Genomic DNA, 232,662 nt, shown 5'->3' on the forward strand with positions numbered 1-232,662 from the left:
AGAAGATGCATCCGCTAGGCAAATGACTTCTGCCTGTCCCTGTGTTTCTCTGCATCTGCTAATTTCTTTATTTCTAATTTTATTTCCAAACACCATCCCACAGGGCCGGATGACTCCTAAATCCCCATCCTCGTTCTGTGTATTTGGCATTCTGCAGCCCAGGCTTAAGGCTGCGAGGACTGCTGCTGCCTGCAGCCAGAAGGCAGCCTGCCAGCAGCCCTGTCCCCTGTCCTCTCAAACATCGGCTGCCTTTCCCAACCATAAAATACTGCTGTATGAAATACATTGGGTTCCTGAGATCAATAACCTATCAGAACTCTGAACTCGTGGGAAGCAGCCAGCTCCTGCCTCTGCCAGCTAATTCCCTGAGAACCTTTCTTCTTTCTCCCCCATCACCCAGCCAGACCTTTATGTTCTCTCTCCCTCCATTTTCACTCTGTTGCTTCCAAAGTCTGTCACTGCTCCTTCTTTTGTGTTTGTTGTTTCATTTTCCTAAACTGTGCACGTATTTATCTTCTTTCTCTCCACCTCTTCTCTCTTTCTTCTTCCAGCCTCTCCCCTCTGCTTCCTCATTACTTCTGTCTCCTGGCAAATGGTATACTGTCATTTGCAACTGTAATGATGATGAAATACCTGAGACGTGGAAATAGCAGGCATCATTTCCCTCTTTGCCCTTTCCCTCCTCCCCTCACACACGAGGCGTATTTCATTTCTTCTATTCTGCATCTGCAGCAGCAGAGCTCTGGCATGCCCTGGGAGCATCAGCGTGGTGCCAGCAGATGTGGAAGTGATGAAGGATGGCAGGAAGGGCCAGCTCCCCTGGCTGATGTCCTTTGGAGACCCATTGCATTGCAGATGGAGCAAGGTGAGGGCTGGCTCTCGGAGTGCTTCCCACCCAGCCATCTCCGAGTGCTGTACTGCGATAGGCAAATCGCTTTATCTCTGTAGCACAGATGGAGGAGCTGAAACAAATCACTGTGCTCCACAATGAGTGAGAGAGATACAAGTGGAGTGTCCCTACTCTTTGTGCTTTGAAGGGAAATATGTCTGAAGGGGACTAGCCTCAGGGACCAGCCATACTTGTGCTTGCATTTCCTGGTGGGAACAAAGGTAACACAGCTTTTTGTTGTAAATCTGAAGTCTGCGATGTAAAATTCAGACAGAAGTTTGATGTTTCTCTGCTTCCAATCTGTTCTTCACACGGCAGGAGACAGACTGGCAGTGACTATACGCAAGGAGCAGGACCTCTGCCACAGCACACTGAGGAAGACAAGGGGAGCAGTCCCATAAAGGAGGTGACAGAGCATAGCTGCACACAGCCACAGAGTGGTGATGGTGGGTACAAACATAGCATGGCAAAGTCTGTGGGAGATTGGCACAAATCACAGACCTCAAGATGGAAACTTTCCCACCTTCACATTATCCTGTCATTGGGAGCAATGGTCCTACTGAAAGTTGGTCTCTACAGCCCCTGGACAGGCCCAGCTTCACACCTTGGCCTGAGCTACAATACCCCAGAGACACCAGCTCTGCTCCAGTTTACTCTGTTTGCCCTTCCTTTAAGCGAATGCCTTTTACTTGTCTCTCCTGTTGAAATGCCTGCACCATTCCTACATTATCTGTTTCATTCTTGGATATCTCAGCAAAACAAGACAGGTAGCCAACTGTTGACTGCACATTAGCTGTGCTGCGGATGCTTTTGCAGTGATGAAAGATGTTTCCATGAGATTATGAGAAATTAGTCAAGCGTTCATGAACAGATGCTCTTCCTTCTGAAGAACATAGGACTCACTTCATCATTGGAACAAACCTTTTTGGTAAGCCACTGCTAGCTGCTAAGGTGCTGATGTGATGTGACATGTGCCATTCGCATTCGGACAAGTTTTCACACTGGACGTGATGAAGTGAGGTTCGCTGTGCTGGAGGGCTGCTTTGGCAGAAGGGGCAGCTGAGCCAGAAAGTGCATTGTGGGATGAGAAGGAAACCCGTGTCCCTGGCCTGTGAGGCCATTGTGCGCTCCTCATTTCAATGCCTTTCAAAACAAATTCAGACGTGAACTTAGTGATGGACTGCACGGGGCACAGAAGACAATTATATGGAACAGAAATAGCCTACATACACAGCGGGAAGAGCTCTTGGATTCAGAGCCCTTATTATAGATCAGAGTTCATAAGATTCAAAGTCTGTATAGAACATCAGAGGCTGTATTGCCTCTGGATTTCCTCTGAATCATGCCTTGGCATGTAGTAGAAGTAGAAAAAGACCTGTCTGCCATAGAAACAGATTCATTTAACCCTTGACAGTCCAAGTGGAACAGTGTAGTAGAAAGAAGGCTGCCTAGAGCTGGGGCCAGGTTGAAGTGGTCAGATTGGTTCAGAGATATTTTTTTACATCTAGATTCTGTAGCAGCAGCAGATGACTTGATGGGGACCAGTGGGAAAGCTTCGGAGCTGGCTGCGCTAGTTGCTTCTTGGCCCTGAAAACTCATCCCCAGTCATCTCCAGAAAATGAAGTCATTTAGTTCTGTACATGGACATCATCTCTCTCACTGGTTTCCCTCATATATGCTGGTGAGATGGCCTTCATAAGCAAAGGACTTCATCTGTGATGGCACAACCTGAAAGCCATTTCTGATCAAAGCCATTGCTTTTTCAACAGCAGGATTCCTCCAAGTTATTGGGAAGCTCCCCATGCTGTGAAAATGTACATGACTAAGTTGATCTTCACTGCATCGCTTTCTGCCTGGCAGGAGGCAGGGGATACTTACATCATTTGCTTTCCTGATTCTGCCTCTGTCCCCAGAGCAGGAGCCATTCTTTCCTGAGATCATGTCCCCGAGGCATTCAGAATCTTGTCCCGGACCTGTTTTCCACGTGTAGTTTGTAACCAAGACCATTGTGCTATCAGGATACCTCCTAACCAGCCACCCTGGCAGCTGAAGTAATAGCTCCTCTTCTACTCTCCCATTAGATGACATTCATGTTTGTTGTTTCCTCTTTGCTCTGTTTCCTTGGAGGCTTTTGCTCACTTCACTGCCCAGGCCCAGCAGCCCATCAGTGCTGTGATACATATCTGAGGCACCTCAAAGCAGTGGGATTAGAACCTGCGCAAGCCACCAGTTTTCTGCTGAACGTGTACCCAGCTTCACCAACAAATCTACAATTTCTACAACTCAGTTTCATCTCTCTCCACCACTCAACCTTAGACAAGAGCGTGGGATTTGTTGTGCTGGGACTTGTGTTCCTGAGTGTGAGGACGTGCCTGTTATCAGCGCTTGACAGGCCATCACGTAAACATTGCTGTCAAAGCAACGAACTGGCAGCGAGCATTTCCCTGAACCCCTGCCTGTCTGCAAACAGCAGCAAAAGTGCAGCTCCTGCTCATGAAAGAGAATCTCCAGGCACCATGGGACACCATGGTCCCCTGACCTCAGACTGGATGCAGGGCACAGCATTGCAGCATCATTTGGAGGATGAGCAGCTCCTGAGATGGGGTCTGCATGCAACCGTGTGTGGGAGGAGGCCCTGGCTACCTATCCAATGACTTTTTTGATAGCTGAGGTTAATTGTAGAGATGGTCAGTGCGCTGTGGCTGCCAATGAAAATATTTACCTTTATTCCACAGAACTGTAACACAGCTCATGCCTTCTCTCCCAGATTTTCAGCCCAGGCTCTTGCCTCAGCACTGAGGGAGTAAGAAACCCTATGTGATGTCCAGAGACCTTAATATTTGCGCTGGCATCTCTCTGCTTTCCTCTCCCTCCTTTTGAAGGCTCCTTTTTAAAATTTAGCACCACCATTCTCAGCATGCTGTTTTTCTCAGTGATGAGGAGACTACTGAATTGTGGCCACAATCACTCCAGATGAGGATGTCACTGCTAGCAGCAGCTGACAGGACATCAAAACCCAGTGCCGCCAGGCTAACGTGTGGGGGAGCACCAAGCTGTGATTCTGAGGAGCAGCCCCTGTGCATTATTTAGATCAAAGTCAGGGCAAACACCTCCCTTGTGTGCCCTAAAAACTGCTGGTCTAAAATGCAATGGTTTAAAATGTCATGTCAGGAGCACCTCTGCAAGGAAGTGCTGAGCATAAAAATACACATTTGGGAAACATAAGTGTTTTATCTCTTCTTAGGGGCTTGTCTCGTGGATGATGGGCAGTCTGCATCAGTTGGTGTCTGTTATCCACAGGCTGAACCTGTTCACTGCTGTTTAATCACTTCTGATAACATCTGTGGGGTCTCCATCAGACACACAGCCCATGCCCAGAGTCCCCTATTGTTAGCCCATCCCTTGGCATTTCAAGTCCTTTCTCACCAGAGGAGCTGGCCTAAATTTCCAGGGGACTTAAATGCTCCATTTCTCTCACAAGCATTTTTACTCTAATAACGTGTCACTAAAAGTAATGAAAAGAGTGGAAAAAAAGGCCTGAGTCTTTCTTGTGACGCAAATAGTCACAGCCAGAAATTAAGGATGGATTTTAGGATTTTAGTCCCCTTGCTTTTTCCACCTGGAAGATACTTCATACTTTAGAGGAGCTTTGGTGAAATGCCCACAGGACCAGAGATGAGGCCAGACCCCTGTTTGAATGAATCCCCTGGCTGGGATTTCAGCACAGAATTCAGGAGCCTTCTAATCTGAGAACTAGATTATTGTCAGCCTGTGGTTTCCATTCCAGTCATGCTGTGCTGTGGAGGGGCTGGGGGAGCTGAGGTCTGCCTCTCTAGTGGGGGAGGAAACTCTATTAATCCTGTTCAGACTCAAAGACCACCATCAGAGGAAAGCCGAGAGGTCACTAGAGAATTGCTTTGCGTAGCTGCATTTGCTGCTCAGACAGAGGATGTTAAAGCAAATCTGCTCTACATCTAACGTTTGCACAGAGAAAACAATTTAGAAAATGGTGGGAACCAATATCACCTCAGAAAGATCTGTAGTTGCCCAGCTTTGCTTTTTCCCAGTACAATGCTACTTCTCCAAGGCAGGCAGGCATTAAACTGGGGTCTCTGTAGCGGGGGCCACCTCTTGGGATCAGTGCTGGGGTGTTGCTGAAGCCACAGTTAGCACCAGAGCTTACAAATAGCTCCCTGAAATTCCTCCCTCTGGTGGCTGGGTGGGTGTATAGGAAACTGGTAATCACAGCCTGAACCTCTGATTAATCAGCTGGGGCAAGTGTCAGGTCAGCTGTGGGAGCACAGGTAAGGGTAATTCAGCTGAGCACCCAGAAGGGGTGGAACTCAACTCCACCTCACCTAGACTTCATTTAAGGGCTGACCACCACTAAGGCAGCATCTCTTGGACATTGCTCCTTTGTGGAGATTAGATGGTCAGCCTCAGCATTTTCTAGCGAGACCAGAGGCATCCGTATTGGTGAGTTTTTCCTATAGATAACCTTTTGGATATCTATCATCTTTCTTGTATTATTAATATCTTTTGTATTATTGACCTTACGGTAGGTTTGTGCTCCTACCCCCAAACTGAGGGTGAGGCAGTGGGGGGGCACTCCATGATCTTGTGCACTCATCTGCAAAGGCCTCATCAGCTCTCACCCAAACATTTTTCCACCAACAGACTCCAGGTGGCTTTGGCCAGTAAAATCAGTGTTTAAGAGTGTTTTCACAGCCAAGGCTGTGCCTCTGCACGCTGCTGAGTTGGTGACATCCCCACGATCAGCCCCTCAGCACTCATCTACAATCACTGGAAAAAATAATTGGATGGATTGAAGCGCAGCACCCTTTTACTTCACAGATAGCAAATTTCATATCTGCCCTGATTAGTGGCTGAGAGATACACACTCTCTCTGCAGCTGACCATGAAGGCAATTTCATTTCACTATATCTATCTGCTGATATAGGACAGGGTTTGAGGGGCTGAACGCTGCCACTGTTGGCTATGTTAATAATCTTCTGGTGCCTCCCGCCCTCACCCCTCCATCTCTGCTCCTGTGTCCTGAGTACAAAACACCCAGATGGGTGAAGAAGTTTATGGTGGCACATGGATACGTTTAAGCCAACAGAAATCTGGCTGTCAATGAGAGCCTCCACATCCAGTGCAACACTATTACAAGGTCCTGGGTGCCTCAGCGCAACATAATGTCTTTACCGGAGGCATTGCATGGACGCGTTGAGGCTGGCCTTCTTCTAGGTCTCAGGCTGTCTCAGAGCCCAGAGCAAGCAGCAGGCAAACCCCAGACATGGGGCACGAATACATGTGGCAATGAGGCCATGCATCCTGGAGCATCTCTGTCTTCAGTGGTGATTAGAGGCACCAGCAAGTCCATGTCCCCACCAGGGGAGGTTTGGGGCAGGCTGTGTGCTCCTTGTCTCCCTAAATACCAAGACACAGATGGTGGAAAGCACCGGGTTGTCCGGTGGCACAAACACTCAGCACAAGACAGTGCCCTCAGGCCTCACAGCTTCATCCCTGAGCTGATGATGTTTGGCAGCCCTCTTGGGGCCCTGCTACCCCAGACAGGTCTCTGTGGGCAGAGGGAGGTGTGGTGACCGGTGTCCTCTATATTAAGCCAGACAGATTTCCCCCTGCTATAAAACTGATGTTTTTAGATCAATAGCCTCACCTTCTAAAATGTTCCAGAAGAGCCCGTAACGATTTTTAATCTATTCTAAATGTCAGAACAAACAGCATTTCCTTCTGAAAGGCTTCACAGGGAGCCACACCAGCACTGCTTGGCCTTTGCCCAGGGTCAGGCATCTCCACAGCACCGGCACTGTGCCCAGCCCCAGCCCCACTGCCACCAGTCCCTGCAGGGATCTGCAGACTCACATCTGCCAGTTGCTTTTGCATCTCTTACCTTTGCAGATGCATTTTTCTTCCTGTTCCCTCTGTCAGGCCCCTCCTCCAGGCTGCGGGAGCTAAAGTGATGGGGATGGCAAAATGCTGAATTCATGGAAATAGGTCAGCACTGAGAAACTCTGGCTGGCATGGAGAAGGGGTGGGGGGCCTGAGGTGTCCAGGTGTGCCAGAGGAGGTCACCAAACTGCTTAAGCAAGGAAATGACGGAGAGGCTCCTGGTTGGCACAGGCTTTAATGACCCTCCTGCTTCAAGGGTATATCCTGTAAAGATCTGTGCCACCAAGTTTGAAATAACCCCAGATATCCCAGCCCTGCTTTGTATGGGTAGTATTGAGAACTGTACAAACCCTTCTCATGTCCCTGGGGGCCCAGGGCAGGAATCTTGAAGAAGGTTGGAATGGCTATGCTGTACCGTAGCAGTTTTCCAGGGCAGAGCTGCTGAGGAGAGGAGAGGTCTCCAAGGAGCTGTGGAGCACTGCCCTCATAAACGGCAATTTCCTCACTACATCTAATCTTGCTGCTGAGAAGCACATTCACTGCATGGATGCAGCATCCTGTGCTTGTCTGTTTCTTCCCTATCAGGAAATAAAGCACCTAGTCTCTCCAGGAGTCTCTTTCAGAGACTTGGTTGTGCCAGAAATATCTGTGTTTCTCTTCCATGCACCACACGAGCTATTTAAGGGCTGCTTTGTCATATTCATAGTTCCTATCCCCACCACCATAAGCTGAAAACAATCTGGGCCTCAGCTCTTCCCTGCAGATGAGCTATGGCTGAACCCACCTCATGCGTGGCAATCTGGCCTTTGAGTGTAAGTGGTGAGGTTTCCAAAGTCTGCAGTTAACACGTTTTGTCTGAAAATGGACTGGATAATTTTTTTCATGAACAACTTTGTAACATTTTGTTTAGATATTTTCTAACAATGCATTCTGGCTTTGTTTCAAGGTGACAGCTACATATCAAAGCTGACCTGCTTCTTAGTTTCTTTCTTTCTCTTTTTTTCTTCAGATTGCAAAATAATGTGAAGCATTTGGGTTTGGGATTGAGCTTTTCAATTTTTGTTTTGTGAAAATCTTCCCTCAGCTTTCCATTTGTTTGAAAGGGGGAAGGGTAGGGATGATGAGCACACAATGGAGCCCACTCTCCCTCCAGTGCTGAGCACCCCAGGACTCCCCCTCACTTCTCGCTTGGATGCTCTCCCTCCCTGAGATTTGTCTCCAGTGCCCCATTCCCCTATTACAAATGCTGTCATCAAGGCTGCATGTACTTCTCCTGCCCCCACACCTTGCTTTCCGTTAAAGGCAAAGATTAATTTCTGACTTCATTGGTTGGAAAAGCACTGAGAAGGGAAAAAATAGAGCAGGCTGCGGGGGAAAAGAAGCAGAAGAGGGCAAGCAGGGCTGGCATCTGCTCAGCATCAGCTCTGCCACCCCAGAGGGTACCTTCCCAAGAAGGCACTTGCCCAGGGCTGGCTGGGGAGTACCTAAATACCTGCCCTGTGAGGTGCAACCCTCCACCTTGTGCTCTGGCTGAGGCTGAGCTGGAGCATCTTCCCTCCTCTTCTCCCAACCCACACCATCCCAGAACACAGAGAAACCTTCATTTTCCCTCCATTGGCTTCCCCGCCTGGCTACCACCACCAATTGCTATGGAAACCTTAGGGATGTGGAGAAGGGGTGCCTTCCACTCTCCAGTAGCAGGAAGGGGCCATGCAAAATGGGGGTGTTGTGGTGAGGGTGGGTTCCCATGTGAGGGTGACCTGGAACAAAGCAGCATTGCAGGAGCAGAGGATGAACACTGGTTCTTTCTCCCCATCTCACTCTTTTGAAGGTGCTGGTTATTGTCTCCCAATGCTCCTTCTCTGTTCCTCTCTCTCTACATCAGAGGGGACAAGAGCTCCAGGCAGAGAAGCAGAACCCTCATCAACTGGGGACTGTTGCCAGATTTCAGCTTTGCCAGCCTTTCTTACCTCAGCAGTGCACAGAGGCTTTTTTTCTATGTGCAGCTCAAAGACTCTTCTATTTCACTTTCTTGTGAGGACTTTGATATATATTTTATATATATATATAATGTTTTGCTGCTTTTGAGAGTGGTACCAGCACAGGTGAACCACCCCCACTAGACACAGGCTCTACCTCCCCCCCCTCTGAGCAACACAGATTGAAAGGCAACAGGGAGAGAAAGTCCGCTAATTAGAGACCCAGTGCCCCTTTCCCTTCCCTCCCCATTGAGCCCCAGCAGAAGGCCAGAAGCATCCCTCTGAGCATCAAAATCAGCTGTTGTCACCCATACCCCCTTGGGCCAGGCCCACACACCTCCCGGCAGTTCCACAGACACTTGGGAAAAACATGTGGACCTTTCTAACTGCAGAGCCTAAACCAGTGCCTCTCCCCAAGCTACATTCTTGGCACACTGTTCTCTTGGTATCTCTCAACTGTGAATGCAGGCAGGCTCCTGCCATAGGATGCGCTCTTATCTCTGTATTACAGGTCATGAAGTGACATGAGCAAAGGTTGAGAGCAAACCAGAGATAATAAGACAAGGTTATCTGTGTAGGCAGCCTCCGAAACAGGGCAGCAGCAATCCCAGGCGAATGCTGGGATTGTCAGCCAGAAACATGCCAGGGAAACACATGCATCCAAACGTTGTTTCTTCCCACTTCTTCCCCACTCTCTTTCCTCTGGAGTGAATTCACGCAGAGTGAATCCTTTCCAGTGCTGCCAGCAGTGTCCGGGATGCATGTGAGGCTGCTTGCAGTCAAAATAGCTGGCTCTGAGCTGACTCTATTAATGGAGGGAGACCTAGATATGCTTCTTGCCTGAGCCGGGACTTAGTTAGGCTGCTATAATTAAAGACTGTGGCTTCCCTAAGAAAGATTCCAGCTGCTTTGCTCGGCAGCTTGCTCCATCAATTTTGCTCTCATGCACCTGACATGCACCAAAACCCATTGCTGTGAGGAAAAGAAAAAAGATGCATAAATCAAAAGCATGTGGGAAACAGGAGTGGGAATGGAGGGGGCAGAGGGAGTGAAGACTCCAAAGAAAGTGATACTAATCAGCAGAGTGGGACTGATTCTCAGGTTCCTGTGTCATAGAAGCTTGCAGTCACACGCAGCAAACCTGGTAGACCTCAGCACAAGGCAAGAAGCATAAGCTACGTCCTCATCTTGTCTTAAGGTGAATAGTTCCCTTTGCTGAACTACTCCACTTGGAGTACTTCATTTCTTTCTTTCTTCAGGGGAGGCTCAATGGAGATTTGCTCCTGGGCTGTCTGCTCTGGGCAGAAGGGTCATGTGTCAGCCGTGCTGACATTTTACACCCCCAGACCAGTCTCCCTTTCTGCTGGTTCAGAAAGCCTATGTTTCCACACAGGTCTCAATCCGCTTTCTCCTGCCCCTGTTCCCATGGCTGCTCTCTTAGGCTGGATACTCTCTGAGCTGCTTGGAGTTGTTCACCCTTCTCCCACATCAGGTCTGTTTTCTCTTTCCTCTCCCATCATGTTGGAGTTCTCTTTGATTTGCAGACACGATTTTCTCCCGTGTAATTCAGCTCTACCCTGTGAATTGGCTTTTCACTGATACATTTTTTGCTTTGCTCAAAGAGGATTAAGTAACTTCTTTCACCATAGCAGTCCTATTTCTGTCCTGTACCTGTTATCTGGGAACCTAGGGCAGCAGCAGCAGGAACAGTGTTTTATTAGTGGGCTGAGGGATCAGCCACACAGCCTCACCGCTCCCCACAAAGCCTATGCAGGTGTTTGCAGATAAAGTTCTGCTAACAATAGCATCTTCTCATTATTTCCACCAAAGCCAGCTACTGCATTCTCTTTTCCAAACGCTATCAGCTCTTCCCTGCCCCTCGGTTGAAAAGTTTCTATAATTGACACAAAACTACCAGGTCTGAAGTTTCCACAGGTGTGCACGGGTAAGCAGAGAGCAGGGGCAGCCTGCAGCAAGGGCTGCTGGGACATGCTGGTGAGGGCATGGACACCCTCATCTGGACACAGCATGGGATGCTGGCAAGGAGAACTGACCCTGTGTGTCAAGGCAGAGGCTGCATGGCCCCTCGTCACAGCCTGCTCAGCTTTGTCACATGCAATCAGTGCTGTGGCAGACCACAGCAAGGGAAACAGTTGTACTGGAAGAGCTCCGCCTTGCCTGCTCTGAGGACCACTTCTGCCTACATACTAACTCCTGAATGAACAGAGCTTTATTATCCTCTGCATTAGCATCTGTGAAAGACCAGTGGGGCAAATACAGAAGGAGAGCTCCACTACATCCTGCACATGGATGACTCAATCATGCCAGGTTAGAGCAGGGCAAGACACAAGCTTTTTCCCTCAGTAACCAAGATTAGACTGTGAATAAGAGGAATTAGCTAAAGGTCAAGCCAGCTAGAACAAGAATAATGAACACAGGCTTAAGGAACAGCTGTGTGCAATTTCTCAAAGTACAGCAAATTCTCTTTCTTTGACTCAGTAGCAGGGGGAGGCAGAGCATTTCTGGCCAAGAGGCTGCAAGCCCCATCGTCCAGCAAGAGCTCACTTTCTCTGCACACCAAGCCCCACACAAAGCTGCAAACATTGCCTTTGATCCCAGCTGACAGTCACAACCTCACAGAGCAGTCTGTTGTCATCACAAGAAGGTCCCTGCTCCTCAGGTCAAGGTGATGCACCCTGGGCCTCGGTGCCCAGCAGACAAAGGCTTCTCCTTGGAGTCTTTGACCTTGTAATTAACACCTGACCTGTCTGACCGGGAGAAGCTGGAACACACCGACCTTTGGAACCTTTGAAAGTTCAATTAGCTTCAAGGGCCTTTTCTGGCTGAGGAAACAAAGAGCTCTGAGAAGTACTGGAGCGTTGTCATCAAATCGTTCTGAACTCACTATTTTTAGCAGGGTGAGAAGGACAGAAGGGAGCTGAAGAGGGTAGGCTAGAGCCACAGCACATGGGATGGGAGCGGCAGCAGGGCCTCTCTTGGCAGACACATCCCTCAGTCCCAAGCCTGACCAGAGGAGGAAAGGGGCTGTGGCGGTACTGGTAACATACTTTTAAATTTAAATGTTTAACTTTCTTTTGTTTTTTTTAAAGAGATGAAGCTCCATTTTCACCACCCCACCCCCATGGTCAGAAAATGAGCCCCACAGATAGAGCTGGAGATAATGGCAGGTTGCCATGGAAATGTGCATTTAGTCTCACTGTTTCCAAGGCAACTGAAAGACATACCATTCTGTTCCTCTGAAGGATGCCAAAGGTAAATGAGCACTGATTAAAACAGGGGCACAAACTTGGGCTCTAATCAACCACAAAGACTAGGGCCATAAACTCTTATTGCTCAAGCAGGAAATATTAAGAGCTTCAGCAATGATGGGAAGGCCAGAGGCAGGGAGCCCTGCACACAAACTGCTCCCTGTGGAGCCAGGAATCACAGCCTTGCTGCAATGGCCCAGCTCAATGCCATGCCCAGCTTCAGCTGCCTCACTACGGTCTTTCTGTCCATAGTGGGATGCTAAAACCACCCCAAATCCATGGTCTCCCAGGCTGTTTCCTGGCTGGATATCTGCACAAATAAATGCCAGTAACAATCTAATCCTGGAAGTCAAACAGAGCAAGCATGCTTCTCAGAATCCTGCAAGAGCCAAACCACACCATTAATCCTCTGTGCCTAGCCCCTAATGGTGCTTGATTCAAGGATTCACCCTCTTATAAAACAAATTAAGACAAAAAAACAACAGCAATAAAATGATTACACAAATGGAAGCTGCTTCTCCTTGAATCCTGGTTCTTCTTCCACGCTGGCTGACATTCATATCAAACAAGCCATTATGCAGTTATCCCTTTTTCTGCTGACAATCCGTCAAGGAGCTCTGGCCTGTTCCAGAGGACAGTGGATGTCCTGAGAGCCCCGGCTGGTGTGCATGGAAGAACAGGCAGAGAATGAGGCAACTGAATGCTGTATATCCTATCACACACTGCTAATGAACCCAACTGCTGTGTCTGCGAATGGAAGCAGCATGCAGTTCAGTCCTCAAGCACATGATGCAGCAACACATCCTGGGGAAAAAAGAGAGCTTGTCCTCAATTTAGTGAACTCCTCTGGCCAGTCCCAACTAAGGGTATGAACAGGGGTTTTATACCACTCCAGTTTTCTACTCCATGCTGCCAGTGCATGTTCAGAATGCCTGCAAGGCTGAAGGCAGTTGTGATACAAAAAGAAAGTAGTTGCCTTCATAGCGTGGGACACAGACAAGAGAAGACTTCTTCTTTCCTGTCACTGCCTCCTCCGCTGCTGAGTGAATCCTCCTCCAGGCACTGGATTCAGGCAAGCCCTAAGAAAGCAGGAAATTATACTACTGTGTGGGGGAAGCAGAAGCCCAGTGGGGTGATTCTGAGAGGGAACTGGCTCTTCAGCCCTCACCATCTTCCTGACTCACCCAACAGGTCAGTACAGGTGTAGAATGTTACAGTAAGACTTGAGTTTAGTTAAATTTTACAGAAGAATACGTTGGGGTGTGATAACCACTTGTTCTCTTAATAGTTTTGAGAACAGAGCTGGAATGCTGTTCTTAGAACATGCTGCTTATCTACCAAGTCCCTGCAGAGCCAACGAGCCCTGACCAAAGCAAGGATTTCTGTGACATCTTTCTCTACCCACCTGTCACTGATACTGATGGTTGTGCCCTTTCCCTTGAAGTTTTATCTTAACGTAGGTTTCCATAAATACCTTTCTTGATCATTCCTTGTCAGGTAGGTGAACTGAGAGAATCCTTCATGTGGGAGCAGAGAAAAGATTTTCCACTGCAGCTTCTCATTTGCAGTAAAGCAAAGCCAGCATCTTCAGCTCCGCACTCCTGTCCTAATCTCATGGTTTCAGTACAAGGGCTGCCACACATCCCCACCTTACAGACACCACACAGATGTTCCAAAGCAGTCCCTCACCCTCCAGGCAGAACTGAATCCCCTTTCTAATCCTCTACATCCTTTACTTTGTACCAGTGGTGACATCTTTTCTCCACTATGTTCCATGTACAAACCTTAACGTTTTTGTTTTTTCCTTCTGCAAGAGTCAAAATCCAGACTTTTTTGCCTACACAGGCAAAATTCACCAAGGTCACCTTAATTACATCCTGCTAATACAACCCCTTTGCTAGCTTCCTAGACACTGAAGTTTCCAGTTTATGATATGACAGATTTTATTCAGATATTCATTTATTTTTTTTAAGAGAGAACATGGTGATAAGAGATAACACAGCCTTTTACATCCGTTCCATACTGGGAACAGGAAGACTAGTAGTTTTGGACAGTAAATTTTTTGCTCCTGACAGGCAGGATTAAGAGGTCAAGTGCAAGGCACCGTACAGATGAAACCTCTCCAGCTTAGAGCATGAAGACAACAAGTCTGGAGTATCAGACCAAACCAGCTCCAGCCTGCCTCCAAAGAAACTTTTGTTCTTGCATAGGTCCTGCAAGGAGCACATTCAACCTCACTTGAGTTGCCAGTCTTGTACACATCCAGAATATCCGATCCCAAGGAGTTAGGGGTCCACCTAGTGCAGTTACAGCAGTACTACCAAAAGTACAGACAGCAAGGCGCGCATGCAAGCTCCCCCTGAGCCCAGCAACAGGCTGCTGGTGACAGTGGTACAAACACAACATTTAATTTATAGTTGGATTGGATGATCTTGGAGGTCTTTTCCAACCTTGGTGGTTCTACGACTCATCCTTCATATAGCTGCTGCAAAGAAGGAGGTAAGTTACCTGACAGTGGTTGCACTCCATGCAGACAGTACTTGTTTGATTTACTTGAGTAGTGGAGAGCAAGCAAGCAGCACCTGGTTAGGTTCTGCAGAGAGAGCCTATACACATTTAGTGAGCACAGTAACCCAGGTGGAATACTTAGAGGGGTAAAGAAAGGTTTTCATAAAAAATAAAAAAAACTAAGCAGCAGAAATCAGCAGGTTGATATGTAGTATATGCATGTGCTGCTGATTAGCTTAGAAAGGAATTCTGTAAGCTTAACAACCAGAAGAATGCCTATGGCACTGAGTCCTCAAAGCCTCATGGTTTGCCTTAAGCAGTTCCTCTGAAACCAAAGTCATGCAGTCCTCCCAAACTCACGTGAATGATTCAAGTCTTAAGACAATTTGGTCGTGATCAGATAAAACACGAGAGAGGGAACAAAAATAGTTTCTCTATGTCTCCTTTCACCCAGAAGCACATGAATCACTGTGATTTAAAAGACATCTAGTGGCAGATAAAAAGATACAGAAAACTAATCAAAACGATGTTATTCTGGAAACCTCTATTTTCCCCATTTTCTTTGAAGTTTTGGAAAGGAAAGGAGTTATTTAATTCTTTCATAACACCAGGCAGACAAGGTAGACAGGATAAATGGTGAAGCAAATTATTCTCATTTAAGTCAAAATGACTTGAGGACACTCATGCAATACTCCAGAACCTGTCTGCCTTTGTCAACTAAACTTCCTTTCCTGTTAGGAAGAGAAGACAGTGGATTCACTATGAAACCTTAAAGACTGTATGAAATAAAAAGCAAAGTCACATTTAGGAACAACCTAAAACAGCACCGGGGATGGAAGGCTATGTATTTTATTTATATACATACACACACACACACCACTTCCCCGCCCCCAAAAAATAAAAAAAATAAATCAAATAGGTATTAACTCTTGCTATCTCAGTTTTTGAGCTTCATTTACTTTGAACATGTCAAACCTTTCATCCCAGGGACTCTGAGCAAAACCACTGAATGTTGAACAGCCAGCAACAGTGGCAGGTATAAATCCAGCTCAGCTGAAAAAAACATGGGTAAACAGCCCTAGCTGGAATGAACCCAGATTCTACCCACCAGAAATGCATGAGTAATACCAAACAACCTCAAATACATATATTTTTTAGTGAGAACTCTCAATAAACATGTGTATATATATACAGCCATTTCTTGTAGAGACAAGTGGTTCCGTATTCTGAAGAAGGCAGGTGAGTCTGAACCACTGAGCAGGTGGTTCACACAGTACTGAAGATGCCTCTGTTTGTGTGATTATGGTTACTTCATATTTCTGAGAGGAAGACCAAAATGTCTTGGAAACAGGCTCAGTTCAGACACATACAGCTGGTGTCATCTGTATCTGCTGTATTACAGGGTTAGAAAGATGAGAAGGATTGGCTGAGAAAAGATCAAAGAAAACCCTCTGGAGGCTGCCAGGAACCATCTGCAGACTGCATCCATCCACAAGAAGTCCAGTCAGAATTTGACAGAGAAAGAAGTCCCACAGGAGCATCCCTTCTCTGCCTGGGGATTGCTCACCACCTGGAATGAGCTGCGAATCAGCTCCTGGCTGAAGTCTACCATGGAACCTTTCACAAAGGCCAGGCTGTCCACATCCACAACTACACGGGCACCACCTTGTTCAAACACCCTGCAGAAAAGCAGCATATTTAAACATTAGTTGTGCTGCAGATGCAACAAAGAAGTGCAGCCTGAGCACCTTCCTCATCTCACAGTCTTTGTCCTTCCAAGGCATTGTACCACACACACCCACCTTGCCCCCTTTACAAAGAACAGCCCCTTTGTCCTTGCCTGTCATCGGGATTGATAACTGTGTCCAAAGAAAACTTGTACTGGAACCCAGAGCAACCACCTCCTTCCACCTGCAGCCTGAGAAACTCTGATCCTTCTGCAATCTCCAGCAGCCTCTACAAAACAGAAGAGATTAAAAAACAAAACAAAAAGCAACAAAGAAAGGCTCAAACCACGTTGAACAAACAGGCAAACGCTGCAACACCTCTATGTGCCCTCAGGGCAGGCCGGACGCTCCGGTAACCGTTCTCGGTGCCGTACCTTGACGCAGCTCTCGCTGAGGTAGACCTGTCCCTCACTACAATCGCTCTCCGTCGGGCCCGGCTGGGAGGAGGACGACGCCCATCGCAGCGAGCGGCCCAGAGCGCAGGCTGGGGGACCGAGCGGCGCTTGTCCTCGGCGCGACGGAGCGTAACACCAACTGCTTCAAGGAGAAGGAGGAGAAGAAAGGGCGAGCCTCAGCGGGGCCACGCCGAGCACCCAGCCCGTACCCGCCACCCAGTGTCACAGAGCGAGGCGCTGTCGAGTCGGTACCTGACCCGACTGGCCCACGCCAACCACACACAGCGCCTCAGCGCCGCCATCTTGCCTCCCGCTCCTGCCTCAGAGGCCCCGCCCCGTCCCTTCCGCCATTTCCGGCGGCAGCCGCCATGACACCTACCGAGGCGGAAGTGCCGGGCGGGCCGTCCCGAGCTGGGCTGGGGAGCAGTGGCCGTGTATAGGGAACGTGCTGACGGGGCTGGGTCAGCCCGGTCCTAAGTTTGGGAACGGGCTGTGGCTGCAAGCGTAAAACTTGTATTTGTCCTTGAGAGTGTTTGCTTTTGAAGGCAGCAAAGCTGGTGGAAGAATAATAACTTTGTAAATAACGCGGTGTGTTTGCGATGGGTTTAGCTGGGAGGGTTATTTGTGCTGAGTTGTACCCGAGACCCTGACAGGGATCAGGGTGTCACTGCAGGGGGAGATACGCAAACAGGAGAACAAACACGGGGCCTGGGCTGAAGGATCCCTTAGGGTTTGTCCCGATACTGACTTTGCTGTTTAACTTTCTTTATCAAATAGCAATCTCAATCTCTGCTGCTCCCTGCAGAGGCCGGTTTTGCTGTGGGTCAGGATTTGTGGCCCTGGTACTGCAAACGCAGGCGTACACGTGCTCACCATAATGCGTGTGCTGCAGTTCCATGCAGTGCCCTCCTGCTCCTCGTGTCTCTGAGAGCAGGATCCAGCAGGACAGGGCAGCTGTGCAGCCCTCATCCCTGCAGTGGGTGTCTGAGGCACGGCTCTCACGTGCAGTCTCCATGGTTTCATCACAGAGCCTGCGTTAGCACCAGCACTTGCCACCTCCCAGGCCCCCTCTGCTCCTATCTGCTGCCTCGCGTTTCAGCGTGTGTAGGTGTTTAATATCTCTTCAATTAACTCCTCACAGTCAAAGCAGGGAGCTCACGGTGCCTAATGAAAGGTTACGTGCGTTTTGCTTTTCCTCTTGAAAAACTTGTATCAGCCGCTTTGCGGAGGATGAATCTTCACTCAGCTGACTGAGTCCTGAACTTGACTGCCAGCCTGAAGCTGAGCTGCTCTGCCTCATTTCTCTCTCTTAAACCTGATCCTTTGACATGTGACAGCGGTCCGGCCTGTTGCTCAAAGATGTGCCTACAGTTAAAGGGTTGCTTATCATTTCCTCATGTGCTTCTGCTGGAGGAATTCCAGGCTGCAATCCTGTTCCCCAGTCAGGTTTGTGGAGAGTCGTACAGTGGCATGACAGAGGAAAACCAGTCATCCCAGCAGGAAGGGATGATTTTAAGTCAGCACAGCTTGGGACTTGGTGACTATTAGCTTTCTCACACATCTCAATCAGAACAAGGCAGTGCCTAGAACAGCTTGACCTCTTTGCAGCACAGTGGAAGCAAAGGAAGTGCTTAAATCCAAGACGAGATCTGCTAGACAAAGTAATTGTCCATTAGGCGTGGAGTAGGCAGCTCCATACAGAGATTTAACAACTGCAGGAAGCAGAAGTATTTTCTTTGGCATAGACATAGAAATCAAGCACATGGTGGAGTGCCTGCAGTAGTAAACATGTAGTTAAGTATTATGTGTATAAATCCTAAAAGGCTCACTCCCACGGTGAATGTGGCTGCCAGGCTGTGGGGGCAGCGCATTAAAGAAATGCAACCACATGCTTTTGCTTATGTATACCACCCTGCACATGTAAATAAAGACTGGTTTGAGCTGTTGAGTTTTTCTCACTCTTGGATTAACTCTGATGATGTTAACTAGGAAAGCATCACAAGCCGGGGCCCAGAGGAGCTGGTGTTCATCCAGTTGTCTGCAAACAGCTGGATCCTCAGATGAGGCACATGATGCTTTTAAACACATCTGGGGGGGGGGGGGGGGGTTGTTTTTTGAGTTATTAGTGCACCTCTGCGTTTGGAGGAATGAATCAAGAGCTCCTGGGAGAAGAAGGGGGAACGATGGTTCTACTTCTCACATTGCACTGGCTTTTCTTTCTCTTGCAGGATTTATTGTGCTGAATGCTGGCATTGCATGGCCTCATGTTGCATTTATATTCACTGCAAATTCCTTTGAGGTATTTGGTGCAGCCATAAAAAAACACTTGTACTTTTTACATGCCCTCAGTCTTACCAGCATTAGATGTCTGAAAGGGAACAGATATCTTCAAGCAAATTCTGGATGCTGCTCTGTTACTGTAGATTGAGAAAATGAGAGAGAGAGTTGGCCTCAATCAGAGTTAATTTAGTCTAATTAATAATCCATTGCTCTGATGAGTGATTCTTGTTCTGGGGGCAAATGTTCGGAGTAGCCAAGCCATGTAAAGAAGGAGAGCAGCTGTTTCTTAGAACTTCTCTATTATCAGTGATGGTTTCTTCTTTCTGCCAGCTGTGTAGCCAGGGGGTGTTTTTGTCTCAACCAGAATGACAGTCTATGTTTTTTTTCCCTTCCTATGCTGTGGTTTTGTTGGTCTTGTGGTTCTTAATAACTTGGTGTAATCTGACTGTGCTTTGTTTCCCCCTCCTCATTCTGGTCTGCTCCCTCTAAGTTTGGGGAGTTCCTTAAGCTCTCTTTAAGCTCACTGAACTGACGAGGTCTGCCTTCAAGCTGGGTTCTCTAAGTATTCTGCTTGCCTCTATAGCGTGTGCGTTTAAGGTATTTTATCCCTGTCTCAGCAGAAAACTGAGCTCGTTTGAGTGATTCAGAAACTGATGACATGAAACCCCTGCCATGGCTGTTGAATGTGAGCGTCCCGTGGTGCATTCATTGCGAATGCTGATGATCTATAGCTAAAGGAGCATGTTCTGGCTGAGAGAGCAGGAGAAATTGATTAGTCCCTGCATGTGGATTCTCTCTATAATAGCATTTCTGTATTCATTGCCACGGCAGTGCCCGAAGGTCTGTGTGTTTACCGAGCTGCACAGCGCTGTTCCAGGAATTGCCATTCGTTCGGTGTAGCTGCTCATCGAGCGGAACTTCGGATTTATTCCTCGGGTAATTGAGTTGGCGGGATGTGTAAGCGCAGAACGCAAGCACCGGCCTTGCAGGGATGAAAGTATGTGTTCCCTTTCTCAGCGAAATGGTGGCTTCAGCGTGACCCAGCTGCCACAAGGGGCACGGCCTTGAGGACAAGGTCTGCTAGCGGCTGCACGCTGCCTCGGGGAAGCGCGCACCCAGCTGTCAGCACAGCTGTCAGCACAGCCGCAGCCCCCGGCCCGGCCCCGCGGGCGGAGCGGCGCTCAGCTGACCGCCGGGACGGGGCGGGACGGGGCGGCCCCGCCGCTCTCATGTGACGCCGCCGCCGCCACCACCGCCTCCGCCGCGCAGCTCAGCGCACTGCCGCCATGGTGCTGTCCGCTCTCGTGCTGCTGCTGGCGCTCGTCGCTGCCGCCCTGGCCGAGCCGCTCCGCTTCGTGGACTGCGGTGAGTGTCCCACCAGGTGCGGGGGTCCGGTCCGGGGTCCTGGCACCGCTAACCCCTCACTCGTCCTTCTAGGTTCCAAAGACGGAAGCATTCAAGAGGTGAACGTCAGCCCCTGTCCCACTCAACCCTGCCAGCTCGTCAAAGGGACCTCGTACAGCATCAACGTCACGTTCTCCAGCAGTAAGCATCGGCTCCGTGGGGCCTGGGGCGCTGGTGGGGTCCTGTGAGGAGGGATGAGGTGGGCAATGGGGGTGACAGTGTCACATCTGTGCCTTTGTGTCTGGGAATAAGTGGGCAGGGTGGCTGGAGGGGGCTAAGGAGTGGGAAGGAATAGCTGAGGTGCAGAACTGCTTAGTGTGCTCTCTGCAGCCTTCGGGCAGGCTGTCCTCCAGGTCTGTCCGGGGGGGACACAAAGTGGAAGTGTTCTCCCTGCTCTGGTGCTGCACTCACGCTTCCCCATGTCCTGCAGAGATCGAGAGCCAAGGCAGTAAGGCAAAGGTGTATGGCGAGATGCTGCATGTGGACATACCCTTCCCCATACCTGAGCCTGATGGATGCAAGTCTGGGATCCAGTGCCCCATCCAGAAGGGCCACTCGTACAGCTACCTGAACAAGCTCCCTGTGAAGAGCGAGTACCCCAGTGTAAGTAAGCAGGAACCCCACCTGTGTCTTGCAACTGCCCTCCTTCCTGGGGCAGGCCCAGAGCCCATCTGTAAAGAATGCTTCATCTCGTGGTATGGGGAAGAGGTCCGAAGGATCTTCAGCTGCTTCTCACTTTTGCTGTGAGCAGGATTCTGTCCCCAGTTCCTGTTTTGGGACAAACCTGGCAGAGGAAGCAGCCTGACTCCAGCTGCTTCAACTATCCCAGTGTGTGTTCCTTGTGTGCTGTGCCCACTTGCAGCCCCCCTGCCAAGGCTCTGCTCCCAGCCAAGCAATCAGATCTGGGGTGGTTGGCTCCAGGTGCTGTTCAGCTGGGGAGTGCAGGTTGTTTCCTCTGCACTGTCGGATGGGGGTTCTCAGTGTAGCACGTGAAAGTCTTCATGTTACACAGCAGCGCCCTCCAGCCACACAGTATTGCAGGAGTCATCACAGGTGGCTCAGCTCCTTCCCACAGGGCCACCAGGACCCCTCTGCTTCACAAACAACAGATGTCTTTGCTTTGGTCTCTCCTAACTATTCTTACTTCACTGTTCTCTTTCAGATTAAGCTGATAGTGAAGTGGGAGTTGGTGGACGACCAGGATCAGATGTTGTTTTGCTGGAAGATACCAGTGCAGATCACCAGCTGAGGAGCCCTGCCATGAGTTGGGCAAGGGGAGGAAAGAAACAGAGAAAATAACACAAGCCAAAATCTTTTATATAAGTATTTCTTACTGCTTCCTTCAGAACTCTGCAGCCTCTGGGCAGCCAGTACTTTGTTCCTGCAAGGCCAGCTGTGGGCAGAGGGCTCTCGCCCCTCTGCACAATCCCTCTGGCATGTTCCCACAACAGCTCATGGGGAAGCAGTGTCTGCTGCTGTCAGCAAGAGAGACTGAGTGTTAGGATATTTGTCTTCCATGTGCTCTGTGGAGGCACTTTAGTTGTTTGAAATAGAGCTGTCTGTCCTCACAAAGAGATTTCTCTGCAGTGAACCTGGCTAGTGTCTGAGCTGCTACCCGATAACCCTTCAGTGCCTCTTGTAGAATGCTGGCTCCATCCACCCTCCTGTGCTTTTTCTGCTCTGCTGTGACCGGGATGCTCCTAGGAACTGCATTTTCCACCCTTACATCTGAAGAAGAGGAGAGGAAGCTTTCCTGAGCTGGCAGTGGAGTCTGTCCTGGGCCCCTGCTGGAGCCTGCAGGACTATGGCTGGGAAAATTCCTTTTTGTGGATGCAACGCCAAATGGCATTCAGTGTTTCTGCAGGGATGTTTCTTTCTCTAACCAATGGTTTGCACTATCAACTAACTCGGAGCTGCTGAGAGCTCCTGAACCTCCTTTTATAACTTTCCTTTTAATAAAGGCTAGACAAAACCAGCTTGTTGTCTTCTGGGAGTAGATGGCTGGAGGACAAGCGGAGTGTCTGGGCATCTTCTGGCTGGTTCTGGTCCAGCTGTATTGAATCAGCCTCTGTGTCAGATCTGATGGTCCCGCACCGCCCTGGAGCAGTGCAAAGGCTCCTTAAGGAGATGGCTGTGCAGAACACATCTTTACTTGCTGCAGTGTGGGGCAAAAGCTTTCCTAGCAGGAGCTCTGGGGTAGGAGAAGCAGCTCCTGGCCCTGCTCAAGGGCTCCTGGCAGCCACAAGGATTCTTGAACTGCAAGCAAGGGGTGTGTGAAGGAAGCAGGGTGTGAGCAGCCACATGTGCTGTGCAGCCCCCAGGGGCTGGAGTTGGCTCCAGTTGGGGCAGGTAAGTGGGTGTTTGGCTTGGCACGGCTTTCCTCTGTCCCAGGAGCGGGGAGGCTAGTGGTATCCCTTGGCAGAGGGAAGACAAGCACAATTCTGACCCAGCCCCAGTGTCATGAGCCACAGGGCCCAAAATAAATGTTTTATTTAACAACATGAGAGAAGTTTCCAGCAGACTCAGTTAAAAAAAAGTCATCAACTTTACAGAAACTAAGCTGGAACCCTGCCCACTCCCCCCAGCCAGCGCGGGGCACAAAGGCGCAGCACAGGGGTAGGGATGCGCCTGGGATGGCTGCAGGGTGAGCCGGCTGTGGGACCCCCATCCTCTCCACCACACCTTAAGGTTGGGCAGCAGCTTTAGGGAGCCAGGGTTGCTCCTCCAGGGCTGTGTCCTGGGGCAGGCTGCGTGGTGCGGTGAGGCCCGCCACTAGGTCAGTGCAGCAGTGATGCTCGCCGTGGGGAGGTGAACCCAGCCTCTCTGCAGGGTGCAGGGAGAGGCTGGGGCTGCACAGTAGGAGAAAGTGTCCTGTGAGCCCCCATAGTATGTGGCATTGCAGCAGGTGCTGGGGGCCGGGCTGGGGAGGGCTCTGCTGTGGCAGAAGCAGGGGCTGGAAGTGAGGATGGGAGTACAGAGGCTGGGAGCTCAGCCCTGGCAGTCACAGCTAGGAAAAGGTGGCGGGGGAGTTGTGCGCTTTGGAGGTGAAGGGACAAAGGGCTTAGAAGCAGCCACAGCCCCGGGGACCCTTGTCCACACCACCAGGTCCCGGAGAAGCGTGTCACCAGAGGGGAGTAACCCCACTGCCGCTCCTCTAGAGCTATGCTGCTGCTGGGCTCTGGGCTGTCTGGGGCACACAGTGGTGGGGCTGGGCCAGTGCCACATAGCCTGGTAAGCAGCGGCAGCGGAAGGAGCCTTCTGTGTTCTCGCAGGTGCCACCCTGGCACAGTGGCACTGGGACATCCACATCCTCACACTCATTGATGTCTGCAATGAGGAAAAGAGGGGGTGAGATGGTGGCACAGCGAACAGTCCCAGCATGTCCCTGTGCCCCAGGTGAGCCCTCCCAAGTCCAGGCTCCTCAAGCTCCCTTATGTCCCCCAGCACATCCAGACTGTCCACCGTGACCCCCCAGCCTCTGTCACACTGGGTTGCACTTGACTCCTTTGCCTTGATGCTGCATTCAGCACATCTGCAGAATCCCCTAAGTACAGCATCCCCAATGCTTGGCACCCTGGCCTCAGACTGAAGCCCCAGAACAGTCCCTGCCCATGCTCTGCGGCTGGTGACACCCCAGGGGAGCACAGCAGCTTCTCACTGACAAGTCATGATAGCCAAAGATCTGGGAGAAAGGCCACCTCCAGTCCTTTCCCAGTCTGACAAGGTCAGGAGGCAGATGATGGTGGCCCTGAGAGGCTGATTATCACCTCCAAGACCAGAACACAAAGGAACCTCATGCTATGCAAACAAGGGCTTGTTTTATTAACCTGCAAACTATGCCAAAGTGCTCATGTGGGAGCCCTGCAGGCAGCCCTGTGCTGCAGCTCTGCTAAATGCATCAGCTCTGAACCACCCCAACCTGCAGAGAAGCAGCAGTGGGGCCTCGTCCCTTTGTCCACAGGGCTGAGTCTGAGCCCCTCGACCACAGACTCCAGCCTCATCAGGGACACCCAGGGTGAGCATCAGCAGAGCAGTGTTAGCAGTGCACACCAAAGCCTGGGGCTCCCTGGGCAGTGTGAAACAAGCGTTGGTTGGGCAAATACAGAAAGAGCAACAAGAAAAGGCTCCATAAATACATTAACAGGAAACAGTGGGGAATGTAAGTCTGGGCCTTATCAGAGGAGGAAACAAAAGCCAGACAATGCCAAGCTGGCTGGTGTAGCTGATGCAGGCTTTGTTCCAGTCATCATAAATACACCCTTTCTGACCAGATTCAGTATGGATGTTTCAAGTGTTTAAAGGAGAGGCAGGAGCTCTGGGAGCTCCACATCTCAGTGTAGAGGCTTGATGATTAGCTAAGTAAAGCTGCTGCAGATCATCTGCAAATACTTGGTACTCCAGCACTGAGGAGTCAGAGTTCCATCTGAGGTGGAGGAATGCAGTAAGTGTCCCCAAAGATGGAGAAGGGGGATCTGGAATTACAGATTGCTCACTCCCATCCACTTAAACAAAGCAGGTTTCTGGATGATTAGTTCACTGCCCTCCTCCCCCAGAAGGATATAGGGGCTGTTGAATAGCCAGAGCAGATCTGTTCAGACCTGATTATGTCAAGCTATCTGGTTCCCCTTACTGACCTGATAAGCAATCTGTGTGATAAGGGGGGAACAGTGGGTATAACTTCTGGCCAGGATAAGGATTTCAACACGCTCTCACATGACACACTCAAGTGGACTGAGGAAATATGGGCTAGATGAAACTGCAGCAATTGCACAATGGGTCACTAAGCTGCACCCAAAAGATAATTAGCAATACGTGGTTGTTAAAATGAAAGCTATTCAAAATGCTGCCTGTTGGGTCTATCCTGACCCCTGCTCCAGTCAATGCTGTCATCTGTGTGGACAAAGGAAGACTCTTTGTGCTCATAAGATCTATGTGATGCCAAGCTGTGAGTACTCTGATCTTGCAGAGAAGTCAAATTCACTGAAGACAAGTGCAAAGTATGGCAGCTGAAGAAAAGCAAACTGTGCACAAACACAGAAGGGGGAGCAAGAGGACAGGCAGCTGTTCTGCCCAGCAGCTCTGGGGAAGGAGAGGCCACAGGCTTTGTGTGAAGAAGCTGCACGATCGTGTCATGCAGAAGGGATGCTGGGGGGTAGAATGAGTGCCCTGCCTAAGGAAAGAGCATCTTCATCTTTTCTGTTGGGTGCCTGGGACTGGCCAGGGGAGTTGCACTTTTGATAGAATGGACATATAGAGTGATAGAGGTAGAGCTGATGATGTGAGGAGCTTTAGAGACCTTGGCTTATAGGACAGGGTGGAAAGTCAAGGTGAGTTAAGAGGAAAGAAAACAGAAACACAAATCCATCTATGCACAGGAGTGCTACACAAGGAAGGCAGTGACCAGCTGTTCTCTGATGCCCCCAGGTGTCCTTACAACGTTCTCAGCTCCAAGGCCACAAAGCACCCAGGAGAGCAGGGAAGCCTATGACAACCATCCCAGGCAGCACCACCAGAGAGCGGCAGCAGATAAGAGAAGTGTGGGCCACCGTGTCTACAGTGGGACCAAGAGCCACTTACCCACACAGGCCATGAGGGTCATGTCCAGCTGGTAGCCATCGAAGCAGTCACAGGTGTAGCCCTCTGGGACACGCACACAACGTCCGTTCTCACAGCCATTGAGGATGCCACACTCCTCAGCCTGCAGCCCCTCAAAGCCCTCATAAAGACCTGGGGGGTGGCAAGGGTGCGTCAGAGTGGGAAGACCGCTTGTCTGACCACAGAGAGAATATCTGGCATGTGGTGAGATGGTGCTGGTGGGGCTGGGAAAACTGAGAGCATCCAGCAGCATAGCCAGGGAGAGAGTCTGCTGCAAGCCTGGAGCACCCCAGCTGGGGTGGACATGGGCTGGGTGAGAAAGCACCTCTTTGTGTCTCTCAGTACTCACCAGGTTGGCTGGGCAGGTAGCGGGGTGGGGGCCGCCCTGGGCCATGGTGGAAAGGGCTGCCACGAAACTCACTGCTCGGTTCTCTCCGAGGGAAAGCCACGTCAGGGTTTCCATACTCTGATTCCAGGTAGTTGTAGTAGGGGCCCATGTCTGGGCTGGGAAGGCCATAGTGGGGATCTTCCAAGCCTGGTCCATACTCATACCTAGGTCTTTCTCGGACCTCAGCCCCTCTGTCACTGTCTTCACTAGCCCCATTACAGAGGAAAGCAAAATCAGCTGCGGTGAGAGAAAAGTAGTGTCAGAACTCAGCAGGGCTGCTATGGCTGCTAGAGGGTGCACCCACACGGGGTCAGCAAAGACTCAGCAGGACCAAGATGCAGCTCCATATTTTGCTGGTGGAACCCCATTTTGGAGGAGAGCAACTCCCTTCTGGGGACAGCAAGTCTTTGAGCAATGAGAACCCAAATCCCCAGCATGCTCTCATCTCAGGCTGGGTGCCTCTCCTCTCCTAGTCTGAGCAGACCTGCTGCTCGCAAGACCTGAGGAAAGCAGTCTGAAGGATGGAGCAACTCTTCCCTCCACCACCTCAGACCACTTCAAACCATCTGGAAGGTACATTCTGCCCCATGGTGCTGCCCAGCCCTGGAGAGGCAGGGTAGCTCATTTGAGTTGGCTTCAGCAGCAAGGGTGGCAAGTGCAGTCCTGGCTGCAACCACAGCACAGCAAGGCACAGCATAGCACAGCTCCACTGAGAGGTGCTCCCCTCAACACCCTGCTCACCAGAGGACCTGTGTGGACAGAGGGCACAGTTCTGGCCCCAGGCTTCACCAAGGCGGCAGCAGCACTCGGTGTAGGTGGTCTGCTCGCCGTGCAGCAGGTCTTGGCAGATGTAGTCAGAGACAGTTTGCCAGCAGACATCCAGGTGGATCTCATACTCCTCCAGGGCATCTGCAGGTGACATGAGCAAAGGATGATGTGGAAATCATTCAGAATAAAGCCACCCACTGTCCTGGCAGTGATGACCATGCACTCCAGCCCCAGCCCCTCCTGCATCCTGTGTGGTGATTCTGCTGCAGGTGGGATGGCCCAAGGTGTGCCAGAGCTTACCTGCTCTGCCGGAGAGGTTCACACAGCGGTTGCCAGTGGCATCCAACACAAGTGGGAGGCTGCAGAAGCAGTGGTAGGAGCCAACTGTGTTCAGGCACTCGCCATTGATGCAGTACACCTCATTCTGGCACTCATCCTGATCTGCCCATATGCAGGATGGAACAGTGACTCAGGCTGGCAGGCAGGGGCAGCAGGGCCCATTCCCTGCCCAAACACTGCCTGCTGTCTCCCATCCCCTGGAGGATCAGAGGGATCTTCTTGGCCAGCCCTGGCCCTGCTGTCCCTCCACTCAGTGGTGGCCCCACTGCTCTTTGAGGTTATCTTACCTACACATTCGAGCTTGCCGGCATCATAGTAGTAGCCTGTACGGCAGAAGCACTTGTAGCCTGGCACTGTGTTCAGACACTGCCCATTGCGGCAGAACTCGGAGCCAAAGGTCTCACACTCATCCATGTCTGAGAGGAGCAGAGAGAGGAGAGAGCATGTCTCAGAGGTTTCTCTGACAGGATGTCAGTATTCCCACCACGACCCTGAGGAGGTATTTCTGGGGCTCAGTCTCCATGCAGGTCTTCATACAATCCCTTTCCCCATTGGGAGAAATTAAAGAAAATGGTGCCTGCTAGTACCTGTGAAGGAGACTTTTCCTGAGAGTGGATCTTCTTGAGGAACATAACCCTTCCCAAGAGGGCAGATCTCTTGATACTCGACTGACCAGGAGGCAGATGCCAAGATGAGAAGAAAGCAAACAGCTCTTTAGCACAACCAACACAGTGGGCAGAGAATGGGCCCTACTGGGAGTGCTGGGGTCACCGTCCTACCTGTGCCCAAGATGGGGCAGGGGTAGGTCTCACAGTTGTCACCCCAGGCTGCCCCCACGGTGCAGCAGCACTCCTGCTTTGTGATGTTCTTGGCCAGGACGCTGTCACACAGACGAACGTCGCTGATGTGGTAGTAGCACTGCTTGCGCTCCATGCTGTCAGAGGGTTGGGCTGTATGTCTCTCAGGGTCCTCTAGAAGATAGTGGAGCAGGAACAGAATGGGGCCCTTGATGCTCCAGCACAGTACACCCTAGCCACAAGGTCCCAGAGCAGGCTCATCAGTGGCCTTCCCATTTTCACGATCCTTGGTTCTCCCATACCTGCACAGGCTCTTACAGCCCAGGCACCTCCTGCAACCTCCTCAGCTCTCCCCACCTTAGCCAGCACCACCACACTCCTGCCCTAGTTGCTTCTCACCCACGGCTGCCCGTGGCCGGCACTGTCCTGCCTCTGTGTCGTATTCCTCATGGTCGCTGGGGCACAGGCACAGGAACGATCCCTCCACGTTCTCACAGAGTGCGGTCCCACATACAGCCACCATTAACTCACACTCGTTCACATCTGCAGAACAAGAGCAGCAATGGGTAGCAGCCCACAGGTGGGAGGTCAGAGTATGCTAGGGAGCACTGCCTCAGCATGGGCAGGCTCTGCAGGGTCTACAGCAGTGGAGCATTCTTTGGTGGGGCTGGAAGCTACTAGGGAATTGCTGGGAGTTCTGTTGGCACCGTGGCTCAAAGCAAAGCCAGAAAGAGCTTCCTGCCCTGCTCTCAGAAGATCCAGGCAGCCTGAGCTCCTGCTGCTGTGAGCAACAGCACCACAGGATCAGCTTAGTTTGAAGGAGGTAGAATCTCCATCAGATTAAGGTCTCTATCTAGGCCATCCCCCTGCTCAAAACAGGGTCACTTGTGGATCTAATCACATCATGCACCAAGGGTCTGCTGTACTAAGGGAACAGCACAGGAGGTTGTTTTTTTTGTTCCCAGAAGGACTCTCCTATCTGTGTCTGAGGTTCTCAGTGCATGTTTGCAGACCCCATTCATGCTCTGGGAGTCATCACAAAGCTGGATTACTGCCACACCAGTCATGCATTGGCTGATGGATCTTCTTCACTACTTAATAGAGTGATAACAGGAGACAGGGACCCCAAAAAGTTACTCACCAACGCAGTAGTGCCCAGAGGGAGAGCTCTCGTAGCCACGGTCACAGAGGCAGCGGAAGGAGCCATCTGAGTTCTCACAGAAGCCATGGCTCCCACACAGCGTCTCATTGGCACACTCATCTATATCTGCAGCAGCAGGAATTGCAGCAATTACCCTAGAGCTCAGTCGATGCCCTCAGCCCAGCCCCTTCTGCTCTCACCCCAAAGCCTGGGGATCAGGGCAAGCATCACCTTGATGTGAGAGACTGGATATGGCTCATCCCCTGACTATAAGTCTGAGGGCTAGAGGGAAAGGAGCAATGGCACAAACACAGAGGGCTGAGGATGAACATCCCACAACCCTCCTGCTGCTGAACCAGGCAGATTTCCCTGCAGGACACAGAGCCCACAGCCTACTACTCCCAGTCCTGAGCAGAGTACTGAGCTCAGAAGCAGCTCCTCCTTGCTGCAGCCTTCCCTGAGCTGGGGGAAGACAGAGAAACTGCAAAATTCCCCTTGCACACTTCCTTTTGCATGACACTGGAGCCTGAAATGCCAAATCCAGCCATGCCAGTACAGCATAGCAACAGCTTTCCCTTCACCCAGTGCTGCCAGGCACCGGGAGCTGCAGTCCAGCCCCAAGCCTGGGATGGCTGTAACCTGTCCAGGACTCTCCCCAAGCGGAACACAGCACAATGCAGTGTCTGTTCCAGATGCCAGGAAGAGATGTCTAGACACAAGCAGGCACCTCAGCCAAGAAAACAAACTCCCTGCATTATCTGCCTCCCCACTGGCCATATGCTTCCTCCTCCTCCTCCTCCTCCTTCTCTACATCCCTGGCAAAGATGTTCCACAGCCATGTTGTTCCTGCCAGGAAGGGTACAGGGACACTGAGACTGTACTCACCAATGCAGTCACCCAGGGGTGTCCAGTGGAAGCCAGGTTGGCAGCCCATGATACAACGGTAGGAGCCCAGGCTGTTCTGGCACCGCCATGTGCCACAGATGGCATCCCCATATTCCTTACATTCATCCACATCTGCAGGGAATGGGGCAAAGGGACAGGGACTGTCAGCTGGGGTCCTGTTTGCTCAGGGCTCATCCTGGGTCAGGCTCAGTTTGCCAGACCCTCAGCCTTCCTTGCAAGACACCAGCAAGTGTGAGCACCGGGAAGCTCTCGAGATAATCTCCCTGGCGATGAGCTCTCACCTATGCAGTCATCAGTCTCCTGGGAGTGTTTGAACCCATTTTCACACAGACACCTGTAGGAGCCTTCTGTGTTCAGGCACTGTCCTTTTGAGCACCGGGATTTGTCTGTGCATTCATCCACATCTGCAAAATCAGGCCCAAATCGTCAAGCTGGGTGTTGTAGCAAGTGAGGAAGGAAGAGGCAAGCTGTATCCCTACCACCCACCAGCTCACCTTGACAGCTGACTCCTCCAGCCGAGCTGGAGAAGCCAGGCGCACAGATGCAGAAGTAGGATCCATGGCTGTTGAGACACTCACCATTGGGGCTGCAGATCTCACTGTTCAGGCACTCGTTCACATCTGCAATGGGAGCAGAGTCAGAGAGACTCACCCAGCCTGTTTCCTGAGCCACGTGGATCCCCTCTGCAACGTCTCTTACACCCCCTCACAGAGCTCCCAACCCCTGGCTTTCTTGACATGGAAAGAGAGACCTTCCCTATCCACAGTGATCCTGCACTTGGTTACCCTCTTATGGGTTTGCCCTGTGTGGTGGCATCACCTGCTTTGGCACAGGCATCCTCCCTGTCAAGAAAGAAGGGGATCCATAGGGAGCATGCATGCCCTAAACCCCGAGGGCTGCAGGTATGGGGTTTGTACCTTGGCATACTGTGCCATTGATGAGCTCGAAGCCAGCCTGGCAGTGACACTCATAGGAGCCCAGCGTGTTCCGGCATTCTCCTCCTAGGCACTGAATAGCATGGTCTGCACACTCATCCACATCTGCCAAGTAGAGGGGTACAGCACAGAGTGAGGTTCCAAGTATAGCCAGCACTGGAGAAGATCCCCACCTAGGGCAGCTGTCAGCCTTCAAAGTGGGTCTGGGCTGCCATCTTGAAGCTTTGCTAGTGGAGGAGGACCTACTCTGTTCTTCTCTCCTGCCAGGAGCTGAAGCACTGAGGCTGGCAGCTTCTAAAGGCAAGGAAGGGACTTTCTCTTCATCTCTGCAGAGTGATGAGCGTGCCATAAGCATAAATGAGCACCACCCTCTAGCATCTTAGGGTAGGGGCAACCAGTCGTCCAGTTTCAAAAGGTTGCAAGCAGCATCTCCTTTGGGAGATGAACCATAACCTAATTTATTTATCACAAAACCTATCATGAAACCCTTATCATTTTTCAAATATGAAACCCACATCCACAGACAAGGCCACCATCCAAGGCAGGGAAGAACATGCCATACTGCCATTGGGTCAGTGTGACCCAAACAGTATCAAATCCTGATAAGATGCCCTCATCACATGGCTGGGGCAAGGTGGCTGAGAAGGGGGCATGTGAAGTCTTGGGAAAGGGGAATAGCATGCAAAAATCAGATGGAATGTGACCTTCATTTCACACAGGGTTCCTCAGACACCTACACTGAAGAGAAGCAGGGGAATCTTCCCTCTTCTCTCCCACTTCTGAATTGAACCACATGCAGCTCCTCTCTGCCCATGTTTTCAAGCTTTATATTCCTCCAGCCTTACTGAACATTCCTCAGGTCATCATTAGTCCAGGAGTCTCATCTCTATGAGCCTCATGAGTCTCTATGAGTCTCCTCTCTCTCTATGAGCCCTTCCTTCCATCTCTTTCCTGAATGATGAAAATCTCCTTTCTGCTGTCCCCATGCTACCTACTGACTGGAAAGCCGAAGAGCTGTAGAAGGATCTTGAAGTTATAAAGGTCCCCATGCCCTACCAACAACCTAGGTATGGCTACGCTTCTCCCGCTCCTGGGTACTTCTTCCCTCTAACACCTGCTCCTCTGTCCCAGGGAGAGGGATACCTTCACATGTGCTGCCATCTCTAGAAACAGTGTAGCCAGCATCACAAGCCATGCAGGAGTAGGAGCCCTCGGTGTTGAGGCAGAGTCTGGAGGGACAGGCAGTCTGGGCTGCGCACTCATCAATGTCTGCGTAAGCACATGAGGAAGAGTGAGGATGTGAAGAAACCACGCCAAGGGGCAGCTGAGCTGAGGGAACTGGCCAAAATGGGGTCCAGAGAGTCAGCACTCAGGCAGAAGCAAAAGGTCTCCTGTACCTTCACAACTCTTCCCATCGGGTGCTGCCTCATAGCCCCGGTAACAGGAACATCGAAAAGAGCCATCCAGGTTAATACATTGTCCGTGGGCACAGGTTCTCTCCACCAGGCACTCGTCCACATCTGTGTTACACAACAAAGGGCAACATGGCACAGAAGGGTGCTCAGGTCTGTCCCCACCACCCAAGTCAAGAGGGCACTGTGCCAGACAAGCGTGTTGCATGAGCTCCTGGCTCCTCGTGAGGGTAAGAGTGCCTCCCGGGGGCAGACTGAAATCCTTACCAATGCATCTTCCATTCCTGGGCTGATAGCCATCCGCACAGCTGACACACCTGTAGGAGCCTGGGGTATTGACACACTTCCCACGGGGACAAGGGCTGGGATCCACGCACTCATTGATATCTGCCAAGAAGAGCACTCCTTGCGGACATCTCTAGGATGCCCCCTGCAGCTGGGTCCTTAGAGTGCCCCTCCAAGACAGGGACACCCAAGGGGAGGTGAAAGGGATTTGCCAGGGCTCAGGCAATGCTTTTCATAATATCTCAGGATCCTACACCCACACCTGAGGGCTGACATAATCCAGCAGCAAAACTTTGCTGACAGAGGATGTTGCCAGGGCCAGGAACGTGCATGGGCATGGAAAGGGTTCAGCCAAAATTTGCACAGGGCTGCTCTGCCAGCAGACTTTCATAACTGTGATTAAGAGGCAGCTTCCAGTTCAGGAAGTCCTTAAGGCGTGTGCTTTCTGGAGGCCATGCGGGGGTAGAGCATTCTGTGCATACCTTGCTTCCCCTGTACTTCTAAACTATACTCTCAATAAATCTGATGGAGACAAGCTACTGAGGAAGGGAAATCTTTGATAAGGCACAACATGTATTCACGAGGTCAAATTCTCTGATGGGCCCAGGTCATGCCAAGTGAGAGGGATGCTGTGGGGACAGGTGGAGCTAGCCTCTGTCACCTGCTCTCCCTATAGACCACTGGCCAGCAGAGGTGTCTGGTCACAGAGTTAAGCTGGCACTAAATTGCATAGGCATCTCCTTCCAGAAAAGGAAGTGGACACTGGACTGGTCCGAATGCTCTGTGGGGCTGTCCTTTGGAAAGTGGGAGAGGACATCAGGAGAAGTCCCCTTTGGCTGCCCAGGGAAGCTTGTCCCTCTCACTGATAGAGGACAAGCAGCCGTCAGGGACTGGCAAACATGAATTGATCCATCCTCCACTCCAGAAAGAGCAACCCTGCAGCAAGTCAGACACGCAGCAGAAGCCTCACCTTCACATTGTCCTCGGAGGCCCATGGCAAAGCCCTCCTTGCACTCGCAACGGTAAGAGCCAGGGGTGTTGACACATCGCTGTCCTGGACAGGTAGAGGGCTGCTCACATTCATCTCGATCTGGTGACACAGAAGGAGACAAGTCCTAGCCCTACAATTCTATGATTCTGTGAAGTCCTGAAGCTTTCCCCGTTCAGAGCTGGGTGCAGCAGAAGAGTTGCTCCATCTGCTGAAGTCTGCTCAGGGAACGCATGTCAGGGCTCTGCTCCAGATCCCATTCATCCCTGACCACCCCACCTTTGCCATGAAGCAGTGAGCAGTGTATGCATGCACACTGGAGAGTACAATGGAGGGAGAATGGGGAGGCCCTGGAGAGGTGGCAGTGCACTGTCAGGTAGGCACCTCTTACCTTGACAGGTCTGCTTGCTCTCCAAGAAAACCAGAGTGTATCCAGAGTAGCAGAGGCATGAATAGGAGCCCACGCTGTTGATGCAGTGACCTTTTCCAGCGCAAGGATCTTGCAGACACTCATCTTCATCTGTGCTCAGGTGAGGAAGAAAGACAGTATCATCATGAGCAGCTCCTGCTGTTCCCAACCAGCCCCACTGTGCAATGGGTGAGCAGGAATTCAGCAGCAGAAATACCAAATAACCTTCCCCCAGGAGGACCACAGAGTGTTCTGACACCTTGCAGGGGTCCCTGAGCATAAGGAATGGGGAAACTGACCCCAGCCTCAGAGCTGCTCTGGCCTTACTTGCCCTCTTCATCCCTGGGAGCAGAGAAGGTGCCAACATACCAATGCAGTGCAGACGACTGGGGTGCAGCGTATAGCCCAGGTGGCACGAGCAGCTGTATCCATCCGGGGTGAGCACACACACACCAGCTCCACAGGCAAGGGATGAAGAGGCACAGCCGCTGGCCCCTGGGTGGAGAGACTGTGGGGCTAGGGGCCACAATCTCCTGCAGTGCTCACCACAGCCCCAGCCCCACAGAGGAGTGGAGATGAAGAGGGTGGGAGGCCTTGGAAGATGGGGAGTGAGAGCAGGCCCCCTCCCCTCCTAAGCAGAGTGCAGATGGTAGTGGGTGGCAGTGGGGAGCAGGAGAGGGTGGCAGCATCACCTCCCAACCCCAAACAAAAGGCTATTGAGGGAGGCACATTCCTTAGCAAGGTGCCTCCGCCAGCCCTGCTCCCAAAGGTGCTCCAGCCCCAGGCGGAGGGCCGGGGCCACACTCCCAGACACTTAGGCAACCCTGGAACAACAGCCCTCTTGTTTTCTGTGCAGTAAACAAGCCGCCCAGGCAGCCACATGCCGCCCCTTTCACTCAACTTCCCGGTGACTCAGCTCATGCTGCAGCCACTAGAGCAGGCGTGTGACCCCTGACCGGACGCTCACTGCCCAGAGGATGAGCTGCAGGAGGGAAGGGCCCTAAAAGTGGAGAGATGTGCTCCCATATAAGATTGTCCTCAGGCCTCCCCTCTCCTGGCTTGCTTCTCCCACTGGGACATGACAGCAGGGCTGGGATTCCCAGGTTCTAGGTGGGAACAGGGCTGAGGAAGGGAAAGAGCTCCAAAATAGAGCTTAGTTCATAACGTCCCCATAGGAGCAGGCAATAAGGTGAGGGACACACACCTGAGCCCTGCGCGGGTATCTGTGATGGAGCAGCATCTGCCCAGGTGGTGGTAGGGCCAGGCTGGGGAGGAGCACGCCGGGACTCTTCTTCCTCCACTGAGGGGAGTGAGCAGGAAGAAGAGTGGCTGCAGCAACCTCAGCATTATGTTGTTCAACCTCATCCACTAGCTCCCTGCAGAACCAGTGCGGCCCGCTGGAGAGGCACCATCCCCGCATCCCTGCAGCCCTCCATCATCCACCCCTGCCCATGCCATGCAAAAGCTTCCATGCTCTCCTTGCTGCCCCTTCTTCATCACTCCCACCCTGCCTTCCCACCAGCCAGGTATTTACCTCCATGTGCCTCAGGCTCTGGGGTGATATCAGCAGCATCCTGAGATAGAAACACAAGACTGCCTCTAAGCACCTGTGTGTAGCTAAGATGCAGTGTCCCATGCCCACTGCAGTCTGGCAGTGGAAAATAAGGGTCTACGCCTCACTCCTCAGCATGAGCTGCAACCCCAGCCCCATCGAACTAGAGGTAACACTAGTGTAAGCTAACAGCCTCTGAGCAGGTAACTGGCACAGTGCCCACGGTCACCACAACTCAGCCAAGGTGCTACCACAGATGTACCTCAACAACAAAGGTTACTCACCTGCCCAGCAGGAAAAACTTCACCTGGAAAGTGAAACAGTACATGGTGAGTAGAGACAAGGTGGGCAGGCCCCTTCACCATACCCCGGCTTCTCAAAGTTCATCCCACCACTAAACCACTGCCTTGCAGTAGTTCCTCACTCTCCCCGTACAAGTTTACCACACTCAACACCCCTGGACTCCTCTCCTGGCACTTCACAGACCCCAGGAGCTCCCACCCCAGCAGATTCTGGCACAAGCACTGGTCACGCTTCTCCCCAGCTGCACTGGACAAACACCAAGGACTGCAGTGCCAGAGCTCCCACGCACACTCAAAGTCCCTGGGCAGGCAGCCTGGCCAGTCAGCACCAACTGCAAGGCTGCAGTCACAAAAGCCTGAAGCATTCAACCTCCTCTGCAAGTCTTGAAGAAATCGTGTCTCGTGCCCCATGAATACTGCAGGGCTGAAGAACAACACCTTGCATATTTATACAGGTCTAGAAAGCCCACATCAGCTACAAGTCCACCCAAGAGGATGTAGCAAGACCTGGGAGTTTGCCCTCCCATGCAAGATCAGGTGGAGCAGTTCTAATTACTTTCTCCTGCTGAGATGTCAGGGTGGGGCAATGCCTCCAGGACACTCCCATGCAAACTGTCCTGCAGCCGCTGTCTCCTTGTTGCCCAGTTTAATGTCCAGTTGCTGCTCTCACTGTGCTCTTCCAGGCTTAGGGGCAGCTCTTCTGCCTCTGCCTTCCTCATGGAAAGGCGGATGTCAGAGCTGGAGTAGGTATAGCCGTGTCCTGCTGGGCAAATTTCTTTGAACGCTCCTGCAGAGGAAAATTAAATCAAAGTTTTGGAGGTGGAAAAAGAGAAGCATGCAGGGATCACAAACACATATGCTCATAACACCCAGACATGGTGTGTGTGGAGGAAAGGAATGAAAACAGAGAGGTATCTATGTCAGTGCAGGTACCAGTTTCTCCCATCCTAACATTTTCTGGAGGATTCTAAGGGCTACATAATGCTAGAAACACATCTAGACTGCAGTGGATGGATGCACCAGGCAGAAGGTGCCCCTTCACAGGGCAGGGCAAGTTTTCAGCAAGTGCTGGCTGGTACTACTGGACACCAACACTTACATCTCTCCCTGAGTCAGTACTTCTAGGGACGAATCTTGCCACAAGAAGACCTGAGCTGAGCAAGAGGGTAGATAAAAGAGACCATTCTCTCTCATCCTATTTTTCCCCAGACCTGAAGATTTCTGCACTTTTCCTCTATCCTACCCCACATGAGACATGCTGAATTTATCCCATTCCAGAAGCCAAGTCAGAGAGAAGGGCTGCCAAGCAAAGCCAGGCACAGACATGGCTATGCTCTCCCTCTGGAGTAGAGCATTTTCTTGGTCTCACCTGAGCCGGGCACAGGGCATTCCTCACAGTTCTTGCCCCAGCCCTTGCCAACACGGCTGCAACAGCAGATCTGCTGAGTGATTCGGTGGGAGAGGGGGAAGGAGCACACACCTTCAGCTGCAGAACGGTAGCACAGCCCCTGCTCCATGGACACTGCTTTGTCAGCTGAAACACAATGGCAGGTCAGTGTCTGAGGTCTGGTTTTAAGTCTAACAAAAACCTCCCCCTTGGGAATCTATTTGCCTGCACCTCCCGAGGAATCCCCACCCTCTGCAGAGCACCCTTGAAGACATGTGTCCTCCAGGCTGCACCATGAACAAGAGCAGGAGGCGCTGAAACATCCATGAACAAACGCCATGTGTGAGGGCTCCCTGGACACCCACCCTGCACACAAGTTTGGGCAATGTGCATTCTCCCACGTAAGCAAAAGGCACAAAGCATGCTACAGCCTCACTGTGCTGGGGTCCCACACTGCGACTGCCCCTTGAGCACTTACAGATGCAGTGGCTGCGGGAGGGGTCCAACATGGTGCCAGGTCTGCAAGTACAGCGGAAGCTGCCACGGGTATTCAAACACTTGGCATCTTTGCACAAGCCCTGTATCAAGCATTCGTTGATATCTGTGGGGAAGAGGGAGCACAAGCTCAACTGGCGGTGCCTGGCTGTGTAACAAAAGCAGTGAGGTAGAGCTGCCTCTCCCCTCTTGCCACTCAGTCAAGCCAGCATCCATAGCCACATTGGTGCCTCAAGGTCAGAGGAACAACAGAGGGGTGCAGAAACTGGTGCTGGCAGTGGCTCCAGCTTAGTTGCCTGTGCGGACATGAGATGTGGGGAAAGTGAGGGTGGAGGTGATACTTGTCCCGCAAACTTCTATGAGAAGCAGCATGATGGTGTCATCAGAAAATCCAGGAAGAAAACTCTCTAACTGAAATGAGACATTAGAAGCAGGAACCTCCACGGTGACAGCAGTCCTACATCTGTAGCATGGGCTTGTTGGCTGCAGATGGGTCAGGCCTCTGTGCTGCCTTCTGGCCTACAGGTCATGCACGTGGGAGGCCACCACATTCAAGTACTGCCTCTAGTGCTGCCTCTGACTCAGCACACAACATCAGACACAGTCTTTGGAACGGAGCTGGACTTCTTCCAGGGAAACACCATCAGTCTCACCCATTTGGCCAGCAGCAAAGCCTTCCCTACAGCACCACGCAGGAATGTATGAGCTAAGCTGGAGAAGATGAGGACTGGCAAAAGATGAGTAAGGGGGAAGCTGAGGGCAGATCTCAGGGTTGGGGGAGAGAAGGAAGCACTCCTCATGGATTGATCCAGCTTCATATCTGCTAAAGCCCTTGGCCCGGAGAAGTAAGCATGCTGAAGGGATGTGAAGTCTCAGGAGGCACAAGCAGTGCAGGAAGAGCTGGACAGGAGTGTGGGATGGCAGGAACTGTGTGAACTTCAGCAGTACTCCAGTATGAACCTCAGAAACATATGCTACCAGCTAAGAGTGGGGAAAAGACAGTAAGAGCTCAGGCCATGCTGCTGCAAAAAGCACCAGTGTGATGCTAGGCAGCTTCATGCCAACCAATTTCCAATGACCCTGTCCTACTGCCAGTATGCAAAGCCCTGATGAAACCTCAGGTGCCTTCTAGAAACTGTCTCAAGATGGAGAGCTTCCTATTGGGGCTGCTGGGACACCTAGAAGAATGGAGATATGGGAGAGCCTTCCTGAAAGCAGCTAGCTTTTACAGTACTAGCTTATTCCTCAGAGCTGAAGCACCACAGCTTAGCAGGACTGACTAGGTCTTCCTACCAGGAGGGTACAGGCAATCCCTGCATATTCACTGATCATCCCATGTCTTGAGGAAGGACATCTTGTGCTCTCTCTCTACAGAGAAGTGCAAAAGAGTCCCAAGAACATCTCTTTCTGCACTGAGCAGAAATGGCAGCCTCAGAGCAGAAACTTCAACTGAGAGATATAAAAGACGAGCACAGGGAAGATCAACAGAGCACCCTTCATGGCATCCTCTAAAAGGATCTGCAGAGATCTTGTGTCCCAGGTGATGCAGACAGCCTGTGTGGCACTTGCCTACCTCTACCTCACTGCTCTGGGAGGAAGGGGTGGCTGCAACAGTGATGCGATGGGCATTTTCCTGTTCTGTGCTAAGTATAAGATAGAGTTAATGAAAGAAAATAGCATCCAGACCCAAAATGTGCCAGAAGCCCACTCCAATAAAGGGATTGGTCTTTCTATAAAGCTGCCAGCTGATCTCTGTCCCTGCCCAGCACCCCTCGAGAGCCATGTCACTCTGACACACCAAAGGGATGAGGTGTTTGGCCTCTGAATAAGCAAAGGGATTGAAGGGATTAGAGTAATGAGAGCACAAAACAAACAAGCACTAAGGACTGGGCTTTGTGAGCTTAATTTAAACCAGGGCCACATGTTGGCCTCAGCCCAACCCCTCTTTTACACTGGCAACAGGAGACCCACCCATAGTGGAAATCCCAAGAGGAACAGAAGCAGGCAGGCACTCCATGCCAACACTCCTACCCCTGCAACATGCCAGAGCCACAGCGAGGGCCATGAACCAAGGTCCGTAAACTGTCTCATGGCTTCCTCCCACCCCACACAAGTCCACTGGTGCTCCTCAGAAACAGCCAAGCTGGGTCAGGCTCTTTTGGAGAGCATCTGGAGAACATCTCGATTCTGTAGGGACTGTGGGGCCAATGCCAGCCAAGGCTAGATCTTCTAGCCATTCTCTCATCACAATCCTGTTCCTGCTCAGTGGAAAGCAGCAAGAGAAGGAAAAGAGTTCTCACAGAGATGAGCTCCTTGTTCCTCTGCTGCAAGGCATCAGACAATCCCCACTGTCCACACAGATCAGCACAGAGTGAGCTCTTGCCAGGACCTTCTGCCAGTTGCTCAGCCTGCAAAGCCAGAGCTGAGCAGAGCAGCTGGTAGCTCCTCTCCTAAGGCCCCATGAACCAGCAGCTCTCATCTGGTCCCTTGGCTCCCCTCCTACCTGGGTTGGCAAGAGAAGATCCCACATACCAGCCAAATTGCTTGTTCCAGAACAGAGGTTCTTTACTCCTAGATACATGTTCCACAGCAACAGCAGGGATCAGAAAAACACCTTAAAGTAGGAGACTGAAGAGCAGTGCTCCAGCTCAATTTACTAAGCAACACACGGAGGTCCAAGTCCTTGCTTCATGCTTCTTCCTGCATACAAACATCTTCCTAGCCAACACCACACTACCATCACTCTCTGCTCCTCAGCCTGCTGAACCTCACCCTGCTCCAGAGGGAGAGCAAGCAGGTCTGCAGGCCTCTACTCACTGGCATCAGTGCCTTCAGCTGCTCTACTCCTCATGTCCATTGCACTGCCCATGACCACACAGTGGGTGAGAGCAGAAGCAGCTGTGTTGTTGAAAGTTCTCCCCTAGGACGATGGGGGGAGGTTGAATCATTAATTAAGTAAGCATGGTGGAAAGTCCCAGCTACAAGAGATGAGTCATTAGATTGCCAGCCCTGGGTTTGCATGGCCAGGGCCCAGGCTCCCTGCTGCATCTTCTAGATGTCACCTCACATCTTATCGTGAATCATGAGAAGGGAACTGAAAAATTCCACTTCAGTCAGAGCATGGAAAATGTAAACACTGCAGGCTGAAGAATGCCAAATAAACATGAACCAGAGAGAAACGCGGAGGGATGGTGCCATCCTCATGTGGAGCTGGGGGACTGTGGGAGTGAGAAACAGATAGAACCCAGCAGCATAGGACAGGCAAAGCAACCTGACAGTGACACACTCAAAACACAGGAATTAGCTTCTATGGACTCTTCCTCTCTATAAATAAGCAAAAGAACAAGCAAACAGCCTCCCAAAATAGTTTTCAGGCAGCACAACTACTGTTGCTTGAGATTACGGGAGAAGAGCTATGCACTGACTATTGGCAGAGCAGAAGTACAGATCCTCACTGTGAGCACAGTGGGGTCAGCATCTCATCAGCAGGACCAAACAGGTGAGCATACTCATGCTGGCCCAGCTCTGAGCTGACTGCATGTACAAGCTGGGTCATGGAGATCAGTGATAGCTGTTTTTATCCCACGTTTAATGGAAACACAAAGCTTTTTGGTAACTCTGTACTGGCTAAGTTAGATGACTTTATTTTACTTGTGTAGATAATTACATATCTGTCTGTCTGTGGGAAAGAGAGAGAGAGATGAAAGCAGCATCCTCACCTTGGCAATGGGTCCTATTCAGCCTCTTGTATCCCTGGGGACACTCCACCTGTCCATTTTCAATGACGGGGTGTGCTGGGAAGAAAACAAACAGTGAGAGACATAGGCAGCAGAGGTCCACCAGGGTCCTACCTTCCCCTCTGCCCTCCTTGCAGAAGGGAGGAAGGTCCCTGGATGTGCCTTGGACAAACCTGAGGTGACGCCCAGGGAGAGGTGGGAGCAGCCACATTTCACAAATGGTAGCTTCTGCTGCTTGGCAGGTGCCAGCATGGTGGCCCAGAGGTGCCACCTCAGCTCCTCTCTGGCCAGCATGGAGAGCCATATGGCAAGGAGGACCAGAATGGAGAAGATGACAGAGGCCCACAATAAGATGCTGAAATAACAGCCTGGGGCCCCTTTACTACATTTCCCTTCTATTTTATCCTATCCCAATCATTGTCACCAAAGATTTCAAATTGTTGCTTAAAATACCGCTGTGAGTTTCAGAATGGCCCGTAACCTGCACAATTCAATCTCTTCCAAACTTTTAAAACCTAGTAAAGTAAATTCATAAAGTCAAAGGTAGTTGAAGTTTGGCATTGTATTTTGGAGCAAGTGAAGGACTAGGGAGTGAGTAAGCCTGGGGTGGGGTAGAAAGAAGGGTACTTAGCCTAGGGATTGGATTTTCCCAGGGCGGGGTTTCTTTTTAGTGTTTTGGACCAAATGAGCGGAAATGAGGAGAGCATGTAACAGCTCAATGACAGCACGCTGGGGGCAGAATAGGGATGTCCATAACTCTTTATCCGGGATACTTTGACCCTATGATGCAGCTTAAAGCAATTCAAGGACCTCCGGGCTTTGCAAAGAGCAGATATGAGGAACACAAGCTTTTCCCAGACTTCAGCAGCAGGAAGAGGAGAAAGCCTCACTTCCCCAGGTGCGTTTAATGAAGTTACAAGGCTCTCCAAGTGCAGAAAGAGATTTTCAGTTGTTGAATGAATGACTGAGAAGAAAAGCCTGCTCAGCTCCATCGGCAATTCAGCCATGGATTGTAGGCAGCAGGGGCACATAAATATCTGGATGTTAAGGGATAGGGGTGGTATGAAGAGTCACTGGGTATATTTCCAACCTTCCAGGAAGGGAAAAACAACCTCTGGCACCCCAGCAGGATTCCAGGTCCTCCCACACTACAGCCTGCAGGCTCGGGGCTGCCGACAGGCATTAACTGTGCTTGGAAGCATCTGTCAGCCTCAGCACAATGTGATAACAGACGCTCAAATGAAGCAGCATCGTTATGCGTGAGTCCTCCAACAGGGAGCCACACATGCCGGAGATCAAACAGCGATGACACGTGTCAGAGCTCTGCTCCCTCTCCAAAAAGCCCCTGCAGAGAAACTAAGCCTGTGCAGCATCCTGCAGCCAGATGCTGCTGGGGGAAGGCAAGGCAGAAAGCAGCAGCATTGAGGGTGAGCAGGCAGGTTTGGAGCCACCTCAGCACTACAAGCCAAGTCTGAAGAAACATGCAGTTCATTAGTGCAGCAAATCACTCTCACAAGGCTGCAGGTGGATATCTTAGTCTTGCAAAGAAACATGTATTCTCTGGAAAGAACCTGCAAAGGCAGTTCAGTGTCCTTCTCTCTCCCATGCCACTGGGTGGAATGGGAGAATGGCTTTGGAGGCTGCTCCACTGGAAGCTGGCAAAGGCAATGCCTGGCAAAGAGCAGATCTGTTGATTGGAGAGGGCAGAGATCCCAGCCTCCTGTGTCTGTCTGTCTGTCTACACTCTCTCTGGGAAGAGATCCTCCTGGAGACGGAGCCCACTGATAGAGCAGCTGAGTTTCATCTGTTGGGCAGAGGGATTTCAGGCATGCTGTGGGCAGAGTGCCCTGGCTCCTGATTCAAGGGTATGATTTCAGAGCCTTGTCTCCCGGGCACTTCTGCCCTGTGGCTTTGGCACTGAAGTGATGGACTCTACACAGACCTGACAACCTTTGGCCCTTCCCCACCTCCAGCTCTTCTGTCTTCAGCAAGGACAATATTTGAGCACAGAATGAGGAAAAAAAAACACAAATGCATGGAAATAGGAATTTTGTAGTTTAGTAGGATAATTTTTAAGCATCCAGGCACACTTTGGAGTCAGCCATCCCAGGAGCAGAGGCTTTGCTTGGGAATCCTGGCTTCCCCTGAGCCCTTGGGTCAGTGGGTAGATGTAGTGCTGACAGTCAGGTGAATGGGGACCAGGAAAACAGGACAAAGACCAGTCTGATGGTGAAATGGAAAGAAACTGTTGCTAGTGGTGGTAGCTGCAAGGCCTTGAGTGAGGCAAGGTTTGTAGGGTGAGATAATACATTACATTAAGCCAGCCAATATCACCATTAAAAGAGGAAAAGGCAGGCCTGTGGTTAGATGAGCAGCGAGGAAATGCTTGGACGCTGAAAGCTAGCCCATTTCTTTCAACTCTTTCCATTTAAAAACAAAAAGCATTCTCTCTGCAAAACCTTCTCTTGCTGATCTCTTTTGCCACCTTAAGGACCAGCAGCTGTTTCTGGAGACCCTGACCTGGCTCCACAGAACAGCCTTAGCTCTGCTGGACCCCAGCATCTCCCTTTGCAGGCACTGGTCATGAGTTTCTCAGCACAGGGGTGCTGAAAGGATCCAACGTGGTGTCACAGCTGCTAAACCCACTGGCAGGAGAGCAGGACAGCTCTGACCCCCCAGCAGTCTCCAGAGAAAAGCACTCTGAAGATATCAAACCAAAAGGCCTGTGGCCAAAGGCTGGGGTTGTGCGGATAATCTGAGTTCCTAGGCAGAATAGACAAGGAGACGGTGTAAATCCTTGAGCTCTGTCACAGCTTCTCTCCTCTCTAGTCTGCATGCTCTTTTGTAGTCAGGCTCCATTACAGCTTTCTCCAGTGCCCTAGCAAAGGGCACATTGGCTAGGGAAGGGAGGGAGTGCACCAGTGCTGATGTAAAACACTAAACCAAGCCCTCTGGTCCATGCATGGTCAACAAAGATCTTCAAGGTGAAAAAATATTTGAAAGAAAAAAAGTAATCGCTGTCGGTCTTTGGAGTCATTTCAGCAGAGAGAACATCATTCTGCTTCCAGAGTGGTATAGGTTACTTCCATACTTAAAAATAAAACATTTTTGCAGTGCTGTGCTGCCATGCACTGAGACCACAATACTGCACACAACTGATGGGAAAAACAGGAGCTCTGCAGAATAGGGCAGTCTGAAAAATACTGCACTTGCCCAGGCTAGGTATTGCTCTCTGCAGTACTGTTGTAATCTTGTAGAGATTTCAGCTTCTTTCCCCACCTCCAGCCCTTCCTTACTGTCCCAGACTCTGTATGGCACATGATGCAGCAGTGGCATAAGCAGACCCCTCAACAGCCTCCTTCCCATATTTCCCTTTTTTCCCCCCTCTCTGTATCCTCCCTAATGTGATTGCAACAAGAGCAGACCAGGGGATGATTTTCAAGGGGATTCCTGTTGCTGCCTCAGTGCCTGCAGGCACAGCACAGAGGAGTGTGTGGCTGGCGGATCCACTCCGCGTTCCCAATGATGACGGCTCCATGGGTGAGCTGCCACCCCTTTCGCAGTGGGAGGTCTGTCTGGGGAGTGCTGTGGATGCCAAGCCAGACATTACAAGATCCAACTTTCCACTGAAATTCAGACTTTTCTCTAGGACAAAAAACTTGAAAAAACATGGGGAATGGGAATGAAAACAAAACAATAGCCTTCAAAGACTTGTTTCTTAATGCAGCTAAAACCTCTGGGCAGGAGGATAGAAAGCAGCACAGGAAGATCAGCAGAGAGCACAGCCAGACAGTGCAAAGCCAAGGCCATGCTCAGCCTGGTGCAAGCCTGTGCTGCAGCATGGGCAGTTAACAAAGAGAGCCTAGAAGATGCTGGTTTACTGCTGTGGCCAGAAAATCCCCCGGGCCCATGCAGAAAGGTGAGGATGGTTGCAGAACCAAGGAGGAAGTGGAACAGAGGAGGGGCTGAGGCACAGAAGAAGCCACCACAAAGGGCTTCATCTCAGCAAGAGCAGCACCCTCCCCACATGGCCAGCTGCTCTCCCACTGTGTTCTCTACCAGTGAAACCCTGCAGGCTGTCAGAGCCTCTCTGGCTGCACACCTCAGCAATCTGCCCCTCTTCTGAATCTTGGAGAAGGGAAAGAGAACAAACATGAGATGGAAGAAATGTGACCTTACATCAGAGTAAGCACCTTGCCTCAGAAAAAAACATCTGTGATACCAGTTTCCTTTATTCCCATGTGCCTAAGGAGGACAAAGGCAACCTAATGCTCAAGGAAAAGCAGCATCCAAGTTCACACCCCCTCTTGAGGTACGTGTTGACCAGTAGCTTCCAGGGAAGGATGAAACGCTCTCTTGGGCCTTGTTGGCTTTACTTGGCATGGCCCATCTCTTGTCCTTGCACCAGCATGTTCTTCTCTTCAGTCAGCTACATACCTCAAAATTGTATGTGGCCTCGGAGAGAAGCAGGAGCAACTCTGCCCAGCAGTGTCCCTTTGCACTGCCCAAATGTCCTGCCTACGTTTGGTATCCTGCATTTTCCTCAGCCTGATTCCCTTTTCACACCACCATCCTTCTTCAAGATTTATCTTCCATCTGCTGCAATGGAAAACCTGGTACGGAAAGTTCTGGCCAGGTCACACTACATCTCTTCCTCTGCTCTGAATTCAGCACAATGTAGTCAAAGCACTGGAGTACCTTCGCTTTTCTGACACAATGCAAAGCACAAATAATATTAGAGACTGATCATGGCAGGTTCACTCGGACAAATGCCTGCCTTGGTTTCCTCCTCTTCTCTGATGTCTTTCCGTGCACAAATATATACCAAACATGAAAGTTGCACTCGACAGAGACATCCGGACGTATCCAGACTCTACTAACAATCAGTGTCTCGGGCAGACAGTCAATCCAAACAAGTTCTCCATTTGTCTAGCTCTTGCCTGGCTGCACTTCTGTACATTTGTAAGTGTTTACACTGAGCTTGCTTCTGCCATTTCTGTCTCTGGTTGCTGGAATGAAATTCCCAGAGCTGTCAAGTCTGCTTTGGTGCATGCTTCTCTGGGATGCACGAGCGCAACTCAGAGCTCTCGTCAAAGACTTCTGTGCCAAGAAGCAAGCTGGAAGCATCCACTGGACATGTTATCTCCACGCACATGACCGCAGGTTACCGAACGACAGCCCAGCAACTTTGAGTGAGCAAAAAGCAAGCCAGCTAGACAAGAAGACAGACTAGACATGAGCCTGGGACACAGCCTAGAGCAAGAATGATGCAATGACTTCGTGCTGGACCCAGGAACCCCAGCACGAGGTCTTTGAGAGGTTACAGTGCTTGGTGGCTCTCTGAAAGCAGAAAGATTATGGAGAATTGAGCGTTCCCCTGGCTCTGCCTCCAAGTGAGATTTCTTGTGTGTGAAGATCCCTCTCCAGAGAAAAGCGTGCTTTCTCTGGAAAAGCATCTGCCCTACATTGTCCATTGCTTGCACTGTGTGGTCTCCTGCATGTGTGGATTGTTACAAGGCAGGCAACCAGAGGTAGCCAACAGTGGAAGATATTTGCACACAATTAAAAAGGATGGAAACACAGCCCCTTCGGCTAGCTTGAGTTCCTGCCAAAATCAACAAGAGCCATTTGGTTTGCAAGGGGGAACTTTATTCCCCAGAGCCAGAAGGACTGAGGATGGGTTTTTCTTGTGGCACAGAAAGACAGAAGACCCAGGGGATACATTTTTCATATTACCATGAAATTCACCTGAAAAAAAAGCCAGACGAACATCTGCCTACTCAACAAGGACCAGCAGTGACAACCTCCAGGAGCTGCAGCTGGAACTTGGGCATGTGCTGAGCTGTGGGATTGGGACCTGCTGGCATTTCTTAAACACATTTGCTCTGCTGGATGACTGCAAGGAACATATGCAGGTATTTCATGATCATTTTCATGGTAGCCTGTGATTAAGGATGCACTTTGGAATTCTGAAAGTCTAAGTCCAGCAGAGCCAACCCTGCTGCACCTATGGGCAAAACTGCTAAGAGAAACCTAACATCCTGGCGTGGTGAAAGAGAAAAGAGATTTTGCAGCCATTTGCAGCTTAACAGAAGTGTTGAGCGGCTGTCCTGCTTCCTAATGAAGGGATCATAGGAAACAGTGAGCAGGAGACTACTATGAGATGGGCAGGAAAAGGCTGTGACCAGGGAGGCATGCTAGAGGAAACACTAGAATGCCATGGGAAGAAGAGGAGGCTAAGGCATCTGGAGGCACTGCCCTGCTTGCCTTGACTCTAGCAGCTTCATGGTCACCTGCACCCTTGGGGCTGGCACAGAGAGAAGCAGAGACAGGCGGATCCATAGCAGAATTGGAAGATTAAGAGCTTGTTGGAGCTGTGCTGGGTACTAAGTTGCTGAGAACCCAGTGTGTGACTGCAAAGAATTTGGCTCCAGCTTGGCCCAGGATGAGCTGAATGAAGGGAGCACAGAAAGAGATGCAAGCAGCCCTGGGAAGTATACATGTGAAAGAGAGGCAGGGCTAGGAGGAGCCAAAATCATACTGACATAAAACCTCCTGTCTTGGACACCTCTGTTCTTCTCTGTGGTCAAAGCACTGCTGAGTTTGCTTCAGTGCTTATGAGCAGTAAAGCACATGAACAAGCAATCAGAGTGATGAAGCTGGGAGACTGATGAAGCTGGGCAGCAAAGAAGAGAGCAGCTCCCTGCCTGCAAAAGCTGAGCTGCACTCTCTGTACCGTGCTGTGTCACATCTGGCAGAGGCCAGCACTGTGTCCTGCACAAGACCTGGTTGGAGCTGGTTGCCCTGACACCATCTCACCCCACCCCATCTAGGCAGCCAGCCCATATGCAAGGCACACATGTCCTATGGGGGGCTACCCCCAGAGAGGAGACCCTCAGAACAGGACCTCCACATTCTCCTGTGAGGTGTGAGCCCCCAACCAATCTCATCTTTCTCCAGCCAACACTGCATGGCCCCCCCATAAATGTATACTGTGGCAGTGAGAAATCCTTGCTGGGGCCAGGTGGGCCCATTCAGTTCCCCAGCACAGAGCAGCAGCACTGGATGCCTGTGCCCCTGGAACGGACAGCGGGTGCACTCCTGCCAATTGTTTGATGTAGTGTTATTTCCAGAGCCCCTGCCAAGCCTGTGTCGGGCTGAGAGCAAGCCCGTAACTCTATAGGGCCGAGTCTGCAGCCTCCTCTGCTAATCTAGCACTGCACCTCCTAAAACCATGGCTGTTGTTTTCCTGTTTCTCCCTCCTAATGAGTCTGGCACATAGGGAACCATTGGCTACACAGAGAGTGAGAAGCAAGAGCCACATGTGGAGCTGACACCTAAGCAGGCTGCTGTGCCCAGCAGTGCGGTGGGCATCAGCCTTGACTGCAGCACGTACCTGGCCGAGGGGGGCAAGCCAGGCACCTGTCCACTCCCCAGAAGAGCCCCACGCTGCCGCAGCAATCCTCCAGCAGGGTCAGCCCTGGCAGCGGATTTGTGCACTGTTAAGAGAGAGAGGAGGAGGGTCAGGCATCACCAGGCTGGAATCGAGACTGAGCATCTGTCCCACTTGGCTCACAAGGGTGATTAGGGCTCTGGGTAGATGACAGCACCACGCACAGCTTTCTACAGGGCTGGGGATGCAGTTTAAGACACTAAACAGTTCTGCAGACTGAAAAACACATGGCTCCCACAGCTGCACCCCTCAGAGGAGAAGGGGACATCCAGCAGAGCAGAACGTGCACCAGAGATGTTATCACCCTGCCAAGCTCTCGGCTCAGCCCTGTGCTGGATGATTAGCCTGCAAAATGGGTGCACCACTCCAGCCTTGTGGGGAGCTGGCAATCAGGCTCTTTCCTTTGCTTAATGAGTCTCTCTTTCCCCCCCGCCAAGGATCTCTGGATTACAGGCTTCCCCATCAGAATCGAGCTGCCACGGCCTGCAGGCCAAGTCTGGCCCCCATCCATGTGTGGATGGCGGTGTGCCCAGCACTTGCATTCCCATCAGCTAGGCTGCAGGCTGAGCAGGGAGAGGTGAGCATGTCCCACTGGGCTCCACAGACTGGCCCCACCTAGCGGGGTACAAGTACAAGTGGGGTACACCTGCCTCCTCCCCCCCTTCTCCCACTGCAGCTGCTGGATTAAATCGCAGTGCTCCCAAGAGCATCTCTAAGCTGGTCACAGGAAAGGCAAACTTGCCTCAGTGGTCAGAGAGCCGTGCCCACACAGGAACAGGGTTTTCCAGCTCTCTTTTGAGATGCTCACGGTCTGATCTCATTTATTTTTGTGCTAGGGAATCCGGTTAAAAGAGTCTTGGATGGGATGGAATAAAAGATGGGATGGGAACCAGCAGCAGCCCTGGGAACAGGCTGAGTGGGGAGAGGAGGCAGAGTCCTGGACTGCCCCACCAGGGTCTTGCTAAGAGTGAGCAGCTCCAGGGAACTCACAGGTGTTCCTATGGGTGCCAAAAACCTCCAATACTTTTCCAGTGATGCAAAAGAAACATATGGGGAGAGACAAAATAAGAAATTACGATGACTGCAGGCTGGGGGTGAGAAAGCCCCTCATGAGCGTTTGCTTCCCAAGCCCTGACCAAGCTGCCCAGGAAGGCGACGTTCCATGGAAATCAGACTTTCATTTATCGTCTGAGAGGGAAAGGAATTTTCCTATGTTTTTTACATTTCCTACAATAATCACAGAGCGTGGCTGTAAATGTTGCTATAAATAGGGCACCCTATTTTAAACGAGACTGTGTGTGAAAGCTATCAAGTCTGGGCTATGCTGCCCCAGGGCACAGCCTGCTCAGGGCAAGATAGCACGGCCTCCTTCTTGGGCCAAAACAAGAGGTTTTCTTCCCAAGTAACACATACAATACATTCTTCCCACATAACACATTGCTGCCCATGCCTGTAGTATTTGGATGCTGTCCACACATCATGCTGAACCAATTCATGCAATGGAAGCCAACCATTCCTGCCCCGTATGCAAACACACCCACACGCCAGAAACAGAAACATGTCCACACACACTTCCAAAGTTGATGAGTGACCTCTCACCTGCCCATGGAGAGCTTCCCGAAAGCACCTCCCCAGCAACCCTTGGGGTCTCTTCTGTTGGCCTCCCTCGGTGGCAATGTTGTTGCCGTTCCCATTGCTGTAGGTGTACCAGGGCACTGCGGCCATCTGAGGCACCAGCACTGCCTCCACGCTGTTCTCCTCTGACACCTCTGAGTCACCCCGCACCCTGGCCACCTGGTGAATCTGCACGGTGGCTTCTGGAGGGTGGTTGATGTGGACATTCACCAGGGAAGGGTTCAGGGAAGCTGGAAGATGAGTTCATACCATAGCTGTGATGATCTGGCAACAATTTGGCACCTGAAGAGTATTCTGTACATCAACAAATTGCAAGGGGAAGAGGCAGACTGTACCTACCAGAGTTCTCTGCTTCTTTGTACTAAAAGCAAGACAAACCTACCAAGAGCTTAACCCTGAACCCAATCCTACCTGCGCTAGAGCTGGCACCATTTACCCCTTCCTCCTCTTTTATCCTCACAGTTCTTCTCCCAAAGTTCCTGATTCCCACCCCCACCATCTTGGTCACCCTTTGGTCCCCTGGCCATAGCTAGATCCCCTGGGCAAGGCTTTGTGAGCACAAGGCATCAGCCCTTCTTCCAGCCAGGTGCCTCAGTGGTCAGACAAACTGCACTCACCCAACTGGTTGGACAAAGGCAGGGTGTATGTGGAGTGCTTCATAGAGCCACTGGCTATGGTGTTTGGCGCCTTCCCTCCTTGCTTCTTTTCTGGAGAGGGGACCGGCAAGTGGCAAAACTTCCCCGTGGAGTTGGAAGGGCACCAGCACTCATCACGGCCAACACAGCGTCCTCCATTCAGGCAGGGGATCTGGCAGAAGTCTGCAAGGCAAAGGGAGGCCTGCTTAGTGGAGACACCAAACCCTCGCTTTTAGCTGAGGAACTGGAGCGTGGCTGGCATGAGCCCTGGGAACCCCGCTGTGCAAACATAGAAATCGCAGCTCTTCCTGAACTCTGCACAGAGCTGGAGCCGTGGGGTGATGATAAACCCTCTCTTGGGGACACAGCCAGTGTGGGGCATCTGTACTGCGGAGCAGTGTTGCTGGCCCAGCAGCATCCCTTGGCACAGGGCAGGAGCTGTGGCAGCCATAGGCAGCTGAGTTAGCACAGTTCCTGCTTTTCTGCTTTGACGGATTTTGAGCCCCTTCCCAACTTGGCAAGGACTTTCCTCCCAACCAGAAGGGAGGTGAGTGGGGACGGGAGAGGCAGAGGAGAGAACGGGCAGGGAGCCACATGTGCAGAGCCTCTCTCTCGGCCAGCCCCAGCCCTGCCAGCAGCTGGAGTGGGGGAAGCATGGAGCGGGACAGAAGAACTGGGAGCAATTCATCTGCACAGGCTCGGAAAAAGCATCTGCTGCTGATGAAACTGAAGTCACGTCTTTTCTGGTCTCATCAGATGGCTGGAGCAACTCTGCGTAAGTGGCTCTCAGGCAAGGCACGGAATTTCCTAACAGATCATCCTGACTCATTTCAGCATGAGATGAGATACTGCTTCTGCACATCCCAGGATGGCTCATTGGGTTCACCCAGGGGATGGCCTCCTACCCTGCTCAGAGCTCCATTTGCTCAAGTCAAGTGCACAGTTCTGGGGGGAGCTGACACATCATTGGACTGGGCAGAAATTCCTATGAACCCATATCGCTCAGTGTCTACAATGTACTCAGTGTTGGAAGAGCTTGAGTCATAGAGGCTCATATGACAGAGCCAGTGGGATGCTCCCACTGGCTGGACCCAAGAGGATGTGCCCAACCTGCACCTAAGTATCCCAGTGACCAAGATGAGCAATCCTAGCAGCTCTCAAAGGCGAGCAGAGATTTCTGCAGCCCTGGCTATAGGAATGGCTTGCAACCTGCAGCCAGCTCTCCTGGCTGCCACGTGAGTGAAAGGAGAGAACAGGAGGAAATTAGGTGATGAAAGTCAGCCCCAGGACTGGATGCCAATGAAAGCAGTGAGCTGGCTTGGAGAAGGAAGGGGCGGCGAGGCTTGGCTGCAGGCCTGGCTCAAATACACACGTCCCCCTACCTAGGGCGGAATGGAAATAGAAGTTGCTTGTCCAAGAAAGAGAGCAATGAGGCAAGGTCTGTCTTGCTACCCCAGAGACAAAGATGAACTAAACACCAAGGATTCCAGGAGACATCTTTCTAGGCACTGGGAAAGGCCTCTTCCCATCCCCAACCAGTGCAAGTCCTCAGTCTGTAGCGATGGGAAAGGCAGGAGGAGAGAGTTATAGCAGGCAAGAAGTCGGGCTGGGAGCCTTTGGCTACTCACAGATGCGGAAGCCAGACTTGGGGTCGTGGTCATGTCCCCCTTGGCTGTAGAGAGTGGTGGTGTCTCCCTTCTCACAGCTGTTGTAGCAGCGCCCATTCCGGCATGTCTGTTTGCAGATGGTGGGTGTGAAGATGATTTTTATTTTCCTAATCTTCTCTGTCAGGTTTGCCCCTATAGAAGAGAAGGATGGTGCTAAGTGGAAGCAGGATCTCCAGGCCAGGGGACAGGTAATCTCATCTTGAGCTCCAACCCATTCCCAGAGCAAGAACTTTCTCCCCGCTCACTCCAGCCTGTCCTCTGCTCCAGCATCATTAAGAGTTTGTCAACACAGGAAAAATCTCCAGCAGCATACACTGCCATAACTCCAATATATGTGACCTGTGAAGGGCCACACACCCACTAGCTCCAGTATAAAAGGACTTTTTTCTCAAACCACTTCATTAGCTTGGATGCTGGATGCCTTTAAGCCACAGAAGGTCTTCCCACAGAACCACACTGGTCCAGCAAGGAAAGTATCAAGTTTTGAGAACATCCATGTCTCCCTGCAAGTGAATGCTGCTTTCCTGCACCCTGCACCCCTCCACAGTCCCTCGTCATCCTCCCACTAGGTAGAGGGGTGAACTGTACTCAGAGCACTTGGAGGTTTGTGGAAAAGGAACAAGAGTCATAAGTGTTGTCTAACTGTGAGCTAGCTGGCTCAGCACCAGAGCTCTCCATTCCGGCCCAGCAAGACAGCCATTTTTTGGGCTTCCCCCTCCTTGCTGTACTCCCCCCTCATTCTTCCCACTTCAGTCCCCACTTTCAGATTACAACTTTAATCAGGCTCACAGCCCTACTCATAAGGGCCAAGATGCCTTGAAGCCTCCTCAGGGAGCCATGGCTTCAGAGGAAGCCAAGCTGCAGAAGACAACTTGCATCTGTCCCAGATGGGGAGCTGCTGACACTGCCTCGGAAACTGCAGGCAGCCTGGCCTGATCCCTGCTGGTGTCAGAAGACACAAAGGGGGTAGCCAAAGGGAAGAACTAGGTGCTGGTTACACAATCTGACCTCCAGGGCTGTTCTAACAGAGGAAGAAGCTGGGAGGCACCATTCCTACAGGCTGAGGCAACCCCCCTCAGGCAGTGTGCTGGAGTCATGTTCAAAAGCTCTGGGAGGCATCTGTCATATCTCCCCTGCCACCAGCATTTTGCTTCCCTTCAGTGGAGTCTCTCTTTGCCAGCGCCTGTAGAGTCACCATTCTTACTCCTCTTTTCCAGTTCCCAGTTTTAATCCATTCTGCTTCCTTCTCCTCCTTGAAGATAGGATCTCTTCTCCTCCACTCCCCACTTTCAAAGTGCTACAGAGGTGGCTAGCACCTCCTGTGACTTTGCTTGTCTCCCCCTCCCTATGGTATTCCCACCCATATCATTGCCCTTCCCAGTCACACCTCAGGACCCATCAAGTAACCCCAGCAGTGACATCCCTGGATGCCTTACCCCTTGCAGCCGATGTGTGCTCCTGGAAGGCTGCATTTGGCCCAGAGCTGCCCTGCTCGTGCCCTTGCCCATTGGGCAGCGTGTTAGATGTGAGCTGGCCATTGCTGGCAGGGTAGCGCCGGACAGTCCGTGATGGCCCTGCGTGCTGGGTTGAGACAGGAGAGCCAATTCTACTCTGAGTCCTGTAGAAGAGAAGAAATGTACTGATACTCCTCACGAGTAACTGTGTTGATCCTGGTGCCCATCTGCCATAATGCCCTGTGGGCACCTCAGCACCAAGCTGAGCCATCAGCTTCATGCAGAGCTCTGCTAGGTTCCTTCCTCACTTGTTTTCAGCCATCCTTTCACTTTAGGGATGATGCCCCATGTCCTTGACATCTATGTCCCCAGAAGTCCTGCCCATGCCTGACCCTTTGCCCTCTTCAAGATAGAGAGCCACCTTGGCTCTCTTTAGGGACCCCATCTCTGATGATTAACTGTCTTCAGCACTGCAGCCAAGGCTGTCAGCAGTTCTGTACCTGCTGAGGTACATTGCTCACCCCAGTCCCCATGTCCACTGGGTCTCATCAGCCTGTCACTGCACTGGAATGCCTCATCTGCCTTTCAGAAGCTCTGTATGCTGTTGCTGTTGCCTGACCCACCACAAACAGCTTCAAATCTGCTTGCTCTTATGGTGGGGAGCTCTCTCTGGCCCTGTATTCCCAGCCCCAGCCGAGTGCTGAAAAACAGAAAGGCAGTCAGAAGTAAAACCAGGCCAGGCAAATAAACAAAACTTGCCCCATGAGAGTCACAAACAAGAGAAAATGACCAAGATCTCATCCCTATAAATGTAGTTACAACTCTCCACAGCAATTGCATTTATAGCTTCTGGTGTTTTCTGGAGGCTAAGCACAACCAAGTCATTTGACTGACAAGGTAACACCTTATGGAATAGGAGATGCAGACTGCTAGGCAGAGTTTATCGCACAAAACCTGCACAACAGCACATCACTCTGTTGCACTCACTCCCATTCCTTTGTACTGACTGGCAGCACTGAGCCCCCAAGAGGGTGCTCTGTGCTTATCATGAAGTTTATGCCTCACTCTTGCTTGTACCACCAGCAAGGAAAAAGACTTCAGAACACCAGTGCCCAAACTGGGTTGGCTGCCTATATGCCTCAAGTTTCTTTGAATGTCCCAGCCTCAGATATTCCACTGAAACCAATCTTAAGTACCAACAGGTTTTCTGTTTGTTTACACCAACACCTCCAGCTCTCAAGCTAGCCTTTCCCACTGAAGAGCATCCCACAGAAGAGCATCTCATTCTAGGGGTTTTGCCATTTTCCCTGTCAAACTCAGCAAAAGGAGGTGTGACAGTAGCCCTGGCTCACAGACATTCCTGGCTTGGATGTCTTGGCATAATGGAGAGATGGAAAGGCAACTAATGCAGTGTTGGAATTCAAACAGGTCAAGCACAATACACAAGGTAACTGCTGGCCAACAAGCCAGAAATCAGCCCTGAGCAACAAAATGGAAAAGACGACACGTGGGTCAATTAACTGAGAACTAAAGGAAAGGAAAGTATAAAGAAAAGGAAAGTATAAAGGAAAGGAAAGTATAAGGGAATGGAAAGTATAAAGGAAGGGAAAGTATAAAAGGTATCAAGTCAACAAGGTCTATGGAGAACTGTTCACCTCAAAAGAGTCCGTTTTCATCATCTGATAGAATTACATGCACACACATGACAGGCTTAGAGCTCACGCTATTCCGATAAAAAATAAACACAGCAGTACAGTGTCAATCAGGCACATGTGAAACGAATAACGAACTGGCAGTGTGACAGGACACAAGAAGTAACTGTCACTGGGGAGTGAATTAGATGGGTTCCAAAGTGATCAGTAAGAGGCCTGGCATGACTTTACAATTTCATCTGGAAATAAATATGTTTATTTCGAAACAAACATACGATTGACACTGATAATGTGTGCTGCTGACACGAAAATTTGCTATGTGGTGTATCGTGATGAGAACAGAGCAATCATACAGAGCAGTTTGGATCACTTTGTACGGCAAATACATCCAAGCAATATGGGATTTTAATACAGCCAAATGCAGAATTACTCTTCTAAGAAGGAGGAATGCAGGCAGCAGCTGCAGATAGAAGGAGACAGTCCTGGAAACCAGCAATTCTGAAAAGATTTCAGGGGTAATGACAAGCAATTAAATATGAGCTGTCATCTCAAAACCCTGACATCAGGGTACTGAAACACTGCAGGAACAGGGAGGTATTTTTACCTCTTTGCACAGTCTCATCGTGGTAGGGACTGTATATGCTAAAATATCATTTCTAATTCTGATGTGAAATGCGACATATTTGCTAAGGGATCTTGTGAAACTGAGAGGATATGGGGAAAAAAACAGGACAAAAACAATTTGAGGGCTGGTGAAAATGCCCTAGAAAGAAAAAAAGAAACCTAAAGCAGCCAGTCTCAGCAAAAAGAAGATGAAGGGGCGCTCTGATTACAGGGCACAGGTTTCTCCACAGGAACAAAATGCCAGGTGTAAAGAGCCTTGTAATCTAACTACAGCAACAACAACAAAAAAGGCAAAACATGAAACAACAGCTGCAAACTGAAGCCAAAAGATTCCCTGCTAGAAATCACGCCCACACACATCAGTGTAGCTGCTTGCTTTCTGCAAAATGCCACCAAAGCTGTGAGCTCCCTGACTCCTGATACCACTGCTTCAAGAGAGATCACTGAAACACTGCAGATGAAGATCAGTAATCCATGCTATTAGAGAAGCTCTTTCAGATCACCTATTGATCCACTGATCATTTCTGACCTTGAGCTGTAGGAATCCAGGAACAGTTCAATTCCAGTGGAAGTCTCTGGATTTCCTGTAACCTAATTGTCTCTAATGCAGGAAAGCCTTCAGAGTGAAGTGACTGAGCTTCTGTAAGGATGTATAAATCCTGAGAAGGGAGCAGCACAGGCGGCCTCATTAAAATCAAGATCTAAACTGAGATGAGACTAGCAAGCCGTTCTTATTTCTCAGTGGTTGGTAAGAACAACCAGAATAATTGCAGAGCAGTGAATGTTATCTCAATACCACATCAGTCCCCAGCAGCCAGAAGCTGCCCTGAGATTCTGCAGAGTACCAGCTACCCCAGCTTCCACAAGTGCCATCTCCTGCCCCACATGTTCCTAAGCTAATCATCCAGCTCTGCTGCCAACCAGGAAACTTTTGGCCTCTATTTCCCTCTTCTTTGCTATCTGGTATGCTACAGCTGCCTTTGTTAGTGAAGAAGAAAAAGACATACAGAGCTCTAGTGAGGGCACATAGGAGCTACAAAGCCCTAAAAGCTGAGGCACACTAGTTCTCCAATCTCTGGTTAGAGATCCCATGCACAGCCCTGTGGGCAAATATGGCTGGGGCTCTGGGACCTTGTACTGGATAGATGAAGCACCCAAAGGAGGAGAGGTGAGATTTCCCCAGCCCAACAACCCTCACTGTCCTAGTGTTGATCACCCTAGGGCAATTTTGTGCTTTGAGAATTTCTTGGGTAAGGGTGGCCAGTGGAATGAGACAGGGAGACACAAGCTCTGGTGCTTGAAAATATACACACCATGTCTATCCTTGCGGAAGGGAGAACGTTATGTGCAAGCAGCAGGGCTTGGCTGGGCACAGTTCAGAGTCTGCATAAAAGAATTCTAGCCCTTGGCTCTGGGGACAACTCCTGTGATTCTCAGGATCATCAGATTTGGTAGGGAGAAAAAAAAGAAACATCAACATTAAGAGCTTTAGGAAAAATAATAATTAGCATCTCAGTTATGAAGAAAATTGGATTATATGGGCTCACTGCAGGGAGGCAGTGTCAACCTTATTAAGCAAAAATGGAGGAGAAACATTACTCCATGCCTCACCAAACTAAAGGAAAAGCCATCCTACTGGGATCCTCTTGGCAGAGCATTCCTGTGTGTGATGCAGTGGAGAGAGGCAGATTTGTTTTGAATCAATATGTTTATTTGGTTCTATTCTAGGGAGATGAGGGATTTGTACACTGCATTGAGAAACACCCTCCTACTCCAGGCCATAGAAATCAATGGCAGAGGGAGTTTTTCTATCCCAGTTTGTCAGATCCAGCCCCTCCCCAAATCACAGCAAGTGGCTGGCTCAAGGAATACAAAATAGAGTTTTCCCCTTGAAGTATCAAAATCAGGCCATGCTGGGTAGATGAGGACTGGCTCAATTACAGGGTCTCAGAATATGGATCTAAGCTCACAAGGTCAGCCCACCATGTCAGGCATCAGCAACCCCCAACCATTCAGTGGGCCTTAACACAAGGCAATAGCTTGAAATCTCAGCCTACTTCCCAGGGATCTTCCTAGGAATAAAAGCAAAGACAAGACAGACAGGGTGGTTCCAGATCACTGAAGATTCCCAACAGAGAGGGGATCCTGTACTATCATTCTCCATGCCTGCACCTGCTCCAGGATAGGGCACTGAAGAGGAAGAGGAGGTTGAGAGCGTAAGGAGTATGTTCTGGGACACTTAAAGTCCTAAGGCTTCACATTCATTCAGTCTTACAGCCTCCCCCAGAGCAGTATTACTCACTTCCACACTTCCAGCCAGGCACAAGGCCAGCACAGATCTCTGCAGCATGGAGCCTCTGCAGAGAGGCAGTGGTCTCTTCCTTTATAGGCAACCGCCTGCCAAGCAGCTGGTTTCCCTGCTCTTCATCTGTCAGAGCTGCTGACAGCTAGCTCTGTGTCAGGCACAGCCCGTGGGGCAGAGACAGCATGCAGGCTCCTGGGACACCTCTCCTTCTGCTCTGCCCTGAGGCACCCAGCTAATGTCAGCAGCACTGGGAGGGGAAGTTTGGCTCCAGGAGGGAAGGTGGAGGGAGCAGTATTGTCCCTCAGAGAGAGGAGATGTCCTACTGCTGAGCTCCACCTGGATGACACTAAGGGATCACTAGCTGAGAGACCCTGCTCACTGGCACATGGGAGAATAACATCTAGATACAAAAAAATTCACTGTTTAATAAAGATTCTGCCCCTTGTTTCCCTCTGCTCAACGTGGTTTTTTAGAGAGAGCAGGTCAGATTAGGAGCAAAAATGCATTCCCCAGTATAACAGTTATCCTACCCAGACCCAAACAAAAGTGCAAGGTGCCTGCTCCCTGGTACCTCTCACCCCACCAAAACCAGCAAGCAGAAGATGGGGCTGGCAGGCTCCTGGCACCCATGCTGATAAACATGAAGACTGCTGTCTTCTGAATAACCATATTATTCCTTAAAAGCCTGTAATTTCAAGTCTAATAAGCCAAATCACAATAAACAAGTCTAAATAACCAGGAACTCGGGGGCCAAAAAACAATACTGTTTTCCTAAGCCATTGCACATAGAAAGTTATTTAAAGAATTTGCTGGTTACTTTGAATGACTTCAATCCGTGTGGGTAAGCAAAAGCCATGAGGTATCCAAGCAGATGTACAGCTGTGGCTTCTCTCAGTGACCCGAGGGCAGCTCTCCTCCTTGGGGCTGGAGGCACGGGTAGCAAACTCTTCAAAGCACTTCCTTCTCCCCACTAGCAACACCTCAGTCTTTCCTGGATTTAGCCTCTATCGGCTGCTCTTTGTTCAAATGTTGATTTTGGCTAGATTGCCAGCAAGCTGGGAATGGGTGTTTTCTGCGTCTTGCATAAAAGGAAATGCAGAGCCAAGTGCCACAGGAGTATTACTGTTGTTTCATCCCGTCTGTCTCACTCTTTCCCTAGCCAAAGTCTGGCTGACCGCAACAGGGTAGACAGCCAGAGGCACTGTGGAGAGTGAAACCTGGACAGCGTAGGCAGTGGTGCCAACCTTAGATGTCGGTGGACAAAGCTCCCTCAGCTGGATTTGTTGCTTTTTGCTAAGGAGCAATGGGTGTGTGCCAGGAGCGGAGCAGTGGGGAGCAGGGAAGGTGCTGGTCAAACGAAAAGCAAAGACTGGAAACCCTCAGGGTTCCCCTCTCTATCTCCTGGGAGCCCTGTTTCCAAACCCATGGCCCACAGACTGCTCACCACCAGCCGGCTGCCTGTCCCCTGGGAAGCAGCTGCAGCCACCTGCTTCCTGCTACCCAGTCCTTCCAGGAGCATCTGCTGCTCCTTGCTTGGGGAGCAGGGAGGGCAGCAGTGCCTTTCTGGCAGGACCCGAGCTATAGGGACCATCGCCTTTGGGGCACCCCACAGCAGGCCATGGGGCCACAGAGAAAGGCTCCCAATAGCAGGGATCCACCCCGGCTCCTCCAGCCTCGGCCTGCAAGGGCTGCTCCAAAAGGAGAGCTTGCAGCCAGGACAGGGGCTGAGTCATGCTCAGCCCCTGATAACCTGCCAGGACATCAAGAGGGCTCTCCCTTGCTTTTGAAACACCAAACAACATGCTCACTATCTGTCTTGTATGTTCGCCTGTCCCCTTGGCTTGCAGCCCTCGCCGCTTGGGGCCACGGGGACCAAACTCAGTGATTCACTTCCCCCTTTGTAATGCTCTGTGGTTACTGATTTTCCACTAAAGCATCACAGAAGAATGGGCAGCCTCCACACCAATGTCTGTGTCTACAGGGGAAGAGGGAATCAGCCAGCCTTGGAAAGCAGCAAATTGACCGCAGACCAGAAACTTCCCCTTTCTTGGACTCCAAGCAGGTTCCTCAGCAGGCAGACAGGATTCACGGCTCAGGCTATGAGACCTTGAGCACAGAGGGGGGGCATTGCTTAGAGAGCACTGAAGTCTATTATCAATTAGCTCACAAACATGCTGACAAGGAAGACAGCTCTGTTAGGACTCAGGGAGGAGGGGGGAAACCTCACCATACAAGGCACCTGACTTCAAGCCCACCCACACAATGCCTATAAATCTTGGCTCAGTTTATTAACCCCACAAGCAACAGAGAAAGCTCAGAAGCCAAGGAGCAGTGCAGCACCCAGGCTCCGCAACTGTCCCTCACCATAGCTAGCAACAAGCCACCACTGACCCAGCATGGCCCCACTTCAGTATGTCTCCCATCACCTTGCAGTACTTCCACCTCCCTGTTCCCCTTGACATTTGACAGAGGCTGGCCTAGATTTCTCTGGATCTCCAGCTGCAAACCACAGGGAGAGATGTGCAAGACTACAGTACGGCAGACACCACACTCAGTGCCTCCACCACCAATCTAGCATCTTCTTTGCTGAAGCCTCCAAAGCAGTGCAGATGCTTTAGGGCCACCCAAAACCTGTCCTGTGGTACAACAGCACCTTTTTTGTGATGCTGCTCCCCTTTCCTCATTCCAGTCACCTCCCTCCTTCATTACTGAGCCTGGGCACCAACAGAACACACAGCTCTGAACCACTATCCCTATGCTTCCCATGCTGCCCTCTGCAGCCACCTAGCCTGCAGCACTCAAGCCAGCGTGCCTAGTGCTACTGCTTCTACAGCTGGGATTCACTGTCCTGCTCCACCTATGCTTGCCCTAGAGTGGAATAAACACTTAACAAGAGTGCACAGGTACAGAGGGCAGACCAGACTAAAGCACATGAGTCCCTGCACTGTCAGCCAACACACTGGGGTGGCAGGCTGGCACCTTGCTGAGATCTTCAACAGAAGTATCTTCACAAACAATTCCCTTGCTTGCATGCATTTACATAAAGCAACTAAAAAAAACCCTTCAGCATCTAATCCAACTGCTGCTACACAGAGAAACAAGAGTGAGGAGATGGGTTGTGAGTGCTATTTTTATCTGCTTAGAAGCTGCCAGACACCACATAAATGAACCTCTGTGAGCACACAGGCAGCTAACGGGTTCTTCCTAAGCAGTGCCTTCAGGTCTGATTTGTTCTCTGGCCAAAGTGGCTGCTCACACATCTCTGCTCCACTCTCTACTGACATGCAATGTCCCTTCTATTGCCACACATGCCATCTGCCACTCTGTTACTGTTCATCTTCGCGTTCTTACATTAGGGAGCAAGCAACTGCTTCCCTGGAAGCAGTCCAGTCCCAAAGTGGCTGCAGGCGGGCTCTCTGCACAAGGGCATGGCACTGGGCTGGCACAGCAGCACATGTCACTGGAGAGGTCGATCTGACCCATCAAATGGTGCTGACTCCATCTCCATCTGATGAAACCTCTGGCAGAGGCACTGGTCAAAATGAAGCTGGGGTGACTTCTCCCCCTTTACAGCAGGGAGAAAATGAGTGCTGAGTCTCATGTTCATCCTGTTGATGAGAAACACCAACTCCCTCCACTGGGCTGCCAGCTTCAAAGCCCTGAGGAAACACATCACCCTATTCATCCTTACGCCCACACATGCCCTGGGGAGCAGAGGCAGACAGCAGCCTTCCCTTGCTCTACACAGGGTATAAAGAGGACAGGCAAAGCCTCTCCCACTGAAGGCATGCCAGTGAGGGTAAAGTATACCCAGAGGGCACAAGGTGGAGAGGAAATGTGTTTAATCCTAAGACGCTTTTTATCTACAGTGATGAAAGACACCCCCTCATCCTGGGAACACTTCAGGACTAGGATGTATTTCAGTGTGAAGTAGTGGCTTGTATGTAGATTGAACACTCTGGCCTTTGGACCTATTAGCTCCACTTACTTAAGTCTCCTCACGCTTCTCCATCCCCTGCCACACACAGCATTCCCTCACTTACAATACTGAATTGTGACAGCTGTGTAAAAAAGTTACACTCTCAAAGTCAGTGTTCAAGAGGCACTTGGATAATATCCTTAATAATATGGTCATCCCTTTTAGTTATTCCTGAATTGATCAGGCAGTGGGACTTGATCTTTGAAGATCCCTTCCAACTGTCCTGTCCTATCCTATCCTATCCTATCCTATCCTATCCTATCCTATCCTATCCTATCCTATCCTATCCTATCCTATCCTATCCTATCCTATCCTATCCTCTGTCTCAGTATTACCAGGAGTTGGGGAATTAGCATCCCAAAGATTAGTTCTTTAATAGTAAAAGCACCGTGCTTTCAGCTGCTCAACAGTCAGAAGACTACAGCCTGGTTTGGGGCACTCCTGGTCACATATAGCAGAGCAGCCCCTCAGTGACAGCAAAAGCAGAGTTCCAAAGTCATTATCAGACTGTCATTACATCCCTGGAAGAATTCAGTGTTGCAGAAAGCCTTGCAGCTGAAAAATTATCAAGGCCACCCTGCCAAGGTACAACCAGTTGTAATACATGCCTTTTGCTCCCTCCAGATAGCTGCAGCCTCTGAGCATGCTCCCCATGCTCCCAGGCCAACTTCTGGATCAGCTCTGCAGGGTCTGTTAACCATTCCCCTCAGCTCCCTCCCCAGCATCGTGCAGTTCTCAGAATTCCTCCCAATTTGTCAAGATCTCTTCTGGCAAGGAAAACCACACTGACCCAGTGTAGGACCCCAGGGAGCACAGAAAAAGAGCCAACATAATCGTGTCTTCTGCCTTCAATGTCCTAAGCAGAGTTGGTCTCTTAAATGAAGATACACTACATTACTCTCTATTTGCTAATTTGCTGTTTACTTCTACTCAGAGAAACTTCAGCCTCTCCTTCTTCCAGATTTCTTCCTCCCATGGAGGATTTTTTCCTCCATCTGTAACAGATAATATTTTTCCAGACTGAACCTCTTCTTAATTCCTGCCTGTACACTTAGTTTCTGTATGTCCCTGAAGAGAGTTTCCACACAAGCGTTTGCACCTTGAGCCAAAAATGGAGTGGTGTGAGAGCTGGGTACCAGTCCCACCTGCACCAGTCGCTTAGGGCAGCACATCTCAGAGCACTGCTGGAGCACGTGTTTTTTATAGGGACTTCTACATCTCCATCTCAACCACTCCGTGTGCCAAATCAGCATCAATCCACCTCTTGCATCCTGCCAGCACTGGGTGAATTATGGAAACACTCAAAACCAAAGTGAACCACGTTGATTTTGCATTGGCAGCTCAAACCAAAAAAGGCAGCAAGCGATCAGGTATGAGAAATTGCAGCACAATACATATGCACATGGAAACTGAACAAAAGCTGGGAGACAAACCAAATGCAGGCAGTAGGGAAAAATTCTCTGGTGTTTGATTGCTTGGCCTTACTGCTTTTAACATCTTTCTTCTTTAAACAATTGCTATATAAATTGTATTGGCATAAATGTCCCAGATGATAGATGTACAGTATATAAAATAGGCTATGATCTGCATTTTCTGTACTACTTCCATCACAGGCACTTTGCATTTGCCATGCACCCCACTTTCAACAGCAGTAGCATTTTTCTATCAGGTGAAAAGCAAAATGCATTTGAACATTTTCTCCCAAGGCCACAAGGCTGAATTAAGCTATAGAAATGACTCCCAATGAGATGCAGAAGGACCAGGCCTAATATAAAGACCATATTTGGAGTTTAAAAGGAGCCTGAAAAGCCAGCTATCCTCCTGCTGCTCTGAAGCGTATGCAACCCCCTAGGAAGTAAATACATAAAACACATAAAACAGAATGGTGCTGACAGCTTTAAAGCACTAGAAAGTAGAGCGAGTGTATCTAGTGCCAGGCTAGAGAAGGTGTATCATATAATTTAAAAATAGAAGTATTTTTATGTAAGAAAAATGACATTTACACTCCTCTTGGGTAGCTTGAGTTTTTCCTTTAGGTTTCCCAGACAGCCTGCCAAGAGCTTTCAGCTGTGTCAAAACAGGAGAGGGGCCGAGCTCTGGAACTTATGGAGATCTCATTGCCCTGAGCAGAATCTCTTTTTCACATATTCTCACACAGACTGGCACTGGCTTTTCAGTTTCAATTTTTTAACAAGGTCTCAGATATCTACTCAAAGCTGGCTTTGGATCAAGGAACATAAATGCTTGGCCATCTTGTGAAAGCTATATTGCCAAGGGGAAGCACCTTAGAAAGCTGCAATTAGGACTTATCTGCATTAGGAAAATACGCCATTCGAGTAACAAACATAAAGATGCTGGGGATCTTCCCTCTCCCAGTGGGGAGGGAAGGCTGGCACCAGCATTTCACTGTGAATTCAAAGCCACATGCAATGGACCTGCTGAGCTAGTACCGACCCAAGCAAAAGAGGAAACCTCCCTCAGCCCATGAATTGGGACTGCATTTCCACAGGGGGCTTATCAGCCAGGGGTAGCTTTAACTTCTGTAGCTATTTGGGTATTAATGCATTGTAACTCTCACAAATGAGAACTGGATGTAAGTAAACAGAAGAGAGGAAGCGTGTTCAGTAGGTGCATGGATGGTACTGACCTCCTCCTAGAACTGTTCATTCTGTCACAGTAGACAGACTGTCCTGGGCACTCAGCATCAGGCCAAGGAAGGCAGCAAGAAAGCTCCTCGCTTTCTCATAAGCTTGGAAAGTTCAAAGCTGGCAAGTCAGAAGGCTCCAGATGCTGCTTTAACAACAGAGACAAATCTGTCTCTGCTTGGAGCAGCTTATCCAAATAACAGATATTGCTCTGATTTTCATTCTGTCTGTTAGTCCCCAGTGACAACAAGCTAATGAAGCTGGTTTTCCCAAATTACAACTCTCGATGTCATATTTTGCGAGGACAGAAGCTTTACTACCATCTGTGGCCACTAAAGTGACTATCATTGATTTCATTCTCCTCTGTAAATGAGCACACAGGGCACTCACCACCACGACATGAACTGATTTCTAACCAGCATGAGTTATTTCAGCTATTTTTCAAAAGGGGGGAAATATACTTTCTCCATCCAGCAACCTCTGCCACACACCCAAGATCCTGCCTCCTGCTTGCTCACTGCTCTTCTCATCAGTAGCTTCCCAGAGAGAGAAGAACTGCTTTGGCAGAGCCTCCCTGCTGGCACAAGGCTCCCAGCATCTTCAGGCCAACAGCACTTGCCACAGCTCCTCCAGGGCTGCATGCAGCATGTCCTCTAGGCAGGAAGGGAGGAGATGGCTCCTCCTGGGTGCTGGAGAGAGGCTCTGAGATCAGGAGGTAGGGTGGTGGGCATGTTGCAACTCAGCTTTCTTCCTTTTCCATCCTGAAAACAGCAGGCACCTCCTAGCAACTGCCTTGCCCAAACAGAGTCCTCTCAGAGGAAGCTCCCCACTCTCCAGGGCTTAGCTGTACTGAGCTGTCTGCACTGTGTCTCAGCACCTTGTACCACAGCTATTTCCTCTTCCCTTGCCCGGGTTGCTGGGAAAACGCTTTGCATGTCCCTGTTACCTCTTCTTTTCTCTGAAAAGAAAGGGTGTCTTGCTTGCCTCGCTCAGCAAATGTACCCTTTCTCGGCAAGAGGACCTCACGGGCACAGACCTGGCACACAGGCACCCTGCTTCCATAGGAGTCACCTTCTCAGGTGACAGTGGCAGGTCCCTCCCCAGGTCCTTCCTCAGTGCCTGGGGCAGGTGGCTACAGAGCAGCCAGGAGTCTGGCCAGAGGGCCAGGGGCATGAGCCCTCTCCACCCCCTGCTGTACAAACAGGAATTATTCTGATACTCCAGCCTTAGGAAAATAAAGCTGTTTCCATTTAGCTCAGCTTCTGGGCTGAGGTGCAGCTCCACCCGCGCAATCATCCAGCAGAACCTCGCTTCCCTGGGCAGAGATTCAGGTTGAGATCAAGATGAGAGAGGATTTGCTGCTGGCCCATGCAGAGAGGGCCTCCAGCACTCCCAGGATTTTGCTCTCCAGAGTTCTCTCTGCTCCAAACAGCTCAGCATCGGGTTCTCCCAGCTTCTGTGTCAGCTAGCAGGTCCCCATGTGCTTTCACAGCTGTCCAGCTCCAAATGTTCAGAGCTGCAGCCTGCTGAAGGGACCTGGAGAATGATAAGCATCTCCCAGCCTGTATTGTGAGGAATGAAAGTTTGAGCATCACCAGCTCCAGTCAGCAAAGTAACCCCAGAGCACAGTGTTGCCAGCAGAAGCTCTTAATCCTGAAGAAAACAGCAGTAAGAGCCTCCTTCAGCAGGGCAGCCTGATGCCAGGCTCTCCAATGCAGCCTAGCACAGCCCCTGGCACACCACCATAACTAGAACAAGACGGCTGGTTTCCTTTACCCTGGGAGAAATTCTTTAATTTTTCTAAGAATTTCAGTAGCAATTTTAAATATAAATCTGTCAAGTCTGACTAGCGGGGGATAAGAAACGATGTTAAGCCAGCCCCACCTCTCAGGGAAGTGGGGAATATTTTGGTCCAAAAGTGTTCTGAATAACCCATGATGCTGCTTTTCTGCCTCTGCCTGAAGAGTCCCTTCAGAACATAGTGAAAGCAGAATCAACACCAGCTCTGCTCAGAGAGCAGGTCTCTGGGGAGAATTCATGTGTTTCGCTGAGTGTTTATGCAGCATCTAATACAGCATTGTTCTAGCGCATGACTTCAGAGCTTCTGATTGCTACCTCCGTGCAAACAAACACATAAAAAGCCAATATATACACAAATAAAAACAGAAAGCAAATTCACTCGTGTGAGGGTTGATTTCCTGTCTTGGCACAGCAAGAAGTGGCTTGGAGGTCTACAAGCTCCTATTCTCATGCAATTTCTCCTTGCTGGCAATGAGAACGTGCAGGGAGGTTGGAGACTGCTTGTTTGTCCTGGATCTAAAAGCCACCTCACAACAGCTGGGACCTGTAACATCCAGTGTCCTCAGTTCACTGAGACACCCAAAAGTTTCTGCACTTCCTTATTGACAAACCGGACAAGCAAGACAGCTGTGGTGGGATTACAGTGGGCTTACTACAAGAGTTCAGTGTGCCCCACCACAACTCATTGTTACCCAGGAGGAGACCAAGGTCTGGAAAGTCTGCTTAAGCTGTTGCTCTCAGACTTATTCAGTTGAACCCCAATGAAAGTGAACCAGTGTCCGTAGAACCTAAGAACTGATCCTCGTACCTGCAGCTCTGAGCAAGATGTACCCAGTTCTGGGAAGGCCAATATACCTCTTGTATTTGCTTCTACAGAGCACTTGCATTGAGGAAAGCTGATGCAGAAGCACAGGAATACTTCAGCAGTAGCAAAGAGACAGATGATGTTGCAACTGCAAGAAGCCAGCTCATACGGGGGCCAGATTACAAGAGTGGCAGTGCAAAGCAAGCAGCAGGAGGGCACAACTGGGTGCAACAGCAGCAGGAGTAGCCCTCAGCTGCAAGTATTTAGGCAGCATAGCATTCCCTAGGATATCCCTGTTGCACTGCTCCACAGCTAGCCCAGAAGTTGGCTGAAGGGAACACTCAAAAATAGCTGGGAACAATCTGTCAAACAGCAGTAAGACTTTCCAGCCTGACAGTTGAATACCATGTGTTACATTGTCCCTGGACAAAACCCAAGCAACCAAGTAGTATGGGAAAATGCCCATGGGCTGAAGCTAGGCACACAGATGTGAACCAGTGGCAGGGTACAGGCAGCCTTTCACCAGTCCACACAGTGCTGCAAAGGATGAATACCCAAAGCTTTCACTGAAGTGAGGAATGGGGTGATGTCCTACAGCCTTCATGGGGAATGAGGGAGAAAGGCATGGCAAGATCCTTAACGGCGTCCTATTTCTTTGGGATGGTGCCAAAGGATTTAAGGTATAGCAGGCAGCTGGGCATTCAGCACTCCCAGCCCAGCAATCACCAGGCACTGAATCTGTAATACTCTACCGATGCCTGCACGGTTTCGTGCCTCTACACAGAGTCTGAGGTCATGTTCCTTACTGGGAAAGCCCCAAACAGGTGCTGTATCTGCAAGGGCACCACTTCCCCTCCTCTCCAGCCCTTGCACACATAGGGGTGGGAAGAGGTCACTGTCATGGGGACATTCATCAGCCACGAGTGGGATCACAGGCATGTGCTAAGGCTGCCTGCTCATTTGTGCACCAGTCACTCCCAGGCAGTGAAGGAACAGGCTTGGCCACCTCTCCGTGCCAGAATCACCTTGGCCTTGCAGAATTTGGTCTTTCAATTGGGCACCAAGATTTCTGGCTTTGGTTAACAATGTGAGAGCATCTCAGAACCGGCTTGAGGCAGCTGGGCTGAAGCTGCAGGCTCTTCTTTACACAAAAAAAAGGTGATGCCACAGTTATCACCCTGAGCTCAATGTGCTCCTTGCAGTACATGTCCTGTACAAACCTCTCCTGACACCAGTAGCTGTATCTCTGCTTTCACACCTGCTTGGGTACAAAAATGACCCAAGCAACAGCGGGGTGACAAAAAAGCAGGAAACATCTGACCCAACAATGTCTAGAGCCTGAGAGAACATCCCTCTGAGGTGCTACACATATCTTCATTTTGCTTATACTGGCATTTGACAGTACACCTTGGATCTGCATAACTTCCCATGGGTGCTAAATGGATGCTACCACTTTGGAAAGAGTTTTAAGCCCACTCTCCAGCTTGCTGCCCCCACTCAGACTGCTCAAAGGATGAGACAAGCTGTCAGGCTTCCTGGTGCTCCTGCCCTGTAGGATTGCATCCCTGTTTGTGCCTGAAGACTGTGACACCACCCTGAGGACGAGCAGAGTCCCCCTGGGAGGACAGCAGTACACAAGCTGGGGAAACTTACCTGGTGGGTGCATGCCGTGGGACAGGTGCCTGAGCCTCTCGTGGGGAAGCATCCCGCTCAGCTGTGCCAGTCCTCCTCCTCAGGGAGCCCGCAGGGGGCTGTAGGGCAATGCTGGGTGGGTGGTACTCTTGCTCAGGGACAACTTCTTCGCACCTGGAGCCCTGGAAACCTGAGCGACAGGTACAGACATGGGGCCGGCTGCAGGAGCCCTTGTTCTGGCACGGTGGGTCACAGACAGCTGGAGGGACACAGAAGGGAGGTTAGGTTAGGTTAGGTTAGCAGAATGTGGGACTCCCAGCAGCATGTTTGAATCTGGGACCTGGCTAGGGCAGCACAAGTGACATGACGCTATTTCTGTTCTGTGGGCAAGTGGTCTTCTGCTCAATAGGAGAAAGGTTCAGCCATACACTTCTCTGTTCCCACTTCTCCCCACTGGTCTCAGCAGAACACTTTTCAAGCATCATTCACTTAAGAAAGACAAAAAATAAAAGAGGGCACTGTAGTCTACAGAGAGCATCCAGTATCCAGCATGCTGATTACTCTGGGCAGGAACAGGACCTCAATCCAAAACCAAGGGGAGGCAACGACCACAAGAGAAGAAGCCAGCAGACATGGAGGAGGAAGATAACAGTGCTCTAATGCAGCCTCCTGAGAGTGGTTTCTATGCTACCTTTTTGTTTTATTACATTTTGGGGTCTGATTTGAATGGTCCCCCTTCCTGTCCCCTCCAGATCTTGCCAGCTCTCCCTCCACAGCTGATTTTGGAGTCACCATCCTCAAATTCCTTCACAGCTATGGGGACTTACAGTTCATTAACTTCATGCCCAAATCACTCCCCAAGCCTGCGTGTGTTCCTAATTACAGCACATCAGCTTCAGTTTGCACCCCGGGAGGAAAGTGCTATTAATTATAACCTGGACCCTAACACTTCCCAAGTTAACAGATGCCAAATTGGGTTTATAACCAAGTTAACAAGAGCCAAGGAACCACAGGTTGCTCAGGTAGGACTAAGTTGGACGTTCTAAGCAAGCATAACTGAGGAGGTACTGAAAATCAGTGTCTTCCTTCAAAGAAGAAAGGGAAACCTTGTGGACAGGTTGCAGTGTGCAGCCGGCACTTCTGCTCAGACCTGTTTCCAGGAGTGTCCCAGGTGGCTGCAGAAGTTCTGACATCCCACCACCACCAGGCACAGCTGCTGGGCTCCACAAGCACCTCTCTCCCTCCGTGGCTCTGAGATTTGGAACAGTTCTGAAGTATTTTCTGTAACAACCATCATTTGTCCAAAAGCATGTAGCAGTTCCCTGGCACACCAAGCCTGTGCACAAGGTCCTTGCAGGAAGGTAAGGCTGCAGAGGACAAGTGTGGTGTGGCTTTGTCAGCCAAGTAAGGCAGGCAGGACTGCACAGAGGGACAGCCCCAGAGCTTAACCTTCCATCACCTTGCAGACAAGCCAGGCCTGGTGGAAAAGGAAGAACTCACTGTGCTCATTGTCAGCAACTGGATTAAAGTAAGCATTTGGCCCATGCTCCTCCTGCACCCAAACTCAGACCTTGAATGCCAGTTTTTTCCCTGCTTCACTATGCTCAGAGCCTCCCCTGCTGTGCTTCCACCTCGCTAACTTCCATGTTATGCCCCACATCAACCCCCTGCTGACTTCCCTGATATGTCCCATACCAAAGAGCATGGGATCAGAAATTACACAAGATTATAGTGCAGAAATTAACCAGAACGGGCTGTTCAGATTGCGCTGGCAGCTTTAAACACAGCCAAGCATCCCCAGCAGAAAAGCCCACGGAGGGAGGCAGCTGGGAACTCGATGTTTACACACCATCGTTACACACCATCGTTCTCCTTCCAAGTCCTGACTGAGATTTCACATCCCCTGTTGGGATGACACTGTCAGGCCCAATCACATCCATGGTGTCCTTTTAATTAATCCTCAGGAACAGCAGCACCTGAGCAGGCGCTCAGCAGCCTGTATGGCCGCGAGCCCAGATCTACGGCTCCTACAAAAACCTCTAATGAGAGAAAGATGCTGCCATTGCTGGCCTCCCACTCTGTTTACAGACACTGTCTGGCAGCACAGCGTGCTCTCTACCGTTTGGCTTCTGTGGATGAGGGGGAGAGGGAGAAAGGAGGTGAGTCAGCCCTTGGCCTCTTGCTCCCGAACAGCGTTTGCTAATGCAATTATCCCAGCGCAGCCGAAGCACTGTGAGACCCCGCAGCAAACAATGCTGAGCTCCGTCCCACCAAACATCTGGGCAGCTGCTGCCACTTGAGCGAGGCCAGTTGCTCAGGGCAGTGCTGGGAATGGAGGCTGTTCCCCCTGCCCTGCATGGAGCCACAACACTTTCGGGGATGCTTCTGGGGCTGTGATGTTTGTACTCACGTTTGATGCAGTGGTTTGTGCCAGGAGCCACAGCCCAGCCCGAGCAGCACTGTCTCCCACAGACATTCGGCCTAAACACAGAGACAAAAGAGAGTGATGAGAAAGGGGAGCTGAGGTCTCCGCAGCCAGCACCTCTGAGTCACCCGTCAAATTATTTCCTGCAGCATCTGATATTTCCTTCCAGATGGACCAGCAGCTGAGATCAAAACCCATCGGACAAGGGCTGAGTTGTTTGAGTGCCTGGAAGAGACCCCCCCAGGGCTGCGTGAATGCAGCAGTGTGCACAGTGCCTTCTGAGCTCAGCTCCCAGCGCTGAGAGAAAACATCCTCCTCCTGAGGACGGCAGTTGCCATCTTTAACAACCTCGTGGCACTATACTATTTTCTATGACACTGGGCAGTGAATCAGGCCTTTTTCCAGTCTGGCCGTTGCACTCCATACAAGCCTTAGGCTGCCACAGTTGAAGATACACCCTCTCCCATCAGAGCACTGCAGGTCCACCGTGCCAGCAGCTATGTCCCTGTGATCATTTGCCTCCACCAATCCTCCAGTGCAAAGCAATTCCTGCCTAATTCCAGCAGGCTCAGATCACTTCCATGGTTGTTAATTCCAGCACTTTGACGCAAGAATGTTTTGACTGCCCTTATACAGACAGCATCCTCCCCACCAGCCCTCATTGTCTGCTTTCAGGTGCTAATTGCGGGCCATGTAGAGCTGTCAGAGTCACCACTGCGCCTTGCAAAGCTTAAGCAGGCAGCTAACCTTGATTTCTCTGCCACTTCACGCATTGACATATTCATAAAGAGACAGGACAACAAGCTGCAGGTTGCTCTCCAAAAGTATTTACTCACCATGGAGAGAAAGTATAGGGAATTTATAACCACTGCATGTCCAGGTAGATGGGAAATTATGATCGTCAAAAGATACAAAGTTAGAAACAGTCAGCCTGAGGGCTCTGGAAAGCCTCTGGAAACCAAGTTGGGAGTGTGGTTTATTTCTAACGCTGGACAAGGCAGTTAGGGCTTCTGACAGAATTTACAGGAACCATGGAAACATGCACATTTGTCTTCTAGACTGACTCTCACAGGAACGCAGCAGGGTCAGAAGATGATCCCGCTCTGAACTAGCACTCCTGAATACCCACAACATAAGATGGCAGCCCCAGAAGTGCCAGAGCTCCAGGTATGGGGCTCACACTTCAAAAAACCATTTTAGAGCTGTAGCAGGTGTCCAGATGTGCTGAGAGACTACAAGCATCAGCATTCTTCCCTCAGCATGGCGCACACCTTACCAGCCACATTCCACCACTCTCTTCAGAGAGCAGAGACCTTTCTCTTTCTAACTTCAACTTGCTGGCACAATCAGAGGTTGTTTCTTGTAGGCATGCCAAGAACCTTCTCCAAAGAAGCTGCTTTGGTTTTGAGTCCCACTGTAGGTTCTTGATGGAATGAAAGTTCAAGGTTTGTCTCACACACATACTCTCGATTGCTCCCAAGCTGAGCATCCCCTGCCTTCATCACTCTCCAATTGGCTACAGACAACAACTACCAGCCCCAGAAGAAAGGAAACACAAGCACTGAGGGATGCTCCTCAAGAGAGGACAGCCTGGCACATTAAGAGGGGAGCAATTCTGCAGGGGGAAAAGACTGCACTTGAAGGGGAACAGCTCCTCTTTCCACAGCCACCTTGAAAAGGGACAGGCAAAGGTGGAGGTGGGCAGGATTTCTTGGGCTGGGAGCATAGTGCTGAAAAAAGCAGCATACAGGGCAAAGATGGAACAGATCTATTTCCTGCTAAGGAACCCCAAAGTTAGCAGTTAGGTGAGCTGAGGCGTGCGTAGCAGCACAACAGCTCTGGGGGCTTTGACTCATGGGACCCAGTGCCAGGCACATCTGGCTCTAGTTACTGCATTCAGTTGACATCTGCACTGGTTGAATGCTGTGTGGTTTCCTTGCCTCGCAAAGAATGCAGTGCAGGCCCCTGGGGGTCTCAGGAACACGGCATGTTTACCGTGGTACTCAGCCAGCTGCACGTGCTGTCACCAGCACCAGTATAAGCACATGGCTCAGGCACGAGCCACCCCCAGGCACACAGGGCTGCTCCCAGACTGCAGAACCACTGGCAGGGTCATTCCAGCCTGGTGTCATTATCCCCAGAGGGATGCTGGCCTGTGGGACAGCAGTGCACCCTCATCCTGGGCAGCCCATGGGGATGGCTTAGGATATTCCCAGGTGCTGTAACACTGGACTGCTACAGGATTCACAGATCATCCTGCAGAGCTGCTCCTGGTCCAGCTCAGTGACACAAAGCTTCCTCCACGTTAAGAAGTACCATGCATAGTGTTGGCTGCACCAGCATAACCCGTAACTTGAACAAAAGAGCTGCAGTGAGCCAGTCCTTTGCAACTCACCTTCTGCCTCAGCCAGAGGCCACTGCCAGGGTCAGGTCCCCATCAAGCAAAGTGGTAAGCAAGCACCCAGCACAAGAGAAGCCAGCAAGATTTCACAGTGTTATTTGAAACCTGAGCCGTGCAACTGCAATGAGCAATGGGGGAAGGAAAACTAGAAAACAGTAGTAAGATCGTGGCTTCACATAGTTTAAGCATGTGCGCAGCCTTAGTGGTGATCACACAATATTTCTGAAGCATTCAGCAGAACCATTTTTTTTCAGCATTTGCTTTAAGAGCGATCCATGCCTCATCTTTCAACTCCGCGCAGTGCTCTGCTGCCAGAGCCGCTGGCTCCGTGCGGGTCATTCACAGCATCCTCACTGAAGGCCAGGGGACTATTAGATCACCAGGTCTGCCTTTATGCTGCATGACAGTGAATTCCATCCAGCTGCGTATGAAATATTTGCAGTCAGACCCAATGAAGAACATTAGCAAAAGGCTGCTGGCATCGATGAGCCACTGAAAATACTCTGCCAAGTCCACATCAGCATTAACTGCCTCAATGCCTGAACAGTCCTATATACACGCTGCGAAGTGAGCTGATATCCCACAAAGCTGTGGTGAAGGACTGCACGACCACAGGCAGCATCCACAACCCAACAACTGGGGCACACAAGGCTCAGAAAGAAAGCAGGAGGGAGAAGATGGAATTCCCAGTCTGCCACTCTGGGATTACTTGTCCAAAAAGCCTCACATGTCCCCAGATGTGAGGTAGGCAACAAAAGTGGAGGCTTCCCCAGAGTATTCCCCGGTTACTGATCCCCCTCTGATTTTGTATACATCACTGAGGGATTGTTTTCAATGAACAGGAGACATGGGGCAGGGGAACAAAGAGGGCCACATCACGGGGGACACAATGGTGTGCAGCAGGACCACCAGTTTGAGCAAGGAATACATCCAGCACACTAGCTGGCAAATGCTAGGGCTATTCTGTGGGCATGGGAGCTGTCTAACCTGACACTCAGGAGAAAAAGAATTCTATGGACCAGAAGCTGCGTGGATGAACCTACAAACACTTCAAACACAGGCCTGAACACAATGAACTGGGCAGCCACCTGCTCCATGGCTCTGGGTAGAAACAGCTCATCCACAGCAGCAAGGGCTCTGCAAGCCAGCCTGGAGGGACTGGGAAACAGCAGTTTCTGGCAAGGTGTGCTTATAGGAAGGTGTGAGCAGCTCCTACCTGCAGCACCATCAGTCATGAGCAGGGCACCAGACACATCCAAACTCAGTTCTGGGTATGCTTCTGTCAAACAAAGTGGCAGAACAGCTGTGCAGAGGAGGACGTAATGCTAATTAACAGTCAGGTTTTGCAGCCCCAGGATGCAGGCACACAGTGAGTGCAATGACCTGAGAGAGGCCCCCAGAGGTACCAGCAGAAAGCTGTGATTTGGGAACAAGGAAAGGCAACCCACGCACAGCTGGGATTTTAAGCCAAAGAAGCTATATAAATAAATAGCACCAGGGTGTAGTACAGCCTGCAGTGCTACCTGAGGAAGGGAAACCGAAGGTCACCATACCAGAGAGTAGAGGGAGTGCAGTGCAAACTGCAGAACAGAAAATATCCCACCTGGCAAAAAAATGAAATGGTGAAATGAAGTTCTTTAGGGGCCCTGAGTTTCCTGGATGGAAACGTGTCCAGTGCAGCAAGGGATGTAGGAAGATGGATGAGGTGGAAGAAGGGAGTCTCACGGAGCGGCTGGAGGCGGCAGCAAGCTCTCGGCAAGCAGTAACGCCATGTGGTTACTCACCGACGGTGACTTCAGCGCAGCTTTCGTGTGTGAAAGCTCCAAAAGCAGCAGGTCACTGAGAAGTTTAAAAAGTGCTGATTTGGACTCCAGAAGAGATGGAAAGCCATTGACAACAAGCCATTAGATGCATGTTCCAGAGTTCACGTTCATGGGAATTGCAGCTCTCCTCTCAGCTCTCACTTTCCAGAGCAGAGAGCGCATGGACGGGGAGCACAGCACTGAGGCACAGCTCTTTGTCCACCTGGGCTTGGATGCCAGTGGCAGCCCTGGGTACACCAGGCAGCTAATAGCTCAACAGCAATATCCTCTGCTAAGGGATGGGTGTTGTTCTCAGGGAGGTTCAGCACCCTTCTGCACAGTGTGAGGCTCAGGGCAGACCCAGGTGCCACTGTGGGCCAGCTGCTGGCACTGAGGGCATCATGGGGACATTGAAAATGCTGCCCAGGGAGGTCACTGCCCTACCACCCCACCACAGGAAGGCTGACAGCAGTCAGACTGCAGGAAGATAACGTCCTCCTGAGCCCAGGAATGGGTCTCCCAAGGAATCAGTCCAATATGCTCACCCTCCAAGAAGCTGGTAAAAGAAGGCACAGGTGTGTCAGAAAGTGTCACTTACCTGCTATTAGTGATCAAGACACCTGCCCATACTAGGGAAGAATTTCTGCCCGTGTCAGAGAGAGTAAGCCTAGAGCTTGTGCAGAGCCAACACACACCACCATGTGGGTCAGTCAGTCAGTCTGCCCATGCCAGGGCTCCAGTGGCCTGTCCTGGCTAGCAGAGACTCATCGTGAGGGGCATCAGCCTCAGGGGATCAGAGGGGGAGCTGCAGAGCAGGGAGCCTGGGGGGTAGGTCAGCACCGCACCATGTGTCTCACTGCAGGCTCCCCTTCACTGCAGAGCAGCTGTGGCCTTGCCATATGATCTCTCCACCTCCTCAGGGCTGTAGCCAGAGCCTGGAGCTGGAAGCGGCTCTGCCAGGCAACTCATAGAAGCCTCCCGCGGCTGAGCCAGCTGAAGCCATGGGAAGCTGCTGTGTGGAGCGCTTACAAGGGGCCCATTATGGGAGGACGGAGCCAAGAGGCCAGGTACCTGCAGCAAGAACTGCGGCAGCCGGGCTCCATCCCGCCGGGCCAAACGAGCCCCCTGTAAGCACGGGGCACGGCACCCGGACAATCCACCGCCCGCAGCAGCACGCAGGTGCCCAACCCACCGGAGCCAGCAGAACAGCAGACCCGGCACGCTTACACCGCACAGCCTCGCGTGCCGGGCGGCGGGCGCTGCCCCGCTCTCGCACGTCGAAGCACACAAGCGGATCATCGCAAACGCGGGACGCTGCAAGGGACCGGCAGTCGCCGGCGGAGGGCTCCGATGGGAGCGCGGCTCTACGCCCCTCCCGGAGCGCCGTCCCGAGTAGGGCGGCAGGGAGGCACGCGGCGCACACTTACCCCACCATCCTCCCTCTGCCGTTCGGCTCCTTCGCTCGCGGCACCACCCGCGCCTTGTGCGAGCTCCTGGGTCGCTGCCGGGACGGCTGCAGCCCCTGCGCGGGGCCGAGTCCCGGCTCGGGGCGCTGCCTGCGGCCGTCGTTGGGGCTCTCCGCGGGGCCGCGCTCGGGGCGCAGGGCGGCGGGCAGGGCGGCCGGCTCCGGGGGGGCTCTGTGCGGCCGGGGCAGGCCGGGAGCGGTGCCCGTCGCCCCCAGGGGCGCGGCTTGACCCCGCAGCCGGCGGGGTTCTGCGCGGCGGGAGGCGCCGGGCTCCAGCCTCGCCGCCAGGTCCCGCTGGCAGTCGCCGAGTCCCAGCAGGATCGCGAAGGTGAGGGGCAAGACGCTGCCCGCGGCCCCCCGCATGCTGTCAGCCCGCGGGGCGGGCGAGGGCCGGCGGCGCGGGGCGGGCATCCCTCCGGGGGCTGCGCTCCGGGTCCGCCCGACTGAGCCGCGCCTCACTGCCCCATCTCCCCGCGGGGCTCCGCCAGCACCTGCTGCCCACCGGGGCCGGAGACCGGGCCGGGGGCTGCCGAGCGGCCCCGCAAAAGGAGGAAGAGCGAGAGGAGCGCGGCCGTCCCGCCGGAGAGCTCCGGCGTTCCGCAGGCGGCTCCGAGCACCTTTGCGCCCGCCTCTGGCACTGCCAGAGCCTGGAGGGGATGGAGGGTTTTATTTTTGGAAACCTCCCCCTTTTGCGTCTTTTTGATGCTGACATCCCCCCTCTCCAGAGGACACGGTTCAGCCCCCCTCCTTAGCAGAGGAGACATTCCAGCAACACCCACTTTGGCAAAGGGAAACAAACTACAACGGAGAAGCCTTAACCCCTGCCTGGCCGGGGAGACCTATGCTCCGCCGGTTCGGGAGCCGCCCTCACTCCCGCCGCCCGGTCCGCAGCGAGCCGCCAACCCTCAGCGATGCCGGCAGCGCTTGGGGAGCTGCAGCCGCCGCGGCTGCTGCCGTGGGGCGCAGAGCGGGGACGCGGGCGCCAGAGGGACGCGCCTCCATCCCCCGGCGTCTGGGGCCCTCGGGAGCCGCTGCGTCTCCTCAGCCTGCTGCCCTGGTGGCATCTGCCGGTGTGAAGAGCCTTACTGCCATCGCAGTCTGGTTTCATTGCTCTCGTACAGCCCAAAATCCAGCTCAGAGATTTACGCATCTACTTGTAGAAAAGGACTCACGTGAAAGCTCCAGGTCCCTCAGCTAAGAGACGCCTTCCAGGGGTCACATCCATCAATAGATGTCAAACTCTCCAGTCTTCCTCTATGTGGGCACATGGAGGTGGAAATGTGGCTCCCAACGACTGCTTTAAATGCACTGAGAAGGACTGGGCAAAGAGTGAGAGTAGGGAGAAGGATGTCAGGGTTTGACCTCATCCTCTGCCACATCTCTGCTGCTCTCCACTGCCCTTGGCCATCTTGGGCAGAAGCAGGTCCTCCTTAGGGTAGGGACTTTTGGGGCCAGATGTTGCAGCTCAACCACTGGGTTTAGTGGACGAGTTATCATGTCAACCCACAAATTTGTCCATTTTCCCTTGCCCATCTGATGCATTGAGGAGCTGCAATAGAGCACAGCCTCTCATGCCCACAACTCCTCCAGGCCCTCACAGGACCTGCTGATTGCCCTGTGCTTCCCTCCAGCCTTTCCCACTGCAGGTACCCACAGCAGGGGCTAAGCAGATTCAGACTTCGACCTCAGCACTGGCAGCTGGCTGCATGGGGCAGTGGCATCAGAGCAAGGGGCAGTAGGTGCCTTGGCATTTCCCAGATGTCATCATCTCTCCATCTGTTTGGGCAGAATTTTGCGTTGCTGCTGAACGCTGCAAGAAGCGCCAGATAAGAGCCTAGGCTCAGCTCTTTGTTCTGAGGAAGAGGAATGTCCTTTCCATCCTCACCTAATTACTTTCTTATGCAGCAGTGGAAAGAATGCTTGTGCCTAAACCTGACACAAGAAAATTATCAATACCATAAACAAAGCCATAAACAAAACTTCTCATAGCACCCTGGCAGTGCTAGAAGCCCTGCAGGAAGCCCTGCAGAGGACTCGGAGCACCAGTGGGATCCCTCCCTGGAGGTACTGGGTCACCCCAGGAAGATGCAGTCTTGGAATCCAACAGAGCTGAGGGATGAGGTTTACAAACCAAGCACAGCCTCAGCTGGCCATTCAGTACCCCACACAGAGCCAGCACAGGGTTCTGGCATCCCATCTCAAATCAGCTTTGCATCACGTTCACAGCCACCCCAGGAACTGGATGAGACCTACCCAATCTCCACATTCAAGCAGGCACTCCTGCAGGGATGTTCCAGAGCTGTTTGTTCCCAGTGGCACATGTGCCCATCAGACAGGGAGCAAAGGCAGCCCCGATGCAGGTGAGCCAGGAGTAATGCACAGGCACAGGATTGCCTCTCATTTAACTCTCCCTGAAAATGAGTCAGAAATTGGGAAGCGCAGGGTGCGTGGAGTGCTGCAAGTCGGGCTGCAGCACGCTGCTCAGCGGGGGCTCAGCAGACAAACATGAAATACCTCATTTCTCAGGAACTCACGCAGACAGAGAGCGGCCGGTCGGGCGGCTCGCCGCCGAGATCAAACCCACGCCTGGGAAGAGAGATTAGCAGCAGGGGAGGGTGGTGAGTGGAGTTCAAGAGCAGGGAGCGTGGTCTGGGAGGGAGAGCTGCAGGTGGGCAAAGCAGAAGCACCACATCAACCTCCTGGTGCTGAAACAGCACCAATAAGAGGCCAAGGTTGGATGGAGACGTGGCACCTCCCCAAGTTCACACTTTCCATGGCCAGCAATATACCAAGGGGAACGAGGCAGCCCTTAGGGCTAGAGTGGAAAGGAAGAGGCTCACTGGGACATGAAGAGGAAAAGGGTGCACCATGCTGCCAACATGGCCCATCCTTCCCACCACCATTGTGGTGGAGAAACAGGAGTGCTTGGGCAGCTGAGAGTCAAAGTCACAGTGCCTGGTGAAAGAGGCTGGGTAGGAAAAGGTGGTCTGTACCCTGGAGGGATGGCTGAAAGTCAGTTCTCCTTCAGTCCTCTCAAAGAATAGGGAACAGGGGTCCCTCTGTTCCTGGACCTCTTGTACCCTCAGTCTTCTACCCCTCATGTCTCCATCACCTCTGCAACACCCCCTTGGCTGGGTAACACCTGGAAACCACTCTTCCAGGGCCAGTTGGCCCACAGATGTAGCTCCTGGCACCACATCCCTTAGATTAATTAGCTTGTTTTCTTCCTCTTCTGAAGGGTTCACAACACACATATGCTTCTTCCTCCATTGTGAGTGGACCCCTAATGCGCTGCAGATGGGACACATTCCATGAATTCAGGAGCTGCCTGAAGCTCATGGGTTAAGAAGGAGCATTCCCCCAGCTGAAGGCTGAGATGCAGGGGAAGGCCAACCGGTCCCCCAAGTTCACAAGTCATGGTGCACGGACAGTCTTTTGGAGATGCAAGTCACAGCCTCTGAAAAGAGTCACCTCAAGGAGCAAGGGCACAGTAGCCTTGGGAAGCTGGATGGAGAAACAGCTTCCAAGCAGCAATTCAAGCATCTCTGGAGGGCACCTCTGAAATCAAGGACATGGAGGAAGCAAGAAAAGCAGTTTCTGGACTTTTAAGCATGGCCAGCAAAGCCTCCAGTAACACCACTCCAAACCTTGGCTTTGCCATGAGAGACATGGAGTTCAGTGTTCGCACTGACAGGATGCCCAGGGAAGATGTTCCCAAAGGACTGACAAGCGGCAAGGCAGGTTTTGGGAACAGCTCTGTCCAGCCACCTCCATCCATTCTTGATGTGTTCACCCCTCAGAGCCCCAGGACACATCCCAACCTCCTTAAGATCAACATATTGTCAGAAATCAGAACAAAAACTGTCTGTAGCTCCTAACAGCCAAGGTTTGCTGGGTTTGTTGCTCCTCCCTTTGTCTAACCAGGGCCATCTCCAAGAGGGAAGAAGGAGGCACAAACAAAATGGGTGTCCTACAACTGAGCCCTTTGGTCATGCTGTTGTATGAACATACGTCCATGCATTACTGAGAGCTGAGACCACGTGCTGGAAAGGAGCTTACAATATGAGAGCAAAATATGCCACTGTGAGGGAGAAGAAACCTGGAGAGTGGGAACAGATGGCAGAACCCAGGGGAAGGGAGTGAGGAGTGAGGCAGAGAGGAGACTGCTGTGGGCTACTGCTGCAGAAAGGCTCTGGTGGGGCTGGCTGCAGAGCACAGCTGGCTCCTTATTTATCCATCACAGAATTTCAACCCTTCAACAACTCTTCAAGAGAAAGAAGAAAAAAAAAAAAAACACAGAAAACTCGGCTAGAATGTGACTCGTGCAGAGCTACAGCAGCTCAGGGGAACCTGTCCATCTATAATTAATGAAGTCCCGTTTGCAGTGATCTGACTGTGGCCTCCCCTCTCCCCAGGAGTTTGGGGCTGGCTTCTCTGCCTCCTTATACCTGTGGCTGGAGCTGCATGTGGCAGGGAGAGGTGGCCTACGGGCTGGACAGAATCAGGAGCCCAACATCATACATTCCTCAAAGGAGCAAGGCTGCTCAGGGTGTCCACCCCATGGGGCTTCAAGCATAGCGTGCAGTCGATGCCTTTAGGAAGAGAGAAATGGAAAGAAAGAGTGAGAAGCAGCTTTTCCAGAGGCAGGTTGTCACATACTGCAGAGCCTAAGGAGATCAGGACCGCAGGCTGTTATCCTCAGCAGAAAGCTTCACTTCTTGGCACCACCCCAGGGGCAGTGCTTTCATGGAGCCCATGACCTGAAAGAAGGAAAAGACAGATCCAAGCAAGGTATCACAACATCCTCATTAGACAGAAGAAACAAGATAATGCCAGACTGTGCTGAAGGAGCTCGTGCTGAGAACATCCTGCCATACGGAACATCTCACAACAGCACTGCGTTTTCTGAGCACATCAAAAGGACCAGATACAAACAAACAAACAAGCCTGCAATCAAGCTTTGAATTCTACTGAGTGTTTGGGATTGAAGTCATTTCATTCCTGCGTCTGATTTCAAAGTAGTTTTCCTAAAAAGCTATGACTTCTGTTTCCTTTGAGGTTTTCCTTTACAACACTCCACTGCTAAAGGCATCAGGAACTCAGACTGGGAGTCCTTCGGCCCAACAGCTTTGTGTTGCAGGATAAAACTGATGGCAGTCCTGCAGACCCCAAAATGGCTGACATCACATTTGTATTTTTGCTTGATTACTCTGTCATCCCAAAATGGCATCGAATTTCAGGTGCTTTCCTTCCAGTTTGGGAGCTGAGAGAGCTGTGACTTCAGTTTGTAACAATACGATGATTTCAAGTGAATGTTAAATGCCTCAATAATAAGTGAATCTTAGAGAGCTGCAAAAATGACAATGATAAGGCAGCGTGTGTTGGAGCTGAAGTTGTCAGTCATCAGGCAATGACTTGCTCATTTACGCTTTACAGTCCCATTGGGTAATTATTGGGATTAGGCTGAGTACCCCCAGTTTCCCAGCTATGACTTCACAGGCTGGGAATCCAGCTCTCTGCTGACATCAGAGCTGTAAGAGCCGCCCTCACCAGCTGCCCGCTGTCACCTACCCACACAGAGGTGTGGCACAGGCTCATGGAGCCACAGCTGGGTGCGGGCTCTCAGCAGAAATAAACTCCCATTCCTCATTGTTTTAACAAAGAAATAAATGTAGGGCTGCTGCACCCCGCAGATGCTTTCCCTTACAGCCAGGGCAGCTTCTCCCGAGCTGGTTCCAGTGCTGCCGAGCAGCAGCTGAGGGCTGTGGGACATTGCGGCACAACCCCCTCTTCCCTCAGTCTGACTCCAGTTGTTATGAACTACAGCTGACCTACAGCTCTCTGCCTCACCTGTCCCTGCCCCGGCATCCATATCCTATATGGCACCAGCCCCTTGGCCCCTGCTCAGCTCGAGCCTCCAGCTGGCTTTGGGACCACTGCTAGAAACATTATAGCACACCTGTTCTTCAGATGAGGGTTTACAGCCAAGGCGAGCACATCTGGATTGTGAAATAGACGCTTGGAAGTTTATCAACATGTTTCCAAACAGTCTGGGTATGGCAGCGGCTCTGTCTCAGTGCTCTACTGGAGGAAGCAGCTGGCCTGGGTGGATGGTTCAGCACCCTTCTCACGCTCCGCGCAGGCCAGGCTGAGCCACACAAATGCACGTGTCCCTGAAAACCCAAAATGCCTCTTCCTGACAGCTCTGCTCCAGGAAGCCATGTCAGCGAGGCTCTCAGAGGGGAGTGGGGAAGGGAAATCCAGCGCCCTTCCCACCCCCGAGCCTGCTGACACAGTGCACCCATCCCGGCCCCGGGCCAGCAGCTCCCCAAAGCACTGTGCTCATATCAATGGTCATGGAGCTGCTCTGCATCATGTGCAAGAATGTGCTCCGGCAGCTCTGTCCTGAACCAGACGTGGCCGTCAGCAATGTCCAGGACTCCCAGCAGTGTCACACTGCCACTAATGGGTTTGTCAGCACCACGCAGATGTGAGCAGGGATTGGGGCCCGCTGCCCTGAGCCACTTCACGTGCACAGCCCTGCTGTTGTATGAGTTTCTCAGATGTGCACCTCTCACACCCATGCTCATAACAGACCTCCCACACAAATGCATCTTAAAACACTGATCTGGTTGTCTTCCCAGCCATCCCTTGCCAACAGAAGTACAGCTAATACTTAGGAGCATGAAGGACATGGGGATAAGAGGTGCAGAAGACCTGTAAGCTGCCAGAGCAGGAGGTCTGCTTGAGTTGTGCGGTACCTGTTGCTTTCCACAAGTCCACTGGATGGTGATCCCAAAAAAGCCTGGAAAGAAATGCAGCCTGACTCAGGGGAACTAATGTAAGAGCATCATCACAGAGAGAGCTGACAACTTCTAAATGGAGCCCATGAGAATGGGGCTGAGGACAGTGCCCCAGGGTGTTAAGACTGGGACCAGAGTTCAGTCTGGCTCTGATACAAGACCATCCCACACACCCACCTTGTTTGCCCATGTCCTTGCTGGGTCCTGTGGCACTGGGAGTGAGCCGGGTTATATTGAAACAAAGGGCACAGTGCTGGAGAATGCCTATGGAGGGGTTCATGCAGCTTCACATTTCTCAGTAAGTTGAGCTGGCTACTTCTAAGCTTCCAGGTCATTGGGTCTTCTGTCTCTTCCTTCTCGCTGCAGCATAGATCTGACCCCTGGCCCAACCCCACACTGCGAGGGCAAGAAAGTCTCACTCATCACAGCCAGCTCTTTGTTCAGGGTTGATCCAATGCTTCCTCCCCTGGGAGAGTGTAGCTCTGGGGAGGCAGAGGTCAAGTGTGCTCTTCCCATAAGATGAGGATTCACCTTTTGCCACTTAATCCAGGCGGAGATTACACAGACAACAAGGAGCTGGGAGCAGTGCTGTCAAGCACTTGAGGACAAGCAGGTACAACAGGAGACATGAACATGTGTCCTTCACCACAAACCTTTGGGGCAGCAACAGGGCAGCTAGAAAAACAAATCATCCCCAGACGTTTCATTGCTGTTTTGCAAAATAACTTCACCATTACCATCAGCTGGTCAGGCTTGACACCAGATGTTCATGTGGTTTTTGATGCCTAACTTCTACAGGTTGCTTCACAGCCTTGCCTCCTCCAGGGAGACCTGGACACAGAACAACCTCACCACTACAGTGCCTGGAGGTGAATGTGTTGCAGCAGCTCAGCTCTGAGCCTGCCCACACAGCACAGAAGCCTTCCAGCAGCACCATGGTATGTCTGAGAGTGTTCCTGCTGCCTCAGCCAGCCTCAGCCATGGCCCTACACAGTCTGGTGTTCTCTCACATTCACAGGTTGGTTGGAGGTGGGACAGGATCTCAGAAGATGATGCAGTCACACCTGTCCTCAGAGTGGGGTAAGCCAGAGCAGGGTGCTTGGGCTGTCTCTGGTTGAGTTCTGAACATCTCCATAGATGAGACAACCTTCTCCTGCATGATTCACACTCATCTGACCTGTAGGCCAGGAGGCTGTTGGCATTCTGGTCACAGTGGGTTTGGTCACAGCTGGAGGAGATACTGGTGCCTCTTCTGGGGACGTTGTACTTCAACTACATCTCTATTCAATCTAAAGGCCCACACAGATCCTGGCTCCAATCCCACCAGGGCTACACCAGGAAGATGCTGACTCCCAAGTTACATAGCTGTGGTTTATCAGTTCACAGAGGCTCAGAGTGAAAGGATGGGGTCCTCCTCCTTCCACTGACTGAGCAAACAGAGTTACAGTGAATCTGGCCCATACCATTTTTCTCTGTTTCTTGCTTTCTGTTCAAGGTATCTGAATGAGCAGGGAATCTCATTTGGCTGGAAAACTTTCCTCTATCAGAGCTGATTGTCTCCAAGATTGAGGAGGACTAACCCCTTATGACTCCTCCATAAACACCCTGACTCCCCTACGGCCATCCCTTCCTCCCTCCTGCTCAGCCTACAGACAGTGCAAATCCTCAAGGATCCCAGTCCCTCAAGCCTGTTTTCACTGATCTGTACCATTTTAACTCCTGGTGCTTTTCTGGTTCTAATTATCTCTCTGCAGAGCTGATGACACTTAGACATTTCGTTTCCCTGGAGACTTTTTCTGGCACTCAGTTCCTGATTTATGCAACGCAGCCGTGGACATCCTAATCACCCAGGCTCACCTCTCGCTTGTTAACACCCTGGCTGGCTGAGGACCTGGACGCGCCTTTCCCTCCCATCGGCAGATCCAAAGCAGACTGAACCTTTGCCCTCAGTGAAGTCAAAGCTTTGGCAGGTCTCTTCTCCTACCCCTTTCCCCCTCATTCATCACTGATCATTAATCACAGCAGCCTCTTTCCGCAGGGGAACTGCCTGGACAGACCCAAACCTGCCCCTGCAGCTGACAAGCAAAATCCCGGGAGCAGGCACTGAACAAGGGCAAACCCAGTTAACTGCTGTCAGAAAATGCTACCAGCAGCCTCAGCCTGGCCATTAACCCAGCTGCTGAGAGGGCACGGTTAACTTGGAGCTCCTCCCAGACCCCTCGGGATGCTTCCAGCAGAGGAAGCAGCTGCTTCCCTACACTCCCATCTTCTGCTCTTGCTGGAAACCAGTTCAGAAACAAGTTAGGGATCTAAACAGCTCTTAACACTTATCACCGCCTGTCCCCAGAGGCGGATCCAAATCCAAAGCATAGCTACAAGACATGCATATCTACTTGCAACACCTTGTTGAAGGAATTAAAGGGTGGCACAATACAGTACTCAGGACACAATGACAAGTACTTCCATCCAGCCAAACAAGCCGGAGTCCAACACTGGTCCAGCCTGCAAAATGGTGTGAGAGTTCCAGGCTGGGCACAGTACCAAACATTACAGTAGAGCCCCTCTTCATGGCCCCCAGACATCTTTGCATTTGTGAGGGCCTGACGACCTTTCCAAGTTTCTCTCCACCATCCTGCTATTCTTTTTTGGGCTGTTTCTTGCTCCTTGTCCACACTGCCTGACAAGCTGTCTTGCAGGAGGCAAGGTCATCTCACACAGCAATCAGCATTGCACATAACACAGGGAGGGTGAGCTGTCTCTGCAAAGCAAACCTTACACCTCTACATTGCGTTGGGACACATCTGTCTGAGTAGTGTTTTGGGAAGGAGTCTTCTTTGTCTAAGTCAGCTACTGCTGCCTCCTGGAGAAACAGCATGACAGCACTAAGGGCTGTGACCTGCAGACTCCCTAAAATCCATCCTAGCCCTCTGCAGTGCTCGCATCCAGCCAGGCCTGCTGGGAGGAGGAGGGCAGCTGGACCAGCTCCCTGCATGCTAGCTAAGCCTTTGTGTACTGGCCACGGGTTGTGCATCTAAAGCCACTAACAAATGAGGTAAAGGAAAAGTCTAGAACCAGGACCAAGTCTGGTGCTGGTTTGAGTTCTGACTGTAGAGCAGCTGGTGCAGACTTGTGGGCGATACACAACTCAGCTGTCCTGAACATCCTTGCTGAACTGAAGCTTCTCCCACAGTAGAGCAAGTGCCTTACTCCACCTCCTTGATCTCCTGCAGTTATAGGTGAAGAAATAACTCCCTGCAGATTCTTTCACAGGGGAGAATCAAGAGATCAGCTGCCCAAAGCAAAGGTTCCAAGACTGCACCAACACATCATCTTGCTGGGCTGAGCTCCCCATTCTGCTCTGCCCGTGGAGCTGGGTTCTAGATGGACACCTTCACAGCCTTCACAAGGATTCAGAGACTGCAGCATGAGGTGCTCAGAGGGGTGGGAGGGGGGAACAAGGAGGATATAGCTCAGGGGGCAGATGAAATCGGGTGGTTGAAAACAAACACATGTGGGTGTCAGGGCAAGAGGTACCATCGGGCCAGGCCCTCCTAGCACTGCAGCTTCTAGCGCTCCTCTTTTCCTCTGCTTTCCCACCATCTGCTGAGGCGACCACAGGGAGAGGAGGTTTGTGAGGGTCACCCTTAGGCCAAGGCAGATGGAAAGGCCCTGCTGCAAGCACTTTCCTAGAGCCGGGCCAGACAGCTGCAGTGTGCCCCAGCCCCAGCCCAGCACATGAGAAGTACCCAGGCTGTGGGAGCTGGCTCACAGCCGCACACACTGCTCTGAGGCTCTCCTGCAGGGTCTGAGCCTGCAGCTGGACACGGAGCAAATTAACAAGCTGCTTGTGTCCTTCAGCCGAATCTTGAGCAAACAGATGATGCCAGGAAGCGATCCCACTCCCTCCTGCAGACCGTCCTTCTGGTCAGAGGCACTTTTCACAGCACTCCCCAGGAGCAGAACCGGCAGCACCTTTGTTTGCTACACAGAGCTCCGGGCTGTCGGCTCCCCTGAGACTTTGAACCAGCTCCAGCCTTCTCAGCACTGTAGGCATCCAGCCTGGCCTGCTGCAGGTCTAATTAATTCCCTTGTTCATTTGCGGTCTTCTGTCAATAAAGCAAGTAATTGGTGCACAGAGGCAGCAGCACCTCATTCCATGCATGCGCCCTCATCCTGCTGGGAGGCTTTTCCCTCACCAAGGCTGCCTGCAGCCACCTCCAAACAGGTTATGTGCGTGCACACACCCACAGGCAGGGACATCAAGGCTGGTGTGATGCTGCCACACAAATTGCTCTCCCCTTATATCCACAGAAGTCTATGCACAGTCTGATGGATCAGCTGGGACATGGCCCCACTGCTCTGTTACCCACCATTTCCTCCCTCAGCCCTGGCATCACAGGGATGGGTCTGAGCAGAGGATGGCAGGGCACTACCACAGGGGATATGTGGGCAGAGTTACCTCAGTGGTCCTGAACCAGAGGCAGCTCCTCAGCTTTCAGAAACTTCCCTCACTCTTGTTCTTCACCCTTCTAGAGGGGGAAGGGATCCCACTGAACACGTTTGTGCTGTTCGCCTTAATAGGGTGTTGTATAACATAGGGGGAAGTGACTGTGCTGGGAACCCCAACTGAGAACAGAGACTTTAATCCCGCTGCCCAGGGAAAAGTTGGAAAAAATACCTCCATCTGTTCCATTGCATTAGGCTCGTAGCCCAGAGGCTGACAGCTGACCCTGGCTGCTCACTATGCCAGGGTAGAGCCCCTGCCAAACATTGCCAGGGCAAGTGACCATGACTGATGGGAAAGGCAAGAGACAGCCAGAAAAGCTGGGGAGGGAGCCCTCCCTGTGCAAGGGGCTGGAGAAGGGAGACAGCCAAGCTAGACAGGATCGGTGCACTTGGTCTTCCCCAGGGCCACACCTGCACACAGGGCAGAGAAGAAGCAACAGAGGAAGAGAATGGGACAGGGAATAAGATGCAGGGGTAGAGATAATGGTGAGGAGGATGCTGTGGATGGCCTTTCCCCAAGGGCAGTGGGGTTCTGGAAATCTGTTAACACCCAGTTCCATGAAGAAGGTGCCTATTTGTTCCCTATTCAAGTATTAAATTAGCCCCTAATGAGCTTAAAAACTATGACAGGGTTGAAGCAGATCCTGCCTTCCTCTTCCTGCCTAGAGCCACCAGCTGCCAAACACTCCTCCAGGTTTGCATCCTGCTCCTGTAGCTGTGAGGAAGGTGAGAGGAAACAGAGAAAGCTGCTTTAACCCCTGCCCATCAGAGGCAGAGCCTGGTCTGTAACAGGAATGTTTGCTCTAAATCTCATTTAGCCATGGCCGGTTTCGTTACCCATCTCCCTGTTACACTAATCCTCCCCTAGGAGGGACAAGTAGAAACATTTTCCCTTTCCTTTGTCCATCCATGGAGCAGACAGCTCTGTTTGCCCACGTGCTCAGTGTTTCGTAGTCCCTGCAGGCTGTCACTTTGCCCCTGTTTGACAAGGGAGGCAGTGGAGCTGCACGTTTCTTCTACACCTCTCCTCTTTTACTCCTTTTACTGCACCTTTTACGGGGTGCAGTTGAGAAATGCAGACTGACTCTCCAGAGAAGCAGGCAATGCCCCTAGTTGATAAAAAATGTCCATTTAATTATAGTGGGCCCTAAAAAGAGAACATCAGCTCTCAGTGCATAAGCTCAGCTAACCTTTACTGGTCCACACGTTAAAATTCCCTCTCCGCTCTCAAAGCGATGACTAATGTGTGTCTCACAGCCCAAGGGAACACATCTGATCTGGTTAGCATGACTTCTGTTGTTTGTTCCTATCGAGCACGTTGTTCTTACTGAGCTATTTGTCCTGAGCCTCCCGAGAGCGTGCAGCAGGTTAATGTACACATGTAAACCCAACTTCCTCTCATGCATTTTTAATGCACTGCCTGATGGAAAACAACAGGGTAAGGGGGAGAGTGCAGCAGGGACTTGTACTGAGCAAGGGGATGCTTCCTGGATGCTAACTTCTCACACGCTCCAATTCGAGGGTTAGAAGCAGAGAAAGAAGATTTATGAAGAAAACTCAAGAAAAAAAGTGAGAGAGAAAAGGATACAAACAGAAAACAACAGAGATAGAGAAAAGAAAGAGCAGCCCAACGTGCCGGGTTTCAGGAGATCCGAAGCCGGCCCCAACGGTGATCCCGGCAGGCTCCAGCTGGCTGTCGTTCCCCCCCTGGTGGCCGCGCAGCTGCACCTCTCTCCTGCTGGACAGACCGAAAGGTGATATTTCTGTATGGTAATTTTTAGTTTCAACAATTGGTAATAGCACAGGGCACGTTATTCCCAAGGCAAGTGAGAACGTTGCATATGACTGCTCTAGATACATGCAAAAGGGAAGGAGGCTGACAGTTCTTCCTAAGTGGGATCTGGAGCTGTTCCACACCAGCAGTGAGGGTTTCCACAAACCCGAGCCAGCCCCCAACCAGCAAAGTGCCTCTCCAGACACAACCGAACTTCTCGGAGCTGGTTTCATCCTCTAAGAGAACTGGAGAGAGTTGTGTTTCCACACGTTTCTTCATCTGCTGCAGTAAGTGGCTGTGCTGAAACTCGAGGCAGCCCCACGCTTCAGCTACTGCGGCACCAGAGCCCCGAGCAGCTGCTCGTTCTTCTAAGAGACGAGATTTCTAATGTTATTTGGAAAATTGCATCAGTTTACAGGGCTTCAGCATTATGTTAGCATAAATCTCTAAATTAAGGGATGGGTACGGGCCAGTACACTGCTCACAGCTTATCAGAGGGCTGTCTCAAGAGGAAGGGAAGAATGCGGTTTTGGCCACCATAGAGTCACTCCCGAAAAAAAACTGCCCAAATTTACTCTGGCCTTCACGTGCCTTGTGGAAAGTCCTGGAGCAGCCTCAGGCCAATTCCTGTTTCTCCATCCCTCATCTGGTGCGAGAGCTCTGCTTCCTCTGCCTGTATTCACTGCAGCTTTACCCTGAGAGCAGCTTGGCTCTCAGCCTCACTCCCCATTTCCAATGTATTCTGTAGCACGCCATCCCTGCTGAAGGGTAGCGGGGAAAGACTGGTTGGGAGTTTTGGGTGAACTTCAGCTACAGCTGTTTTGTTTTACTGCAGAAGGGGAAAAAAAAGAAAGAGTTATAGCAAATTATGTCTAAAAATGAACACATTCATGCAGCAACACCTCCCTCCTGCAATCAAATTCCATGCTCCTGAGAGCAGGGATTAACGTTTCTCACGCATTCAATGAGAAATAATGAGAAAAAGAAAAGCACAAACAAGGAGAAAGCTTAAAAAGAAAGTTCTAAAGTCATAGATTCAGTACCAGGAGGTTCATGCCAAGACACACTGAGGTTCTTGGGGACTTGAGGGTCTCCCTTAAAGTTTATTTCTTTTACAGTTCCTATAATCACATACTCAGACCTTTTCTGCTGTCACGTGAGAGGCAAGTCAGACATAGAATAGCCAAAAACAAACACATTCACTTTGGGAACAAGGAGTTACTGCTTGGTTTAACCAACAGATTCAGCCATAATGTGAATGACATCCAAATAAAGCATCATTTCCCCAGGTGCTTCACTCATTCAGGTATCTGAAGAAAATCCCTATCAGCTGTTCAGCAACTGAGCCAAGAAAAGCTTGGCAGTGGAACCAAGAGCACAAAAGCCATTGAAAATGGCACAGCTACCTGGACACATCTCAGGTCAAACGGCCACATGTGGAACCAAGGACTCCAAACCATCAGACAGTTGCTGTTACTGAAGACACATGCTGGGGCATACAGATTCCAGCATGATGGGCAAAAGCCCAAGTACACACCAAACCAAATGGCTGTAGATCCAGCAGCAGGTCATTGTCCCTACTCCCTCTCCAAAACACCATCAAGGTAAACTGGTGGCCAGGAGAGTACACATCCTGAGGTAAGGGGCAGAAACTTCACTATCTACTTCATGCTGAAGTCATCCAGGATCCATCATTGCAGGATAGAAACATACCATGCAACACAAGTCTCAAAGAGCTTCTCTTTCCCTGACTCAGCAGAACCTTTTGGACAATACAATGAAGCACGAGCAGTGCCAAGACCTGCAGCTCAGGGGAAGTCAGGTACTACACAGTGAGTTAACCACTAATTGCACCAACCACATTCTTAACTCACATAACAGATTCCTTACAATACATTCTGGGTTTACCAGCTACTTCTGTCCATTTTCTGGGAGTCCCACAGTGGGTTGCAAGCCCTGAAGCAGAGCACTGTCTCCTAGGATCTCACAGCTCCTGGGTTCAGTCAGACACCTGCAAGCCACAGGTAGAGATTGTCTTTTCCCCCCACACTCAGCCTCAGTGAGACGCTGGGAGACCCCAAGTGGCTCTTCACCCAGAGATAGCAATAAGCAGCTTGGTTACCTCTGCCAGCCCCGAAAGAACACACAGTGAGAAGGCAGCATTTTTAAAATATTTTATTTATTGTACAAACTATTTACAAAATCAGCTACTACAACCACAGGCTTCCAAATTTTGGCTGAGCTCTGCCAGGACTTCAACAGAGAGAACTAGGATTTGATCTGTATCATCCATAGCTCCTGGTTTCTAAAAACATGCAACATAGTCTGCAGTTGCAGGCTGAAGCCAGACCCTCCGCACCTCAAAGCAGCTTCAGGAGACACAGAATTGTCTGACACGGCACCGGGGTCCTAAAACTTTCTATGCAAGTGCCTCCAGTAAATTGGGAATAAATAGGAATAAAAAGAAAAGTATCAAGCTTCTGTCAGAAGAAACATAGTACAGGTAACCAGAGCGCATCCCTGCTGCCAGTGTTAAGGGCAGCATAAAAAGTGAACACTTTGGAAAAGAGTATAAAGCTAGAGACGAGATTAGAAACACTGTGACGGATCCCAGGAACACGGAACCAACCAGGGGCCTGTGTCAACAATGGAAATGGGTTTGTTTGACTAAGAGTACCTGCACCCATCACAGTTCTGCCTGCGCTTGTGTTGAGAAGAAATTCCTTGGCTCTGTATAGCTTCTGAGAAGCATGGGATGCTGGCTGCAATGCAGTAAGATTTTAGGAGCTCCTTCCAGCAGAGGAAGAGTGCCCAGTGTCCAGCTATTTTGTCCTCAGAGTAAAGCAGCTCAGTAGAAGGGAGAATTCCTGAGGAAGATGTCATTGGCAGACCTGGTCCATAGCTACAAGGCTGGAAACATTCTCAGCAGGTAAGACTGCAAGACAAGGCTGCAATGTGGGAAGAGCACTAGGCTCACCTCCCAACAAACAGGAGCTAAGCCAAGCACAGCCACCTTCTCTCGGTCCCTAGAGAAAGCAGTGAAGTGGTGGCACAAAGAACACAACCACAATTGTGGTGACCATGGAAGCCACCCATGGCATAAACAAAACTAGTACTGCATTCTCTGTCCAAAGGTCAGGACCCTGCAAAAAGAAGCCTGCACTAAAAAGGGAGTCCAGATCCTACTGCAGTGCTCTGTCAGAACACAACGGTGGCAAATCACTCAAGCTGGCAATCTCCTAGCACCTCAGCGCCTGTGGCAGAATGAATTCACAAGGCAAATAAATCCCCCTGAGTAGACTCAATGCTCAGCTTGCTGTTTTTTGGCACCAGAATGGCTTGTTTCTTTCTGCACAGCTCAAGCATAGTTAAGATGCTGCCTCAGTAAGAACATCCTCTAGATGCAGAACATCTCCTCAAACTCCCAGTCAATTCGACTAAGGTACATTAAAAAAGCATACACTTATCTAGAGAAAAAAAAAAATAATCCATACTGTGCAGAAATACGCCTGGATCAGCTCAAGGATAAAAGGGGGTTAAGGAGGATGATGTGACTTTTTATTTAATACAGTGTTCTAAAATTAGCTCAGGGGTGCCAGTTTGAGACTTTGCTCTGGAAGAAATCCAGCCATTCCATAATCCAGTGAAAGCTTAAATTGCAGGCAGCAGCAGTGCAGCATGTCTGCGCCTCCTGACCTGAACTAAGAGATTGTTGAGCACTTACTTAAAACATCTCCAAAAATTTTGCTTCACTGAAGAACCTAAAGACATTCACAGACTCCTTTTCCCTCTTTTTCCTTAAGAAGGGCTGAAGAAACTGCCAACCTAACATAATCCAATCTTGCTGGTCTGTCCACTCCTCTCCCCACAAGTCATACAGTGATGAGTGCAATATACTATCATGCAGGCTGTTGAATGATCACTTGAATGAAGTTCTAATTAACATCTTTTGCTGGAAAGCCAGCAGCCCTGAATGGAGCAGCAGGAAAGGAGAGCTCAAGAAAGGGAGGCAGGAAGATTGAGAGGACAAAAAGCCAGCTGCTCTCCAGGCACCAATGATCCTCTGGAAACCCTGCCTGAAATGCAGTAAAGAAAGAGAAGCCTCAGGCTGCTGCACGACAGAGGTAGAAGCCAAGACCCTGGGGGATGCTGGGGTGGAGGTACGGCATTCTGCCCAGAGCCATCACCCCAACAACAAATACAAGACCAACGTATGTTGTAGCTGCTTACTGACCTGTCACTGTTCTTATATAACATATATACCCCTGAAGGTGAAAGTGGGATAGGCATTGGTGCTCAGCAATAAGGGATCACAGTCGTGCCCGTGCCCCCTCTCCTGACAAAGGAGAAAGAAGGCAAGGGCATGGGACAGCTTCCTGTGCAACATCATTAATCGCTATCATAGACATTCAATGGAGGAAAAACTCCTCTTCCAGTCCATTTGCAAAGGCTCATTTACCAGCTGCTGCTGGAGAAGGACGCTTCTGCTGCTGGACCCTGGTGGAGGTAGTACAGAATGACTGTCAGGGCCAGCAGTTGTGCTCTGATGAGACTGCTCTCCCCTTCGGGCTACTCCCTACAGTAAGGAAGAGACTGCCCATTTTTCTCTGCGGCACAGGTGACAGACAACAGCATCCAGAGCAAGATGGAGAAGGAGAACAAGAAACTCTTCTGCTGAAAGAAGGAACCGCTCTGCACCCTTCTTGAGTGATTGAGTTAGATGAGCTGTTGGGGTGCATCAGTGAGGGAGCTGAGCCATGGAAAGTACTAAGGCTTGCTATGAGCCAGGTTTCCAGCAGCGCTCCACACTGGCCTTCCCCCTTCTTCCCTGAGAGCTACAATAGAGGCAGCTCAGCATGTTGGTTGCACCTCATTGCAACTTCTGCTCATGAATATCATCCCACAGATGGATGGGTGTACAGGGTAATCCTGCACAGTGTCTCCTTGACGAATGCACCACACTCCTTCTGCTGTTTCACACTGAACCAAAGGGAGAATTAAGGAAAGGAAAATGATGAACTCTTGATGACATATTTGAGATACAGAAAGGCCACATGACAACTTCTGGATGACAAATTCCTTTACACAGAGTCTTTGCTCTGCCCCCATTGCCCAGGTGAGGGGAAGGAGAACAGCTAAGGGACTGAACCTGACTCCTGCCATGAAGAACAGTGGCCAGATGGCCTCCTGGAAGGGGAAAAATCACAGCATGCCAAAGCCTTCACAACCCTCACTGATAGCTAGCTGCAGCATTTTGTGCACTTCTTCATAGGAGTCATAGGTAGGGAGGCACAGCTGGTTAAAACTGTAAGACAAAAGAAAAATCCCATTCAGATTAGATCAAAAAGGAGCCATCCCCATCAGCTGATTTTAGATGGGTTAACACAAGTGTCCCACATATTATATACTACATGCTGCTTGCCAAATTGCCTGCATCACGCCCAAAGCACAATGAGGGAAGTCCTATCCCTCCAGGATATTTACCAAGTGTGAGCTGTCGGCAACGTACTGTGAGTCGGAGCCGCAATGATCTGGAAAGATGGACAAAGTGCAGCAAACCCTCCTGGAGGCAGTTGGGATGAGCCAGTTGTGAACTGTAACAGCCTAGCCAGCTCTTCCTGCGTGAAACTGGAGACCACAGTCCAAAACCACCTCATGACCTGTTAGGAAACAGTAAAGGTAAAGGCAGGTCAGGTAAACAAATCAGATAAACCTGTAAGCAGATCACAAGAAGATCAGTCAATTTGTCTCACAACCTAATGTTCTAATAACAGTAACAATTTGCTGTGGCTAGGATGAGACAGGGACAAGGATTACAGTTTCTTTAAGTAAAAAGATGTCTCACAACACTTCTTCCCACTTCTTTCTCTTAAGGCAGAAAGACTTCTGCTTTCCCTGCAGATTTTATTTATTTTTAGAAATACCTGTACAGACCATCAATTAAGCATACAACACAGAAGCTCATTTGCTTTGTGTGCTATGCTCATCCTTTGCTCTTTCATATCCTCCACTACTTTTGCAGGAAAGTGAAACCATTCCAGTGCTTACAGACAGTAGCTTGTACTCCCATGTCTCTTTCACTTGAGTGTTTTAGAAGCTTCCATTATTTTTCTAAATGAAGCAGCTTACATTCCCATACCATTCCCACTAGGAAGATTTATACTGTAGCACTGAATTCCAGACACTCCACATAGGCCTCAATCATGATCTTAAAGCATCCCCATCAGCAGCAATTCCCACCACTTCCTCTCAAATCCCTGCTGAACTGCTCTTAATTAGCACATTGTTGGCTTCTTGTATAAGGACTGCTGCTGCTAATTTTTTCCTGCTTGTACTTGATTAAACATTATTTCATAATACTTGCAGTATTATTCTTGAGTCAAATCTTCCTGTTCATCTTTCTGGAAGCTGAATTTCCAACCAAAGAATCAAAGCTGTTTCCAGTTTAACTTGTCTTCTGCTATAGCTGGACTAACTGCTAACAACAAACAGGACATAGAAACCCTACCACTTACCTTCTCACGGAAGTGCCAGGATCCTCCTACCACCACTGCATGTGCCTTGAAGTCACAGACACTGATATCTCCCGTACCACACATAAGCAGCTGAAAGGCAAGAGATGGCAGTCAAAGTCAGAAGCTCAGGAAACAAAAAGACAGCTACTGTCCAAATTATAGATGTTTAGAAAATAAATATTTTGACATTATTTCACATCAGAAACCCTTCCATTTGTCAGAGAAGAGGCAATGTAAAGGTAGATGTGCTTAGGAAGGCAGTCATTACCTCAAGCTCATTTTCATCAAAAATAGCCAGTAGATTCTCAGGAACTAACTCATTAAGACCTGGAAGACAAGAGGAGAGAAGAGCAAGAAGGTGTTAGCCCTTGGGACATGAAGGCAGAAAAGAGGGGAGTAGACAGCGTGTTACCTTTCAGAAAGTGATCCACCTCCTCTCTAACCTGATTGGCCAGCCTGTATTGTGCAAGTAGATTCAGATAAAATATTTTATTTTCATTTGTTACTGGTACTTGAGCCCCTCCTGTCACCAATTCAACCACCTGAAAACAGAAGAACACTTGTCATGAGTGTGACCAGCAGCATCAAGTCCCAACAAGAACAAATCCCCCCCCAGCTAATACCCAGCACAAGGACCATTTTCTAGGGTGCACAAACTTTTCAACCTCTCCTGATACTGGTGGAATGGGTTGAACCGTTCCACCTTCAGGAACTGCCTTTCTTACCTTCTCCAATTGTCCTGTTTTACTGTACTTCTCTTCAGCGAAGACCAAATCCATCTCACTCACATCATTGTTCAGTATGAAACAAACCTTTGATTTATAGAATTCTGGATCATCCGTTTCAAAATACTGAGCAGAAGAAAAGGAAGGAAGGAACATGAGAAAGAAGAGAGATTTTTTTCTAAGTTACATATGTTGCTAGTTAGTATTCTGGATACACTTTTACCACGCTAACATTCATCTGTTTCCCAGATCACGTTTTCAGACAATGCTGGGAAGCTTTACCTTGTAATGCATACGAAGTCCTATGATCTGAGCCAGGAAGGATCGGGTGAAACGAGCTCGCACCAGTTGTTTGTAAGCACCTCCCAGAGATGACTCATAAAGACACTTTCCTACTAGGCGGCCTGCAAATTCATACAGCTTAAGTCGTACATACGTGGGACGCCCTGGATTTGGATGCACCTGTAAAGAAATAAAATAAAATAAAATAAAATAAAATAAAATAAAATAAAATAAAATAAAATAAAATAAAATATTCAAGTACCAGACAAGACTATAGTAAAGCTAGTTGATATGAAACTAAGTTGCATCTCACTAGGCGCCCAAGGAACTTCAGGGTAATACCCTCAGAGCCAAGCAACAGAAATGAGCCTACCTATGAAGAACATAAATTGTTTCACATTCACAGGTCAGAGGCTGCATGAAAGCACAAATGGATTACAAAACATTCAGACCCAATAAAACATCTAGACACTCTGACAACACCTATTCTTTCCCAGAAATTTAGTCTTCCCTGCTGACTGGTATAGCGGTAAAATTGCCAACAGTCAAGACTTGAAAGGTTTGCCTAAGTTTGTCCTAACTAAAATACTTTCTGACTAAAAGCTAAGCAGTCTCAGCTAAGATAATACCAGATGTGCCATTCTTACCAACTCCACCAAGATTCATCTCTCCATGTTGACACAACTCACTGCTTAATTCCTTCTTCCATCCCTCCCAGAGGCAGGTACTTGGCCCTGTTGACTGTCCAAATGCTTTCTTGCTATGCTCATAGTTAATTAAGCTGTCTGGCCTATCTTAAAACTGTATGCATGTTTTTAGCACTTCGAGTCCCTATATTCTCTGGCAGTGGCTACCCTCTGCTTTTCATCCAACTTTTCACATTTCAGTGGGTTCACATTATTATGCAAAGCTTTGAGAAAGGCAATCAAAGTGACTGGGCAGGCCTCCTAAAGAATGGGTATGGCTGCACGCTCCTTACTGAATTTAGAAGAAGCATTATTTAGCCAGCAGCATGCCAACACAGAGTTTGGACTATTCAGTACAGAAAACTGCAGACTCACCAAAGCCTGGTTGTTATCACTGAAGCGGGTAAAGAGTTGACTGGTGGTATCAAATAATGCCTTACAGATGAGCTCAAACCACTCTCTGCGTGGACCTCCCCAGTCCAAAGCTATAAGACAAAACAAGTTCAGTCATTACCCACAGATCATCAGTTCAGGAGCTTCATGCATACAGTTCAGTAATACCTGATGAGAGAACTCATCTCAATGAACAGCTCTCTGCAGAAAAAAAAAAAAGCAGTAAACAGGGACTCCAGAATACTGGAGGTTCTGTTCTCTGAGTCCTGATAGACACATTTTTACATTAAGCCTCAGGTCTCTATCTGAAGTGGGGACAGGTAGTACCAGAAGGTTAATTCACCAACATCCATGAGAAGGAGAGAGCTAGAAAACCACAAGGGACAGAGAGTAAACAAAACCAGAATTTCAGACTAAGAACTCTACTTCCTCCTCAAAGTCACAGGGTAACTCACCTTCTTCATCTTGAAAAACCACTTCAAAGTTCTTGCTCCAGTCAGAAACAGAAAAATTTCGTGTTGCTTTAAAAGACTGCAAATAAATTACAAAAAAAAAAAAAGAAATTTAAAATAGCGGCAGCTGTTACTGCTCAGCATCCTGTAACCAATACTGCACATGTGGACGGACAAGTAAAACTACACAGAACATAAGAAACACAGTCCAGTCCTTTAAATTACAAAACTGAGAACTAAGAACTCCTGAGGTCTAATTCCTAGTTGTTGAAAGCCATTGAAGTCAACTACTCATTTTCTATTAGGAGAAGGAGAGAAGCACTATCCACACAAATCTAGTTCATCTTAAAACCAATCTTTAAAATCTATAGTCTTAGCACAACCCAGATGTATCCCTCCCAAGGCTTCAGTATTGTTTAAAGTATTAAAATGCTTGTGGGCAGGAGCAATTTCTGAAAAGCAATTTCAGCCCACGAGGCAGAATCAGAAAAGGAATCCTTCAGAGAACATTAGAAAATAGCTTGAAGGGTTCACTGAGTTCATACTTTTAAAATAAGTCACGATGCAAAAAAGTAACAACCTTCCAGGTGCCTAGAACTTCTTTTGTCCCAATTATAGATTTCAATTAAAGGAAAACCACTATACAGCAGTCCTCAATCACACACTTTGCCTTGGCTTAGTCCATCTTCAACCAGGTTAGGCACCATGCTATTCAGTTCTTTGGGATAAGCACTGGTCACATTTTTCATGCCTGACAGCCTCGTACTTTAGAACTTACATTGATTATTATGGCACTGGATTTGTTTTGTCTTACTAGGCTGTAACACCAGTGCAAATAATGGTGCAGGAATTCCAAAAATAGCAGGAAAAAATCCTTCTAACAGTATTTCTATGACTAACATCATTCTGCATTAAGCTATTAACTGAAATATAATCTTGTAAACAGTGCAAGCTTGTACGTGCAAAAAATAATACAAAACATGGATTTAATGAATATAAATCAAAAGAAATCTCAGCCAGTCCTGCTTTCCCCAGAAATGTTCTTTTCCATCTTCATAACATTTCTGTTATGAGACATATGGAAACAATAAGTCAGGATGACTGCCTGCTTTGTTTACACGATATTTAGAATGTCAGTTAAGAAAAGTATTATATGAATATATCAGATCAGATCAGTTTTTCAATCAAGGACTCTACAGAATATTTGATGGCTACAAGCTCACCAATGCATGCGTGCTGCTCAATTATACTTCATGTGAGAGCTCATAATCACTGAACAGCTCTACAGAAAAAAGACTAAACAAAGACTTGAACTCTTAGGTTCTGACCCCAGATCCAGTTCAGATGACTGATCTCTCTCTTGGGCCTCAAGCCCCAGTGTAAAACTGGGACAACAGTACCAACATTCCTACACTTACAAGCCACACAAGCATTTATGTGAGACATTTCTCAGGGCCTGTTTTAGTCTAATTTTTTTTTTTTTCCTTAATCAGAGCTGAAGTATCTTCATTACTAAGTAAACAGAGAGCATCTTACTGGCTGCAGAGAAAGAACACAGCATCCAACACATTACCAAATCTGAACACAAAGGAGCTTCCTTAAGATTTTCTTCTTTTTCCAGTGTCCAGCTTTCTACTAGCATCCACCAGCAGGCAAAAGGACTAATCATTTTTAGTGTGGCAGCCCTAGTAAGTGGCAGTTTGGATTTCTTTAGGCATCAAGATGAAGAAAAAGAATGGAAGAAGTGCTGGACTTGACTGAGGTGACTTCCACTCACTCACCGACTCCAGCAGAGAGTGACGGCTGACCTTCAGTGTGACCTTTGAATGAGGTCTCTTCATATGCACTTGGCGCAGTTCTCGTTGGAAAAAGTTCACTTTGTCCTGGAAGGTCTCTGAGCCTCCTGAGAACAGAGAAAGTTAGGGTCAGGTCTGAGCTGTCAACACTTGGAACCGTTAGGAGGCATTCCTAAGTATGCTTTACAGCCCAAGGATGAGTTTGTTACAGCAACATTTGGGACAGAACTCTAAAGACAGTTTGCAGTTATTCTTGCTAACACTCAAATACTCACAAGTGTGCTTTAAAAGAGCATTGCAGGAAAGCCAAACTGAATAGGAACAGCTGGCACAATTAAATATATTCACTGAAAGCACCAACAGCAACAGAGTATGAGAATCCAGGAATCACTGCATTCTCAGAGTTCATTCCGTGCTGACACTCTTCATTGCCAAGCAAAAGTAGAAGACTCAAGCGCTAACTTCCCAACTACTATACCTACCTCCCAACCCTTTTACCTATGTTTTTATGCAGCGAGCGAATGAAAGTGGCTGCCAAGATGTTTCTCTCCTTGCAGCTGAGCTCCACAGGGGGTTGGATTCCATCATCCACCACCAGCGTCAGTAGTTTATGCACAGGATCAGGACCAAGGTATGAAAACTAGAAGCAAAAAGATGCAAGAAATGGTAAGCATCATGCAGATACAAGAATCATAGAATCCTTAGAGTTGGAAGGGACCTCTGAAGGCCACCTAGTCCAACTCCCCTGCAATGAACAGGGACACACATAGCTAGATCAGGTCCAGGGCCCTATCCAGCCTCACCTTGAAAGTCTCCAGGGGCAGGGGCACCAACCACACCACCAGGCAACCTGTTCCTGTGCCTCACCACTCTCACCACAAAAGATTTTTTCCTTATATCTAACCTAAATCTACCCTCTATAAGCTTAAAATCATTTTCCCTTGTGCTATTACCACAGACCCTGCTGAAGAGACTGTCCCCTTATTTCCTGTAGCTACTGAAAGGCTGCTATCAGTACACCTCAGAGCCTTCTCCAGGCAGAACAGCCCCAGCTCTCTCAGCCTGTCCGCATAGGAGAGGCATTCCAACAGCATATTCAGCAGACAGAATAAGACCACCTGCACTTTCAGATCTTCTCTGCTCACTAATACAGATGCAGTTAACAAGAACACTGCTTCCAAGTATCTGGACTACAGCTGGGAATCTGCTTCAATGCTTCCTAGCCAACAGGCTTCAGTGGACACAGTCACAGCATTTTAGCAAGATTATGAGGGCAACAATACAAATGCAAGAGAAGTCATGATTTTTGCCTCAAACTGGGACCAAAGGTAGGAAAGACTAACACAACTAGTTCCTATTCAAATAATAGCAGAATGAAGGCAGTGAGACAGCACTCCAGAGTCTGAATTTTACACGGCAAAGTTTCGCTCTGTGGGTGAAAACCCATCTCTCCAAAAGGGAGAAAAACAGATTCTCACTCACAAGGACATCTCACAAGGAGAGACTCACCTTTGTACCAGGACATACTCGAAAGGTGAAGAGGCGCCATGGAATGATCTTCAGGTAGAATTCTTTCACAGAGAATTGCTGAGCAACCACAAGGAAAATAAAATGTTAAAGGTTACTCATCCATTAAGAGGTCTTCCCTAAACCACTTGAGAGACAGAACCAACCCAGGGAGAGGCTTCTGCAGAGACTGACAACGTTTTCCCTGATACAATGTTTAAAAGCCTTTAAAACTGGCAACAGTTTACAGACGCTTAACTTGTTAGCAAGACTTGACCATGAACACTTACAATGCATGTGGGATACAAAGTATACAGCAATAAAACATTGTGTTCAGTAGAATATCACTAGTCTAATCTTAATTTAAGTACCCTCCAGAGGCTGAGCTCAGGACAACATTGTAACACAAGGACAAAATATGTTCAGGAAAAGAAGTCACATCCTGCCTACCAGAACTCCAGCTACTATTCCCTTAATTTTCACAACCGTTTCAAACTGTTTTGGAACAGCACTTGTAATTGCTAAAAGCAGGAAATTTAGAGAAACTTCTTTCCAGTTCATTTCTAGAAAATAAATAACTGCTAACTGTGGAACTGTCATCTTCTGAAGGGTAAGCTAAGATGAAATTTTAGCATTGTTTGAAGAAAAACTAAATCATTCTTTGCACAAGCCTATTGTAGCTCCAGTAGCTAGAGAAAAAATGAGTGGCATTTCTCCACTGAGCAATTATACAACAGCAACTGAACAAATATGAATAGGAACATCTTAAATAACAGCACAGTAACAGTTATCTGTATGAGACAGATGCTCTAGGCATATATAGAGAGATCCAGGGATACAGTTACACAAGCATCAGAAAATGCATTACTGACTTTGGCATCTGAATGGAACCTGCATTGGTACCCACCTCTGGGAATCTCCTTTAGCAAATAAAACAACAGAAATTCTACAGAATTCCAGCATGACTCTCCAAGAATAAAAGGATTCAAAGTTCCTAAGGGCCCAGCATCTCATTCCCAAAGTCAGTTCTTCATGGTGCATGCTGTAGAGATCTAGAAATCTCTAGGGCTCCACACCTGGACACAGTACTCCAGATGGGGCCTCACAAGAGCAGAGTAGAGAGGGACGATCACCTCCCTATCCCTGCTGACAACCCAAAATGACAGACAAAGCCATAAAACCTAATAAGTGTTTTAGTTCAGGTCCAGAGGTGTTAGAAATTGATAAATAGAACTGCAAATCTGACCTGACCACAGCAAAGGAAAAGCCAAAGTCTACTGAATAATTGGTGACAAAATTCCCATGAGGCTTCTATGAGACCTAGAAAAACAGAATCCTAAAACTTCAAGAAGTTCTCAGTCACGAGCTTTACATTTGCTGTCTATCCATAGGCAAAACTTAAGCCAGATTTAAGACATCTAAATCTGAAATTAAAGTGTAGGGTATAGGGAATCATTTTTATTGTTGTGTACTTTAAACATGTTATTAAGAACAGTAACTTTGTAGTCTTTACCTTAGGAGACACATAGCAATACACTTTTTTAGGTTTCTTCACTTTCTCAGGAGTTTGACTGTCAGAAGGAGAATCTTCATCTTCATCCTCAGTGGCAGTAGAAGGACGGCGCTGGGAGGAGCTCAGGTGTGTTGGTGGAAGGTGCCACTGGGTGTTGGTGTAACTAGAAGCTTCGTAAAGGTAAGCTTCAAAGTAAATACTGACACCCGAGGTGGAGACATTGCGTTCTACGATGTTCTTCTCATTCTCTAAAGGAAGTGAATAAGGGTTATGTAAATCTTAGTGCAGACCAGAACCAAAAAGTAGAGAATCTATACAACATGACAAATAAGTCAGCGTTAAAGTAGTCTGATTAAAAGGAAAAAAAAAAAAACAACAAACCAGAAGGTGCTAACATCCAAGGAAAAACCCAGTGACATAAAATTGCTAAAGTGAAAGCAGGAATAGGATGTAAAAATTTCAAGGCAGCATCTTGCCTGCCCTGGCTTCAGACTGTGCCTAGTTTGGGGGGGGTTCTTCTTTTTTTTTGGTTGGTTGTTTCTTCAAGAAAATAGCCAAATACTTTAAGCAACAACAAAAGCACATAAGTTTCACACAGTGATCTTCATCGCTACAGCTCAGTATACAATACACAGCTAGCTCACTTACTGTATGGCTCAGATGCAAAAGACTAGGAAGCAATAAAAGTTGCCTAATTTCAGAGGTAAATCCCCTGAGACACACAAGAGGACACACGTGGTTTTATCTGCTGAAGGTACAGAGAACATCAGTCTTCCAAGATCTCCCTTGTCAGCAACAAATTCATTTAGCTTAGCATTTTTAAGAGAACAGGTATTCCTTGAGCAATTAAGCACGGCTTGCCTGTAGAAACACTATGTTTAGCTCTGCTACAAGACTGCACACAGCATTCTGCAACAGGGCACCCAGAGAATAAACACTGAGCAGCTCTTGACTCACCACTTAGAACAATGATGTCAAAATCACCATTACTTATGGGCTGGTTCTGGTAGGAGATGCAGGCATGGAAACACCCTCTACAGTGCAAGGTGAAACGAAAGAACACTTGGCAAGTCTGCCGGTTGGATACCACGGATTTCTCAAACACAACGTCAGAGTTCTCTTCTTCTTGAGGACCCAGCTAAACAGAAAACACACAATAGAGGACAATTCTCTCTTGCTAACACAAAATAAATTGCCAAGGGATGAAACTGCACTCACCTCATGGATGGATAGGCTGTAATTGTGCTCATCAATCAGGGACACAGAATTGCTGGTAGGATTGTCATACTCATCTCTGGGAACTATCTGCAGGGTGTGCTGCTGCCCACAGGTCAGCACCAGAGTGGAGAAATGGCAAACAATTTTGGTTTTGGAGGGAACCACCATTCCTGTGGTAGAAATAACAGTTTAGAGTCAGAATCCCAGGTGCTGCTACAAAGGAAAAGCAACGGGGGTACAATCCACTTGAAAACTGATAAAACTCTTGAAAGACTGTATGTCCTTAGATTCAAAAAACAAAGAATCTGAGCTCTGAAATGCATAGCACGAGGCAGTGGGGTTGCCTTGGATCAGAATTTCAATACCAATAAAGCAAATCCAATCAGTCACCAGCCCTCCAAAGCACGCCCTTTTCTTTATTCTGACCTTCAGCTCAGAAGCCTGACCACACTGCAGTTACAAAGCACACGTCAGCTGGCATCCAAGGAAACCTGCAAACTCAGTTTATCAAACAAAATTAATCCTGAAGGTTGTCTGAATTAAATCTGAGCTCCATCTTTCTAAGGAGTTATCTTCACAAGCTTTCTATCTATTTACATGCAACTTAACAGAGGTACTTTCAGTGAAAATGCGAATGAAATATAAAAGATTCTGATGGGGTTCAACAAGCAAAGGTAGAAGAAAAAAAAAAACTAAAAGGATAAAAAAGAAGCAGCTCAGAGAAACAGAGTGGGAAACTCAAAAAAGGAAAGGAATCAAATCAAGGCAGCATTTTCTGCAGCATTTCCAGTACAGGATACCTTTGCAAAAAACATTCTCTAGCTGCTAGGTGGGTCAGAAACTATTACAGAACTGAGAGTATGCCACAAATGGCTACAGAGCTTAAGAACTAATGATTTATTCTGCAAGGTAGTTTCTATTTTGCCATGTTCTAGTAGCAGAAAGTATGTCATAATCACAGGCGTGTTGCTGTGATTTAGACATGGCAAGAGGAAAATCATGAAAGGTAACCCTTTCCCAGCCACCTACCTATTTTATTTGGAAATATATACACCTAATTTCTTTCAGTAATTCCACTACTTTTTGAATCATCACAAGGCTACCTAGACCTTACCTGGCTGAAACACCTTGTAGTAGGGGCTGTAGGCCACATTCAAGCCACCGAGTTTTATAGAGATCTCATATCTCCCAGCCCTGCGCACAGTGAAGGCCACTTTCACCACATTGGAATTAGGCTCCTGAAGAACTTCCTGGGTTACAGGAATATCAATTGCTAGCTCCACATGGCAGATGTGAACTCGCAGCCCCAGAGGCCGGTGAGCAGGGAAGGGCTGCCCATTCTTATAGAATAACTGCATGGGAAATGGAGAAATTCAGGTCAGCAAAAATATGCAGTGCACAGAGACAGAAAGCAAGTTGCTTTGCAACCCAGGGGAAACAAGCACAAGAACCCCAGCTCAGCATTGGAGGAAAAAAATAAATAAAAATGGGCAGACAGCTCTGACACACAGGCTGTGTTCTCCCAAACAAACAGGGCACAAGTAGGAATGAAAAACCTCATTTTCTTTTCAGCTGGGGTTCACATGAGTGACCCAAAAAAGAACATGCTTCTAGGCATTTCTTCTCTGCTATGTTAGTGTGTATCAGAATGGAAACCAAGAGAATTCACAACCCAAAGAAAAAAGGCAAAGCTATGCTCTTTCAGAGAAACAAGCAGATCTTGTCCATTTGTGCTCAGCTAAGCTCTCCTCAAGTTCACATAGAAAACCATGCAAAAGATGCTGATCGAAGGAGCTGACAGAATCCATGCTGATAAGAAGCATCAGCACAAAAACACTGTTAGACACAGCCAGCTCCATCACAGCAGTTGTCCAATTTTAGAAGGTAATACACCTCAGCCAGTACTTCCTTGCGTGGAAAGAATTACACCTCAAAATCCTAAGAGCCTGCAGAGTAGATCCTGCCTGCAGTCAGCAGTCAGTCTCCAGTCAGCAAAAAGTTACTATTATTCCCTGCTTCTACACAGTGCAGGGCCTGAAGTACTATGTTTATGGGCTGACAGGGAGAGAAACCAGCACATGCAACAGATCCTGTTGATGAATAAAGGACTAAGCAAAAGTGAGACAAGTATGGCACGCACAAGCAGATTGCCGGAGCTGCCATGAATGAGTCAGTGAGGTGAAGGGAGTAAATTTAAATAGCAGGAACAGAACAAGTTCCTTTTAGCTCTTTTTAATTCTCTGTTCTAGAATTAGAACCCTGTCTCATTTACCATCAAGTAAAATGGTTTCCATCATCTTCTCAAAATGATAACATAGTTGAAACTTCCTTCTTTGTTACCCTTCTGGCTGGATACGGTGGGGTGGAAAGCACAGGTGCTCAACAAAACCTGTTCTAATGATCCCCACTTAACTCCAGACCCCCAGTGTTCAGGCCCCTCATGAATCTCATTTGTATTCTTGACCCATTCCCCTAAACATGGCCTTTTGGGAGTGGGGGGGGAAAAAAAAAAGAGTCCTTGGCAAGCTTTTACAGATCAAAAAGGTAACACCCAGAGTTTTTAGAATAACTTCTGATAAGATGGGAGCAGCCAGGAGGACTTACAGCTCTAGGATTGCCAAAATGCTCAGTGCCATGTTCCTGGCTTCAGCTGCATAATCTGCATAATATGCATTCAGCTGCATATATCCAAAATATATGACCAAGTTGGCTGAAGGCAAGGCTCAGCCCACTCGCTTCCCAGCAAAGGATGCAATAGTAGGGCAAGCCTGGTTTCCTCTGATTATTCCAAGGAACCTAGAGACTGTGATCAGATTTTATTGGAGAGCAAACCTTGGATATGCACTTAAAGAGCTCTGTAACACATTAATAGAGCAGAACACAAGAACAGATAGCTTTCCTACTCCTAATTAGGAAACTCTAATTCAGACCTATGTCCCTGCCCCAAAGATACTTGGAAACAGAAATATTCCCTTACATGCACTCGGAAGGCCATGCTATGGCCCACCTCATGGGGGTCCTTCCAATCCCAGGAGATTTTGCAGGACCGGGGATCCAGGTAGTTGCCTCGCACGTAGTCATAAATAGTTCGCTCCCCTCGGCGCTCCCGGTCCTCATGCTGAAGGAAGCTGACTATACGTGCGGCAAGCTCAAAGAGGAACTTAATGGTGAAGAAGAAGGCTACCACAGACACTGTGATCCCACCTGCACAAGGAGAAAACAGATGGTAGTCACAGTAGCACGAAGAATCAAGCACGAATGTCACATCTTCATTATCCCAAGATGCCTTTTATTGATGATATTCTACTCAACTGCAAATTAGACGTTTAAGGCAAAAGCTACTGTGCAAACATTTATGGACTGTGTTATGCTAGAAGTTAGGTTAGAAAACAATACATCCCTTAAAACACTGCAAATGATTGCAAGTGGAGGAGAAATAGGCAAAGGTGGTACAGAGTCTCAGGCATGGCCAGCAAAAACACAAAATTCCCTCTGAGTTGCAAATTAGAACTACAGAGATTTCTTTAAGGGAAACAGTCAGATAGCCACACAAACCCTGCACATCACATTAAGCCTGGATTAAGAAGCATCATGGAGGCAACAACCCTACCCTAGTTCTAAAGAGAAAAAGTAAGGGGATGGCTTAGGAGTGAGGTCAATGGAAGAACTCTGGAAACAAGAAGAATGGTAAAGGGGCAAGTCTGCCAAATGGAGTACACAGTGCAGGGTGACAATAACTTCATGTTTGTTAGGTAGACTCTAACGTGAAATCAAAGGCTTCTGGTAAATCTCTCTAATGCCTATGGAGAGGTCAACAAACACATTGGCAACCTTTCCTTCACTTACCAATAATGTAAAACATCAGGTCCCTTCGGTGAGACACAAAGCCGAGGATCACAGCTGCATCTAGAACACAAAATAGGCCAAGTCCAGACCAACAGCTCTTCCTCACATACACTGGCCTAAATTTAGTCTATGATTCCTCAAACAAATACCTATCATCTATCTCCCTCTCCAAGGACATCTTTAAGGCATTATTCCATGATACTGAAATATACAATCAGTGCGCTAAAAGGACCAGTTCTTGCACCATCACAGATTCCTGTTCTGATCCAGTGACCTATCCTCAAAAAACAAACGGTGGGTTTTGGGTGCTGAAGGATGAGCTAATTTTGCAGGACTTCAACAAAAATATCTGAAAGCCACTCATTGGAAATCTCAAAGCTACAGGAATCAAGTCACAAAGTTAATGTCTAGACTGCCATGGAAGTGTATAATAGAGCCAACACCAAAACAGATAGAAACTGACCCTCAACCAGGAACTTTATAAGAAAGTCTATGGAATAAAAAGGATGTGGACAAGACCATTCTGATTGGTTCAGAACAAATAAGATCCTCCAAGGGCAAGAACGAATTCATTTTTTAATATTTTTTTCCTGCCTTGTGCCTCTACTGTAGAATGCAGAAAAAGCTGTCCACCTCTGTGCACTCGCTTCTGAAAAGCAGAAACTCTTGCTGATCAACTTGCAAGCTAAAATCTTGATTTTTGCAGGCTATTAAGATAACAGTAAATTATAGAGACACCAATCTAAAATTAAATTCTCACTGAGGAGGGTGCTAAACAAACATGTAGTAAAAAGACTACACCCTGAACAACATGTTCATGGTTGATAAGACACAGCTGACAGATGGAACAAGCAGCAGCAGCAGCAGCGAATGTGTGCAACAATCAGACAACTTGGCATACACTAATGCATCCAATATAGCTCACCAAGTCACCATTCTGTTAGTGAGAAGCTACATTGTGCATTCAAACTGTCTTTAAAGAAATATATAGACAAAGGGGGAGTTATTCAGCAGTCATCTCAACAGCAGTAGCAATGGACACCAGCATGCAGAAGGCTTAAATGAGGCGTGTATCCCCCCGGGCCACAACAACAGCCATCATTTTCCAGCCCAGCAAATGCCCTTTGCTGGTCCCCCACATCCCCCTCCATCCCCCCCTAAAGAACAATCACTTACCTTTATGCAACTGCCCATGTTCTAAAAACCAAAAGGGTGGAACCCATTCTTCAGCATCCTTCCTCCTTATGCCCAAGTGGGGCAAATGTCAGCACAACGAGGCCATAGAAAAGACTGCCACAGAAAATGGAACTCCTGGAACTTGCATCACAAGAAGAACAGCTGAAAGGTGAGGACCTGAGCACAGCAACCTCTTCCTCTTTGTGTAAAAAGGTTGACCTGAAGCACAGCTCCCTGTAGCCTGTAGTTTGATAGCCTCCCTGGATAAAGAAGAAAAAGTAAAGTTAGATCTTTCTGTCACTGACAACAAGTCTAGCAAGTACAGACAGGTGAGAGTTGCACTACAAGAGTATCACTAGATGTCAAATCCACAGAAACAATCCTACAAAGATATCACAGTCAATGAAGTGCTTGGCTTCAACATGTTCTCATTCTCCATATAACACTCTCATTCCATATGATCTACTGAAAATGGAAATAAAAGCAAATAAATAACCTGTCTCATAGGTTTCACCAGGCTCATGGGTTTCCCAGAGCAGCCAAGAAGCTCTGAGCTATTCAAAGCACAGATAACCAGTTATGGTTCCAAGCCTTCACATACCACAGGACGCCTTATAGTATCCCAAACTAATTTTTGCTGCTGATGTTTTAAATGGTCAGAAAACATGATGAGAAGGCATTTCAGTCTCAGCAGCACTGTCCCCTAAATCCCCTTACTGTCAGAATTCAGACTTTAATAATGAAAAGAATGTAAATTAACAAAAATAATAAAGTAATAGAAAAAGAAAATCTAACAGCATGAACACGTGCCAGAAGACAAGCCACAGAGCCTACACAGTCAGTATGCACGCATTCAGAACACAGATTATGTAAGGGAGTGAGAATGAAACAAACGGATCCAGGCTCACCACAGCAGTTCTTTCAGAGTTCCACCTCTGGCAGGGATGCCAGAGATGTGCTCTTCTTGCTTGTCACACCACCCCATTGGCTGTCACTACTTCCCTGCTCCACCTTTCATCCACCTTTCTCCTGAGATCTCTCTTATTTCTCTCCATCCCAATAATCAAAACCCAACTGCTTTTGCACACTCAGATTCTAAGATTTCTAACTCACTGGGAAAACAATGGGTACGTTTTTGACTGTGCTGCAGAAGTTGGATTCTCGCTGCCTTCTCCCCCACATCTCAGGGAGAGTCCCACCCACACTGCTTTTTCATTCTCTCCTCTGGTTGAGTGAACAGTGTTGCAGTCCTCGGGGGCATGATTTCTCATTCTCCTCTTAAATAATGTTTCCAGTTTATAAATTCTTATATTAGTACATTAAGAATCACAGATTAGTAATTTCTTTGATGTTTCTTTGATGACTGACATCACGGGTTCACCTACCCATACTATTCTAGGCCCGTAACTCCTTTCTGTAAAACACTGCAAACTGCCTCTCTCCAGAAAGGAGAGAAATAGCTGTAATCCCAACTACAGGCGTATCTGAAGACAACAAAATCCTTTTGGCTGGGACTGCAGGATTTCAGGATGCTTCCCTGCATCCAGCAAGCCGTCTCTCTCAGTCAGCACAGCCGCTTCTCATTCTATCATCTCCATGTGAAGTGGCAGGCAAGGCGCCAAGCTGGGTGACCAGCAGAGACAAAACAGCTACGGCACAGTTGGCTTCCCTCAAGCACACACACCAGCAGCAGCTTTAAGGATGCTCCCTGGGTAAAGCTCCTAGCTGTGAGTAGCTGGTATTCAAGATAAGCTGCAGCAAACACAGCTAAATTAAAAGAGCACTGGTACTAAAAACTGCCAGCTGACAACCTGGGAATCTAATTCATAAAAGCAGCAACATAAGGTGCCATCACAGCTAGGCTGAGAAATGCTGAATTGACCGACAGGTTCCGGTGATCTGGATTTACGACACAGCAGGCAATAGCCTCCTGCCACCTACACAGAAAACAGGGATTTAGAAAGCTTCACTGTAGTTTGTCTCTAGGAGAACTCCTTGCACAATTAGGATAGAAGCCAGGAATCGTAAGATAAACAACATTAGTGCCATTGCCTCTCTCAAGGCAGAAAGGAAAACAAGACCAGTAACAAGAATAATAACGATGCCACATTCACATGGCTACAGCTACAGGGCCAGGTGGGGTTTAAAAATCATTTTAAAGCCTTTCTGCAATTTGGTATTGCTTCAGAACCATTAAGATGACGGAACTGCACACCTTTGAGTAGAATGTCCCTTTCTATGCATGCAAACATCCACCACCAGCAGCAGCCACTGCATCTCATGCCACACACACCACACACAAGATAATTCTCCTTCAAACAAGAAGATACAGTATCTTCTCACATTAATTAAAGTATGCACAGAAGGACAAATATAAATGCTAATGGAATCTTGGCTTTAAAATACTCTCACAGAAGACTGAAGAGTCAGCTCAAAAGTCACAGGGCAGACTCAGCCCTCAAGGACAAAAGCCACAGCGGTGACAAAGGTCTCCACAAAACAAATGTGCACCTCTCTCTTCACAGCCAGCATTTATCACACGTGCATTTACACGCAATCCCAAAGAAATACTGACAACATAAAATAATATAAAATAAAATATTATAGGGAGACCTCAGCCAGCTGCCCAAGGACTGCAAGTGAACAACCATGAGGACAGTAAGCTGCTCCCCAGATGAAGCAGGTGTTGCTTTGTAGGGCTCTCCCATAGGCTGCACCTTCCCCCGGGCCAGGAAAAATCTCTCACACGGTACATTGGGGCTACAGAGCTGATTTGGTGACCAGCATGCCAAACTAAGCTGGATACATCTAGGAGATACCAAGAGGTTCCAGTAACCTCAGGAAAACACATAGTGAATATAAGAGCCACGAGGCCTCAGCCATCCTGCACGGGGCACCAGAACCCAATCCCAAGGGCATTAGAAGCTTCTCGTTCCCCGTGCAGAAGGGCTGCCACAGGTCAGATCGCACAGCCAGCACAAAGCACAGCTTATTAACACTGCGGGCCACACACACTCCAAAGAACCACAGGTCCCACCGTCCCCGCTGTCCATCAGCACAGCACGTCCAGCACGGCGCTGTTTCCCAGCACACTTCAGCCCAACGAGCTTATTTAAGAGCTGCGCCCTCTGCTCCTCCGCTCAAACCTAATGCCCATCACTGCGAAGAGAAGCGGCTCCGGGCCTCGAGAGGCCCCTGGCTCAGAGAGGCAGCCCCGAGCCCAGCTCTGGCAGCAGCGATCTGAGCAGCCACAGAGCTCCAACTTCGGCTCTCATCGCCTCAAGCCCGAGGTGCCGCCCGCTACGCTCCGTTATGCCGCTCCTTGTCCCACCGCACTCCCAAAGCCGCAGTTCTTACCGAGCTCCACACTGACAGGGCGCCGATAGCGCTGCCCCCTCGCAGGCGGCCGGAATTGACGCAAGTCCCGGTCCGCCCAGAGGGGCAGGGCGCTGTGACGCACATTGACAGCGCCGGAAGGGTCGGCAGTAGCGGTGGGCAGCATGGTGAGGCGGGTGGGATGAAGGGTTTGGGGTGTTGGGGTTTGGGGTTTGCTCACAGCGCCCGTGTCTCCTTGTAGGGAAAGCAAAAGAAGGCGCGGAAGTATGCGGTGATGAAGCGCATGATCAGCCTGCGTGACCAGCGCATGTGAGTGTAGCCCGCTGTTAGGCCGGCTCAGGCGGCGTCCCTCAGCTTGGCCCGTGCCCGCTGGGCCGTGCTGCTGCTCCGCCCCAGCGCTGCGTGTATTTCCTTGCAGAAACGAGAAGGAACGGGCCAAGGCCCCCGCCAAGAAGAAGGAGGATCCGAGCGCCATCAAGGAGCGGGAGGTGTAAGTGCCACAGTGCTGCCCTTCTGGAGGGTATCGCCCACAAACCCCGTCTTCGCTGTAGGATTTGGTGTGATATCGATCACAGTTAACGGCTTTGTGTTCTTCCCTACAGCCCCCAGCACCCTTCCTGTTTGTTCTTCCAGTACAACACACAGCTGGGGCCTCCTTACCATATCTTGGTGGATACCAACTTCATCAACTTCTCCATCAAGGCCAAGCTGGACCTTGTGCAGTCTATGATGGACTGCCTCTATGCCAAGTGTGAGTGTCTGCCTCGCTTGTGACTTCTGGGTTACATGATGCCATGATGTGCCCACGAATCACCTATTTGGCCTCACCGCACTAAGGGTAACAGAAATATTTAATACAATGTGTACCATAATCACAGAGCTTGTTGGGGATGGCCTGTGGTAGCCCTGAGACTGTTTCTGTCTTCAGACAGGCAATGGTTTTAAATACTAATCTCAACAGAAGTAAAGCATTGGTATTTTAAATATCTAAAATTACCATGGATTTGTCCAACTGCTGCTCAATGGCTTTACATTTCATCATTTCGTATCTTTAGCAGTTCTTAGAAGTTTAGAACTGCCAACAGTGGGTTACAGAGTTTCATGACATATCACTTTCTGAGCTGTGCTGTTGAGATCTGGAAAAAAATGCAGTTTTGTTCTAATACAGGCTTCTAATGCTGTCATTTTTGTATGTAGGTATTCCATGTATCACAGATTGTGTAATGGCTGAAATTGAGAAGCTAGGACAGAGGTATCGTGTGGCATTAAGGTATGTACGCAGTATTCCTTTCTGTTTCTAGAACTTTGTATTTTAATATAAAGAAATGAAATAAATTTGTTGTGATGGTTCTCTTGTACAGGTGGATTTTAGATCTTGAACTTGGTTTTATTTTTCTGGCTTTCTGGGTTTGGTTCTTTGAGTTCAGTTTTAGAGCACTTTGGAAACCTATATGCTAGAAACAATATCAAGCTAGAAATCTTTTTTTCCCTGAGACCTTCTAAATAATATTTTCTTCTTTTTCTCTAAATATTTAAGCGTAAAAAATCTGTAAAAATAAAGGAAGAAATGGCTCAGGTCTTTTGGAACCTTTTGCTTATGCTTCATGTTTTTCCTGTTACATTAGGTAGCATTTACTGGTAATACAGAACTGTGTTGTTGTGTGAACTCTATAAAACAAGTCCAGGATGGTTTGTGCTCTCAAGGTTTACTGTTCAGATGTATTGTTCTTTACTGTTTATCTTGCTGCTAAGTTGTAAAATATCTGAGTGCAGCCCCTAAACATCTTTGAGGTTCCCCTTCAGAGAGGAAGTGTTCCTTTATAAAAATACACAAGGCACAAAAGATCAACAGCAAGATCTAGAGTTTTTCCTAGTGCTTGATGAATTGTTTCAAATGAATTTTCTCTTTTAGGCAAGAATGTAATGTTACAGAGAGTTTAGAAACTGATTTAAAAGAACTAAGAAATACTTAATCAGGCAGATCGCATTATTTGCTTGCTCATCGGTTCAATTTACTGGAACCACTTCCTCCATGGCTTCAGCCCTTGTTTAGAGGATAATATGCTGCATGTCATAGAAAAGAGTGTCTCTATTCCTCCATACTATATTATCACAGATTTCTGGTCTGATCACTGTGACAATGCACATACATATCCCCACAGAATTGCCAAGGACCCTCGGTTTGAGCGTTTGCCGTGTATGCACAAAGGAACCTATGCAGATGACTGTTTGGTACAGAGAGTCACTCAGGTATTTACCCATACTATGCTAACACACTAAAAAATGTTGAACCTTAGTTACTGGTGACTTTAAATTTCCAGCAAAGTAACTGTATAATCTCATAAAGAGACATTTTGAATACTTAGCACAAGCTTCTTTAGAAGGGAGGATACAGTCTTCCTCAAGTGTTCTTGTGTAACAGAGCATCTAGAATGGGAAATCTGTCATCTGTAAAAACTGGACAGAGTTTGCATGTTTCTTGGAGTCCGTTTTGATGAGCAGAATGACATTACTATTCTGTTATGGAATTCTGTACGAGTCCTAGAAATGCCTCACTATTGACAGGAAGCCCTCTCCTGTTAAACAAGCTAATTGAATTGAGGCTTTTGCACCAGTGTTGACTCAGGCTTGCCTCTTTTTTCCAGCACAAATGTTACATTGTAGCCACAGTGGATAAAGAGCTCAAGCGGAGAATACGAAAAATTCCAGGAGTGCCCATAATGTATATTTCCAGACACAGGTAAGGGACTTCTGACAGAAAGAAATGCTGCCAGGCAGAATCATTGTCTGATTTGGACTCTTTCAGTGTACTTCTCTCCTGCATTGTCCATAGTGTAGGTTGTAGTAAAGGGTCTTGTGCTCACACAAAAGTGAAAGTGTAGCTGCTGCTGGGATAGACATGTTGCAGACCTGCTTTTATTGCAGTCCATGTATTCACCACCTTGAAAATTTCTTTCCTTGAGGACAGTGTTTCTGTAGATGCATCTTGCATAGCAGGAGGAGGACTATCAGGCAGATGTATTCTACAGATTCTTGAGGAAAAGTTCCATTTTATATTTGGAAATTTTGTATATCCTCAGCTAAGAAACTGAATTTGCTTCTTAGCTAAAAGCTGAAGCAACCTGGAAGGAGGCTGGTGCAGCAGTTTCAAAGCAATGGATCTATACAGTGGGACCATTGATACATCGTAACATTTGCTGGAATTTGTTTCCCATTACTTCTAAAGCATTCATTTGTCATATCTAGTGTTTTATATTCATTCTGCATCATGTACAACTCAGAACTTCTATCTTGGATAGAAACTATATCAAATCCTTTCAAAGTGTGGTAGATATGTTTGGTAGCATGGTAGGGAAAGAAAGAAGAATGTGGAGAGAAAAGGGTCAGAGTCTTCAGATGGGATGGGAGGGATGCTGGGAGGCAGGTCTGCTACCAGTGGAAACTGAGTCTGCTAAAAAGCAGACAGAAGCATGTCCAAAATGAGGAAGCTAATTGCTATAAATACATGGTTTTAATTGATCTGTAAGTTGAAGGTGGCATAGAATATTTTCCCTCAAAACATCTTACTCATTTTGTCTATGTGTCACAAGTTGAATGGACAGGATTTTATTCTCCAGAGTGGTTCTGCCTCTAAATCCTAGGTCAGTTCTTACAAAAACATTTTTTTTTTCTTTGGGGTTGATGATTTCTTAATGCTTGAACTGAGCAGGGTTTGAGGTGAAGGACAGAGGGAACTTTATGAAGTCTTTTTAGTTTTCTTAGAGGTATTATTTTTCTCCTTGATGTTCTGAGCTGCAGATAGAAATGCAGCAAAGGTGTTCTATGTTCAGTCTTCCTGTAAGCTTGTTGCTGCACTAAGAGGGGAGCAACATAGAATATGTTGTCTTAATAGGTTTTCCCTCTCTTTTGCAGATACAATATTGAGAGGATGCCAGATGATTATGGAGCTCCTCGGTTCTAACCCGTCCACCCAAGCCATGAATGCCAGGGCTCCTTTTTGTTTCCAGCCCTCCAGCTTTCCTCCTTGCTGGAACCCTGTCTGCAGGATATCAGACTGATCTTGATCTTCTAGGAAAAAAAAAACCAACTTTGTGGAAGAGTCTGTTTTTATTCATCCTTTTTCTTACTGCACCTGATAATCCATAGCTTGGAGAAGGATATCAGAACAAGAGAGCTCTATGATCGAGAATGTGCCAATCTCCCTCTTTGTTCTCACACAGTGACAGGTTTAACCATTCTGAATTAACTACTGGTGATAGTCCAACTATGACTGAGGGTGGAACCACAGATGTATTGGAAGGTTCTTATCCCTGCATCTGCAGCAGGATGAGTATTCCTTTGGTGAACTCCTCCTCATCTTCCCCAGAAGGAAATTGGAATCTGAATGCTGGGGGAAAGCAATCAAGACTGCATCAGTAGGTATCCTTCTATGGAGCCATGGTCTGGTAGACTTTAATTGAGAGTTGGTTGGCTTTTATTCAACTGTATCTCAATACAGCAAATGAAATCAAGTTGTGTCCTGCTCATGTTCTCTAAACTCCTTGTACGTTAAGCAGATTTTCCCTTGCTTTTGTAGGTGCTTAGTGAATCCTTAATATCTCTATATTGGGGGAAATGCCCCAACATGTTAATAACCACTATGCGAGCACCTGCCTTTACTGATGTTGCAGGAAATTTGGGGAATGCATTGGACTTGCCCTCTTTGTTTGCTGCAAGCTCACCTACTAGTCTTATCCCTGCAATAATACCCTACTGACACTTCTCCACCAACTCGCCTGAAGTTTGACACTGATAAATTGTACATTACAAAAATAACTTCATTTTCTTCTCTCGGTTGAAGTCACATTCTTTTAAGCTAGAAGTATTGCTGTGAGCACTTGAAGGCCACACATTGTCAATCGAGGACCGAGAAACAGTTGTAGGATTAGATCTGCTTATTTGGTTTTCAAAGAAATCCTAGTTCTAAAAGACTTCTTCAGGCACAAAGCTTCCATCCCAGCTTTTCCATCTAAGAGGACAAAGTTTTTTCCTGACCTCCCTCCTGCCTAAAGGCTTTGGGCTCCTCAACTCCTGTTCTTTGCTACCGGGGGAGGTGCTCGGTTCTCCAGCCGTGAGCTAGAGGTGGAACATCACAACAGTCGTTCGAGTTTTATGCACTTGGATTTGGGCTCGGCTGGCGGCGGGACCCGTTCGCTCTCGCGCTGCACATAATGGAGCCCGGCCCGGCCCCGCCGCCGTTGTCCTCCTCCGTTGGCCGCCAATGACGGCTGGGCGGAAGCGCGGTGGCGGCGCTCTGCCCTCGCTTCCTCCCCTCTCTACGTTCCCCGCCGGCGCACGGCGCCCCTTCGCAGTCACGTGTCCGCTCGGCAGGAGGCGCGTCCCGCCGCTCTAGCCCCGCTCTCGCTCCGCTCTATTGCCCGAGAGGCGGAGCGCCGCTCCGCGCATGCGCCGTGTGCCGTCCGCGCCGCCGCCGCCGCGGCCTGTGGAAGCGCCGCGCTCCGCTCCGCGCCGGCCGCTCGCGGCGCCGCCATGTACCCGGCCTGGGGCCTCTACGGGGCGGCGGGGCACTACCCGCCGCCGCCCACCTCCATCCCGCCGCCGCCGCTCCCCATGCCTCCGCCCAGCGTGCCGCCGCCCGCCGTGCCGCCGATGCCGCTGCCCGGCTACCCGCCGCCGGGCCCCGCGCCCCCCGCCGCCGCTCCGCCGCCGCCGCCGCCGCCCAGCGGCACGTCGGGCTTCCTGAGCCTGCAGGAGCAGCACCTGGCCCAGCTGCAGCAGCTCCAGCAGATGCACCAGAAGCAGCTGCAGTCCGTGCTGCTGGGGCCGCCGCCGCCTCCGGGGCCGCCCCCTCCGGGTCTGCCCCCGCCGCCGCTGCCCGGCTCCTTCCCGGACTGGCAGCAGCCTCCTCCCGCCGTGCCGCCGCCGCCGGTGCGCAGCTACCAGAAGCAGTTTTCGCACCGCGAGCCGCCCCCCAACGCCCGCAAGCCGCCCCCCAACGCCGCTTCCCGGGAGCGCGACGGCGCGGAGCCGCCCGCCGGGCACGGCGAGTGGGGCGAGCCCGCGCCTTCCGAGCCCGTGCCCATGGACATGGAGCTGTCGTCGCCGCCGCAGTCCCCGCAGCCCGCCGCGCAGCCCTACCTGTCCTCGCAGCCCTACCTGCCGCCGCCCGCCTCCTCCCCGCCGCCGCAGCCCTACCTGCCCCGCCCGCAGGCCTCGCAGCCGCCGCCCGCCTTCTCCGAGCCGCCCCCCTCCTACCTGGAGCCCCCCCCGAGCGGCGCCGCGCCGCCCTTCCTGCCGCCCCCCGCGCAGCCCTACCTGCCCCCTCCGCAGCCCTACCTGCTGCCCGCTCAGGCCTCTCCCTCGCAGCCCGCTCCGCCCGGCCCCGCCGCCAAGGCCGCCCAGCCCCGCTTCGCGCCCCAGCCCGCCGCCCTGCCCGAGGGGGGCGCGGAGGGAGGCGCGGAGCAGCGAGGCACCCCGCAGCCCGACCCTGCCACAATGACGCCCCAGGTAAGGGCGCCGTGCGGCTCCCGCAGGTCGCGGCCGTATTGTGTGCGCCTTTGGTGTGGTTTCTTCGGCCGGTTTTCCTTCGGGGAGCTGGCAGCAGGTCGATCTGGTCAGTGTGGAGCTGTCACTGATCCTACCAGCTGTGCCTAAAGCTGCACAAGTCTGCCTGCTGTGGTTCCCCGTTCCCTTTGACCTTCTGGAAATACACTGTCAGCCACATGGGTTTATCTTCCACTATAAGATGCTACTGAGCTTCTTAGGGAATACACTGAAATAATAGTTTTCATACATGGTTCTTACAGTTAACTATGCACTTTTACATGTGCACTAGGGCCGAAACAACTGCCAAATGTTAGTCCGAGTCTGAGTACATCAGTGCAGCTCTGTATGCATGAAATCGGGGATGGTGCTGCTGGTGAAGCATGGACAGAGGTGTGGAGAGTGCTCAGCTCACCAGGCTTAGCCTTGCTGGGGCTTTTGCAGCACTTTGGGGTCAGTTTGTGTAGTTCCAGCTGCAGCAATAAAGCACAAATACTTTTAAGGGTGAATGGATTTTATTAAGCTCAAAATACACAGTTTTGGTTAGTTCTTTAGATTCTGATTTGAAGAACGTTTGTAGAAATCTTGTATCAGACCGAAGTCACTGAGATTCACTTTGTTAGTTCTTGGGACATCTTTAGTTAGTATCCATTAGAATTTCATACCCACACAGAAATAGGGATGGAAATGTATCACTTTTACATTTGTACCATATAATGAATCCCTGCCTAGTAGCGGGGTGATTTCAGCCTCTGTGTAGTGCAATAGGTGTAGCCTGTTGGTCAACCAAAGATGCAGTAAGTACTCAAATAACTGAATGTGCTGTCAGGATGCTTCTACGTTACATCAGTGCTTCTGTTTTGTTTAGGAGCTGCAGAAACCTGTGTTGTTTTCGCTTTTTTCTCACTTCTCTGTTAGGGCCTGCAGGGCGTGTATTACTGACTTCATCTGCTGTGAAAACTATGAGACAGGATACATTGCTGTGTGTGAATGTCCTTGTGTGAATCATTGGTCATGCTGTGATTTTTCAGCCCTTTATCCAATTCTTGAGGATCTCTTGGGTGTCTGGATGAAGAGAGCTCTGTGCGAGTGGGACAGGTGCTCAGTGGTCAGTCCTCCTGAAGCACAGCGTCCAACTCTGTCATTCTACATCACCTTATAATGCTATTTGAGGGGGATAAATGTAAACATCTGTTGCATAGTGTGCTCCTCCCTCGTGCTGGAACTTACTGACTTCATCTCTAAGGCGCAGCCTTTACAGAAGTATTTTTGCTACCACATTGGTATGTTTGTGTCTGCTAGGCTTTTGTCAGTGGAAACCTGCAGTCCTGTTCTGAGTGTCAGGTGGGCTCTCAGGGGAAGCTTGTGCTTCTCTTAAACCTGTTTAAAGATAAATTGCATGGTTCAGGTTTGAGAAATCACATCAGATTTTTTTCGTATTTGATTTCTTTTTGCTTTTCTCATCGGTGTGTGCTTGGATAGAAAGGAAGGATAGAGGACATCAGAGCTGCTGTAGAGTAGTCACAGATTCTCAGAGATGGTAGAACTGACATGAGAACATAAGAATGGTTGCACTGGTCAGACTAAAAGTACAGTGTTTTATTGTTCTGACTTTAACAGTGACTAAAAGAAGAGTTCACAAATCAAGTGAATATTGATACTTCTCTTAAATACAGGAGCTGCCCTTATCATGACTGGTATCTTTATCTGTAAAATCTGGAGATTTTTTCTTTTTGGAGCTTATGCAGTTGTGCCTTGACTCCATGGCAGTTCATCACTTGCAGTTCTCTGGCAGGGGGCTTGCATAGCACAGGGCTATATCAGGTGCCTCCCACCAGCTTTAAGTCTGTGTCCTGGTAGTCTGATCAATGCCTGGTATTTCTTTATTACAAGAGGAAGAGAGCTGCTGGTTCCTGCTTGGCTTTCTCTAACGTGCATGATCCTCTAAGTGCTGAGATACTCCTCTTTAGTCTGGTATTCTTTACATTAGTGGCATCTCACGGTGCTTTGAAGCTGCTGTCATACACTGACAGAACTCTGATTGTAGCCTGTAATATTTAAAACTGAAAGATGAGCTACATCTTAGATGGAGAATTATTTGGATGGAGCCATATCTAGTTACTTTTTCAGCTGCTGGATAGTAATTGTAGAATCACAAAATGGTCTGGATTGGAAGGGACCTTTAAATATCACCTTGAAACCTCTCTGCCATGAGTATGATTGTTTTCCACTAGATCAAGCCATTTATCTTAGAAAATGTGTGTTTATTGTAGGAACAGCAGCAATACTGGTACCAGCAGCACTTGCTTAGTCTACAGCAAAGAGCAAAAGCCCATGCTCAGGGACAGCAGCAAATGAAAGGCCCGGGAGTAGGGAAGGATTCATCTGAACAGAGAGCAAAGTCTGAAGAAGGGAAAGTGAGTGCTTCAACTACACAGTCTGAACCTCCTCCACTTAATGAATCCTTGCCTCCAGCATCTAAGGAAGATGAATCTTCTCTTACATCCACTGAAACTCAGGTAGGCTTTGCAGAGAGGTGCCACTCTGTATTGTGCTAGATGGGACAAAACACAGGAAAATAGTGCCATCAAATTCTCATGTACCGTGTAATAAGAAATACAGGAAAACGATGCTAAAAGAACATTAAAGGCTGCAGCAATAAATTAAAAATTATATTCCTCATATTTAGACTTACACAGACACCCACATGTGCACCAAGCTTGACTCACTTGCACCTTTTCCAACACTATCTTCTTTGTCTCTGAGAAACACGTGCAAAATCAAGTACTCAGTAAATGGGGAATGCTATACTTAAGATGCTATTTTCAGTAGCTCTCTCACTGGTTGTCTGTTCTGGCTCTATTTCTCTCTGTGTATTATAGTTTGTCTGGTAGCCAAAAACTTTGTTGTACAGAGTATTTAGTATTTTGTCAGAGTACTTAATGATAGTTTCTACGTAATGGATGGAGGTCATTATTTCAGTGTCTGAGCAGATTGCTGTACCATGGTAGGCTGCCCTGCAGCATGTGCTCCACTTAAAATATGCAGGTTTCCACCAAGCAGCAAAGTTATGCACTTAGAATTACTTTGTTTCATGAAAATACAGTTGTCTCATTGCATTTGTTGTGAGCAGCACAGAGCAGATCTGTGTTAATCTCTTACCTGTTGTTAGTTTCTGTGTGTATGAAAAGCCTAATCCCCATGTGCTTAACCTTTAGATCAGACTACACAAGTATAAAGGAGATAAAAATCAGAACACTGGAATACAGAGTGATAAGATAATGGAAGCTGAGAGGATTCTTGTAAACTGAGCAGCAAACAAGTGTTTTTCTCTTCTGACAGAAGCAGCCTTCCTTTATTTACAGTATTTGCCTGTTTCTCTAGCTTAATATTGATCCTCCTGATGACCCTGAGGAAGATTTGAGATTGCAGCAGTTGCAAGCAGCAGCAGCTCAATGGCAGCAGCATCCCCATCACCGAGTTGGATTTCAGTACCAGAGAATAATGCAGAAGCATGCCCAGCTGCAGCAGATAGTGCAGCAGTATCAACAGATCATGCAACAGCCTCCACATCTACAGGTGAAACATTCAGGAGATGGTATTTGATATACTTTGTAGGTGACTTAACGCTAATGGTCTGCTGAAAAAATGAGTAGTTGAGTAATTCCTTGTGGTTGGCTTATGTGTCTACCTACTTTCTCTCCATGGACAGAAGTCTATATCCCTGTTTCCTATTAACTCAACTTTAGAATGAAAAAAATAGCTTGAGAGGTGATGACAAATCTTTAGTAGGATGGTAAAAATAAAAATGTACACTTCTAAGATTTTCAGGTGTATCTGAGTGACACAGGAGCAGAGCTGAATACAATACAGACCTTATTCTGCTTCTAATGTTTCTCTGCTTTGGAAATCATTCAGGAGAAAGTGAGCAGGTGATTGTGTGAAGTAAATCGGTCACTGCCCTATTTCATAGTTTTGAAAAATATACAGTAATGAATTAAAAGTCTTAATTAGAAATTTGGATGATTATATCACCATTGAAACCTTTAAGCTTTTAAGTAGACACTGATCGCTGTACTAGTTGAACCAGCTTTTTCTGAACTGGAAGAGTTTGTACATGAAGCATTTATTTGTAGCTTGGGCTGTCTGTTTAAAAAATCTGGAAGTATAACTAAGGCCCAAAATCTTAGAAAAGGCCCAAGCCCATCAGTGTCAGCACCTGAGGAAAAACTGACTTTACTGTGCAAATTAGGTCATCCAGCAAAAGTTTAAAGAAAATTAACTGCTTGTAGCTGAAGCAACTCTGTGGAGGTTAGTAGGTTTAGAAATTGAAACCATGCAAAGTATACATTATGTGACTATACTGGAAGTGTGAAGATTGCTTTGGGCTTTAGTAGCTGTTGTTAGCATTAAGTAATAAAACAGCTTGAAGGCTACAGCTCTCTTCAACTTCCCTGCATAAAACAAAATACAGTCAGTCTTCTATACATAAACACCCTCCAGTGATACAATGTGTAAGTTGATGTAAGGCATTAGAGTTTGCTTTTGTTTGTAGTTCTTCTGCAAGTATCTGCACAAATCAGAAGTTGTGGTAGGATGAGTGACATTTAGATGTGTGGCTCTGACAGTAATTCAGATGGTATTTTGAAGTTATTCCTGTATTATTCTCGTTGTAGACAATGTCTGTGGAGATGCAGCTGCGGCATTATGAAACACAGCAGAAACAGTTCCAGCAGCTTCATAAAGACTGGGAGAGATCAATGAACCAACAGTGGCAGCATCAGCTTCAAACATATCCTCATAAAGACCAGCTTCAGGAGTATGAGAAACAGTGGAAAGCATGGGATGAGCAGATGAAGGTTACTCAGTCCCATCTGCAGGAGAAAGTGAGCTCGCTTCAAAATTTGAAGAATCAGTATCCTGCAAATGTTTCGCTTCCACCTCCATTTGTTCCATATTCCCAATCTTCTCAGGGTGGCATTCCTGTTATGCCTCCAAATTTGCCTTCAACTACGCCTCCACTGGTTCCCCCTCCTCTATCTTCTGTATCTCAGTTATCCAACTCCTCTGTCCCTTCAGGATCCAGTTCTCAAAGCAGTCAATCTACTGAAACTCCAAGGCCAGCTCTGCTTCCCACTCCTGGTACCTATGCATCAAAAATATCTAGTTCACCTGTGTATTCAGCTTACCATTCTCAAGGAAGTTCATCCTTCAGCTCTTCAGAACATGGAAAGTCTCAAGTTCACCATAATAAACAAACAGAGCAAGGATGTGGGGAGCTGAAAACCCCTTCTTCATTGTCTTCAACATACACACCTACCATGCAGGATAAACCAGTGAGATCAGGCGGATTGCTTCCAGATCCTCCCAGATCAGCACGTTTTGAAGGCCCCAGAGGTCCTCGGTAAGGATACTTTTATTGATCTATACACATTTGAGGCTAAATGCATTTTAGTGATCTATTAAGAGATGAAACATTGTCTTATTCTTGGATTTTCCTGAGGTCACATGAGCTGAGCTGTGTTTGGCAGAGGTTTTATTCTTAATGTATGCGTGTTGTGGCCTGTATTTATTTGATTAAAGCAAAGATAACTAAATGCTGTTCACCTAATCATTTCCTAAAGCAAACGCTTTTTTTTTTTCCTCCTCTTTCTCTAGTAAAATGCTTCGGCATGCTGCTCCCTTTTAATTCTCAGAGGTATAACATTTCTTTTGTGAAAATAGGAAAGATGCTATAAATATTTTATGCATCTTTGCTGTCTCCAGCTTAAAGATGACAACTCTCATTTGGAAGAGTGACCCTTCATGAAAAACCATATAAGTTCACAGCATTTCATATGTGGTACTTGGAACACAATTTAGGAATATCTAAAGCAAAAGTGTTGATGGATTGTTTTAAAATCATTGCTATAAATGATGACACTTCCATGCGCTCATTCTGAAAGAGGTTCAGGAAAGTATTCAGGTATCTATTCAGTTGAATATACTATCATAGCTGATTACTGGAAATTTAGTTTTTAGAAGAGTAACAATTATCCTTTGTAGTCCAAATCCATTGACTGCACAAAGGAATGAAAAAACTAAGTGCTTCACCTGTGCTTTTTCTTTAACTTCTCTTAGTGAGAGATAGCTCTGTAGCTGCATCATTTTCCTATTTACTGCACTTTCCAAAATGGCTGCCTGATAAGAGAGCAGTGGTCTTTGTCTTGCATGCAAATCACCGTTTTTCCATATGTGTAGCATTACTTAGCATTCAAACAATTATAAATGAGAAAGAAGGAAGAAATGAAGATTTGAGCCTTTGCCTAACACTGTGATTCTTTGTGTTTTGTATAACATCTGATAGTTTGGATTTTGAAGGTCACCATCTTTATCAAGGTGGAGTTTTATTGAAATTTAAGTCTGCATTTTGTCAAGTAGGTGGTCTGCTGCCTTACTCTAAAAGTCTGTGTTCTGTGTCTTTTGTATTGTTCTGTATCTGCTATATGCTTTGACCTAAGATCTTGGTTTTGAACTGTTTCCTTTCCATAACTGTCATGATATCAGTTTGCAAAAACAGCATCTGTTCAGTCTGATCATTAGCTCAAGGCTGGTTGAAGTGATGCCTACCGAGTAAATGTTGGTCCTTAAAATTTAAGATATGTTGCCACTATGCCTTACAATGGCTTTTTGTTCCTCATCTTGACCTCCCTCACCCCAAACAAAAGGCAGTTTTGTTCCAAAAGAAAATGTGCTTTCTGCTTTTTAATCTTAAGAGGATTATTAAAATTCTTTGACATTGTGTAAATGATCTAATTTAGTAAATTGTTCACTGAAACATTAATTTCTGCAACAAGTGAACTGCTGGTAGGTAAGCAATAATGAACTGATATCCGGTGAGACACAACTATGAATCCCAGACATCCAAGCAGTTTGACCTCAGGCACAAGTTCTATATTTTGTGTGAAATGAATTTCATTTGCTGTAGCCTGTTAGGTAAATTAGTATTTGTGCATATGCTTAAAGGTTGGATTTTTGATTATATTATTATTATATTATATTGTGTGAATTATTCTTTATGCTTGTTTGCTTGACTTCTTGTGTTCAAACGAGGGTGGTTGTGGGTGTTCTCAAAAGGAATAACAAAAAAAAAATGCACTTGTTTTAGGCATATTATAATGGAACTTAATGTAACAAGTGTTTAAACATATCCTCTCTGAAAGCATGTATAGATTTTTCTGTATGCCATTCATCACCATAGTTAAGTAAGCTTGTTGCATAGTATTAAGGCGAAAGTTCAGCAAGACCTATTGGTTTTAACAAAACTGAAAAGCTGAAACTTCTCTCAGTCAAGTTTGGAAGGTTTGTGGATTTTATTTTTTTCCACTTTTTAAAGTCACATTAAAATCCTGATATACGTAAGTCAAGTTTCCTTTTTAGGGTCCACAACTAGTTTAAATGTTGTCATTGTACAGTGTTGAAATGGAGATTTCTCCATGCTTCTGCAGTGGTTCGAATGGGTTTGGTTCTAAGGCACACTAACATACATCAGTTATATCAAGGAGGTGTGAAATCCTTTTTTCAGAGTTCTGTTTGACATATTCATTTGAGTAAAATTGTCTTTATTTCATATACAGATTTGATGGACCTCGAGGAAGAGGAGGATATGACAAATTTGAAGGCTCAAGACCAAGAGGGCCACGTTTTGACTCCCAGCGCCCAGAAGGACACAGGTCACGTTTTGACCGACAGAATACTGATGGACAGCATACGAGTAGATGGGGCAATATCCCACGTGGACCAGCAGGACAGTTTTATACTTCCCAAAATACATCACATCCACATGGTTCTCGACCTGGTGGTCCACGGTGGAGGGGGCCTAGGCCTCATTTAGGACAGCAGCAGGCACAAACAGACTCAAGACCAGAAAACAAAGAGCCTTTTACAGAGGTAGCTGGTGATCAGCAGACTGTAAGTGGAACACAGTCTCCTCCTGATGTGAAAAGTACCAGTTCTGTTGAGCCAAATGAAGACCTGGCCAACACTCAACAGGAACCATCCAAAGCTGAAGTCAAAGAAACCACTTCAGACCCTCCTAAAAAGTGGACGTGGAGTTCACATGATCCTAACGAGCAAGTAGAAGAGTCTAAAGCAAGTACTTCACCTACTCCAAACCAGAATTCAACATCCCTTTCTAGTAACTCTGTAGCTTTGCAGTCAGGTGTTGCAAGGACAGGAGATGCAGAAACCCCTGTAACAGGAAATGAGGATCTGGATTCCACGGACAGTCAGTTGCTTGATTCAGATAGTTCCCAGGGCTTACCTGGGCCAGAAGGCAGAGGGAAAGGGTCTTTTATGCATGAAGATAGAGGTAAGGGGCATATAAACAGAGGAAGAGGACAGGGTAGAGGACAGGGAGATGGCCGTGGCTGGGGAATGGGCCGTGGCAGAGGCATGGGCAGGATGGACGGCCGAGGAATGGGCAGGATGGATGGCGGTCGGGGAATGGGAAGAATGGACGGTGGCTGGGGAATGGGCAGGATGGATGATGGCCATGGCTGGGGAATGGGCAGGATGGACGATGGCCGTGGCAGAGGATATGTCTACAGAGGCAGAGGGCAGGCTAGGCAGGCATCTATCCGTGGCAGGGGCATGTTCAGGAGAGCAGGCAGCAGGGAAAGGATGCCAGATGGGCAGTCAGGGAGCAGGGAGAGAATGCCAGATGGACGATCTGGCAGCCGAGAGAGGACAATGGGCGGCCAATCTGATAGCCGGGAGAGGGTGATGTCTAGCCGAGACAGAGAGCTAGCTGGGCGGCCAGGCAGCCGGGACAGGGGACAGCGGGCAGGCAGCCGAGAAAGAGGCCCTGTCAGGCGGGCGGGCAGCAGGGAGAGGGAGCCCATGCGGAGGGCGGGCAGTAGGGAGAGGGAGCCCATGCGGAGGGCAGGCAGCAGGGAAAGAGTCCCTGTCAGACGGGCAGGCAGCAGGGAGAGGGTCCCTGTCAGGAGAGCAGGGAGTCGTGAGAGAGGTCCTGTCAGGAGAGCGGGTAGTCGTGAGAGAGGTCCTGTCAGGAGGGCGGATAGCCGGGAGAGGGAAGCAGGAGGCAATATGGATAAACCAACTCACCTAGGAGATGACCCTGAGAACATGCCTCCTTATCATCGAGATGAGGCACTCAGGGGTTCTTGGAGTCATGAGGATGAGAGAATACATGAGGAATTTCCTTTGGATAGTAGAGATGACCCTTCAATGGAACATGAGCATTTGGATGACTGGGAAAGAGAACGATACTGGAGAGATCATAACTCTGATTATCAGGATGATTCTGTAGATCCCTATGATAGAGATGACAGGATGCCATCTCACCACTCGATGCCTCCGTTATCTCCACTACCAGCACTACCTCATTTATCATCTGATCATGACAGACGAGATTCATGGTGGGATGACTGGAAAAGGCCAAGGGAGAGGGAACTAGAGAGAGATCTAGATAGAACTGGGAGATCCTCAGACGTTTATGATCAAGATTTGGACAGAGAATGGGATAATAGAGACTGGGACATGAGACCTATGGATGACAGAGAAATGGGGAATCGTGACCTGGATATTCCCCCACTACCACCACTACCACCCCTTCCACCTATGGACAGATACCGTGAAGACAGGTGGAGAGACGATAGGAATAGAGACCATTATGACAGAGACCTCCGAGACAGAGGTGAGCTAAGAATTCGAGAGTATCCAGAGAGATACGACACATGGCGGGAGAAACAAGACTTTGGTCCTGAAAGGAATGATTGGGAGAGGGAACGGTTGTCAGATAGGTGGTATCCAGATGATGGAGACAGAGTACGATCTTTGGATGGTCAGCTGGATTCATCCCTTCTTCCACCTTCACATTCCTCTGATATGCTGGGAACAGATTCCAGTCTGGACTCAGAACAGTCCTTGGGGGGAGTGATGGTCCTGAGCCAAAGACAGCATGAAATAATTCTGAAAGCTGCCCAGGAGCTCAAAATGCTTCGGTGAGTTGTCTGTCACATTTGGGAGGAAAAATAAGTAGACATTAAGTCTTTTTTATCCATTTTCATACTATTGTGTGTTCTCTAGAATTTTGAACTTCTGAGCTGGTACACTTCAATTGTATGGTATTGAGTGGGGGATTTTAATTTCCCTTTGGACATCTTAATGATCAGTGTTTCATGTCATGCCTTAGTGCGCTCCAATGAGTTGACTCATTTCTGACCCATCTTTTTTATCTCCACTGTAAATTAAATATTCTGTGTTTGGCAAGAAATTGCTAAATTTCAACAGCCAAAGATTTCTTAGAGTTTATGAATCCACATCCAGTTTCAGCTGTTAAATAGGCAAGTCAATCTTATTGTAGCTTTAACCAGCTAAATGGACAGATTGGATGTGAATGAAATTGTCTCTGAGATTGAGTTTTTTGTGATTTTATCATTTTTTGTTTCTTAACCTGTATACTCCCTTCTCTCATCATGCCTATTTCTAGAGCACAAAATATACACTTATAAGTATCTCTGCTCGGAAATACGATTTAGCAGAGGGTTGTTAGAGTTAGGGTACTATGGTTAGGCTGCGGTTGGACTTGATCTTTAAAGTCTTTTCCAACCTGAGCAATTCTATGATTCTATGATTCTCCCTTTTTATTTTGCTTTACATATAAGTAGTACTAATTTTAAAGCTGAGTTGCTATGCTGGGGGAATGCTCTCCTCGTATTTGTAAAACTGATGACTAAGAAGCCTTATTTGACATCAGTCCGTTTCCACTTCCAGGAGTCATCTCACTTACATGTATTTCCTAGCTTGAGAACAATGTTCATTGTCTGGTGGAAGAAAGTCCTCATTGTAATTTCATGACCTTTCATGTAAATTGTCCTCATGTAATTTCATGACCTTAGCAAGTTCTTGGAACCTCCTTTTTGGATGTTCATTAACTAATGGAGTTGTCAGATAGGTGCCATAGGAATGAACCTGCTGCATGGTACTTCTTAGGTTTTGGTTCCTTAAGCATGTTGTCATTCCCAGCTCAGCTGGCCCATAAAGCAAAACTATCAGAATAGTTTTGTGCTTCCCTGGAGATGGTCCTTGTTTCCGTTTACACATTAATGGCTTCATTTCTATTCCCCATAGAATGGCAGCAGAAGCTCATGTGGAACTCGTTCACATAGTATCTCTATCACATCTTTCATGGATGAACTTTATGAAGTTTATGAAGATCTCATTTTATAAAGCATCTGTTAAACTCCCTGTGGATTTAATAGGCATTTATTCTAAAATAAGTAATATAATGATATCCTCTTCCACATCAGAAATATCCCAGGGTTCAGTAACTTTAGAAGTACAAGGAGAACACACACCTTCTGTGCAAATGTTTTCGATGTAATTTGATGCATGGGTTTGGGTGCATTAAATGTATTCATGAGAAAACCAGAAAGATAAGTTTTTTCTACTATATTCAGTGAATGAGACAGAGGTCTGTGTGACTCATCCTATTTGTGAGTTACTGAGAGATAGCTTAGGACTGATACCTGGTACTGACAAGAGTTTTAATTTCACAAGCAAGATATGCTAAAATAATGAGCAGTTAAAGTGAATGTTTAGTTATGGCTACTACTCTAAACCATGTTGGACAATATAGGAATGTTTTGTACTTTTCTAGAAGCCATTTTGTTTTCAAACTCTTGAGGTTACTAAGCGTCTGTCCCATATGGCAGGCCTTAATTGCATGCAGAAATGTAAGAAAAGTGATTTTTATAAACAGAGGGTAGAACTGTATTTTGTGAACTGCTGCATAAGTAAATAATTTCATTCAAGCTGAAATACTTAAACACAGAAATGGAAATGTTTTTCTGTAAGAAAGTAGTTATGTGTGTCTAAGTCACTAAGAAGGAGAAATAATATTGATACTACTTTTTTTTTAAATTTGATAAGAGGATATTCTTAAAGTTAGTTACACAGGTACTTTGCATCAGGTTCTTACAAGCAGGTGACCCCAGTCTGAATGATAGAAACAACATTAAGGAGACTGGGTTTTGTTTGTTTTTTTTTTCTTATGTTTTGATCCAAGAGCTATATTAGTAGCATGGTACATAATTGCTTTCATCTCTGAAGGTAAGGCTTTCATCTGGCTTTGTTCTTACTGTGTATATGACAGCATAGTTGGTGCTGCACGCTGTTCTGTATTTATCATGTGGTTTATTTTTCATAAGCCTGGTATAAAAAGACATAAGCGCTGGTGATTGCTCATTCTAACCTTTGCACTAATGCGGCACGTGGGAGCCCTTTCTGTGAGCCACATTGCCCTTGCATTGGATGCTGAACAGAACCGTTACTGGCCAGGATGGCCTATGTTGTGCCTAGTACAGAGGGACCCTGCTCTAAGTTGTTCCATAAAGTGAGAAAGCAAAAGTTAACATTACCACTTTGTTTTTAAATGTTGGTATCTTTGTCATGCTTTATGTTGGCCTCAGACTTGTTAGCGTGCAACCCTAGCGAGTCCCAGAGCACTTAGGCGTATCCATGGGACTTTGCATTTGCAGATGTTGGTGGAAGCAAAAATCCAGCATTGCTCTTTACTGTTGAAGCAGAGTAGTTCTGGCCAAGTTCAGAGTAAGTCTGTGATCAAAAATAGAGGCAGCTAAAATATAAATATCTCAATAGCTAATAAGATAGATGTGAAGCAGGGATTTCTCAATCTGTGCTGACCATACAATGCCACGTTCTCACTTAAGCATCAGACTGATACAACTTTCTTGTGATTCATGTGCAGAGAGCAAAAAGAACAGCTGCAAAAGTTGAAAGAGTTTAAACCTGACATTTCCACGCAGGACTCTCCAAGACCACAGAACACAGGCACAAGGCCAGGTGCCTTTCAGGTAAATCCATCTCAAGACAGTGTAACATGTGGCAGTAAATGCTATCCATGTGTATTTCAGATAACTTCTGTGCTCTGATGATCAAACTTCTCTGTGGAATTACCTTCTCAGCAGTCCTTACAATTTTGTCTGTCTTTTGTTGAGGCAAAGCAACTTTGTGGTTTCTTTAGATTTTCCAGAGCCCGTTTTAGTCATTCAGTTCACTGTGTCTTCCAAGCATGGCCCACAGGAGGCAGTAGCTCATGAGATTTGACAATCTAAATTGCTGTAGAGTGATGTACAAGAAGAGGTGAGCTCTTAAAATGTTTGTAAGGCTCATGAGAAGACAGACCCTCCTTTTCTCCACCTAGCTGGGTGGGGATGCTGTATTTGAATATCAGATTGCTCTACTTTTCACGCTTTAAAGGCTCTTTATGCTTTGAAGAGGTTGAGAGGAAATAAAATTGAGGATAGTTGCATCAGAAACTCAGATCAAGTGGGCATTAGTTTGCTGTTGGCTGTCTTTATTAGGAGTTCTCATTACCATCTAGATATTGTGAAATACTTGAAAGCTTACATGTGTGTCCCTCCATGCCTTTATTTCCTGTTGTGATGTAATTTATTGTTCTGCTATTTCATCTTCTGATTGGTCTTGAGAACTCTTCTCAGATGCTTTAATGTGTATTTTGGTATCTCATACCAGGTCAGAAATCAACTGAACTTCTGCAGTTATGTTTACTCACAGTTCTAAAGCCTTTCTAAAACGAATAAATGATTTTGTTACATGTATATATATACTGCATTAATGCACAGACTTTATTTCTTGTAACGACTTGGCTCAAAAGTTACTGATACCAATAAATTTGGCTGTACTGACCTGTGATTCTAACCTTTAGCCAGGCCAAACTTTCTTTGTCCCATCTCCAAGAGAAGCATCAGACTGTGAACGAAGCACTGCAGGTTTTCTTTTTGCCTCGCTGACCTCTTTCTTGTTTACAGCATCTATAAAGTCAAGTAATAGAACACATTTCCAACCAAGAACCGCTAACATGATGACATCTCTAGGAAGTGATTTTACTCCTTTACTTTGGTATTTTGTATTAGAATATTTCACCCACCTGCCTAGAGGTTTTCAAAGAACTGTTACCTTTCTTAAGATTTCTGCTGTGTCTCTGATCTTAAAGCTTTGCTTGTACCTACAACCATTCTCCAGATTCTGTTGTATACTGTTTATGAGGCTGCCTGTAACTTGGCAGCTACTGTGATGTTAAAAAGACTCCTGTGACACAGTGCATGGAGTTCCATGAGGATGTTGGGTTCAAGAAGGGGTTTTATTTTTATACTGGGCAGTGCCTTCCTGCTGACTAGATTACATTAAGAGTTTTCCAGGTGGTACTGCTCTCTGGGAGTTTTTCCAGTGGCTTTCAGAAAGAAGCTGGCCTTATCAATCCTTTTGTGCCTCATCAAGTTGCCCTACTTTTAGACTATTTCAGCCTCCTCACTGACAGCAGGAATCTTTGGGAATTAAAGTATAGACACTTTTGAACTAAGATTGGCATCCTGGAGCTTAAATTGTTATGGTTATTTTTAAGGAGAAGATAGTATTTAAGCATTCATGTAGTGAACAAACACTAAATTAATTGAGGCTGCCAGTTCTTGAAATATTGTCCTCCTACCTATAGCATCTTGGTGGAGGTACTATATTATTTGACTATAGATTGCCATTGTGCTTACTGACTTAGGATGAGAGAAGATTAGATGACAGATCTCTATTTAAAGTGCTTTCTGCATCTAGGTCTCTTCTCAGCTATCTTCAGAGGCACCATTAGAAGCCCAAGCTATTAAACCTTCTCCTGCTGTTATTATAAAGCCTCCCGTGTTGTTCAGACAGCCCACCCCTGTGACAAGACCACCTGCCCCACTGACAAGGCCTGCTACAGCTATGACAAGGCCACATACTCCAGTTTCTACTCCAACTACAACCCCAAGTCATGGTCAGTCTTTAAAACCATCACCTTCTGCTGTGGAACAGGAACGCTGGGATGAGGATTCTTTCCACGGACTCTGGGACACAAATGAAGATAAAGGAGCAAATATGGAATATGATTTACGTAAACAGGAGTCAATGATGCCTCCACCAGTATCCTCGCCTGTGAAAGTACCTGCTGTTCACACCTCTGTTCCATCATCTGTACCAGGAGCACTGCCTCCTGTTATTCCACCGGTTCCTAAACCACCTGTAATTCAGCAAACTGTGGATTATGGCCATGGACGAGGTGAGTATTACAGTGAGCATATTCATTCTGAAACTGAGAGATAACTCTCCATTACCTTCTTTCTGAAGGAGCATGCTACACAATGTGTGCTTTATATATTTTGCTAAGCTGTGTATGTTGACATCTGATGCCAAGCAATGCAATTTTTAACCTCCAGTCTCGAGTTTAATGTTTTCTGTAATGCTGTGATAATGAGCTTTTCCGTGTGAACTGGAATCTACCTCTAACAAATACTATCTAATGTGATCACACCAACATGTTGTATTTAGGTTGATACTCATACTTTCCCTTAATCCCTGTAATAGCTGAGTATGGGAATAACAGTTAGAAAGTGTTTTGGATTGATACAGTTCTGAGGAGCAACTTACATTCTGCTTTAAGTCACTAAGTTTGTGTTTTGTATATACTGCTCAGTTGATGGGAAGTACCCTCTCTGACAGTACCTAGAGCCCTCTGGAAACAGTGTCCTGTTCTGAGAAGCAAGAATGCTTAATAGGTATATGAACCTAAGCAGTGAACGACTCTGATTTTTTGTATTGAGCTTATCAAAACTAAAATTCTGTATTAGTTTTTAATAGAATTAAATTATTTTATTCTTAAAGCTCTTAACTAAAGTGAAATTGCGTCACAGAAAAGTTCGTAAACTGAATTGTCCTTTAAAGAGCATTTTTTCTCTTAAGATACCATAATTACTTTATAAGTAAGAATTGAAGCCATATTGATTCCATTAAGTAGATGTCTTACAAAAAACTGTTTTATGTAAAACTGACCATTAGGAATCTTAAGTGAGCATGTCACTTAATATTCTTAATAGTACTGAAGTTCCGCGAGTCGTTGGAACTCATAAAATCTTAAGGTTTGTGATCTAACTGCACGTACTATTTGAACTCATCTGAAGAAATTAAGTCCTGTTGTTAAGATGAAGAGGTAATGCATACCTACACATAAGCATTTCAGATTAAAAAAAACGTGCTGCAGGTTTGGTTTTTTTTACGTTATCTATTAAAAGAAATTTGGTCAGTCATCTCAATTATTTCTAATGCCATTGACTGATAGCTTTTCATGACGGAGGAAAAGAAGTGGAAGAAGGGTATTTTGAGACCTAAAATGTTTTCTGATTATTTCTAACTAGATATAACCACCAGTAAAGTGGAACAGATTCCATATGGGGAGAGGGTAACTCTGCGTCCAGAACCTCTGCCAGAGAGGCAAACATTTCAAAAAGGTAGGGAGTGCTTGGTTACCTCTCAGACCATTGGTTGGCTCTTCAGCAAGGTTGTAAGGCACTAGAAGTGTATTTTAAACAAACTAACTTCTGCTTTGAGCTAGAACCACTTTATTTTTTTAAAAAACACTTCAAAATAACAGTTTATATTTTCCAGTGGAGTAATACAGTCAATGACCAAGCCACTTTAAAAACCTAATTTGTTACTTTAAGTAGGTTTACATGATTTGGTTGACTTTCACATTTTGGGAAAGAGGTTCAGTGGCTAATTAAGCTCACTTTAGCCCTGGCACTGTGTATTTCTGTATGCTTCTCCTGTACTTTTGTTTGTTGTTTATCTTTCAAAAATAATATATTACAGGTATGTTTCAGTAGTTTGTATTTACATGGGTTTCTCTTTTCAGAGCACCCTGGTCGTTACAACAGAGAAAGAGACCGTGAACCCTATTTTGAGCGTCAGGGCAACTCAAATGTGGATCACAGGGATTTCAAGAGAGAACGTGAATTACACAGAGACCGTGGTTCTGTGGACTATGACCGAGAGAGATTTGAAAAAGAGCGTCATCCCCGGGATGATAGGTATTGAGTTTTAGAACATTACTGAACTTGGTGTGATTCAAGCTGTAATGTGTATCAGCCTGTCCAATTTGGCTGAGGTACGTGCCCATTTCTCTCTAGAGTCCATATTAGCAATTCTAGGAAAATACAGAATTCTCTTTTGGCAGGGTTCTTCCTACTCCGCCTTCAAGGACTCCATCTTACCGTGACAAGAAAGACCATCCCTCCGCCAGGAGGGGTGGATTTGACAGACCACAATATGAAAGAAAGACAGATCGTCCAGCGTATGATCATGGGCCATCTATGTTTGGAGGTACGGTCTCTCAGTCCTGAAGACGTGCTAAAATATTATGAGAAATAGAGATTAATAGAGGTGGGGTTAGGAAAAGATCAATTGATTTGCAGTATTTCTTCATTAAGAATACAGAATTCATGAAAACTTATTTGGGTAATGTAAGAAAGTTTTGTCCGTCAATGGAGATGAGATCAGGAAAACAGTTACATTCTCTGCTAAAAATGTCTTTGATAGCAATAGTTTTAAAATTAGAATTTGTTTGGGGAAACATCCATGAATTTATCCTGGAGTAATGAGAGTCTATTAAAACTATTTAATTTTTCTTAACTAAGAAAATTCTTCTGTCCAATCACTGGAATTTGAAGGTGATCGTAGAAATTACCCTGAGGAAAGGATTCCTATTTCTGCTCCGTCAATGCCCCGTCAGCCACCACCTGCTCCGCGAGTGGAAAGGAAGCCAGAGTCTAAAAATGTAGATGATATTTTGAAGCCACCAGGACGAGATAGCAGGCCAGAGAGGGTACGTATGTATTGCAACAGTTTCTTTGAAGTCTGTATTTAGTTAAAAAGCTCATGGGTGCAGTATGTTGGGAAGAAGACTATGTTTGAATGTGCTCTAAATCTTGTTGGTTTCTTTGCAACACAGAGTGTTGTAGCATAGCCCTAAAGACTCCAGGGGAGATGTAAACCTCCTAGGTGAACTTATAAGAAATTTCTATTAGTTAGTAATATGGGTGTGTTTTATATTCTTCTGAGATCTTTACTTGGATTTTTGGTTTATCAAAGGAAAGATTTGGCTTTACCCAGAGTCAGAGTTGGCGGTACAGTAATAAAATCAGAGCAAGATCCAGCCTATAAAACATGTATGCCAAATTTGTTAAATTAATTTTGTTGTAACAAGTTTTATAGCAGTCTATGCAGCATGAGCTGAGAAAGCTAGAATCACGTAATCTTATTATTACTCCTGTGCAACGTATTCCATGCGTCACAACCTTGTTTGTAAAACCTGGCAGTGAAGCATGGTACTGGTTTTGCTTTGTGATATGCAGAATGGTGAGTCCAGGGCATATAATTTCCTAGAAGAATTTTTTTTTGAGTATGATGTTGCTAAATGTAGTAGTCTCCTACCTTGTCTTATACAATCTTTGTTTCAGATTGTAATCATCATGAGAGGGTTGCCTGGCAGTGGAAAGACACATGTAGCAAAACTCATCAGGGTAAGTAAACAACTGCTCGCTGTGTAGCGCTGCTTATCTTTCATGTGCTTTATTTGCTCTTTCCTTTCTTTTTGTAAAGTATACCAAGGTAAAAGATGAAATCGGACTTGGTGGAGGAGGCAAGATCTAGGATTCAAATCTGTTGTTTTTTCATGTTCTATGTCTTCATGTAGAATGTGAATCCTGTCCACTATTAACAATCATGAAAAATACTGCTCTTTCGTTTTGAATATAGAGTCGGGAATTGCAGTTTGCCAATATGTTTTGTAGATCTTGTATAACAGAATGAAATTTGCATTGGTACCCTAGAGTGTATGTTTTGTTTTCTTCCTAGGATAAGGAAGTAGAGTGTGGAGGACCTGCACCAAGGGTGCTCAGCCTTGATGACTATTTCATCACTGAAGTAGAAAAGGAAGAGAGAGACCCAGATACAGGGAAAAAAGTAAAAAAGAAGGTACTTCTAGTTGATTTGTTTATTTTGATGAAGGAGCAAGACATGGTGGCACAACAGAGTAGCAATCAGAATTTCTGTCTTTTGCTTTGGAAGAATGTAGAGGTTTCTGACTTGTTTTTCAAAACAAGTAAATATAGAATCATAAAATATCCTGATTTGGAAGGGGCATATAGGGATCGTGTCTAACTCCTACTGTGGCTAGTATAACTACACCTAATACAAATTAAGGGCAGAATGGGTGAGTCGTTGAAAGATGAATTGGATGAAGGCTTTCTCATACTTTCTTGTACTTCATGGTCAGGATATTCAGCAGTTGAGTATTAGTTGTTTAATAGATTCCTGATTCTTAAATGCCTCTGTCATTAAACCAGGTGATGGAATATGAATATGAAGCTGATATGGAAGAGACTTACCGTACCAGCATGTTTAAAACTTTCAAAAAGACACTGGATGATGGCTTCTTCCCCTTCATTATCCTTGATGCTATCAATGACAGAGTGAGGCATTTTGAGCAGTTTTGGAGTGCAGCAAAAACCAAGGGTTTTGAGGTAAGTGTCTTAAAGTTGTTTGAAATTTCTGACACTTGTATGATGGTGTTTCAGGACTTCTGAATGAAAAGACCTTCCTGTGTTATGGAAGACTACTGTGATCTACAATTACAATTTACTGTTTTTTAGAATCTACAACAAAGGACCTATATCACCACTTAGGAAAAGAGCTCTGAAAATTGATTTATGGCATCTAATACACAGCATCTAATATTGTCTTCCTCTTTCTAGGTGTACTTGGCTGAAATGAGTGCAGATAACCAGACCTGTTCCAAGAGGAATATTCATGGACGCAAGCTAAAGGACATCAGCAGGGTAACTGTATACATATGAAGTCGCAGGATTGATTACAAGTTTTGTTGCATTTTTGCTTCTGCTGTTGTTGGAAAACTTGGTTTCTTTTAGTCTACATGGTTCCTACAGCTTTCTTCTAAGAAGAAGTGGTGATTTCATGGGATTGACTGAAAAACTTAAGAACAGATTCATCTGTTTGTGATTTTTTTTTTTCCTTTGAATTCCTTGCATTTTTTTAAAGTACTTTATTTTTATGTTCTTCTTTCATAGATGTCTGATCACTGGGAGGCAGCACCACGTCATATGATGCGCCTGGACATTCGTTCTCTGTTGCAAGATGCTGCAATTGAGGAGGTAAGAATATCTCTGCTTGTTAAAATGACAAGTTACGGAGAAGTGACTATTCTGAAAATACAAAGCTGAGGAAGGTATCACAACAGGTTGTGCAGTTGGCTCTGTAGAAAGCCAAAATTGCTGTCAGAAAAGTGTATTTCATTATTCTTAACAAATATGTAAACACAAATGCACATGCTACTTTGTGAGGCATTTTTTTAGACCCCAGATTTGATGCATCTTTGAGGAAGATTTAAAACCACTTTGTTCTTTAGCAACTATTAGGACCAACCAAAGAGTATTTTTGCTCTCTCAGAGCTTGGGACCTTTCCAGGTTACTGGATTAGAATTTGAGAAATAATTAGTGGCTAAAATAGATGGAGAATGAACAAGCTTTTCTGGGTCCCTGCTCTGGGCAATCCAGTCCTGTGCAGAGAAGTAGATAAGTAGCATTTAGCAGATTATACTTAATGTGTAAATATGCTACCTTTTCTTTCTATTCACAGTTTGTCATAATGTGTATCTTGGATATGCTATCTTTCTGTATTGTTGCATCCATCTTTGGGAGGCATATCAGGAGCTCTGGAGATAAGCTACTACATTAATCACATCCTTATTCTTCTACTTGAACTTGGAATCTGCAGCTTACCCTGTTTAAAAGATAAGACTTAGAAGCCAAGCAGAGCCTTTTAAGTTTGTGCTTGTGCTTTGTAACAGGTGGAGATGGAGGATTTTGATGCAAATATTGAAGACCAGAAAGAAGAAGCCAAAAAGGATACAACTGAGGAAGAAGAGAGTGAACTGGTAGGAGACACATCAGCCATCTCTAACAAAATGCTTGTTGATATGTCTGAGGGAGAGTTTTGTAAATGCCGATGTGTTGCCATTCTTAGCGGTGCCATCTTAATACACACATTTCTAGTCATTCTTCCTTAAACATTTCCAAGACAACTTCAATGTTAAATCCTGTTATTCTGAAGTTTTGCAATTATATTTAAGTGTGCTCTACAAAGCAGCATTATCGGACTGTTAGTTGGCAACATGCCTCTTGCAGACATTTGTTTACAAATTGCAGTGCACTGTAGCTCTCTCTTCCATATTATCTAAGTATCAGACCAAGTGGAGAGATGGGAAGAATGGGCAAAGGCTCAGTTAGCTTATTTCTTTTCACGTGTCTAAAAAACTCATCTCAGTTGTCATAGTATATGATAACAGTTATGAAGAATACTTTCTCCGCCAAAGCACTCTAACTTTGTCGGTAGATATTTCCAATCTGAGGGACGAGCTCTCTTGGAAGAATGAAGGTTAGGGAATTGCCCTGTGGTATTACTCTTTGGAGTATGTATTTAGAAGGCTTCTGAATGTAACTTCTTGGTGTGTGCTGGAGCTACAACTGATCAGGACTCAAAAAGTTGAGAGTGTCAAATCCTAGTTCCCACAACCAAGCAGTTAAATTCCAATGAACAGGAAGTAAGCAAAAGCTGGGATGAACGTTTCCTCAGGAGTGGCAGTCTAGAAAACATTTAAAATCCAGAATAAGAAAAATAAAACTTAGGAAGAGTGGATTTTAATGAGCATCTGGTTTTTGTTTTTATATTTTTGCAGTATGACTCATTCATTCTCTTGATGAAATTATTCTCTGACAGAGTATGAGACTGCGTAAGATGTGGTTAGAAGTTGTTAAAGATGCATCCATGTTTACCAGAATATGGCTGCTAGTTTCTCATTTCTCAGAGACAAGTTATGTCTGGAAAAGAAAGTTGTCTTTAGCTTTTGAGAGAAATCTGTACATAAATACGTGTGTGTGTTTATGGGCTTTGGGGAGTGTCCTGTTGCACAGCACATTATAAGAACAGGCCTTTTCTTTATGAGACAAGGAGAAACCATGGTGGTGAAAAATATACAAATTATTAATAACTAATCTACATATAAGTATGCCTTCTGTTCAGATTAATGAGAGGTGATAAATATCAAAGAATTATCTGCTGTTTATGATCTCTACTATTGAGTCACCTGGCTAATCTCAGAGAGGTATGTCAGACAGAAAGGAGGAACAGTACTTTGTGTTTGGTATCTGTCACCTTCTTGAGACGAGTCAATAAGGGTTCTTCAGTTTATTTTGCTGCGCTTATCTTAATCCTGTGGAAAAAGAGAGGTCTGGAGCTCCATCTGCCATCTGGTCTTAATCTTTTTCTGTCCTATCTGAGGACTTGGATACTACACAGGTTCAGCACACGTTAGTGCATTTCACACCCTCCAAGTCACTCTTTTGTTGCTATTATCAATTCTTCTAGGGCTGTTTGAAGCATTCAGACAACTCTGGCTTTTATGTACTCGATGGTATGATTTACTTATGCATTTAACTTAGCACTCTCATCAGCGTATCACACATTGCTTTGTTCAATACAGGCTTCTAGTTATGGTGTAACTTTTCTGAGAAACTTTAGATGCACACCTTGGTTTAAATGTAGAAATATACATACATGCCTGAATGTTTTCTGTCACAGTGAAAAACTACAGCACAAACCACTTTAGTTTGTATTAATTACAGACTCGATTAACAAACATTGAAATACAGAAATCTGATAATCTCACATCACTGAGATATACTTGATAGAAGAGAGGTCTGACAAGGATTTTGGAAAAGCAGTGCTGAATGTAACCGAAAGCAGTGTAGCTCTCTGGGATGGTGCACTCTGATTTAATAACTCCTAGTGTTCACTAATAGGTTCGTGTTCATTCTGGAGACAACATACAAATAGAGCAGGGAACAAGTTAGTAAATTAAAACTGCTCTGTGGATTGTTTATTTTCTTGCTGAAATCTTCTAGAGTGCTTCTTTTCCCTCTTAAAAATCTTAGTTAAAATAATAAAGGGTTTGGCTTTGCTACAGTGGGCTTTTTATGCAGTTGCAGAGAAACACATGTAGTTTCATACCAAATCTAAATAGCTAAAAGGAGTTATAAGGTATTGCGTAATAAGGATTTATTTGTTCAAGAGTATAAAATAGATTACCCGAAAATACCTAAAATAAATACCTTTTGCCAAATATAATATCATTATGTTCATTTGCAAGGAATAAACTGGCTGAAGACAGTTACATAGAAAACATTTGGTGCCATTATTTATAGGGAAAGAGTGTTGAGAAGGAATCATTGAAATATGATGATAGAAAAATAGTTTTGTTGTGGACTGAACGTTTATAAAAGAATTTAGTATGTTCATTTGAAAGGATTAAGTGAAACTTGTATGTAGTAAATCTGGAAATACATTCTTTAAAGCATGTGACTAAGGTAACTTTTGCATTTGTGTTTGTAAAACCTTGAATATTAATGCCTGATGAATTGTGTTGCTGGAACTTTGCCACCTGGGATTATATAATCTAGTAACTGTGCACACAGCATCACTGCTATCTGTTAGACTTGTTTGGAGTTCTATGTTGGAAGCAGCATTCTTGCAATGATGTGCAGGGGCTGCTAAAATCGCTGAAAGAGAAGTGGATGCAGAGGTTCTGAAATGCTCTGTAACTTGTTTCCTTCATCTGATAACGAGTTGTGTCTGACAAAAAGAAATACCTTAAGCTCCCATTGTAATGCTGTTTCCAGTTCAAAAGTGATATGCATGTGTATCTCTCTCTAATCCTCCGAGCTTCTCTCTGTGTATGATTTAGGGTTACATTCCGAAAAGCAAATGGGAGATGGACACTTCTGAGGCAAAGCTAGGTGGGTATTTATTTTTTCCTGTTTCTTATAGTTGGTATCTGATGATATTTGCAAGACTTTGATTTTCATTTTTACTGTGTCTCCCTTATAATGACAAATAAATGTATGGGTCTCCTACACGTGTCTGAAACTGCAAAAAAGCCTTTATACAGAAGAATTTATCCCTGTTGCCAGAGGCAAAGGAATTATGACTTTCTAGGTATCACTATTTGATGTACTCATTAATTGTTCTTTATCTGTTCAAGGAAAGTATTTTGTTGTAAAATTGAAAACAAACACTGTTTCTATTCTTTATTCATCTCCATATTACAAAAAGCAAAGACTCAATTTACATTACACTACATTCTTGTTCATACTGCATATGTTTTTCTCAAGCCTAAATGTCATCACTAATTTCTTACTTTCTTGGGTACTTACATAGTAATTAGAACTATTGAAGTTGCATCTTGCTTTCCAAAACCAGCATGTGTGTGGGCAAAAATGCCATATGTATTATTATGTTTTCAGAAATTTATGTGCCAATAATTTAGAAGTTCATTATGCTTATTACGGGGAGTAATAGAATGCTTCTGAGTAGGGGTGCAGAATGGACTTTACAGGAGTACAGGGCACCATGTGTACTGCACTTGGGTTTAGTGCTGCTGGCTACGTTATACATAAGAGCTAACACTGCAATTCTGTCAGAACCAAAAGCAACCTTTGGGCTGAAATGCAGGCGCCTTGGGTACGATGGAACACATAAATCTTGGAAGGAGTTTTTAGCTGTGGGTTGTTTAATTTTTTCTAATGAATAATGTTACTAAGTTGAGATCTTATCCATGGAATCTGCATAGAGCTACAGTTTTCTGTCACATCTACTAGAAGTAACAAATACCTGAGTGGGATACAGCATGTCTTAACATTTTTTTTATGTCTACTTCTGCATGTGTGGTACAACCCTGTGTATCACTATTTTCCAGTAACCAAAATCACCATTGTACAGTAGGAACAGCACTGAAGTTCTGGCTTGCATAAAGCAGCCTTTCAGCTCTTGCTGTTAGCTGCTGAGCTGCACTATCTCTTTTGCTGCTGTGCTCTTTTTTTAAGTGATGTAAGTATTTGTGGTATATATGGACTTTGTGGCACCTGCTGTACAACTGCAGTGGCTCTGGCATGCCAAACAGCAAGGTGCTTGAAGACAGAACTAAAGTTTTTTTCTGCACTCTTGGTTTAAAAGTTAATTATTTTGATATCTTAAGATTATGTCTTGAGTAGAAAAAAAAACAAACACATTGCAGACTTCCCAGGCTCTGATATGCCATGTATTGCTCTAAATGACATTGACTGTCCTGTAAACACTGAATAGTAGGAACAAATGTTTTATACAGCATACAGTGAACGTTGACTCATTCCATGCATGTAATGAGGAGGTCCAAAGCATGTCCTAAAACAGCTTTATGTTTAATTTTTATTAACACGGGGACTGTGGCTGCAGCAGAAATTTGCAGATCAAAGTTTTCTTCACTCATGGTCAAGTACTGCTAATAGATAGCAGCAGAGAATTGCATTCACTTTCTTTCCATGGGAAAACTTTGTTATATTAAATGCAAGAGGATTTCTATATGGTCTCAAAATAAATGTAAAATTGGGAGTGAGCAACAGCCGCATTAGTTAGCAAGATTGTTGAAATAATCCTTTAACAATCAGAACTCAATTAACAGACTGAACTTTAGCCAGCTACAAGTCATAGATACAGGTGCTGCAAAGGTCTTTCTACTAAATCCATATGTGCTGCTTTACTTTTTTAACTGCCTTCCAGATTCCTATTTACAAATATATAGAATGATAGATTAGAGGTAAATTCTGACAGAAGACTTTTTTTATAGAAGCCTGACACTCCCATGTAATGAATGCTGAGATTTTTTTGAAGAATCTCTCAGCAAGGTCAGAGAGTTTATTGCTCTGGGTATGCTTTGTAAGCACTTGCAATCTGCAAGTGAGTTTGATTCTGTTAACTTGCAGGTCCATTTCAATGGGTGACCTATTAAAATCATTTCCTGAAAGGCACACTGAGTGTGGTATGCATTTGTCATCCCAAAGTTGTTTTTTTTCCTGGGAGCTGGCCTGCCCACTAGATTTATTGCCTTAGTCCCAACAGGCATGCATCTGCACCAGTCATTTAGTGCAGAATCCAAAACCAGTCCTCTAAGTCTTGTTTTGCCTTTTGGTTTTCTTTCTCAATGGACACTGTTACATGAGAACACAGCATGATCTTACTGGCCGTGATAAGTCTCTGCAAAGTTTGAGTTCTTCTAGCTGCAATGCTGATTATGTCAGTCTCCATACTGTTTGCCCTGGAGCTCTTGCTTTCATTTACATTTACTTTGGCAGGAACAGTGCATTCCCTCTGACTGTGTGCTGTTGTATTGTTTCCCTATGCGTTGTGACTGCACAAGCACATTTTTACTTTAAAATCTAGTAGTGCTTCAGTTTTTGCAGCATGTACTATAGACAGAGTCTTAACCTTACAGAAATGGTATTTTTAAAAATCTGACTGTAAGTGTTCAGTGCAATCCTGTTTCAAAGTGTGGCTTAACTGCGACTTGGACAAACATCTGTGGAAGGTGAAATGAGCTGTGCTATAGCTGAGGTTCTGACACCATTGTAAAATCTCTTCTGGGATGCAAATAACTTTCTGCTTAAAACACTGTGGTTTTCGTGAAAGAATGGCAAAAATTTATTCAATTGATAAATTCAGTTTTTGAAGGAGCAAATAACAATGAGGAAATCTCAAGGTGAGTTTTTAAGTCCTATGGGTATTTTAAAATGCTACTGTTTCTTTACTTTTAAAGTTGAAAAACAAATACAAGAATTTGTTTGACAGTTTAACGCTGAGTAATCATCTACCATAAATATTCACAAACACCATTGTTACAAAATGAAACCTTGTCTCATTTTCAGGAAAGTTTGTTTGTTTTTTAAAGAAAAAAAGAAAGCTCTGCAATGTTTTGTGGTAGGCATTTCATATCACCTTAGAGTGTGTCTGCTGCATATGAACCACAGTGGTGTGGATGGGAGCAGATCTCTCTGGAAAGGCAATGCAACTTCAAACATGGAAGGAGATAACAAAATGAATTCCGTGTAGCAGTGACAGAAAGAAATGGAGGGTGTCATATTCTGAATGTCTCTTGAACTCTAGTAATGAGTGACACATTTCTTGGCAGTATTTTCAATTTATCTGTGTGCAATGGGGACTTGGGAGAGCAAACTCTTCCACAGTGGTAATGAGATACACTTGCATTTAGAGCATGTTGTCTTCCAAAAACATTGTGTGTGAGTTATGCATAAACATGAACAGAGCTCCTGAACTCTCAGTTCCTCACATTCCTACATGCTCCTCACTCTGTTTCTTGCTTTCCCTTTGAATGTCTTTTTTTTTTCTGGAAACTTGTTCTGTGAATGATCTACACGGCTCAGTCTGAGAGCAATGCTAAGGTGTAGTGCAAGACGTTATGTGCTGAGTAACAGGAATGTTGTGTGAATTGATTTTGTCTTCTAGAGGGAGCGCCGTCTTTCTCTGGAGATTGAACTTCAAATTTGGCAGATTTAACTTAGAGCAAAAGAAGAATCTTAAGTGAATGGTGTAACAAGATACCATGTAACAGATAGAAATATTCCACACAGATTTTTCTTAAGTGTTCTTTTTTGCATTAAAATGTTTTCTTAGAAGAAATCCTGTATCTGTTGCAGAGAAATGGGGTGGAGGTGGATTCTTAAAAACATTTTGAGTTGTATGAGGGAGAAATTATTTCACCAGTTTATGGCACTGAAACTTTACTAGCATGTTTACATCACCATTGCCTCACCTTCTCTCTCCTATATTAAGTAAAAAAACCAAACAAACACCTCATCTCTGAACTGATCCTCTTTAAATACATACTTTTGAACATCATCTTCTGGTCTCCAGAAAATATACTGCTGTGTATTTGATTTATTTCAGAGGCTTTTTGTGGGTAATTTTAATTACATCGCTGACTTTTGAGCAATGTTACCGATATCACTGGAAATGGTTCACGGAATACAGCTGCCATGCTTATTATTTCTTCTTCATATACTGGTTGCTGGTTTATAGAACAGCAGCATACAACAACAAGGGTACTAGGACTTACTTTGACTTGCGGAGCCAGATTTTGTTTTCACGTCTTACTGTTCATAATCTTAAAATGAGTGATTCCTTTGTCTCCCTTCTAAAAGCAGTTTACCATATAATTTCAAGACAATGTTGTTTTTTCACTGAGAATAAGTATCCAGAGAGGAACGCAAGTTTAGAATTGTTTTTCCTAATGCCTTTATTGATTCAGTAAGAAAAAGAAGAACCTGTTGACTGTTGGACAATCATGTTTTTCAGATATTTGTTACTAATCGAGCAACAGAAGATTCTGACTATTTTGTGGGGTTTGGGGGTCGTTCTTCCTTTGGGGAGAAATAAAAAGGGAGGTCAGGGCTTTATTTAAAAAGGGGGAGATTTTTGTTCTGCAGAAAGGGTATTTAAAAAGCCTGTATTTGCTGCATTAAGTTATACAATTATCACCTATTCCCTGATATTGCATGTATGCCATGGTTGGCACAAGTCTGGGAAAGATGCTACGGCTTTACCATTGTGTTCTAACAAGTGGATCTGTAGTTTTTGAAAGAGCTATGGGCGGCTCTGTTGTATCTGTAAGGACAGACTATATTCTCTGAACACCCAAAAAAACAAGCTTTTCTCCCTCCTGCAAATAATAAGACTGAGTGTCGTTGCCACACAGTTAATGTGGAAGTTCAATAAAACTTGAAAATTGTGCTGAGTCTTCTAGTTTATTTCAACTCTCATCATTCTACCTGTCAAGACAAGTGGATGTACAAGTTCTGCTGCTCATTCCTTTGAAACTATTTCCACCTTCGTCTTTGTTTGTGTGAATAGTAGAAAAAAAATCTCCTTTAACTCTGAGGCTCTGTGTTTATTCTCAGACAAGCTGGATGGTTTGCGGACTGGCACTAAAAGAAAACGTGACTGGGAAGCAATTGCCAGCAGAATGGAAGATTATCTGCAGCTTCCAGATGACTATGACACACGTGCTTCTGAGCCTGGAAAGAAGAGGGTAATACATTTTCAGATAACTTCCTTTAGATGACCATTGAACAATCTCTGTGAAAAAGAATTCATGTGAAGTCAATCTGTGTCTATGGGTATGGGTATTTTATTGACTCCCTTTTCATTCTAATGTTCTATTAAATTCTGTAGGAGAATGTTTTGGAGAGCCGTGGTTTCTGGAGGTAAACAGGTTATTTGTAACAAAGCGAGGAGGTGCAGATAGTGAAGGTTAAACATGCATGGCATGGCTGTGGAGGGATGTAGTCGTGTCCCTGTTCACGGTTAGTAAGGACGTACTTTGATTTGGAGGAGTCTTTAGGGTACTTTTCTAATGCAGTATGTTTTGTGGTGAGATATTATGATACACAATGCATTCTAAGACAAGATTATTTTATTAAAATCTAAAGTTGAAGCTAATATGAATAATGTTGGTCTTTATGGCATCATTATTTAGTGAATGAGTTGATCAGAAGTGCAGTTCATTCACTTTTGATACTAAAAGTAATTTGAGCCAAATGTTCGTGTTTGGGTTTTGTGTTTTGTTTTGTAAGGTCAACTAGAATACGTAGGTAATGCTGCACAGTGTGTGTGAGAGAAATGGAGTTACTAAAACATTTGCAGAGAAGTTGTGGTTGAAGAAAGCAAACGTTGCTTGTCAGTATGAATATCTGAAGAAATTCAAGTAGATGTTGAATAGAGGGGTACTGGCAGAAAGGTGTTAAGAGTATGTCCTGAAGTAACAAACCAGTCCAGATGAGGGTGTTAAGGACGTCAGAGAGGTGTCCTTCAGCTACTGTTTTTCTCGTTCTACAATTGTGTGTTGCTGTTGAGTGTCTGAACTACAACCATTCATCATCTCCTTCTTCCATCCCTGCTGCTGTGCTCCCCCTTATCAGTTATCTGGTTTTGTGGGTGAGGGAATGACTGTATGTATTTGAACAGGACAGGTGCAGGTGATCTGCATGACTGTGAAGAGACACAAAGGCAACAGATGCACTATAAAGATGGGAGACAACAAAATGCATGTCTTTCCACTAAAAAACTTCATACATAAAAAACTACCACAGAAGATAGAGAAGAAAATGATCTCTTATTCAGCCACTTCTTGCTGAGTTCCTCTTACGCTGTCTTCCTATACTTTGTAGCCTTCTCAATGTTTCCATTGTGCAATCGAAAAACAGGTTGTACAGAAACAAATTAATCTTCAGTTGTCCTTGAAGAACGTGTTGTGTTGAATAGAAGAACAGTTGTAGTGATTCTTCTGCTCTCAGAATTACAGCACTGAAACAGAAAATGCTAATCCTCCGTACCTTTTTTTTCTACTTCATAGTGCATTTGTGATATTCAATTAAACATAGCGCAACTGGCATAGTTTGCCTTTCCTCATCAGAAAGCAAATTAACAGGTACCTGTTGGTATTAAACTAAGTGCAGATTCAAATTCTTGTACTCATCTGCAATGGGAAGAAAGCTTAGATGTGTCTCAGGAATTCTTAAAGGGAGTATCCAACTGATAGTATGTTTTCCGTAGGTGCGGTGGGCAGACCTAGAAGAAAAGAAGGATGCAGACAGGAAAAGGGCCATTGGTTTTGTTGTTGGACAAACAGATTGGGAGAAGATAACAGATGAAAGTGGTCATCTTGCAGAGAGAGCCCTCAACCGCACCAAGTATATATGAAAAAGTGGTTAAGTGGAATTTTGTGCCTTTAAGGTATGTATTTGGTCATCTTGCATGTTTATGGCCTTGATGTTTATTGGTTGGTTTGTTTTTGAAGCATTAAGGTTGCAGGCCATGTCACTGTTAGGGTTTTCCTGGACAAGATTATTTGATATAGTAGGTGTCAGCTGTGCACTTTCAGTGTACAGCATCTAAAACATAACGGACAAAGACTGTCAGCTCTCAGTCTCCAAAACCTGCTAACAGGAATAGTTACAACACTAAGAATAGTTCAGCTGCGTGCACAGTCTTACCTAGTTCAGATTTTGCTTGCTGTATCTTAAATGTCCATTTTAGTTGCTGTTTTACTTGATGTAACAAACTTTTCCTTTCTTTACAGGCCACTTGCTCTGAGGAGATGTGAACCAAGGTGTCATGAGCATCTTGCATGGGTCATGTCACTCCCACCTTCACTGTTTTCATTTGTTCTTTTAGTTTCAGCAATTTTTTGAGATGTTGGCAAATACCCAGTGCCCTCGTAAAAAAAGATAATCCCACTGCTCCTAAATGAGAGAAACAGTTTACTTTTTAATATTTTTTTGAGGGGAGGGAGGGGGAGGGCCAGTAGTTTTAGCTGCTGTTAGTGGGATAAAGTGGAAGGATTAGACGGATGTTACCTCCACTGTACTGTCACAGAATGTTTTATCACCTTTGCTTTGTTGCCGTTCTCGTTTTATACTGTATGTACCTTGTAGCTTATTGTATTAGTAAGCAGAACAATAAATTTCACTATAAACTCTGTGTTCTTGGTGGACCATATAGCATGGATTTTGTTTCACCTTTTGATGTGGTCTGTGTCTTCACATGTTGATGGTACTCAGAACTGTCCATACCTGAAAGAGGTACTGTGCTCTTATTCTGGATTGTGTCCTGTCTTCTAGGTTGATCACCTGCTCTTCTTCTCGTAGACAGCTCTAGTAAGGCCTCAGCTTTTGCTGGCCTTTAAGAAATACACCATACTCTTTCTCCATGGAGAGCGGAGATGATCATTTTCTGGATCCTAGTTTGTTAGCTATGTCAAATTTCCATTACTACATGAGTATAACTTGTTTCGGGTGGGTCTGAAATACTCAAAGTAGTAATGTATGAAGAACATTTATTTAATGCCGAACTTGAGAACAGGTACTACAGACTTCTGTGGAGAGCAGCCTAGAAAATGCATTCTGGTCTGACTGTGTCTTTTAGTGAATGCTGTTCCTTACCAGGGCTTTTCATTCCATTCATAAGTCTACTGTCTTGTAGAGGAATGTCTTTAAAAGAAGCAACAAAGACCAAATATTATAACCCTCTATTCCTTTAATAAATGTTTAACTTGCTGAAAAAGAAAATAATAATACTCCACAGTATTAAAACTGATAAAAATTCTTCATGGCTGGTGGCGTACCACTCCTGCACAGTATCACAGGTTTGCTGGTGAAAACTTTGTTCACTCAAGTTCTGAAGGAAATGCCTGGTGTTAAGAATGCTGTAACCAGTCAAAGTGTTTATATCTGAAAATAATTGTTATTCTAGCAGTGAATTGAAATCTTTCTCCTAATCTTTTTGAGGGATGCAAACAGAGTCCTGAATTTCCTTCTTTGCTCCTCTTTGTTTCTCTGCTGAGCCATCACATTGTGGGGTTTTTTTTTCTATGTTGGAAAATTAGTTGTTTCTGCTGTGGCAGTAGTTTATGCCATTAAGAAGAGCAAGTGATACTAATGGGTGGTTCTGTTTGCCATTGTAATGGTTCGGTTTATTGGGCATTTATCAGCTTTGCCTGTGTTCTATGATTGAAAGCTCTTTGGAAAAGAGTGGATGAGTACATGGACTTATGTTATGCCCTGAATGTTTTTAATACGACAAAATCAAGCTTCCTGAATACAAAAGCAGAATGTAAAGATTGTGCTCTTATATTGCTTGTACACTATGATGTAGCATATATACTCCGTTTTTAAATGTTGTCAAGTGTTCTTTGAATTCTGATTGAGAACTGTTGACAAGGGGAAACTATAGTTAACAAAAGACAGTAGTCTGTGTATTAGTGTGAAAATCCAGCACATTTCACTTCAGGGAAGCTTCTCTCTCAAGTACACATCAAATGGTTTTCAACCTACTGTAAGTACTCTGCAACAACACTGGAATTCGTGTGACACCCCACTGTTATGATTTGATGCCATTTCTTGACTTTGATTATTGTTTTATCTGTATTTCTGGTGCTGAACCTAAACCAGGTCCTTTATGACGGTTTCCTTCTAAGCTAAATAATATTTAGTTAAAAGTACTTACTACTTTTAATAAATTTGAGAAGTATTTCAGCAGATAATGCTCAAAGGGATCATGCTGGGATTTTGTTGTTCTGTTTGGGTTTTTTTGGTGGTGATCGCAGTTGAAGGGAGATTGCATGTAAAGTTATGCTTTATTCTGATAAGAAAGAGAAAATGCCTAAATTCTCAAATTTAGGTCAAAATTCCATTTATGATAAAAGCTTGGGAGCTGATGCCATTGCTTATATTGGCTCCCTGAAGTTCTGTATTTTCCATCGCCATGCCACGTAGAACTCATTAAGTGATCTTCGCCATCTGTTTCATTTGGTTTCAATGCTTAGCAGGTCAGTTTTCTATCTGCTTTATGCAAAGTGGCTCTCAAAGAAAATAACACCTTGCCCTGTAACAGATTCCACGTACTCTGGTTCTTCGTTGAATGAAGGAATTTAAACAAACATGAGAAATCTGTCTTTGCTGCTGGCAGAAGTGAGAAAAGCGTGGGACTGTCCTACTAGGTTTATAGTTGTCAGAGCTTGATGATCAATGCTTTCTCTTTTGTCTGGAATAACCTTTGCTATAGAATCCAGGAAGGCTCAATCATGATTTAATTGTTTCTCATCTGCTCTCTAATACTGGCATTAGAATCTCTCACAGCACTGGCCAGAAAAAAAATGCCTACTTTCTTTCTTGGCTAAATAAGAAAAGTTGCATCCTGAACTTCTAAATAATAATCTGTCTTTGACTATGCATGCAATTGTGTTAACTTCAAATTGGATCCTTTCTGTGTAGCACAGCACGTTCGAAAATACAGCCTTGCACAAAGTCACAGGTAGTAGCTGTAGAATTGAGCTTCTGCCTCTTAAGCACAGTTGTCTATTTAAAGAGTGTTTTCTGGGATTTACAATTTCTTATGGCACTTTGGTTGTTCTCAAGATTATCTGCTTTGTTAAGAATATTGGAATTACCTACCTCATGGAAAAAAAAATACATGGGCTTTTTACAAGGGAACTTGCAACCTAAGACATGATGTGAGTATATTGATAGAGCTTAGTTGTTTTCTTTAGCCGCCTTGTGTGTGTTACTCTAGGATTGCTCATTTAAGCATATTGGCTTGACTATGGTATGCAAGAGTAAAAATCCACCATGTGCTGTTACATCACTTTTGGAAATGTCATGGTTGTCTCTTAAATGTTTGCATCAACATAGACAACCCGCTTTGCATTATTAGTTACCTGTCTTTACAAGGGAAGAGCTGGCAGTTGGTACATGTTGGATCTCTGCTTTCCTGGCCTACTTGTAAACAATATGCTGTTGTTAATGCCTATTTTTTAAGGTATTGCCTTAACTATTTTCTTTTGATTATGAAGATTAACTGTGATGATTGATTATCTTCCCTTTGATTATGAAGAATAATGGTTTGTAATTTACGTTGGGAAGGATACTTCCAGCAGAAGGATGGTCTCTTTGGTTGTGTGCTTTGAAATTAGAAGAACAAGACTTTAAGCTGAAATCTGTTTTTTCCAGTTTGAGAACATATCTGGAAGAGTCTGGGATTCCTTTTCAAAGGAATGAAGTAATTCAGCCTGTAGGGCAGCATGTTGCCCCCTAAATGACTTCACTGTTAACTGAAGAAAAGTATTCTTTGCCAATATAAATCCTTTTATTTATTGTGGCTGTCATGAATTATTACGTGCCCTTTGGACTCACTTTCTCATAGCAGATTGTGCAATTTTATTAATATTACTGCCATGAAATTATGGAAACATAGCATTGAACAAATCTCAGGACATGAAAAAGTGATTGGTCTGGGATGAACACAAATGGAACTTTTTTCTTTGAAATTCCTAATAATCCTACCAGCAAACTAACTGAATTAACTGGGCTGAAACTCAGCGTCTTTCTTGGCGTGTTGTAACTCAGTGGCTGTTGACTGGAAAGGAGAAGCAGTGCAGAGTCTTTTTGTGTGGCAAATGCACCCGGTCTGCATCCTCAAGAAGTCAAATGCTTCATTACTCTCATGGAATTTGACTCCAAGTAGATTTCTCTTTTGCTCATACATTCCTACATGTGAGAGTCAAAATCATTCTTCAAGCATCTTTTCCACGTAACTTTTCCAATCTGTGCTCAAGATTGATCACTTTCATGGTAAAATTCTTTTGTTTCATTCTTGCTGCTGGATTTTTTCTAGTGATTGCGAAATCTTTCTATGGCTTATAAATTTCTGTAGTATTGGATCCGCAGCCTGGAGCCTCAGACCTTCCTGATCTATGTTGGCTGGAGAATTGCTAATGACAGTATTTGAGGTGGGTTATCGCTTTTTAGCTGATTAATGTTGTTTGGGAGCGGAATACACTCTTGTGTTCATGGTTTTGCTTAAGCGAGGTAAGCATAAGCAGTACTGCTGCCACACACACACACAGTACGGAGAATTACTGGAAACTGAGATAACTAAAGGTGTTCTGAGAAGTAGTTGATGTTTTCCATTCTGTGTTAGTTTTCCAGTCAGGAGTCTCTGATCAATTTGAAATGTAGGATTTAGAATTGAAAATGAAAATCCTTAAAGCTGTCTGGATGCTTTGTTTTTTCTCCTTGTATTTTTCTAACTCATGGAAGACTCACATGGAATCTCTAGATTGTCTGGGGAATACCTGAAGACCCCTTCAGTTGTTAACAGTTTACCAGTTCTTGCAACGTTGCCTTGTTTAGAGGGAAATTGTAACTGCAGTATTTCTTGGGGGAAATGTTTTGACAGGTAGGTAACACGGGCAATGACTTTGGTTTGGCGCTATACACTGTGTGGAAGGCAAGGTATCCAAAGCAGCATTTAAAACTGGTCTTTGTATTCAGTGTTCATGTCACATAAATGGCAAGAACAGTTTTCTTGATCACTGTAGCTGATCCAGGTGGAAGCCTTTTCTCTTGTAGCTTCTTCTGAATGTACTGTATTGCTGTTCAAAGGACAGAAAACATCGTCTTAAGGATGGGCATCTACGCCGTTTCAATTTGTCGTTCATTGTGGATACTGAGAACTCTTGTGCAAGTGATCACGTTTCTGGTGATCTTTGAGGTATTTGTTTTTCCATTTCCTTTGAACTGAAGTTGCCAGCTCCTTTTATCTGAAGAAGATGTGGACAAATCAACTTATCTGATAGAGCTGTTGTCTCTTCTGTTTGAATCTCACAGAAACTGAGATTTTTCTGGTAATGTCGAACAGATGGCACTAAAACTTGTGTTTTCATGTTAGCATTTAATTGGAGAGAAAACATGAGTCTGAAATTATTTCCATCACTTTATTTTTGTGGTTTCATATTGCCCACTACAATCTTAAACTATTAACTCCTACTTCGTGAAAGAAAAAGCTACCACTTTTCCAAGGAAAAAAACTCTGTGGTTAAGCATTGCACATTAAAGCTACATGCTGCATAAATAAGGAACAAGATCTTCATTCTACCTAAACTAGAGGTATCCAAATGAAATTATCTCTTTATATCCTGCCAACTTATATCCACTTGCCAACTGCTGACATCTAAGGAAAACTGGGATTCAACTTGCTCATAGCTGCATTTGGTTTGTGGAGTCCAAGTATATTGTAGCAATAAACAATTGTGTTTTGAAATCTTACAAGATTTCTACCTCAATCTTTCACTTCTTTCCTCTTGGAACAAAGCAATAAATGATTTCTTGGAATGAATTAAAAAGAAGGATGAATATCCAAACCACAACACAGGAGTGTCACTTCTGATCCAATTTCAAGATAAGATATTAAGTAACTATAATGAATGAAACATTATGTTCTTATTTTATGTATGGGACAACTTCCTTTGCAAGAGCTGGAAGACCAATACTCACCTGTAGTTACGCACAAGCAGCATGTGAATTGACTGCACGTTCTGTTGAGGCTGGAAGGGCACTGTATCACCTGTAAGTGTATAAACACTGATTTTTACAAGCGTCACCACAGGACACTCGGCTGTGGACAAGAACAAGCTGTTTCTGTGGAGTTTGTGAAGAGCCCTGCCCTGTTCCTGTTTATCTAAGCACAGAACTTGGCATCAATGAGAGATGGAGGTTGAGGCAGAGATCTGTCTCAGGGAAATGCTCAGAACACTGACATGGACAATTTGAACAACATTGATTGAAATGCACAATGTATGATATATTTTTCATTGCTGAGGAATGTGAATACCCTTTTCCAAGGGGTTTACAATCTCCTTATTCCTCTTCTAAGAATATGAAGGTTTGTATCTCCCTTCCCTTCTCCTAGCAGGCAGCAACGATCTGCTTTAAAGCTGAAGGGATGGCCCTAAAGAAACTTGGGTATAAGCGTCCTCAGTGTTATAAGGCTGTCTGCTATTGCCTCACTGCCACAGATGTGCTTCAGATACTGTTTGAGAAGACAGTTCAGAGTTTAATCAGTTTGTTGTCAGATCTGTAGGAGCGGGTCATGGTGAGTATGCTGTGCTGGGGGCAGTGTGCTGGCACTGTGCAACTCTCCTACTTGAAAATAAACCTGGAGCGAAACAAAGATCTGGTTAAAAAGCTGGGCTCACCTCACTAAAGCCAGAAGTGACTGTTTGGCTCTGGTTCAGTTTGGGGAATTGATGAAGCTTGTGATCCTCAATGATGACAGTTTGTCCAGCCCACATCTGTCAGATGTGTATGGTACTGGGCTGCAGAAGGTCATCTCAGAGCTGTGGGTTTGCACTCTTCTTTCATGTCTAAGCTGGATTTATAACATGCTGCATTGAAGGAGCATCCAGAAGTTAACTGGCATGATTTGTGTTTTGCTAAATCTGGAAACACTGCCCATGCTACATTGACCCTTTGTGTTCTTTGATGGTTTATTGGGATCTGCAGCTTAATCCTACTCTTGAATTCCATCTTAAAAGCCACAATTGTTCCATGCTCTGTATGCCCAATCCAGTAGCATCCAGGTGCACTATGAGTTCTGGAGAGAAGTTCTTTAGTAGTGCCTGCTATGCTTGGGCTGTCTCCAAGAGACTGTCCTTCCTCTCGGAGTATTGCAGAAGCTTTCTTTATGCAGACATTTTGTCTCCTATCTAATGTTTTTTGGTCGTAAGGGCCATTCCCTTGGAAAATATTCTTTATGCAGTTAGTTCTGAATCAGTCTCTTATTCAGATGAATCCTTTGGATCAAGACTTTAGTATGTGAATTCCTACAGTTTAAGTGTTTGTTTTTCCTAAGACGTGTCATTTATCTCTTGCAGCATTTATTTATTTTCCTTCTGTGGATTATTTTGGCATTTCTTCTGTCTTAGTTTGTCTTTGTGCATCAAGATGAAGAAAGTCTGTTCTCAATGTCTAAAGACACTTAGTGAACATAGATGTTCAGGAGAGACAAGCGATGTGCCTCTCTCCTTATGTCCAATTAGGTTTGTTATCATTGTTTTCTGTATATTCTGCATTTTTCTACAAGTCACGATCAAATGTAAGATCCTCCTTATCTGTATGTCATATAAAACTTAAATAAAAGTGTGATGCTGAAACCAGTTGTCTTTACCTTCAGTTTTCCAGCTGGATTAGTCCAGTGCAGCAGGGCTGGGCCTCCATCATCTTCCCCACCATTGTTTTTCAGCTTTAAGCCTGTTGGTGTTTGACCCATCCCACGCTCTTTGTGGCACTCATATAGACCTGGAGAGAACAGAGCTCAAGACAACTGAATGTACAAATGGAGTCTGTTTTGTGGAAACTCCGTTAGCTTTTTGCAATATGTGGGTTGCTTTCTTCTTTTTAAACAGCGTTGCTTTTATCGTTCCCTTCGTTTGATACACTGCTTGTGAAGGAGAGCCTCTATTGCTAAAACTGCATGGAGTTTGCAGTAGTTATCAATATGTTGTACAAATAGGCGCATGGTCAGCATCTTCCCAGGCAAAGATGACATAAGGTAACAGCAAAACCAAGAGCTGTCGGTGTTGTAGGCAATGCTGAAGATTACAGAAGGGCAGTAAGACATGAAAAACCAAGAGCTGGAATTCAGTGTTCTGTGTCAGATTCCTTTTTATTCTTTTTTTTTTTTTTTTTTTTTTTTTCTTTTTCTGACTTTGTGTGGAAAAAAAAGACAGAGGTTTTGAAAATAGTGTTTAAAAACTCTACTTGTGGTGATACTGGAGAGAAGCGTAGCAGTTGGCTGGAGCATACTGTGTGTCTGAAGCTGTGCTGTGGTCATAATGGTCGGTACTGTTTGTTTGTGTGCTACGTCTCAGTGGCACAGAACTGCGTTGTTGTGGCAGGGAATTTTCCCAGCACTACAGTCCTACTTCAATCCTTCACAGGGAAAACAGGTTTTAAAGAGCTTTCTGCACAAAACCTTTCTCGCTGTTACTCTCAGTGCTCCTTTATTTGTACCAGGATTTAGGACTTTTGTATGTGGGACCTGAGTTTTAGTAATACCATATTTTCCTTGTCACAACTCCATTACTCTTGTGGATTTCTTTTACACCTGTATATCAGAGCTACATGTGCAGAACTTGCATTTATGTATCTTCCCCGCCTTCCTCTCCCCAGCTCTCCTAACTGATGCTGCTTCTTATGTCCAAAAATCCTTTCTCAGCTTTAACTTCCAATGTGTGTTGTTGTGTTTTATGTGTGGGGCTCTTAACTCTGTGGTCTTTTTGCAGCGGAAGAAGCCACTTAATGCTTGCAAAGACACGGCTACTCAGTAATGTACTGAGTAAAGGCAACTGAGCTGGCACCAGAAGACTTGTTGAGAGAAGAGCTGAGAGATGGTGAACTGAGTTTTGCAAACTGCTCAACTATCAAAATCCAGTGTGTTGTGGGGACTCTGTCAGGGCCAGTGAACACTCAGGACTCACTTCTGGAACATCACATGCTGTTTTCAGGTGATGTCAGTGCCATGCTCACACAGAATGCTTCCCAAGCTGGATCCAGCATCACTTGCAAAGAGAGGAGCTGCTCTGCAAAGACTGCTGCTGCCATTGGCTTCCAGACAATAACAACTGCAGACAGCTCAGCTTGACAGCACTTGACCCTGTGACTGATGCAGCAGGGCATGCAGTTGTTCTGGGGGAGAAGGAAGACCTCACAATGGTAACAGGCAGGATACTGACTGAGGCCTTCATGTTCAATATTTGTTGAGAAACAGGTCTTCAGAACTGTATTTGGGATAGCCCCACATCTGTCCTGGGCTCTGATTCTTGACAGTCTTCCTTGTGGCTGCTCAGAAATACTTCTCCGGAGAGAATTCCCTCTGGAATGAGGTGATTCCTTCTAGAACTTGAAATGCAGTGTCTTCCTAAGTAAACCCACCATCCTCAAGGATTTGGTTTTCAAACTGGGATCCTAATTCAAGCACAGAAAGCACTGCTGCCAGAATCCTGATTACATGGCAGGACAGAAGATGCTCACACACATAACATAGTTCTCCAGCTAAGTGCTGCCCTGCGGGTGAGTACAGTGTTGTCACTCCTTCACTTGCAATTAATGATGAAAGCTCCATGATGTTCCTGAAACAGAGCATTTGTCACCAATCAAGCATCCCTGCTTTGGCTTGGAAAGGCAAGAGCTACTCACCAGGATGGTGTTCCCAGCTCCCTGGTGCTGCTCTGCTCGGTCCTGCTCACGTCCGAGCTGCCTGTTCTCAGTTTCAGCAGCTTTTTATGCCATTCAGGTGGCACTGTTGTTAGCCAGCCCCAGGTGTACAAGGGGCACTTTCTAGTGGTTCTTCTGGAGCACCTGCCTTTACCCAAAGTTTGGGGTGAACAAGTGAAAAGTACCAGAGCTCAGAGTGAGCTTCACAGTGCTGTGCTGGGGCACAGCCTTCAACAAAAGAAACACAACACACTGAGGAGCCCGACTGAGGCCACGTGCTGCCAAAGCTGAGAAGATCAGCTGTTCTGCTGAGGCCACAGCCATAGCCCGTGGCACTTCCCAACATGAACGGTTTCAGTACTGCTTGCAGTGATTGCTCACAGGATTTGGGTGCTGTGTCTTTAAAATCACGATTTCTAAAGCATCATCTCTTTGTAACTGTAGCTGCCGTTCCTAAAGATTTTATTTATTTATTGTAAAAGAGCCTTTGGAATCCACTGCCGGCCATGGGGATGCTAGTGGATGTGCGGACACGTGGGGCTGGCCTCATGTTTCCTTTGACCAAGAGCTCACTTTGTTTCCAAACCTTGTTTTCCAAGGGTAGTCCTCATTTCCTTTTTCTTACTTACAGGCTGGGTGGCTAGAAAGGGAGAATGATGTCTTAGGCTGTGGGGTACACTGCCCTCCTTCTGAGAGCCTGGTGAGGGTTGGCCTTATAGAAAGAGAGGGATATGTGTGTGTGCGGATGCATTTACATTGTCATTTACATCTAACTTAGCCAGTTTTGTAAAGTCATACAAAGTATTTTTAATGATATCTGTACTTTGCATAAAGCTATGAATGACATATGACATGCATTGAGTAATTCAGTAAAATACTTTTCTTCGAGTTTCCATTTCTTTTCCTCAATCATGTATTTTTTCATGCTCTTCTTCAAGCTTTCCACTTCACCGTCGCCTTTAGCTTCTTGTTTTCTGCAGTTGTGGTAAGATAAAAAAGATTGACCCTGTTCATTGCAGGCTGGCACTTTGAAGCCTTATCCTTGTTAATCCAATAGAAGTAAGGAAGCCACAAAAGCCTGAGCAATAAACACACCAGCAGGGGGCTGCCGCGTTTGGCTCGTGCCAATTGAGCTTCCTGCTGTGTGGTTACAGTTGCTTGGTAGGCGACGGGCATTAGTCCCAGAGTGTGTTTGTAGGGCAGGTTTTATTGGAACGGCAAAACCAGGGATGGTGTCTGACACTAATGTATTAAAGTGAGAGTTGCCCTCTGAACTCTTAAGCAAGAGTGCACATAATGGGACAGCAAATGCTGAGATTTCATGGCTACTGGCTCATCACTGAGAAAGCTGCTGTACCCAGGGTGCTGTCCTTTCCAAGCTGGAAACCTCAGGGTCCTGCTCAGGCTCTGCAGACAGACCCAGGCCATTAGCAGCATTAAAGATAACGCGAGACCTTTAATTGCTTGCCATTTCCCCACCAGGTTGCTGTGGTGCCCAGGCTCTGCATTCAGCAAGGACTTCCTTAAGCTCTAATTAGCTCTATGTTAGTAATGAGAGCTCTTACAGTACGTAATAACAGACATGAGTAAGCGTTAAGCTCTAAGGACGTGAATGTGGTTGCATCTCCCTGTCTTGGCTGCCTCATGACACTTAGCCTGGAGGCAGGAAAACAGCAGTATTTAGGGCTTAGCAGTATCTGCTATTGTTAGCTGTGTGGATTGCATGCAGTGCCTCGGAGGGACTGGGAATGCAATTGGAAATGCAGTTCTGTTCCCAGAGCAGATGGGTGCTGGTGGTAATGGGGACGTTATGCACGTATCACAGATGTTTGGATACAGAGAAATAGCTGATTTTGCTTTAAAGGTAGAACTGAGTCAGCAAGATGTGAGCATGCTGCCCCTGTTGTTTTATTGAATAATTAGTGGAAAATGGAAAAGCAACTTGTACAGCACACTCACACGTGGGGAGGTCACTGTTGCCATGCTGGTGGGTGCAGTCTCTTCCCTCTCACCTAGCCCTACAAGCATGCACACTTCACCAATAGATAAATCCCCATGTGCCCAGCACTTGTCTCCAAGTGAAAACAGCCTGCTGTGTTATGAGCAACGCTGGGCTAAATGGAAGTATGTACTACGCCATCAGCAGCACAGCCACTGAACCCCTTCTCTCGAGGGCTTCTTCTTTCCCAACAAAATGCAAGAAGTTCCCAGGGTAAAGCTTTAGAGAAAAAGTGATGGGAGAGGTCTCTGGGGGAGTAAAGTGGTAACGGAAGCTGTATTTATTTAAAAATAGATGGAGTAAATTTGGAGTTGGGGTTGCACAACATACAGACGTCAAGCAATTAACATACAAATCCAGACAGGGAACGTGGCTAACCCCACTCATAGTGGCAAGGGCCGCTGTAACACAGCCCCAGTGGAGCCCACCCACACTGCTCTGCTCAGCCATGAGATGCTGCCATCCAGCTTGTGCAGCATTGATTTTCCTCTCCGTGCATTTTGCTGTGCTCCAGCACCCAGCAGACACCCTGCAGCTTCCAACACTGCCTGGCCCCCTCCACTACAAGTCATGTTGTCCATCTTCAGCTCCTCTGCAGGACACTGGTGAGGCAGGGAAGGGGCTGTTTGTGCTGGCTGGCACAGTTTCCTGTCTCCCGGACAGGGCCAGCCATCCCCATGGGCCGTTTGAAATGCTGGAATTCACCAGATGTTTGCTTTGGATGCTGTTGTGTTGTTTCTGGGCAGGGCCTGAGGAGTGCTGCTGGAGCAGGCACAATGCCTTGGGCAGCCGTGCCAAGGAAACGATGCCCACTGCTGGGAGCTCTGCCCGCTCTGTAAACAAAAAGGGCCGCTTGCCCTGATCTGTGGCCCTGTGGAAATGAGGAGAAAGGTGGCTCGGCTCAGATCCTGGGGAAAGCTGGAGCAGGACCAGGAGGAGAGCAGCCATTTCCAGGCTCCAGGCATTTGGCTTCCTCTCTGTGTTCCCTCTGTGGTTCTCCACCGCTGCCTGTGAGCAGCCAAATGAAATGTATAGCACAACATCCTGATGCCTGGGGCGAACTGCAGACTTCACCCAAGGAGGCTGTCTCATAGGACAGAAATAAAACAAAACAATAGATGCTGTAAGTCCAGGATTTGTCCAGCACAGCCAGCCTTCCCCTCTCCCCGCCTCCTCTTCCCCTCCAGCAGTTACCCAAAACCTTCTGGGGCCCTTTGCCTGGCAGATCAGTTGTGGGGCAGCTCCTGGGAACCGCCTGCAGCTTTGAACACTTCGGGGATGTGGCTGTCCAGTTTGGAGATGATTTTGTAAATAGGTTTCTTCCAGGAGGGGTCAGCATCCCTGCCTGCCCTCACGGCACTGAAGAACTCCTGCAGTGTCAAGCTGGCCACCTCCAGGAAGCGGCTGGGCACCTGCAGACAGACGGGTGAGTGGGCCCCAGCAGGTGGGTCCCCGTGCCCCACACCCCAGCCCCTCACCTGGAAGTCATTCCCCTTGTTATAGTGCATGTTGAGGGCACGAAAGAGCTCCGAGTCCCGTGAGACACGCAGGGCCGTGGCCTCAGCAACACCCTCCAGCAGGGCCTGCCGGGCAAACTTCTCCACCTGGATGTAGTAGAACTCACGGAAGTTGCTGAACCATTTGATGAGCTGGGAGTTGATGCAGCGGCTGAACTGTCAGGGCACAGTGGAGAGGTGGGCTCTCAACAAACCAGAACTGAAATCCCACACCCCTCGATCCCACCCTGCATCCCACAGCAGGTCTACCTGCACATCGAGGAAGTAGGACCTCAGCAGAGCCGAGCTGGGGTAGCGGGTGAAGAAGAACATCAGCTTGGCCTTCTTCAGGTGGCCAGGGGTCAGCGCCTCCTAGATGTGGGCTTGGAGTCAAGGAAAGCCTGCATGTGGCAGCTCTGGTCTGCCATAGCCCATCCCTACAGCCTGGTGTCATGGGATGGCTGAGGAGGGTCCTCAGGGTCCTACTTGAGCTGGGACACTCAGAGCAGGGTGCCCAGACCCATATCCAGGTGGCTTTTGGAGATCTCCAAGGAGGACACTCCACAGCCTCTGAGAAACCTGTGCCAGGACAGTTAAATTAACAAGGACATTATCCAAATGCCTCTTGAATGCTGACAGGCGTGGGGCATCAGCCACCTTTCTGGGAAGGCTGTTCCAGTGTTTGACCCCTCAGTATTTAAGTCATGGAGTGAAGACTTGTCTTTTTCCATCAGCATCCCCGAGGAGCCAGGCTACTCCTTCTGCCCCAAAGGATACGTAGGTAGGGGTGAGGGATGTTCTGTTCCCCTCCACCATTCTAGGGCCCAGGGGCCTCACTGTCAATGGCCGCAGCTTGGTGACTGCCCAGCGTGTATCTGGGGGCTCCAGGGGCCACCTCTCTGAGGCAGTAGGTCTGCCCCAGTGGTTGTGTGGAGTGTAGACCAGCAGCTGGCCCAGCAGTTGACTGTCCTGCACTGCTGGACCAGCTGAGCCTGGCCTGTGACCCACACTGGGTGCCTGATGGGGATTTCTGACCCCATCTGGGCTGAAGGATCTGACCTGAGGGCTCTTTCCCAATGATAGTGATGGTGCCTCTGGACGAGGTGAGCCCAGGGTGCTCGGAGAGGGTGCCTTAGCAAGTGGTTTTCTGCCTTTCCCAGCAGGAAAACACTCTCCCCTGTCATCCAGCCCTAGCTCTAGCTGCTGCTGTAGGAGATGGCTGGCTGCCTTTGGCCACACAGTCTTCAAGACGGAGTCCACCACGCGGGATGTCACCCCAGCCAGCTCGTGCTTCAGGGCCTGAGAGAGCACTCTGGCCACTGAGGGCAGGGCACCTGCACTGCCCCTGCCTTCTTCATGCTCGCCAGCACTGGGCCCATCCACCTCCAGGATGCTCTCACAGATAATGGCAGTATGTGGATGGTGGGTGGTGGCAACACCATCGCTGCCCACTCTGTCTCCATCTTTCCCAGGAAGCAGCTGCAGTTTCTTGGCACTTTCCTGGCTTTGGGCAGCATCCCCAGAGGCACAGACCTGGGAGAACCTCTCCTGAAGGTGCCTCAGCTGCTGCTCTAGAAAGCAGAGCTGCTCCCTCAGCTGCTGGCACTCAGCTGTGTGGGGGCTGCCCATGGCCGGTGCCCCTTGCCCAGCCACCTCCGCACCCTGCTGCTGGGGCACCCTCGGCTTCCTCTTGCCCCTATGGGGCACTTCCCCGCCCCTCTCCCTGCCCTGCCCCAAACCTCTCTCCATGCCCATGAATGAGGCATGGTGAGCTGGAGGGAGACTCATGCCTTGTATGATGCTCTCCACCCTAGCCCTCTTGGCTTGTAGGTAGTCATCAGAGAGCTGCTCCCCATCAGCTGCACAGGGCACAGGAGCAGGGCCACAGGTTCTGGTGGCAGCCAGGGCTTGTGCTGCTTCTCTGAGAGGCACACCAAGTTCATAGCCCTGGGACAGCTCCATTGCAGAGGAAGGGAAAAGGGTGCAGGGATCCAGGCTCCTGCTAACTGCTGTGTGGCTGAGCAGCTGTGACATGAGGGATGAGCTAGGGGAAGACAACAGAGAGTCCCTCTGGAAACAGGGCTCTGTTTTCAGCCCTTGGCTATGCCTTGTGGTAACACAGCCTCTGTCCTGCTCGGGGGCGGTCCTGCCATTCCTCGTGTCCTCCTTCTGCCTGGGCACCAGTGAGCTACACTGCAGCTGGTAGGGGATCATTTCCAGGGATGGACTGGCGGGCGTTCCCAGCGATGCTTCTGTCAGCTAGAGGTACAGAGCTGAAGAAAGAGTAAAATTTCACCTGGCAGAACCAAATATAGCTCCCCTCCATGCATGCTGACATGACAGATTTTCCCAGCTCCCGACTGACAGCAGGCATTTATGGTGCCTGGAGCCCACTTCCAACAGTTTGGGCCTTTAATGTGCCCAAAAGCGAGGGCTGTCTGCACCACAGCTTTGCCCTGGAGGGGCTGGAGATCCATCTCACTGTGCCTTGACCACAGCTTCTGCCCTGCCCCCAGGAAACAGGAGCCTCAGGTGTGTGGGCATAGGCTCAAAGCGATAAGCAGAAAGGGATATCACCTTTGGCAAGAGTCCCCTTTGAGCTCGTGGACTGTGGTACAAGGGCACTGAGCACCAGATAGAGCCTTCCTCCAGGTGTACCTGGGCAAATGTGTTTGCAGCTGCCACTGAGCACTGTCAGGGTGCCCAGGAATAGGAACAGCAGCCAGAGCTCCACAGAAGGCATTCACAGCATGGAGCAGTCAGAGTCCTGAGGGCACGGGGATGAGCAGCATCTGCCTTCCCACTGTGCTGGCCTTATGGGAAGGGGCACAGCAAGGGGCTATAAGCAGAAAAAGTACAGTATGACTGCTACTAGCAGGACATGCTGGGATAGCGCTGGTAAGGGCTTGTTAAAACAGAGAATAAAAGGGATGGGGATTACTGGAGAAGAGAAGAATTCCTGAGCCAGCAGCCTCGAGCTTAAAATTGTCACACTGAGTGCAGGCAGCCAGCCACCCCTCCTCTCGTTCACTCTGACACCTTTGAAACAGGAATAGCAAAAGCTCATGTCCTGGGCCATTACAGAGTAACCATCCCTATGGGATGCTCTCTCACCAACCACATTAATTAGCATCAGCTCTGCAAGCCTGAAGTGGTTTATGCCTTTTTGAGCCATCTTTAAAGAGCCTGAGATTCTTTCACCTATATCCAGATACATCTGATCATTCTCAGTGCTGTTAATCTCCTGTCCCTGTGGCTTTTCTCTGCTCTCACTTTTTTCAGCAGGTCGCCTGTTATCAATTAGCCCTTTATTCCAGGTTAGTGTTTGGGAGAGCAGCTCTACCTTTGGAATATCACGCACCACAACCCATCACTCCAGTGCAGGTCCTTGGGCAAGTCTTCCCTGTAAATTGCACTGCCCCATCATTTTGGTAGACCATTATCCCTCTCCCCTCCTCTGTCACACCTCTCTGGACCTTTTGCTGCTGCTCTATCTGTGATAAACCATTTTCCTGGCTGCCTGGCAGCACTTGTTGCTCTCCATGTAGCCTCCCCTCCCTCCCAGCTGTAAGCTTTCAATTTCTCCAGCAGTGTGCCTGCTTGTTCTGCCCAAGGTCAGCACGAGGCCCAGCTGCTGGCAGCTTTTGTTCACCCCTCTCACAGCTTGCTTCACCCTCAGCCACACACCACTCCTCAAAGTAACAGCTGCCTATGGTAAAGCCACACAGCAAATGCAAGGTACACATATATCTCATTCATTCTTCAGACTTTCTACACAGGGAGCCTCAGCTGGAGGACAAGAGAGAAGCGAGGGGCTTCCCAGAATCAGTCCATATCCAGACCTGGCCCAAATAAACTGCTCCCACTAATGGGGTCCTCTCCCTGCAGGTAGCAGGTGGGTGCTCCCATCCCTGCTCCTGCTACCAGCCTTTACCAGTGCAGTCTTCCAAAATAGTAAAAAGAAGCAGATGTTCCTCCAAACTGAACCAAAAAACAAGGATTAAAATGAAGCTGCCCGGAGAAGCAGGCAAGTGAGTCCTCCCCATGCAGCAGCCACCCCTCAGAGCTCCCCATCCACTTCTTTCTGAGAGCACCACGCACTGGGCAGCCTGTCAACCCACAGCCTTTCCAAGCTGCCCTATTTCTGCCTCCAGTGAAGGGCCCCAGCCCAAGCAGCATGTCCCTCAGTGCCCCACTCACCTGGGCTGCCAAGGTGCGGGATGTGTGCTGGGCGCTGCAGGATGCTGGAGAAGCCACCCGGCAAGTCCTCCTGCTACGCCCATGTCCTATAAAGAGGGAGTGGGGTGGCTGGAGGCAGCCAACCGGCTGGGAACAACTCCTGAATATGCAGATGGATGGCCAGGGGTCCAGCCACCTGCCTCAGCATCCCCCAGGCTTACAGAAATGATAACAACGTTGTTGATTCTATATCTCCCCAAACACGTTCAAAAGGACAAGTGTTTGGAGAGGAGACATGACTTTATTCTGGGCAGGGCACAAGGTGGAATATTCCCACAAATCAAGTACACTGAGTCTTTATGCTGGCTTCTATTTATAGCCAAAAGTTTTCACTATACACTTACCTAATACATAAGTCACACCTGTCTATTACATATTCATATGTTTATGTAAGTTTAAGGTTATATAACATATTCAATTCTTCTGCGTTTGCACAGGGGTCTTTAGTGATGGTCTGGGGAGGCATCCCACTCCTCGCTTTATCCGTATTTGGGCACAAGGACATTTAGTCTGTTCTGATTGGTTCCTCTTTTGGACTTGTGCCCTCATCTCAAGGATGCTGTCCCTGTGGGTCTAATTTATGGCAGTCTTGGATCTTTGAAGAGAAACATCCCATCTCAGGAAGGTTGTTTATCATAGATAAGCAGGACATCTGGAACTTAAAGCAGAGCTTCAACCTTGAGCAAAACACCTCAGACAGACAAAAATGTCAGATCAGCTTTTGAAACATCACCAGCACTAGACTGAGCAGCCCATAAGTTCCCCATGTCCATCATGGCAGAGCACTATGCAATGCCTGTCAGGCTCTGCAGCTCAGCTGTGCTTTGGCAGCTGAGAGGCTGAGGCCCATGAGGAGGCAATCCCAGGAGCAGAGAGCTCTATCCAATGGTCATGGCTCCAAGCTGATAGAGTTCAAAGAGCATTTAGAGGATGCTCTCAGATGCAGGGTTTGAATTTCGGGTGGTCCTATATGGAGCCAGAAGTTGGACTCAATGATCCTTGTGGGTTCCTTCCAACTTGGGATATTCAGCAATGCTGTGCAAAGTCAGTACCTTGCTGACTGCAGGGCGCTCTAGGGATATTCCTACTACCAGCACATCCAAGATGGAGCTGCCAGGCCAAGAGCAGATGGAACTCCTGGAGCTGGACAAAACCAAGTCGGCTCTGACATTTCCAGGTTGCCATCTATATTTCATAAACACTGTGATGCTCATTTTATTAGGCAGGTGGCTGTGGTGAAAAGCAGCCTGACATGGGGCAGCCCTACTCAAGGGTCTCAGCCCCTTACAGACAGACGGCAGAGGCACCCCTGGCATTGAGCCTTCCTGGCACAGCTGCCTTGTTTGACAGCCATCAGATTCTCTGTGCCTTGCTCTATTCCTTCTACCTTTTAGCCCATTTTTGTTCACTTGTGTGTGGTTTGTGGTTCTGTTATTTCCCGTAGCTGTCTGCTGAGCTCCTTGCCCATTTCTAGTCAAGCTGACAGCAGCTCTGTTCTATGCAGGGCTGAAGGCAGGACACGGCAAGGTGAGCATGAATCCCACCAGCACGGCTTCCCTGCAGCAAGCCACACCCGGATCCCACCAACAGCGCACAGCCAGGAGCCCAGCATGGCTGCCAGCACAGACACAGCTCAGACGCGGAGCTCTGCCCTCGGTCCCCACGCAGTGTCAGTGCCGTTATCGGTGCAGCACAGCCGGCCCGTGGCACAGCAGCACGGCGCCCCGCTCCGCGCCCCCCGCCCGGCGCCACGCCCGGCTCCCCCCGCCGCAGCACTTGGTGCGGCCCTAAGCGCTTCCGGCTCGCGCCGGGCCTGCATCCGGTGTCCGCCCTCCAGCTCCTCCCGCCGCCGCCGCGATGCTGCTGCTGTGGCGGTCGCGCTGCCTGGGCCGGGCGCTGGGCCGCTCGGTGCGCACCCTGCGGCAGGTACGGCCCGGAGCGGGTGGCGGCGGGAGCGGCCACGGGCGGCCGGCCGCCATGCTTGGGACAGCGGGATCGGCGGCGCCAAGGGCACCGGGACGCGACCGGCTCGGCCCCGCCGCCGATCCGGGGCGGGAGCACGGCGGGTGGTGCGGCCTCGGTGCTGAGTACCGGGACGGAGGGAGCGGGGCGGGCTGCCCAAGGGGGCGGAGGGAGCCGGGACTGCGAGGGAACCGGGACCGGGACGGAGCCCTCGGCTCGGCCGCTCCGCTCTTCCCTTTGGCGGCCGCTGTGGTGCCGGAATTGCAGGTGCCCGTCGTTAAGCACACGGGTACACGCGCGTATTGTACAGCGCACTGACAGCGGTTTGTAACCGTGTGTTTGGTTTCGTTCCTAACGGTGAACCTGTGCTGTGGTGGCACGGTGGTTACCGTGCTTGTTGAAGTGTCGCTTTAATAATAGTTATTTTTTATCAGCATTTATGGTGCTGTGTAACTATGCAGAACAGGTGGAGAATACAGACGTTTTCAAAAGCAATTTGCAAAGAGAGAGGCCGCAGCTGAACAGCAGGTGGGCAGTGAGCTGTGGGTGTCCTGCTTGAGGAGGAGGAAAAGCGGTACGGTGAGAGGTGAAGGATGTAGTGGCAGCTTGACATCTCTTGGGGTAGGGATGTGGAGAGTGAGTGCTGATGCAGGGATAACATGGGGCCGGGGGGAGCCGTAAAAGGAGTAGTGGAGCGTGGCAGGTCTGTGCTGGGAGAAGTGAAAACAACAGACGTGGACAAAAATCAGAAGTGTCCAACTGAATGGAAGAATGGTGAAGTCAGCAGGAAACAGCACGTGGAGGGAGGGGACGGCTGGGTTTAGTGCTTGGGAAGAAGAAGGAGGTTTATATGTCAAGTTGGAATCATGCAGGTGCCACTGAGGCTCCTGTCCAGATGAGTCCAATGCTGCAGCTGAGTGGTGACCCAAGGCAGTGCCAAGAGGAGCAAGAGGTTCTGAAAGGGATGGTGTGATGGGAGCTGTCAGCTCTACTTTGGCGATGAAATCCTCGCGTTTCTCTGGGGAAGAGTTTATTAAGAACTTCCTCCCGGGCTGATCCCTTCCACATGCAGGAGGAGCTGTCAGCCTGTTGTCTTAGTAACTGTACCCTGTATCCACTCTGAATTGTTATCTCCCTCCTATCTTTGCATCTGCCTTGTTGCGCTATATATAATTGTGTTAAAGACACACGGTGGGTTTTCTGTGAACAGTGTTTTACATCCACCCTTGCTAGTAGAGCAGCAGCCACATTGCTTTGCAGGATCCAGGGCTGGCAAAGTGATTGCTGCAGTCAGAGCTGCTCAGCACTGGGCTCTCACTGTGGCTCTGTGCAATGGGCTGCACCGATGTCTGTGTGTGGTGACCTGCTGGAAGGTGACAGCTCCTTTAAGGTGTGGCCTGAGGTGGCACGTGCTGGGGTCACTTTGACATAACAGCAGTGTAAAAACAATTCGGAGAAGTCATGTGGAACCGGGGGAAAGCATTAATCACTTGTGGTGTGAGTCACTAACAAATTAGAACAAGACTTGTTCCTCCAAGTGAGTGCAGCTGCTTTATACTGACCCACAGTGCTAACACCAACCAGTTGAACATACAGTGTTCCTGTTCTACCAAAGATCTGACACGTGGCATCGCAGTGATTCCTTCAGGGAAAAAGGGATGGGGAAACATGCCTGCTGGGCATCTCAGAGCTGCAAGTGCTGGCACACTGTGCTTAGAGGTGGGCAGAGCAAGGCAGAGAGTGTCTTGGTGTCTTTCATTACAGCTTCTCAGACCGATAGAGCTCTTCTCTCAGTTCTTGCGTAGGGCAAAACAGTGCCATTTTTTCTTTATATTGCAGCAGCTGTAGCACACAGACTTGGCTCATCTCCTGGAGATCTGCACATGTGTTTTCTCACAGCTGTTTACTTTAGCACGGACCTTTTAAACTTCTTGTTAAACTTATAGTAAGCTTACACTGGGTCTGTACTCTTTCTTTATGAGTTACTGTCTGGGATGCTTGGATTACCCTTACAACTTTATACAGTTCCCAGGAAAACATTAATGGACAGAGGGAAGCTCATATTCCTTGGCATTTTATTTGAGATTAACTTCAGTGCTATCTGAGATGTCACAGAAATTGGGGAGGATTTGACCAGTGCAGGTGTTGAGAATCATGGGGCTTTAGGTACACAACCAGATGCAGTTAACAGGAGGTTTGTCTTAGTGATCCTGACTTAGCACTGTTTCTGCATGAACTGGAGCAATGCAAGCAGTGCTGGGGTTAAGCTGTGTAGCACTCAGGATGGCACTACACCTTGCTCTCCCTTCTCCACAGGCCCTGCTGGTTTTGTTTCTAGGACGCTGGTCCTAAGCTGGGGTGCTGCATGGAGTGGTGCTGCAGCTGATGGGCTCTACTAGATCCCTGCTGGTTCAGCAGCTGTGCTGTGCATCCTCAGCACTGCTGATTTGCAGCCATGTCGACCTGCCTTTAGACAATTGAATTGACTGCACGTTAATATCTGGAAAGGCAAATCTATCCTTGAGTTTGGATAATTGAACTGCCCAGGGGCTAATTTCAGAACCGTTAATAGTTTTGATGATGTGAAGTGTTTGTTGAGTGTATTTTAGGATGTTATATCACTCAGTCCTGTAGATAAGACACAGGATTAAATATCTCTTTGGTCCTTGATGTTTCTGCTGTCTGTGACACACATCTCCAGAAGTCATTTTGGTATTTAAGATCAGCTGTATTGCATTTTTCTTGTTCCGGTAATACTGAAGTTGGGGTTTCTACATAAACTTCCATTCTGAAGCAGATGTTCTGAATGACATCTAATTTTTACCTTCTGTATATGCTGCTGGATTAGGACACTCGGAGCTGTTAAAACCATCATTAATTGCATTTTAGTCATGAGTATAGTGGTATTTTCCTACAGATTGTGAAGAACGTTTTGGTTCTCCAGATCTGCAGGTTTGGTGCCAGTGAAAGATGGTCAATGATTCCTGGGGATGAAGAAAAAGGTCACCAGGAGGTAGAGTCCCCAGTTCACTGAAGGCAGGAGTTAAGGGAAATTCTGACTTTCTGGAGTTCAAAGGCTCTATAGCCTTAAACAGCCAAGAAATAAGTGCTAGGGTCTGTGAGCTTGGGAGTGGTGGAGCCCTTCTTTGGCCCTGGTCTCTTAGGAAAACCAAAGTCCCTGTAGGATGGGTCTGCCTATTTGCAGTACTGACTCTTCTTCTCTCTGACAGGGCAACTGTACTCTGGCAAGACGCTCCCTGTCTGGTAAGTCTTATGATTTGCTGTTGTAGAGACCAGCTCCCTGATAAACTGCTTTGAAAATGTGGGTGAATGTTAACTGAAATGTCAGAATAAATACAACCACGAAGTCATTTGGTGCTTAAACTCTGTTTCCTCAGAGCTGTGCTACCGTTGTATGGGATTACATCACTTACTCCTGAGTCTGCTCTGAGAAATGAGTTAATTCTGCTTATCTTTCCTGGCTATAGAATTCCAGCGTTATTAGCTTTTCAGTAGGGGGTGGTGTCAATATTGTATTACCTTTCTTAAAGATCGAGTGGAGAAATGCTGCTTCTTTCTGCTGTTGTGTAATTGAGATAATTATGTTCTACAATTGCTATGCTGATTCTCTTTAAGATCAGTCTGGAAATAGGCCCAGTGCCCTGAAAGAGGCAAAGGACAGGAGTTCAGTAAGTAATAAAAATTGCTGTGTCAGGGCATGTGAGCAGTGTGGCAAGGGGTCACTGATGCCTAGAAAACCCTGAAAAGCTGTGCAAGTATATTCCCTGTTTTAAATATGAAGCAGAATTGTTCTTGGGTCAGTGGGAGAAGAGAGATGGCAGTGACTTGTTGCTCTGCCCTATACTTCATTTTCAACGTGTTTTTCCTTCTTACTGTTCCATGCAATTGTGAGAGTTCTGGAGAGCAACTCTTAGGGAACTGCCACTTTCTTCTAGGATTCCCTTTGTGTTTGTGGGGATGGCTCACCAGCAGCTGGGGTTTTAGCAGGACTGGGTGATGTTCCTGTGGGTAACACCATTCTCATTCACAGGTGTGGCTGGCAGCCAGGGACTGGCCTACATCGACAGCAGGAAGCTCATGTAAGTATCCATAGGAGAGCTGTGATATGTAGGGGCTCTAACTGTGATAACATTTGGAAGCTGGAAGGCAGAATGAAGTCAGCTGTCAGAAAATCCTTGTGCATTTCATAGGAGCATGGAGAAAAAAATTGAGTTCTTTGGCTTTTGCAGGTAAGGAACTATGGCACGTTTGGGTAAAATAATGTCTGTCTGGAACCAGATGTCCAGGCAGGAATGAGGAGAGCAGTGATTAATCGATTTCTTCCCTTTGTTTATATGATTGTGAATCTTGTTTGCTCTGTGGTAGCCTCCCAGTAGGATTTCTGTTGTACACATGAAGGGGTGGTCTCTGCAGGAGAAGTGGAGTGGCTCAGGGAGCTCTTGTTCACGTGACAAGGTCTGCATTGCTGAGATGGTCTCATTATTTCCACAAATACATATGTTTGCTTTTTAATCTTAAGAGTGCATCCATAAGAGCTTGATACACTGGTCTGTTTGCTCCAAGCAGCCTGTATTAGAGGAAATGCTGAAGCACATTTGCTTCAAGTTTCCAAATACAGTCACTTCTCACTGAGTTTCTGAGAGCATTACTGAATTGTTTCCATGCTTCTTAGTGGGATTTTTGCCCCTTGATCAAGTAAGTAGGAATCCCTTGGAATAAATACATTTGAACAGCTGAGCAGCCTTCACATTAGCTAAACAAGCAAACGTAAATTTTGAGCTTGAGACTGGTGCTGGCAGCTTCCACGGGTACTTGCTTTTTATTCTGTGTTCATCTTACTCTCTTTCTCTCTGCAGAGTAAATAGCTCCAGTGTCTTCACTGTCCGTTACTTCAGAACCACAGCAGTACATAGTAAGTAAAGAGGCAGGAGTCAGTGGGGTGACTCTCGTGTTACCTGTTGCTGTTCTAACAGCAGTTGAAGCTGCCTTTTTCCACTGTTGATCTAAATTCATTGCTGTCACACTTGGTTGGGCACTGAGCCCTGAAGGTTTTGTCTGCTTTTTCTGTCAAATTGTGACTTACAATCAGGTGGGATTTTCTCTTGTGTTCAAATCTTAATCAATACTGAAGCAAAGAGAAGGTCAGCGTTTGATGAGTGTTTGCCCACTTGCTCTCCTAGAGTCCTGGTGATGAGAGTGAAGAGGTGCCAAAAGTTTTGAGCTCTAAATGCGTTCAAGTCTGTCTGTCTGTCTCTCTCACAGGGGATGACGTGGTTACAGTGAACACCCCAGCTTTTGCAGAGTCAGTCACAGAAGGAGATGTCAGGTGGGAGAAAGGTAAGTAGTTGCCTCTTCCCTGCAATTCTCAGCACCATTCCTTCTGCACTGGACAGCTCGGGGATGGACTGTAGTTAGCTGGCTGACAGACCATTTTGTATTCTTCAGTCTGTGACAAACAAGGCAGGTTAATTACAGTTCTTCTATGGAGTAAGGATTGTGATTATTGCTTCAGTTCCTCTGTCCTGAGTAATGTTGGATGAAAAGAGATGTTTAAATTGGAATTGGACTCTATGCAGTAGATAGCTTGAGTTACACTTTTCTTTAGAACATGTGGAAAACCAGGGTAAGAAAATTCTGGGTTAGTGGGGATACTGCTGTGGGTTAAGAGGGGAGGCTGGAGCACACCACCTTCCTCACAGGGGTCTTCATATCTATCATTCAGCTGTTGGAGACACAGTGGCGGAAGATGAAGTGGTGTGTGAGATTGAAACAGACAAGGTAGGAGTTCTCTGGACCAAAACTTTTTCTGGTTCTCTAGTGAGTACCTTGTATGGCTCCTCTCCAGCTGAGCCTGCACTCCCTGCCTGTCTTTCTTGCTTACTTCGCGGGGACAAGCTTTTCTCATTAACTGTGAAAGCAGGCTGTGCCTTAAGTGAGATTTGTTTGATAATTCTTCCTTCCTCATGCGCTTGGTTAAGCATCAGTGGAGCCTGATGTTTGTAGGAGCTGCGATTTCACTCCCTCCTGTCAGGATGCTCTAAGCTTGGAAACCTGTTTGTGTTTAAACGGGAGAAATCCACAAAGCCATTTGGTATCTTCAGGCTATTTAAAATTTAGCCATTAAGTTTACTCACCCCTTAAAATACTCTTAGGCTTTGAAGTTTGTGCTTAAACTCCCTGCCAAGTTCTGTTTCCAGTGTTGCTGTCAGGAAGGTGCTGGCTGTAGGTCAGTTCTGCATTGTACCTTGAAGCAGGAAGATCAGACTATATGATCCACTGCCAGCATCTCCCACACTTTTAAGTGTTGGCGCAAAACCCGCTGGAGGGCATGCAAACTGGTGGAAATGGTGCAGGACAGAGCTGCTCTCTGTGCCAGAATACAGTGCATGTGCCTGTTGGTATCTTTGCTTGGGCATTCATTTTTCATTCAGTATTTGGGAGAATTTAAAGACTTTCTTTTTCACAGACATCAGTGCAAGTTCCAGCCCCAGCAGCTGGTGTGATTGAGGCCCTTTTGGTACCTGACGGAGGCAAAGTGGAAGGGGGGACACCTCTGTTCAAACTCAGGAAAACTGGAGGTAAGTCAGGCTTTAACTTGCACTTACCTTCCCATTTCAGCCAGTTTTTTTCTGAAGACAGAAGCAAGGCATTTTGGAGGGGTCCTGAGGAGTTAAAATAAATAAATAAATAAATAAGCATAACTGTAGTCCTTCTGAGAGGGAAACTTACCTTTTAATTATTCTGAAGGAGGCTGCAGTACTAAGCTAAAATTATCTGAGAATTCCCCTAGTATATCTCCTTTCTCCACCCTCTTTAGCATCTATTCTTCTGCACATTGAGGGGCTCTAGGCTGTTGAAGAGTTAAAACACCATGGGATCCGCATGGGGTTGTTCATATAAGTTTATTAATGTAGGGAGTGTGAAGGCAATCTGCTAGAGGATTGAGTTCTGTCAGGTTGGTCGGGCAGTAGAAGCTCTGGTTGCTCTTATGGTAATTGCTGTTCCTTTTCTTTTAGCTGCTCCCGCCAAGGCCAAACCAGCAGCAGCTCCTCCTCCTCCTGCAGCACCTGAACCTGTAGCTGCAGCTCCTCCTCCTCCTGCTGCAGCACCAATTCCCACTACAATGCCACCAGTGCCACCTGTGTCAGCTCAGCCCATTGACAGCAAACCAGGTGAGGCAAGAGTCACTTTCCTATATTTTAAAGCCTCTTTTCCATGGGGAAGAATTGGTAAAATTGACAACAACAGACTGGCACGTATACTGGAGGCCTCCCTGCAAACACCTGTCTGTAGAACTCAACTGTGCCTAGAGTCTGCTCAGCCCAATTCAAGGCTGCTTAGGCACCTTAGGCAGGTGGCTCAAATTGGCCTTCTATCTCTCAGGGCATTGCCCTCAGCCCCTGGTTTTCCTTTTTGACTGATGTCTTCTTTACCCCTCAGTGTCTGCAGTGAAGCCGGCTGCAGCTCCAGTGGCAGCCCCTCCTGGGGAGGCAGTGCCCAGCAAAGGTGCCAGATCAGAGCATAGGGTAAGCTGTGGGAATAGGGGTCTTGCTGGTTCTTCTCTTGCTGGGTGATTACTTGTTTTGGCATAACCTGTGAACTTACTGAATGGATCTGTATGGAACTGTTCAAATCCAGCTTGTCAGGGTTGTGACAGATTGGGAAATGCTTTAGAGGAGATGACTGCTTGGAGGTGGCATGGGAAGAGCCAGGTCTGATCTCATGTTGGCCTTTTCTAGAAGAAGGCAGTTCTACTGTGATGCTTTTCAGTTCTGCATTTCAAATGAACTTTTAGTCAAACTGGGCAGCTCTGTTGTGTGACTGATTCCTCGGCTTGTTGTGCTCCTTTTTCAAGGAGACCTGAGGTGAAAACCTTAGCATTTTACTGGTCAACCAGGTAGCAAGAAGGGCCTTTTTTTTGTTTCTTGCGTGTTTTGCCTCTTGGATGAACTTGAGGCAGTCTCTGCTTATTTCTCTTCTGCTTTCAGGTGAAAATGAATAGGATGCGTCAGCGTATTGCCCAGCGGCTGAAGGAGGCTCAGAACACTTGTGCCATGCTAACCACTTTCAACGAGATTGATATGAGGTGAGGAGCAGACCTTTTGTTTTTTAACCTTTGCTAGTAGAAATACGTGAAGGCAGTAGTCTTTAAATAGCAGCAGAGACCTTGCTGCTTGCATTTGGAAAGACTAATGGTGTCTTCTGGCATCCTTAGATGTTTCCCCAACCCATGCTTTTTCATCAGAGCTATGCTGGTGTTGCAGCAGGAGGGGTGCATAGTTTCCTGATGGCCTTTCATTCTTCCAGAGTCATCTATTGCTTGTTAAAGGGGCAACCCAGTTCCTCATCTATGTTGTTCTTAATGGAGAACTAGTGGATATTGAACAAATGAGCAGTAGTAAGTACTATCATATGGACAGTGGCTATTAGGAGACACCAGAAGCATCTGCCAGGTTACTGCCTTTGAAGTTGAGCTTACTTGGCCACCCATGAGGTAGTTCCCCAGAGCTCATCAGCTTCTCAAATGAGCGTTGCACAGGTCTGCAGCCCTTGTTGTCAGATGGCTCAGCTTTCCAGACACAGACCAAGGTCCTTCTCCCTCCCCTCTTGGTAGGTGGGGGTCTCCTTACTCAAGTGCTTGCATGGACGGAGCACTCTAATGGCTTTGGAGGGTGGGCAGCTTATGTTACAGTGCATTAGGGGGAAATTGTGCCCAAATCAAATTGCCTTGTGAAATCCTATTCCGCTCCTTAAGACAAAACATGTAAATATTTGGGTCTCAGAACAATAAGGTTGGCAAAATAGTCTTGATTGGAGGGGAAGTGCTTCAGCGTTATCTCCTCTCTGAGGTTTGCTGAGGTGTCGCTTTACGCTGGCCTCGGGCTCTCATTGCATCTGGTAATCTGGTTTGGATTGATTGCTGTGCTGAGGACTCATGAGGGTCTGAGCTTGGGCCTCCTGCTTCCCGTTGGGGGTCAGCATCTGAAAGGAGTAAGCCATAATGAGTCACTTTCATAGCAAACCTTGTTCTCATTGCTGCAGTCCTTGTGTCTTGGGAGGCGCTAATGTCTTTGGGCAGTAATCCTAGCCCTAAACAAGGTTAGGTGCAGGAAAACAAACACTCTAAACCACAGAGACCCCTGCCCCTTGCTGAAACTGTCTCTTCAAAGACTTAAGGTCTCTGGAATCAGGAGAGGTGAACCAAGTAATTTCACAACATCTGTATTAGCTTAGAATAGGCAGAGCTTGTTTAATTTTGTAAACATTCTCAGTTCTAATAAACAGGCCTTATCTGCTTAAGACTATGGCAACGCTGGCACTTGGTTTCATAGCATCTGGGAAGAACTCTTCCATATTCATTCAATTCCCAAAGCCAAAGAGTGGGGTTCAGACATGTCATTGCACTGGCTGGTGCTGGGCTTGCACAGTGGTTGAAGTCTTTTACCTCTATTGTTAACTACATCTTTTCTTCTCTTGGCATTTTTCCTGTGCTGCACTTAGTCAGTGGTGGATCCAGAGGTTCAGCAGGAGTATTTGCAGCTTTATCAAGTCTAAGCAGGAAATACGCCATGCCACATGTTGCTTTTGTGCCTGGCAGTTGCAAGCCTTGTGAAGATGTCCTGTTGAACGTAAGGGTCCAGGTGCAGTTCCTATTAGTTCTTTCGGCAGGAGCTTTAGAGCAACCATTAGCCCATTTCATCTATGCCATTTAAAGGATTCTTGGGGATGCTGGTAGTGCGAGTTTGCAGTCCTTGGGATGGCACCGAGATCTATTACAGAGTGAAGGAATGGCATTTTCTTGGACTCTGACCACTGTTGCATCGTGTTTTGCAGCAACATCCGGGAGATGAGAGCTGTACACAAGGATCCCTTCCTGAAAAAGCACAACCTGAAATTAGGTTTCATGTCAGCTTTTGTCAAAGCTTCAGCTTTTGCTCTGCAGGACCAGCCTATTGTGAATGCAGGTGAGTTGTGACCCTCACGAGGTGAGTCGCATATCTTACCAATGAACATGTCAGAGTGGGCAAAAGCAGGTGGCCCAGTCCAAGGCAGGGCTGTTGGCATGGATAAGCAAGTCAAATAGAAGGGGAAGAGGGGACAAAGTCCTTCAGGCTGTCGATGATGTTGCTAATGCCACTTACGTAGGTAAAGTACATGTAGCCGAGCGTCCTATTAGCAAGGGGTTGCCAGGGCTGGGGCTGGGACTGTGAGTGCTGAATGTCTTAGCCCCAAAGAAGCTGAGCCTGCTGCTTGGTATAGTTGCTGTAGGTGCAGTGCAGTTCCTGGTGAGTGTCAGAGGTGTTTGCTCAAACCCAGAAGAAGAGAATAATCAAGACAACATATGAGTAGCACTAACTTCTGTGTAGTATGGTTCCTTTTTGTATATCCTGATGCTTTCCCACAGAGGCAGTGAGGACTCACTTTCTATAGATAAGCAAGCTGTTACAATTTGTGGCTATTTCTGGCCTGCTGAGCTTTTGATCTTTGGGTACTGCATGTATAACATGGCTTTTCTTTCCTCTTTTTTCTTCCAGTGATTGATGATACGACCAAAGAGATTGTGTACAGGGACTATGTGGACATCAGTGTAGCTGTAGCAACTCCCCGGGTAGGTACCTTGGGTGTTCTGGCAATGGTTACTGTAGCCTTGGATCTGGGATGGTTATATACTTTGAGCCAACACAGCTTGCAGCAGAACCTTACTGATGACACTGGTTATCTAGATGAGACATCTGATGTGCTGTGGATTGGTGAGGTAGGCTTTGGGAGAAGGTAAAGGACAAAGAACGTTTTGCTGCTGTGCTTAAACATGTAGTGACAGGGTCAGTAAAGATCTTGGTGGTGATTGAGTAGGGCCAAGTTAGGGAAACATGTTTTTCTTGTACTTGTGAGAATATGGTATGGATGGTAAAAGTTTTATATGTTCTGACTAACTCTGCTGTTTTGTCACACCATTTCTGTAAAACATATTCCTACTCAAAACAGGTGTTCCTGCAGAAGGGATGGTGTGGGATGGAATGCATGCTGAATTAGTTCTTTCCATTGTAAGACAGAGGTTCAGCCAGGGCTGAGATTCTGTCATTGCTCTCAAAGTCTGAGGGAGCTCCCTCATGAAGGGACTCTGTTCTTCTTGGAGAAAGAGATAACAGCTGCCCAGTGCCTCACTCACTATGGTGGATGTGGCCTGGGGATACCGACAGTCCTGGCTGGTTTTACACAATGTGTTTATAGGCAAAGACAATGTTTCATTCACTGTACTGGGCCCTTGTGGGTGCTGCGCCAGGTTTCCTGGCAGGCTGGCAGAACGTGAGGGAGCTGTGCCAACCACCTGCTGCGGGCTGAGCAGGAGGCACGAGTGGTGCTGAGTTGGGCCAGGCTCCTGCCCAAAAGTGGTTATCTGCTTGACACTGCTGTCCATTTGCTGACTGTGCACTTTGCTTCTTCCTAGGGTCTTGTGGTCCCTGTTGTTAGGAATGTAGAAAATATGAACTATGCTGACATAGAGCGTGCTATCTATGAGCTGGGGGAAAAGGTAAGGAAAGCTGGGAGTGTTTTTGGAAGAGACTGGGGGGGTGTTGGATAGGTGTGAATTGATTTGGTCCCTTTGTGGTGTCATCTGTGACCTCTGACACACTGAGTTGTGTTGTAGGGAACGATCCGGTTACATCTGTAGCTGTGCCCATGCCTTACAGCATAGATCTATCTACTCGTTGCCCTTCCAGAAGACTTCCCACTGTGTATTAGTGATGTGTGTCTTCACCATTCTGTTTTGGAGGCCAAGGCTGAACTGCCCTGGGATAAGTCCCTCTTTTCTGTTTCCTGCACAAGCAGGATTTGGAGTCAAAGGCTAGAAAATCCTTCCCCAGAAACAGCAAATATTGGAGTCTTAAAACAGAACGTGTTTTCAAGTAATTGCTGCTGGTTTTCAGTTGAACAAATAAATAAGTGAAGCTCTGACCATCAACATTTATTCCTGGGGAGGGTGAACATCCAAACCCTTGTCCTTTGCCATTTGTGCTCTGAGTGGCTTTCTGAGACTATACCTTTCTTCTAGGCACGGAAGAATGAACTGGCTATTGAAGACATGGATGGTGGCACTTTCACAATCAGCAACGGAGGGGTTTTTGGGTCACTCTTTGGGACACCTATCATCAACCCTCCACAGTCTGCTATCTTAGGCATGCATGCCATCTTTGACAGGCCTGTGGCTGTGGGAGGCAAGGTAGGTGGAGCTGCACAGGAGGTTTCAATAAGTAGAGAGGAGGGCTCTGTGGGATAAGGATCGTGCCTCATATGCTGTTTCTAGGGGACGTGATGTCGCCTTCTGAAAGGCTTGACTATGATTGGAAAACCAAGTCTTCCCCAGATTGAGAGGAGGGTGTCCTGCAGGCAGTAGGGCTGAACACACCAGTACCCGTCTTGTTCTCTCCCTTCAGATCGAGGTCCGGCCCATGATGTACGTGGCACTGACCTACGATCACCGGCTGATCGACGGCAGAGAGGCAGTGACTTTCCTACGCAAGATCAAGGCAGCGGTGGAGGATCCCCGCGTGCTGCTGCTTGACCTGTAGAGCAGCCACACCCTCACACGACCCTCCCAGGGCATAGACGCAGCACCAGCAGGGGCGCAACGCAGGGCATTCAGGAACTGGCTGGGGCCATTCCAGTCTCCTTCCCACCCCTGAGATCAGAGATGTCCCAGAGGGAACTGGGAGGATAGCTCCTACCTCCTTTCCTGTTCTGTTTAATGGATGGTTCAGTCTCTCACTAGGATTGCCACCACTGAACGGCACTGCCTTTCTGGAGCCATCTGTGTGGCATCCTCTCCTTCACGGCACCAAACTCTCACCTCTAGCTTGTCCAATACCACTGGAAAATGCTTGCTGCTGCTGTGCTAGGGTACCCTTCCCTGCCACTCCAAGGTGGGTTCAGCTTTATTTCCTAGCACTGAGGTTCTGGGAGGGGAGGGAGAGGAAAGGCTACTGTTCTGTCCCCGTTTTGCTTGAAAATATATCACTTTCACCTGTCTTGCAAGGGCAGCCTGGGTTCCCTCAGGCCAATTGCAGCAGAGATTTTGATCAGAGCAGAGCTGAGGTAGGTGTTGTGCCCTTGGCAGTGCCCTAATTACACTCCCTCCACAGACCGGAATGCAGTGGTTGCATCTCCCCTGCTTTCTGTCGGAGATCATCTGTCTCTCTCTAGCCTGGCCACTGAGCCACGAATGTTCGTGGCCAGGTGGGCAGAGCCCATGATCTCTGTGGAGGTAGCACTGTTCCTGGGGATGGGAGGCCACCCTTTCACCATGACATGCCCAACACTAGGCTAAGAAACAGCCCCCAGCAGCTGTCCTTGAATCACAGTGTACTGATGGATGGGTCTGCGTGTGAGGGCTTGGCCTGCTACCAGCAGAGAGCTGGGGGGGGTTGGGGGGGCTGGTCTGCAAGTGTAATGTATATGCCAGCCCAAGGCTGCTGGTTTTGGGGGGAGGGGGGCAGTCCTTAATCTGATAGCGCACACATGTACTGGGGAGTGAGGGGGTTGCTAGTGCCTGCAGAGTCTATTACTCTTACCCTCTACACAGAACGTGTAACTAAAATATTTAACACAGCGGATTTTAAATGAAATAAAACTGGTCAACAACTGCAAGGTGGGCTGTGTTTGGGGGGGTGGGTCCTGAGTGAGGCCTTGGGCAGCAGCAGCCTCTGTAGCACAGCATGAGAGTGAGAGAAAGGGGACTGGAGGCGGTGATAGTAAATGGAAGTTTCTCTGTCTCTGAACTCTCCTGTTCTCAAATCCTCTGGCACAGAACTGTCTCTTACTGGAAAATATGAGGTTCTGAGGCTGGAAAGTATCTTTTTTCCAGATTTCTTTGCCTATCAACAGAAAAAAAATCCCAGTCTTTTCTAAGTGGTGTGATGGCCAAGAGCGAGAACTGGGACAAGCTCTCACAGTGTGGTTCTGGAGCCAGGTTGGTTTTTCCCTGATACAACAGGGGTTGTGACAGTGAGAAAAAGGATATTAAGGGCTGCAGAGAGAGAAAGGAGGCAAGAAGTGTAAACCGAAAGCTGTCTCATTAGGGGCACTGAGAGCATTTCTGCAAGGAGCTGTCCCTGTGGGAACATTAAGAAACCAATTCCTGGATTGCAGTAGGGTTTTCCCGTCTCTCACACAAGCTTCAGAGAATGGCTTGTCTTTACCAGCTATGAGTAAAGGCAGCCTCTTCTGAGAGAAAACTATTGCACGCACAGCTGCAGTGCTTCCTGGCAGCTAAGGAGGAATGTGTGGCATTAGCTTTCCTTTGTGTCTGACTGAGATAGAAGGTTAGAAGAGGAGGGAAGGGGGGAAAAACCCAAACCTTATGCACCTTCAGAATACAGCAGGGCCTGTACCTGCGTGCAGGAGGCTGGGAAGCAATGCCTGTATTCTGCTGCAGGAGCTCAACTTCTCCTGGGCTCTGCTTCCCTCTGCTGGCCAAGCACTGCTGCTGCTGCCCAGGAGCCAACATGGGAGAGCTGAGCGAGGAGTGGGATGTTTGCAGCTCACCACAGCCAGAGCTGGAACCAGCAGCTGCAGCAGTGCTTCATGCTGCCAGGAGCTTATTAGTACTGGGAAGCTTGGGCAGTGGGAGGTTACTGGGAGAGGACAATCAGAAGTACACTACTGGCAATGCTAGATATTCCTTCAAACTAGAGCTACTTCAATACCCAACAAGTCAAGCTGTGCTAATTCTCATCAGTCATAAAATCAGAGCACAGTTTGGGCTGAGCGCTGACTCAGAAACAGGACACTTCTGCAAGCGGTCACATGTGGTTTATTCTTTTCACAGAGCTGGGAGTAGAAGAGCCAGGGGCTCCATCCCACCCCTGACCTGCAGCAGCATTACCACACACATGCAGCTGGTGAATGGCACTGAGCCCAGGCTCAGGTACCAGCCAGCAAAGCCCTGGGGAGACACAATTGGAAGCCACAAAAAATAATGGGGGACATCAACTGTGGTAGCAGCAGAGATAAAACCAGAGGGAAGAGACCCCACAGCGCTGTGCTAAGCAGTGGGCCATGGCCTCTCCACAGCAGCCAGGAAGGGTGGTACAGAGGAGGTTTAGAGCACAGGCTCCGTTCCAGCAGGGACTTAATGGAAGAACCCTCAGCCTCCCCTTGGAGATGCTAGCAGGCATAGGTGGCATCAGAAGATTAGTGCCTACAAAACCTCATGTGTGCCCTCCCCCTTTGCAAGCAGACCTCACCCCACTGCAGGCAGAGGCACCAAGTGGGTTCACAGGCTTTGGGTGGGACGCTTCCCCCCTGCTCAGCCCACCAGTTTGCTCCAGGGGACGGTGCTGAAGAAAGAGTGGGACTTGAGCTTGGCAATTCCACCTCCTCCTGCACCCAGACGCCGTTTGGGGTTGTGCTGCAAGAGCTGCAGAGAAACATGGGAGAGAAGCTGGGGTGCACCATCTTGGGTGCACTGGGAAAGCTGCCTAGGCTGGACTTGGGCCCACGTCAATCCCTGTGCTCCTCAGTCCTTACCTGAGTGAGTAGTGATGTAGCTGCCAGGCTGAGACCCTCAGGCAGAAGCAGCTGTGTGTGAGGATGGATCCCTGTCGGGTGGCTTTGGGACAGCGGCTGTAGGAGGCAGAGGGTGATGGTAAGCAGTGGCACTGATCAGAGCAGTAATGCCCTGCTGAGCCTTCGGTACCACCCAGCCCCATCCCAGCATGGCAGGTTAAAATCCAATGCTCTCAGCTCACAGTGCACTAAGAACCACGCTCCTGGAACACTGCAGCATGGGGCCAGTTCTAGAGTGCAGCCCCTTCCTGGACAGGAGTTCTTGCTCTGGGCTGTCCCCTCTGTGCCCCATCCCAGTGCTGCACAGCCCCGCTGCTTCTTACCACTCCAGTCAGCAGCTCGTACAGCAGCGACCCGAAGCTCCAGCAGTCAGCTGCTTCCGTCAGCTCCGTGACACCCCCCACTTCTGCAGAAACAGACAGTGAGGGATTTGGGCTGGCAGCAGAGAGCCTGGCCAACAGCCCTGATGCTGTTGCATGGTAGGTCAGTGCAGCAGGTCAGTGGCACTGGGCAGAGGATGTGAGCCTTACCTGGGGCACTGTACAGCTGCTCCAGCGCTTGGCTGCAGCACTGTGGCTCTACTTCTGTCCACTGGCCAAAGAACGTGAGGCGGACGTGACCTGAAGGCCAGCACCAAAGAGGTTAGGACAAAACTGGCAGAGCACAAAGCCAAGGGGCCCAGCCGGTCAGCTGGCAACAAGCCCTTACTGGGGACAGCTGGGACACGTGGCCTCCACTGTGCCCTGAGTGCAGGGACACTGAGCAGCCCCTGCTGAGAGCTGCTTAGAGGGGGCCCAGTCCATGGGCCTCAGTGCAAGCAGTTCACGCTTTCAGACACAGCCAAACCTCCCCATCCTCACACCACAACAAGCTCAGGAAGCCCGAGACTCCTGGCCAAGGGGTGAGCATCCATCTTGCAGCCCAGCGACCATCCACCTACCAGCTGTATCCAGCAGCAGGTTCCTGGGATTGAGGTCCCGGCACAACACGCCCTGTTGGTGAAGCCCCTCTAAGGCCAGGAGGATTTCTGCTGCCCACAGCTGCACCTGCTCCTCCTTCACAGCCCAGGCGGTGCAGCCATGTCCCCAGGAGGCCGGAGCCCTGCGGTGTCCCGATGGGGCTGGAGCACGACCACGGGTCAGACTGGCAGTGTGGCCACTGAGCGCCCTGGGCTCACACTGGGGAGCTCTTGGCAACGTGCAGCCCTTGGCCTCGACAGCAGTCACAGAGTTCTGGGTGTAGGAGACCAGACCCTGCTCACAGAGGCTGGCAGTGGATGCAGCTTGGTCAGTGGAGTCCTGGCTTCTCCCTTGAGTGCTGTCCTCTCCCCCATGGCCCTGCAGGGCTGGGGGGGCCTTGGTACATGGGGAACTGGAGCTGGGGGAAGGGCCCTGCTGGGTGCGGTACTTGGCACGCAGGTGGGACCACAGTGTCTCCCCTGGAAAGCAATGAAGGAGAAGTGATGGGGCATGAAGCAAGACAGGCAGCACACCATGCACCCTGCCTATCAGCTCCCCATTTGTCATCCCCAATTTGGTCTGATCTCTACCCATCTGTCCTTCTGACAAGGGCTGTGCCAGCAGATAAGGCAGACCCAACCCACAGAGATGCAGCTGATGCATTAAGGCTGGGGAAGGAGCTGGAGGTAGCATTGCACTCACCCTGCACGTGCTCCAGGTGCAGGAAGATGGAGTCCTCACTCGCGTAGTAGCACAGCAGCTTCACCATGAAGGGGACACCATGTGGGATGATGGTCTGACGCTCGCGGGTCTCCACAAAGGACTTGGGGAGGCTCTGGGGAGGTACAGTGCAGATCATTGGGGGGTACAGAGCGGAAGGGGTGTGAGATTCCCAGACCCCAGCAGGGCAAGGCCCAGCCAAGAAGGCTGCGGCAGCACTCTGAAGTGCTTTATTTTTGGGGGACTACTGTGTTCCAAGGGTGCTGGAAGCGCCCACACACCGTATGTGTGACCCACCACTGCTCTCAGGGCTGACTCTGAACGTGGGGCGAGGCCCAGCGGAAAGCAGACAGGTGAAGAGAACCACAGGAGGCGGCCGAGCGTTCAGTGCGGATCAGGGAGTCTCTAGAGGCTCCTGGAGCCGCTCTTTGCCGACAAAGGAGCCGCTGACCGCTCGGCCCTACGCGCTGCAGGGCCCCGCCCCCGGCCCCCACGGGACGGAGGCAGCCGACACGCGGAGCCGTCACCCACCTTGAGGATGAAGGTCCTGCCGGTGGCCGGGTCCTGCACCACCTGCACCTGCGGGCAGCGCACGGCACGGGTCAGACGCGGTGCCCGCCGTCACCCGGAGCCACCCGGCCGAGCAGGGCCAGCCCCCACCCCGCCCGCACCTTGTCGATGAGCGCCAGCACCCGGCAGCGCCGCAGGTTGTCCACCGCCGAGCGCAGCGTCCGGACGGGCCGCAGGCGGAGGCTGCTGTAACCCTGCGGGCGGGGAGAGAGGGCTGAGGGACCCGCACCGCGCCGCGAGCGGCACCCGGACGGGAACGAGGGGCCGAGGGCGCCGCCCCGCCGGATGGATGCTCACCGTGCCGCCGGGGCTGCCGTCGCCCAGCGAACGCTGCAGGTGGCAGGTGAAGATCTCCTCGGCTCGCCGCAGGTACTGCGTGATCTTCCGCTTCACGGCCTCGCGCCGCTCCCGGTTGGGTTCCACTGAGAGCGGAAAGCGGCGTGAACGTGCGGCGGCCTCGCTCGGACCCCCCGGACCCCGCACCGCCCCCCCCCCCCCCCCCCCCCCCCGCTCCCCGTACCCTGCACGCCGCGCAGCAGCACGTCCACGCCGTTCTGGTAGTGATTGAAGGCCTCCTCGTAGTCCTCGCTGACGTCCCGCTCCAGCGCCAGCCGCAGCTGCCGCGCCGCCTCCAGCAGGTAATCCCGGCCCGGCCGGCTCATGGGGCCGCGGTGCGGGGATGGAGCATCCTCCGGACCCCGACCCGCCGGGGCTGCGCGCGGCCGCCTCGGGATCGGCGTGCGGCGGGAGCGCGCCCGGCTGCGGCCCCGCCCAACCATTGGCCGCGGGTGAGATCATACCGCGCGGGGACGCGCCCGTGTGGGGCTCCTACCGTGAGACCGGTGGGGCCGGCATTGGGGGGGGGGAAGCTCTGGAACCCGAAGGTCCTCAGCAGCGACCTGGGAGCCGGGGAGAGCCCCAGACCAAAGGAAGCTGCTGCTGTCAACACGCAGATGGATCCGCGGCTCCGAGGGATGCGGGGCAGCTTCCCGGCACTCCTGGACCGGATCCGCTCTCGCCGTAACAGCTCCATGGCACAGCACACGCTCTTGCAGCCCGGCCGCAGCCCGCTCTCAGCCGCCGCTCTGTCCCCGCCGACCCCCCCTACGGGCCTCCTTAAACAAACCTTTGCTCCGCAGCACCGGCGGCTTCCACGGCCCAGGGGCACCGATAGCGCCGTGGGGTCCAGCCGCTCCCCCGGCGCCTCAGCCGCAGGGATAAGGCACGGCCCCGGGATGGGCGAGCTGCGGACCCGGCCTCCTCACGGCGAGGGGAACACTGGGCTGCTGCACGTGCTGCTGGGCTTCGTGATTTTAAGCCCAATAACCAAACCTGACAGGCTTTTAAATTAACAGTCTTGTTTTTACATAGTTTCCTTCTCAAAGGTCATAATACTACCACGGTGAAAGTATTACTGTTACAAACAACGCAGGCGGTCGGGGCCATCTCTCAGCGCTGCCGTGGCTCCTGCTGCTCACAGGCCCTGCTGAAGCCCCACACGGTGCAGCAAACTGCCCACACCGGGACCCCACCCAACACTGTCAGACCTGGGGAAGCTGCCCCAAACCCCCACCCACACCGCAGCCCTCTCTGGTTACCCAACACAGGATAAGCCACATCTCTCCTCAGCTGTGGGCAGCAGCTGAGCCATCACACAGCAGCTTCGGGGCTGCAGGAATACACCCCAGCTGTGGCTTGTTAGGGGCTGTCAGAAGCTGAGCGAGCTCCTGTCAGCCCCACAGTCATGAAGAGGGTGGTTGAACCCAGGGCTGGGCCTAGGAACTGCTATGCTATCAGTTCCCTGCTTTGTCCTTAGGGCCTGCGCACCACTGAAGAGCACAGAATGGATACAACAGTGAGATCCAGCACTGTGGGTGGGATGGAAGAGCCCCGGGGCAGTGCTTGAGGTGAGCAGGAACCAGAGAGCGGGTTGTCTGTGGGCCTGGCTGAGCTGTAGTGCAATCATGGCCCCAGCCCTTTCTTCACTACTGGGGCAAACAGAAAATGAGTGCCTGGAGCTCCCCAGACAGGGGACGACAGTTCCCTGCCCATCCCAGGGTGCTCCCAGTAACAGATAGTGCCACTGGGCCAGCTGAGTGGGTGGCAGTTCCCAGGTAGGAAAGCCCCTGGGCAGCCCCACCAGGGCCAAGGGGCAGCTGTGGGACAACAAGGTGGGACCAGACCTCAACAAAACAGAGGGATGGGCTGAGTGCCACAAGAGCTGGGAGCACCAGCCTGCCTCCAGTCTGGGCACTGGCAGGGAATGGCCCTCCAGCTGCTGCCAAGGAGAGGATGCTCACCCACCCAGCTCCTGTGTCCGCCCCCAGCTTTTATTCAGAAGGGCAAGGCTGGAACGTGGCTGTGGGTACAGGAAGGTTCTGTAGTACCCAAATTCCTTCCTGTGCCTACCAGAAGGGTTTGCCAAGCTCCCCTCCCCCCAAGACACCCTTTTGGGCTGCACCTTGCCCAGATTGAGACCCATCCCAGCTGTGCTCCCTCCCCTTTGCCTGCAGGACACAGTAGTTCTGCAGTTCCAGCCCTGTTCACCCCGGCTCTACATAGTGCCCAGCTCCAGCAGCGTGCCCACAGCTCTGCTCCTTGCAGCCCCAAGATGCCCTCCAGCAACAGGTTGCAGCTCCGACTCCTCATCCCCCCTTCTGGGTCCTTTAGTCCCACTGCAGCAGTGCAGGTGGGGCAAGAGAGTCCTTGGCTCCAGGATACGCTCTAGGCCAAGCATAAATCTCGTTGGCTCCTTCCTGCCGCAGTCCTGCTCCCCAGCACCGTCACTCCAAGGGGCTCAGCACCACACGTCCCCGCACTGGGCAGAAGTGCCATAGGTTCAAGCTCCAGAGGCAGGAGCGAGGCTGGGGGCAGAGCGGAGGCTACCTGCGTGGTGTGCCACATCTGCAAGGGGAGCACAGCACAGCATAAGCATCGCTGGGCTCTGCAGAACCACAATCACCTCCTGCCCCCCAGCCCTCCCCACACCCAGCCCCAAACACCAGACTGTGGGAAGAGACCGTGAGGAGTGGGACTTCACAGCAGGGAGAGGGGTGTGGGGCTCCAGGTGCTCGCAGAGCACTGAGCAACACTTCAGACAGAGAGGGGTATCAGCTGCAAATTGCCAGCACCAGGCTCAGCCCTGGGAAGTGCCTGCTCTGCAGCCCCAGCAAACTGTTTGTGAGAGTCAGCAGGACACAGCGAGGGTAAGGACAGGAGTAACCCAAACAGCAGCTGGCCAAGGACTGCAGTAAGGACACGGCTGGCAGCAGGATGAGGCTGGAACTGGAAATTCATGGATATAGAATTCAGCACAGCCTGTGCAGCCATTATAGCCATATGCAACCACATTACCGCTCTATCCACCCATCCCCACCCTGGGTGGGACCAGCCAGCTTCAAGCATCCCTGCCAGAGGCCTACTGTACATGGATTGGTGTGTGGCCAATCTCCCCAGCCCCACGCTGTCCCCTCTGCCCTGCTCCTTCCTGCATTTGTTCCACTCTACTCACAGCACCAAAGACCTAACACCTGACCACAGCTGGTCCTTGCCAAGAAGAGAACCCAGAAGGCACCACCCATGCCTGCCCTGCTCACTTACAGCTCGCAGTCTTTACGTCTCTTGTCTTGTCTTCTCTTACCTCGGCCCTTGAGTCTCCTCCTTCAAAAGCAAAGCAGCAAAGAGAGGCTGACATGTGGGCACTGGGCACACAGCCCCAGCAGCGGCGTGCCCCAATGCCACTTACCTGCCCGGTCTCGCCAGGTCCTGCCTTGGCCTGTGGGGAGATTGGGGTGGTTATGGGGCAGTGCCAGCTGGGAGCTGCCAGGGGGCTGCCAAAGCACCCAGCATCCTTAAAACAGACTCAGTGACTCCTTCCAACTTCTTAGCACCTCACTGACCACAGTAGACAGGGGGACAGCAGACTTGGTGACACCCCTGGGCTTCAGCAGTGGTTGGATGAAGCCAGTCACACCATCTGTGGCTCAAGCATCTCCTATATGAGCCACAACTAAGCTCCATCCACTGCATTTACAATGAACTTAAGAAGGAGAGCAACGTAAAAGCAAAGAAGGGTGCTTGATGAGAAGACAAAAGGCTGTGCAGGTGCAAGACAGACCTGAAGCCAGAATGCACACTTGTGAGTGCTGCCCCCAGAATCACCCCGTGTGGGGAAACCACAACAGGCTCAGGAAATTCCCTCCCGGAACACAGCTGGAAGCAGGGGGAAGTCGCACACGTGCCTCTTCCCACTCCTTACACATCCACTGACAGGCAGCTCCAGAGCCAGCAGGGGCAGGACACTGCACTGCACTGCTGTGGGGAAATACCAGCACAGGACCCTTATGTTGTTCCAGACAAGGCTGTGCTGGCCAGCAGGACGTGCTTCCCACTCTTTGCAACACTCCGCTGCTGAGCCCAAAGGGCAGTGACCCACTGCAGTTAACTTCGTGCCAGGCTGATGGGTGGTGATGAGCATCCGTCCCTGGTCAGTGCTGCATGCCCTTGCCAAATTGGTGCCATGCATTTAAGCTCAGACATAAACCCTAAATCCCCATCCTCGGATCAGGCAGATCTCACTGCAGAGACACAGCACAGCCTGGGGCTGTGGGCTCCAGCAAAACCCAGCACAGCTAAGATGGGAAAGGCCCCAGCACGTCCCCCTGCCCCATGGAGGGCTGGCAGGTGGGCTGGCAGGGCCTCAGCAGCACAGAGTGAGCCCTACCTGCACTCGCACTGCTTGTGCTCGGTGAATGACATCTCCACGTAGGGTGCCTCCGCGTAGGGTGCCTCTCCATTGGGCTTTATCTTCACAAGCTGAAAGGAACAAAGGTTACTTCCCAGCCCACAGTCGAGGCACCGTTTCTCCACCTCCATTCAGTGCAGGACAAAGACCACCCCAGCACCTCGGCCAGGCAGAGGGCAGGAAGGGTCCTCCGCCCCCATAGGCAGCAGCCCCAGCTGGGCTGAGGCTCCAGAGACTCTCTAACATCTCCTTGTGCCCTCGGGGCTGTATTAAGACTCCAGCTGGGATGTCCCAGCCTTAGAACAGATATTCTGTCTCTGCCTTTACAAAGACCTTTCACACATTTGACCACTTTGTACATCTTCCTTCTCTGAAGGGCATCTCTCCCAGCCCAGTTTTCCAGACCGTTCCCACTGCTGCCACTCCTCCCACCACACTGGGCCACAGCCCAGACAATGGTGCCTCCTGTCCTGGGGGGGTGCAGGGTTTGCCCTGCCGCACGTCAGCCTGCAGAGCAGCCAGGGGGGCAACCCACACACTCAGGGGCTCCTTTGGGAATGTTCAGCCGTGCTGCGACCCACAGTGACCCTGTGCACTGCGGCTGGATGCCTCCTGTGCTGGGGAGCCCAGGAAGGGCACAGCTCACCACCTTTAACTCGTTTCAAACTTTTGCTCTAATTAAGATTTTAATGTTTTGGCAGCTCCCCTCCTGCTTTCTGCTGTGCTTTCAATCCCTGCAGGCTCTCCAAGTCCCTCACCCACAGCAGGGCGGCAGCACACTGACCATTGGCAGCGCAGTGGGGGTGCTGCAGGTGCCCCTCGTGCTCACCCTGCCCACCCCGCGCCTGCCGCCCCCCCGGCCCCGCGGGGCGGTGCTCACCTGCACGGTGACCGTGCTGGTCTGCACGGGGACGCAGCGGAGTCCCTCGTCACCGCAGCAGCCCCCGCAGCGCTGCAGGGAGACGCAGGAAGGCCTGAAGATGTACTCCACCTCGTTGGGGAATTCGGTAATGATATCCACTAGCTGCTCCCGAGGCCGACAGAAGCTGCGGTTCCAGATCTCCTTAAAGGTCAGGACTGCAAGAAACCGGGGAACTCTAAGGCGTGCCCCGGGGAAGAGGGTCCCCAGCCGAGCCCTGCTGCGCTCTCCCATCGCAGGGCGGGATGCGGAGGATCCCCCAGTGCCCCCATAGTGTCCGCTGCTGCGCTCCTCCCGCAGTCACCCGTCGCCCCGGAGCTCTGTCCCCGCCTGCCGGCTCCCCACCCCCGGCGGCAGAGAGCAGGGGCACGGCCCCCCGCTCGGACGCCGGTTCCCCCGGTTTCTGCCGGAGGTGCGGCGCTGCGCCGTCCCGTAGCATCGCTCGGAGGCGCAGTACCGGCTCGGTGGCGCCGCCGCGGGCCACGGGGCTGCGAGACGACGAGCCCGGAGCCGGGAAACCGCCCGCAGCCCCGCACCGCCGCCCGCCGCCGACTCACCGGACGCCTCCGCGCCGGCTGTCCCCCGCGCCTCCGGGGCCTGCAGGGAGGGAAAGGCGGGTTTGGAGGGGCGGCTCGGCGGTACCGCCGCCCCCCAGCCCCGGCCCGGCTCCGACCCCCCTCCCGTTCCTTCCTCCTGGTTCTCACCGGGGCGGGCGGCGCTCCCAGCGCCCCGGCCAGCAGCAGCCGCAGGAAGGCACCGAGCAGCCGCATCGCCGCCCGGACCCCGACTCAGTGCCGCCGCCTCCGCCCCGTCGCCCCCCACATGCCAGCCCGCTCCGTCGCCGCCGGGCCATGAGAGCGCGTCCCGCTCCGCCGCCCCTATTTCACCGCCGCTGTCCCGCTCCGCCCCCGCCCGCCTCGGCCCCCGCCCCGGCCCGCTCCGGCAGCGGGGAGGAGCAGGTGCCCTGCCCCGGGGGACGCGGGATCGACTGGGTACCCGGAGCGACGGGGCCGCCCACCTTCCAGCTGCTGGAGCTCGGGAGCGATCCCGGTTCTGCCCGGCACCGGGGTCCTTCCGACACGCGGAGGACGGGGAGGCGCGGGGCGGTGGGTGCCGGGCCGGCGGGGAGCGGCCCGATGGGCGCAGATCGGCTCCGTGCAGGGGGCCGGGGGCGGCCGGGCCAAACCCCGCCGCCGACGTTAAACCCGGAGAAGCTCCGTGGCCTTTTCCGTGCTATTTTTAAGCCCCGGTGTCCAGAAAAGCTGTGGCTGCCGGAGGTTGGAGGGAGCAGATGCCAGCGGGGAACACGATCCCCGTGGGCTGCGGGTCTTGGGTAAGGGTGGGCTCCGTGTCCCGGCCCGGCCTCATATCGCTGCTTCCTGGGGGGCAGCAGGGCTGCAGGAGCTCTCGGCCCTCCTCCATGCGGGGTCCGTCCTTGCACCGCTGTAGCACGTCCCGGCCCCATGAGCTCTGTCCCCAAGACACGGGGCCGTACAGGCGGTGGCAGCTCAGGTGCCAGCGGGCACCAGGCTCCAGCCAGACCCCCCTGCGTGCTGGTACCACTGAGTGCACGAGGAAGGTGCTGGCACCGAGCAGGGAGGTGCTGTGGAGATAAGCACACAGAGCAGATGAAGGGCTGGGTGCTCTGCAGTCCATCACTCAGCAGCACAGAGATGCTCAGCGCCTGCTGGGGCTCCCATGCCCTTATGGGAGCAGGAGCCATCGCTGTGCGGTGCCCTCCACCCGTGCTTCTCTCTGCAGCCCTACAGCACCTCTGGGCCCAGGGCACACCACTGCCCCACAGATGGCTTTGGGGTGGGGGCAAAGGCAGTGCTTCCCCCTGCCATGTGCAGGAGCTGCCGCTGCTGTCTGTAGGGCAGATTGGTGTTATTGCAGGGGTTGTCACCACACGGGGCCTCCGGGGCTGCCCGGCCTTGCGGGAAGGTCTCCTGGGGCCACCCCTCAGACACAAGGCCTCAGCAGTGCTAGAGCAAAGGGCTCTCCATGGGGCCGTGTGGCTGGAGGGGGGGACGGAGCAGCCCTTCACTGTGAGCGCAATGCTGTTCCTGTCCTGAAGCTATTTCCTCTGAGGCCTTGGGCAGAGTTTACATTCCTGGGATGAGCATCCCCTTTCTGGGAGCAGAGACAGGAATGGGAAAATAACATTTGAACGCCAGTAACCTGTGACCAGCAACATCCTCCTGCAAGCAGGGAGCATCCTGCAGGGCCCTGCCACAGGACAGGCCTTGGGGACAGTGCTGTGACTGCACCCTCATATCTGCCACACAACCTCCCTGGGGCTCCAGATCCACAGACCTTAGGAACAGAGCTCGGCGACTGGCTGGGAGCTCAGGAGATGTTTCCTGACAGGTCAGATGTGACAACCATAGGCTCAGATCTTCATCTCCAATAAGTCACAGCACAGCCGAGCTCTCTTAGCAGAGCTTCACCCCACTGCGCTGTCTTCCCTGTCACAGCCCCATGCTGGGATCAACATCCCCCATGGGAGTCTTTGCCCCTGTAAAATCTCACCTTTGGCATCTCAGGTGAAAGCAGCTCAAACAAACATCCCTGTGAAGCTGACTGTCTCCCAGCCCTCCTGCGTCACCTACTGAGCCCTCAGAAAACACCCTGGAAACCTCAGCTCCATATTTTTGTGCTGCGACTATTTCTGGCCCTGCTGTGGGTCAGACCAGAGCTCTGCATAGAGCAGTGCCCCAACAGCCTGAGCCGGCAGTGCTGAACCCCACCACAACGGGACCCCCGTGGCCACACATCACAGGGGTGTGACACACTGCACTCCTGGGCCTCAACCCAGAGTACCCCTGTATTGCCACCATGTCTCCCGAGGGATCAGGCCTGCAGACACCTGGGCCCCACAGCACTCCCCAGAGCTTGGCCAGGTCTGGCCTCCCGTGCCTGGCCACGGGCAGCCCCACGGTTTCTCCTCCCAGCCCAGGTGTGCAGGGGATGTGTGTGTGGAGCTGCAGGCTGACAATAGGGGGAAATGGGCCGAGCTGTGCACCCTGAACACTGTGGCTGTTGTTGCAGCCCAAAGCAGGCGGAAGCGGCTGCCCTTAGTCAGCCCCGGCTGCACGTGGCAGGAACTCTGCTGTTTATTTTGGTTCCTCGGGATGGACCTGGCCTCCCTAGGGACCCGTGGCCTCTGTAGGGCTGATGAGGCCGCAGACACCTGACGGCTGCCCTGTGCTGGCAGGACAGCGGGGCTCAGCACGCACACTGCCTGTGGTGCTGGGCTCTGGCTATAGGGAAACCAGGGCTGCCCCAGAGCACGTGCCACACGAGGGCAATCCCAGCAGTGCAGACACACCCTGCTGATGTCCCACTGGAGGTATAAGGGGCGATGCCATCAGCGAGCAGCAATCTGACACAGCAAGACCCAAATCCCAGGGCCCTGAGCCGCTGGGCAGGCACTGCTCAGCTCAGCATCTCACACCAAGTGTGAGCCTCGTTTGGCACTGAGGCCAAGCCCCGTTCCCACAGAAGTGAAGCTGTGGGCAAGGTGATGTTGGCAGCAGGGAGGGTTAATGCCAGCTGGCCGTCTCCCAGGCTGGCCGTGACGTGGCAGCACCAGGGCAGAGTGTGGCAGCCGGTGGAGAAGTCACGGAGAGCACATCGTGTTGGCCGGCTGGTGGGGACGCGCTGGGACATGGTGTTTGCAGGAGCAGGGTGAGGCTTAGGGAGCTGAACCGCAGCACTGAGCATACGTGGGTGCCTACAGGTAAGTGCTGCCTCAGCAGCTTCCCAGACCGAGCCTCCATGGAGCTTGTGGTCACCGTGCCCAGGCACCGTGCCCCCGTCCTGCACACCCCACTGCTGTCTGGGAGCAGCCCCCAGGGCTGAATGGGAGCTGGAGGTGACTTTCCACTAGAGAACAAAGCTCTTTCTGTGTACATCTCCTCTCAGGACACACCACATAAGCTTCATCAGCCCTGGGATGAAGGTGGTGGGAGTCTAACAGAGGAGCCGGCCTTGCTGCTACCACTGCTCGCCACCTCCCAGCACAGCCGGCCGCGGGCAGGGGCTGCCAGGCATCCTCTACTGCCAAACGAATGTGATCCACGCCCAGCCCAGAGCTTCTGGCTGCTTATCATGTGGATGCAGTTCTCCTGCTTTTAGCTGTCATAATATTGACACAAAGCAAAATAATAGTGACGGCAGGCCCCTGTCTGGCTCTGGAAGGCAAACACACAGGGAGAGGGGGAGCAGCGAGCTCGCTATTGTGCAGGGCGGGCTGCAGCCCGGGCTGCTCCCAAGCTCTGCTCGCAGCCCCAGCACATCAGCGGGACTCGGGGATGGCGTGTGCGGGCTCTGCTCTGCACTCGGCTCACCCCAACAGGAGCGAACGTGTGTATCGGCAGGGCTTCGTCCCCGAGCCCTTCCCAGAGCGTGGGCGGAGGGGTGGCTCATCCCTCTCCTTCCCTGAATCCTGGCAGCCGCTGAATAGCTCGCATCACCCGCGGCAGACAATGAGTAAAGCCAGCCCGGCAGCTGCAGCGCCAGGAGCAAGTGAGGAGGAACTGCGCAGAGCTGGCCGGTGACCAGGAAGCAGCCCAGACTGCTGGTGTCACGGACCCTCGGTGACCGCAGAGCAGCTCGGACGCGCTTTGTCTCCCCCGAAGGGCCCGGCTTCCTGGAGCGGCGGTGATGCCAGGTTTACTCGGGGACTCCCCTGAGCTCATCCTGAAGGGACGCACGTCGGCAAACCCCGGCACAGCCATCCTGCTGTGTGCCCTCTGAGCAGGGATGGGACCCGGCCACCACCTGCACGGTGCCAGCCAGTTTGCTGACTTGTGCTCTCTTAAGCACTGAGCGACACTGATGCCTTTTCTGGCTACAAAGGCCCGACGAGCTGGTTGTGCTGCTGGGGCATCCTCTGGCCATCCCTGCAGCATGCTCCCTCAGCCCTCTCTCGTGCTTGTTTTCCTACATGACAGCTGGCTTCCCACACTTCCCTCACTCTTCCTGGCCAGCCTGGCCTTTGAACCCGGAGCCTCCAGCTGCTGGCATCCCAAGCAGGGACCTGGAATGAGGGCAGAGTAACAAGCTGGTGAGCGGGGCTCCCTGCCCTGAGCAGGCACAGCAGTGCCAGCTTCCCGTGCCTCTCTCTCTTGACCCAGCCCAGCCTGCACAGCCCACTGGGGGCACGAGCGTGGGCTGCTTCCACAACAAAGTCTAGAAAAACCCTGCGACTTCCCAGCCTTGGCCTCTATTTTAAGGCTCTGAAAAGGAGGGGGGCAAATGGCAGATGTGCTGGCAGAAGAGATGATCCCGGGACCGGATTCAGAACCGCCTACTTGTTTCCCTGAGGGATCAAGGACTGTGTCAGTGTTGCTGGGCCTGCCTGTGGGCACCATGCTGATGCAAGGGTGGGCCTTCAGCTCCTTGCCAGGCAGCAGCTGGTGCATATGAATGTGAGCTGCTGAGCAGCGACCCGTGCCCAGCCCTTTGCTAACCTGAGGCACTGAGCTGGTCCTGTTACCCCACTCCCAGAGCACCCCAGCAAACCCCTCCTGTTTCTTGCTGTCCACTCCAGTCACGCTTCCCTATAGATGATCACTTTACAGAGCAATTTTTGCCAGGCTCATCTGCAAAGGGCAGCAGAACACCTCCTGGTACCTGTGGAGTCAGCCATGAATCTCAAACATGTTAACACTGCTGATGACTCAGGCCGTGTCTTCGTGCTTCTCCAGACGCACAGAGCTGTGTTTCCCAGCTGTTCACATACCTGCTTTTGATCATCAGCTATTTGTTTGGGGGGTTTTGTCTTCTTTTCCTGGAAGCTGAAGCATTCACCATGTGCTCAGCACTTGATTCAGCCTTTCATTTCCAGTTCCTCTGCTTACTATGTGACACAATGTCTTCCCAGTAACATGCAGAAAGCACCGGTTTGGGTTCCCCCAGCTCTTCAACAGAATCACTCCTGTTTCATTACAGCTCTGCCTCCATGGCTGCACAGCCATGTCTGCTACTGCGGCGGTCAAAGCTGCTGGATGGGGCAGTTCATTTGAGAATGGACCAGAGACTCTCCAGGAAACCCATCTCCTCAGGCTGTGGTTTGTGTTCCCCGTGTCACCATGTGTCTTGCAGTCCTGAACTGCTTCTCTGCCACTTGTGCCTGGAATAACCTTCAGCACCCAGCAGTCACCCTATGCTCCTTTTCCCCACGTCACCTATCCAGCCTGTACAATCACTGCTGTGCAGCCTTGTTATTCCTACTGGGCTGCGTCTGCTGGCTCCCGCATGCTGGCTCCTTCCCTTCATCTGTGCTGAGCGTGAGCAGCTCACTTTTCTTATCCGGGTGTTACAGACGAGTCCAATTACTAGAGTTCAGCAGACTCCAATTCCCCTCCCTGGCATTTCATCCAGCCCACTTGATCCGCAGAGAGTTTCTAATCCAAACAGCCTCCTAGCACACGATGTTCCAGTGCTCCCAGACTCTACCCAGCCTCTGTGCTGCCTTCTCCTCCCTCGCTCCAGCACTCAGGGAATTGCATTTGGCCCCCAGGGAAAGATAAATGCAGAATTCATCAGGCAGAACGAAAGCAGTGTCTCCAGTCGCCACCCCTAAGTAAGAATCTTGAATACCCTGAATTAGAAGGGACCTGCGCTCTGTCCCATGCATGGAACCAGGCACTTGCTCTTGTTAACCTCCATGCAGTTGGCAATCATTTCAGTTTTTCAGGATCTCTCTACAAGGCCTCTCTGCCCTCGAGGGAGTCAACAACTTCCCTCAGTTTTGTGTCATCCACAGACTTATACAGTGTACCTTCAGCTCCTGAGGAGCAGAGCATTGTTCTGGGCATGAGATGAGCTGTGCCCCAGCTCCTCCACGGGAGCAGCAAATGTGTGCAACCGCCTGGCTCTGCCAGCCAGCTCGTCCCCTGCTCAGCTCCTTCACTCACAGCATTGCTCACACGGCAGCTGGGAAGCTGCTGCAGCCAAGTCTTCCTAGGGCACCTGGGTGTGCCAGGGGAGGGGAGGGGGTGAGCCATGCAGGAGGCGTGACATGCAGGAGGCAGCTGGCTGTGGCACAAGAGAGGGGTTGCAGAGTGTAGCTCCTGCTGTGGAATGCTGCCAAGGACCCACCAAGGAGCTCCCCACCTCCACGGCCTGCTAGACAGTAAGATACACTGGATATACCGGGACACCAGGAGCTCTCCAGCTGCCTCTCCACGTGTCCCATGCTGCCCTGACCAGAACAGTGCCTCCCCGCTTCCCCTCCCTCCTTCTCACTCCTCCTGTGTGCTCAGACCAACACACGGAGCCTGGCGGCAGCTGCTGCCCCATGCCAACCAGATGTCCCTCGGCCGCGGTCCTGCCAAGCAGCCGTAGCCCGGTGTGTGCCTTTCAGTTCTCCGGAGAAAGGCAGCTCCTGGCTCGGCTCAGCTACCACGGCCGCGGGCGAACGGCTCCCAGCTCCCCATTCAGAGCTTTCATTCATGAGACGCGGGGCAGCGGCCGCAAGCAGAGCTGTGCTCGCAGGGACACGGGGCTGGCGGCTGTCCCGACTGGCTGCGGTGGCGGTGCCCGGTGGGACGTGCTGCGGGGAACGGGCGGCGTGAGCGCGGAGCTCGCGAACCCTGCGGCCTGGCACGGGCTGAGAAGAAACTGCCCCGCAACAGCCCCTGGGACCGGAGCGGGGAATGTAAACAGCCCGGCATCCACACGGAGGTCATCACCCCGGGCTGGTTTCCCTTCCTCTCGCTCCCTCCCGCCTAATCTCGTTGCGCTGCTGTTTATGGGCCGGATAAGTACACAAACAAACGGCAGCTCCGACGCAATGAATCTTGCTCTGGCCCGTTCCCATGCTGCGTGCGTGGGAGCGCCGTCCGCATGCCGGCACCCGGCGGCACGCAGCGCCCAGCCCGGCTGCACGCACTGCGGCTGCGCTGGGGGCACCGGGGAGCGCCGCTGGTGTCCGGCCGGCAGCCCGCCCCGGTTCCTGCACCGGCGGGGCGGAGCGGCAACGCAGCGCGGTGCCACGGCCATGGCGCCGGGCAGCGGACGGGACGGAGCCGCATTGCTGCCTGATCCGGGCGCTGCCAGCGGGACGGGCCGTGCCGCCACAGCTGCGCCTCCCAGCACGGTTTGCTTTGGCTGCCACCCGCTCCAAGTCAACGCTCTCCTCATTGGCCGCGCCGCTACGGGGCGGGATTGGGCCGGGGTGTGCGCCAATGGGGCGGGACGGGAGCGGAAGCGGAAGCGCTGCCCGTCCGTGCGGCGCTGTGTGGCCATGCCGGGTGCGGCGGAGCGCGGCTCGGAGCTGTCGGAGCAGATCGAGAGCTTCGTGTCGCGGCTGCGGGGCGGCGGGCACAGGCCGCGCTCCGAGGACACGGCGCGGCAGACGCTGTCGCTGCTGCGGAAGATCATCGCGCACGGGCGGTGGGGATGGGCCGGTGAGCGCCGGGCTGCGGCCTGGAGGGGGAGGGAGGCGGCGGGGAGCCCCGGGAGCTGCGGGGCCCGGGCTCCCTCCGAATGGCCCGTGTCCTTCCTTGCCGTCTGCCCGCGCTACTCGGCAACTTCGGGGCCGTCGGGGTTGTGCCGTGGGCCGGGGGCGGGCTCAGGCGTCCTTCTATTGCCGGCAGCTGTTTCTGTACGCAGTTCCTTGCAGAAGCCTCTTGGGATGTGGCTCTCGCTTTTAGGAAGTTAATGTCGGCATCCTGAGTGCCGTCCTGTTCATGGAGTGTACATAAGGTCTTTATAAAAGCTCGGCGATGTCGTTCAGAATGCTGACCATCTCACCTGCAGAGGAGTTTCCTCTTTGTCTATACTCGCCACCTATGATCTTTCATAAGTCCCAAGTCTGCATTGTATACAGATGATTCATGTAACCCAAAAGTCCTATAGAGCAAACTGTGGCGTTGCTTTCTGCACACATCTGTGCTTTGCTGTGGTGTTGTGTTACTGGTGTCAGCATCTGGGTGCAGGGCTGTTCTGTGGTGGATGAGCAGGTCTGACACATTCATACTGCAGACAGTTTATAACTGAGGCTGTCCCCCCTTTCAGGGGAGCTGATGGATCTGATCCGGACGGAGGGCCGGCGGATGACGGCGGCGCAGCCATCTGAGACCACTGTGGGCAACATGGTGCGGCGTGTGCTGAAGGTCATTCGGGAGGAGTATGGCCGGTGAGGTGCCCTCGTGCTCTCTCTGCCCCTCCAAGAACCCAGAGCAGATTCCTGCAGTGCTTTTGCTTTCGTGAGATAATTTTGGTTTCTATCACCTACTGTTTCAGCATCTTCTACAGAGGGATTCAATAAGCTTAGTAATAGAGGGAAGGGCACCAGTACCAATGGACCTGCAGTTTTCAAAGTAGCTGACAGCATTTCCTCTAGTGGACACATAAGCTCTCCTCCTCACAGCAGTCAGTTCTGACCTGGCCACTTCTCTTCTTGCATCCCCAGGAGGGTCTGTTCCACTGTAGCAGTAGCTGTGAGCTCCACCTGCTGCACTTGGATGCACTTTGGGAAGCGCTCACTGGCAGAGCTTCAGGTTCTGCCAGAGATGGCTAGGGAAGCTCTTCGGTGTGACATGACCCCTGCATGCTGTTTTCCTTCCTCTCCATTCGCACCCACGTGCTGTGAGGATGCTAGCTCAGGAGCTGCTTTGTGTTATGCTTTGCACCTGCATGATCTCCTGAGGCTGAAGGGCTCTTTTTCTCTGCAGACTTCATGGGCGCAGTGAGGAAAGTGATCAGCAAGATTCCCTGCACAAACTTCTGACTTCTGGAGGACTGAGCGAGGATTTCAGCACTCCCTACCCTTCCCTCAGAGCAAACGTTATTGAAGCTATCAATGAGCTGCTAATAGAGCTAGGTACGAGTGGGTCTGAAATGGCTCATGAACAGAGATCTTTATGGGATGGGGCTGGTGCTTCCTTTTGCTGTTACCTGGAAAAATGACAGTGAAGAACTGGGTGGTTTAATATGAAGGAGTGTGTAACAGGAGTAGGCTGTGCTTTTTTTGGTTCAAAGAAGCATCAGAAACAAGGGTGTCTGCCTATGCTGTTTGTCTTCTGGTAAGTCTTAAATTGAGCCCTGTGAAGTAGGGTATCAGCAATCTGCCGAGGTTGGATGTAATCCCTATGAGCATTACTTCACCCTTGTGCCCAAAGTACTGTGATGTTTTCTTATCCTACAACCTTGTAACAGAACAGACACGTAGTGCCCCTCCTGAAGCCCAGGTTGTCCCATGTCTTCTTTTACATGGTTGTAGTGCTGCTGGACTGTAAAACTGGAACTTCCATCGTGTGGGCATGGTGCTTGTCTGGTGCTGGCCCAGACTACTTCCCTAGGGATGGACTTTTCATGATGGCCATTTCTCTCAGGAGCACAGGGTGTTTCAAGGGCCGGCTTCTTGCTTCCTCTTCGCTGGTGAAAAGAATAAGGAAAAAAGCTGCTTCTGCTCTACCAGAATTTGTAGTGTCACTTTAGTAAAATATGTTACTGGAGCAAGCTGCGCAGATGCTGCTCTCCCTGGCTTCTCTTCCACTCAATAGCTTCATTCTGTTACAGAGGGCACCACCGATAACATTGCCATGCAGGCACTGGAGCACATCCATTCCAATGAGGTGATCATGACCATCGGCTACTCACGCACTGTTGAGGCCTTCCTGAAGGAAGCTGCCCGCAAACGCAAGTTCCAGGTCATTGTGGCAGAGTGTGCACCTTTCTGTCAGGTAAGGCCCGGGCCGTGTTGTCACACGTGTTCTTGTATCTGGAGACAAGCTGTCAGCAGAACATCTGCAAGGGGAATGTTACAGGAATGCTTCTGCAGTTGAAAGATTAAAGACAACTCATTGTTCTACTCTCTGTCCCTCAGTCAGAGGGCTGTATTTGTGGTCCACTGCTTGATGGTTTTGCAGTTCAGACAAGAACTGAGTGCTAATGTCTCTATAACTGCAGTGCAGGAGCTGGGTTTTAGGGACACAAATTATCTTGTCCCTCTTTTCAGGGTCATGAAATGGCTGTCCGACTATCTAAAGAGAACATTGAAACTACAGTCATGAGTGATGCTGCTATTTTTGCTGTCATGTCTCGAGTCAACAAGGTAAGGAGGGCTTTGCTATTGGTGGGTGTTCATGGCAGGTAGATGCCCTGCAACTCCAGCTGCTTGCTGGCTGCTCTGACAAACTCCCTCTTATCCACAAGGGTGTGAGCCTGGAAGCTCAGCTTCCTCAGTTTGCTGTGGTGCATGCTCTCTAATGCTAATTTGTCTTTTAAGGTTATCATTGGTACAAAGACAATCCTGGCCAACGGTGCGCTGATTGCTGTGAGTGGTACTCACACTCTGGCACTAGCAGCTAAACACCACTCCACGCCGCTCATTGTGTGCGCCCCTATGTTCAAGCTCTCACCCCAGGTAAGCACAGCACCTCTTCAGTTCTGCATCTTCTTTAAAGAGAAATAACGGGGTAATACTTTGCTTGTGAAAACAGGGTGGACAGCACCACATGGCCCAAGGTAGGATTAGTAGATGAGTCATCTCCCCCATGTAGTGCTGTTATTTCAGATAGGAGATCTTCACCTAAATCTGGCGCAGGTCAAGGTCTCAAAGCTCTGCCTGCAATGCTCAGTTCTTTGCAAAATCTGCTGAGTAATAGGTGCACAGAGTATAGGGTTGCTACTAGCTGAGTGAGCCAATGCTACTAGAGAGTGACATCATCATTCTTTTTCTTCTGTATATATTTTTAGTAGCGAAAGAGCCTTTGTGCCTACCGAAGTGGTAGATGGAGATGCTCTCTACTATTTCCTATGCTCAGTATTTTCAGTGTTGTCAGATTAAATTGCAGACTGAGAAGTCACATCTCTTCTCTGGTTCCCTAGGCTTTGTAAAAGGGCAGACAGGCCACAGGAGGTTCTAGAAGCTCTGAGGAAAAACCTTTTGCTGTAGATGCTACAGTACAGAAGTACTGGGCATGGGTATTATGTGATTGTTGTGAAGAGCTTTATTGTTCCCTGGCAAGTCTTCGTCCACTGCTTTAGTTCCTTCTAGCACTCAGGATGTTTGCACTAGGATAATGAGATGCTCTTTATTTCCTTGACCTTCTTGTACTCTGTCTCATTCAGTTCCCTAATGAAGAAGATTCATTTCAAAAGTTTGTGTCACCACAGGAAGTGCTGCCATTCACAGAAGGTACTGGTCAAGCTAGTTCATTTGTTGTTTTTTTGTTTTGTTTTTTAATATTTGATACAAAATGTACATTTAAGACCCCAAATCGTTTCCTGCTCTCTTAAGGGGGAAAAAACGTGCTGGGAACCATCCTGTTTTATATGTATTTTTCTTTACTTCAGAGAATACAGAAAAGTTTTTTTGGAACACTTCATCTTTTTAGTTTTACGTCTGGTCTGCACTGTTCAGCACTTTATTGTAGGACTGTGATAACGGTGTCATACAGGTGGCAGTTTCCTGTGGGACACAACAGATGCCCAACAATGAGGGCAGCTTGCTTTTCTTCCCACAGCTCACATAACTTCTTGAAACTCAGTAATGGAGTTTCAGCAAGCAGATCACGTATCTCTGCAGTGAGTTTTCCGCAGCAGCGTCCTCTTTAGAAAGGTGGCTGCTCAGTCTCCCCCTTTCAGGTACGAATGTTACTTCAAATGACACATTTTTATGTCATGGATCAAGTTTGGCTCAGGTTTTTGTTTTGGCCTTCTGAACTTTTGTTTAGGTGGTAACTTTGGGAGCACTGGGATTCTTATATTTCAATTCCAAATTAGCAGGCTTGCGATGAATTAGTAAATCCGCATCAGAGAGGACTGGGGACTACTATGAGTAAAAAGCACCAAAAGAGCAGAGGATGTTACTCCAGTCCAAGATTGTTGTATACTTATAATTCAAAGGCATTGGTGAGGAAGTTCAAAAGGACTCAGGATATCCCAGTAAGGACTTCAGGATGTCATGGGCCCAACCAGTTTCTCCAGGAACTTGAGAAGATGTGCAGAAGGCTAAATATACTTTCTTTGGTTTGCTTATGTCTTAATGCTGCTGCTCTACATTTTTCAGGGGAGATCCTGGCAAAGATCAACGTTCACTGCCCAGTGTTCGACTATGTCCCTCCAGAGCTCATTACTCTCTTCATTTCTAACATTGGGGGTAATGCACCTTCTTACATCTACCGCCTCATGAGTGAGCTCTACCATCCAGATGACTATGAACTCTAACACCAAGAAGCATATTACTGTCCAGACTTGTTCTGTCTTTCTCTTTAGAAAGATACAGCAGCTAATTAAAGCAGATGTTGCAAAGGTGGGTTGCTGTTGGGAACCGGTAGGGAATATGCTCAGTGCAACCTTTCCTACCAGAAAGCAGCAGAAGACAGTTCTTATACTTGTCCCGAGACCTCTGCTTTGTTACAAGCCACATGAAGCTGTTAACCAATCTTGAAACAGCAAAGCAACATTTTCTGGGGCAGCCGTGCTGTTACTTCAAAGCGTGCTGCAATAAAGGCTGTTTACAGTGCTCTCAGTGTTAATCATTTTCCATGCAGAATTAGTTTCCTTAAATAATCGGGGTTTTATGAGTGCAGTGAGCTGCCTGTACTTGTGTTGCAGTAGTAAGATTAAGGTGTGCTTTCATCTAAAAATGTAATTGCCAGTGACCATGTGCTTCGAAACTGAACTTCTGGTAGAACTTTTGGACAAATTTTGTTAAGCTACTGAAATGCAAACCAGCTTTTTGGAAAACGCTGGAACAGAGATTCCATTCCTGATGAAAGGTGGACTTCAGAAGCCATGTCAGCAAGTTGCTTTGCCTCTGGACTGGGGTCTTCCCTCCTTTACTGCTGGGTGACTAATCATTCTCCTTGGGTGAACATCTCGCCTCATTGTGAAACTTCATGCTTTTTGTGAGGGGCAGCATAGAACATCTTAGAAATCTCAGGCTCTCACAAGGTGGTTCATTTCTTAGTCCCTTTTATCAATGTATGCTAATATACTACACACCACAGTTGAGACACCAGAGGAAAGAAGCTTCCACTCCTTGTTTCATTTTTGAAACAGCAGATTCCAATATCTGATCTGTTTTTAAGTTGCTTTTTTACACAGAACAAAGATACCGGTGATTAAAGAAAAATATCTTTTACTGTTTTAAAATAATCATCTCCTGTCTAGCTTAGAATGTGATACAAAATAGAACTGGAACCTGTGGAAAAAACAACATCTGCCTATTGTAAGAAATGCAGCAAGCTGTTTAGTTGTTTCTGTACACTGAGAAAGCAGGGCTATGCTAGGATTTAGAAATCACTCACTCAAGAATGCAGACTGCGGGGTGGTGGGAGAAAACAGCTGGGTGTGTCAGTGTTAAGTTAAAAAGACACAGGCCTACCTAGGCCTATGTCAAACCTGTTTTTACTAGGAAGCTGGTCAGTCCTCATTCCAACCACTGTCAGAAACCTAAGGAAAGTTTAATTAATTTTATTAATAAATACCTCCTCCATTTCAAACACTCTAAAATACATTAATTAAAAGTCTCTGTATTACATGGAATTCTGCCAAGCTTGCAGTAACTGACTGGATGCAACTTCTTGACATCAACAGTCAAACACTAACATATGACTCAGGTTTACAACAAAGTTCCTTAGTGCTGAAGATGTTTCTCCAAGCTCCAGGAGTGGGCTTCTGCCATGCTCTTCTGGCTGGTCTCTTTTGCTTAGGTCAGTGCTCAGGGCAAAACTTTGGTTACTGGGCTGGATTGAGAACATTGCTCCACACAAGATGCTGTTTAACAAGAGAACCTGGATTGTGCCAACACTTATGGAGTCTGCAGTTTGCAATCTTACCTTTTTTGGTTAAAGTCTTTGTTTCCAAATAGTTGCCATGCTCGCACCATCTTCCGCAGTCTAGCTAAGTTAGGTTTAGGCTGGAGGGAGAAAAATTAAGAAGCTGTAAGTCACAAGTGAACTCACTTCAGTGCCTCCATATTCTTTTCTCTAATAGAAACATTCCCATTTTTTTCACATCTAATTCAAAGTCCCACATGACTTCCAACAGCAGCTAATTTAATAACTTATAGGACAATATTTGAAAAAGGGAAGGAGTTAGGATTATATTTTATTTTATTTTCATGTTGCTATGTCTTTGCTTTCTTTCCCCCCATTTTATGGCATCTCCAACTTTAGGGAAGTAGGTGTTTAATCTTTAGCATCATTGCTCCCGGCAGAATATCTGCATTTACATGTTTTCAAAGTTTTACACTCATAAACCGTAACTGCTTTAAATACATGCTTAACTTAAAATACTAGTTGACTCCATTCAAGTCAGTGCAACCATTCAAATGGAACATGGTAGGACCTTTGCCAAAGTTTTTGCAGAACAGAGGCTTAATTCTCTCAAGTTTTATTTTACTAATTACAGCTACATAAAAGTTCAAGATGCAGCAGTGGTACTTCTATTTCTAACATGCATACATGATATGCCTCTGGCAATCCAGAGCATGGTTCTGTCTTTCAGTACCCCACACAGTACCTGTATTTCCTGCTGTAGATGGTCAATATCTGCAAGGGGCATCATAGAAGGTCTTCCATGAGCACACTGGAAGGGCAGCTGGCAAGATGACAAAGCTTCCATGAGCCGACAGCTCTCCTCTGGACTCAAACTGTCATTAAACTTAATAGCTCCTGGAAGGACATAAAATTCTTGCACGTGCTGCCAGAGAGAATTCAAACCACCCAACAGACCTCCCTCCACAGCTACTACTTAAAAAGAAAGGCAGCTCCCAGGGAAGACAGACTAACAGTAAAAGCTGGCTTAAGGCTTAGTTCAGTTAACCACACTGTTGCTTAATGATCAGCTACCCAAAGCCTAAACTGTTTAATCTAATCCGATTCAGATGGATTGCAGGATTATTAGATTCTAGCTTTTCAGATAGTGTTGTAAGAAAAGACTTTATTTTTAAGGGCTGAAGATGCAATCAGCTCATGTGTCAAAAGATCGTAAAATCAGAAGACAACCTTTATCAATTCTATAGAACTGATATCACTTCTATACACTTGCCACTGACAGGTATTAATTCCAAAAGCAAACTTACTGTTTATGGCCAGCCCTGCCATAAAGCCCTTCCTTGCAAATGGGCATTTAATGGCATCCAGAGGAAATTAAAGCAGAATGTTAAAAGAACTGTCTGTTATCTTTAGCATTCACAGACTCAGAAGGCTATCTGCAATTTCTGTCCTGCCTCTCAGCTGTAAGACTTCTTTAGAATGCAATGTCACACCATGAAAATGGGCTATGAAACAGTCTGTAACCCTGCAATTCCTACAAACACATTCTGAAACCACTATGCCAGGACTTATGTTATAAGGAAAGGCTAAAAAATAAATGGAAGAATAAAAGTACAGTTGCCCTACCGTGGCAGGCCTGGGAAGCTAACACCTTCAGAAATGTCAGAGGCAGTGTCCCTCGTGCTCCTCCCGCGGTCTGCACTAGCTAAAATTAGTAAGAGAACATCATCTTACATTCCATTTAAGATGAAGAATAAGGAGAACTGTAACAACAATGAGCTTCAAATGACCTAAATCTTCATCTCTTGTTTGGTGCTTAACATGCTTATTTCCCCTAGTTCTTTCAATAAGCTTTGCATTATTCCAGTCAGCTTCAGAAGCAGATAGCTACTCACCTCAACTTGTTCTTGAATAAGCTCCTGAAAAGAAAAAGGTGAGACAGTAAGTTGGTATTTCTCACTTTCACTGCCCGCATCCCTCTTCTCCACATCTGAGTATAATTTAATATGTAAGTTCCAGATATACCCCAGAAAAAATGATGCAGCTGCTTGTACGCTTCTTTAAATAATAGTGGATTTCATTTCTGATATCTAAGATAAAAGAAATTCTTAATCACATAGAGGTGATGCCAGTCCTTGTTAAAACAAAAAGTATCACAAAATGCTCATGAGATCTTGAAGCTTCACCTATGAAAGACTGCTAGCGAGGGACAGACCTGATCTCCAGCTAGGTACCATTCAGACGTATGCCTATCTTTTAAAACCCTTCTCCACTACTACCAGCACTCTTGGCACACTGGAGAGTGCACTTTGACTTTTCCCTGCTTCTAGCACAGCTGGAAGAGAAAAAGCAATTGGATCATCTTTTCACATAGAAAAAGGTAAGTGGCAAGGCTAGGCTGATTCACAATGGCTCAGCCTACTGGCTGAACACAGTACTCCAGAAACAATTTTTAAGGAGAGTCCTTGATACACTTATGGTTGTAAAGAATTGTTTACAATGGAAATTGCAAGCAATCCATTCAGTGATTTCTTCTCCAAACAGCTTTTTTTTTGTTATTCAACAACAGCTTTTAGAAAGCTGAACTGCCTACGCAAAGATTTCACTAGAACTTTAAATCCTAACAAGTAATATTTCTGTATCAGCAGTATAAATTGTTTTACTGTTCATTCAAGCATTCAGGAAGAATGAGCAGAAAACTGATTAAACATCTGAACTACCTACTGTGTTTCTTTGCTTTTCCACTACTTCAAGTATGAAACAGATTTCTGTCATTTTTGTTATAGTTCAGGGATTTCAACCATAGGATTGTTTAGCTGCTAAGTGAGATGGCACCTACATTGGCCAAGAGACTTTTGTCTCTCTTATAAGAAAAGATATTCTATACCTTGGGTCATTAACACAGAAAAAAAAGCCAGTATCACAAATTGCTTTGATCCATATCCACAGCTGACCTCCACAATGCTTTTAGTGACAGCTTGTCTTTTCCGTCGTAGTTCATTGGCCTCTCTTTCTGTAAAACACAGCGGCACTTTCTTCACTAGAATCAAGGAGCTGTTGGTCTCAGGAAATGATAATTCAAGGCCCAGATCCTTCAAATTTTTGTAGCAGCACCTGAAGAAAAAGCATAATGAAACAAAACTACAACAACCAAAACAGAAATAAAGCAGAAGCAGCTACTTCTTTGCAGCTTAAGTGGATATTTGTGTAGTCTCCACGTTTCTTCCTAAAAGTTTCTAATCTTGAAACCATACTTGAGATTCCAGTTAATTTTGCTCTTTTACTTTGCATTCTACTACATTTTTCACCCCAATCTACTATGCATATTGTGTGTTCCTCAGCCACAAGATACAATATTTCTGTACTATGCAGAGAGCTTTGCATTCAAATGTATAATTTTTTTGTTTTCTAAAGATTCACAAGATGTTCAATTCAAGGAAAAAATGCCAACTTATCACACAAATAGCAGCACTACACATCCTCCAAACATTAAAGTTATGCACTACAAAGACCGCTTTAAGTCTAGCCTAAAAAACAGTTGATTTCAACTGACACATAGCAGCAAATGCTTATGACAGAAAAATATTTTAAGAGATTTATGCTGGCTTAAAGGACTCATGTCCTCTTAAGTAAGGCAAAGAGAGCCAAGGAAAGAACAGCCTTAATTAATCTGACACGTGTCACTCTATGGATGGAAAAATACACAAAAACTGGAGCTCTCAGTCAGATGAGAACTTGACATCAGAAATTGAAGAAACTGTCAGCAACCATCAAATAGTTCAATGTATGTGTACACTTTGGTGATTTCTACGTTAAAAAGCAAAAATTCAAAAACCCTCTCTGTATTTCACTGTCATGACAGCTCAATAAGCAAGCAGAGCAAACAGTTTGGGCTATCAGCAGTAGCCAAAACCAACAGACAAAATACCAAGTGTGGACGTAACAGACAGAAGACAGGGGAACTATTGCAAAGCTGCTGCAGAAATCAGTGGGATGCAGTCATTTGGTATATTGTATTTGGTTTTGGCCATCAAGATAGATACAAAGATATTCAAAGATTAGTGTAAAAATAATTCAGAGTTGACCTAGAGGCACTAAAAATATTGTGATATTGGTAAGAATATCACAAAAGGATAGAAACAAAGACATCCAAATATTGTTGAATTATGAGGAGCCACGGTTATGTTCTCACATTTTTCATACAGCAGGTGGTACGTAATGGTGCTTTACACTTTCCTTTACAATTTCTGGTATTTGCCATTGTTACACAAAAGACTTAGCAAACATATACCACTGATACTGCTATGATTGGAATACACCCAAAAAGGACATTCCACCAAACAAGCATATTCCTAACATAGGCAGCAATTTTAATAAAGAGTGATTTAAAAGCTGTTGAGTTTGCCACAGGAGTCACAAAAAAGGGGAACTGGAGAATAACAGTGAAGGAGACCTGTGGAAATTGGCAGAGAACTTCAACTGAACATGAAGTACAGCATGGAAAAACAAGCACACACAAATGCAAAGGCAGGCAGGAATATTTTGAGGAAATAAAAAGGATTAATTAGTGTTCAGTATGTGTATAACAGACCAGCAATACATTTGTATCTAGCTCTAAACTCTTGCAATACAAAAGTTAAATTTCCTAATGGTAATTAGTACACCACTCTGAAACATTTGGGAAACAGTGCTCATTAGTTAGTCTTGGCAGACATCTAGAATTAAGGAATGCATTTTTGAAGGATTCACAACACAGGCTTTCCACAGCCCATCCCTCCCCTCTCCAGAGTCTATTAAAGCAGTTCCTGTATCTATACTATGGGCACTGCACTCCACTGCGCACTTCCAAGTCCTGGTCTCCAGACAGCAGGAACTGCTGGAGACTTCAGGGACACTCCTCTGGCTGCTACATCACAGTTTGGTTTGCCAGGGAAAGCACAGAACACTGCAGTGGCACAGGGATTGCACACCGTGGGGTTTCATCTTGAGATGTAGTGATGTGCCCAAGAAGAACACCTATTTTCCACAGTACAGATATAGCCTACTGGTTTCTGCTCAGGAAACAATCAACAGATGTGGTAACCTAGCAATACATATTGAAATCTTCCTCCACAGTTTAGCACTACTGGGCATTACTAACCGTAGAATTCTTCTTTGCTCTTCTGTAACTTCAATCTCTAAAGGGGGAGAGACGGAGGAAGACAGTAATTTCTTCTTGCCACACGCTGCAGCCTCCTTCTCATAGGAATCTGTGAATGAAACATTTAGAAATATGCCTCTTTGAATACTTATACAGGCATTGCCCTCAATGACCTTATGGTTTGGCATGTAATCCTCTGTTTGGATTAAAAATGACCACAAAATGCCTTCTCCTGGAACTTGTGGAGGACTGGGAATGTCACACACTAGACATCTAGTCCCAAGGGAGAAGTTGGTTAATGCCACTCTGTTTTTTTCCCACCGGTTCCAAAAAAGAGTCACCCTAAATAGCAAGAAAAACCTACTGATATATTTAGTCCAACTCACACACAGCGATTTTTCCACAGAAAAAATCTCTCATAAACGGCATTAAAATACTATTCATTAAGCATCTCTCCCTTCAGTTTTCAACTTTTTTCAGTACCTCACCAAAAGGAGCAGATTTCCTGGAAACCTCTCTGCAGGAACTGCACAGTATTTCTCAATGAAAGAGAAAGTCTGTGATTCTTAAGTACTTGATGGATAGTTGTACCTTTTAATGCTGAAACCAATGGCTAATGGGCTTACAGAAAAGACCATTATCTCCTTGCAAACAGTTTCAGAATGTAAAAAATGTAGGCTTCAAGTGTGGTATTCAGCTAAAAAGGAACCAAACAAACTACGCTCTTTAGTCTGCACACCATGTCTTATTCTTCACAGTGTAATCACATACTCTTATTGATGGTTTTCTATTTCCTGTTCATTGTTTTTCCTATCTGCCTTCCTACTCTTTCATTACATCAGGCCTATTTTAATTTGATAGGTCTGTGTAGGTAGGGTGCATATTTTCTATTTTGGGAAGCGCTGTAACAATTTTCAGCTGCCAATACTATGACTCCTACAAACACTGAATGGCTGCTCTCTGCTAAAGATCAGGGTCAAGGTGACAAATCAATATTCTATTGGCTCGATATGGCCCAGATTTATCCTTATGACAACATCGTGAGCTTTCCCTTTAAGACAGCTCTTGTTTACACATCTTTCCTGAAACCATCCGCATTCTCACCTGCAATAAGCTGCTCCAGGCGGATCCGTTCATGAGCTGCATGTTGGTCCACCAAAACCAAAAGGTTTCCACCTAAAAAATGTACAAGAGATTTAAAATAGGTAACTTTGTAGCCAATGGCCATATGGATTGGAAAGAAGAATGACAGCTCCCTAGAGGCCACATTTACAAGATCAGTACCGGTAGGTTTCATAGGTGTGAAGTGAGGGGAAGACCGTTGGCAGAACAAAGTCACTACAGAACTGAAATGATCCAAATGAGTAATTTAAAGTAAGGGCAATCACAAAATCTTGTGTATAGGAGTCTTCATTTAACATCAGAATGAAAGCTGAGGTTACCAAGAATAGTTCTGTTTAACGCTGTCTTTAAAAGGTCACAAAAATTACTGATTATGAAAGCCTTTTCTACGCAGCTTCAGTAAGCTGCAGCCACGAATATATCCAGACACTGTGAACAGTCTGAAAGATGTTGGTAATTTGAGTATAATCTATTTTTATGATACTAATCTGAAGGCAATAGGAACATTCAACGACATCCAAAATAAAGAGAAAAAGATCCAAGAAATTTCATGTGAAGTCTAACATTTTCCTCTACTCACAGTATCATCCCAAAGCAAAAAACAATAAAAGCAGGTCTGTGTTCTCCCTGCAGTTTAAGTGCACTTGAGAGCTACCTTAATACCTAACCAGCTCTTACCTTTCTTTTTATCCATTTCATTCCTAGTGTTGATTACACAAGCAATAAATTTATTGTCCACTTGCTGAAGAACCTGAAAGATAGTCAGAACAATCATTATCCAGTGGTAAAAGGAAGAGATAATAGAAGGGGGACTAGATATGCATATTTTCTAATTCCAAAGGTTGAAAGAATTTGGCCTAAAAAAACCAACACTATGAAATTACATAAGTATTCTTTGTAATGCAATGAGGGGCTAAATATGGAAAAGACAGCAATTACTTAGGCTAGAAGACAACACTAAAAAAAGGTCAAACAACCATGATTGGTCATTAAACAGTTTAGTCTGGAATGAATAAGAAAGTTGCAGAATATCCAACAAAATAATTCTGAATCTGTCTTTTGTAAGAGAGTTACAGGCATAAGAACTACTAAGGTGGAAATTTACAGAATGGATAATATGGTGGTGTAGAAGCCTGTAGGAGCTGGGAATCAAAGCTGTTCACAGCTGGCAGAATATAAACAACCTTTTATAATTTGAGCTGTGTTTAAGGACTTTGTGCTACTGTCATGGTTCTGTAATAACTGGAACGTGCTGTCCACCTCCTAGACAAAAATGAATAGATGATCCTATTTCTTTGAAGGAATACTAGACATTAAGAATTTTTTTCTGTTTTTTTTTCCTTCTGTTTTACAGCTTTCTTCTCCTGTCTTTTTGAAACATAATTTGTTTCCTGTAATAACTTTATTTCTGTTGTTATTCCTGCACATGCAATGTAAAGAATGGAGAATCATTTCCATCCTTCTCCACCCTGACCTTACTATTACCATGTCCCACCCAGTCAGAACCTGCAATCTCAAAGTCAGCAACCTGATTGCATGAGAATAATGCCAGTTTGAAACCTGTTAGTCTTTAATATGTAAGAGAGGGAGAGAATTCACTTTGAGATACCTATAAGTGCAAAGAACGTAAGCTGAAGCCATATATTCACATGAGATTTTAAGTTAACTATCAAAATATACAATGAAAGAGCATTAAAATAGCCAGACTTCATGTTACAATGTTATTTTTAAGAATCACTTTTCAGAGCAGATATAAATCTTAAAAGGAAATTTCAAGTCTTTCCAGGAAATCTAGGATTTGCTTTTGAAACCACTCTGCTTAAGAATTAAATTTCTAAAGTCAATAAATATAGAACCATAAGAGATAGGAGATAGACTTCAGAAGAACACGAACTAGCAAATATTTACGAGAAATATAAAAAGCCACCTGTTGAAATATCATTTAGTTATCAGTGTTTCAAAGCAGCAGCAATGAGGCTGCCTCTTGATTTGACCATGCAACCAAGGAATTTTAGTCATTTTGTAGATAGATGATTATCCAGATACTAAGATCTGGCTTGACATGTGTGTCTGATGGTATTATACACCAAGATTTCTGATTGTGTTTGTGAAAACTAAGGATATGATCTATTTCCCTGGATACCTCTCTCCTACAAGGCAGAGACATCAGAAAATCCCAACAACTGAGCGGGAATTATAGCATGAAAACTAGCAATAGATCATATTGTACCTGCATTGATTGAACCATGTCTTTGGTAAAACGATAAGGATACAAAATATTATGAATTTTCACAGCAAGATTCTCAGCTTGACCACTGGTCACATCAACAGCTACCTGTAAAAAAAAAAAAAAAAAAAAGTGATTTAGATTAATATTTTATAGGCTCAAGCTACCTAGGATAAACATGGGGAAAAAAAAAAAGAAAGAAAAAAGTCAGATTTGGGAAAAAACTTTCTGGAAGTAGCTCTACATATTTTGACAAACCAAGCTTTCCACTCAAACACAGCACTAGTTAGAGATACAGTCTGGCAATCACTCTGTTTCCATCCCCACTTACTTTCCCATCTGGGTATTACCTGCTAACTTCAGTACATTCAGCTAATTATGAATACCTATCAGAAAACCTGATGTTGACTACCAGCCTAGATAAGCTCCCAGAGGAGTGAGTTACAAATACACATCACCCTGAAATGACTCAGAATCTGTCACTGTAACAAATGAACAGAATTGTTCCTTTTCAAAAATTCACCAGCAGGTGGTTTGTGACTCCATCTCCATTGTGTGCAGGTGGAAATGGCTACATACGTAAGTTTACACACTTGCAACACGATGATTAAAGATAATGCTGCCTCATGACAACAAAGGAAGTTTTTCTAAAAGTTCCAACATTGTTTCCCTCTCACATGCTACAGTCCTGCTAGGCTACGAAAACAACTACAGTAAAATAAACCTTTAAGACCCACTGCAGCCCAGAGGAGAAAGATGAGTTGTTTTACTCTGTCCTCAAAGAGGACAGACAATATATTACCATTCTGACATCAAACTTTCTTATTTTAAGACGAACATCTCCGTAAAGAAGACGACAGCTTACAAGAAAGTCTTACTTTTGAAATGACTGAAGGTAAAGGATTAGCCCAATACCTGCCTCTCCAACTTTGAATACATGCATAAAAATGACTTACATATAAACAAGCTATAAAATATAATTGCAAGGCCTGTAGTCTAAAGTATAACTGAATAAATTATACAGAACAGTTACAATACTTGCAGTTTTGGTCCCCATATCAGATAAAATAACTCCTATGTGTTGGTGTGAGATGCAAGATAATGCTTACCTCTGGGCAGCGAACAAAAACAGGATTATCCCATTCTGAAAGCATCGTCTGCAGAGACCCGCCATCACCACCTGGGAAAGAGCACACAGATAATACAGGGACTACCATAAGCTGTCAGCAGAAGGTACATTGGGTACCTCTACCTCACACAAGTATAATTACATTTTTTTTTCCTTTAGTAAAACGGGTGATTGTACAGATAAATAATGGAGCATGAGAGTGGGCTTCTCTATTGTTTGCTTTATCTAGAAGAGACCCTGTGCAGCTTCCTGAGCACACTGCAGCACAATTCTACAGGCCTTGGAAACGAGGAGGGAAAAGAAACAAAAACAAATGAAGGACCTATTTAGCTACCCACTGCTTCGGGACAAAGCCACATACCAAAAAGGTGATTTCATCCATTCTACCACAAAAAGAATGTGTGGATTGAAGCTATTTTTCACATTCCAAGGTTGGAATGAGTACAAAGAAGGGACTAGGTAATTATTCTTTAAGCTACTGACATCATTCAACAAAGAGCTGGGTATTTAATCTGTAAATAAGTACCCCCTAACCTACCTTCAACCCTCAAAGAGGTTTTTTTCCAGTTCTAGATCTGAGGTGACTCACACAGTCCCATTGTTAGCAGACCTTGAGTAATTCTGGGTTCCTGTTGGGACACCTGGGAGAATTCTTTGACTTGTTTTTACAGCAGTACACTGTGTCCTGGAAAGCTGGCCCTACCTCTCTGATCCTGGCTTGCTAGAGTCTTCTCTTTTCCAGGTCTAGGAAGGAAGGGTAGCAAAATCTCACTTCTAAAGGGATGGCACCTGCACTGAAACCCTAAAAACAACATAAATTGACTTCTGCAAATTCATCAGTGTGCAAAAACACAAAAGGCTATACAATTATATTTTCATAAATGAATGCTTGCTTAGCCCTGAGCAAATTAGACTCTTATGTTGATTTGGCAATCTAGCATTAAGAAATAGCAGCTCATATGTAAAAACTGAGAATTATCAGATACATTTGCAGCTGGAAAAGTGGCTTCTGCAAGACTGACATTCTTAAAAACTGGTTATGATTTTAATCACATAAAAATTACTTAAAGAATTAATGCAGTCATAAATGTTTACCATAAGAGGAAAGAGATGGCATACAGACAATCAAAACACTTTTGACTTCCCTCTTTTCAGGTGTGGCAGAGCTGTCAATCCATTACCACCACCATCAGTAGTTACCAGCAGTTATCAGCACCTTGTAAGACTGCAAACTACAAGCCAGTAAGACCACGTGAGCTATCAAAGTTAGTCTAACAACATGTTCCTACCCACCCAGAAATGATTTAATGATATTACAAACCTGCACTGTTATCAAGATTATTAAGTGGCTCAGATTTCCAGCACAGTGGTAAACATGTCACCCTTCCTTTGGTACAATTCAGATTTCTATTCTTTGTGAAATAATAATGAATTAATAAAGTTCCTTTCTACTAAGAAATTAAGGGTGTGCATTCAGGAAATATGGCAGAGTGATAAAGCCAAAAAATAAAAATAAAAGCTGTGTGCTGATAAGCTCAGTAGGAAAAGGTTCTATGAGGTCCTGTGGCCAGTCCATCGACTCCTGACTGCTGGCTTTATCCCATTAAAGCCTGGTGATGGACATACATTGCTCATGAAGTCAGGATTTTCTTGTCCAAAGGCCAGTGAGAATTCAGAGCTCGCAGAGATATTATTACAACTATTAATCTGACAGGTAACATCAGAAAAGGTGCCAAGAATAACTTCTCTACTTCATACATGCAAACCATATACATCTAGAATACTTGAATAATAATTACATTATCATGTTGATGCAGAACATTAGATTACTCAGAAAGTAATTTGATTATGAAAAAAAATTGATAAACTTTCCTGTAACGGTCAACTTACTAAGTTCAGAGATGCCTAAGTCTAACCTGCAAAACCTTACATTTCTCTTGGGCACATGGAGCGCATGGCCTATGACAATCACCTCTCTCTTCTTGCTGCCTACTGTATTTCTAATTCAAGCCAGGATGCCATTGGCCTTCTTGGCCACCTGGGCACACTGCTGGCTCATGTTCAGCCAAGTGTCAACCAACATCCTCGGATCCTTTTCCTCTGCAAAGGATATGGAGGAATTCAGTTTCCTTAGCTTCACACGCACTCCCATGTCAGAAACCATTTTATCAGACTGCCCCTTTGCTGCCATCTGTTGTACAGCAACAACACGTAATGGGATATTGGTGAAAGTTTCAACCTCTTCTACCCTACCATCAACATCCATCTCTGATGTCATGGGCCAGCATAATAAAATGGGAGGAATTAAGTTTCAGAGCAGCCTTTGCATATGACAGCAATTAGATATGAGTGTGATTACAGTAGATGTCATGATGCTTAGCGAAAACTAAGCGCTGACATTTCCTTTCACTATTTTATTAAAAACCATCTTGTAACATCTTAACATTAACATGTTTGTTTTGTCTCCATAGTCACCAACAGTTCTGTTTTCTGCTATGTATAAGGCAGTGGATTTTTCAGTGTGAGTGTCAGGTGCAGCCAGCAAAACATTCCATGCACCTAGCAGAACAAATACTGATTTCCTCATCCCATTTTTATAACAACAACAAATCATCTTACCATTCTCTGAGACAACGTTCACAGCCATTGTTGTTAAGTCTGTAATGCAGGCAGCTGGAAACTCTTCAGGAGGAGTGTTGTAGGTGCTCAGTCCCGTTGCCTTATTGATGTAGACTGTCTTACCCAACAAAGCATCAAAATCTTGCAGCCAGTCTGAACTACGCAAATCATCCCTGGGATCACCCACATTTCCATTGTCTGCAGAGAACGCCAAGTTACTTGGAGAGACCACACAGTGAACGTCAGCATCTTTCACGCTTTGTTTTGATGATTCATTTAACATACTTTCATCTTCACAGATGACCTCAGCGCCATCATTTTTTGCTGGTAAAACACTACTTGCAGAAACTGTGCATTCTCCTTCAGTGCTGCTGAGTGGTGACAGGCTAACAGGGCATTTCATGGACTCTGCTCTCAGATCATCTGATGGTGGGCAAACATCCCCCTTAGAAATGCTGTGACCTTCCCTCATTTCTTCCACTGAGGCTTTATACCTTTGACAAGGGTTATATAAAAGATCATTATTTGAAGATTCAAGATCAAAAGAGTGGTTATCTTTTCTACTTGAATCAGTTTGGAGTTGTTCACCCAGCTGTTGTACTGCTCGGTGATCACTTTTCATTTGGCACAGTTTGGATGATAGGGATCCTGGAGATCTTTGACTACTTGTAGTTTGTTTACTAACCTCTGAGTAATCAGACAATGTCAAAGGACTGCGGCAAAGGGTTCGTTTGTCCAGTGGAGTTTCTCCACTACACAGTAGAACTTCATCTGAAGATCTCAAAACGTGGCTGTTATTATTAGAATCCAAAGTTGGAGTCTCACAAATGCTCAAGTGACCACGGCTGTTATTCTGACTCCTTGAAAAGTCACAGTTTGCTTGTGCATTAGAAACTGGGAGATGAAATTCACTCTGCTCTGGTGATGGTGTTGGTAGTGTACACTTGACACGCCCATAATATCTCCTGAACTTCTCTAATGAACCGAGCTGTGTAGCTAGGCTCAGCTTCTTGCAAGGCTGTGATCTTGGCGCAGCTATTTGTCTTCTAGGGCTTTCTGCAGCTTTACTGTGAGAAATACCTGAAGATGTTGCCAGCGGCAAGTCTGATACATGTGATATTTCATAATGTCTTTTACTGGTGGCAGTGGACGTGTCTCTCCCATCACGTGCTTGACTCGGCAAACTTTTATTCTCTGACCGCTCATTTCCATCGGCACTGCCTACTTCTCTGCTGCAGAAAGGTATATATTCTTTATTCACATTTATGGAAATATACTTAGCATTTAAAGCCTGAACTGGCAAACTCACATTGTGTGAGTATGCTTGGGTATGCTTGGCACTGACAGGGCCAGCTCTGCAGTGCATGTTTAATGCAAGATTTGTTTCTGTTTGTTTATGCTCACGGGGTGGCTCATTTTGCATGACACGTATTTTGAGGCCCAAGTGAGAATGCACTTTTTCTGGTACTGAACTAACAGCCCCTCTTCCAGCATTATCTACCACTTCACTTCTTTCCCTGTCGCCTTCTCTCACATTATGTGGTCTTATCAGTGAATTTCCATAGACAGTTTCAGATTCCCCTGCAGTCTCAGAAGGGTCCTCTCTCTCAGATGGCCACCGAGTAAAACCATTATTTGAGACACCAACTGTACTGCTTTTCTGCACAACTTGGTCTTGCTGCTTTCCTACATCTTCTGCACGATTCTCAGCACAGCCACGCAAGTCATAATTGCTTATTTTTATTATTTCTGATCTGCATCCTTCTGTGAAAGAGGAACGGAGATTTTCTGAAGATCTGAGATGAGTATCACACGCTTCTTGGGAACTGTTTGTGCCTTTTGGCTCCTGTTCCGACATATCAGACACAGTGAAATTAGAAGCGGTGTCATCTTTCTTGGGCAGTGGAATCTCAGCTTCTTTGTTTCTACGTTGCCCAACAAGTTCAGCAATCTTCTGATTTGAGGAAATTTCAGTATCCTGTGTATTTTTATTTGACTCTGGAGGATCTGAAGAATTTTTTCCCACCGTTGATTTTCTTTTGACATCTTTTGATTGCAATTTAAACACTTCATAGGAATCTATAATTTCATCACACGCTTTCTTAAAGTTTTCTTGGATGCTCTTATCCTCAGGGAGGATGGACTTCGTAACTGGAGCATTATCCAAACAAAAATTATTATCCTCATTAAACTCTTTGATGTCTTCACAACAAGGTTCAACAAATAAATGCTCTCGTTTCAAAAACCTTTTCACTCCTTCCTCTACACAAGCTAGAAGAGCATCCCAGTTCTGGAACTCAATCAGAGTTTTTGCAGGTTCCAGAGTCACATCATAGTCACTGTACGCACAGGTCACATTGAGAACAAAGATCCCGTATAACTCTGGGCCACAACGGGGGCGACCAGGACTTGAGGAGCCCTGTCTGCTCACAGGGGCACTTTTTGCCTTACAAATAACACTTTCTTTTCTTAATAAGAAGTCAATCAGTTTATGTAGTCTTGTCTTTAAAACAAGCCTTCTATTCACGTACAAGAATTGCATATTCTTATTGTAATGTCCTTCAGAACTGATGTAGCCACTTATCTCAAATCCCCCAGACTTATGCTTTATTTCTCTTAACTTCTGAGACCTGCTCAGTCCAAATATTTGACAAAAACGAGAGTGAATATCTCTTGTCTTAGGAAGCTGAAGCACCATAGAACAAGAAACATCATTCCTTAAAGAAAGTGAAACAGAGGGATGCATCAACGAGATAGCCTCTACTTTCTGTCTCACCCTCTCAAACTCCAGCACAGGGTCCATACACCTCCTCCTCACTGGTAACTGATGGAACAGATTACACACAGTCACCGTTGTTCCGCCACTTGGTCTGTTCAATTCAGCTTCACAGACTTCCAGCGCATTCCCATTGTGAAACAGCTTCACAAACGTTTTTGCTGTCTTGCTGCTCTTAGATGAAACCTCCACAACACTGGCCATGTTTGCTATGCTTGCCAGAGCCTCCCCTCTAAAGCCATAGAACGACAGCTTCTCTAAGTCTGCCACTGAGCTGCACTTACTAGTGAAGTACCGCTTTCCCATTTTACACAAGTCCTCTCTCCCCATGCCACAGCCATTATCCACCACCTGGATCTTAAACGCTTCCAGATCCACCCTAACAGCTACACACGTTGCTTTGGCATCGATGCTGTTGAGCACGAGCTCCTCAACGCACTGCCCCAGCGAGGTGACCGTCACTCCAGAGCGCAGCCTGGCTTGCACGTCCTCTGCCAAGTGCTTGATCATGTCAGAAGCAGGTCGGACAGGATCCCGTTAGATTCACAAGCAGGTCATAAGCATCACCAAAGGGCTGGGCTGAGAGCTGCCATCCCCTCGCTTTTACCTCTTTCTCCTCTCGTTACAATAGCAAAGGAAGAAGGAGCGAGCCCTGGCAGCCAGCAGGTCCTGAGGGCGACCGGCTGGCCCTGAAGGTAACCAGCCGGCCCCGAGGGCACGAGCTCCCGCCCCGCCGCCGGCCCCGAGGCTGTGGTAGATGGTGGCGGGGCGGGAGGCCTCGTAACGGCCGCGGCTCGAGCGCAACCGCCGCGGGGCCCGGCACGCGCCCGCCGGCCCGGAGCAGCGCGGAGGCAGCCGGGCGGGGAGCACACTGCGCATGCGCCCGCGAACCGGAACTGCGGCTCCCGGAGAGCGGCGCATGATGGGAGATGTAGTTTCCCCCGCTCCCGAGCGGACAGACGTAGGGAGCCCGGCCCTGACAGGAGCCACCGCGTGCAGACAGACACACTGAGCTCGGGCAAAGTCTTTATTCTAACAAAAATAAACTTCTATGCGAGGAACGAACAAAACAAATGGCTCCGAGCTCACAACGATCCCCCTTTCAGCGCTATTTGCAGCAGGCACCAACCCCGCAGCTCCCCCATAGCGTTCCACCAAGCACAGCATCGTACACAATGAGCCACCGCCCGGGGACACGGGTGTGATGGTGCTACACGGCAACACAAAGCGACGGGTTAGAAACGGGACATCAGGAGCTCTAGAGCCGGGTGCCAGCTGACTGAGCAGCCCGGGGCTGAGGCTGGGTGCTGGGTGCTGGGTGCTGAGTGCAGCCCATGCCCCGTGCTGGCAGCTTTCGGGTGCATGTCACTTCCTGATGTGGAAGTCCGTGTGCTCCAGCGCCGTTATGTGCTTCTCGTTGGTGAACTCGGCCCTGCTGATGCGGGACTGCGGGCTGCCGACGTTCCTCAGCCAGTGCTGCAGCTCCCGCACGCTGCCGGCCGGGCCCTGCGCCTGTCCCTGCACGGTGCCGTGCCTCGTGTTCTGCACCCAGCCCACCAGCCCCAGCCGCTTGGCCTCGCTCTGCGGAGACAACGCAGACATATCAGCCGGCTCCGGACCACGGAGCGACCGACGGCGGGCAGAGCCACGCTCCCCAACCCCACCCCACCCCGCCCCCGTCCCGGCGATGCCCCATCGCACCTGTGTGTACTTGCGGAAGAACACGCCCTGCACCCTGCCCCACACCTCGTAATCCACCGACACCAGCCCCTCGCTGCCCGCCATGGCCACCGCCACCCGCAACGGCCGCGGCCAACAGCCCCAACCCAAGGCGCATGCGCAGCGCGGCTGGGGGCGGGACTTCGTTGCCATCCAACGACCAATGAGAACGAAGCTCCGCGGGGGGGCGGGGCGTCCCTGACCGCCTCATGGATAACAATACGTGACGCCTCCCGACCGCTGCCCTGCGGCCATAGAGAAGAGTCCTCCGAGGAGCAGAGCGTCTCCACACCCCTCGAGCGCCTCTTCCGATGCGTGGCTGAGGTTCCATAGAGACGCGACTCAGCGGAGAGAGCGGCACAGGAAGTGGCGCCCGCGTGCCGGTCTCCAGGCAACGGCCGTCAACACAGCGCGGTGCGGCCGGAGCTGCGCGCCGCTATCGGGTCTGCGGGCGGGACCGGCACCGGCACCGGGCTCCGTGCGCTCAGCTCGGCCCGGCCGCTCCCGGCGCCGCGACGCAGATGAGCTCGGCGGGAGGCGAAGCAGCTCGGCGGGGCGACTGTGCAGGTAACGCTGGGGGCTCCTCCCGCACCGCCGGGCCGGGCCCGCAGCTCCTCCGGTTCCGTGTGCGATCCGTGGGGCGGCGGTTCGCCTTGATGCTGTGCCCCCCGCAGGGAGGCGGTGTGTGGGGCCGAGCGAGATGGACGGGCCGGGTCATGGCGGGCGGAGCGCGGGATGTAGGGGCGGGACTCGGGACGCGCTGCCCGAGGGCACAGTTGCCTCCTCGGCAATGCGGGTCTTTGCAGTGACGTGACAGAGCTCAGAGCCCAGAGCAGTTAGGAAATCTATGCCGATATTCGAACTTACACGTGTAGACTGCTGGGAGGAAGTGTTACAGAATGAAAGAGCTAGGGCTGATCAGCATGGAGAAGAAAAGGCTCTGAGGTGATCTGTCGGTGTCTAAAGGGCAGGAGAGAAGGGGACAGACTCTTTAGCAGGGTCTGTGGTGACTAAACGAGGGGAAATGGCCTCAAGCTATAAGGTACCCTTAGGTTGGGTACTCTTAGGTTGCATACTCTTAGGTTGGATATCAGGAAATAATGCTTTACAGTGAGGGGTGAGGCACTGGAACAGGTTGCCCAGAGATGTGGTTGATTCCCCATTCCTGGAGATTCTCAAGATAGGGCTGGATCAGGCCCTGGGCAACCTGATGTAGCTGTGAATGTCCCTGTTTGTTGCAGGGGAGTTGGACTAGATGACCCTTAAAGGTCCCTCCCAACTCTAAGGGTTCTATGATTCTATGAAATCTGGTCTATAGTGATTTTGCTTCTAACCTCATGCTCTTTCCCAGGCACTGAATGGCTGAGCTGCAGCTGGCTTTGTTTCCATATGTGGATTCTGTGGCGGCAGCTGCTAAGCTCTCAGTGACAGGCAGTTATGATTCTGAAGCCTCAGTACATCAGTCCACTCCGGAAAACCTAAAGAACAGTTGTCAGCATGAATTCCTATCAGACAACGAGGAAAGCCTGAAGAATCCCCGTGCCCGAAAGAGCCGAAGCTATTCCTATTCTCTTTCTGCAGAAAGCAATAAGCACAGCTCTCAGCATGGGGGCTCTAGCTCAGCTGGGATGCAAAAAAAGCATCTTGCCAGCCAGGTTAAGACTCTGCCCTCTAAATCAGTAGCCAAACGGAAAGAAGGAGTGGATCGTTCCTGTCCTCTGAAACCAATTCTTCACCACAACACTGGGAGCCTTCCTGCAGTAAACACGGGACAGTTCGGGAGTTCCCCATACATGGAGGAAGCTCTGAATAGTAGGACTAGCTCAAAGAGCAAAGGAAGGCATCTGCCAGGGAAGCCTCAGCTAGCTGCAGTGTCCCCTCCTTGGACAGCAGAGACTAAACTATCAGATTCCTCTCTGTACAGGAGAGATCTGGCTTATATCCTAAAGCTGGAGGCAGATGGACAGGCCCTAGAAGAGGAAATCCGAAAGAAAGAGGCTCTTCTCAGAGAGAAGCTGAGGAGAACAAAGGAGGAACTTAGGAGGATTCAAAGAGAGAAGGAGTTGATGGAGGCAGAGGAGAGAAGAGCCAAAGCAGTGGAGAGGACTCGCAGGCGAAAGGCCATGTGGAACCCTGGAGAGGAAAACACAAGATTCCCCATCAAGATGGGCGATGGGGACTTTAGTGGGGTGCAGACTGCAGAGGTCACTGTCCCAAAGACTGGCACCACTCTCCATCCCCAAGAGCTGGCTATGGGGAAACTGAAGAAGGAACGGTTGGTGGCCAGCAACAACAAAATTCGAGACTGCATACCGGGGCAGGGTTCAGCCTCGTCCTCAGAGCTGGCCTTAAAAGGTGGCCCTTCTTCCTCTGCTCTCTCAGACTATGGTGACCACCTGCCTGCGGAGATGCCACGCGTGCAGGCTGCCAGCCCCACGGAGCAGGAGGAGCTTGAACAGTGCACTTTCTGTGGCCGCAAGTTTCTCTGCACCAGGCTCAAGAAACACATGAGTATCTGCAGCAAGAGCCAAGGCTCCAAGAGGAAAACATTTGACTCCAGTAAGGCCAGAGCCAGGGGCACAGACCTGGAAGAGTTTCAGCAGTGGAAGGGCTCAGAGAAACCTCAGGTAACTTGCAGTCCCTTAGCTTTCCTTAGTTCACACACACTCCTCACTTTCCTCTCTCCCTGAGATCTAGTTCTTACACATGAGCACCCTCATGAGTACACAGGGCTGAGGAACACAACCCAGCCACTGCCTCTGGAAGGCACTTGCTAAGATGAATAAGTGGATCCATATGAAATCTGATCGGGTTGGGGATGAGCAGGTGTTGTTTCTGACTGACTTGTCTATGTAATGCATCATGGGGGTACTCCTGGAGAAAACTCGCTCCTTGCTGTAGTCAGGATGCTCATCAGGGCAGACTGGGTGTGCTGTGGTAAAGAACTGTGACAGTGGAGGGCTGTGGGGAAATGACTGAAAAAACAGGTAATAAAATGGACTAGCAATCTGAGGGCAGTGGAAACATGCACGTCTGTTCCTTCAGAGGAGCTTCAGCATCTAGATCTCTCAGTCTAGTGGTTAGCAGCCTTGCATACGGCATGGGAGTTAGAGCTCAATTATCTTTAAGGTCCCTTCTAACCTGAGCCATTCAGTGATTTCCTTGGTGCTACTGCCTGCTTCTTGTTCATTCTCAAGCTCTTTTCTAAGCAGTGATGTTTGCATCAGTAACTCCATCAAACCCTCCTTGGTGCTTGGTGGGATTCAGCTTCCCTGGGAGGTTTTACATCAACTAAGAGTGCTCAGGGAGAGGTGTCTAGAATTGGACCCTGAGAGCAAGGCTGAGGATGGAGGCTGGCAGCGGTGCCTGCAGCTCTGACTGCATTTCCCTTCTGCAGAATAAGCCACCCAGAAGGAACAACTGGAAGCAGAACCATGAGGCTTTCATCCAGACCCTGCGCCACGCTCGACAGGTGCAACAAGTACTGTCCAAGGGAGGGAAGGTGTCTGACCTGCCTCCGCTCCCTCCCATTGAAAATCCAGACTACACTGCCTGCCCCTACTGCAGGCGCCGCTTTGCACCCCAAGTAGCTGAGACACACATTCCCAAATGCAAGAACATCAAGAATAGACCCTCATTCCCCCCACAGAGGAAACGCTGATAAGGCAGCTTTCTTTGTTCTCAACACTGGCTGTGAGTGTTGAGCAAGATTTACAGTAAGTAAACAGTTCAGGACATATAAGCAGAATATAAAAGTTTCTGTACTTAAATCTGTGTGCTGGATTGTGATGCCCTTCTGAGGGCTGCCTTCTCTACCTCTTCTCATTTCCTACCAGCAGAAGAGTGTAATGTACTACCATTGAGAAATCCAGGCATAAAAAATGATGGTGTTATTCAATTAGGAGAATTTGAGGCTACATTATTAAATACTTTTTCAACACATAAACCTCAGCTCAGAAATTCATGGGGGGTAGAAGAACCAGCAGCAGCAGCACTTACTGTGCAGGTCCGTATGTCAATTCACATACATAGGACAGCAGAGATGCTCTGTACTGGCCAGGCCCTTCAGGCAGCAGAACAGCCATGTCAAAGTGATTACATACTATGTACAATAACCGGGACTTGGACTTGGGAAAGAGGAGAAGAAAAACATTCAATTAAAGAATAATGCCACACAAGATCAAAAAATAGGCCATGAATAAGCTTAGACTGGAAATTAGTTTTCTAATCAGAAGAGTGAGGTCATGGAAAAATCTTCCAACTAGGTTAGCAGAGGCAAGGAACCTACATTGTTTCAGGATGGACTTTTGAGAAGATCACGGAGGGGACTGTACTGCAGGAGTAAGAAACAAATGCTCCGTGTCACAGTTCTTCATTTCCATCTTCAGGCTCATGATAAAAAGTGCAAATAACAACCAGCGATAGTACTGTACTTCAGTGCATCACTTTCAGGAGCTGAGAAGGAATTTCCACAGCCACCTCCCCTTGATTCCTAACATAGCTTCTATTTACTTTCCACCTAAAACATTCAAGAACAGCTACAGCTAGAAACCAATACAGTAATAAAATAACCAAGCAGTACATTAAGGAACTTCACAACAGGCAGTGCAACAGGTAAATCAACAACTAGATTTAATATCAAAAAGATGGAGTTTACTTGCAGGTCAAGGTAATAGGGACCTCTGAAACAGGGCTTTAACCCTTCTTTAAGTCATCTATTTTGTTTCCATTTTGTATGCTGCAATTGTAGGTGATCGTGACAAAAATCTGCCCCTTCTTGGGTGAGGTGCAAGGGAGTTGTTGGTTATTTTGGCCTTATGCTGAAGGGCTTTGTTTGTCACAAACTATTAAAGGGTCTTTGGGGGGGAATAGATGTCCTACAGACTTGGAGAAGGGCATCTGCTCCAAAGTGGTAACAGTTGCTGCATATTTGTCTTTTTTTTTCCAGATTCTGATTTTCAGACTAGTCTAATATTAGCCTATTTCTGTTTTGTAAAAAGTTGTTTTAAATGGTCACAGAGTGTTTTTTGTTCTCAAAGTAAGAACGACTACTTTGTATGAGAAAGTTGCAACAGGAAGCAAACAAGGAACAAAAAAAGTTCCAGCAGCTCCTTTTGCAAATCCTTCAGCAATGCAGCGCCAGCTCCTCACAGGAGCCTGAGGGAAAAAGAAAACAACAAGAACAGATAAAAAGCAACCAGATTGAACTGGATTAGTAAAAACCTGAATCTGAAGGAACTCCCCAGCCTGCAATGGGTGGACCAGACTCCTGAAAGAAGTTGGAGTGCTTCTGACCTATAGACATGTGGGCAGAGATCCCAATCCTGTGGCACACCCTAGAAAAACACGAAGGTCCCAGAAAGGGTCAGTACTGCACTGTCAGCCAGGTATGTATAAGAATGTGCAAACCCAGAGAAGAGAGAAAAACAGACTCAAAACAAGGGAAAAGACTTCACTGTATCCAAACCGACTGGAAAATAAGAGCAATGCTTTAACTTCAGAACTTATTAACATAGGGTGATAAGAGGATAGCAAGAGGTGACAAGAAAAGGGGTAAGAAAGGAATAAACTGAAAGCTGTATTCCCACAGTCTTGAATTAATGAAAATGCTACTGAATTAAAAAGTAGTTAAGAAATTCAGTACCACTGACTGTCTTGTAGTATTGATTCCATTTTCCTTGCAGTATGTTTTTTCTTATTGTTTAGTGGATCCTAAAAGTCAACAAATGGTCACTGGGGTAGATAGATACAAAAGCTTTTGATACGGTAAAATAAATCAACTGGGGACTTTCCTTAAGTAACAGGCAAGGAGCTGATGCTGGAATTGAAACTGTAGATTAAGCAAAAGTAGCTATTGAAATTAAATCACTAGACTTCATTATGTTTGTTTCAGAGCTAGCCTTGAGCGCTTCACCCTGTTTTGCTGAGCTAATTTCTCAGGTAACGTAAGACAGCAGAGATTTGCCCTGCTGTTTTGCTGTCACAGTTAGGGTTACCCAAGCTGTGTTACTCCATCTGGCTCAGCTTCCTCTACCATGGTACGATCCCACTCTCAGAGACATGCTGCATTTTCACTTTCTGATTCTTGACTGAACGTGAAGTTTCTGACCCAGCTCTGCCTCTCCAGGCATTTCACAACTTACAGAAATCCCCAATAAAATGCTTAGAGGTGACAGGCATTAAGTACATCGTGCAGGAGCAGTTTGCTGAGCTGATACCAGTCAGGTTTTCACCTCCATAGACTTAATGCTCAGTTAAAGCTGTTCAAGAGAAACAGGTGCTTCTTCCCTGTGAACCTTTCTCTTCCTGTTACTCATTT

The 232,662-nt window shown here is 48.2% G+C and overlaps 14 protein-coding genes and 1 long non-coding RNA gene across 31 annotated transcripts; 6 read left to right on the top strand and 9 right to left on the bottom strand.

Annotated features, from left to right (window-relative positions):
- Window positions 1–15,389: 15,389 nt before the first annotated feature.
- Window positions 15,390–17,054, bottom strand: ISCA2 (iron-sulfur cluster assembly 2). Of its 2 annotated transcripts, none has more exons than XM_015865163.1 (4): window positions 16,936–17,054; window positions 16,663–16,825; window positions 16,402–16,517; window positions 15,390–16,240 (listed from the first exon to the last, which is right to left on the bottom strand). In XM_015865163.1, exons 1-4 carry the CDS (start codon window positions 16,983–16,985, stop codon window positions 16,066–16,068), a joined length of 504 nt encoding a protein of 167 aa, XP_015720649.1. In that variant the 5' UTR covers window positions 16,986–17,054; the 3' UTR covers window positions 15,390–16,065. The 2 variants fall into 2 exon arrangements, with proteins under 2 accessions (XP_015720649.1, XP_015720650.1); XM_015865164.2 differs by having other exon boundaries at window positions 16,663–16,822; window positions 16,936–17,047.
- Window positions 17,055–20,185: 3,131 nt separating this feature from the next.
- NPC2 (NPC intracellular cholesterol transporter 2) lies at window positions 20,186–22,342 on the top strand. The gene is made up of 4 exons (XM_015865165.1): window positions 20,186–20,328; window positions 20,401–20,508; window positions 20,798–20,970; window positions 21,530–22,342. Exons 1-4 carry the CDS (start codon window positions 20,250–20,252, stop codon window positions 21,614–21,616), a joined length of 447 nt encoding a protein of 148 aa, XP_015720651.1. The 5' UTR covers window positions 20,186–20,249; the 3' UTR covers window positions 21,617–22,342.
- A 464-nt stretch (window positions 22,343–22,806) lies between these two features.
- LTBP2 (latent transforming growth factor beta binding protein 2) lies at window positions 22,807–78,909 on the bottom strand. The gene is given in 36 exon segments (XM_015865158.2): window positions 22,807–23,694; window positions 25,945–26,094; window positions 26,312–26,587; window positions 27,092–27,259; window positions 27,419–27,559; window positions 27,745–27,873; window positions 28,045–28,125; window positions 28,237–28,428; window positions 28,654–28,797; window positions 29,396–29,521; window positions 30,281–30,412; window positions 30,583–30,705; window positions 30,796–30,921; window positions 31,219–31,341; window positions 32,380–32,505; window positions 32,634–32,756; window positions 32,916–33,035; window positions 33,904–34,023; window positions 34,313–34,441; window positions 34,700–34,825; window positions 35,535–35,630; window positions 35,865–35,904; window positions 36,167–36,189; window positions 36,741–36,971; window positions 37,554–37,718; window positions 38,050–38,172; window positions 41,786–41,860; window positions 49,200–49,302; window positions 50,856–51,121; window positions 51,509–51,709; window positions 53,155–53,325; window positions 54,630–54,811; window positions 70,111–70,348; window positions 72,500–72,570; window positions 78,145–78,614; window positions 78,616–78,909. Coding segments are annotated over 36 exon segments (5,556 nt in total). The 5' UTR covers window positions 78,895–78,909; the 3' UTR covers window positions 22,807–23,527.
- A 14,515-nt stretch (window positions 78,910–93,424) lies between these two features.
- Window positions 93,425–114,845, bottom strand: AREL1 (apoptosis resistant E3 ubiquitin protein ligase 1). 4 transcript variants are annotated; one of them, XM_015865131.1, is made up of 20 exons: window positions 114,731–114,845; window positions 111,374–111,633; window positions 110,198–110,257; window positions 109,329–109,555; window positions 107,466–107,703; window positions 106,352–106,521; window positions 106,091–106,271; window positions 105,134–105,381; window positions 103,624–103,701; window positions 102,613–102,754; window positions 102,100–102,221; window positions 100,322–100,397; window positions 99,849–99,958; window positions 98,788–98,967; window positions 98,506–98,631; window positions 98,193–98,322; window positions 98,049–98,107; window positions 97,781–97,870; window positions 96,775–96,925; window positions 93,425–96,570 (listed from the first exon to the last, which is right to left on the bottom strand). In XM_015865131.1, exons 3-20 carry the CDS (start codon window positions 110,211–110,213, stop codon window positions 96,506–96,508), a joined length of 2,409 nt encoding a protein of 802 aa, XP_015720617.1. In that variant the 5' UTR covers window positions 110,214–110,257; window positions 111,374–111,633; window positions 114,731–114,845; the 3' UTR covers window positions 93,425–96,505. The 4 variants fall into 4 exon arrangements, with proteins under 4 accessions (XP_015720617.1, XP_015720616.1, XP_015720618.1 ...); XM_015865130.1 differs by having other exon boundaries at window positions 96,750–96,925; XM_015865132.1 differs by lacking the exon at window positions 110,198–110,257 and having other exon boundaries at window positions 96,750–96,925.
- On the top strand, window positions 114,795–119,220 carry FCF1 (FCF1 rRNA-processing protein). The gene is made up of 8 exons (XM_015865135.1): window positions 114,795–114,876; window positions 114,951–115,018; window positions 115,128–115,199; window positions 115,312–115,460; window positions 115,907–115,979; window positions 116,872–116,959; window positions 117,355–117,449; window positions 118,622–119,220. The coding sequence occupies exons 1-8, from the start codon at window positions 114,874–114,876 to the stop codon at window positions 118,668–118,670; spliced, it is 597 nt and encodes a 198-aa protein (XP_015720621.1). The 5' UTR covers window positions 114,795–114,873; the 3' UTR covers window positions 118,671–119,220.
- A 962-nt stretch (window positions 119,221–120,182) lies between these two features.
- YLPM1 (YLP motif containing 1) lies at window positions 120,183–162,522 on the top strand. Of its 9 annotated transcripts, none has more exons than XM_015865124.2 (21): window positions 120,184–121,216; window positions 123,526–123,771; window positions 124,637–124,831; window positions 125,929–126,656; window positions 128,869–131,256; window positions 134,025–134,130; window positions 135,905–136,385; window positions 137,518–137,610; window positions 138,015–138,189; window positions 138,336–138,481; window positions 138,796–138,983; window positions 139,618–139,680; window positions 140,015–140,134; window positions 140,506–140,682; window positions 140,914–140,997; window positions 141,247–141,330; window positions 142,027–142,113; window positions 144,979–145,030; window positions 150,020–150,150; window positions 151,674–151,853; window positions 152,200–152,618. In XM_015865124.2, exons 1-20 carry the CDS (start codon window positions 120,239–120,241, stop codon window positions 151,818–151,820), a joined length of 6,669 nt encoding a protein of 2,222 aa, XP_015720610.2. In that variant the 5' UTR covers window positions 120,184–120,238; the 3' UTR covers window positions 151,821–151,853; window positions 152,200–152,618. The 9 variants fall into 9 exon arrangements, 8 of the variants coding, with proteins under 8 accessions (XP_015720611.2, XP_015720614.2, XP_015720613.2 ...); XM_032445087.1 differs by having other exon boundaries at window positions 120,185–121,216; window positions 138,829–138,983; XM_015865126.2 differs by having other exon boundaries at window positions 120,239–121,216; window positions 136,142–136,385.
- On the bottom strand, window positions 134,777–135,319 carry LOC107315117. The gene is made up of 3 exons (XR_001555795.2): window positions 135,228–135,319; window positions 134,987–135,111; window positions 134,777–134,867 (listed from the first exon to the last, which is right to left on the bottom strand). It is a non-coding gene; the product is annotated as an uncharacterized LOC107315117 (long non-coding RNA).
- A 1,447-nt stretch (window positions 162,523–163,969) lies between the features above and the next one.
- PROX2 (prospero homeobox 2) lies at window positions 163,970–169,448 on the bottom strand. Its single transcript, XM_015865050.2, has 5 exons — window positions 169,367–169,448; window positions 165,944–167,439; window positions 165,437–165,538; window positions 165,149–165,343; window positions 163,970–165,082 (listed from the first exon to the last, which is right to left on the bottom strand). The coding sequence occupies exons 2-5, from the start codon at window positions 167,378–167,380 to the stop codon at window positions 164,897–164,899; spliced, it is 1,920 nt and encodes a 639-aa protein (XP_015720536.1). The 5' UTR covers window positions 167,381–167,439; window positions 169,367–169,448; the 3' UTR covers window positions 163,970–164,896.
- A 1,754-nt stretch (window positions 169,449–171,202) lies between these two features.
- Window positions 171,203–185,035, top strand: DLST (dihydrolipoamide S-succinyltransferase). Its single transcript, XM_015865094.2, has 15 exons — window positions 171,203–171,331; window positions 174,598–174,631; window positions 175,419–175,467; window positions 176,245–176,300; window positions 176,651–176,725; window positions 177,111–177,166; window positions 177,855–177,966; window positions 178,405–178,560; window positions 178,829–178,914; window positions 179,377–179,474; window positions 181,223–181,353; window positions 181,924–181,997; window positions 182,838–182,921; window positions 183,444–183,611; window positions 183,826–185,035. Exons 1-15 carry the CDS (start codon window positions 171,263–171,265, stop codon window positions 183,958–183,960), a joined length of 1,383 nt encoding a protein of 460 aa, XP_015720580.1. The 5' UTR covers window positions 171,203–171,262; the 3' UTR covers window positions 183,961–185,035.
- Window positions 185,036–186,180: 1,145 nt separating this feature from the next.
- Window positions 186,181–189,998, bottom strand: RPS6KL1 (ribosomal protein S6 kinase like 1). The gene is made up of 10 exons (XM_015865090.2): window positions 189,725–189,998; window positions 189,502–189,626; window positions 189,306–189,398; window positions 189,166–189,213; window positions 188,617–188,749; window positions 187,896–188,393; window positions 187,486–187,575; window positions 187,279–187,361; window positions 186,917–187,012; window positions 186,181–186,806 (listed from the first exon to the last, which is right to left on the bottom strand). Exons 1-10 carry the CDS (start codon window positions 189,981–189,983, stop codon window positions 186,696–186,698), a joined length of 1,536 nt encoding a protein of 511 aa, XP_015720576.1. The 5' UTR covers window positions 189,984–189,998; the 3' UTR covers window positions 186,181–186,695.
- A 544-nt stretch (window positions 189,999–190,542) lies between these two features.
- Window positions 190,543–203,030, bottom strand: PGF (placental growth factor). Of its 4 annotated transcripts, none has more exons than XM_032444877.1 (7): window positions 195,886–203,030; window positions 195,425–195,464; window positions 194,829–195,025; window positions 193,928–194,019; window positions 192,950–192,979; window positions 192,845–192,864; window positions 190,543–192,108 (listed from the first exon to the last, which is right to left on the bottom strand). In XM_032444877.1, the coding sequence occupies exons 1-7, from the start codon at window positions 196,588–196,590 to the stop codon at window positions 192,044–192,046; spliced, it is 1,149 nt and encodes a 382-aa protein (XP_032300768.1). In that variant the 5' UTR covers window positions 196,591–203,030; the 3' UTR covers window positions 190,543–192,043. The 4 variants fall into 4 exon arrangements, with proteins under 4 accessions (XP_032300768.1, XP_015720582.1, XP_015720583.1 ...); XM_015865096.2 differs by having other exon boundaries at window positions 192,805–192,864; XM_015865097.2 differs by lacking the exon at window positions 195,886–203,030 and adding an exon at window positions 195,572–195,727.
- Window positions 203,031–203,078: 48 nt separating this feature from the next.
- EIF2B2 (eukaryotic translation initiation factor 2B subunit beta) lies at window positions 203,079–208,355 on the top strand. Its single transcript, XM_015865089.2, has 8 exons — window positions 203,079–203,287; window positions 203,898–204,018; window positions 204,557–204,705; window positions 205,404–205,567; window positions 205,843–205,938; window positions 206,113–206,250; window positions 206,958–207,024; window positions 207,898–208,355. The coding sequence occupies exons 1-8, from the start codon at window positions 203,125–203,127 to the stop codon at window positions 208,053–208,055; spliced, it is 1,056 nt and encodes a 351-aa protein (XP_015720575.1). The 5' UTR covers window positions 203,079–203,124; the 3' UTR covers window positions 208,056–208,355.
- A 499-nt stretch (window positions 208,356–208,854) lies between these two features.
- MLH3 (mutL homolog 3) lies at window positions 208,855–225,482 on the bottom strand. 2 transcript variants are annotated; one of them, XM_015865084.2, is made up of 13 exons: window positions 221,849–225,482; window positions 219,933–220,031; window positions 219,210–219,280; window positions 218,104–218,208; window positions 216,552–216,624; window positions 215,856–215,927; window positions 214,752–214,860; window positions 212,566–212,725; window positions 211,507–211,530; window positions 211,238–211,316; window positions 210,357–210,508; window positions 209,672–209,751; window positions 208,855–209,285 (listed from the first exon to the last, which is right to left on the bottom strand). In XM_015865084.2, exons 1-13 carry the CDS (start codon window positions 225,132–225,134, stop codon window positions 209,198–209,200), a joined length of 4,398 nt encoding a protein of 1,465 aa, XP_015720570.1. In that variant the 5' UTR covers window positions 225,135–225,482; the 3' UTR covers window positions 208,855–209,197. The 2 variants fall into 2 exon arrangements, with proteins under 2 accessions (XP_015720570.1, XP_015720572.1); XM_015865086.2 differs by lacking the exon at window positions 208,855–209,285 and having other exon boundaries at window positions 209,291–209,751; window positions 210,357–210,434.
- Window positions 225,483–225,633: 151 nt separating this feature from the next.
- ACYP1 (acylphosphatase 1) lies at window positions 225,634–226,485 on the bottom strand. Its single transcript, XM_015865100.2, has 2 exons — window positions 226,326–226,485; window positions 225,634–226,205 (listed from the first exon to the last, which is right to left on the bottom strand). The coding sequence occupies exons 1-2, from the start codon at window positions 226,407–226,409 to the stop codon at window positions 225,990–225,992; spliced, it is 300 nt and encodes a 99-aa protein (XP_015720586.1). The 5' UTR covers window positions 226,410–226,485; the 3' UTR covers window positions 225,634–225,989.
- Window positions 226,486–226,563: 78 nt separating this feature from the next.
- On the top strand, window positions 226,564–231,986 carry ZC2HC1C (zinc finger C2HC-type containing 1C). The gene is made up of 3 exons (XM_015865091.2): window positions 226,564–226,910; window positions 227,695–228,970; window positions 229,741–231,986. Exons 2-3 carry the CDS (start codon window positions 227,702–227,704, stop codon window positions 230,002–230,004), a joined length of 1,533 nt encoding a protein of 510 aa, XP_015720577.1. The 5' UTR covers window positions 226,564–226,910; window positions 227,695–227,701; the 3' UTR covers window positions 230,005–231,986.
- The last annotated feature ends 676 nt before the right edge of the window (window positions 231,987–232,662 follow it).

This window comes from Coturnix japonica, chromosome 5 (genome assembly GCF_001577835.2).
Source record: "Coturnix japonica isolate 7356 chromosome 5, Coturnix japonica 2.1, whole genome shotgun sequence".
Lineage (NCBI taxonomy): Eukaryota > Metazoa > Chordata > Aves > Galliformes > Phasianidae > Coturnix > Coturnix japonica.

Excerpts from the sequence above, each read along its gene's own strand:
- ACYP1 (XM_015865100.2), bottom strand. The coding sequence starts at position 226,409 with ATGGCGGGCAGCGAGGGGCTGGTGTCGGTGGATTACGAGGTGTGGGGC. Across the intron at positions 226,206-226,325 it reads TCTTCCGCAAGTACACACAG|AGCGAGGCCAAGCGGCTGGG; the intron begins GTGCGATGGGGC and ends TTGTCTCCGCAG.
- ISCA2 (XM_015865163.1), bottom strand. The coding sequence starts at position 16,985 with ATGGCGGCGCTGAGGCGCTGTGTGTGGTTGGCGTGGGCCAGTCGGGTC. Across the intron at positions 16,826-16,935 it reads GCGTGGGCCAGTCGGGTCAG|CAGTTGGTGTTACGCTCCGT; the intron begins GTACCGACTCGA and ends TTCTCCTTGAAG. Across the intron at positions 16,518-16,662 it reads TCAGCGAGAGCTGCGTCAAG|AGGCTGCTGGAGATTGCAGA; the intron begins GTACGGCACCGA and ends TCTGTTTTGTAG.
- AREL1 (XM_015865130.1), bottom strand. Across the intron at positions 107,704-109,328 it reads GCATGGCCTTCCGAGTGCAT|TTATTCTATAAGAATGGGCA; the intron begins GTAAGGGAATAT and ends TTTCCCATGCAG. Across the intron at positions 102,222-102,612 it reads CTCGCTGCATAAAAACATAG|GAGGCTCAGAGACCTTCCAG; the intron begins GTAAAAGGGTTG and ends CTCTGTTCTCAG.
- PROX2 (XM_015865050.2), bottom strand. The coding sequence starts at position 167,380 with ATGATCCCCTACCAGCTGCAGTGTAGCTCACTGGTGCCCAGGCAGAAG. Across the intron at positions 165,344-165,436 it reads CCTACTTCCTCGATGTGCAG|TTCAGCCGCTGCATCAACTC; the intron begins GTAGACCTGCTG and ends GTGCCCTGACAG. Across the intron at positions 165,083-165,148 it reads ACAAGGGGAATGACTTCCAG|GTGCCCAGCCGCTTCCTGGA; the intron begins GTGAGGGGCTGG and ends GTCTGTCTGCAG.
- RPS6KL1 (XM_015865090.2), bottom strand. The coding sequence starts at position 189,983 with ATGGTTGGGCGGGGCCGCAGCCGGGCGCGCTCCCGCCGCACGCCGATC. Across the intron at positions 189,627-189,724 it reads GCTGCTGCGCGGCGTGCAGG|TGGAACCCAACCGGGAGCGG; the intron begins GTACGGGGAGCG and ends TTCCGCTCTCAG. Across the intron at positions 188,750-189,165 it reads GCAGGACCTTCATCCTCAAG|AGCCTCCCCAAGTCCTTTGT; the intron begins GTGGGTGACGGC and ends GTACCTCCCCAG.
- ZC2HC1C (XM_015865091.2), top strand. The coding sequence starts at position 227,702 with ATGGCTGAGCTGCAGCTGGCTTTGTTTCCATATGTGGATTCTGTGGCG. Across the intron at positions 228,971-229,740 it reads AGGGCTCAGAGAAACCTCAG|AATAAGCCACCCAGAAGGAA; the intron begins GTAACTTGCAGT and ends TCCCTTCTGCAG.
- DLST (XM_015865094.2), top strand. The coding sequence starts at position 171,263 with ATGCTGCTGCTGTGGCGGTCGCGCTGCCTGGGCCGGGCGCTGGGCCGC. Across the intron at positions 177,167-177,854 it reads GTGAGATTGAAACAGACAAG|ACATCAGTGCAAGTTCCAGC; the intron begins GTAGGAGTTCTC and ends TCTTTTTCACAG. Across the intron at positions 178,561-178,828 it reads GCCCATTGACAGCAAACCAG|TGTCTGCAGTGAAGCCGGCT; the intron begins GTGAGGCAAGAG and ends TTTACCCCTCAG.
- MLH3 (XM_015865084.2), bottom strand. The coding sequence starts at position 225,134 with ATGATCAAGCACTTGGCAGAGGACGTGCAAGCCAGGCTGCGCTCTGGA. Across the intron at positions 216,625-218,103 it reads ACATGGTTCAATCAATGCAG|GTTCTTCAGCAAGTGGACAA; the intron begins GTACAATATGAT and ends ACTATCTTTCAG. Across the intron at positions 209,752-210,356 it reads ATCTACAGCAGGAAATACAG|CCTAAACCTAACTTAGCTAG; the intron begins GTACTGTGTGGG and ends TTCTCCCTCCAG.
- PGF (XM_032444877.1), bottom strand. The coding sequence starts at position 196,590 with ATGGCTCCTGCTCCCATAAGGGCATGGGAGCCCCAGCAGGCGCTGAGC. Across the intron at positions 195,465-195,885 it reads CGAGCTCCAGCAGCTGGAAG|GCCCCGGAGGCGCGGGGGAC; the intron begins GTGGGCGGCCCC and ends CCCTCCCTGCAG. Across the intron at positions 192,980-193,927 it reads CACAAGCAGTGCGAGTGCAG|GCCAAGGCAGGACCTGGCGA; the intron begins GTAGGGCTCACT and ends ATCTCCCCACAG.
- NPC2 (XM_015865165.1), top strand. The coding sequence starts at position 20,250 with ATGGTGCTGTCCGCTCTCGTGCTGCTGCTGGCGCTCGTCGCTGCCGCC. Across the intron at positions 20,329-20,400 it reads GCTCCGCTTCGTGGACTGCG|GTTCCAAAGACGGAAGCATT; the intron begins GTGAGTGTCCCA and ends TCGTCCTTCTAG. Across the intron at positions 20,509-20,797 it reads CAACGTCACGTTCTCCAGCA|AGATCGAGAGCCAAGGCAGT; the intron begins GTAAGCATCGGC and ends CATGTCCTGCAG.
- EIF2B2 (XM_015865089.2), top strand. The coding sequence starts at position 203,125 with ATGCCGGGTGCGGCGGAGCGCGGCTCGGAGCTGTCGGAGCAGATCGAG. Across the intron at positions 204,706-205,403 it reads TGAGCTGCTAATAGAGCTAG|AGGGCACCACCGATAACATT; the intron begins GTACGAGTGGGT and ends ATTCTGTTACAG. Across the intron at positions 205,939-206,112 it reads TCATGTCTCGAGTCAACAAG|GTTATCATTGGTACAAAGAC; the intron begins GTAAGGAGGGCT and ends TTGTCTTTTAAG.
- YLPM1 (XM_015865124.2), top strand. The coding sequence starts at position 120,239 with ATGTACCCGGCCTGGGGCCTCTACGGGGCGGCGGGGCACTACCCGCCG. Across the intron at positions 131,257-134,024 it reads CAGGAGCTCAAAATGCTTCG|AGAGCAAAAAGAACAGCTGC; the intron begins GTGAGTTGTCTG and ends ATTCATGTGCAG. Across the intron at positions 140,135-140,505 it reads GGAAAAAAGTAAAAAAGAAG|GTGATGGAATATGAATATGA; the intron begins GTACTTCTAGTT and ends TCATTAAACCAG.
- FCF1 (XM_015865135.1), top strand. Across the intron at positions 115,019-115,127 it reads AGCCTGCGTGACCAGCGCAT|AAACGAGAAGGAACGGGCCA; the intron begins GTGAGTGTAGCC and ends ATTTCCTTGCAG. Across the intron at positions 116,960-117,354 it reads TGGTACAGAGAGTCACTCAG|CACAAATGTTACATTGTAGC; the intron begins GTATTTACCCAT and ends TCTTTTTTCCAG.